Source organism: Grampus griseus (genome assembly GCF_964374135.1).
Source record: "Grampus griseus genome assembly, chromosome: 2".
In the NCBI taxonomy this organism is placed as follows: domain Eukaryota; kingdom Metazoa; phylum Chordata; class Mammalia; order Artiodactyla; family Delphinidae; genus Grampus; species Grampus griseus.
Window position 1 is genome coordinate 25481642 of NC_139018.1, and position 249107 is coordinate 25730748.

The window sequence follows — 249107 nt, forward strand, 5'->3', positions numbered from 1 at the left end:
TTTTCCATGAATTCAGTATTCCTGACTCACGGGTAGTCAGTGCTTAGGAATCCTCCAGGACTCACACTCAGAGAAGTGGATGAGAGCTGCCAGTTCATAACCAGGAGGAGAGGTGCTGAAGCCACCATCAGGAGACCCTGAGACTTGGGCACACACACCCTCCTGCGTAGACTCCTTCTTCTTCCCGGACAGGGAGCCGAGTTGATTGGTGTCTGTTGTTGCAGGAGATGCTGGTTTGGAGATGGACATGCTAGAGGACCTTGAGACACTGCAGTTTGAGTATGGGATTCAAGAGGAAGACCACAGCTGGCTGTATTTGCTGGGCCGTTCTCATGGGCTGATGACCAAGGCCTGTGCCCATGCAACCTTCTTCTGCAAGCTACTCCATAATTTGAGGTAAGCTGGGTCTCCAAGGTCAGGCAGATGGAGAAGAATTTCACTGCAGAGACTCCAGATGACTTAAACTTTTTATATTGGAGAGTAACTTTGGCAGGGGGAGTGTCCTCCTACCTTTTACAACCCACACTCGAGTACTGCTGGTCTGAAAGCACCAGGGAAATGCATACCAGGGTCCCTTGGCTGTGTTTATGTAATAAAGCATGGATTAGTGGTGATTTCCTTTCAGTGAGTAGACATTAAATAATCCATTCATTCGTTCGTTCATCCATCCTATCATTCACTCCCTCATCAGGATGACCAGCTTGTCTGCCACAGCTACTAATCACTAGCCATTCCATGGCTACTGGCTGAAAATGGGGTCATTTTTTTCTTTTGGGGCTGAGCTAACAGTGGAATGCTTCCTCACAAGAAAGCTTCCTGGAAATTTGGGGGTCCTTATGGCTGGATGACTTGCCTGAAACCAGGAATACTGATTTCCAAAGAAGCTCTCAGTCCCGTCCTGGCTTCTGATGCTTAAGTAGGAGGTGTGTGAGAGCCAAGTACCTAGGACTAGGCTCCTGGATTCTGTAACTCTAGGTCACTCCTAGAGCATTTGTCCCCACCCCCCAACCCCTCAGTCTGCTTCTCAGTTTACTTTTCTCTGAAATTAGATTAATTCCTAATTAATCTAATGGTGGGACCAGATCTGAATTAAACATGTTATAGATACAGCACATACCCGAGGAGGCAGACTACTCAAGAAGTTTGCTGACTGGCTGACTGATAAGGATGCGTAGTAAACCTATTGGCTGTCTCCAAGGTGAGTGATGAGAAACCAACATGGGAAACTTCCAGGAGGCATCTTCTGTTTGGAAGGATCAGGCACAGAGAGAAAATGCTCTCCTTTTAACCAAAAGAGAAGCCTTAACTAGAATGGGGCTTGTGATGCTTACATGGAAACTCCAGAGCTTTAAGACTCCAATTTTCACAGAAATACAGAACAAATACAAGATTGCCATATAACAACATAAAAATGCCTTATGTATTCAGAGGTCAGACTTTGTTCATCTTGGGTCAAGTGAACCTCCAGAAAGAGTGGCCTCAGATCCTTGATCCTCAGTTTCTTAGGTCTGTTTTCCCTTATAAACCATTTACTGTTATAAATCATTACGTTTGGAAAAAAGCTAAGTTACATGGTTTCCTGGGTTTGTGCAGAACTGAAATAACAAACTAGAAAGAGGAGGTGTATAGTAGGAGAGGGGTGCACTCATCCTGATGGAGATGGAAATTGACAGCTGTCTGCACGGGAAACAATGAAGGAACTGGCTCCCCATGTTCCAGGATAAGGTGTAATTGTAATTAGGCTGTTCACAGTGATGGTCCTGAGTCAAAGAAATGGTTAAGTAGTCAGACCTTGTGTTTAAGAAGGCAGGGAAATGCACGATACATATAACCCAAAAAATGTTCACTTAAGAATGTTTTAAACAAGTTCTGATCCTTTGAAAGGGGTATGCTTTACTTCCTGGAAAATTCACTCAGGAGGAACATTTCATTCCATCAGTGAAGCTGGATCAGTGGGACATAATTGGAATTCTACTCTCTGAAGTACTTATGGTGTCACAGCAGGCTGCATGTGAGGAAGTTAAACCAGAGAACGTCAGAGGTTGACGGTCAAGAAGGACTAAGGGTCTGCGTTTACTTGGGTGTGTGTCTGTGTTCATTCTCCAGAGAATCATTCTCCAGAAAATCATTACAGGAGAAGCAAACTTCTAGATGTCGCTTGGCTGGATTGCGTGAAGACACTCCTGATGACGATGCGTTAAAGGTGGGCATCATTGGAGGCGGCCACCTTGGGAAGCAGCTGGCTCACACACTGCTTCAGCTTGTCCCCATCCCAGCTGACAGCCTGAGGATCTCCACTCGGAGGCCAGAGGCCCTAGGTGAGGAGCTCTGCGCAATAGAAGGGAGGCTTGGGTGTGCTCTTTAGGTGGTGACGAGGCCATTTTGAAAGGGTCCCTCAAAAGAGGAATCCTCGCATACAGCATGCTGAGTTCTCAGCTTGCTAGCCCCCAGAAAAGCCAGGAAGATGGTTTTTTAACTTGTTCCTTAAAGCAACTTTCTTCTCCACCTAAATATTTATATCCATATCTCCTCCCTGTGCCCTTGGTGGCGAGATATCTTTCTGGGTCTTTGATATAGAGAAGGTTTCCAAACAGAATTCAAATTTTCTAACTGGACCAGTTAGAGTCTGAGTGGTGTTTACCAGTTCCAAATATTTGGCCTTATTCTTTTAAAATAACATTTACTGAAATTTTTTTTTTAAGTTTTATAATGATTCCATTTATTAACTTATGGTGATAGAAATCAGAACAGTGGTTGCTTCTGGGGAGACTGAGAAGAGGCCCAAGGGAACTTACTGGGGAGTTGGAAATATTCTGTATCTTGAGAGAGGTGTGAGTTACATAGGTGTATGCATTTGTCAAAGTTGATCAAACTATTTACTTCAGATCTGTGTGTTGCATTGTATGTAAATTATACTTCAAAATATTTTTAATGTAAAGTAATATATGAATGTTATAGAAAATTTAGAAAACTATAGGGAAGTAAATAATAACTACCTATAATTCTAGCAGGGTTATCATTTCTTTCCCATTTTTTCCTCTCATTATATCAGTAATTAACACTCTACAAAGCTTTTTGTATCCTGCTTTTTTCACTTAATGTATCATGAGCCTATTCTCATATTATTTGACAGTCTTCAAACTCATGATTTTAAGGTTGTATAGTATTCCTAAGTATGACTGTATGATAATTTATGTAACTGTGCCTTATTTAGTAGGACTTCCTTTTACATAATTTAAAAAACAAAATTACTAGGTCAAAGTACAGGTACAGCTTTATTCAGATATACTTTGTATATAATAAACTGCACATTTAAAAAAAAATTTCTTGGCCAGGCTACAAGGCATGTGGGATCTTAGTTCCCCAACCAGGGATCGAACCCGTGCCCCTTGCATTGAAGTGTGGAGTCTTAACCACTGGACCACTGGGGAAGTTCTAAACTGCACATTTTAAAAGTGGTAAAGAATCCACGTTCCAAAGCAGGGGACGCGGGTTCAATCCTTGGTCAGGGAACTAAGATCCCACGTGCTGCAGGGCAACTAAGCCCGTGTGCCACAACTGCTGAGCTCACGCGCCTCAATGAGAGAGCCCGCAAGCCGCAAATACAGAGCCCACGTGCTCTGGAGTCCGCGTGCCACAACTAGAGAGAGAAAATCCATAGCCACAACGAGAGAGAAGCCTGAGCACCGCAATGAAGAGCCAATGCACGGCAATGAAAAAAAGATCCTGCATGCCTCAACCAAGATCCCACATGCTGCAACTAAGACCCAACGCAGCCAAAAAAAAGAAAATAAATAAATAAATATTTTTTAAAAAGTGTACAGGGACTTCCATGGTGGTCCAGTGGGTAAGACTTAGCTCCCAATGCAGGGGTCCCAGGTTCAATCCTTGGTCTGGGAACTAGATCCCACATGCATGCCGCAATTACGAAGTCCGCATGCTGCAACTAAGAAGCCTGCATGCCGCAACTGAAAGATCCTGCGTGCCGCAACTAAGGACCCAGTGCAGCCTAAGTAAATAAATATTTTTAAAATAAATTTTAAAAATAAAGTGTACAGTTTGATGTTTTGTGACACGTGTATGCTCCTGTGAAACCATCAACGTAATCAAGGTAATGAATCTCTCTACCTCCCTGCAGAACCCACTCAGGAAACCACTGATCTGATTTTTTTTTAATTAATTGTTTATTTATTTTATTTTTAGCTGCGTTGGGTCTTTGTTGCTGCACGCGGGCTTTCCCTAGTTGCAGAGAGCGGGGGCTACTCTTCGTTGTGGTGCGCGGGCTTCTCATTGCATTGGCTTCTCTTGTTGCGGAGCACAGGCTCTAGGCACGCAGGCTTCAGTAGTTACGGCTTGCAGGCTCTAGAGCACAGGCTCAGTAGTTGTGGCGCATGGGCTTAGTTGCTCCATGGCATGTGGGATCTTCCCAGACCAGGGCTCAAACCCGTGTCCCCTAGCATTGGCAGGCGGACTCCCAACCACTGCGCCACCAGGGAAATCCCCACTGATCTGATTTCTGTCACTACTGATTAGTTTGCATTTTGTAGAGTTTTGTATAAATGGAGTCATACAGTTTGTACTTCTTCTTTGGTCTGAATTCTTTTTGTAATTAATTTTTTTATTGAAGTATAGTTGATTTACAATGTTGTGTTAGTTTCAGATGTACAGCAAAGTGATTCAGTTATGTATATTCAGTTATATGTATATATATATAGAAAATATATTACACAGAATATATTCTATATTCATATATTTCTTTTCCCATATAGGTTATTACAAAATATTGAGTATAGTTCCCTGTGCTATACAGTAGGTCCTTATTGTTTATTCTATATATAGTAGTGTGTATATATTACTCCCAAATTCCTAATTTATCCCTCCCCGCAATGGTCTGAATTCTTTCACTCTGCATAATTATTTTGAGATATATCCGTGTGTTGCATGTATTGATATTCTTTTTATTTCTGAGTAGTGTTTTATTGCATGGATACTCCATAGTTCATTTATTCCTCTGTTGATGGACATTCAGGTTGTTTCCAATTTGGGGCTATTACAAATAAAGCTATTATGAACATTTGTGTACAAATATTGGTGTGGATAAATGCTTTTATTTTTCTTGAGTAAACACTTGGGAATGGGGTGGCTGGGTCATATGATAGGTATATTTAATTTTTAAAGAAACTTCTAATATATTTTTTCAAACTGACCTACAAAGGATGTTGTTCAGGTATAAACTTTCATCAACAGTGTGTAAGAATACCCATTTTACTACACGCTTGTCAATTCTGGGAATCTTTTTTTTAATCACCATTTTAATATGCCTTTACAATTTTTCTTATTTTAATATGTCTTTCACTGATCACTAGAAGAATTAAAATTTTTTATAGGCTTATTGCTATTTCATCATTTTTGAGTTCTTTTTTGTTCAATTTTTCTGTTGGATGCCTGTATGATTTTTCTTATTGATTTGTAAATGTTCCTTCTGTATTAAGGAAACTAAAAAAATCTTAACCCCTCAAGGCAGATTTCTTAAATCTCATCAATAGGACCAGTATATATGACATTTCAATAAAATGCATATATTCTTCTGGGAAGCGATATGTTTATTAATAATAAAATTACAGTCATAGAATATCACTGTATGTTGTATTAAGGAAGCAAGAATTCAAAATGCTCAGCATCAGCTTCTGTGCACTTTTGAGAACCACATATGGAAGCAAAGTGGATATGCATGTTTTCTAAAGTTCTTCTTTGTCCTGTGTATCTTCCTACCTGGAAGTACCTGAGTACCCAGATAACCTCAGCATCAACTTTATCACATACTTGTGGTGGTTAAGAGAAGAACTGACCTCTGCAATGTCTAACATCCTGTTCTCTGATAACACTTAAAACATACTACCGTATGTGAGTTCACATTTTTACTTTTGAGGATCCAGATCACAATAAGTACAATTAAATGATTAACTACCAAGAAGTGTTTTTAGCAACTACATGAGTTATACATTTCTTTCTACATTTATAAACATCTTATTGACATTAAATTGTGTACACTGAAACTGTAAGCATATTTTGGCAAATTCCTCCCAACCTCTGCCCTATACTCTTCCACTCTCTCAGTCTTTCCCATCATTTCAAGCCAGTTAAGCTGTTTAACTTCAGCCCAGTCACAGAATTCTTGAAGCCTCAGTTTCTGCATCTATAATATAGGAATAACACTAGCCTCTGTCTCATAAGGTCCTTATGAGATTCCCTTAGATAACGTATGTACTTTGTACATTATCTGGTACACGATGAATTCTGTTAATTGGAGAAGGCTTCATTCAGACCTTTTTTCTTCCTAAAAAAAGAAACTCTGAAAAATTCTAGCATTTGGTCTAAAACATAAGGTAGGGATGAATTATCTTACAATCTCGAGCACTGCTGCAGTGGCACCTCCTGCCATAGTCATGGGGTCAGGGCTTTGCTGCGTGGCTTTTAGCAGGCATGAGGGAATCTCTTCTGATTAATGTGGTGGCAAGACTTGAGATAAAATAATTGTCATCCTCTCCCCACAGCTGATGTTGAGTTCGAAGTTCTTTGTACTGTGATCTTTCTGACTTCCTTTATTCCCTCCCAGATGAATTCAAGAAACTGGGGATCCAGTGCTTTTACTGTAACTCTTCTCTGGTGGAGTGGGCCAACGTGATATTCCTCTGCTGCCTGCCATCTCAGCTGTCTAATATCTGTGCAGAAATTCAAACCAGCCTTGGAAAAGCCTGCATTGTGTACAGCTTTGTGGCTGCCGTCCCACTACCCAGGTATCTTGTTAGGGTGAGCACAGGATTGGCAGGACTGCTCTGTCTGCTCATCTCCACCCTGGCCCCTACCTCTTGGAGTTGGTCATTCCCAGTCATAAGGTGGAAGCAGCTTCATTGGCAGAAGGACCAGCCAGCCTTTGAAACTGTGTCTTCCCCGCTTTTCCAGCACTTGTGGGTGGGACCTTTTCTTTGATGTGCAAATGTTTAGAACTGCAGTAGAGCATTACTTCCAACTACTTGAAGCTGATGAGTGTTCCCCTTGTACGCCACTCAACAGCATGAAAATTGATGTGGAGCATGTGTCAGATATTATTTTTGTACCTCGAGTGTCTAGCTCAGTGCCTGGCTTGGGGTGACATTGAGTAAGTTTTGAGTGGATGGGTGAACAATCCATCTAAGATGTAGTGCCCCAGTGCCGACCCACACCTGCGTTTGCCTGTGAGCAGTGCTGTGCAGGGGACTACATTGTTGGGGCTGGATGTAAACTCAGTGGGTCACGTGGTGCTTTATTCTAGTCTGGGCCCTGCACTTCCTGCGTTGGTGGCTTTACTTTCAGGTTGAAACTCCTACTGAAGCACACCAATGTCTTGCGGCCTCAGTATCAGTGTGTTGAAGATCTTGCCAGCATCTGGGGGGCCAATAAGGAAATCACAGCTGCTCTCCAAGACCCTGTGATTCTTCAGGCTACCTGTCCCTACAGTCCTGCTGGTAATGGCTCACGATATTTTTGGTACTTTTAAAAATTACCTTCCTCTTGGCCTACTGCTATCTTATTAAATCCCTGTGTGTGTGTGTGTCTGTGTGTGTGTGTGTGTGTGCGCGCGCGCGTGTGTGTGCGTGTGCGTGCATGCATGTGTGCTGAGGGTGTGTGTGTGTGTATAAGTACAAGCTAGATACATTCTCAGCTATTTAGGTTTTACATGGGAACAGCTTTGGTGGCAAAAAGTAGCCTTTTTAGGGAAAGCTAAGAAGTGTGATTAATCGGACCCTTTAAGGATGAATTGGAAACAACCAGAGGAGAGAGCCTATTTAAACCAGAGGATGCAGTGTCTGGGACTAAATGGCTTTTCCTTACTGTAACCTTGCAGTTTGCCTTATTGGCAAGGACCATTCTAGAGATTTCTAGAGATGCATTTGTCATCAGCAACGCCTACATTAACATATCTGTCTTCCTCTGGTAGGGTCAACATGCAATGTGTTATAAAGGGCACAAACAGGGTTCTTGGCCTAGAAAGGAAGAGCGCTTATCTTGAGGTTCATGTAACCAAACTGTCTTGGACAGAAGGTGGCTGTTCACCGTCTGGGGTTTGTCCTAGGTTCCCTGCAAACCTTTTTGGTGGTGCTAACGGGTATTTCCTTTTTCATTGATGTTTAGGGGGAATAATCCTCAATATCAAATGGTTGGAGGGAGTGTTCTATGCAGCCATAAATGTCTGCACAGAAAAGGACATGCCCCACTCACAAGTGCTGCAGCTTCTGAATGAACTGTTCCTCGCCAAGCACTTTGAAGCCTGTGAGAAAGATAGAGCGTCTTTCCAAAAATTTCAAGCACAAGATTTTGTCAGCAAAGCCTATGCCAAGAACCTGTCTCGGAAAAGGTAAAGTATTAGATGAGTGGCCATTCTAACTTCTCCCACACTGTTTTCTTAGAAGATGCTTTTATCTTTTTCCTTTCATGTTATCTTTAGAAATGTATAAAACGAATACATTCTTATAAAAAAAATCCAACTAGTGGAAAAGTGAGAGCCCTCCTTTGCCCCCCAAATCCCTTTTCATAGACTTTACCTCTGATGGTTTTTGTATTTTTGTCTTTCTACCTATGCATTTACAAACATATATTTATATTGTCATTATAATGTATATGCATATCTGTATCTATATATACATTTTAGAAACATGGGGATTATACTTACTACATCATAGGTACCATTCTATGTTAGTACAGTCATATCTATTTCATTTATGAGTGCTGTGCAGGCATCCATTGGATACATTTCTTTAGCTACATTTATTCATCCTATTTCCTCTTGATGGCAATGTAGTTCCTTTGCCCCACATTTTGCACAAAGGGCTGCTTTGAACATTTCATCCTTAAACTTTGCACACTTGTACCAGTAAAATTTCTGGGTCAGAGGTTATATATAGTTTATGTTTGATAGGTATTCCTAAATTGCTTATCAAAAAAGTGATACTTATATTTCTACCAATAGTGTATGAGAGTGCCATTTCACTATAGCTTGATAACTATTAGATCATTCTTTTTAATCTTTAATAATCTAATAGAGACAAATGGTTGCCCTTGTTACCAGTGACTTCCATGTCACTAAATTTATCCTTTTCTTCCTTGGCTATTGAACATGCCTTCCTTCTTGAAACAATCTTTTCTCTTAGCTTTCATGATACCCTCACATTCTCTTCATTTTCCTCCTGCTCCTCCGATTCCTCCTTTGCCAGCTCCTCTTATGCCCTATCCTTAAATCTGGGAGTTTTCAGGGCTCTGTCCTAGGCATTCCTTTCTTTTCATTCTACACTTTGTTCCTGGGTGATCTTTTCCACTTCGGGGACTTAGGTTGCCATTACATGCTCCTTTGTGGAGTTGTTCAGGCCAGAACCTGGAAGTAATCCTTGATCTTACCCCCCTCTTATCTTTTGTGTTCTAATTAATCACCAATGACCTGTGGTACACTTTCAGTTTGGGAATTTTCCTTCCCCCTTATCCTGGGATTCTCTTTGCCTCTCTCTTATGCTGGATCTCTTTTTCCTGGACCCCTCTTCCTCTGGATTCATTTCCTTCTTCATTATGGTGGAATCTGTCCTTCTCCAGTAGCTTCCTTAGAAAAGCCTGCATAGGAAGTAATTTTTAGGGACTGTGTCTGAAAATGTTTTTATTCTAACCTAATATTTTATTGAGAACATAGCCAGGTAGAGAATCTAGGTTAGAGCAGAAGCAAGAACTACAGTCCTTCAGCCTGTGGAAAGAAAACCACATTCACAGAAAGATAGACAAAATGAAAAGGCAGAGGACTTTGTACCAGATGAAGGAACAAGATAAAACCCCAGAAAAACAACTAAATGAAGTGGAGATAGGCAACCTTCCAGAAAAAGTATTCAGAATAATGATAGTGAAGATGATCCAGGACCTCGGAAAAAGAATGGAGTCAAAGATCGAGAAGATGCAAGAAATGTTTAACAAAGACCTAGAATAATTAAAGAACAAACAAACAGAGATGAACAATACAATAACTGAAAGGAAAACTACACTAGAAGTAATCAATAGCAGAATAACTGAGGTAGAAGAACGGATAAGTGACCTGGAAGACAGAATGGTGGAATTCACTGCCACGGAACAGAATAAAGAAAAAAGAATGAAAAGAAATGAAGACAGCCTAATAGACCTCTGGGACAACATTAAACGCAACAACATTTGCATTATAGGGGTCCCAGAAGGAGAAGAGAGAGAGAAGGGACCCGAGAAAATCTTTGAAGAGATTATAGTTGAAAACTTCCCTAACATGAGAAAGGAAATAGCCACCCAAGTCCAGAAAGTGCAGAGAGTCCCAGGCAGGATAAACCCAAGGAGAAACATGCTGAGACACATAATAATCAAATTGACAAAAATTAAACACAAAGAAAAAATTTTGAAAGCAACAAGGGAAAAATGACAAATAACATACAAGGGAACTCCTCCCATAAGTTTAACAGCTGATTTCTCAGTAGGAATCTACAAGCCAGAGGGAGTGGCACGATATATTTAAAGTGATGAAAGGGAAGAACCTACAACCAAGATTACTGTACCCAGCAAGGATCTCATTCAGATTCGAAGGAGAAATCAAAAGCTTTACAGACAAGCAAAAGCTAAGAGAATTCAGCACTACCAAACCAGCTCTACAACAAATGCTAAAGGAACTTCTCTAAGTGGGAAACACAAAGAAAAGGAACTACAAAAACAAACCCATAACAATTAAGAAAATGGTAATAGGAACATACATATCAATAATTACCTTAAACGTGAATGGATTAAATGCTCCAACCAAAAGACACAGGCTCACTGAATGGATACAAAAACAAGACCCATATGTATTCTGTCTACAAGAGACCCACTTCAGACCTACGGACACATACAGACTGAAAGTGAGGGGATGGAAAAAAATATTCCATGCAAATGGAAATCAAAATAAAGCTGGGGGCTTCCCTGGTGGCGCAGTGGTTGAGAGTCCACCTGCCGATGCAGGGGACACGGGTTCATGCCCCAGTCTGGGAAGATCCCACATGCCGCGGAGCAGCTGGGCCCGTGAGCCATGGCCGCTGAGCCTCCACGTCCGGAGCCTGTGCTCCGCAATGGGAGAGGCCACAACAGGGAGAGGCCCGCGTACCGCAAAAAAAAACAAAAAAAAGTAAGCTGGAGTAGCAATACTCATATCAGATAAAATAGACTTTAAAATAAAGAATGTTACAAGAGACAAGGAAGGACACTGCATAATGATCAAGGGATCAATCTGAGAAGAAGATATAACAATTATAAATATATATGCACCCAACATAGGAGCACCTCAATACATAAGGCAAATGCTAACAGCTATAAAAGAGGAAATCAACAGTAACACAATAATAGTGGGGGACTTTAACACCTCACTTACACCAATGGACAGATCATCCAAACAGAAACTTAATAAGGAAGCACAAGCTTTAAGTGACACAATAGACCAGATAGATTTAATTGATATTTATAGGACATTCCATCCAAAAACAACAGATTACACTTTCTTCTCAAGTGCACATGGAACATTCTTCAGGATTGATCACATCTTGGGTCACAAATCAAGCCTCAGTAAATTTAAGAAAACTGAAATCACATCAAGCATCTTTTCCCACCACAATGCTATGAGATTAGAAATCCATTACAGGGAAAAAAACGTAAAAAACACAAACACATGGAGGCTAAACAATACGTTACTAAATAACCAAGAGATCACTGAAGGAATCAAAGAGGAAATCAGAAAATACCTAGAGACACATTACAATGAAAACACGACGATCCAAAACCTATGAGATGCAGCAAAAGCAGTTCTAAGAGGGAAGCTTATAGCAATACAAGCCTACATCAAGAAACAAGAAAAATCTCAAATAAACAATCTAACCTTACACCTAAAGGAACTAGAGAAAGAAGAAAAAACCCAAAGTTAGTAGAAGGAAAGAAATCATAAAGATCAGAGCAGAAATAAATGAAATAGAAACAAAGAAAACAATAGCAAATATCAATAAAACAAAAAGCTGGTCTTTGAGAAGATAAAATTGATAAACCTTTAGCCAGACTCATCAAAAAAAGAGGGAGAGGACTCATAACAGTAAAATTAGAAATGAAAAAGAAGAAGTTACGACGGACACCACAGAAATACAAAGCAACAAGGATGTCCACTCTTGCCACTATTATTCAACATAGTTTTGGAAGTCCTAGCCATGGCAATCAGAAGCAAAAGAAATAAAAGGAATATAAATTGGAAAAGAAGTAAAACTGTCACTGTTTGCAGATGACATGATACTATACATAGAGAATCCTAAAGATGCCACCAGAAAACTACTAGAGCTAATCAATGAATTTGGTAAAGTTGCAGAATACAAAATAAATGCACAGAAATCTCTTGCATTCCTATACACAAACAACGAAAGATCAGAAAGAGTAATTAAGGAAACAATCCCATTCACCATTGCAACAAAAAGAATTAAAAAAAAAAGAATCTAGGGTAGAAACAATTTTCCCTCAGAATTTTTTATTTTATTTTATTTTATTTTTAGCTGTGTTGGGTCTTCATTGCTGCATGTGGACTTTCTCTAGTTGCAGCGAGCTGGAGCTACTCTTTGTTGCGGTGTGCCGGCTTCTCATTGCGGTGGCTTATCTTGTTGTGGAGCACAGGCTCTAGGCACGGGCTTCAGTAGTTGTGGCACACAGGCTCAGTAATTGTGGCTCACGGACTCTAGAGTGCAGGCTCAGTAGTTGCGGTGCACGGGCTTAGTTGCTCTGCAGCATATGGGATCTTCCCGGACCAGGGCTCGAACCGTGTCCCCTGCATTGGCAGGCGGACTCTTAACCACTGCACCACCAGGGAAGCCCATCCCTCAGAATTTTGAAGGCATTGCTCCATCATCTTTCAGCTTTTAAATTGCTGTTGAGAGGTACAGTGCCCTTCTAATTCTTCAATTCATGCTTGGTCTGAAATCTGTTCCTTTTCTCTCTGGAAGCTTATAGTATCTGTTGACTTCAGCATCCTGAAATTTTATTATGCGTCATGATGTGGGTCTATTTTAATGCACTGTGTTGGGCAGTTGGTGGGCCTCTCCCTTTTTCCCCTTAACTTAAAAAACAAAAGATTGTAAAATATGTACACAGAAAAGTATCTATTCCATAAATTCATAAATATACAGTTTAATGACTTATTGTAAAGCAAATATCCATGTAATTGCCACCCATAAAAGAAACAGAACATTCAATGGTCCTTCTCAATCTGCATGTCAAGTTCTCTAATTTTCTCCTATTATGTCTTTGATAATTTCCTCCCCTTCCCTCTGTTTTCTCTGTTCTCTCTTCTGAATATTTTATTAGCCAAATATTGGACCTCCTGGGCTGATCCTCTGATTTTCTTTAGCTCTCCTATTTTCATTATCTTTGTGTTTTTGTTCTGCTTTCTGAGAGATTTTCTCAACTATCCTGTTTTTACTATTATATTTAGAACGTTTTTTCATTTTGCTATATTTTGACTTTCAAAGATTTTTTTAGTCTCCAAATATTCCTTTTTTATGTAGCATCCTGTTGTCATTTCCCTATGCAATACCATCTTTTATCCCTTTGAGAATGTAAATGATAGAGTTTTTTCTTCTCTGAGGAGTCTTTCCTTCAGGATATTTTTGACCATTTATTTTGGTCTCTATCATTCATTTTAGAGCTTTCTTCAAGTATATGGAGAACCTTGATTGTCTGCTCATATTTTTTAAAAATAAATTTATTTATTTATTTTGGTTGCGTTGGGCCTTCTTTGCTGCGCATGGGCTTTCTCTAGTTGTGGCGAGCGGGGGCTACTCCCTGTTGCAGTGCAGGGCTTCTCATTGCGATGGCTTCTCTTGTTGTGGAGCACAGGCTCTAGGCACGTGGGTTTAGTAGTTGTGGCTCACGGGCTTTAGAGCACAGGCTCAGTAGTTGTGGTGCATGGGCTTAGTTGCTCTGTGGCATGTGGGATCTCCCCAGATAAGGGCTCGAACCCATGTCCCCTGCACTGGCAAGCAGATTCTTAACCACTGTGCCACCAGGGAAGTCCTGTCTGCTCATATTTAAGATCGTGGTTACTAAAAAGATGCTTGGAAACTCTGTGTTTGCTACTGTGGTCTTTACTACAGAGTGGTTTGATCAGCTTTTTCCTTGGGAAACCCTGAATATTGGTATCTTCAAGTCTTTGGGACCCAACTTGGGGAAAGAAAGCTGCACATGTGTAGGGAGAGGGGTGGTCTTATCATTCAGAATATATTTTTTCACTTTATTTCTCCCCTTTTCAGCATATCCTTGCCACTCAAACTGCCTGATAACCATGCCATCATCTGGGAGTTTGTTTAGAAATGCAGATTATGGGTCCCCACCCCAGATGTATGGAATCAGAATCTGCCTTTTTACAAGCTCCCAAGTGATATGTCCATTAAAGTTGGAAAAGTGCTGCTATATGGTCTTTTACATCAGATGACCTATTAGAATGGGAGGCATGGCATATTAATATTTCTACTATGATTGTAGTTTCTCAAATTCTGTTTATATTTATAATCTTCGTTTTATAAAGTTTGAAGCCATATCATCTGATGAACAGAAGTTTGTACTTTTTACATCTTCTTGGTAGATTATACTTTTTAATTGTATCCCCCCTTTTAAAAAAACTTTTTAGATAATTTTGATTCACATGCAGTTATTAAGAAATAATACAAAGAAATCCCATGTACCCATTTATCCAGTTTCCCCCAATGGAACAAACCATAGTACAATAGCTATACACAGATATTGTAAAACTATAGTACAATACCACGACCAGGATATTGACACTGATACAGTCAAGATACAGAACAATTCTATAACTAGGCATCCTTCATCTTGATCCTTCCTCCCCAACTTGGCAACCATTGAGCTGTTCTCCATTTCTATGATTTTGTCACTTCAAGAATATTATATAAAAGGAATCATATATTATGCAACCTTTGGGGATTGGCCTTTTTCATTTAGCATAATTCTCTGGAGATTCATCCAAGTTGCTGTGTGTATCAATAATTTATTCCTTTTTTATTGCTGAGTAGTTTTCATGGCAGTTATGTTTTCATGGCATGTATGTACCATAGTTTGTTTAATCATTCACCTGTTGAAGGACATCTAGGATGTTTCCAGTGTTTGGCTATTGTGAATAAAGATGCTTTGAACATTCATGTACAGGTTTTTGTGTAAACATAAGTTTTAATTTCTCTGGGACAAATGCTCAAGGGTGCAATGACTGGCTGCATGTTTATTTTTTTAAGACACTGCCAAACAGTTTTTCAAAGTTGTTATATCCTTTTACATCATTAGCAATGTATGATTCAGTTTCTCTGCATCCTCACCAGCATTTGATGTTGTCACTAATTTTTGTTTTACCATTACATCTATAGATCAATTTGTGGAGAGTTGACATCTTTATAATGTTAAATTTTCCCATCCATTTACACAGTATATCTCTCCATTTATATCTTCCTTATTTCATCAGTATTTCGTAGTTTTCAATATACAAGTCCTGTACATGTTTTGTTAGATTTACATCTAAGTATTCTATTTTTTGTGTGTGAAAGGAACTGCATTTTTAGGGTTTTTTTGCCCAAGAGTTCATTGCTAATATATATAAATAAAATTTATTTTATGTTTATTTTATATCCTATGACCTTGCTGAATTCGTTTATTAGTTCTAGGAGATTTTTTCTTTTTTTTAGATTCCTTTGGATTATCTACATGGACCATCATGTCATCTATATATAGCAACAGTTTCAGTTCTCCCTTTCCAATCTGTGTGCCTTTCATTTCCTTTTCTTGTATTATTGCACTGGCTACAACTTCTAGTGGTATGTTGAATAAGTGTGGTGAGAGCAGATATCCTTGCTTTACTCTTGATTTTTTTAATACTATAAAACCCTATGTCTTAATGCTTGTTAAGTTGAATTCCACTACAGACTAATACTTAACATTGCCCCATTTTTATTTGCATGTTAACTCCTACCTCTTTCCCTATACAGTTGAAGAGGGTATCTTTTTTTTTTTGAAGAGGATATTGTAAAAGAAATGAGGTCTCTTCCATTCCTAATGTCCATGATCCTCTTATGTATTTTCTTTCTAAATTCAAGGAAAATATACTGAAAAGGATGTTGATTTTATTGTCATAATCATTCTCTAATTATGAATTCCTCCCTAAATGCACTTAGAGAATTGTAAGTGTGAAAACTCATAAGTACAATGAAATCCACATGTTGAATAGACCCAGATGAATTTTTAATTTAACTAAGAATTTTAATTAGTTTGATATAGAAAATGAAGAACCTTATTTCCAAGTGGAGGAGAACTTTCTTTAAAGGAAATGTTTAACAGCAAAATCAGATGTATTAAACAGACATAAAAAAGTAACACTATTTTTTTCCTTACCCCAGGCCTTTCCCCTGGTTTGATCTGACTGCTGTGCAACTCAAGGAAACTCCCTTTAGCCAGTATCTCTCACACAGCACTACTTTTCAGGACAACCTTACCCACCTATACTGTGATTCATTTGGTATCACCCTAACCAAAGAACAAGAGCCAGAGGTTTCCACAGGTTTTTCATCCTAATAAGAGAAGAGACCTCAGGAATCAGGATGTTTTTCTCCCTCTACAGTGGTAATGCCCTGATTATCATAATTGACAGTGGAAGTCATGTGCCTGTATGGTGTTTGCCATATGTTAGGCAGTAAGGAATTAGAAAATTGTACTGATGGCTCTTTAAAATCTAGAATAAAACAAAAGGTTCTTTACATCAGTATATTTGGGTGTGTCTGGCTTTTGGAAGCAACTGAATGAAACCACATAACCTGACACACTTAAGTAAGCTGCTTCCCCAGCAGTTAATTATCAATTCAGTTAATTCAAATTATCTCTTGTCTAAAAGCTAAATTCAAGAAGTTATACTGTCATTATTAAATGGTTACATACTTCTTCTGTAGCATTCTTTTCCTACAATACGTAGCTACAGTATGTAGTTACATTCTTTCCCTTTAGCAGCATGTAGCTGACAAATGATACACCTTGACTGTCCCACACTTTGAGTAGAAAAATAAAATGTGTGGTAAACAATCTTAATTGAATTATGACTCATTTTAGGCTTATTTCAGCTAAACATGACTGTTCTGGTACTATCTTACTTAAAGCTGTTCCCCTTTAAACTATTTTAAACCATAAAACCATTTTAAAAAATAGCTGGCATTACAACTACTGGAGCCTGCGTGCCCTGGGCCCACATGCCGCAACTACTGAAGCCCGTGTGCCCTAGAGCCCGCGTGCCATAACTACTGAGCCCGTGTGCTGCAACTACTGAAGCCTGCATGCCTAGAGCCCATGCTCTGCAAGAAGAGAAGCCACCGCAATGAGAAGCCCACGCACCGCAAGGAAGAGTAGCCTCCGCTCAGTGCAACTAGAAAAAGCCTGTGCGCAGCAACGAAGACCCAACACAGCCCCACCCCCCAACAAAAAAAAGCCAGCATTTATATTAAATGGCTAAAAATAATTCTGCAAAATACAGATTTTATACCTACAGTTCAAATTTATTTCCTTTACGTTTTGCAATTACTTTATGTCAATTATAATAGAGTAGAAAACAAAGCAGTAACCATAAAGTTGAGAAAGCATGGCGCTGACTATGCTCTGTCACTGAACAGAACTATTGTTTGCCAAATGCTAAAGTGCTTTGGAACAAAACCATTCACTCTACATGTAAACCACCATGGTCTTAGGTAAATCATTTACATTTTTCTTTTTTGCATGCTTGTGAGCGAAGCAGACTCAATGGTATGGTGTTAAATGGTATAAGATAAAATTTTGCTAGTCCACTTGGGAAAAAATTAGGTTCATCATCAAACATTAACACGTGACATGAATGCTAATTTGAGGCACTGTTCTTTCTCTCAGTAGGAAAAGAAATGGATTCCTTTGACTATTCATTCAGATGTAAGGAACTGGATAGGGTACATCATTGCCCTTCTGGATTATGGTAGCCCTACAGTGGTTCTTAGGATTAAGAAGGGTGGCTGGGAAGAGAAAGAGAAGTTAGTCTATAAAACTAGAGTGGAATTGGAGTCATTCAAGCAACAAGAAGTATTTTTAATTTCTTTTGAACAGTCCAGTCACAGGCAGACTCTGGTCTGAATTTCATTTTATAAAAGTCTGGAGTTACCACATAAAACGCCTTGTAAACAAACCCCAGACCCTAGTCCATGGTCAATGATATACTTCTATAAGCCATGTTGTTTTAACAGGTAAATACAAATCTAAAAAAATATTTTTAAAATTTTGTTCTCTGATGCCAAAAAGGAATGAGAACGTCCCCCCTCCTTTTTCATAACACATTTCCTTTTTTTTTAACATCTTTATTGGAGTATAATTGCTTTACAATGGTGTGTTAGTTTCTGCTTTATAACAAAGTGAATCAGTTATACATATACATATGTTCCCATATCTCTTCCCTCTTGCGTCTCCCTCCCTCCCATCCTCCCTATCCCACCCCTCTAGGTGGTCACAAACCACCTAGCTGATCTCCCTGTGCTATGTGGCTGCTTCCCACTAGCTATCTATTTTACGTTTGGTAGTGTATATATGTCCATGCCACTCTCTCACTTTGTCACAGCTTACCCTTCCCCTTCCCCGTATCCTCAAGTCCATACTCTAGTAGGTCTGTGTCTTTATTCCCATCTTACCCCTAGGTTCTTCATGACCTTTTTTTTTTTTTCCTTAGATTCCATATATATGTGTTAGCATACAGTATTTGTTTTTCTCTTTCTGACTTCACTCTGTATGACAGACTCTAGGTCCATCCACCTCACTACAAATAACTCAATTTCGTTTCTTTTTATGGCTGAGTAATATTCCATTGTATATATGTGCCACATCTTCTTTATCCATTCATCTGTTGATGGACACTTAGGTTGCTTCCATGTCCTGGCTATTGTAAATAGAGCTGCAATGAACATTTTGGTACATGACTCTTTTTGAATTATGGTTTTCTCAGGGTATATGCCCAGTAGTGGGATTGCTGGGTCATATGGTAGTTCTATTTGTAGTTTTTTAAGGAACCTCCATCCTGTTCTCCATAGTGGCTGTATCAATTTACATTCCCACCAACAGCATAACACATTTCCTTTTAAAAACTTGTAATATAAATCCTTTTTCTCTGTTTTTGAGATGTATGCTCCTCTTCTAAAAAGGTGAATAAACTTTCTGCCAGTTTTCCATCCCGGGACCGTCTTTTGGGGGAGGGGCCCTTGGAGCCGCCTCTTTGAAATGCGGGCGTTTAGAAGGATGGCGCTTTGTCTCCCTGACGCTGGGGGTTTAGCCTAAGTGCTTGGCTCCAGGGAGTAACTTTCTGTTTGTCACTAAGATATGAGAACTTTTATTTTTCCTTTGGATACAGACAGTCAACATGTAAATAATGGATTATATCTGCCTGGCTATATAGAAGGGTGAGATTTCCTTGTCTTGGCAATCTCTTTAGTGGCCTGCCTGTAATGTGCATCACAGTCTGATTTTATGCTGATTCAATAATACAACTGTTTCCTTGTCTGCACTTATGAAGAGGATTATCTGGGTTGGCAGGTGATTTTACTTTTAGTCTGTTTCTCCATCGTGCTCCTACTACCAGATGAAGTACTAGAATTTATCAGGAATTCTTATAATTACCCAGAAAGAGAAATATTGCTATCTTTGTTTTAACAAGGGACTAAATTGACACACAAATAAAGGGAAGGTGCTGTGAGTCAGTGGCAGAACTAGGAATGGAGCCAGCAGTTCTAACTCTGATCCTGAATGAAGAGAAAAAGAAAATGCAGAAATACCACACTTCTTCCCCCACATAATACAATTTGATTTTCAAGCTAAGTGAAACGGCTTGCCCTATGGTTCAATGGAACATAATGCTGCATCCTCTTCAGGGGTGGTTATTTCTGGAGCATAATCCTGTAATCCCACTGCTTGCACAAATTCAGACAAGGTCAAGGAATCAGATTTAACTCCACTATGACATTTTTGCTCTAAAAATAAGCCAATATTGTCCCTGTAGGGAAGGCTGATGGAGCGTGTGAATAATGGCTCTTCAATTCCCAGTAGCTCCCGGGTATGCTGAGAAATTACCTGTAATGCAAGGATAATTTTTTAATGGGATTAACCTGAAAATACAACTAAATCAAGTAAGTTTTACTTAGTTTCCTAGACCTCTTGAATGCTAACCCCTTAAGCTAATTCTATGGGGAAATAATAACGAGATAACACATTGAAAGGCTTCCTACCCTGGCATTATCAAAACACAGTTCTTAAGAGAAACATCACATGATTTATCTTTTTAAAAGTGCCACTTAAAGATGTTTCTAGATCCTTGCATCAGATCGCCGCGGATGGGTTCATTTCTTTTTCTTGGCTGAGCAATTTGACCAATGATATGAGCAGATAATATGTTCAGATTAGGAGCCATGACTTTCTCTAGGAAGGTTAATAAATAACTTTATAAGGGACTCAGTTAACTAAGAAAAAAATTATTACTCAGTTATTCAATTTTTTGCCTGGAAAGAAATCTCAAACACTAAAAAGCAGACATTAAAGTTCCAGTTATTTTATTAGTGCCTATACTTGCATATTCTTTTAAAATATCTTTTGCCACAATTTCAGTGTCTCTAAAACATACTTTGTATTCATTGAGTACCATGCCACTTGGTATCCTAAACTGTCATTGCATTTTCAAAGTCTAGTTTTAATTGCAGGTCTGTTATAACACTGCTATTTGAATTCATATTCTGCCTCTGGGTGAGAATGTAGTCCGTGAAATTGCTGCTAGAACACAGTCATAGGAGTATGTGGAATGGATTTTTGTTTGTTTAAAACTACTGGCCATAGTTACAAGGCTGGAAAATTCACACCACAGACAATTCTTAACCTGATGCAAAACTGCTCATTAGGAGTACATTTTAGATAGGTAAAATACCATTATTAAAGCAGATGTACAATGTCCTTAAGATCTGCTTGTTGATTCATATAACAGTGTGGATTAATCTTAAATGCATTTTGCTAAGGGAAAGAAGCAAGACTCAAGGCCTACATATTATTTGATTTCATTTGTGTGACATTCTGGAAAAACTATAGGGACAAAAAACAGACTAATGGTTGCCAGGGATTAGGTGGAGGGATAGGCTGACTACTGTGGGGACACGGGAAGTTTTAGTGTGATAGAATCGTTCTATACAGTTTTGTGGTGGTGGATACATGACCCTGTGCATTTGTCAAAACCCACAGAACTGTATACTAAAAAGAGTGACTTTACTGCAGGTAAAAATTTTAAAAGCCAGGATGTTGTGGGAACCCATGATGGAATATAAACTCTGCGCAGATGAATCTTAACTTTATTACAAATTAAGACATAATCTCACTGAAGGGGGCTGGGAAGAAAGGAGCTGACCTAAATAACTTTCACTTTGAAAAACAGTGCTTTGTCTAGTTAGTGTAAGGCTAATGACAAAAAGAACCGTACACAAATACTGTACTCTTTTGGTAAATTTGTTTCTTATAGGGATACATATTTATAAATAAGCAGAGCCAGGTTTCTCACTGTCAGAGAAAGAAGTTATAAAGAAGCAAAGTGGGGTAGGGAGTAGGAAGGATGAAAGCTAGTATGAACCCTGTGGTGATGGACTAGAGTCAGGGATATCAGTACGAACACATGCTTACAGAAATAAGATAAATATTTGTGTATACATGGGTTAGTATTATACATATATTTCCTACATCCTTCTGCTGAGAGTGCCTAGAAGCAGTAACACCTCAGTAGCAACAAGCACAACTAGTGACCACATCTTAATTTCTAAATACCATTCTCTAATAAAAGCAACCAGGGCTCCTTGGAAACATGCCTGCTTCTAGGACTGTAGCAAGGAAAATAGAAAATGAGTCTGAAGTAAAGTGTAGTGCCAGAAAATGCTAAAAAACAATAAAATGAAATAACGGGAACATGTCAAAAGGACACAGGAGACAAACTGAAAGAGTTCCCAAATAGGGAAGAAGGGACAATTAAACAGAAGAGTTCCTTAAGCAGAGTTCCAATTAAACATGGAAGGAATGAGGAAACCAAATCATCATTAGAACAACATAGTAATAACTGATGCAGGCAAGATACACTGATGAATACTAAAATTAGTGGGCAAAACTTTAAGAAACAGGTAATTTGCATAGCCTCAAACCACCTCCCCCAGTATATCTATTACTGTGGTATTTACTGTATGTCCATAAACTCTTTGATACTCTTCCCTCCAGGAGGTGGAGCTTAATTCCCCTCTCTTTGAGTATGGGCTGGACTCAGCAACCCACTTCTAATGAATAGAATATAAAAAGGGAAACACAGTAACTTTGTAGTGAAGAAACCTGCAGGCACCACCTTGACCAAATGATCAAAGTTAACATCTCCAGTAATAAATCACATTGATGCCATGTACTCCCTGATATGATTAGATGAGAAGGGCTCATCATCTCTGTGATACTCTCCCCACAAAGCATAATCTCATGGGAAACATAAAACAAACTCAGACTGAGGGAAATCTACACAATACCTGATCACTACTCTTCAAAGTAAGGTCATGAAAGATAAAGATCAAGAAATTGCCATATATTGGAGGAGACCAAGGAAACATAACAGCTAAATACAAGATAGTATCCCCAACTGGATCCTGGAACAAAAAAAGGACATCGGTGGAAAAATTGCAGAAATCTGAATAAAGTCTGTAGTTTGTTTAATAGTACCGTGCTGGTGTTAATTTCTTAGTTTTGATAAATATATAAATGGTTTGATAAATGGTTACATAAGATGTTAACATTAGGGTAAGCTGGGTTAAGAGTATATGGGGGACTTCCCTGGTGGTCCAGTGGTTAAGAATTGGTCTTGCAATGCAGGGGACGCGGGTTCAATCCCTGGTCAGTGAAAGATCCCACATGCCGCGGGGCAACTAAGCCCATGCGCCACAACTAGAGAGCCCAAGTGCTGCAACTACAGAGCCTGCGTGCCACAATGAAAGATCCCACGTGCTGCAACTGAGAATGACGCAGCCAAAAAATAAATAAATATATATTTTTAAGAGAGTATATGGGAACTCTCTGTACTATCTTTGCAACTGTTCTGTAAAACTAAAATCATTTGAAAATTTTAAAAAATATATATTTTTGTTCAGTGACAATTGCTGACATGTTGTTATGAATTTGTGCTATTTAAATAGCTTGCAATAAGGCAGGTGTAATAAAATTCCTGAGATATTATTAAGCTTATAAGGCTCTACTTTGTAACATAAAATCATGCATATGAAAGGAATAAGCAATTCATCTATATTCTTCTCCAAATATTTATCACAGAGTTCTTTTGTTCACTTGATGGAGTGAATAGTTTAAAATATTTTGTGAATTATTTTCTAAGACAAAGCTGAAGCAAGTGCTATCTTGTCTAGCTTGTCCCTAGAATAAATAAGATTGACTTTCTCTCCCCTTTTTACCAAGCTAGTGCATCACTATAAATGGGAAAGACAGGATAGTGGTTTCCAGTGCTCCCTTGGCCAGGTGAGAAGAATCAGTGTTTCTCTTTCACAGAACTAGAACAAAAAATCTTAAACTTTGTATGGAGACACAAAAGACCCCGAATAGGCAAAGCAATCTTGAGAAAGAAAAACAGAGCTGGAGGAATCAGGCTCCCTGACTTCAGACTATACTACAAAACTACAGTCATCAAAACAGTATGGTACTGGCACAAAAACAGAAATACAGATCAATGGAACAGGATAGAAAGCCCAGGAATAAACCCATGCACCTATGGTCAACTAAGCTATGACAGAGGAGGTGAGAATATAAAATGGAGAAAAGACAGTCTCTTCAACAAATGGTGCTGGAAAACTGGACAGCTACACGTAAAAAAATGAAATCAGAACATTCTTTAACACCATACACAAAAATAAAGTCAAAATGGGTTAAAGACCTAAATGTAAGACTGGTTATTATAAAACAGAGGAAAACATAGGCAGAACACGCTTTGACATAAATTGCAACAATATCTTTTTCGATCCATATCCCAGAGTAATAGAAAACAAATGGGACCTAATTTAACTCAAAAGAAACCATAAACAAAACGAAAAGATAACCCACAGAATGAGAGAAAATAGTTGCAAATGATGCGACTGACAAAGGATTAGTCTCCAAAATTTACAAACAGCTCATGTAGCTCAATATCAAAAAAACAAACAACCCAATCAAAAAATGGGCAGAAGACCTAAAGAGACATTTCTCCAAAGAAGATATACAGATTGCCAACAAACACATGAAAGGATGCTCAACATCACTAATCATTAGAGAGATGCAAATCAAAACTGCAATGAGGTATCACCCCACACCCGCCAGAATGGCCATCTTCAAAAAATCTGCAAACAATAAATGCTGGCGAGGGTGTGGAGAAAAGGGAACCCTCCTACACTGTTGGTGGGAATGTAAATTGATACAGCCACTATGGACAACAGTGTGGTGGTTCCTTAAAAAACTAAAAGTAGAGCTATTATATGATTCAGCAATCCCACTCTTGGGCATATATCCAGAGAAAAACATGGTTCAAAAGGATACATGCACCCCAGTGTTCATTGCAGCACTGTTTACAATAGCCAAGACATGGAGACAACCTAAATTTCCATCAACAGATGAACAGATAAAGATGTGGTATATATAATAGAATATTACTCAGCCATTAAAAAGAATGAAATAATGCCATTTGCAGCAACATGGATGGAACTGGAGATTATCATACTAAGTGAAGTAAGTCAAACAAAGACAAATATCATATGATATCGCTTATATGTGGAATCTAAAAAAAACGATACAATGAACTTACTTACAAAACAGAAACAGACTCACAGACTTAGAGGACGAACTTATGGTTACCAGCGGGGAGGGGAGGGGTAGATTGGGAGTTTGGGATTGACATGTACACACTGCTATATTTAAAATGTCTTTCCATGAAAAAAGAAAAGAAAAAAATTAGTGTTTCTTTCTTCCTGCACCCCTCACCAGTCTCACCTATACATTCTCTGTCATCTTAGTATTTTGTAGGAAGAACAAAGGGAAAGGTGAGTCAGTTCTGTAGGTGTTAGAGACATAAAATGTATGACAGCTTTGGAAGAGAGGTTACTGTGGGCTGAGAAGATCAGGAAAGACTTCATGGGGAGATGAGAATTGAGTTGGGTCCTGAGGGATGGTTAAGATTCATATTAGTCTTGCGGGGGAGGCGGGGAACTGAGCAAAGATGTAGAGGGAAGAATGCACAAGACGGGTTTGTGAGGGTGTGAGCTGGACCTGTGAGGCTGAAGCAGAAGATTCACATAGAAGAGTACCAGGCGAGAGAACAGTGGTGGGAGAACACTTGTGGAGGGGCCTGAATCCTAAGCTGAGGAGTTGAGACTACCTTGTAAGTAGAGGGGATCCAAAGAAGCTTTGAGTAGTATGCTGTATAAATAGTTGGAAGGTGAAAGTCTAAAAGCAGGGTCCTTGAATCCAAAGGGCCTATAGACAGAGGCTAAAAGCAGGCTACTGGTACATTCTAGTAAAGGTCTGATAAAGGTCTGAACAAGTGGGAATGGAGAAAACCAGATGCTATAGGAGGAACTGATGGTTCTTGGGATCTTTGTGGGGATCAAAGGAAAGAGAGGAAGCAACCACTCTGAGCCTGGGAAACTAGGAGTATGATAACACCTTTGGGAGAAATTGGAGGCCACGTTGGAATAAAAGGAGGATGGTTTGAGATGGTAGCACTGTTTCAGTGCTCTAGTGGGAAATTATACACAACTCACCTTCATGTCCTCGAAATCTGTTATACCCATCTGAGGGAGGTTTGAGCAGTTTACGTGGATGAGTTTTCGGCCACTGATGAAGTTTGTGGTAAAACACTCCTGTCAGTACAATGAGAACATTACTCAAAAGATGTATGGCAAATACAGGAAGAAAAAAAGCAAGAAAGAGAAAAGGAGGTGGGAAGGAAGGAAAGAGGGAGGGAGGGGAGGAGGAATAAATAAATCATATTTGTCTCTAGCTCCGTACTGAGAAAAAATTGTAATTTAATAATCCCACATATTTTCCATCTAAACTCTTGATTAAATTTCACACTGCTGCTTAATTTTTTTTTTTGGCACGATACAACCAGTGCTTCTTTCTTGCCTCAACTACATTTTTAACTACAGTGGTACCAAAGATTTCAGATCTTGTTTTGTTTGTGGAACACAGTTGGCAGTGAAATAATAGGATTCACCCTATTTAAAAAAGAAAACTATCCTTGGTTAATTGGCTATATAAATTAGTACTGTTAGGTGATCATGATACGTATAACACATTTGGGGCAGACACTAAGATTAATAGCACAAGTTCAAGTTAAGGGAGTTGCTACTAAAACAACCTAACAAAGTACCAAAAAGTCTACCTTGGATGAAATCTTTTTGGAAATACAGATTTCTATGAAAAGAAACCTACATAAATTTCTTAGTCTTTATTCAAGGATTGCAGAGAAGTATAATCACTGTGATGAATAGGAAAAACAAACGTGACCTTTCCTTCCTCTCCCAATATACAAATATGTATCAGTGGAAAGGCCAAAATTAAAATCCAAGTTACTACCATAGTCCATGCCTCTTCTACACTCCTTCTAGTGAAGATGCAAAAGCTCAGGTAAGGATAGAGGAATAAGAGGTAGAGGAATGAGAGTATACGATTTCAAAAAATGTTATTTTTGTATACCTTGTATTGAGGGAAGCCTAGCTGGCAAATCCACTCTGCAACTTTCTCTGGGCTCCATTCAAGATACTCAAATTGTAGGTCAGTACTTTTTTTTGGCTGCGTTTCTTTATCCTTAGGTACCAGTGTCACTGACTCTGGGGACAGATCTTTCTTTTCATTAGAGGACTCTTTTAAATCCCTCTGAGACTCAGAGTAATATGAGTAGAATTCATAATTGGTATCAGAAAACTGAAACAGATTTTGGAGTTCTTTAGAAAACTCATAATCTATATTCACTGAGTCTACTTCACTTATTGGAAGAGACTCTAACACAGAGTCTTTTGAAACGTCTTTAGTTTCTTTTACTAACAACTTTCTTGTTTGATAGTCAGAGTACTCTGGCTCATCTCTGTCTACAGAACACTTAAGTCTGATTGGTTCTGGCCTATCTTCCTTGGCAAATTCTACACATGTCTCTATTCTAAGTAGTGGTTTGGCTTTATATGGTAACTCTGAATCTATCTTCTTAGTTGGCTCTGTTTGTGTCTTCTCTTGCACCTCTGGTATGATCTTCTGTGGTGGCACCTGACCTGTTTCTTCAGTTGACTTTCTCGGTTCTTTCTTTGGAAACTCTGGTTTAGTCTGTTCTGGTGGCTCTGGAACTTGCTCCTCAGTTGACTCTCCTAGTGTCTCCTCTGATCTGGACTTCTGTGATGGTGCTAGACCTGTCTCCTCAGTTGATTTTTTCTGCTTCTCTTTTTGATCTGGAGATTTGGTGTCCTCTGGTGGCTCTAGAACTTTCTCTGCAGTTGACTTTCTTTGTGTCTCCTCAGTAGACATACTTGGTTTCTCTTCTGGAAACTCTGGTATGGCCTGCTCATGTGGCTCTGTCCTCTTCTCCTCAGGTGACTTACTTTGTGTCTCCTCTGGAATCTCTGGTGTGGTCATCTTTGGTGGCTGAAGATCTGCCTCTTCAATTGATCTTCTTAGTTTCTCACTTGGAAATTCCGGTTTGGTCTGCTCTGTAGGTTCCAGACCCGTCTTTCCATGTTGCTCTCTAAGTGACTCCTCCCAAACCTCTAGTTTGGTCCCCTCTACTAACTCTAATCTTGTCTCACTGATTGTGGCCCCTGGAACCTCAGACTCGGCTTCCTTTCGTAGCTCTAGATCTGTTTCCTTAGCTGCCTCTATGAGCATATCCTCTGTGACATCTGGTTTGGCTTCCTCCTCTGGCTCCCCATGCTTTTCGTCCACAAGGACCTCCAAATCCTTGAAAAGCTCTACTTCTATCTGTCTGGATGTCTCCGACTTTACCTCTTTGGGAATCCCTAGCTCAATCTCGCTAGAAATGTCTGTCTTGGACTTTTGGGGAGCTTCTTCCTCGGACGTCCAGGTGGGTTTCAGACGTCGGTGTATATTCTTAGCACTCGCCGGTGTCTCCTCTTTGAAGCCCTCTTCTTGCGTCTCTGGTTGTGGCTCTTGGTCAGTCCCTACAGGCAGCTCTGGCCCTGCCTCTTCCATGCTGCCTGGTTCGACATCTTCAGTCACCTTAAGAGACTGAAGTTTTGGTCTCTCAGGCTGCAGGTCTTCATCTTCACCGGGGCCGGAATCGTAACCTTCTGGGACTTCAGCCGTGACGCAGACTAGCCGACGCGCCCAGGCCTCCTAGCAACCCCAATTTCCGATAGCGTGTCTATGGATACCACGACTTCCGGCCGGGTCTCACCGAATCTTGCCCAGGTTTCGTTTCTTCTTTCAAGCACTGACTTTAAAAACCTGCGATCATAAGCACGCAGTAACCCTCCCCGAGCCTGCGTCGCAGGCCTCCGCTAGCCAGAGCTCTCGCGACCGCTCGGGGCCGACGCGCTGCCCCTTCCGGCCCGCGGGCTCCGCTCGGCTCTTCCCGGCGCGCTGGGCCTTCGGCTCTTTCCGGAGCCACTTGCGGCAGGCTGCGGAGGCGCTGCGGACGCGGGCTGCAGATGTCGGACCGGCGGGCGGCTGAGGGGCCGGGCGTCTGGAGCCCCGCAGCCCGCCGAGGGCCGGCGCACGGCGTCGGGGACGGCCCGGGAGTGGAGGGGAGCCAGGCGGCCGCCTCAGGTACGCAAGGCCGGGCGCCGGCGGGTGGGTGCCGCCGGCCTCGGGACCCCGCACCTCGGTGCGAGGCTCGGCCGCGCTCTGCCCCGCGCTGCCCGGAGGAGCGGACCGGCCTGGGCAGCCCCTTCGCGCGCGGAGACCCTGCCTTCGCTCCTGCCCGGGCCCGGCTCCCCCGGGCCGCGACTCCCGCACCCGCCGCCGCCATCCTTCGGGCCTGGTCTTCGCTCGAGATTATTTTCTACTCCTGTTTCGAAATGCCTTGGTTCCTGCCCCGCTTCCTTTCGCAGAACAGCCCGGATGGTAGTGACAGGGCATCTCTGACCCTGGCGCCTCTTCACCTTCAGCACGCCTGCCCATCACTCCTTGCCTGCCGACCCCGACCCCACCGGCCTTGCTGCCCCTGCTTCTGGCTCCCCACCCCGATCCTCACCTCTGTCCCAGGTCCCAGCCTTTCCACGCGCCTCTCTGCCCCCATCCGAATAGGCAGCCTCGCCTTCCTCTGTCCAGAATCCCGTTTGCTGTAGCCTGCCTGCATATAGGGCCCCGCGCCTCACCTCGCATCCATCCTCTCCGCCTTTTAGAGTGGGCGAGATGAAAAGCGCAGTTGGAAATAGGTGGGCTCTGGGGTCTTTTGAATGAACATAGCGGCCAGAGCCAAGGCAGGAAATCGGGGCTGAAATAGGAACTTTGGCGACCCTCCCTTATTCTCCGGGACCCTCCTCTTGTTCCGGAGACTGTCTTACTTCCACCCACGCTAGTTCCTCCGTGTGGATTACCTCATTGTCAGTGTCCGAAGGCGAAAGTGTCCAGCGATTACACTTACCTTCCGAGCCTCCTTATCATCACCACACGGGATGCAACTAAAAAGATGCTCATTTGAAATACGGAAGGGTAGGTAGGGGGAGAGTACTGGGCTCACTAAGTAGCAAGTAAAAATTAAATTTCCAGTTCTGAAATTAAAATAGACACCATGAAGTATAGCGGTAGAGGTGGTACCATGATGCCTGGGTTGGAGTGTGAATCTTGAATTTACTTGGGCAAATCACTCATCTGTGTTTGTTTCCTCATCTGTAAAATGTGGGCACTATAGGATTGCATGGACCACTATGTATGAGGCACTTGGTGCCTAAGCCACGGTACACAGTAAACCGGTGTTATCCGTTATGAGAATAAGGTCTGTTTTTGCTCACCGAAACTCCACGTGCTGTCAGAGGAGGTGTTCCTGGATGTGTATCTCCGGGTATGGTGACTTTCCCCGTCTTTTACTTCTATCCTAAATATCTCCCATTTCCTAATGCTGCTTGGGTCAAACACACACACCCACAAGCTTTGAATCACCCAGCTTTTTCATGTGACTTTATATTCTCTTACTTTAAAATATCTAACAATTGTCTTTTTTCCTTCTTATGAACTCTTATGCTTTGTAGTAAATTCAGAATTGCTGGCATGTATTTAACATTATAGCAATAGAAATTTTAAGCATACTTTCTGAACGATTAAGCAAATGAACACTTAGGAAGTCTCATAAACATCTGTCCCTTGCATGTGTTAATATTTATAAATTAAGGATTTTTTTTTTTTTACTTCTTCTTTAGATCCTTGTGGCAAATATACCCAAGCATTTTAAACAGAAAGGTCTTAAGAATAGTCCAGGAATGTATTGGAGGATAGTGGGTTTGTCTCTGAGTGTGTCTCTCCCCCCACCCCCAAACCTTGTAATTGGTTCCTGCATTCACATTTTCCTCCCAGGATGTTGATGGAAATACTTATGATTACTTTCTTCTTCTTGCCCTCAGAAAACAGGGTGAGTGTTGATTTCTTTTATGTCATGTAGGGGTTTGTTATTGTAGCTCAGAGCAAGCTCTTCCCCTTGAGGTAAGATTTGTTGCTAATAAAATAATAGTAATGATAGCTTACATTAATTGAATGCTTACTCTGTGCCAGAATGTGGAAAAAGATTTCCTTGTATTATCTGACTTAATCCTGTCAACAGTCATTTCCTCCCCATTTTACGGAAGAACAAACTACAGCTGAGAGAAGTTAACTTATTTGCTCAAGTTAGGTGTGGAGTTTTTACTGTCTGTCTGAAATTGTCACCTTGTTATGATGAAGTTCAGAATAGTTTATTTTTATTTTTATTGGCCATTAATCAAGTATTGGCATTCTAGGGCAGGTTACGGTCTTTGCTGTCTAGGGGTTTTTAGTTTGGTAAGATGAGAGTACCCAGGAAGAAAAATCGACCATTCAAAACTTTATATAATTGGGTGTCTTTTATTGCAATTCTTGCCACACTGTGAGGCATGTGGGATCTTAGTTTCCTGACCAGGGATTGAACCCTTGCCCCCTGCAGTGGAAGCACAGAGTCCTAACCACTGGACCACCAGGGAAGTCCCTATTACAATTCTTTATGTACGTACCCCCAAGAAACCAGCTTAAGGGTAAGGACAGAATCTATCTTGTCTGTTTCTCTCCTAGAGTCCTTGATGTGTCCTAGAGGTTCTGTAAATATTTGCTGGATTGTGAGACAAAGTCTCAACAGGTTTGAAGGAGCATCAAATGAATATGAGGAATTAGGGTTGAGATATCAAGAATGCTCTTTAGGTGAAAGCAGTTGTTCTCAACCAGCAGCGATTTTGCCTCTCCCAGGGGACATTTTGATTGTCACAACTTGGGTTGGGGAGGAGGGGAAGCTCTGTTACTGACATCTTGTGGGTAGAGGCCAGCGAACCTGCTAAACAGCCTCCAATGCACAGAACTGCCCCCACAATGAAGAGTTATCTGGCCCAGATGTCAGTAGTGCAGCTGTTGAGAAACCATGAGTTAGAGTTCAGCTGGGTTTCCAAAGTGGTGTGCAAAGCATGCATTTGGCTTAACTCAGAGCTGTATAGGCTTGGGAGTAAACTCAAAACACTGCTTGGAACTAGCAGTTTGTTTGATTGGCTCTTTCTGCCACCTTCCTCTGGAAAATGATCCAATGAGTAAGCAATAGAGGCCTAAGAATGAAATCAAAAGAGGTTTCGGGGGACTTCCCTGGTGGTCCGGTGGTTGAAGACTCCGTGCTTCTACTGCCAGGGGAGCAGGTTCGATCCCTGGTTGGGGAAATAAGATCGCACATGCCACGCAGCCAAAAACAACAATAACAACAAAAGAGGTCTGTGTCATTCTCTCAGCAATAAGAAATGAGATTGGAGTTGTTATTGAATTAAGGGTTTTGATTTTTTTCAATGTGTCTTGTTCTTCAAAGCAGGAATTTATAATTATCCAGAATAACCATGACTTGTTTTTTAAAGGTATTCTAGGCAAAGAATACCTTTGGAGGGTCTTCGTGTTTGTCAGCTGCGGTTTTGGTAATAAAGTAAGAAAAATGTTGATGTTCTTCTGAACTAAGCTCTCCATTGGTCATGGTGTTCTTGTTGTTTTATGAACTGTAATTGTTTTTAATAGTCTTTTATTTGGGGGCACCTGGGTCCTTCAGTTCCCAAGAGGAGAGAGAGATCACTCTTTATATAGTGAAACTCTCTGAGGCATATGTTACATCACTTAAGAACAGGGCTTTTCTTTCTTTCATCGTTTTTTTGTTTGTTTGTTTTTTAAGTTTAGGGAGCTTTGGGGAAAATAAAGGGCAAAATCTGTTATGACCTTGAAGTGAGCAGAACTTGGTCTGGTATATATGACCCTGAGAGCTATCGATGCATGTAGACGTCAAGGACTGCAAACAGGTCAGGTGAACTTGTTCATTATTCTTATGTAGGACTTAGAGCAGTGCAATAAGTCTTTCTGCAGTGATGGAAATGTTGCTTATCTGTGGCTATTTCGATTTCAATTAAAATTTAAAAATTGGTGGTTACTATATTAGGTGGAGCAAAAGAGTGGAAGTCTATGCCAAAGAGCCCCAGTGGTTTTTGGGTTTCTGTTTTTTTTTTTTAATTAATTAATTAATTAATTTATTGGCTGCGTTGGGTCTTTGTTGCTGCACGCGGGCTTTCTCTAGTTGTGGCGGGCGAGCGCGGGCTACTCTTTGTTGCGGTGTGTGGGCTTCTCATTGCGGTGGCTTCTCTTGTTGCAGGGCACGGGCTCTAGGCACGCGGGCTCAGTAGTTGTGGCTCACGGGCTCTAGAGTGCAGGCCCAGCAGCTGTGAAGCTCGGGCCTAGTTGCTCTGCTGCATGTGGGATCCTCCCGAACCAGGGCCCAAACCTGCATCCCCTGTGTTGGCAGGAGGACTCTCAACCACTGCGCCACCAGGGAAGCCCTGTTTTCTCTCTGTTTAAAACAGGACTGCATCTTCCACACTTTAAACTTCTGGAAATAAACATATATTTCTTTCTCCTTTTCTTACTTCCTGCCTCTCTGAATCCAATTACAAGTTGTTTTACCAGTAGTTCTTACATAGTTTAGCGAATATATTTAACCTTAAAAATCAAAAGCAATATCTCTTTTCACTTTTTTTTCCCTGCATACATTAAGTTGTTAAGATGCTATGAGAAGTGGCTCTTCACAAATGAAAGATGCTCAACCTAACTCACAATAAGGGAAGTGAAAATCGTAACTATGCTGGGTAGTTCAATATCTCACTATATGTTGGCAACGGTGTGCAGAAACACAAACTTTCATGTATTGCTGAGGGGTGTGGAAATTGATACAAATGCTATGGAGGGCAATTTGTCAATATCTTTCAAAATTACAATATATGTCCTCATTGATCCATTTTTTTCCAGGAGTTTATCCTATAGATCACACACCTATTTAATGACACAGACACAAGGTTATTATAGCATTGCTTGTAATGGTAAATGATTAGAAAGGGGCTTCCCTGGTGGTGCAGTGGTTCAGAGTCCGCCTGGCGATGCAGGGGACACGGGTTTGTGCCCCGGTCCGGGAGGATCCCACATGCCGCGGAGCGGCTGGGCCCGTGAGCCATGGCCGCTGAGCCTGCGCGTCCAGAGCCTGTTGCTCCGCAACGGGAGAGGCCACAACAGTGAGAGGCCCGTGTACCGCAAAAAAAAAAAAAAAAAAAAGATTAGAAAGGACATAAATGTCAATAGGGAAGTGGTTAAATAAATTATGGAATATCCAGCCATTGAAATATTAATCAGCTGTGGAAAAGAATGAGGAAGTTTTTTTATATATAGTTATGGAAAGGTCTCTGAGATGTTAAGTAGAAAAAACAACGTGTATGCTAGCATGTCTAGTATGTCCATTATTTGTGTGAAAAAGTATATATATATTCTCTTTATATACACATACACACTTTTTTAATGCAAAATATCTCTGGAAGACTATCCAAAACCTAGTAACATTGTAGGTAGGGACTGAGATGGGAGGAAGTTTTCACTGTATACTTTTATGCTTTTTGAATTTTGAATAATGTGCATATATTACCTATTGAGAAAAAAATACACACAAGCATGTCATGAGATTCTTCACTGTGTTTATATTGTAAGTTGGAGCCATTCTATGTATCTCTTTTTGCCTTTCTGCTCATCAGGAACTGACCTCTTCTGGGGTTTTTTTATCTCGGATAAAGTTTCTATGAAATACAGTTTGTAAATCTCCTTAGGGATGATTTTCATACAATTCTGTTGTTGTTGTTGTTGTTTTTGCGGTACGCGGGCCTCTACTGTTGTGGCCTCTCCCGTTGCGGAGCAACAGGCTCTGGACGCGCAGGCTCAGCGGCCATGGCTCACGGGCCCAGCTGCTCCGCGGCATGTGGGATCTTCCCGGACCGGGGCACGAACCCGTGTCCCCTGCATCGGCAGGCGGACTCTCAACCACTGCGCCACCAGGGAAGCCCTCTTTTTTTAATTGAAGTATAGTTGATGTATAATGTATAAATTACAGGTGTACAATATAGTGATTCACAATTTTAAAATGTTATACTGTTTATAGTTATTATAAAATATTTGCTATGTTCCCCGTGTTGTACAGTATATCCTTACAGCTTATTTTATTATGTTACTCTTTAAATCCACTACTGACTTCCTTTATTCTTGTGCTAATTTTCATTTCTGTCTAAAAATTCAACCTTATCGAAGTCTTCACTGTGATCCACTACTTACAGAGGCTGATGCTGTTCGCCAGTGACAGAAAGAAGGCAGACTTGTAAAAATTCTATTTTGTTTCCATTTTATTCACTAAGGTATCTTAAAACTGAAAAGGGTAGAGGCAATGCAGGTTTCTGTTTTGTGTAATGTTAGACTAGGTAATTGGGATTATTTCTCCCACTGGGGACAATTAGGAAATAATTGTCAAAATATAAACATCTGCTTGAAGATCCTGGAAAGCTAGTCAGCTAGTCAGATAATGAATAATTATTAGGCTATGATCCATGTGAGGGCAGAAGTATAAAGATAGAGGTCCAGGGCTTCCCTGGTGGCGCAGTGGTTGAGAGTCCGCCTGCCGATGCAGGGGACACGGGTTCGTGCCCCGGTCCGGGAAGATTCCACATGCGGTGGAGCGGCTGGGCCCGTGAGCCATGGCCGCTGAGCCTGCGCATACAGAGCCTGTGCTCTGTAACGGGAGAGGCCACAACAGTGAGAGGCCCGCGTACTGCAAAAAAAAAAAAAAAAAGATAGAGGTCCAAGGATGAGAGTCCAATTTGGGGTTCCTTTCTCCTCTGAGAGGATATGCTGAACTCCTAAGTGGGGAGGCTTAATGGCAAGACTGTGGAAGTGCTTCTCTGAACTAAAGCAACAGGGGTTAATCAAGTAGGGGGAACCCTGGTTAACCCCCTTTTCTCTGGGTTAGGACCATGAAAGGCCATGTTCTAGAAGTAAGGGTAAGTTAGAAGCAGGCCATTGCAAAGACTACAGCTCAGCTTCAGAAACATCTGAGTTCATGAAATTGGATTAAGTTAACCCCAGGGTGCTAGTGCCCCCAGGTATGTGGAAGAAGCAAAGGCAAATCTTTTCTGAAGGGTCACTGTAGTCTTCAAATTATTTTGACAAACAGTTTTACTGGAACAATTTCTGGCATGTATCAAAAATGACCAAATGCATGAAAAGACACAATATGAACAAAAATCAAAAGAAATGACAGTAAAAATGGATCCATAGGAGCATCAGATTTTGGAGTTACCAGATACAGACTTAAAAATAATTATATTGTAAGTCAACTATACTTCAATTAAAAATTATATTTATTATGTTCAGGAGGTAAAAGAGAAAGTTGAGAAATTTGGCAGAGAATTGAAATTTATAAAAATAGAACCAAATAGCAATTCTGTAACTGAAAAATACAGATGAAAATGAAGAATTCTGTTGATAGGTTTAACAACAAGTTATTAGACCTGAAGAGAGAACAGTGGACTGGAAGAAAGGTCAAAAGAAAATATGTAAAAATACAACAATGGAAAATTCAGGAAAGAGATGAGACTTAGAGGATATGGTAAAAAGGTCTAACATTTGTATAATTGGAGTCCTAGAAGGTAAGGAGAGCAAGAATGGACAGAAGCAATGTTTGATGAGATAATAGCTATGAATTTTCCAAAACTAATGGAATCTACAGATTCACAAAGCCCTGTACACCCCAGGTAGGGGTATATAAGCCACAGTAGGTACACATTAAATTAAAACTCTATAAAACCAAAGCAAAGACAAAATATTAAAAGTAGCCAGAAAAAAATTACAGTTTGCCTTCAAAGGAATAGTAATTAGACTGAAAGCTGACTTATGCACAGAGCAGTGAAAGCTAGATTATCTTTAGAATACTGAAAGAAAATAACTACCAATATAGAATTTTTTTCAGTGAAAATAGTCTTCAAGAATGAAGGTGAAATAAAGATATTTTCAGGCAATCAAAAACAGGATTTATCACCTACAGGTAACTGAATTCTTTAGGCAGAATCAAAATGATCCCAGATGAAAAGAAAATTGCAGTTTAATCTCCCTCATTAACATAGATGCAAAAAGTCATTAGCAAAAGATTAACAGACTGAATCCAGCAATATATATGACCAAGTTGGGTTTTTCTAGGAATGAAAAGTTGCTTTAACATTTTTTTAAAAAAAGTCAGCTGTATAATCACCATTTTAATACAGTAGAGGATAAAAATTATCAGTCTAGTAGAAGCAGAAAAAAGTGGTAAAATTCAGCCTCTACTTATGATTCAAAACTTAGCAAACGAGGAATAAAAGGAAACTTTCTTAATTGGATAAAGCATATCTACAAAGTCCCTACAAGCAGCATCAAATTTAATGGGGAAATTTGAAAGTTTTCCTTTTGAGATTAGGAATAGGACAAGGCTGTCCACTCTCACCACTTGCTTTTCATCATTTTACTGGATATTCTAGCTAGAAGAGTCAGGCAAGAAAAATAAAATATATGAGGATTATAAAGGAATCCTATTCAGTCTGTTACTTGCAGATGATGATTGTGTACATGGAAATCCAAAAGAATCTATAGATAATTTATTGAAATTAATAAATTTGTCCAGATTGTTGGATATAGGTCAATATGCAAAATTCCATTGCATTCATGTATACTAGCAAAGAAGTTAAATATATATGTGTATATATATATATATATGTAATTTACTATAGAATAAAGAAACTTCAAATACCTAGAAACAAATCTCACAAAATATATGCAAAAACTTTATGCAGAAGATTATAATACATTATTATTGAGAGAAATTAAAGAATAAGTAAATGGAAGGGTCTACCATATTCTTAGTTTGGAAGACTCAGTATTGTAAAGATGTCAGTTCTCCCCAACTTGATTTATAGATAAAATACAATCCCAATAAATTTCCTAGAAGGTTTTGGTGGGCCTTTTGGGTGGAGTTTGACAAGCTGGTTCTAAAATATATAGAGAAATGAAAGGCCAATACCAAAGACACTCAAGTAAGAACAACAAGATGGGAAGATTTGGTCTATCAGGTATCGAGACTTTTTAAAAAAAGTTTTATTGAATTATAGTTGATTTACAATCAAGACTTATTTTAAGGCTTTTACAGAATAGCCCAGTTAAGCCCTAGGAATAGAAATAAGAGCCTAGAAACAAAATCTTTCATTTGCAACAAAGATTGTACTTTAGAGTAGTGGGGCAAGAATGGTAACTATTGCTGGTAAAATTGAATATCCTAAGAGAAAGAAGGAAAAGAAAAAAAACCTTGATCCTTATCTCACACACCATAAACACAAAAAATCAACTCTAGTTGGACTGTAGATCAAAATGTGAAAAAAAATACAATAAGCTCCTAGACAATAATAATAAAGAAGAATATTTTCTTGATCTCAGTGTAGGGAAAGACATCTTAAACAGGACACACAAAGACTAATAAAGGAAAAGATTGATAAATTTTGACTACATTAAAATTAAGAACTTTGGTTCATCAAAGGACAGACACCATTAGAAGAGTGAAAAGGTAAATCACAGAGTGGAAGCAGGTATTTATAACATACAATTGACAAAAATTTGTATCCAGAACTCCTATAAATAATAAAATGACAATCCAGGGCTCAGCTTTTGGCTCAGAGGAGGCCAAGGCGCAGCTTCCTTTGGTTGTCCCTAATCCGGGTTCACCTGACACCAGCTGCCTGGACCCCACCACGCCTTGTTTCTTTTTGCTTGAATGCATTATTTTCTGTCTCTGACAGTTGTCTCCTCTGCTTAGTCATCTGCTTTTGCATGGCATGCAAAGGCTTCTTCCAAAAGGTAGCCTCAGTCCCTGACCCGACTGAGGCTCTTCACAGTTTGTTTTGGGCTCTGGTACCAACCCCAGACTCGGGGGAAGAGAATTGGAAACTGTGGGGCAGATGTTCACCCAAAACCAATAGCCAACATAGTGTTCCCTGGTCACAGAACTGCCCCTTCAAGGCTGTGGACAGGCAAAGTTCTTAAGAGAGGATTGTAGACATCTCTAATATAACATAATTGTCTATAACAGGGAAAGATTTGAAACAGAGTCTAGCTCTAACAATAGGGGCTTGGGGATTGGTTAAAGAAATTATGGTACAGCCTATGGGGTAATATGCTGCCATTTTAAATTATTTTTTTAGTCCCTTTTTTTTTTTTTTTTTTTTTTCAGTACGCGGTTCTCTCACTGCTGGGGCCTCTCCCGTTGCGGAGCACAGGCTCCGGACGCGCAGGCTTAGCGGCCATGGCTCACGGGCCCAGCCGCTCCGCGGCATGTGGGATCCTCCTGGACCGGGGCACGAACCCGTGTCCCCTGCATCGGCAGGCGGACTCTCAACCACTGCGCCACCAGGGAAGCCCTAGTCCCATTTTTATTGACCCTGAAAAATTTTCATGAATAATGTTCAATAATATTAGGTACATGTCCTTTTGGAAATATAGGTATATAAATAGAATTTTTATATAAATATTTATATAATACATATATAAAAATTATATATACATTTATATTTGTACTGAGCCTTAGAATGAGTAGAAACTATGAAACATTAATGGAATAATTAATGAAAAGCTGTATTCATACCTGAGCTAGTAGGTATTATAGTCCAACTGATCAACTCATTGTACAGTATTGTCCAGTAGAAACTGTGGTCTCCATGCCCCACCCAAAGTTGATTGCTGGGGATAGGGGGGGAAAATATATAAATATATAGATGTCTATACGTATACATTTATCTGTATGTGTAATACATATAAATATGCACATATATGTGTATGTATGTGTATAAATATATTTCTGAGAGGATATGCACCAAAATGTTAACAGTGGTTATTTTGGGCTAGTGGGATTGTGTTTGGTTGTTTTGTTTATTTCTTGTCTGTATTTCCTGATTTTTCTACACTGAATAATGGATTATTTGTATATTAAAGTCTGGAAGGGTAAATAAGGAATGTTTTCTTATCTGTATTTAATTTGCTCTACAATGCGCAAAGCATGTACTTGTGTCATTTCAAAAACCTAATTTAAAATCAGTAATACGGATACATGAAGTCCTGCGTTTAAGTTAAGAAGTCAGTTATGTTCCAAAAATCTGTTTCAAAAATAGAGCATAGGAGAGACTGAGCTTGGAATAAGTTTATTTTTATAAGCCCTTGGAGATCTTGATTGACTTATTTAGGCCAATGGGGTAAGTTTGCAGTTAAAAAAATCTAGTGCCCAGTTAATGTCTTACGTCAAGAAATACTGTGTCCTTATTAAGAGATGATTGTCTCCATGTACTCTGCATGGTTTAGGACTCATCTGAAAAAGTTGTCCATTTTAGCTCTTTTCTTGAAATGGAACAAAGAGATGATGGAGAGAACTGGAGATGGTCGGCCTGGGAAGGAACTTGCAGGAAATGTGATAGCAGGCTGTAAATATTTGAAAGGATATTGTGGGGAGTATTGATCGAAGAGCAGAATTTATTAGGAAGCGAATTTTACTTAGGTCAACATAGGGAAGAACTTTTTATTCTCATTATCTCTTGGTGAAAAGGGCCTCTTCACAGACTAGGGGACCCTGGGGAACGTCTGACTTTTGTCTTAGACTCAGTTCCTTTGTTGAGAGGTGTAAAGAAAACCTCAGTCCTCCTGTGTTTCTCCTTTACTCTGTCACACAGCCACATTCTCAACACTTCTGACACCAGATGTGTGGAGTTTTTTCCCCACACCAAGCAACTCTGCAACACCAGCTGGGTGTCCTACAATTTAACTCAATTCTAAACACCATCTACCTGGAGATAGTGTCAGATCCCACTGGTTAAGGGCTCAATCCTACAAGATTGCTCCCATCCCACTTCAGATGCCAATTGCCAGTAGTAGTTGCCCAGGTTACCCACAACTTCTGTCAGACTTGACTACAAATTGGTAGTTCCCATGACTTCCTCCCCCTTGGGTTTGATTAAATGCCAGAACAGCTCAGAGGACTCAAGGAAACACTTACGTTTACCAGTTTATTAAAAGATATGGTAGGGTTACAGATGAACAGTCAGATACAGAGGGCGAGGTCTGGGAGGGTCCCAAGTGAAGGAGCTTCTGTCCCCACAGAGTTGGGGTGGGTCACCCTCCTGCTATAGAGATGTGTTCACTGAGCTGGCCGCTCTCCAAATCCAGTACTTTTGGGATTTTTATGAAGGCTTCATCATGTAGGTGTGATCAATCATTAACTCCATTTCCAGCCCTTCTCCCCTCTCTGGAGAAAGGATGGTGGGGTTGAAAATCCCAAGCTTCTAATCATGGCTTTGTCTCTTTCTTTACCAGCCCCCATGTAGGGGCCCAAGAGGTACCTCATTAGAACAAGAGACATTGTTATCACCCAGGAAATTCCATGGAATTAAGGAACTCTGTGGCAGGAACCAAATCAAAGACCAAATATTAGAACAAAAGGTACTCATAGTGCTCTAATCACTTAGGGAATTATAAAGGTTTTAGTTCTGTGCCAGGAACTGGGGGCAGAAACTAATATATGTATTTTCTATTATCTCACAAGAGGAAAATCAGGTAGCATAAGCTGTAAGGTCTTTCTACCTATGAGAATGTGAGTTGACAAAAAGAAAATAGATCCTATTCACATACAAAAAAAAATGAGACTAAAGTTGAATCACAAATATTTACCTTTTATACTTTTATGTTGCTACCAAATTCTGAAATTTTCAGTGTTTGAGGTTTACATCAGTAAGTTATATTTTATATTGAGAAGTGAACTTTGGGCTTCAGTTTTTTTGCTGTCTTAACTAGAGGAGGTTCACCAGGGGTTATCTAAACACACTAAACCATATGCTTTTCTGAGTGCTCACAGGAAAGGCTACATGAATACACCATGAAACTTAGTAACACCTAATGGTTAAGAGCATAATTGCCTGGATGTGCATCCTATCTCTATGCCTTAGTTTCCTTACCTGCAAAATGGCAATGATAATACCAGTCACAGGCTTGTTGTGAGCCTGGGAAACTGGTCTTCATTGTACATTTCACCTGTATATTCCTTGACGATGCTGAGCAGTTATTCAGTAAGTCATTGGTGAATGAGTGAGTGAGTAAATGAATGAAATTACAAAAATCCTTTACCTGACCCTGGATACAGTGATGTGAGCTGATCGAATGTAGAGGTGGCACTCTCTACTTTGGCACTGAATTCCAGTTCATTTCATTCTACATTCCATTCTGTCCTTTACGTTCTGCCTAGTTTAACCATTTGCTTTCTGTGAAATGTGATCCTTGAATTAGGATGAATTCTGTGGGGACTTGTTTTGGAAAATAACTTTTTTTTTATGAGTAGGTTATAATGGTCTGAGAATACTTGGACGTGATGACTTGAATAATTTATGTACTGGGGCTCCCAGAGTATAAAGTTTGTGCCTAGATTATTTTTAGAAAGAGAAAGTTGGTTGAAACTGCCAGATTTTTTAAAAAGATACAAGATAATTATGATTGTGTTCCTTCTCCGGTATTGAATTTTTCTTCCCATGATTTTCTAGAGAATGAAGATCTAGAAGTCACCAAGGTCACCTCTCTAGCAGCTTCTGCCTCTGATCCGGAACCCCATTCCTCATCCTACAGGTAGGGACAGCAACTACTTGGGATATAATGCTTCTCGGAGTTTTATCTTCTGAGATAGTAATTGATGAAAGAAGTAAACGGTGACTTTAAGGGGGAAGACAAGATGAAGTGAAGAGTATGGAGTGTTTTGTCATTAATTAATCAATCCTTAAGTGTGTTTAGGGGGAATGCAGGTCTATTTCAGGTTATAAAATTTTCTTTAACTCTCAGAGAATAGAACTGTAACAAATAGTGTAGTGTCTTCATTTATCTCCTCTTGAAGACCAGGTTAAAATGTTAAAACATTAGAAATGGATCCCAGGGACTTCCCTGGTGGCACAGTGGTTAAGAATCTGCCTGCCAATGCAGGGGACATGGGTTCGATCCCTGGTCCGGGAAGATCGCACATGCCGTGGAGCAACTAAGCCCGTGTGCCACAGCTACTGAGCCCGCACACACACCACAACTGAAGGCCATACACTCTAGGGCCCGTGTGCTGCACCTACTGAGTCCGCATGCTGTAACTACTGAAACCCACGCGCCTAGAGCCTGTGCTCTGCAACAAGAGAAGCCACCGCGATGAGAAGCCCGCGCACCGCAACGAAGAGTGGCCCCTGCTTGCCGCGACTAGAGAAAGCCAGCGCACGGCAGCGAAGACCCGACGCAGCCCAGAAAAAAAAAAAAGAAAGAAAAAGAGTGTCCACAGATGGACTTTCAAGAGAACATGTGTTTGGTTTTTACCCATAAAATGCACACACACACAAACACAGTGTTGCAGCCACGATGATGATCTTCAGGTTGTCATTCTTAATTTCCCTCTCCACCCATCTCATCCTCCTGCCATCACTGATATCAGAGTATATAGCAGAAAGGGAATAGTAGTACTGTGCCCTAGAATAAGTGGAAGCCACAAAACATTAATGGAATAATTAATGAAAAACTTATTTTGGAGAATGCTGAGCTAGTGAATATTATAGTCCAACTGATCAGCTCATGGTGCAGTACCATCCAGTAGAACCTGTGGTCTCCATGCCCCACCCAAAGTTGATTGCTGGGGGTGGGGCTATGTTAAGATTTCTTTTTCTTTTGGCGATGCCACACGGCATGCAGTATCTTAATTCCCTGACTAGGGATCGAACCTGTGCCCTCTGCTGTGGAAGCGTGGAGTCTTAACCAGTGGACCACCAGGGAAGTCCCATGATATATTTAAAATGTTATTTCTTAAGTAGAAATTCTCTCTTCTTACCTTTGTATATGAAATAAAACTTTTTCCCCCAGAATTCAGACAATGGAAAATAATAATAATTAATATAATTTTAATACAGTCTGTGATAATAATATAATAGCCACCCTTTATTGAATGCCTCTTTGTAATAATGATAATAAAACAGTTACTTTTTATCAAATATTTCTGTTCGTTCAATACTGTACTAGGTGTTAAAATGTATTATATCAGTTAATCCTCGTAACAAACCGAATGAAGTATTTTTTTTAAGATGAGGAAAATGAAACAGTGAATTTAATAATTTTCCCAAGTTCACACAGCTTTAGTTTTGTTTACTCTACAGATTATTTCTCATAAGTAGCAACAGAAGGGTTTTGAGTTCTGTGCTTAGAGCTACTAGGTTATTACATATAAGGATACTTTTAGAAGACATAGCCTCCTCCAGGCATTGATTATTTGAGATAATTCATGTTCTCATCAAATCCTGTGAGAAGAGTGTCCTTCTGTCCTTCCGTTTTCCTACCACCACGCTTTTTCTGCACATGTTGATTCTTGTTTGTTTGTTTTGTGGCCATGGCCCGTGGCATGCGGGATCTTAGTTCCCTGACCAGGGATCGAACCCCTGCCCCCTGCAGTGGAAGCGCAGAGTCTTAACCACTGGACCACCAGGGAAGTCCCTGCACATGCTGATTTGAAGGATCCTTGGGAGATGGCTTTTGGTACAGAGCTGATGTTTTCATACTAAGAGTAAATAAATTTTTTGAGTGAAGAATATAGACTATTCTTAGAAAAAAGGAGATAAAAATTTCAAGTTTTGTTTCTAAAATCTGATGCGTGAAGAAAAATAATCCAGCATGCATGACGCCTGAAGTCTGGTGTTTGTGTTTTGTATATTTTAGAAATGGAAATGGCATGACTCTTGATCTTTTCTAGCGAGGCTGGCTGGCCAATCTCTCCCTCCCTTTGGGATGGCCTCCCTGCTCTGGGTTAGCATAAACCAGAAGGCTTACAGTGAGAGTTTTTCCTTTACATGGTTTATCATCTGCATCAAGTGATTTGCAATTTATCTTTCCCAAAGTACCTTTCACTAATTCTTCAGAGCATAAAATGCTAATGTGAATATTAAATTTATGCGTGTCCTGTTTAAAATATTTTTTAAATAAGCAGAACCATATTTGTGCAAAGTAGCATGCACAAAGGCAAAGAAGAAACTACATTTTAGCTGCCATATACAGTAAGGTCAGGCTGCTGGTCAGATTAACTATTGTGTTCTCACATTCCGAATAGTCCTCTTTTGTTCCCAAACAAAAGTTAACTTATTCATTTATTCATTCAACAGATATTTATTGAGAGCCTGCTATTACCTGGCAGTGTTCTAGGCACTGAAGACACCACAAATGAACAGACAGTCCACATCCCGGGCCTCATGTAGCTTATATTCTAGTGGGGGAGGTAGATGGAAAAAAAGTATACATCGTATTTCATAGAATCTAAGTTGTCATCAACTATAAGATGTACTGTTATTTTATATACCACCAAGAAAGGAAAGAATGCCCAAGATAGGCTAATAAGAGACCTCCCGCAAAAGCCTGCACCTTCAGTGAAAAGAGAAACGAGGAAAGAGATTGCTCCACACAGAAAAGGAGAGCAGGGCAACTTGAATGTCTCAACCTTGGCGCTGTGTAAGGGGGGAAAAATACCTCCCCTGAGAATATGAGCCACAAGTCTGTTGTGTAAATTCACTCTGCCAGTGTGGTCCAAACAAAACTCTTAAACAGAACATAATTCAAGTCACCTCAGTTGGTAGCATTCCCAAGCCCTGGCAGAAGCAAATGCAAATCCCCTGAGGAGGGATTCCGTGTCACTCCAGGCCCACGGCAGTTTTTAGGACCTCCTGTATTTCAGTTGTATTAAAATCTGAAAACAAATATGCTTCTCGCAGTCAACAAAATATGGTGCATAATATGTCAGGCAGTCATCAGTGCAGTGAAGAAAAATGAACAGGGTACGGGTGTAAAGAGTGATGAGCCAGGGAGGGGAAGCCTCTCCCAAAGTGATGGCTGAGCAGAAACCTGAAGGATGGAAGGAAGCCCTGAGTAACTGGGGGAAGAGTATTCTAGGCTGAGGCCATAGCAGGCCCCCAGACCCTCAGTGGGGGAGTGCTTGAGGTGCTCGAGGACTCTCAGAGATTCAACAGGCCATTGTGACTGGCGTGGACTGGGCAAGGCAAGAGGAGGTCATTCTAGGAGATGAGGTCAGAGTGCAAAGGGCCTCAGGGTTCCATGCGACAAGCTTGGCCATGGAAGCTGTTAGTCTAGAGGGAGTGAGACCCAGTCCCTGCCATCAAGCTCACCTCCTAATAGAGGAGGAGACATAATAAGTAGTGCCAAGGAACCAAAATGGGCTCTAATTTCTGGATTTAAGAGAATAAAATAGGCTCACAGCCTAGACCAATTTACAGTTCACACAGAATAATCAACCACAGCTCTGATGTTCATAGTAACTACCTCTTGTTTGTTCTGAGGTCAATTGGAGTGACTTAGATATTCCAAAAGATGGCTCTGTTTTATCTGAAGAAGAGGTAATTTATAAACTAGGAGTGATCTTTCTTGTTTATGTTAAAAAAGAAAGAAAGAAAGAAACTAATGAACTCCAAAATAAGCCCTCTGTTTCCCCGTGCAGTTCGTAGTGCTGTTTCCCAGTTGTTTGCTCAGCCTGTCTGAGGAAATGGACGATACCCTAAAGCAGCAGTTCTCAAAACTTTACACTCTTAAATTTATTGAGGACCTTAAAGAATTTTTGTTTATGTGAATTATATCTTACAATGTTTACTAGTAATTAAAACTAGAAAATTAAAAAATAGTTATTCATTTAAAATAATAAGGAACTCATTACATGTTAATATAAATAACATGTCTTTAATGAAAAACAATTGTTTTCCAAAGAAAAAATAATTTAGTGAGAAGAGGGATGTTGTAAATCTCTTTAATGTGTGTCTTAACAAAAGACAGTTGGATTCTCAGATCTGCTTCTGCATTCGTTCTGTTGTGATATCATATGTCATGTAGTCTCTGGAAAACTCCACTGTAAACTCTTGAGAAGATGAAAATGAAAAAAGGCAAATAATATTTTAGAATTATTATGAAAAGGTTTTGACTTCACAGACTCCCCTGAAAGAGTCTTAAGGACGCCAGGGGTCCCTGGACCATACTTTGATAACTGCTTGTCTAAAGACTCCACGCCACCTTTTGTTGGCAACAGACTTCCAAGAAGCCTGGGGTATTGTGCTACAGCCCCGGCTCTTAACTCACTTTCTGGTCTCTCCAAAGCCAGAAGAAATGGAAGAGAGCATAAATTATTCCCTTGCTTCTTTAAAATCAGCTATTGGAATAGTGGTTTTCTTTTTTTTAATTTTATTTTTGGCTGCGTTGGGTCTTTGTTGCTGCATGCGGGCTTTCTCTAGCTGCGGCGAACGGGTAGGTGCGCGGGCTTTAGTAGTTGGTGGCACGTGGGATCAATAGTTGTGGCGCATGGGCTTAGTTGCTCCATGGCATGTGGGATCTTCCCGGACCAGGGCTTGAACCCGTGTCCCCTGCATTGGCAGGTGGATTCTTAACCACTGCGCCACCAGGGAAGTCCCAATAGTTGTGTTTTAAGTTATTGGGATAGTAGATTAACATGCTTAAAAAAGTGAACTGGGTGTGCTATGGATATCAGTGATAGGGTGTGAATGGAAACGCTGAATGCTCCTGGGATAAGGCGGAGAGGGTTGCCTTGCTAATCAGTCTGTACTTCCTTTGTTTTGTGATCAGCTTCTGGCTTAGGCGAGGCCTCCTCCCTTTGCTTCTAACAGCAGCTTTATGTGTGGAACAGACCTGGGATTCTAACTCTTCTTTTGTTGAAATTCTGTGCAGAGCAAATGGCATCAGTCCCAGACTGAGGAATAAAAACCAGACCTGCGGTCTATCTCAGATGACTGAGCTGTGTGTTTACCGTGGTTCTCGGAGCCTGGGATGTGGTGTTGTCAGTCCTGAGCCCTCACATGCTGTCACTGCTTCATTGTAGGCCATTTCAGCCCTGGGCAGTGGTCAGCTGAAATGACGGTGGGCCCAAATGCCAGAGGAAACAGGGGTTGGGGGTACCCTTTGAAGGTTGTTTTTCTTTCTGAGTTTCTCCAGGACCATTGTGCCTTTGAAAAGAGTCCTTGAGGGGAATTCCCTGGCGGTCCAGTGGTTAGGACTCCACGCTGTCACTGCCCAGGGCCCGGGTTCAGTCCCTGGTTGGGGAACTAAGATCCCACAAGGGAACTAAGATCTCACAAGCCGCATGGTGTGGCCAGGGGAAAAAAAAAAGAGTCCTTGAACTGACATGCTCTCTTTCTCTGGGAGGCCACAGATGGTATCTCCGGTGAGGGAGGATGCCACAGAAGATCAGCAGAAGGCAGCCAGTGCCATGGAGGCACAGGCCTCGGTGGAACAGGAATTGCTGTCTGCAGACCAGGCCCAGGTCCTCAGCAAGGTAGGGCGCACATTCTTACTCTCTCTCTGAAAAGCACTAGTTTGTGACAACAGAATTCAGATGCATTTGGGTGGGTTGGAATTAGAAAGCACTGTCATCTCAGGTTTAATTATTTGGGGAATGATCATGTGTATCCTCCCCAGGGCCCATCACTGTACTAGGACCCAGTAAGCATCTATTCAAATAATGAAGTGTTATAATGAATGTTCCCATGTTGTCTAAAATCCACTTGATGTGAGGAAACTTCAACCATTGGATTATGTGTTAGTCTCAGTTTTCTTGTGGTAGATCTACTCGGTATTTATGGTAAAGATTCCATAGAAATGGTACGAGTAGTAGTGGTCTCTCTGCCATGGAGGGATGGGTTGTTCATACCATTATTAACATATATATTAGAATAACAAATGGTGTCAGTAAAGACAATGCCGAACATTATAGTTACATTTGTATGATGCTTTAGAGTTTACAAAGCATTTTTATCCATAATACGTCATGTACTCCTGAGAACAACCCTGTGAGATAGGTACCATTATGTCCCCAATTTAAAGATGAGGAAACTGAGGCTCAGAGCTGTTAGTGACTTTACCAAGTCTATGCAACTAATAAGTTGCAAACTAAATCTTTTGTTTAACCTTCTGTAAGAGGAAGGACTCATTCGAGCAAGTTAGTCAAAGTCTGATTTACCTCATTTAACATTGGAAATAAGAGCTGAAGAACTTAACTCTTCAGAAACAGATATTATGAGAAAATAGTCTGGGAGGATTACAGCATTCATTTATTCATTCATTCATTTATTGCAAATATAAGTCTGATTCCTTAACTGGACTGCTGTCTCACTGATGTGCTCTTCCGTGTTGGCAGTAGGCATACATTTCTTCTTGAGTTGCTTGTCAACTGCTTGGAGAAGGGGCAGGAAATTAAGTCATAATAGCATGAAATAGGGGAATGGTAATCTGAGTGGTTTGAAGTGAAACCCACTAGGGAGAGACTTCAGGCTCCTGCCATGGGTCAGTGAGGGCTTTGTGAGTATCGAGTGATATTTGCACTTACATGCAAGTTAGATGTCAGGCAGCAAATATACTGTTTAAATGCAAATCCTGGGGCTGGTCTAAGGTGAGATTGTGATTATTTATACAACATTGTTAGTGAATGAGACAACCTATAGGGTGAGACATCCAAGGTGTGCCATGGGTGAGAGAGAGAGACAGAGACAGCCAGAGAGTAGGAGCCAGATTCTCTCTCTGCAGTACTTTGGTGAACTGATTGACAGTGACCTGGAAGTAACCTGTGGATGGAAATTGTAGCAGGAGGATGTGTGGCCGAGTGAAGGTTGAGCTAAAGCCCAGATGCAAGAGCTGTCCTGAGAGGAGCCGAAGGGAGAGACTGTGCAGGCATGGCCCAGAAACGCTGCGCCCAGAAATGCTGTCGATGGAAAAGTCAGTAGCAAATTTTGAGGGTGATCTTGGGCAAGGATTTTATGAAGGGTCTGAAGTGGGAAAGTTGCAAAAAGCAGGAGAGAACAAGAAAGAAGCTTTAAACTAGGGAACATGTTGATGGCATTAAAAAAAGTGGGTAGAATTTATTAGCAACCTGTGGCTGGAGGAGAGAGCAGGAATGTTGACTAGCACTCAGACTGTGAGTTGGGAGAGTGGAGGTAATAGGGCAGGGGAGGCAGCCTTCAGGTGGAAAGAGGCTAATTGGAATCTGCCTTTATATATGTCCTGTAACCAGAGTTCTCTTGTGCAGATGGCCAAGTACCATGGTCTGCCAAGGTCTGGGGACATCGTTATGATCCAGTCTGAGCACACAGGAGCTGTAGATATTCTTTCAGCTGATTTGGAATCTGCAGACCTTCTGGGGGACCACAGGAGAGGTGAGACCTTTGGGGGTGTGGAAGGTGTTTTTTTTTTTTTTTTTGGTTCCCAGTGGGTACTTAAAGAAAGGCAGGCAGACAGATGGAAGGAAAGAAAGAAAGGAAGGAGAAAGCATAGGATTACATAGGTGATTATATTACAAAAGAGGAAAAACAGCTAGTATCTGAATATTACATTCTGGATAGAGTACCAGGTATATATATGGTACGTAAAGAGACCTATTTCTTAAGCTGAGTAGCTGACACACCTCAGGGCAGTGCTCTCTCCTTCCTTGTGAAAAGAAGTCAGGGAAGCCAGTAGGAAGAATGTCTTCGACTATGGCAACCTCCCTAAGCAAAATGCCGGGTGTGGCAGCATTTCCTCCGGGTCTCTTTCTCGGTGGTGAGCTGCCTGTCCTTTCAGTTTCCCCGCCTCTGATAGCACCTCCGTGCATCTGGACCTTTGCCAAGATGAAGGAATTCAAAAGCAAGCTGGGCAAAGAGAAGAACAGCCGTCTGGTGGTGAAGCGGGGTGAGGTGGTGACCATCCGGGTACCTACCCACCCAGAGGGGAAGCGTGTCTGCTGGGAGTTTGCGACCGATGACTACGACATTGGCTTTGGAGTTTACTTTGACTGGACCCCTGTAACCAGCACTGACATAACGGTGCAGGTCAGTGATTCCAGTGAGGATGAGGATGAAGATGAGGAGGAAGAGGAGGAGATTGAAGGTAAATTTAATTTTAACATAATCTGCAGTTTCCTTTTCTGTCTCAACCTAATTTGCAGCGATCACTTCCTGTGTTGTACCAGTCGTCCTCTTCCTGAGAATGCAGGTGAAGAATCCCTTTCAGCATGGCAAGCTAAGTTGAGTGATGCAGGTCAAAGTCAGACCCTCAAAGAACATTCTGGTGGGGTGGCTTTGATGCCTTAGTGGAAAGCTTCTTTTCTTTTTAATCAGTACCTAGCCATGTCCCCCAAGATCTCCTTGGGGACAGGGATAGGTTGGGGGCAGGAAAAGGGGTGGATCCGTGCTGGTGTATGTATGGGCAGTGTTTTTCAGATCACATGTATAAATCTGAGATTATTTTATGTTTCTCTCTTACTTGTGGGATATTTACATTTATTCTTGGTCTGGAACCAAACTGAGTGATTACAATTTGCTAAATGTACCCATTCTCTCCGCCCTCCAAACTGTCACAGCTGGTTGACAAGAGCAGTTTTAAAAATAGTCTCTGTGCTCTGTTCCAGCTGTTACTTGCGGCGCCTGCTCACATGGCCCTGAAGCCGCTTTTTTCTGTTTGTTTGTTTTGTAGTATAAGAGTAGGTTCTAAGCATTAGCCTTGTTCCTTTATTTTCCCGTATAATCTTACGGGAAAGATTAAGTCATTAAGTCATTCCCTTAACTTGCTTCTTCATGGAAAAGCAAGTCTGCAGGGAAATCTGCATGTGTTCAGGAAGGAGGAGAACCTCAGATCTTATTTGCTACCCTTCCGGGGGACCAGTAGGAGTTCGGGGTCACTCCATATAGCACTTTCAGCATTTCAGCACTTTTCCACATTTCCTACCTCCTTTAGCTAGTTCTTTTACCTGTTGGATGAAAAGATGTCAGAATTTTCCCTTCTAAGTATCTTTTTCTCCCCCTTGGAAATTTCCAGATACTCTTGGAGCTAGGAAGGCTCTATAAGGCTAAATCACTGTTTCTCAGTGCAGATACTATTGGCATTTGAGGTGAGACACTGCTTTGTTGAGAAGGTACTATCCCTATATTTAGCACTCCTGGACCCTTGAGCACTAAATGCCCGTATCACCCACTGGTCACTCTGATGGCCCGAAGGCCACCAGACATTTCCAGATGCCCATAGGAGGGCAACAGTATCTCCCCTGGGTGAAAGCCACTGGGTTACCTGGTCCATCTTTTCACCCTCAGGTAGGCGTATTTGGTCTCTGAACTCATATCCAGGCACTCTGCCTTTTGCTCATGCAGACCCTGTCCCAGCTGGAGACGTGGAGCGAGGCTCCAGGAGCTCCCTGCGGGGCCGCTATGGGGAGGTCATGCCCGTGTACCGGCGGGACAGCCACCGAGACGTGCAGGCCGGCAGCCACGACTACCCTGGCGAGGGCATCTACCTGCTCAAGTTCGACAACTCCTACTCGCTGCTGCGCAACAAGACTCTCTACTTCCACATCTACTACACCAGCTGAAGGCCCGCTGGGACAGGGGGCAGGCGGTGTTTGCTGGCTGGAGCAGGCTGCCAGCTGGGGCCTCTTGTTTTGGATAGGCAAGAGCTCCCGACCCTCACGCCCTGGCTGGCGTGCCTGACTGTTGACCCCATGTAGCTTTTCCCCTGCCCAGGCTTCTGCAGATGGTGGTATAGTGCCCCTGTTCCGTGGTCCCTGACTCACGCTCTTCTGGCTTTAGACTCCAGCGAAATCTCTCTGTGGAGGAAACCATCAGGCAAAAGCCTGAAAGGAAGTTGGGTGTTGCGTTTTAAATATAGTTTTGTTTTGGTACAAGGTGTATTATTTCAGTTGCTGTTCTCTTCTCTTCCAGAGCTTTTATTGCAGATGTGTTTAGTGGCACCCACTCTCTTCACTTTTTGAAAGGGCTGGAAGAGAGCAAAGCACATTGTCCATGAAGGAGCCCAGTTTCCTGGATGGAGAAAGCTCTGTCCAGCCTCTCACCACTGCCATATTCCCACCTGCTGTTTCTTTGTGGTCTCTAGCACAGGCTGGGAGCCCTCACTGCCTCTGGAGGGGTGTTATTAGTCCTAGTGGTTTCACTCCACCTCTTTCTCTCCTCTTTTCCCTTTTCTACGTCTGTGTCTTTGCCATTACAGCAAGAACTTCCATGCAATCCAAAATGATGATCACTGTAGTCTAAGGTCTTCTGGGAAGAAAAACTGCCTCCAGTTTTTCACTTCCTATTTCAAGATGCACTGGTGGTCGAAGGGGAAAGGGTAGAAATTAGGTACTGGATTGATGTCAGAACCCACATTTTTGAAAGTCAAGTATTACTAAATTATTTTTTTTTGTATAATCGAAGAAGGAGGGGTACAGTCTGAGAGAGGATGTTAAAAAAACAAATAAAACAACACTCCAGATTTCCCACGACTGTTTTTTTTTTTTTTTTTTTTTGTCTTTAGGAGTGTTATTTAGAAATTTTGCTTTGGAACCAGTCATATTTCCAGAGTTTCTGGATTTAGGTTTCTTGCGTTGAGGGCTCAAAACTTTTGGTGTTCAAAGTCTCTCAGGAAAGGTGATAATGAAACTTCACTGTTGCTGCTGGTGTATTTGTTCTTTAGTCCCTGGCGACTGCATTTTCCACCCTGTGGGCCCTGAGGCCCAGGGTGCTGCAGCCACTGTCACCAGAGCAGGGGGGTGCCCAGGGCCCCAGCGGAGGAGGGGGCAGAGAAGGGACCACTGCGATTATCTGTACCTCCTTCTTTCTTATCCCTTGTGTCAAGCCTGTTACTGCCTTAGGATTTTGAGGAATAATTAGATTTATTTATTACTTTATTTATTTTTAAAGCACATTTCATTTTGCCTTTGAGACAGTTTCCGTCTGTTTCTCAGAAGGCTTCCATCTGCTCTGAGCCATTGAGGGCACCTCTTCTGTGGAGTTAAAGCTGGCGATTTCAGGAGAAGTGGGGAAGGGATAATGTTCCACTCCTGCAGGTCAGTCCTGTAATGCTTTGGGAGGAGCCTGCCCCTTCTCAGATGGATGGATTACGCCAGCTTACCCCAGCGCTCCCTGTTAGGAATTCTAGATTGTGAGGGAATCTGCCCATTTGCCCCAGATTGTGCAGAGGACTTGACTAGCCAACCAGAGGCAGCCTGTGATTCTAGGACTTCAAAGTCCTTTGCCTGCTCTGAGGAGTCAGCTTCTTCACGATGTTTCCTTTAGCTCATTCATTCCTTGTGTGGGTGCCTCACACCAAGTTTTCCCTCTGCACAGAAGCAGAAACTCAAAGAACAGGGCTTCTCACAATAGGTCTGTAGTGGCACCTACGTTATGAACAAAGGGTGATACAGCCGCACCTTCTGTTCCTCTGGGGGCAAAGCCCCAAGTAGGAGAGGATGCTGTGGACCACCATAGCATCCGCCTCCTCTGAGCAGCCTCATACCTCCATTATTTTATATTTGAGTGCATTTTATAGAGGATTATACTGGCCCAAATTTATATACCTTGTAAGAAGTTAGAAATTATTTTAGTGACTGCCTATTTGGGCAGTGAAAGCAAACTTGCTCTGCGTCATCCCATCTGGTAACTGTATGACTGCTCTTTTCATCACTGAAGTTGAATCACGCCTTAGCTAATTGAGTAGAATCTTTATAAAATAATTTTCTACTGAGCTGTTCTCCAGTCAGCTAAAGCCTGGCTTATTTTTCCTGCTTATTATTGACTTCTGACATTCTCTTAAAATGGAGCTGTCAGGCCATTGGAAGCTCCCTGGGATAACATTTATTGTTGTTTATTTTTGCCATCAGAGCCTGTACTTACTTTCTTTGGAATCCTAGTTCTGTTGCATCAAGGAAGGCTGAGGGACTTGTTCCCATCGCCTCTGTGTGCCTCTCATTGTCTGGTCCCTTTTGAAGTCCTGGACATTGTTACATTTCATTCTGTACTGGTGTGTCATTAACAAGTCAGTGCTTCTTTGATCCATTCACAAAAAATAGGTAAATTAATTCACCATCCAATTAATTCACTATCCTATATTAAGTATCTGAAATTAGTGAACTTTAGGGACAAAATATTACTTAACAAACACAGGTAATTACTGAGAATTTCATAGTCCACCAGACCCTAAGAGGTAGTCACTTCCTTAGTCTCTCCCTATCTGAGTTTACAGAACCAAACAATCAAATGAAAATCATTGCTTTCACCTTCACCGTCTTCTTTAGAGGATAAATAAGTATTAACATACAATGGAAAGAAGGTACTTCACAGTAGGAGAGAGCCTGGAAGTCTCTCCACAGAGTGGCTGAGTTCTTAAGTTTCTTCAGTTTGTTTAGTTTTGCTACTTTGTTGAGAGACGGGGCTTTTAGAAAGTTTAGAGTATTAATTTTTCCCAACATTTTACTTTAAAAAATTTTCAGCAAACAAAATTTAAAAGAGGGCTTCCCTGGTGGCGCAGTGGTTAAGAATCCGCCTGCCGGGCTTCCCTGGTGGTGCAGTGGTTGAGAGTCCGCCTGCCGATGCAGGGGACACGGGTTCGTGCCCCGGTCCAAGAAGATCCCACATGCCGCGGAGCAGCTGGGCCCGTGAGCCATGGCCGCTGAGCCTGCGCGTCCGGAGCCTGTGCTCCGCAACGGGAGAGGCCACAACAGTGAGAGGCCCGCGTACTGCAAAAAAAAAACAAAAAAAGAATCCGCCTGCCAATGCAGGAGACACAGGTTCGAACCCTGGTCCGGGAAGATCCCACATGCCGTGGAGCAACTAAGCCCGTGCGCCACAACTGCTGAGCCTGCGCTCTAGAGCCTGCGAGCCACAACTACTGAAGCCTGCGTGCCTAGAGACCATGCTCCGCAACAAGAGAAGCCACCGCAATGAGAAGCCCACGCACCGCAACAAAGAGTAGCCCCCACTCTCTGCAACTAGAGAAAGCCCGTGCACAACAATGAAGACACAACACAGCCAAAAATAAATAAGATAAATTTTTTTTAAAAAAAGCATGTTTAAAAAAAATTTTAAAAGAAGTCTATAGTAAGCACCCTTATGTATATCCAGCACATAGATGTTAAAATTATAAACTGCTAATTTTTAAACAAAGATGATTCTGCCATTCTGTTCCTTTTGACAGGTATTCAATAGAGTATGTTCCCTGCACAGACATAAGCTCTCCTATGTCAGAGAGCTCCTGGTTTATTAGCAAAATTATTTCATTCAATGCCAGTTACCTGGGGAGGTGGTCCTCATAAAAATGTTTCTTGGTCTCCATCTTTCAAAATTCATGCTGTATTTCCTCTCTCCCTCAGGCTATAATTTCTAATGTTTTCTTCTCTACCTGGCATGTCAGAGTGAAGGTAATTGTGAAACTGCTCTGGAAGGACTTTATTCTAGTCTCTGTTGCTTTCCAACACATCCTCAGGACTCTGAAATTAAAACTCAATCCTCAGATAATATGTAGGTTTAAAAGGGAAGTAGGTAGCAACTTGAAATTAGGCCATTCTTAGTTATTTTTTTCTTAATTGATTCATGCACTTTAAAAATATTTTTATCTGTTATTTAGGAAAGAAAACCTTAGACTTTTAAAAAGTATATATTATCCCTTATAATATGTATATGGAAGAGTTAAACCTGAAAGCTCACTGTCTTATCTTGATCACTGGGTTTAGATATTGTTGTAAAACATCATTTAGAGAAAATACATGTTTGCATGTTTTTGATGAGCCCTATCCAGTCCCTCTTTGAAAGAATTAGGTGAAGCCCAAACGCTAAAGTCTGTATTTTTGTATTTATTTTAAGACTGCTTTTCTGCAAAAGGTTGCCTTTTAACCCCAAAGTATAAGGTTCTAAGGTACAGAGCTGAGTGACCCTAATATTTACACAAAAGGCTATTGTTTTAGAGGAAGGGGCAAGAGTGAAACAGTTCATGCAGCTTGTGAACTGACTTTTTATATTGATAGTAAGGAATGAAAACAATGAGAGGAAGAGAGAAAAGCTATCAAATGTATCCCAGAATTCTGCGCATATCCTGATTTTGTGTAGTTCTTTAGTTTGCATTTCATCCGTTGGAATTGTTCTTTAAGCCAGAAGCCTCACTGGTTCTCACTGTGCTTGTTGGAGAAATCCCAAACCTACCTGTCTTTTCCAACAGGATCGACTTTAGAAATATTTTTCAGTAGGTCTCCTCTGCTAAGTGTAATCCTGACCTGAAGATTGATTTCATCTCTATATTCTCTGAGACTTGTGAGTCCAGTGCCATGAAAAAAGATGGTGAGTTTAGAAAGTGGCTAGGAGGAGTTCCAGCTGTGTCACTGGAGCCTCAGTTGGTTTTGACTATGGCTAAAAAGGGATGACACAGGTTAATTTTGACCAACATCCCAGAAGAGCCTCAAGCCACAAGAGTGTGTTTGTGAACAAGCTCTGCCCTCTGTAGGCTGACTTCCTGTGAGGTGTAGGAATCGCCATCTTCTTTAATCTGTGTGGGACAGTCATACACACAGCAGGCAATGGGACCAACCAAACAGACACAGTTTGTCCTTCCTTTTAGAGCTTCCATTTAGAATTTCTCCCGGGTCTAAAAGGTCCAAATCAACCACTTTAACTAATCTCTCCACCTGGCCAAAAGTGTAGACCTTTTAGAAACCTGAATTTGCTAGAAAAGGAAAGAGCACCATCCATGTAGAATCTCAGTGGTTGAAAAGGGAAAGTGAGTTTCTGTCTGAAGGAAGGTGATTTCATTTTTTGTTGTTGTGAGGGGTAGCTTGTTAAGGGATTTATGCTCCTTAGAGAGCAAGTCATTGTATTCATCGTATTTGATTGTGCCCACGGAGCCATGATGCCTGATTCTTCAGGGAGTCAATAGGGAACAGGTGTCTAAAGCCAGTCACAAGTTGGGTGCTCTCCAGCAATCCAGTAGATGATGAATATTCCTATGGCCAAAGTCCCAATTTTCATGCACATGGGATCCTGTCCCTAGGCCTTCATTTCCACACAGCTGAGAGGTGAAGAGAGGGACGAGGCCCCCCTCCACTTCTCTCATTTATAGTATTGTTTAGCACTGGCAGCATGGTATCTAAGGCCTCAGTTTACCGGTTAATCAGAATTAAATAATAACATGAGTAGATAAAGGCGATCAACCTAGGTTGGAAGTAGGGCTGAGGAGGGATTATGACTTATAGTCCCACATTGGGGTAGCTGGGTAACTCGTGTATGACTGTGTGGTTGGAACGCTTATTAACTTTACCAGGTGAGTGCAGAGGATGTGATAATGCTATGCTGATGAGGACGACAAATTAATTGAGTTGGCTAAGAAACAGAGCAAGGCCTCCATCTACGGGAAGTAGATTCTGTCACCGGCTGTGAGTGGAATCTCAGAGTGAGCGTGAGCTCTGCAGGTTCTCAGAGTCTGGCTTCAGAGCCCACTGAAGGAACCAGTCTTCTGTGGGCAGTGACTCTGGCTTTCTGCAAAGGAGAACCTTCTGGGAGTTGGTTCCTGGTGGTCTCTTTTCTGGGAATGGGTGGAGACACCCCGGCAAGAGCTGCTTTGGCTCTCTTGGTACCTGGTTATGGTCAGTGTTGCCCCTTTGCTCTGTCCAACCAGTCCAGCACCTGTGGGCATTCCTTTGACATCTACCCAGTTATTTAGGTAGTGAGGTTAGGGTAGGATTTGGGACCCAAAGGGTGAGAGAACCTTTGCTAAGTATTGCGTGGCCAGATTTCAGAAATCACCGCTCCCTCTGGGGTGTTGCATGTCCCTGCTGGAACCAAGAAGGCCAAACAAAACTCCTCCTATTTAAAAGTCTTATCACCAACCTGGGAAAACCCAATTAATTGCCTAAAGCCTTGATAGTGGGGTTCATTTACAGTCAGTCCCTCAAAAACTAAGTCCAAAGGCACAAGACTCTGGCTTTGAAATTATTTGTAGTCCCAGTCACTGGTTTGAACTCATGATCTGATGTCTTTAGTCCCCCAGGCATGTGGACCAGAGTTCATTTCATGGCTGTTCTTCACTCTTAAGAGATAAGGAAAAGGTGCCCCAGAAGTCTAGAGATACAGACTTTTTCAAAATTAAATTCCACAGTTTTCTGTCATTTTAAGCAGATAGTTTTGACTTATCTAGGGATAAAATAATATATGTGAAATGATTTCCAGGGGACAAAATGTATTTTCTAAATGTTCTGATATAGGGTCATGAACAATTGTTAAGTTTTGGTTTGAAATATTATAGTATATGGGATTACAGAAGAGCCCTTAACTCACCGTCATGTAAAGGAGCTCTCTTCCTGAACTCTTTCTCTCACTCAGGTTTGAAATGCCTCATCTGTAATGTTACCTGTAAGTGACTGTTATTGTTGGTTTTCAGGTTCAGGCAAGAATCATCTGGAAAACATTATCCTAATTCCTTCTCTCATGTCCTAAGCAGTACATTTTACTAAGAAATTCTGTATTAAAAACACTAGCAGCCCTTTCTGAGATTATTGTCCCATAAATGGATTTGTTTTTATTTAATCAAGTTGAATTATTTCCATTTAGCCATGTTCAAGAGCAAGTAGAGTCTGGAGAAAGCGATCCAGTAACCCATGAATCTGGTGCACCCATTTCCCTTAATAATGGGAAGTGTTTGAAATCCCCAGAAGAAAGCTGCTTTGTAATTAAAGTGATGGATTATAAGGAAGCCAGACTTTGGGCAAGGATTTTCCTAAACTACTTTATGCCATTTAGCTTATGTTTCTGAAAGGCCTGCTTTGGTGCCATGCACTGAGATCTATCAGTTGATTGAAAGATGATCACGCTTTCTTGGTAAATATTTAAGCAACTGGCAACCACAATGGCATTCTTTCCTTATCGTTCTGTATCGTGCACTGATGCTGACGTTACAAAAAGGGGTCTGGAAGGGAAACAGTGTCACAGTCTTTTCTTTAAAATCAAAGTATCCCAAGCGATCGTTTATTGAGGTCAACTTGTTTTACATGTACCCTATCATGAGGAATGCTGTCAGCATCTCCTATGATTTCTAAGAGCTCTTACCGAAATTGTTATTTGTTATGTCCTGCTGAGTGGTTTTTCCTTTAAAACACCATATTTTTACCACCCTGTGGCACTGAATGTGTTGCTGAGATACATAGATGATACTGAGCTATGGTTCCTGAAATAGCTCAGTTCTTGTGTTTTATATTATGTAACAGTTTCGTGATGCTTTTGTGCATTCTTTGTCTTCTCTTCCGAATTTTGAAATCTGTCATAAATAAACTTTTTCACTATTCACCTGAAACATTTGAGTTATATCTTTTTTTTTTTTTTTTTTTTTTTTTTTTGCGGTACGCGGGACTCTCACTGTTGTGGCCTCTCCCGTTGCGGAGCAACAGGCTCTGGACGCGCAGGCTCAGCGGCCATGGCTCACGGATGCAGCCGCTCCGCGGCATGTGGGATCTTCCCGGACTGGGGCACGAACCCGTGTCTCCTGCATCGGCAGGCGGACTCTCAACCACTGCGCCACCAGGGAAGCCCTTGAGTTATATCTTAATGAACGTGACTTAGAGTTAAAATTTTTTTATTCATCTCTCGTCTGCATCTTAAGAAAAGTATTCTTTAAATCTATACCAGTTATTTTATAATCTATTATTAGAAAAATTAAGAAAAATGGAGAATGAGATTAATGATAGATCTTTCATCTGCATTTAAATTTATGGCTGAGTATGAACTGGGATCTGGGTTTGGCCCAAGGGCAGAAAAACTGGGTTTAGAGTAATGATTACTTAATAGAATATTACTGAGTTTTGTTAGTATTTGGTCCCCAGTGATGTTCATTTTCCAGTTTACTGACTTACTCTTTCAAATTTGGAATTAGTAGTTTGGACACCACGGTAATCATTTAACATAGTCTAGGTGATATTAATCCAGCCTACTTTCATTTACAGAAATGACACCATAAGATATCTTTGACATCCCTCAAAATGTTGCCTCTGCACATCGTTGGTGCCTATTACAGAACAGGAAGGACTCACATCTGAGCAGAGAGGGGTGCCATTTAAATATTTTCTTCGGCGATATCTGTGGTCTAAGATGAGCCTGTTAGATCTTTCCCTGCTTTCCTTTGCCACATATTTTAGAGGCTGATGTATAAAGGAGGAAGAGATCTGAACTAATTGTGAGTTAAATGAGTATACTCTTCCCACCAAACTACACCACAAGCAACAATGAAAAGCCCAGGCAGACTACACATAGCTGGGGACCTTTAATGCCTTGTGTTTGGGTGAGCCAAAGGTAGTGTGTCACTGCTGGCACAGAACATACTGGAGACTATTGCTAACTTTTCAAGGCACTCATATCTGCCGTGTCACTGACCCTGACATAGTTCAGGATCATATAAATTTGTGCAGGCCACACATTGCAGCCTTGACATCCAGCCTGATGTTCCTTAGCCCATGAGGTTCTGGCTACACTCAGCAGCCATCTTAGTTCAGGTATTCGCCCAGATGGGATGACACCTGCTTACGACCTTGGAATCAAGAGCTAAAAAGGTTATCTTTAAAAGTTAGGAGGAGCCAGTAGAGTGAGTACTTATCTTATGAATATGTGTCCAGGTACTGTCCACCACCTGCTTGTCCAGTAAGTTTACTACTTTCCTTAATGGTTATATAAAATTGCTTTGGAATAAAATCGTATGTATTTAACTTTGTTCTCAAATATTTCCTGGCAGCACCCCCTTCCTGCTTTCATCCTTCTAAACTATTTGCCAGGACTTACTACTTCCGTAGAGTTGGAAGATCCTCCACATCTAATTACCAGCATCAGGCCACTCCAACGTCTGTTCTTCATCCGCTGTGGCCACGCCCACTGCGGGAAGATGGCAGATCAGATCTCCCTGCGGTCCCTGGCGTCCCAAGATCAGGTGTCTGTGGATCGTTCTTCACAGATCTAACAACTGATGTGGAAATGAAGAAGGACCTGACTTTCACCATTCAGTCAGCCTTTGGGGAGAAACCCCTCCTGGAAAACATCCTCTGAATAGGTGATGGTTTTTGGTTTGAGAGATACATCTGACCCCCCAAAATAAGAATTTATTTGCAGACTTGAGGGAATTGCAGGGGGGTAGTTTTTAAAAACCCTTTATAGAAGCTTAATTATTGCTAAGCCTTGGAGCCATTGTCTGACCTCTAGAGAAAAGTCTATGCACTTGGGGAAATATTTGCTCCTTCATGATCTTCCAGGGCCCTGAAAGAGGAGAGAGACATTCAGGGAGGGAGGGGGTAGCCAGCCACGGTTGTACGGGAAGGATATCTCTCAGTTTCACATGCATTCATGGAGCAGGGCTAGTCATCTTGCTTGGTACTGGGGCAAGAGAGGTCAGGAGTGTAGCCCTAGAGGAGCTTGAGGGAGCTCTGCTCTCACGCAGGGAAGAAGGCTTAGTAACGCTGCATTCTCTTACTCCTCAAAGCACAGCTAAGTTCCTCTGGGAATAGAGAAGAGGCTTCTCTTCTCTCCCGTGTATCCAGTCCCAGGTCCTGGGAGGATGGTTCCCTAAGGGCAGGGGCTACAGTCGGCCAAATCCACGTTACTGAGCAGCAGGGCAGCTACGCATGTTGATGACCTGGACCCCACGGAGGCCCCGGGCCTGGAACATGTGATAGCCTCTCTGACATAAAACTGCAGGCCCAGAAATCCACAGAGGCTCTTCTTTCTCATGCTGTGGTCATTCAGTGAGGCCTCAACTCTACTCATCCCACTGCCCCCCCGCCCCCCCCAGTCCTTCCCATCCCTCAGGGGGTCCTGAGCCGGTGGCTCCCCTGGGCCTGCCTTCTCTTGGCAGCCCTTCTGAATCCATCCCCCCAGGTCCCCTCACCTCTACAGCCCCAGCCCCCAAAGGCCACAGGAGACTCCAGAAAGTTCCGGCAGGCCCTTGGGAGCTGAGTTGGTCCTGCGTTAGTCTTCTCCTTGGCTCCAGGTGAAGAAGTCAGCAAGGCTGGCTCCCAGCCCTGGCCTGGAGACCGGCTTGTGTTGCTACACACTGTGTGGAGAGCTCTATGGCTTAGGTTCTAGCTTTTTTTTTTTTTTTTTTTTTGATCGAACCGCATGGCGGGGTCCTAGTTTCCCAACCAGGCATCACCCGGGCCCCCTGCAGTGGAAGCATGGTGTCCTAACTGCTGGACCGCCAGGGAATTCCCATGGTTCTAGCTTTAAAATACAAAAATCTCCTTCACAAAGGAGAAGGACTCCTTTGTGAAGTCCTTGAGACATCATTGAACAAGGAGAAGGGCTATAGTTCTCCTACAGCTGAGAACCACCAAGGTTAGTCAGCCGTGTCTCTGGGTGGCTCAGGTCATGGATGTGGGGACACTTGAAGAACCCAGCACTTCCCAGGTGAGGCAGCTCAGAGGAGCCTGGAGTGAGTTTCTTTGGCTTAGACACATCTGTTTTTGTGAGGAAGGACAGGTTTGTCTGGGTTTGGAGAAAACCAGATGATAAAGGAGGGCCTCAGAAAAGTCATGGACTCCCAAGGATCTCACTGAGCCCAGAGGAAAACCCACAGCATTTGATCCCTCCCCTCCCCTACCCATGGCTGGTTTTCACCTCACACTCGGACACGTATCACAAAACTCCTGTTGAACTAGAGGACCAGAACTATGAGAAAAATATTAAAATGAGTTTTGTGCATTAAATGAGGATGGTTTTTATAAGTGCTTGATAACAGACGCTGTATCGCCTCTTTACTTGATTTAGATTTCCTTAAAATCTAAATTTTAAGGTGGCCAACTCAGCTTTGGCCACCAGTTTTAGGATGGCTGATGGAGCCTCAGGTTAACCAAATTAATATCAGACAGACAAGCAGATAGGCAACAGGCCCATGATGTTGAGGGGTGGAGATAGAGACGGCCAGTTAAATTTCCAGGAATAAGTGGAGGGACATAAGCTCAGTAAGAGCAGGGGCCATGTCTGCCATATCCCCAGTCACACAGCCACACCCGCCAGCTCCCAGCGCGGGGAGTCCCCTGGCAGGGCTCGCTGCATGCTGAGTGGGGGGAAGTGGAACGTGCATTAGCAGCTGGAGCAGGACAGCCACCAGATGGTTTCCTTCTAGGAAGAACCCCAGTCCGCCCGCTCATTATGGGGAACTATACCTAGTTCCCCATAGAACCATTCAGGGCTGGGGAGTGGTCTCAGGTTGTCTCTGCGCCTGTACCTTGTCCTAGATGTGGATTCTATCTACTGCCTGTACTTCCCAGAAGTCTCTGTGCTCCTCTGTTGCCTGGAAACGAGACTGGGAGGAGGGAGGAGTAGGGGAACCTGGTAACCTCAGCACTACTGGAAGTTGTTTTGGATTATTTGGGCTCCCAAAGGCACCTGTTAGTGACAGGTAGAGCCAGCTGCCTCCTTAATCTGGGCGAGTGGTGGCAGCGCCCCGTTTGGCCAAGGCTAGCCCTGCAGCTTGCCCGCTGCTCCTGGCTGGGCCCATGTCTCTCCAGGGCCAGGGAGCACACTGCCGTGGGAGCTGTAGGAGCACAGCCTGAAGTATGGGCTTCCCTCCTTTCCCCTGAGTTCATTTTCTCTTTAAAATCCACAGGAGCTTGAATCACCTTCAATTTCAAAAGTCCAAGTCAGGTGACGGTTACTGATCCCTGAGCTGAGGAGATTAGTCTCTTATCTCAAGTCAAGGTTTCTTGGTGAGAGCCCAGGTGAGCCTTATGCAGCCAGGCAGGTCTGGAGTAATCTGAGGAAAAGGTCCAGATGGCAGCAGGGCAGGCACAGCATCCCTCACCATTGCTGTGTCTCCTCTACCTTCCTGGGCTTCTCTCTGGGCTCTGCCAGGACAAACTCACCTTGGGAACAAGAGTGGCCCACCTTGGTCATTCTAGAGCCTGGAGCCCAGGCCATTCAAGAGAGAAGGAGAGGCCACTAAGGAGCCCGGGATGAGAGGGGAGAACTAGGTGCCCTGGCATTGGAGCTAAAGAAAAGGGACTCATGGCCGAGAAAGGTGGCTTCCACTTGGACCAGACACATCTATCTTAATTCTTTGTTTAAACCTCAGCTACACAGGGAAATGAAATCTCACATATGGAACATAAATGTCATCTTGTTTCACTCCCAGAAGTGACCCGCATCTCCCTACAGTATCTCTGCCCGAGGTGATCCTGGTTCTGGCTGAGCACTGCCAGGCATGGGGACCTGCTCCCTCCAGGGCAGCCCAAGGTAAGCCGTTACCCGGCTGGCCTCCTGCTAGCTTGGTCAGTAGCTGTTCATACTGCCCACGGAGGAGCCTGCCTCCAGCTCCCAGCACCGCTCACACGTGGATGTATCCTAAGCACCTAATCCTGAGGCTGCTCCAGAGAACGCTGCCCCTGAAGATGAGGGACTGGGCTGAGCGGGCCAGCGTCTCCTCAGCACTGCCATGGAAGTGAGCAACGGCACTACTCCCAGGCCTGGGCACTCAGCTGGTCGCAGGAGGCTTTCTTTCCTGCTTCTTATACCTGTTCTCTTCTGGATCTTGTCTGATTTTCTCAGGCAGGCTTTTGGGCTTATTTCTCTTCCTTGCCCTTAGGTCCCAGGGGCCAGGCCAACCACAGAGTGGGCAAGTGGCTGGCTGGCTTTCTCTCCTGGTCCAGACACAGAGGGATTCCAGCTAGGAAGAGTGTTCACCTTCTGCAACCCAGCTCAGCTTTAAGTGAACAACCCGGGGGCCTGGGCTTTAGTTTAATTACCAGATTTCAGTGTGGGCATTCTTTGGAGTCAGGTACAGTCGAGGGGACGGGAAGAGGCGCTCAGACTTCCTCATGGCTCTCTGGTAAACTCGGCATACGTTTCAGTCTACGTTCACTTCATCTTCATGACTGCCCGCGACACAGTCATGAAGACTTCCTGCCTACCCGCCTCCCGGCATTCTCCCACCCCATTCTGCCCGCATGTGACAGATGAAGGGGCTGAGGCAGAAGGAGTTTCAGTGGGAAGGCAAATCCAGGGCCTAGAGTTCAAGTTCAAGGGCTAGGAGTTCAGGTCTTCCACCTCTCCAGTTAAGGCTCGCTGGCTTCCAGGCCTCTTCAGCCCATGCAGCTTCTGCTCCCGCACCCGCTCCCGGCCCCTGCACCAGTGGGGCGCGGTTTGAGAGCTAGGCCCTCAGCTCAGGGGGTGTATCTGGCTGCCGGCAGGGGTGAGACACTTGGAAGGCCTCCAAGGCCAGCAGTGACTTGTTGATACGGCTGATGGTAGGGTAGGGAGTGAGATCCACCTTGAACCTGTGGCAGAGAAACATCCCCCTGAGCCAAGGTCTGCAGGGGCCCAGGGAGACTGCCCTGCAGGCGATGGGGGAAGCACAGAGGCGGGGCTGGATGAGGTCCCTGGGGCTGGCCAGGGAAGGCCTAGGAAGGCAGCCCTGCCAGGTTGGGGGTCCTTGTTCACAGGTAGCTCTCTGGGGAGGGACGGTCTTGTGCAGTATCGTCTGGCATCTCAGTTTCCTACCGCTCCTGTTCCAGGCCATGGCTATCTATACAACCTACTATGTGTAAGGCCAGTGCTGGGCATTTATATACAGATCATCTCCCCACCCATGTCATAAGCTTCTCAGGCGCAGGGAATGTGTCACACATTTCCATACCCCTAACAGTGCCCAGCACGATGCCTTCCACAGAGAGGTTCTCATCCGTGCCCTCCTGAAGGGCTGATGGAGCAAAGCAGAGGCAGAGCTCACGCCGGGCACAGAAACACCACGTCTGGGGAGAGCAGGCTCTTGGAGTGGACTCTTGCAGGGGCGTCCACCAGGTGACACCCCTCCTCTTAGGAGTGGGGGCTATGCGGTATCACCTGGGCTGCAGTGGGCATGGGAAGGGTGTTACACCGGCTTCTGCCTGTCTCTTACGGCCACAGTGGCTGCTGGGGGCAGTGGGGGAGAGACTGCGTGAGATGCTACCTCAGTCGATGAAGTCAGGGCCTGACTGTAGGAGGCAGCTGGGCATTTTGAGGGGAGGAGCCAGGAGGAAGAGGGAGGGTGGCAGGGCTGTCTCTTACCTGTCAGCATTTGCCACCTGAGGCGCTAAGCACAGATCAGCCATGGACACCTGCAAAGAGGGTCGGGCGGGCTTGCATCAGGGTGCGCACCCCAGACTCCCACCGGTGACAGCACTGGGGTGCTGGCCCCTGGCATTCCCCTCTGCTTCTGGCTCTTCTACCCACCCCCACTGCCCCACCCCCTCCTCATCTCCCCGGGCTGGCTGGGTCTGTCCCTGCAGCTGAAGCGCTTCTCCCAGGCTACAGTGCAGTTGCGCTGACAACCAACTGTGGGTAGCCAGAGAAGGCTCGATTGCCTTAGTGGATGTTACTGTGCTTGTTCAAAATTGCCACCACAGGCACTTAGTGGGGGCTCCCAGCAGGGAGGGAAAGCCTCTGGGTGCAGGTGGGGGACTCTGGAACCAGAATTACCATAGAGCCAGGGCCTTAGCCTGTAGGAGTCAAGGGCACCTGAATCCTAGAATCCTAGCATTGGAAGGGAATGGAGACATCACCTAGTCTGATCCCTCATCTGATGGCTGGACCACCTCCTCATCTCAGAGATGAGGTCTTCAACTTGAATACCTCCAGCAATGAGAAACTCACTTCCTCTTGAGGCAGCTGACCAGGAAGGGGCTGAGAAGCTCCCCGTGAGCTAACTTCTGCTTAACGCAGAGAGGACGACCTTGGGTTGCTGACTCCCCACCCTTGCTACAGCTGCCTCCTCAGGAAGCTCTCTGAGCTGTGCCTGCCCTGGGCTGGAGGGAGGTAGCTGAGTCTAAGTGGAAGACAGTGGCAGCCTGAGGTAGGCCTGAGGGAGGAGGCCACCCCCATGGGCCTGGGGAGAGCTTACCTCATCTCCCACACAGTACTTCCCCGCTGTGCTCTGCAGGATCTGCTCCAGAGCTGGAGGGAAGCAACATGAATAGTCTAAGGGGAGAGCAGCCTTTCTGGGCCTTGGTGCATAGCTATGACATGGCAGCTATCTGAGTGGCAGGCTGGAGCGTGTGCTAGAGGGAACACGGCAGTCAGATCTGGAGAGAGGTGATGGGCACATGGGGATAAGATGATGCCTCCCTGCGCTCTACAAGTTCAGCTACCATTCCCTCCTCTGAGGGGACAAGGCCTGCCACTGGCCAAGGCAGCAGTTCTCACACCGATGTGCTGACACTTTGCTGGCCCTGGCTTCCTGCCTGGAGTGGGCAGTGGAGCAGAAGTTGGGCCATCCATCTCCAAAAGGCCTCAGGCATGAGGTTCCCAGAAGTGCCAGGGGTTGAGGCCAGGTTGGATTCTGCCCAGCCCACTGCCTCCTCGGCCCTGCCCCCCCACCCTCATCCATGCCACTGCCAAGGCCAAAGAGCCCGGGACGCTGCCAGATGCCAGGGCCCCCGGTGTGAGGGCCATTTCTCTAAGAGGTCACCAGGGGGCAGCTCACAGGGGCAAGGACTCACCGTTAAAGCCAGAACTGATGGCCTGCTGGGCCCAGGTCAGCTGGTTCTCCGGTCCCACTTGCTTCAGGACAGACAGGTTCTGTGTAGCCCAAGAAAACTCTGGGATGAGCTTTGGGAGCCAGGCTGAGCCGCGCACTCAGCCAAGTCCCCTCAGGTGAGCTTGGTTCCCGTGTGTCCCTGGCTGTACACCTGTCCTACTCTGGACCCTGTGAGCTCCCACCCTGTGGGCCCTGAGGTGGAAGGGAGGTGACGATCCCAGAGGCCACTTTCTCTGGCTGCCCTCGTGGCCCCTATCCCTCTGGCAGAGATGTGTAAGGGTGGAGGCACAACCCAAGGCCTCTCTCCATTGCATCCAATGCTTCTCCCTGACATGATCCCTTGTGAGGAGAGGGAGTGTGACACAGGGTTGGGGAGGGCAGCATGGGGGAGGCACATAGGATTGGCTTTCAGGAGATTTGGATGTCTCTCTGCTTCAACTTCTTCTGTTAAAAAAAAAAAAGTGACATGGGGCGGGGGGCCACAGATACACAGTCAGGGGGTCTGTCACACTTAGAGTGACTCTGCAGTCACTCCACCTTTCTGGGGCTATTTCCTTACTTGCAAAGTCAGGGATTAGCACAGATGAATTTTTTTTTTAAACAGATGAATTGTTTTAATACTTTTTTGTTTCACCAGTAAAAACTTACCAAAAAAATCTTAGGAGAATCCCAATCTATGACACAGAACAGGTGAAAGGAAGGCTGCTCTGGTTAAAGGCGGGAGGCTGGGACATGTGCTGTTCAGCCTCTCCCTGCCACCTGGCCCTTTCCCCACCTCGGCAACTCCGGACATGTCCTTGGAAACCTGGGGCTTCCCAGAAGGCGGCTGGCGTCCCAGGGAGTGGATGCTTTCTGGCCTCCCTCCTCCCTCTGCCACAGGGGCCAGGGCCAAGCCCCTGAGAATCCCCTCTGTCCTCCTGCCACCCCGCAAGGCACCTCACGGTGGGCTGGCCAGGGTGCGCGTGCATGCGGAGGGGAGAGTGCATGCATGTGGGGATGCGAGGGTGAGAGGCATGTGAGGGAGAAAGCGCACGGGAGCCGCACCTGCAGGGGCTGGATGCCGCTGGCCAGGAGGTGGGAAATCATGCGCACGTGGGCCCTCTTCTTTGGGTCCTGAGGCAGGAGTCGCGGCGTGGGCCGGGTCTCCTCCAGGTACTCAATGATGGCCAGCTGTCCGGAGGCGAGCCGTGAGGCAGGGACCATGGGGGGACTGTAAACTCCTCTTCCTCCCCCACTTCCAACACCACCATCGTCACCACCCCCCTTCTTACCCTCCTTACCATCCTCCCCTTGAGCCCTGTGAAGCCAAGAGGATGAGATCATTTTGGACCCTTGTCCTACAGAATTTAGTCCCCCATATGCTTGAGTCTCCCTTCACTTCCCAAAGCAAGCAAGCAACCTTCCTCCCTCCCCCACTCATCCCTGCTGAGAGCTGGGTGCCCTGGGCAGACACAGGCAAGGAAGAGCTACGAGGTCCTCTTGCTCAGGGCACCACGCTCATGAGGGGCCTCCCAAAGCCGCCACTCACTGACTGGCCAATGGTGATTCCATCAATCTTCAGGGCTGGCACCTGCTTCATGGGATTCAGGGCCTGGAATTCTTCAGAGAACTGTGGAGACAAGGCCCTGGTGGACTGGGCAGCCTGGCCTGAGCTGGCTAAAGCAGAGTCTGGCAAGCAGGAAGCCCCTCGCCTACTGCCCACCTGTACCTCCCTCCCCTGGGAAAGGCCCTGGCTCCCAGGCCCAGGGTGACACCTGGGGGATCTGTGAAGTATCCTGAACCCCAGTGGCTGCTGAGATACAGGTTTCATCCTAGTGGCCTGGCTCTGTGCTTGTCCCTGCACTTTATATGTGGTCACCAAGGCACATCCAGAGGGCCTGGCATGGGGCGAGGACCCGCTCACCACCCACACTTCTGGAGCCAGACATGGAGAGGCCAGGCTGTGGTGTGGAGCCTGGAACCTGGGCCCTTCCCATGGCTCCTCTTGCTGCACAGCTGGCCGCCCTGTCCCACAGGGCAGGGCCAGCAGCCTCCTCTGGCCATGGGGACCACAGGGCGCATGCTCATCTCTTGCCTGCAGAAGTCTGCACCCCCTGCCGGGCCCCTCTCCAAGGCCTCTGACTCCTACATTGTGGCCTGGGGGCAGCCTCCTTACCTGCTGCCCCCCATCCTTTGTGAGGTTGATGGTTATCGTCTCATAGTCCATGTTTTTCAAGGCCAGAGCTAGGAGAGACAGCAGACAAGTCAGTGACAGCCTCTGACCACACTTCCCAGGGTGACGAGCGGGAAGGAGGCTTCTTTCTCCACACTGCTGGGTAGCCCTGTCGCCTTCTTCCCAACTTCCTGGATCACCACCCGCTCCCCTACCCCAGGGCCATGATGCTCTGCCTCTCTTGCCCCTGGACTCTCTGTATCCCCAGCGGACCTCTCATGCCTCTAGGTGGTGCTATGAGGGTGTGTGCCCTGGCCCGCTGAGGGCTCCTGGAGGACAGCAGGGAAATGTCCCCTTCATCTCTGCCCCTGGCAGGGCCTTACCCAGTGGCAAGCAGGGCTTATTTGTTGGAGACATGCAATCACTCCTCCATAAAGGTCATCTGCGGGCCAAGGGAAGGTGCTCAGTGACTACGCAGGGCCCACACAGGCAGAGGACACTCTTGTTCTGTTTAGAGGAGAACCCCTTTCTAATCCATTCTCTCTGTTCTCAGGGCTGTTGACTACAGATCCCAAGGCATCAGGGCTCTCTGGTGACCTCAGCACATCTGCTGACTCCCAGTGGCTGGATTTCCTCTCCATCTCCTTTGATCTTTTCCTCCCAGCACGGTGAGGGCAAAACACTCGGTCGACCCTAGTGGAGGAGACTGTGTGTGTAAGTGTGCACACTTGTGCCTTAAAATATGGCGATGGCCGGTATCAGGCAAATGAGCGAGGGGAGGAGCGCAAGACGTGTCACAGCCTGCAGACAGCCCAGGAGACGCGGGGCTCCTTCTCAGCGCCGGTCAGCTCCACCCTGGAGAGTGGAAGTGGTCGGGGCCAGGCAGGAGGCCAATGCGTGGTGGCCCTGCAGAGACAGTGCCCGCGCTGCTGGTCTGGCCCCGTCAGGGCAGAGGCTCTGGGCCCAGGGAGGCCGTCTTCTTGGAGAAATGTGTCCTCGGGCACCCCAGTGCTCTTGCCTACTGATTCTAGCAAATACCAAGTGACTGTGGGAGGGGGAGGGTCATGAGGATGGCTTCCGAGTCAGGAACAGGCTCCTGGCAGCAGGCTACCTGGGTTTAAATGTCATCACATTCACTTGCTAGCTGTGTGGCCCTGGACAAGTAACGTCAGCCTCTGTGCCTGTTTCCCCATCTGACAGGCAGCATAGCGTAGTAAAGAGCATGGACTAGCTGGAGCTAGGCTAGCTGGTTCAGATTCCAGGCCTGCCTCTTACTAGCTACATGATCTTGGGCAAGTTACTTAACGTCCCCGTGCCCCAGTTTTCCCACCTGTACAATGGTGATGATAATAATACCTCCCTCCCAGGGTCGTTGAGGTTTAAATGGAGTCATGTACACAAAAACACTCAGCACCGTTCTCTTTCTGTACGAGCTGCTACGACTATGACCTTGGCCGAGGGCTAGACTTAAGCTGAGGGACAGAAGGGTCGAACCAGGACTAAACCAGAGGGCCCAGTTTCTCCTTCCCGAAGCCTCTGGGGTCCACACTGGCCAGCTCTGTTTAATTTGCCAGATCAAATAAGATAAGAACTGAGGAAGGCCAGCTGTTCCCTGCCAGTTACCAAGGATCTCTGGATTCTGTGAGCCTGCCTGAAGCATGGTTGCTAAGGGGCTTTGGAGAGCAGAGTGGGAGAGGTGGCAGGCCCAAGAGGAAAAACACCCCTCCCCACTTCCTCTAGTTGGACTTCCGAGGTGGAGGTGCCATTCGAGGCTGAGGGCTCCAGGAGACTGGGGATGCTGTGGCTGGTGCCCTGTCTGACAGAGGCTTTTCACCCAGGCCTCCCTCCACCCCATACCACCCCACTCCAGCTCTCGGTGGAGGTACAGCTCTTACCGATTCGAACTCTCCATGAGCAGGAGCTTCGGAAGTAGGAATAGAGGATGGGCTGAGGAGAGAAGACGAGGACGCATGTTAACCCATGCATGGTGGGTTCTCAGCCCCAGGAGCCCACTGGAGGGGAGGCAACAGCTCCCAGCCAGGGGTCTCCAAGCCAGCACTGTTTCTTCCCAGCCTGCTAGGCCTCCTCCCTCAGGCCTGCGTCTGGAAAAGTCAGGCCAGACTCAGAGCTCTCTGGGTTAGAGGCCTGGGGAGTCATGTGGGGTCCCTCAGCTCCAAACTGTGCTGTCATGCATTCCTGATGTCCAGGGGGCCCCCAAAGGGGCAGCCAGACTGCAGGTGCCCTCCTTACCTTCCTAGACTCAGCCATGATGATGTGGTGACCCTTGGCCTCTCAGGGAATGTCCCCTCCCACAGAACTGCGGGGCAGGGGGAGGAACCCTAAAGGGGTGGATCCCATGAGCCAATGGGGAAGCTGGTCTAAACAGGCATCAGGAGAACTTTGACTCTGGTCAGAAAGGGCATCTCTTTCTAATCTGGGGAAAGCTTTTTATGCTCCTGGTGGAGCCAGGTCTGGTGTCCTGGGCAGACAGCTAGGCCTGGTTTTGAAGCAGTAGTTCATGTGGTGCAGTGGGCTAGGAGCTGGCATACTGGGAGTCTGGTCCCAGTGCAGGACCTAGCCCCGCATGACTGGGGACAAATCCCTACCTTCTCTAGTCTTCAGCTCCCTCATCTGTAAAATGAAGGGTTGCCCTAAAATGATAGCTTATTTCCTTCCAACAGTGGCAGAAAGACCAGGAAATCTAGTTTTCTGCACTTTGGTGCCCATCTCTTTCAACATTCCACCCACCAGTCCTCCAGACTCTCAGCTGATCTCATAAAAATAGCATCCGGAAAACTCAGGCCAGACTCAGAGGGGGGAACTTTCCTGGCGGTCCAGAGGTTAAGACTTTGCCTTCCAATGCAGGGGGTGTGGGTTTGATCCCCTGGTCAGGAAGCTAAGATCCCACATGCCTTGCAGCCAAAAAACCAAAAAACATTAAAGAAAAACCCAGAAGCAATATTGTAATAAATTCAATAAAGACTTTAAAAATGGTACACGTCAAAAAAAATCTATAAAAAAAAATAGCTGGGGAATATGCCCACTGACTCCAAAGCTGAGGTCATAAGCTGGCAGCCCACAGTGTTCTGTTTGGTCTATACTGTATTTAAAAATGTTTCAATTCATTGCTAACATTAAAAGTCACATTGTTTCATATACAAATCCTGTTGTCCGTTTTTTATTAAAAAAAAAATCTGGAGATAATGAACTCAGTTTCCTGAGGAGCAAAATTGATCAGAGCCAATTAATGGCCCCTTTTAGAGAGGGCATGCCCTCTCAGATCTGCTATGGCCCCCACCTGGTCCACTTCTCTCATTTTTGTTACTCTGAGGCCCCTGAAGGCAGCAGGGTGTGTGACCTCTCCTCTAAAGTTTAGGGGACTCAAAGTTAATTTCTCTGGTGCTTCTTGGTCACCAGCATTTCAAAGCAGAACCCAGAACAGAGTTACCAGTAATTAGCACTCATGAATCTTCTGGCAGACACATATGTAGCCTTTTGGATGAGGGAGAACTCAATAGAATTTCTTAGATCACCCTTGTCTACCATCCCTCTGACTACAGACATTTCACCCAAGTTCGCTCTCCCTTCTGTATGCCCCAGCTCACCAAGCTGCTACCTGACCTTGCTTTCATCATCCCTGAACTACCAACTCCATCTTCTACTCCATCTTCTACGTGGGCAAGGGCACAAGTGGGAACCCAGTCCCTCCCAAGTTAGTTCCTGACCCTGGGAGTTCCAGTCTATTCTGAAGGCAACTTTTGTGGGGAAAGTGAAGATAGTTCTGGCACAAAGGTCAAGTGATAGGCAGCAGGCATTCTTGGAGGGAGAAGAGTTCGTAGGCTACAACTGGATGTACCCTGTTCCAGGGTGCATCCCTTTCCTTATTTGGTTAGGCTGGAGGGGCCCCTGGGGCCAAGAGGCAGCTACACTGAAACAGAATGGAACCACTAGAGAGCTGCAGACATCAGCTTAGAATCCTTAAAGAAATGCCTTACCTAATTACTAAATGTTACACATTTGACCTAGACTAAGGGTGACCACAGAATCACTGTAAATGCCCTGCCCTCAGGTTTCTTACTTATGGGCCATCAGGAGATGTAATGGAGGGCGGTCTCTGATCTTTCTCTTACCAATGATAACTTCATAAACCATCCCATGTTCCTTTTTGCATTTGTAGGGCTAAATTTTAAGCCCAAGTAAAATATCCGTTTCATCACCACTCCTGGAGGAATTGTTTTTAATTCAAATATGGATTCTCACCACTCTAGCAGATTTTATTTTAAAACCACCTCTTACACATGATTTTCGAGAAAGACTCCTAAACTCCTATTTGGGAGTGGGAGGGCTATACACTGTTAAAGTGATACTATAGGGCTTCCCTGGTGGCGCAGTGGTTGAGAGTCCGCCTGCCGATGCAGGGGACACGGGTTCGTGCCCCGGTCCGGGAAGATCCCACATGCCGCGGAGCGGCTGGGCCCGTGAGCCATGGCCGCTGAGCCTGCGCGCCCGGAGCCTGTGCTCCGCAACGGGAGAGGCCACAACAGTGAGAGGCCCGCGTACAGCAAAAAAAAAAAAAAAAAAAAAGTGATGTTATATCCCACCTGATGGGCCTGCCACCTTCCTTTGAGCTACAATAGCTGTTCCAAATCTTTAATAGAGATTGATAACAGTGGTTCTGGGGTTAGTCTTGGGAAATACAAATTAAAACTGGTAATAAGGTCCCCAAGTGATTATGATGACTGTAAGTGCCACAGTTTCCCCTCGCCCCTGGCGCTCTCTCAAAATGCAAAAAACCCTGAAAGGCCATTTAACTGTTAAGACCTGCCGGGCCGACCGGCAGGGCTGTGCGGATCAGGGAGACGAGGGACGACGCTTGGAAGCCCTAGCAGGTCGAGTGGGGTTAGGGGTGGGTGGACAGACAGATGAAGAGCAAGGGTACAGCCACCAAACCAAGCCGGGTACTCTCCACGAGGACCTTGCACGTCGCGCCCAATCCTCTCGGGATCACAGGCCACAGCGAGTAGCGCGCAGGTGCAGAGCGGTGCCAGCGCGGCGCATTGCATGCTGGGAGTCGCCGTAGGAGCTGTGGGCGGGGCCGAGCGGCTCACCTTTGACCCCGCCCCCCAAGATTTCTCCCTGTTTCTAAGTAGAGCCTCTCTCCCCGGATGCATGACACAGACCTTCCCCACTTGCATCTCGCACTCTGGGCGACCCCTCTTCCAGGCCAGGAAACTTCGCGCCTGCGACTCTCCGAGTCGTCGATGATTCAGGCCCAGTGAGACCCCGACACGTCAGAACTTACGTTTTCGTCTCGGTAAAGCTAGGGCTTGGACTAGAATGAGCTTTAAGGTCTCTTCTAGCTTGCCCCGCCCTGCCGCCACGCCCCCAGTCCTGGCGCTGCTGGGAATTGCAGTTCTTTGAGCCCGCTTTCTCCCCGGCCCGCCCGGACGTCATGCTCTGCGCCACTAGCCGTCTCCTAGCGGCCCGGGCGGCGACCGCGCTCCCCTTCCAGCCCAGAGTCCGGGGTAGGGAACTACATTTCCCAGGGCCCCCGGCTGCCGGCGCAGGGAACTACATTTCCCAGGGCACCCCGAGCCGCCACTTGGTGACTTATTGGCGGGGCGGCTCGCAAGACCCAGCGTGCTTGCGGGCCGGAGGACCATCCTGAGGAGGGGAAGGATGCCGCCGGCCGTAGGCGGAGACCTGGCAGGGTCTGAGCTGCGTCCCCGGAGGGGCCGCTGTGGGTCCCAGGCTGCTAGGGCCGTGGGCCCGGACGTGGCCACCGAAGCTACAACGCGGAGCCCCAAACGGCCTGCTCCGAGCTCGCGGCGCTTCGAGGCGCCCGGCCGGTGGGCTCTGCTGGCCCTGGTGACGCTGATGTCCTTTGCCACCCGCTTCCACCGTCTGGACCAGCCGCCGCACATCTGGTGAGTGATGGGAGGGACTGGGCAGGCACCATGGCAACTGGGAGGGAGGGGCGCGCCTTCTCATTGGTCTGGAGGCACGGAGAGGGCGGGATTCACAGGCGGAGGGGCGGGGCCGCGCTGGAGGGGAAACAGGTTTCTGGTGGTTGCCTCTGCCCAGGTGCAGTCTCCGTGAGAGAAATCTTTTTGCTTCGGTGTGTGTGAGAGTGGGATTCCTTAGGATCTGAGGAAGCAGTCTTCATGTCTTGCAGGTTATGCTGCAGCGTCTCACCTGGCTCTCAAATGGTAGCTTTTAAAGGTGCTTTGAACTGACCCAGGAGAATTGGAAATTCTTAGTACAGAATTTCCTAAGGCCTGAGTTCCTAATCTGCAGGATTTAGACCTCCACGGAGGGGAACATTCCTATCTGAGTACCACATTCTCGGGAGCCAGAACAACCTGTTTGCCCACGGATGATAACAAGGGTCCCAGGAAGCAGGTCTGGGGTCATCCTGTGAGGATGTATTTTCTTAAAGGCTTTATTTTGTAGGACTAAGGTGCAGGAGTCAGATTTCGTTAAAAAAGCTTAAAAGGTTTCCAGCTCGGAGGAAAATTTTTATACAGTTTGAAAATGGTTAATTTGTTTGGCCAAGACGTGATACCATGTTTTCTCAGTATCACTGAGGAGAAAGTGTAGAGGTTGTTAGAAATGGAACTCCTTGACTAAAAAGCAAGCAGGCTAACAAGCTATCAGGGTTACCCTACTTGGAAGTTAATGAATTAGCTTGTTACTATTTCATGAGTGCTGGCGGAAGATGTGAGACTCCTGGGTCAGAGTCAAAAAACTTATTACTCGTAGCAAAGGAAGCAGGATGAACATCGGCATATTGGATTCAGTTTCTCATGGCTCCGAAGTCCCACGGGGTGACGCTATGGGCTCAGATGGATGACTGCACACACTGTGCGTTGCCTTGCAGCTAAGGAGCAACAAGCTTGGGGAATTTACAAAAAGCAAGCGTACTTTTTGCCCTGGAGAGAGATGTTGCCTCATCTCTCAAGGCTGCTTGGTGCAAACACAACTTTGGGAAATGGCCCAGGTAAAGTGCAGTCAAGGCCCTGCATTCTCCACATACCCAGCAAGATGTGTGGAAGTACAAGAGACCCATGGAGGAATGTCTTTCCCAACAGTCTCACTCCTTGATATTACACTCTCTTGGCTTCTAGCAAATTTTCACATGAATGTGCAACTCCATTGGCTACTCTGATTAACCTGGCCGAGGCAGGGACCCAGTCTATTTAGTTTGTCTCATACAACATTTATTTAAGGCTGCTTTCACCAGGTGTCAAAACAGCAGGGTGGGGCTTCCCTGGTGGCGCAGTGGTTGAGAGTCCGCCTGCCGATGCAGGGGACACGGGTTCGTGCCCGGGTCCGGGAGGATCCCACATGCCGCGGAGCGGCTGGGCCCGTGCGCCATGGCCACTGAGCCTGCGCGTCCGGAGCCTGTGCTCCGCAATGGGAGAGGCCACAACAGTGAGAGGCCCGCGTACCACAAAAAAAAAAAAAAACAAAACAGCAGGATGAGGCCAACCTGTGGTGTTAACCTGTGCCCTCCGGGATGCTGGAGTGGGGTGGGGAGGGACCAGGAAGTCTTATTTCAGATAGCTGAGATGTAGTCTAAGGCCAGTCTGTTATCCATTATAGTCTGTACACAGATGTTTAGACTGACCTCTGATTTTTGATGTCACTGCCAATAATTACAATGAGTTCTCCCATTTAAAAAGCAACTCCCATGCCCAGTGGAAAGGCATTCCACAGCACATTCTTCCCTGCATTCTAATATACTACCTGAAGGGGTGCAGATCACTCCAGTTCAGGATTTTTTGTTAAATATTATTTGGATTTCCATCAGATTTGATTTAGATCATCATTACAGTGATTTGGTTAAGCCCCATGGGCAGCGAGAGTCACTGCGTAGCTGCAGCCTCAATCACTATACAAGGCATAACCTAAGGTCCCTAGGGTGTCAGGAGAAGCTTATGAATTTATATCAGTCATACTAACAGAAGGTTGTGCCAGTCTGTGTTTTTGCGCACATGCGAGGGAGGTCCATGTTTGGGAGTTAATGTTGATGTCGTCAGGGACATGAGGATAGTTCAAGACCGGCCATGTCCACATGAGTTTTTCTGATTTCATGGTGGAATAACAGAGTCAGCAATAGGTCAGATTGCTAGCTACAGCTGCCACTGACTTAGTTGAACTGTGTTAGTATTTTGCCAGGCTGGGTGCTGGGCCTAGGAGGCAAAGAGAGCATTAATTGTTTCCCTTCTCTTTACATTTCCAGGGGCCTAAGATGTTCCTTCCCCAGGTGGAAAGGTTGTTTGTTTCCTCCCACTGCCATAGAATCAGTGTGTCCCACTCTAGTACCTGTAATTTCACCTTTACTCCAACTATTGCATACTAATATCCAGACCTTTCTGTCATGGGCACTGTCAGAAACTTGACAGAGACTTATGTCTCCCATCTTGGCCCATGTGAGCCACTGTAGCGGGACCTCACAAGCAGTGTGCTCAACCAGGTGATCTTTATGCTCTAAAACCACGTCACTCCAACAAGAAAACCCAAGTGACTGAACTGGAATTAAGTTTGAATCCCATAAACCCCCAACTGCACCCCCAGGCTGATCCAGAATTGCTGTTAGGGGAGACCAGTCGAGCCCAGGAATAGTCAAGGAAGAATCTCAAATTTTCAAAATGGGTTTTTATAACCTTCCACCCCTTTTGTTCTGATCATTACCCAGTTGGTGGCTGAGAGGAGATGAACACCTAGTTAGGTGACCAAACTACTTGCCTAAGGTGTGTGAACAAGGAGGAAGGTGAGGGAAGTTGACTCAGAAATCTTTTTGAGAAGACTGTTCAGTGCTTGACAATATCAGATACCCGTGGATGGCCTGGAGTGTGGAATGTCATCAGATTTTTGGCTATTCAGCCATTGCAAAAAAAAAAAAAAAGGGTGTACCATTGTCAGACTGTAGATGGTTTGGAAAGCTGAAAACACAACACAGTTTCGTTTCAAGGGCCGCAGTGATATATCTAGAGTCAGATGATTGGACTGGAACAGCATCATCAGCACTAACCCGAAACGGTGTCAACAGCAGTGGGGCACCAGTGATAGCCTGGAATGCGGAATAAAGGCCTAGTACAATCAGTTTCCTTGGAGTCGTCAGTACCCCATGCAATGTGGCTTCCTTCACTGCAAGACAAACGTGCCAACTTTTGGCAGGAGTCACAAGTTACCACAATGTAGCAATGGCTTCTGCTTTGGAGACGTTTAGTCCTTTACTTTGTGCCCAGTCCATGGTGGTAGATGTGTTTCCATGCCTGGTGTATTGACGTATGCAGGTGGCAATGGCAGCAGTCTGGATGGTGTAGGTTTGATCAGCAGCTTGATTCTAATCCGTCTTATCAGAATACTGGCCCTTACTGGGGGCATCTACATGAGTGATCCAGATTGGCCCATTGGCAGGCAACCATGATTTTTTTCCACAGTTCTTGGCTCCGAAGAGGGGTGTTTTACATTTCTTAGTATATAGCCTTACACCAGATGGTTAGGCCAATGGCAAAAGCCTAAGGGAAAATAAAAATATAACTTGTCTGTTTCTTAGGAGTATTGTCTAAGGCAAGGGTGATGACTTTCAATTCAGTGCATTGTGCCAATCAACCCTTATTGCAGTCGGTCTTCCAGAAACGTCAGTGGGGCTGGATGATAGCTACTGCCCTGTGGACACCATCTGCTTTTAATTTAGCCTAACCATCAGTGAACCAGGCACAAACATTAGGAGGAACCTCTGGGAATCAAGACCCCACTGAGTCAGCGGCTTTGCTTCAGGCGGTGGAGTGGAAGATAGTTTCTTCCAAAGGGGCAGCTGCCACCTCTTCTTGAAAAACCAAGATGCCTCTAGGGCCAACACTTGAATATACCACTTCCATTTCACCAGCGAGCCTTGTTGAGCCCTTCCGTCGTTAGCCATAGATTTCAAGTTGACCCACCCCAAAGTGACAGTATCAGGCCAAAGAGTCCTAAGGTCTTCATGGTTCAGGCCCTCAAGTTCAACAAGAGCTTAGTAGTAGGTTGACAGTTGCCCCTTTAAAAGGGTGTGTACTTGGTACCTATGTCCAGCAGATGGCGCTGTCATGGAGCCCTCCAAGCCCCCCTCCCCAACCCCCCACCCTGAAATTCCATCTTTAAAGCTGTAATGTCCCTTTCTCGTCTTGTGATTTATATTATTTCTGTAGGACCACTTGGGAGGGGACAGGATCACCTCTCACTAAATTAGCAGTCTCTCAATGGGATAATCTTGGACACATATGGGATAAATACGACTATGCCTTCAGCAGTGGGAGACACAACCGTAGTTGCAAGGGCCCTACCCAAAGCCACTTTCCCTTCCCTTCCCCACTGGGAACTTGGCTCAGACCCTATCAGTTGAATTTAGGTGCTTTTTCCCCTTTCAACTAACAAGTCTAATAGGCCTGCATCAGGAGCTAGAGGTTATGCCATTCCCAGGTGGGAGGTGTGGCGAGTGCGGCGAGTGCTGGATGCAGGGCGCAGGAGGAGGCCTTTTTGCTCCTTCAGCCCCTCGGCAGGCTTGGCACCACTTCTTCCCAGCCTGCTTTCCTGTGTCTGGTGAGCACCTGGGCTTAGGGGCTTTTTCTTTCAGTCCCTGTACCCACTGCCATGGTCCTCCCTGCAGTCCTTGGCACCTTTGGTAATCCCTGCGCCTAGCAAATCCTCTTACTCCAAGGGATTGAGTAGGGTGCTCGTGTATGCAGTAGGACTTTGAGCTTGAGTCCCTCTCCTCCCCAGAGTTCCCCACCACACTAGGATGGGTGTGTATGGCCTTCAGTCCCCTTTAGGGACAGGGAGGCCTTAGCCCCACCTGTAATCATCTTACTCTTTAAAGAAGCTGAGATTGTGCCAGAGGGGGAGGGATCACGGGACACGGAGGGACGGAGTGGCTCTGAGCCTCTAAGCAAGGCACACCTTTGGCTTGAGCACACAGCTCACCCGAGAACCTTTCAATGTTTTCATTTTACCCAGAGTTCTGCGTTGAATAGCAAGGTCCTCACCACTGGCACCGTTAAGCTTGGGACCTCCTAGGTTCATCAGCCCGTCCATCTTGCCTTTTGGCTGGGACTGCTTAGCCTATTGCCCCAGGGTTGCGATTATATCCTTTCCTCCTTTTGCCCAGAAGGCCGTGGGCAGTAACCAAGGCAGCATGCAGACTGTTTGTTTCAATCCTGCCTCTCTCCCCTCAACCTCATTCATAGGCAGGACAGTGGGGGAGTCTTACTACCTGCCTTCCCCACCACTTGGGCAAGAGCATTCACCACCAGATTGCAGGGCGTCTTCTCTTATCCCCTCACCCAGTCCATGATGGCCCTTGTCCTTTCTCTTAAGGAAAGCTATGACTCAGCATCCTGTGCTTGTCACCGAAACTATCAGGGTTTGGGGTTTTATTTTTATGCTACTTGCCAACTAATGAGTTAACCTGTCAGTGTTTTATGGATGCTGGCAGGAGACAAAGTCCTGGGTCAGAGACAAAGGCCTTTATTTCTCACAGCACAGCAAGCAGGATGAGCATCAGTATGTTGGCATCAGTTCCCCTTGCCCCCAGTGTCCCATGTGATACCCTGGGTCTGGATGAATGCCTGCACATGCAGGGGGTTGAATCACAGCTGAGGAGTATTGATCTTGGGGAATCCGCTGTTTTATAATAAGCAGTAAACAAGACTGCTCTCTGTCCCAGAGGGAGACGTGGTGTCTTCCTCAAGGTTGCTGCAAGCATAACCCTGAGAAGTGGCCTGAGTAAAGAGCAGCCAGGACCTTGCATTCTTGGCGTAGCCTGCAAGGTCTGCAGAGCAAGAGAGAGCCAGAGAAGACCGTCCATCCCACCGCAAACATGCAGTAAAAGCCAAGAGGAAGCGTGACTATTGCTACCAGTTTTACTTGAAGTAAAAATCTTACACCCCTTTATCAATATGTTTCCAAACAGACTTCAAAACTAACCACAAATGTTGGGACAGTTTAAATAGTGCCCAGCATGTGTGGGACTTTATAGTCTGTAAAGTTCTTTCCCATGTGTTACCTCATACCTGCCTCCCTGCGAGGTGGACTGGCAGATGCTACTGTTGTCTTCATCACGTAGATGAGAAAAGAGATCCGGAGAGGGTGAGTGATTTTGCCAGGTCATGCTCCCACAGTGGGTGGTGGAGCTGGGACCGGATCTCTCTTTTTTCTGCAAATGTATTTTGTCACACTGCTTGGAAGGTATTTTTCTGTTTGACATCGCCATGTCACTGTCCTCATTTCATGTCAAGCCATGTGCTTAGCAGACGCAGAAGTAGATTTACCCTTCTGCCTGTTTATTAGACCCAGTGTGTAAAACACACAAACAAAAAAAAGACCCTGCATTTTTGGTAAGAGCATGTTTTGCCCCTTATTCTGTAGGACAGTGATAACTACTTATAGAAGCTGACCTGGGGATGGATAGTCACTAGAAAGCAACTGTTCTTCTTAGCTGCAGGGAGAGATTGAAAAACAGAAATGGCCAGGTTCTGCTGGGTTACTGGCCTGCCGCTGTGAAGCCCCCGTGTAGGGTGTGAAAGGTTTACTGTGGTTGCGTAGAAGAGCAAGATTTTTGCATTGTGTCTAAAAGCTAGTGTATTAGAATCACTTGCAAAATAATTTTTAAATAATTTGTAAATAATGAGGATAGATTTTTAGACTGGTTGTTAACTTAGTAAGAAAGCCCTCAGTTTTTATATACTTGTTAGTTCATTATAATAAGGTCAGTGAGTTCATAGTTAGCAGGTTAATTATCACAAGGTTGGGAGCAAAATCAGACCCCAGGCACAACCATGGTCTATAGGCTCTTACTGATCAGTAGCCCACAGTGTAGTTTGTAACAGCAAGAGTAATGTAGTTTCTAGTAGCAAAAATAGTCTTAGGGTTAGAAGTTAGCAGACTTGGGGCTTCCCTGGTGGCGCAGTGGTTAAAAATCCACCTTCCAAGGCAGGGGACACAGGTTCAAGCCCTGGTCCAGGAAGATCCCACATGCCGTGGAGCAACTAAGCCCGTGTGCCACAACGACTGAGCCTGCGCTCTAGAGCCTGTGAGCCACAACTACTGAGCCCATGTACCACAACTACAGAAGCCCACGCACCTAGAGCCCATGCTCCACAACAAGAGAAGCCACTGCAATGAGAAGCCCTTGCACCACAACGAAGAGTAGCGCCCGCAACTAGAGAAAGCCCGTGCGCAGCCACAAAGACCCAGTGCAGCCACAAATAAATAATAAATAAATAAATAAACTTATTTTTTAAAAAAGTAGCAGACTTGGAAGAAAACTCTCATTGCAAAACTTTTTATAGTATAGGAAACTCTTCGCCTTTTTAAAATAAATAGAAACTCAAGATACAGAATAAGTATAGATTTAACTTAAATTTATGAAACTGGTTGGTAAGTATTTGCTAGCCTTTCTCAGCTGTCTAAATGAAGATTAAGGAACAGCCTGATGTCTTGCTTCCTCAAATCACTTGTGTCAAAAGCTTTTTTTTTTTAAATCCAGATTTTCTCATTAACTGCTTGAAACTTATAACCTTTGGTTTTAACTGTAATTTTAACCATGCTTTATTAAGGCTGTTTGGGTTGTATGATAATTTTAAGAATTTCATTTCTCTTTCTGTTTTCTTTTTAGTTGGGATGAAACTCACTTTGGAAAAATGGGAAGTTACTATATCAACCGCACCTTTTTCTTTGATGTGCACCCGCCTCTGGGAAAGGTGAGCAGTGTGGTGAAGGACGGTGCTCTCCTAAGAGTTGGAGCCAAGTCTTAGATTTGGATTTAATTCTTGGGCTTGTAGAAAGAATTCCCTGACATTCCAGAACAGCTGCTTTCATGGGAAACCTTTGCTGTTTTTAGGAGTCCTCTGGGCTCAGAAATGGAGAGAGATTCCACCAACTGATGGATGGATAAACAAAATGTGGTATTATCTATACAATGGAATATTATTGAGCCATAAAAAGGAGTGAAATATTGACACATGCTGCGACATGGATGAGTCTCATAAACATTATATTAAGTGGAAGAAGTCAGACATAAAGGGCCACATATTATATGTTTCCAGAATTGGCAAATCCACAGAGACAGAAACTAGATTAGCAGTTGCCAGGGTCTGGGGGGAGGGAGGATTGGGGAGTGACTGTAAATGGGTGTGGAATTTCTTTTTGGGGTGATGAAATAGTCTGGAATTAGGTAGTGGTGATGGTCGCACAACCTTGTGAATAAACTAAAAGCCACTGAATTGTACACCTTAAAATGGTGAATTTTATGGTATATGAATTTTACCTTAATTGAAAAAAAAAAAGAGATGGAGAGAAGGAATCTGTTACATAAAAAGCAGAAATAGCTTAGGGGAGCTGACTGTCCACGAGGGCCTGAAACTCCTTCCCACTCCCCGTTCCCAGCGTGCACGTTGTTTGACTTGTTCCTTTCACATGATGTACAATTAGAAATTCCACCAATCAGAATTCATTTTACTCTCTTAAAAACAAATACCCCTGAGAAGGCTAATGGATTAGCCTTGGCATTTCGCTCAGTCCTTTCTTCCTAACTGGAGGCTGAGCTCTCTGGTACTAAGGGGACAGGAATTTGCCTGGTATGAAGATGGGGAGTGTTCTTGGAGCGTGGAGTACTTGGGGATGAAGGCAGGGGGTGAGGGGTGGCAGGGGTGGTGACTGTGACAGGTGGGCTTAGGGGGAAAGCACCAGAGCATGGGGTAGGGACCAGGGGCAAGGCCCTGCAGGTGGGAGCGGTGGAGAGGAAGGTGGGATAGGTGGCCCTTCCTTCCTTCCTTCCTTCCTTCCTTCCTTCCTTCCTTCCTTCCTCCCTCCCTCCTTCCCGCCCTCCCTCCCTCTCCGGGTCTCAGTTGTGGCACATGTGATCTGTAGTTGCGGCATGTGGGCTCTTAGTTGCGGCATGCAGGATCTAGTTCCATGACCAGGGATCGAATCCGGGCCCCCTGCATTGAGAGTGTTGAGTCTTAACTGCTGGACCACCAGGGGAGTCCCTAGGTGGCCTATTTCAAAATTAGCTCCGAGCCCAGAGAAGGAGCAAAAAATGTAATGCCTCTTTCTGTCTCCTTTAAAAGATAACAACAATAAGATTGGAGCAATTGAACAGTCTCTTTTAGTCACTTTAGATGCATTAACTTATATAATGCTCAGGACAACCTTATGAAGTAGGTACTGTTGTATCCTCATGTTACGGAAGGGGAAACTGGGACTCAGAGACGATAAGTAGTTTGCCATAGGGATTAAAGCTAGTAAGTGGCAGATGGTAAGGTTCAGACTGGCTTAGAGTCTGCTCTGTTAACCATTATACCACTGCCTGATGAACTTGCCTTGCCCCAGTATTCGGGCAAGTACATCTGTTACCGCTGTAGAATTAAGCCACAGAACGTGCTGAATATTTGCACTGGGCTAGCCTGGGACCCAGCCCGCCAGTAGAGGAGGAAACCTAGCCCAGTCTTTCATCTGGGGACTGCCTGTCTGTTTTTGGAGTCTGCTAGTGCTCAGCACAGTGAAGGCGTGTGGAAAACACTTGCTGATTTGTTTTTGCTGAAGCCTTCCCTTCCTCACATGTGGCCCCTGTGTGGAGGGAGGAATGTGAGGCTCCTTTCTAAGGCTGCCCCCAGAGAGTGTGATCCATTTGCCCCTCTCATTTATCTCCTGATGGTCCTGTGCTCTACCTGGATAAAAGAGTGATAAACAAAGTAGCTTTCATAGGTTCTGAGGCCAAGTCAGTCCAAGAATCCAAAAGCCCCATGAAGTGGTGAGTAGAACGTTTTCTCCTACAGTACTGACCCCAATACCTGCCTCTTCACACTGGTCCCAGCCCTGGGCGCCAGGGGCTCCAAGGAAATAGGTACTTTTAAAAGAAATAAAAATACCTGCACATAGCACAAAGTTTGATCAGTATAGAAGGAAATAAAAGGTCAAAAGTTACCTTCCCTCACAGTTTTATTCCTCAGAGGCAGCCAGAGTCACCTTTATTAACAGTTTCTTATATATCCTCTCAGAAACTTTATACAAATATAAGTGTGTATGCATTTCTACACACATACATATTAGCACACGGGAACAGCACATTATATATGCAAATGGGATCAGGCTAAAATTGTTGAGCAACTTGTATTTTAAACATAATATATCTTAACTTCTTTCCAATCAATACATAAAATGTACCCCATTCTTTTTCATGGCTGTAGATTATTCCGTTATACAGTTGCGCCATAAATTATTTTGCCTCTCTTCAACTGGTGGGCATTTATGTTATTTCCAGTTTTTAGCCATTACAAAAGGTAGTGCAGTGAACATCCTTGTACATTTATCTTTTCATAGTTTTGCAGGTGTAGCCAAAAGAGCCTCAGTGGCTGAACTAAAGAGTCAAATAATATGCATATTTAGATTTGTGTTGGACATTGTTAAGTTTTCCTGCAAAAATGCTGAGATACTACATACTCCCACCAACAGCGTATGAGGGTGCTTGCTCTCCTCACATCGTTGCCAGCACTGGTATGATCATACTTCCAAAATTTTGCGAATTTGAGAGTAAAAACTGGTATATCACTGTTTTCATTTGCGTGTCTTTCTGAATTACGTTGAACATTTTTCCATATGTTTTTTAGCCATCTGTGTTTTGTTTTCTATGAAAACATTTTTCTAGTAAGTTGCCCTTATTCTTATTGATTTGAATGAGTTCTTTAGTTAGGAAATTAGCTCAGGGCTACTTTTAACCTTATGGAAACTGAGAGGGAGCTGAATTTTGAGTGCTTGTTAAACGCTTGTCAGAGTGCTAAGTGTTTTGCCTACAACATTACCTCTAAGCCTCACAACCATCTGCAAGGAAGGTTTTATCACCTGTAGGTAAGAGATTATTATGATCAGAGAGCTGGTATGGGGGGCTCTGATCCAAACCGTCTGTGCATTTCTTCGCTCTACCAGACCAGCCAGGAAGTCTGGGGATTTATGCCAGCACCAGGCGGGTCTGTCCTCTGAGATCCCGGGGGGAAGGGACATTCATTTGATTGTCATTTGTCAGTTTAAGTTCACCTGGGTATTCGGATGGCTCTGTCTTCTCAATACCTTATATTACTTTACATTAAATTAATTAATATTAAATTAACTTCTGGACCCTGAGATTCCTTTTTTTTTTTTTTTTAAATAAGGCTTCATAATAATTTACTGCTGAACTTTGGCTTCTGTACCTTGACACAGAACTACAGAGAGTGACTGTGTTTAGAACTACTTAGAGGAAAAAGTGAGCTGGTTAGTGGTCCAAATCCAAGCCCGCACAAGCAGCGTCGCTGGGAAGGGCTTTCCCTCCACACAGCCAGTGTATTCTGCCCCTCCACACGGCCGAACCCGAGCACAGGGGTCAGGCCGAGGCAGCCTGGGGCTGTTACAGATGCTTCATATCTGCTGACAGTTTTTATGTTTTAGCTGCTTCTGATTACGTGTGTGGAAAAGAAAATTTTACACTGTTGACGGTCAAGGAAAGACAGAAATGAAGAGGCTGACCCTCTCGAACGTTTTGAAGGACTTACAGCTCACAGTCTAAGTTTACAGTTGATTTGTTCTGTTTTGGGATGTGCCGGGTGGCCTCCCTTTGGAATACTGGCGGTAGGAGAAACCAGTCCCAGGCCTTTTGGCATTGTTTCCACTGGGACTTCTCTCTTCCCCTCTGGGGAAATGCATCTGTGTTTGCATTCTGCTTTCCCATTTTCTTCCCTTCTCTCTATTCCTGGTGTGTAGCAACTTGGCCACTTTCCTCCCTTCTCATTCTGACTTGGAACCTCATTTTCTTTTCAGTGGCCCAGTCTCCCAGGAATCAGCCCCTGCCCATGGCCTCCCCCATGAGCTGTCGTGTTTTACTTCATAACAAATGAAAGAAGGCTGAATGAGAGAGCCCCTCACTGGCCCTGCCCTTCGAATTGTGGGATTTTTTTCTTCCTAAATACTCAGTCTGCACTGTTCCCAAGAACTTGGCCTTAACACAAGAGAGGATTTGTTTCAGGCAATGAGCTCTGTAGACAAAAGATTCTTTGCTCTGCAACAGCTGCCGGAGAAAATGTCACAGTGGGAGCTCCTTCTATGGACAGTTGTCAAGGGAAGCCAAGGTCTGGGCGCAGCTGGAGGGAAGTTCAGGGGGCGGAGGCATCTTCTCTCTGAGGCCTCTCCTTCTCTCCTCAGATGCTGATAGGCCTTGCTGGCCACCTGACTGGATATGACGGCACCTTTTTGTTCCAGAAGCCTGGGGACGAATATGAGCATCACAGCTACCTGGGAATGAGAGGAGTAAGGCTTCCTGACTTGCTATTGCCCGACTCAACCCTGGGGCCACACTCAGTCAGAAATGTGACAGCTGGAAGCCCTGGAGTGGTGGCAGGTGTAGATAAGGGGACTTTGGTGGGGGAGCATGATTGGACCTGTACCCTGTAGTAGAGATTCAGAGCTGGGGTGGGCAGGAAGGGAGAGGGAGGCCACAGATGATACAGCGATGACACAAACAGGAGCAAGCGCACCCCGTCACCTGTTCTCCTGCCAACGTGAGGCATCAGATTTCAGATCAGAGGGCAGCCCGGGACTCAGGCAGCCAGGAATCTCCTGCAATCCCAACATTGGCCTCAGCACATTGGTAGGCTACGCGTCCTTCCCCTGCAGCCACAACTGCTAGGGTGTTGCCTACCTCTGAGGGCCTTTATTAACATTTCAGCATCCCCACACCCATGTCACCAGGTTCTTCTTTCTTTCCCCACGAAGGTGTCGGGCACACAAGGGGTTTTCCAGTCTTTTAAGGGAAGTGTGTGTTTGCCTGGTCCCTCTGTGCTCTGAGTCCCAACACCAGCCTTGATGGGGCACGGCAGGGCCTGAATACCCAGCTGTCTGGGGACCTTGTATCTGGAGCTAGTAAGACCTGTGGAGACTGTCCTCCAGTGTGGAGCTCTCAGAGCAGGTAGCATTTACACGCCCCTTTCCTCAAGGAAACTGCTTTATCAGAGCAGTTTAGATAAATGCCATGGGATTACTTGGGCTAATCACTGGCTTGTTTGTGTGGTCATACCATTCCATATTAAACAAGAAGTGTCCACTACCCTCAAGTTCATATTCTTAAGTGATTCTGTGTCTTCCTAATGATGTCTGAATACCACATAGCATGCATAATTGGATATAGGCCTGACTCACTGTGAACTTGCTATGGAAATGAGAAGGCCAAATATATCAGCCCTGTTCCCTTTCACACTAGAGCACATTGCTTTCTGCTAACAAAAAGTGACAACCCAAATGTGAGAATTTCCATTCCCCTGGGTTTGTCTGATTACTTTTGATGGACAGGGTAGGGGGATGGAGAGAACACTGGTGGTTAAAAACAAAACAAAACTGAAAAACAACCCTCCAGATGCTGAAGTGTCAAGCAGTCTTTTTTCTAAAATCAAAATACAACCTATAGATTAAAGAGTGATTCCTGGTGTGATTGAATAAAAGGACCAAGGGAGAAATAACAGAAATAACATTAGAGTTCTCTAAAATATTAAAACACCTTCAGAGAGGTATTTCTCAACTTGCACCCTGTTTCATAACAGAAGCTAGTGTTTATCAAGAACTTTCTGTGTGATAATAAACTTTAGCTCATTTAATCTAAAAAGTAAACCCTATGAGGTAGGAACTCTTAAGTTTCACATTACACAGAAGGAGAGGCTGAGATACAGAGACGTGACTTTGTCAAGGTCACAGCTAGCAGTGATGGGACGGTCCATTCCCGGAGTCTCCCACTTGAAATCGTGGGCCGTCTTGCCCACACCTCCCTGGCTGAACTTTGCTGATTTCTTGTCAGTGCACAAGTTGGTGCTTAGTGGGAACGTAAATGTTGCTTGATTTGATGCTTCACTGTTACACCACCCCTTTCATATTTAAACATATTGCAGGTGATTTTAGGTCACCAAGTCATGCCATCATCAGGGCCCTCCATCTTAAAAGATTAGTTTGTACCAAGCCAAGTAGGTCCCTGATGCTTTGCTTAGTTAGTTACTTGACTGCTTCTCCCGTCCTTCCATAGTTCTGTGCGTTCCTCGGCGCTTTGCTGATCCCCTTTGCCTACCTCACTGTACTGGAGCTGTCCCAGTCCCTCCCGGCAGCGCTGCTCACGGCTGCCCTCCTCACCTTTGGTAAGTTGTCCTAGACCACGTGTCTTGGGATATTGACTGCCACGCTATGAATGTAGCTGGAAATCAATATACTTAAAGATTCTGTCTACGGGCCCAGTTCTTAAGTAACTTGAGGATTGGGTAAATGTACTACAAGTCTCCTTTTATTCACCAGTAATACTTACATATATAAATACTTATATGTAGCAAGCCTTTATATTTTATTGGAGTGGTGAGTTGGTATAATCTATATATCCCAAGGAATAGATTATCTGCAAGTTATCCACATTTGAGTTTGGAATGGATAACAAGTTTATGTGTGCTTGTGTGTGCGTGTGCGTGTGTGTGTGTTTGAAGGAGGCTTACAGTTCTAATTCTGCTTCTCTTAGGTTACTGTCAAGATTAGTTTGCATTCCTTAAACTAATTTCAACTGAATGCAAAGGTAGATGCCACAGAAGTAGCTGGGTGGCAGAGGATAAAATGGGAACTTTATTTCTGTGGATAATTCTCACATGGCTAATTGAGAGTTGATCCAGAGAAACTGATCCTGTTTTTAGCCTTGCTCATATGAAAGTGAATTCCTGACCTCATAGAGCTTAACATTTGAAGAAGTCCAGACCAGTTTAGGTGGTTAATTTAGGGGCGATTCTGGCTTTGTTCTTTTTTCTTTGTCTTCGTTGGGTCTTCGTTGCTGCGCGCGGGCTTTCTCTAGTTGCAGTGAGCAGGGACTACTCTTCGTTGTGGTGTGCGCGCTTCTCATTGCGGTGGCTTCTGTTGTTGCGGAGTATGGGCTCTAGGCGCTCAGGCTTCAGTAGTTGCGGCACACAGGCCTTAGAGTATGTGGGCTTCAGTAGTTGCGGTGTGTGGGCTCAGTAGTTATGGCTCGCAGGCTCTAGGGTGCGCGGGCTTCAGTAGTTGTGGTGCACAGGCTTAGCTGCTCTGCGGCATGTGGGGTCTTCCCGGACCGGGGATCAAACCTGTGTCCCCTGCATTGTCAGGTGGATTCTTAACCACTGCACCACGAGGGAAGTCCCTCTGGCTTTGCTCTGACAGATAATGTTGCAAGACTACAGGGTCTCTTTCTAGAGGACTGGTGGCTTTTCCCTTGCGTCTTTAACTTCCCTCTTCAGTTATTCGTTTATTCATTTTTCATTCCACAACTATTTTCAAGCATCTACTCTGTGCTAAGCCACTTTCTTGGCCTCAGAGGATACGCTGATGAGACACTGCTATCATGGATCTTGCTCATTAGTGGGGCAGATGATAAATAAGCAAGTAAATTAAGTCTGTAATGTAACACCTTAAGCAATAAGTACAATGTAGAAAATAGGTAGGGTAAGGGATAGAGTAATGGGGAGTGATTCTGTTTTAGGCAGGGTGGTCTGTGAAGAGCCCCCTGAGGAGGTGGCCTTGAGCAGAGACCTGAGTGAAGCCAAAGATTAAGCCATGCAGAGATCTGAGGGAAGAGTGTTTGGGCAGAGGAAATAGCATGTGCAGTGGTCCTGGTGCAAGGCGGCACTTGGTGGATTCAGGGAACAGCAAGAAGACCAGTGAGGCCAGAGTAGAGTGAGTGAGGCAGAGGGTGTTGGGAGAGGAGGCTGGATAGGTGGGGAGACCATGAAGGCTTTGGTGGCCGTCTTGAGGCTGTCTGAAGGAGCTTGTTAGTCTGAATGAGATGGGAAGACATTGGAGGACTTAGGCCAGGCCATGATGTAATGAAATTTTGTTTAAAAGAAAAATCACTTCAGCACCTGCATGGAGAATCAACTCCCAACGGAGACTTCATATGAAATGGTAAGATTCTTTCCCGGGTGTATGTAGTTTGTGGCTGCATAAGCATGGTAGCAGAACTCCCTTTTTGATGGTGGAAATTAGCAGGAGCCCTCATCTCAGGATCTCTGTATCTGAATGCATGACATGATCCCTTTGTGGGGCAAGGGCCTGGAAGCAGTGTGAGATATTCTTTCATATCATTGGGCTTTGGTGTACCCCAAAGCTGTGGCCTTCTACCTTCCAGATGACTCAGTTGCCCGTCTAATCTTGACTGTACAAATGCAACTAAGCACAAGGGGGACTGTTTCTTACCACTGGGGTGTTTGGTTCTCAGGGGGGCCCATCTCTGATTCCACTTTTTGACCACTGAGCTCATGTTTTTCAGACACAGGATGCCTCACTCTGTCCCAGTACATCCTCCTTGACCCCATCTTGATGTTCTTCATCATGGCTGCCATGCTGAGCATGGTCAAGTACAACTCCTATGCCAACAGGTCAGAAACACCATCTTTGGGAGGGGGTGTCAGAAGCTGTGGCAGCTCTGGAATTTATATAATGGCCAGGGACAGGGTGGGTGTGATGCCTAGGGTGGGGGACACCAGAATAGATATTGCCTGGGAACTGTTTGTCTCCCTGCCCTCAGTGGTTGCAGCCAGTCCTGACTTGGTGATAGGAATAACGTATATAAAGTTTGGCTTGAAGGGTCTACATCAGTCAAGAGGATCCCTGCAGGCCCCAGTCAATTCTAAAGCTGTTCTGGAGGGCCTGGCCTTCTTCCAGAATAGTCCCTTCCAGATCATGCTTCTGCCTCTGAGAGAGTAGAGTAGGTCATTCATTTTATTCAGACCCAAAGAGCTGGCTCTGCTAAGGCTTTTTCAGAAGTCACCTTGGTTTCGCCACAACCAAGCAGTGACCACCAGCTCTCTCCGGATTTGGGTTATCTTCTACTTGCACCACATCCCCTTCCACCTGCCATTTCTTTTTTTTTTTGTTTTTTTGTTTTTTTTTTTTGCGGTACGCGAGCCTCTCACTGTTGTGGCCTCTCCCGCTACGGAGCACAGGCTCCGGACGCGCAAGCTCAGCGGCCATGGCTCACGGGCCTAGCTGCTCCGCGGCATGTGGGATCTTCCCGGACCGGGGCACGAACCCACGTCCCCTGCATCGGCAGGCGGACTCCCGACCACTGCGCCACCAGGGAAGCCCCACCTGCCATTTCTTGAATACATGCTATGTGCCAGGTACTGTGCCAGGAGCTAGAGGTACAGGAACACATAGGTCTTGGCTGTTCAGGAGCATTTGCTGTGGCAGGGGGTCAGCCAGGGGATGAGGAGACTGCAGCTCAGAGCACCAGGTGATCTAAGTGCAGCAAGCCTGGGAACCGACTGCTGGGCTTAGCACTGTGCTCCCCCGCTGGCTGGCTGTATTACCTAACCTCTCTGGACCTCGAGTCCTCGAGTCCTCGTGTAGAAGAAGAGGCTGATGACAGGATCTGCTTCCAGGGGGTTGTAGGGAAGGCTAAAGAGTTAATACGTGTGAAGTGCTTGCAACAGTGCCTGACACATAGTAGGCACTCAGTAACTGCTGGCCTTTACAGGGTCCAGAGGTGGCACAAAAGACAGGGCTGACTGAATCCATCAGGCTTCTCTGGATTTTCCTTTTCCTTCCACTTGATTGGCCACCACTGAAGAATAAGCCCCTTGCTTACTTGAAGCCCTGTAGCGAGGAAAGCGATGGTGCGTCTCCCCAGAAGAATCACCTACTGACTCTCACACTGTGCTTCCTGCAGTTTCAGGGGTTTCACAGACCACCTCCTCCTCGGAGCCATGCATGGTCCCTGAGGTTGGGAGCCCTCAAGAGAGAGGCCACAGTGCAGCCTCCCAGAGTCAGAGGACCTCTGCCTTCCCCATTGCTGCTCTTGCTTTTGAGTTTGGTTCCAGCTGCCAAACTGAACTCTGTGCCTTGTTGATTTTCAGGCCCTTCTCTGCCCCCTGGTGGCTCTGGCTCAGCCTGACTGGCGTTAATCTAGCTGGTGCTCTGGGGGTCAAGTTTGTTGGCCTCTTTATCATCCTGCAAGTGGGGTGGAACACCGTTTCAGACCTTTGGCACCTGTTTGGAGACCTCAGTCTTTCAATGGTGAGAGCCCAAGTGCTTGTAGAAATGTCTTTGCTCCCGGGCTCCTCGCTTAGCAGAGCCAGTGGTCTTTCTCTGCTTCTGCTGCAGGTGGCAGAACAGCTGTGTTCTGGGCCCGAGGTGGGCTGCATCTGGCTGCCCTCTGTAGGGAGCAGGGCAGCAGGGAGTGGGCCATGGCTGACAGGCTAGAGAGGTATAAAGAGAGAGGATGGACTGATATCCTTGGGATTCTCTTTTGGCATTTGTTCCTGCATTGGTTTTTAAATGCTTTGCAAACAACCCAGCCAGGGGATTCTGTCCATCTGGGCTCATGCCAAATGTGTGACAGACACTGACTGCCTGGGACTTGAGGTAAAATTGGTAGACTGACTTCCTGAACTTAAAATTTTCTTTTCCTGACCCAGAGTCTCTGCATCTGGAGGCTGGTAAGGGCCTTATGGTTTATTACAATATTATTTATTAAGAGCTGACTCTGTGTCAGGCAGTATGCAAAATGCTTTACTTTCATCATCTCATTTCCTCCTCATAACAAACCCGTGAGGCAGGTAGTTATTACCCTCTTGCCAAATGAGGAAATTGAGACCTAGAGAGGTAATAATGTTCCCAAAGTCATACAAGTAGTAAGAGGTAGATCTAGGATTCAAACAGGCGAGGCTGACTCCAGGCCTGAACTATTGATACTTTGCTGTAATGCACCTCTGAACCAAAGTCCCAACAAGTTCATTTATTCATTCAGAACATATAGACAGACCATCCACTAAGTGTGAGACACAGAATATGCAGATGATTAAAACAAGATTCCTGCCCTCTAGAGACAATGGAGAGAGAGAAATAAGAAAGAAAGAAAGAAAAGAAAAAATAAGTCATGGTCCAGCCAACAAAGGCTGTGAAAGCACAGAGGAAAGCATAAACCCAGTCTCGGGCAATCCAGGAAGGCTTCTAGGAGGAAGCTGAGGCCTAAAGTTAAGATAAGGAGCAGTTATCAATGTGATGGGTGGGGCTGGTACAGTGCAAGAAGCATGGGGAAAGTGCAGGGCGTCAGTGTGACTAGGATGGAGAGGGAGTGATGAGTGACGATGCTGAAGATGCAGGCCACACCTTGGCAGTAATGCGGGGACAGCCCGGGGTCCTCGGTGAGGGTCTGGACAGGCAGCGGAGGGCTGGCCCAGGTTCAGCCCCCTGCAGTGCTTGGTTGGTGGGGGGTGTTATGGGAAGGCTTAGGGTTTCCCCATGTCTTTCTTTCTTGATAGCCATTAGTTTTTCAATTGTTTCTGATTATGACTTACACATAAAAACTTACAGATAACACACATGTCAGGCATAAGGCAAATAATGCCTCATATGCCCAGCACCCTGCACTGGCTTGGTTTGCAGGTGACTGTGGGAAAACATCTGACCGCTCGCATCCTGTGCCTCATAGTGCTGCCGCTGGCTCTCTACACGGCCACGTACGCTGTTCACTTCATGGTGCTGAATAAAAGGTACAGCCAGAGCCTTTCCAGTGTCTCACTTCTGGTCTTCCTCTTGCCTCTAAGCCTATGGAGGGGCCGTGTGATTTCCTGGGTCTGGTTGGGATGCTCGGAGGGGACCCAGGGTTTTTTTTTCTGTTGGTTTCCTCTTATGTTCTCTCTTTTGGGTACCCTGGCCTGAAGGAAGAAGAGAATGTTCTAATAGCCAAACTGCCCCTTATCCCTAAACACAGTTCCTTGTGCTTAACAGGGATGGGCCACCATAAGCATGTGCAGTTGGAGTGAGAATAATAATAACAATAACACCAGCAGCAGCTCCCATTTAACAGGTAGTGACTATGTGTCAGGAACTGTGTTCAGCATTTTATATACGTTATCTCATTTAGTCATAATAATTCTTTTTTAAAAAAAATTTTTGGCCGTGCCACAAGGCATGTGGGATCTCAGTTCCGCGACCAGGGATCTAACCCGTGTCCCTTGCGTTGTAAGCACAGAGTCTTAACCACTGGACCACCAGGGAAGTCCCATAATAATTCTTTTGATTTTTTTTTAAATCCCTGATTTATAAATGAAGAATTGAGGCTAAACAAGGCCAGGTATCTTCCAAAGTTCACCTAGCTAGTAAGTGGCCGAGTTATAATTTGGACCCCAGTTTCTCTGACTCTATCCCCCATGTCTGTCCACAATACCACACTGCCACTCCCTTGTACTTCTTTTAAACCAGCTGTGCAGAGCTCTTCCTAGGGCTCCTGGGAAATCACAGTTTCACTCCATTAATTTGGCTGTCTTCTCTCTGCCTTTCCCCACAGTGGTCCTGGCGATGGCTTCTTCAGTTCTGCCTTCCAGGCCCGGCTTTCAGGAAACAACCTTCACAATGCTTCCATCCCTGAACGTGAGTGTCTCTTGTCCTTTACAAAGGTAGGACAGAAGGGATTCCTGGGAGTTGTATTGGAAAAGATGATATGACAGCCTGAGTTATTTTAGATGGGCACAGTGGGAGAAAGATCCAGTTAAATCTGGTCCGAGCACTCAAGAGAGTGAATAGGAGCACAGGAAGTGCAGAGGAAGACGTCCTGAGCAACGAGCTCTTTGACCCTAAAGAATAGCTTGTCCGTCGTGGCTGTGGGAAGACCAACAGAGAGAATCTGGTGAAGGAACAAGGCCCTTCAGGGCTAGAGGTCAGTTCCCACCAGAGTATCCTGCTACTCGCATCCATTCACTGTTCACACCGGGTAACTGAGCAAGTGTTAGCCACGTCGGAGGCTGTAAGCGGATGCCCTCCAGAGTAGAGTCTGGAGTAGAGTCTGCAGTAGAGGACCTCTACATGATGTGACCGTATGTGTTAAGTATAGAAAGAGGGAACGCAGAGCTGTGGGGATCAAAGGTGTAAGAGATCACTTCTGTTAGGGGGTTGGGGGGTGATCAGAGTGAGTGAGTTGCCTTGGAGTCAGGCCCTGGAAAAATGGGTAGGTTTCAGCAGAGGGAGATGGGGGAGAGGGTGTATCAGGCAGAAGGGAGAGCATGATCAAAGCCAAGAGCAGGGCAGAATTTAAGGCATAGGTTATATGCAGAAAAATACTGGAAGATAAGGTTGACAAGATAGGTTGGGCCCAAGTCATTATTTCCTGGAGGCAAGGACAATGTCTTTTAGTCTCTCCAGGGCCTAGAACACAGTGGGCCCACCCAGAGTGTGGAAAGAATGAAAAATAGGAAAGCAGGCAAAAATTGGTTCGGAAAGGCAGACACTGGATTCCACACTGGAGAAGTCAGCCTTGAGTTGCTTGAGGAAATCCATGCAGTGGGGCCAGTGGGCTTGGGGCTGAGGCTTTCAAAGGAGGACTAGCCAAGTAAGGGATGGTCGATGCTGTGCAGTGGCTGTGGTCTGTGAGGAAGCTGTAGAAAGAGGAAGACGACAGGGTGCAGTCAGGCCACTGGGCATGCAGGAGGAAGGGGCTGCTCAGGAGCAGTCCGTGAGGGAGTGTGGGGTTGAGATGGGGGACAGAGCATAATCGAGAAGCAGCTGCGGTCAGCAGCGTGCGGGGCTGCGTGTGTTGACCAGCACGAGGACTTAGAAGGATGGAGTGGTGGCGTTAGCAGATTTCTACTCGTTATTTAAAAGGCCTAGCTCAGCTATATTCTCTTCCATCAAGCCATCCTCTTTTTACTCTTTGGGCAAGAATTTGTTCTACCCTGCTCTGGGCTCCCACCATGTCACACCTTGTCGCACCTTTGCTGGAGCGTTTGCTGATCATCCTGTGCTGCTCAGTGTGTGACGCCATCATCCCCAAGACTGGGCTCCACTAGGTCTGCAGCCAGGTCTCCTCCACCTTTGGATCCACCGTGTAATCGATACGGTCTAGCGACCAAATGAATGAACAAAGGGAGACAGGAGCGGCCAGCACTGGTGCAGTGAGACCTGTTTCGGTGGAGTGGGGAATGGCGGGCAGCCAGATTGCAGGGCGTGGAGAAGAGGGACAGTAAGAAGGCAAAGAGGCTCCTCCGTAAGCCGGGGCCTGTGTGGGGAGGGGATGGATGCTCTTGGGTAAGCTGTTTACTCTGGGTTTTTGTTTTTGTTTTTTTAAATTCAGAGTAAAAACCCAAAACACCATTGAACGGTTACTACATGTGGTACTAGATTCAAAAGGCACAAAAGGATATATAGTGAAAAGTCTCTCTTAACAGTCTATAGTAACACTGTATCTTGGAGAACATTCCAGATGAAGATATAAGATGCTTCTTCCTTCTTTATTCCATGGAATGTATATGATAGACCTTGAATGAAGGACAAGTTGTTCCTAGTCTTTTGCTTTGATAATAGCATTGTTAATACCCAGCTTCTTCTGAAGTCCTTAAGAAGGAGGGGAGGGGACAGGCGAGACTATTTGGTGAGATCCTCTTGAGTTGACTCCACTGGGGTGAGAAGGCAGCCGCGCATCTTGCTTTCGGCAGTCCGGGACCCAGTGCAGTCTGTTAGGGGCTGAGGAGGCCTGTGGCTTCAGCGGCCCCTGCAGTCAGGGGCAGATCTAGCGCTGCGCCAGCTCACACCGTCGCCGTCTGCCCGCAGACCTGGCCTATGGCTCTGTGATCACCGTGAAGAGCGCGCGGATGGCCGTCGGCTACCTCCACTCGCACGGGCACCTCTACCCCGAGGGCATCGGCGCCCGCCAGCAGCAGGTCAGTGAGCCCTTTGTGCGCTTGAGTTGCGGCAGCACTAAGCTGTTTGCCATGACTGAACCCTCCGTTCTCTTTCTGGCTTCCCCTCCTTTACCCGCACTGTTTCCCCGGCTTGAAACATCCTTTTCCTCTGCCTAACTCCAGCTTCCCTAGGCTTCAGCTGGGGAGTTCCCCTCTGACCACCATGACCTCCCTCTGCCTGCTCCTGGGTTAGGTGCGTCTGGTGTGGGCGGCTTTCCCGGCACCTTTACAAGCTTGTGTGGTAACCCTCTTCGCATTGAATTGTGAGTGCTTCCTTCCTCCTGTCTCTTTGCTGTTTGATTGCTGGCTCCTGCGAGGCTCAGTGCCCAGCACGAAGTGGATGATGGGTAGAGCGTAATGGTTATAAACACAGGCCTGGGAACCAGACTAGTTTATCTGGGTTCGAATCCTGGTTCCACTAGAGTGTGACTTTGAACAAATTCCTTAACCTCTCTGTGCTTCAGTGGCCTCATCTTTAAATTGGGGAAAATAAATAGTACTTCTCTCCATCATAAGGTTGTTGTGAGGATTAAGTGAGATAATCCGTATGACGTGCATGCTGGAGGATTAGCCGTGAGTATGATCTGAACGAGTGAGCGACACTGTCCGCGTCCACGTTGAGGAGTGGTGGATGTGGCTGTGGTGGATGATGCCTGAGAGGGAGAAGGATGGGGTCGGAGAGGTCCGTGGGGCCAGATTATGGAGAGGCCTTATGTGTTACAGTAGATTTAATTTTGTTCTGTAGACGCTGGGGAGGCGTTGAAACTTATTAAGGGATAAGATGTGCTTAGATTTCTAGTTTAGAAGGACAGCTCTAGCAGGAGTGTGGTGGATTGGAAGGAGGAGGAGACTAGAGGCAATAATCATGACAAAGGATGGTGAACGGAGGCAGAGGCCACAGGGAGAGAGGTGGGAAGTGATTTAGGAAACTCTTCACAGGTTGAATGTCAGGGCCTGGTAACTGATAGATGTCAGGGATGAGCCATGTCCAGGTCTGTAGTCTGGAGGTCAAGGTGTTTGTGTGATAATGCTGTTTCACCATAATCAGAAATGAAGGAGGAAGCATGGCTTTGGAGATGAGTTTCCTTTGTGTATTTTAGCTCTGGGACTTGTCTCAGGAAAGAGACATGAGTGTGTAGCATACAGGTGTCAGTGACACAGTGGGGGATGTGTGACATTGCCCTGAAGCAGTGTGCAGAGGGAGGAGGGCCAGCAGAGGAGCCCTGGAGAGCAAGAGCACGTAAGGCAGCATTAAAGGCGCTCAGAGTGGTGCTGGTAGAAGTGGCTGAGAAGGAAGGGGTGGACGGGAAGGTTGGAGGAGAACGGGAGGAGAGTGCCGAGCAGAGGGTCTCCAGTGGGAGGAGACGCCAGCAGTTCAGGTGCTGCAGAGACCTCGGAGAAGGTGAGGACAGAGGAAGAGGCCTTCGAAGGGCAACATGGGAGGCCTGGCAACTCTGACAAGTGTGGCTTCCATGGCGTGGGCAGGGCGGAGGCCTCGGATGCAGTGACCCGAGGAGAGGAGAGTGCGGAGGTCGGGGCTTCAGGGCTGGCTGCTGCTCTGAGAAGCTTGAAGTGAAGTTTCTCTTCCTGCAAAATGACCAAAACCTTTACTTTGTGAAAAACTTTGGCTTCTCAAAATATTTTATTGTTATTATTTCCTTATTTACTAGAAGGTTGACCCAGAGTATTGGGTTTTGGTATCAGTTTCCCGTTCTTGACTTTCCGCTTCTCTCTAGCACAGTGGTTCTCAACCCTGGCTGTGCTTTAGAGTCCATTGGAGAGCTTTTAAAAAATTCTGATGCCTGAGGTCCACCCCAGAGATTCTGACTTAATTGACCTAGGATGGGGCCCATGCATTGTGCATTTTTGTTTTGGTTTTAAGCTCTCCAGAAGAGTCTAATGTACTGCTAGCCCTTCCATAGTGATACCTTGCTGCTGGTGTCATGTAGGAGATAAAGTTACAGATGTGGTGACGAGGAACATCTATACTGTGCAAAGGGAGAGAAGAGCCATGTTCTGAAAGGCCCTATTAAGCTGGTCTTAGTGTTACACACTTGAAGCCCATGGGTAGAGGCATGAAGTTGTGACAGTCATCTAGAGAGAGCACATTAGGCCAAGGGACAGAGAGCCTGGCTTTGTCACTGACTGAGTCACTGAGCCTTTCGCAGCCTGTGTCTTCATCTGTAAATGAGAGGACCGCACTAAATAACCTCTAGTAGCCCTCCTCTGCCCTGTAGTTTAATGTCTTGTTAACAGCTCTAGGTCTCGATTTTTAAATGTTTTTAAAGCATAACGTTTATAAAGTAAGATTGGAAAGTGTAGAAAAGTATAAAAAAAAAACCCAAAGTTACACATAATCCAAGGATCATTGTTTATCCACGTAGTTTGATGTACAACATTCTGCTGTAATAGCATACCTGTGTCCCTAGGAGACCTCATATTATAAAAAACTCCGTTGTAAAAATAAATGTTTCAAGGGGAAAAAGAGGCCATGGACTATATTCACAATAAGTGATTTTTCTAATAGGAATTTTAATAATAATGGTTTTTGGAAACAAAAAACAAAATGACAGTGCAGGGTGCACACACAAGCACCACAAAAGCTTAACATCCTTGAGCAAAATCAACCTGGGTGAGCTTGATGTGTGCAGCTTTTGATGGGGAGCGTGGACTTAATTTCTCTGTGGCTGCCACAACTTTTAACGTGTATGTTCTTAATACCATTATTCCTAATTGTTTCTGAGAAAGCAAAAACCACTGAAACAAAGCAGCCATGATACACGCATAATTATTTTCCTACACGCTAATTCCAAATCTCTTTGCAAGTGAATAAGTCATGTTTTGTCCAATTGGAGTTATTAAAACTCACGTTGTAAGAGAGATGCCTTTGTTTCCGTTGCTTCTGGGTATTTATGTGCTTGTATACATAATTAGCATAATTGTATGTATGCAGTCTCTATCCTGGGAGCTTTGGAGCTAGCTCCCTCCATTTGAATCCTGTCTCTCCAGCTGACAAGCTGTGAGACCTTTACTTAACCTCAGAGAATTACTTACCCTCAGTTTGCTTGTAAGTAAGGTGGAGGTAACCATAGTCCCTACAACCTAGCGATAAGACCTGTCCAGTGCTTAGAGCAGTGCCTAGTGATAAATGGTAACCATTTTCAACAGCAGCATGTTATACACCTTCTCCTGTGCTGGGTAAAAATGCCCTGAAACATTTTCTGCGGCTGCATAATATTCTGTCCTGTGGACATAACCAGCACGTAACTCTTCCTTTAGTATTGGACATTTATATTGTTCCCAGGATTTTTGCTGGTAGTTTAATTGCAGCATTACATGCGTGTACACACATGCACACACATACAATTTTTTAAAAATCAGTGTATACAAAATGGCTATGTCTAAAACTTCAGGCTTCTAGGATAAGTTTTTTTTTTTTTTTTTTTTTTACGGTACGCGGGCCTCTCACCGCTGCGGCCTCTCCCGTTGCGGAGCACAGGCTCCGGATGCGCAGGCTCAGCGGCCATGGCTCACGGGCCCAGCCGCTCCGCGACATGTGGGATCCTCCCGGACCGGGTCACGAACCCGTGTCCCCTGCATCAGCAGGCGGACTCCCAACCACTGCGCCACCAGGGAAGTCCCTAGGATAAGATATTAATAGAGTTTTTTTCATTTCATTTGGCCATATTCTAGAAAAATACCATGAATTTTTCATTTAGAAAGTTTGAGACATGGTCTTGATGACTTTTTAAAAATGAACTAAATCCTCGTTGTGTGCTGGAGACTGTGTTACACAAGGTGTTATTGTTCCTCCCTCTAGGAGGTGGGAAGTTGAAAGATAGGATGCAGAGGGGTGCACAGAGACAAATCAAAAAGGCTTTTGTGGGAAAAGACCTCTAAATATAGAAGGAAGGAGAGAAAGTAGCATTTACCAAATGCTACTTCGGAGCCCTGTCGGGAAACACAGCCCCTCGGGTTGGTGGCTGGGGATTCTGAAAAAGGCTTAAGCAACATTGGCTTGCTATTGATTGTCCTGTGGCCGGCTGTGCTGATAGTGACTGTCTTCTCCCTCCCACCTCCTCCTCCCTCCCCCACCCTACCCAGGTCACCACCTATTTGCACAAGGACTACAACAACCTGTGGATTATCAAGAAACATAATACAAATTCAGGTAATGCGGTAGGGAACTGGCGCTTCTTGTATTATTACTTACTCTGAGCCCTCCTTAACATTTCTCATGCCTCCAAAAGAATGGTGCTGGGATGGGCTTTCCTGAGCATTCTTTGCCATCTTTACAGATCTCAGTTATCCTTTCAACAGTTATTTATTGAGCCCCTGATACGTTACAAGGACTGTTATAGGCATAGGGATAAGCAGTGAGCAAGACAGATAAGATCTCACTCTTAGAGCTGTCTTTTCTTTTTTAATTTTTAAATTTAATTTTATTAATTTTTTTATACAGCAGGTTCTTATTAGTCACCCATTTTATAGGCAACAGTGTATACATGTCAATCCCAATCTCCCAATTCATCACACCACCCCCACCCCCACCCCCCGCCGCTTTCCCCCCTTGGTGTCCATACGTTTGTTCTCTACGTCTGTGTCTCAATTTCTGCCCTGCAAACCAGTTCATCTGTACCATTTTTCTAGGTTCCACATATATGGGTTAATATACGATATTCGTTTTTCTCTTTCTCACTTACTTCACTTTCTGTGACAGTCTCTAGATCCATCCATGTCTCTACAAATGACCCAATTTCGTTCCTTTTTATGGCTGAGTAATATTCCATTGTATATATGTACCATATCTTCTTTATCCGTTTGTCTGTCGATGGGCATTTAGGTTGCTTCCATGACCTGGCTATTGTAAACAGTGCTGCAGTGAACAGTGGGGTGCATGTGTCTTTTTGAATTATGGTTTTCTCTGGGTATTTGCTCAGTAGTGGGATTGCTGGGTCATCTGGTAATTCTGTTTTTCATTTTTTAAGGAACCTCCATACTGTTCTCCATAGTGGCTGTATCAATTTACATTCCCACCAATAGTGCAAGGGGGTTCCCTTTTCTCCACACCCTCTCCAGCATTTGTTGTTTGTAGATTTTCTGATGATGCCCTTTCTGACCGGTGTGAGGTGATACCTCATTGTAGTTTTGATTTGCATTTCTCTAATAATTAGTGATGTTGAGCGGCTTTTCATGTGCTTCTTGGCCATCTGTATGTCTTCTTTGGAGAAATGTCTATTTAGGTCTTCTGCCCATTTTTGGATTGGGTTGTTTGTTTTTTTAATATTGAGCTGCATAAGCTGTTTATATATTTTGGAGATTAATCCTTTGTCCATTGGTTCGTTTGCAAATATTTTCTCCCATTCTGACTGAGGGTTGTCTTTTCGTCTTGTTTGTAGTTTCCCTTGCTTTGCAAAAGCTTTTAAGTTTCATTAGGTCCCATTTGTTTATTTTTGTTTTTATTTCCATTACTCTAGGAGGTGGATCAAAAAAGATCTTGCTGTGATTTATGTCAAAGAGTGTTCTTCCTCTGTTTTCCTCTAAGAGTTTTACAGTGTCCAATCTTACATTTAGGTCTCTAATCCATTTTGAGTTTATTTTGTGTATGGTGTTAGGGAGTGTTCTAATTTCATTCTTTTACATGTAGCTGTCCAGTTTTCCCAGCACCACTTATTGAAGAGACTGTCTTTCCTCTGTTGTACATCCTTGCCTCCTTTGTCATAGATTAGATGACCGTAGGTGCATGGGTTTATCTCTGGGCTTTCTATCCTGTTCCATTGATCTATATTTCTGGTTTTGTGCCAGTACCATATTATCTTGATTACTGTAGCTTTGTAGTATAGTCTGAAGTCAGGGAGTCTGATTCCTCCAGCTCCATTTTTTTCCCTCAAGACTGCTTTGGCTATTCGGGGTCTTTAGTGTCTCCATACAGATTTTAAGATTTTTGTTCTAGTTCTGTAAAAAATGCCATTGGTAATTTGATAGGGATTCCATTCAATCTGTAGATTGCTTTGGGTAGTATAGTCATATTCACAATATTGATTCTTCCAATCCGAGAACATGGTATATATCTCCGCATCTGTTTGTATCATCTTTAATTTCTTTCATCAGTGTCTTATAGTTTGCTGCATACAGGTCTTTTGTCTCCCTAGGTAGGTTTATTCCTAGGTATTTTATTCTTTTTGTTGCAGTGGTAAATGGGAGTGTTTCCTTAATTTCTCTTTCAGATTTTTCATCATTAGTGTATAGAAATGCAAGAGATTTCTGTGCATTAATTTTGTATCCTGCAACTTTACCAAATTCATTGATTAGCTGTAGTAGTTTTCTGGTGGCATCTTTAGGATTCTCTATGTATAGTACCATGTCATCTGCAAACAGTGACAGTTTTACTTCTTCTTTTCCAATTTGTATTCCTTTTATTTCTTTTTCTTCTCTGATTGCTGTGGCTAGGACTTCCAAGACCATGTTGAATAACAGTGGTGAGAGTGGACACCCTTCTCTTGTTCCTGATCTTAGAGGAAATGCTTTCAGCTTTTCACCATTGAGAATGATGTTTGCTGTGGGTTTGTCGTATGTGGCCTTTATTATGTTGAAGTAGGTTCCCTCTATGCCCACTTTCTGGAGAGTTTTTATCATAAATGGGTGTTGAATTTTGTCAAAAGCTTTTTCTGCATCTATTGAGATGATCATATGGTTTTTCTCCTTCAGTTTGTTAATATGGTGTATCACATTGATTGATTTGAGTATATTGAAGAATCCTTGCATCCCTGGGATAAATCCCGCTTGATCATGGTGTATGATCCTTTCAAAATATTGTTGGATTCCGTTTGCTAGTATTTTGTTGAGGATTTTTGCATCTATATTCATGAGTGATATTGGTCTGTAATTTTCTTTTTTTGTAGTATCTTTTTCTGGTTTTGGTATCAGGGTGATGGTGGCCTCATAGAATGGGTTTGGGAGTGTTCCTTCCTCTGCAATTTTTTGGAAGAGTTTGAGAAGGATAGGTATTAGCTCGTCTCTAAATGTTTAATAGAATTTGCCTGTGAAGGCATCTGGTCCTGGACTCTTGTTTGTTGCAAGATTTTTTTTTTTTTTTTGCGGTACGCGGGCCTCTCACTGTGTGGCCTCTCCCGTTGCGGAGCACAGGCTCCGGACGTGCAGGCTCAGCGGCCATGGCTCACGGGCCCAGCCGCTCCGCAGCATGTGGGATCTTCCTGGACCGGGGCATGAACCTGTGTCCCCTGCATCAGCAGGCGGACTCTCAACCACTGCGCCACCAGGGAAGCCCTGTTGCAAGATTTTTAATCGCAGTTTCAATTTCACTACTTGTGATTGGTCTGTTCATATTTTCTATTTCTTCCCTGTTCAGTCTTGGAAGGTTATTTGTCCATTTCTTCCAGGTTGTCCATTTTATTGGCATAGAGTTGCTTGTTGTAGTCTCTTAGGATGCTTTGTATTTCTGTGGTGTCTGTTGTAACTTCTCCTTTTTCATTTCTAATTTTATTGATTTGAGTCCTCTCCCTCTTTTTCTTGATGGGTCTGGCTAATGGTTTATCAATTTTGTTTATCTTCTCAAAGAACCAGCTTTTTGTTTTATTGATCTTTGCTATTGTTTTCTTTGTTTCTATTTCATTTATTTCTGCTCTGATCTTTATGATTTCTTTCCTTCTACTAACTTTGGGTTCTGTTTTCTTCTTGTTTCTTTAGGTGTAAGGTTAGATTGTTTATTTGAGATGTTTCCTGTTTCTTGAGGTAGGCTTGTATAGCTATAAACTTCCCCCTTAGAACTGCTTTTGCTGCATCCCATAGGTTTTGGATCGTAGTCTTTTCGTTGTCATTTGTCTCTAGGTATTTTTTGATTTCCTCTTTGATTTCTTCAGTGATCTCTTGGTTATTTAGTAACATACTGTTTAGCCTCCATGTGTTTGTGTTTTTTATGTTTTTTTCCCTGTAATGGATTTCTAATCTCATAGCATTTGGTCAGAAAAGATGCTTGATATGATTTCAATTTTCTTAAATTTACTAAGGCTTGATTTGTGACCCAAGATGTGATCTATCCTGGAGAATGTTCTGTGTGCACTTGAGAAGAAAGTGTAATCTGTTGTTTTTGGATGGAATGTCCTATAAATATCAATTAAATCTATCTGGTCTGTTGTGTCATTTAAAGCTTGTGTTTCCTTATTAATTTTCTGTTTGGATGATCTGTCCATTGGTGTAAGTGAGGTATTAAAGTCCCCCACCATTATTGTGTTACTGTCGATTTCCTCTTTTATAGCTGTTAGCAGTTGCCTTATGTATTGAGGTGCTCCTATGTCGGGTGCATATATATTCATAATTGTTATATCTTCTTCTTGGATTGATCCCTTGATCATTATGTAGTGTCCTTCCTTGTCTCTTATAACATCTTTATTTTCTAGTCTATTTTATCTGATATGAGTAATGCTACTCCAGCTTGCTTTTGATTTCGAAGTGCATGGAATATCTTTTTCCATGCCCTCACTTTCAGTCTGTATGTGTCTCTAGGTCTGAAGTGGGCCTCTTGTAGACAGCATATAGATGGGACTCAGACAGCTGAGGCTCAGACTTAATCCAGAAGAGGTTACCTGGACACGTGCCTGGGGCACACTGTGGCTGCTTTCATTTCTGATTCAGAGCACACCAAGCCTTGCAGACCCCAGCATGTGGTACAGCTCAGGTTGTCTGGATGTGATAGAGGGCTGCTGCCCACTGGTCATCCCAGGCCTGGGCCAGTCTGTTGGAGATCTGCGGGCCTGCCAGCCCTGTGGCTGGGCTCGTCTAGGCTGGTGCCCAGGACCTCCCTCAATGCCTGCGCATCTGCCTCTGACAGGCCAGGGTGAAGCTGCTCTGAAGCACACCTATGGGGCTCCCAGGGCTTTGTGACAAGGGCTATGTCTGGATCTTCTGGTTTTTCGGTCAGACAGCTGGCTACCTGCAGACTGTGCCCTTTGCTGCGGCCGAGAAGAGAACAGAACAGAGGGCATCTCCCGCTCACCTTCTGATTGTCTTATGCCATAGGTGTTCTCTCCTCAGCAAACACCACCTGGCTCAGCCTGTCTCGAGTCAGCTGCTCCTGACCTTTGTGGGGAAGTGGGCAGCTGCTCATCTAAATTTACCTTCTCTGTTCCTTTCGCCACCTCCCCTTATTGCCATGGTTTTTAGCCTTGAAACGTGGCCCGTATGACCACTGTCTTTGCATCCTAGTCCTCAGTAATATAAATTATGACACCATTGGGCAGGATCTATTTCTGTCCCTTATAGTACTGTTATAGATTGTGTTTTGATTCAACAGGCCAAACATAAGCGGTCTGTTGCAATGAGGGGTTCTGAGGGAAGACCAGCTTTCCTTCTAAAGTCATGTGGGCACGGACCAAGTCTTTGAACGTCCCTGTTCTGTTATTCCACTGTGGCTTCCAGGTTAAGGTGGCTGCATATCACTCCAGTGACTAAGGATTCGTGTGAAGGCAGATCACTACAGGCATTCTGGGAAGGGGGAGCTGTCTAGACAAAGGTCTTTGTGTTCTTCATGGCCATAAGTGCCCCTCCCCCACAGATCCATATTAAGTAAAACTTCCCTCCCCTTTGACTTATTTGATTTGTCATCTTGCTGATTCTTCTTCTTTTTTAAAATAAATTTATTAATTTATTTTTGGCTGTGTTGGGTCTTCATTGCTGTGCACAGGCTTTCTCTGGTTGCGGTGAGCAGGGGCTACTCTTGGTTGCAGTGCACGGGCTTCTCATTGCAGTGGCTTCTTTTGTTGTGGAGCATGAGCTCTAGGGAGCGTGGGCTTCAGTAGTTGTGGCACGCAGGCTCCGTAGTTGTGGCTTGCAGGCTCAGTGGTTGTGGCTCATGGGCTCTAGAGCACAGGCTCAGTAGTTGTGGTACACAGGCTTAGTTGCTCTGTGGCATGTGGGATCTTCCTGGACCAGGGATCGAACCTGTGTCCCCTGCATTGGCAGGCGGATTCTTAACCACTGTGCCACCAGGGAAGTCCTGATTATTCTTCTTAAGAGACCTTAGAAGGCAGCGCAGGAATGGGCATTTCTACAGTTGAGTTCTCTAATTCTCTTGAGAGCCAGTGATTTGTCCTGGCAGATTTGTCTTTCCTGACCTTGAGTGTTAGTGTCTACTGCCTGGGACAGAAATTTGCAAGGACCTTCTGTGTTGCTGTGATTATTGCCAACTCCTTTTCCACTGTCATCACTTTTCTAGATCCTCAATGGTCTTGACTTCTTGACGATACAGAAGTAGTTCTTTTCTTTCATCATTTTCTTTGCCTCACATTTATCAAGTCTATAGCCAGAGACAAGATAATCACTGGCCAAATATGCAGGGTTTAACATTTGATTTTGAAGAGAGCTGGGCAAATGGTCTTTTGCATGGAATTCATATTTGGAAGACTATATTTTTACTTCTAAAAGGAAAATCTTATTATTTAGCTTCCCAGCTTAAAAATCCTCTAGTGGGGGCTTCAGTGCTTGTCAGATAAAGGCCACATTTCCTAGCATGGCATACACAGTCTGGCCCCGTTTGTCCATACCCTCACCTATTCCCACTCTCCTTCCTGCCCACCCTCCCTAACCATGTGAATTCATTTGCCACTGATTCAGATGAGTTTTGCTCTTTCATACCTCTCTGGCTTTTCCCCACTTGCTCACCTGACAAGTTCTCCCTCTCCTTTGAGAGTCTTTTCAGTCATTATCTCTGGGAGACCCTTCCCTCATCCTCTGAGACAGTTCACTTTGGTCCCACAGCACTCTGTCAGTACCTCATGCGCATACCACGTTGTACTATAACTCTTTACCGGTAGGTCCTTAATTAATGCTAGCTTAATGAGTGAACGGTTTCAGACATCAATGCTTGTTTCTCCTTGACAGATCCCCTAGACCCTTCACTCCCTGTGGAGTTTGTAAGACATGGAGATGTCATTCGACTAGAACACAAAGAGTAAGTAAATTTGCTGTTTGGGATAAATGAGTGGCATGAGCATCAAAGGTACAGAGCTCTTTTCAGCTGGAAATAAACAGAAGTCAAATGTGGATGAGGCTCTAGGAAATGGAACAAGGCTGCTGTGCTAGAATGGGAGAATGATTACTTTGCCTGTTTTGGCTTTGGGAAGCTTTGGATTTTGAAGGTGCCTTTCAACTGCCCTTTTCCTAGGGGGAAGAAAGAAAAAAATTGAGTTGCCCAAAGCTTTTTCTTAAGCGGCTGCCTTGAGAAAGGTATAGGAGTCTGTTTCTGAATATGGCAAACTAGTTCATTTAACCAGTGTTCTCACTGAGAATGACTAAAAATGCTGGAAAATGTAGAAACATCTTAAAAGCATAAAGAACTGACAAGATAGTAAGGAGTTACTAGGTCAAAATCTCAGTGAAAGGGGGAATCCAGAGAAAAAGTGGGACACTGTGGCCACTTCTGCCTTGAACCCACAATCTTGAGTTTTGATTTTTGGGTTTTGACTGCCTCTAGAGAGAAGAAGTTTTAAAGTCAAAGCTCTAGGCTCACCCGAAGTGGTAAATTATTGGATCTTCCCCAAAGTTTGTAACCCCCAAAGGCTTAGGGTTAGGATAAATCCGCCCTATCTACCTACATCCAGAGTGTGTTTGGGAGAGCAGGGCGGGGGGTGAGGTTGGTAGGGACACTAAATCTGGTTCCTAAGAAGCTGTAATTACCAGTTGATCTTCACATGGATTTGCAACCCAAATTCATTTCACCTGGATGGTCTCAAAATCTTCAGGCCATGAATTTAAATGAACATGGTCCTAAGACTGTGGTAATGTTCCCTAGGTGCCTGGCTAAAAGCAAATGTTAATTCTCTTTTGGGAAATACATGGTTATCTATTCCTATAAATAGTTTTTCAGTGACAGTGAATAGTACACAGTAAAAAATAACTAAGCACACAAGGAAATAGGGCACCATGTGCAAGAATGAACAGGAAAAATAGGCAACAGAAGCAGCCCTGCAAAAATTTCATATGAATTGTCAGATACAGAATTTTTTTTTAATCAGGGATTTTTTTAATATACATATAGAAAAGCTATGAGCAGTGTTTTTTCCCTAGTCAGTAAGATTATGGATACTTAAAATTTTAATTTAATTTTTTTAAATAAATTAAAATTTATTAACTAAATTTTATTTTTGCAAATTTCCAATATTTTTATAATGAACATTGATTACTTATTATGGATAAAAGTAAGGATTATTACAAAAAGCACAAAGTAAACAAAATCTAAATGAAACCCTCCACTTCCCCCACAGATCCCTACTTTGTAAAACTGGTGATAGGAGTAGAAAGCATAGATGGTAGGGAGGAAGTTTACCTATCTCAGGCATACATAGATTACAAATTTTAATTTTCTTCTCCCTAAACCTGCCTCTTAAGTCAGGCTAGCTTGCCTCAAAGCCACCAATGTGTTCAGTCATCCCCCTGCCCCCCACCTGAAGTTGTGGGGTGAACAGGAAGTGAAGCCCCTTTCTTGGCGTATGGTCCAGTACTCCTCGCGATACGTTGGATTTAATGGTTTGGATTCTAATTTTTCTTATCCAAACAGATGACTCTGAGTAGCCTTGGTAAAAGAAGAAACATTGCACATCTCTTTTCTTCAGGATAGTGGCACTTCTCTCTTTTAATTTCTAGGACTTCTCGGAACTTGCACAGTCACTATCACGAGGCCCCCCTGACCCGGAAGCACTATCAGGTCACAGGCTATGGCATAGTAAGTGAGCCACTCGAGTGTCAGCAGGATGTCAAAAACTGTGGGGCCTGGCTCAGGGCCATGTGGCGGAACACATCCTCCCCAGAATTCTGGAATGTTCCTAACGATTGGCTGCACAGGGACTCTTAACATTTAGGAACTTTCTGGCTAGGCTTTTTGCTGTGGGAAAGGCAGCCTATGAAGTCTATTTGTTTCCATCTCTTGCCTCCCATAATTACCATGCCATTTTTATGTTCTGACACTTAATAAATGTCAAATATGAATACTGTAAGGGTCCCTTTTAAAATCATGTTATACTTAGAAGCCACAGGGCCACAATATGACCCCAGATGAATATACAAGTTTATCCTTTGCCAGATTCCAAATTCTCATTGGCTTTATTTTTTTATTTTTATTTTTTTTGCGGTACGCGGGCCTCTCACTGCCGCGGCCTCTCCCGTTGCGGAGCACAGGCTCCGGACGTGCAGGCTCAGCGGCCGTGGCTCACAGGCCCAGCTGCTCCGCGGCATGTGGGATCCTCCCGGACCGGGGCATGAACCCATGTCCCCTGCATCGGCAGGCGGACTCTCAACCACTGTGCCACCAGGGAAGCCCTCATTGGCTTTATTTTTAAGGATTACTTCCCTGTTCCACAGAGGGATATTGTCCCCATTGCTTTGGATTTTTACTGCCTTGGGGTGATGCAGTTAATAGAGGAAGCTCTATGAGTATTTATGGCTTGGGGAGTAATTTGAAAACAGAAACAACTAGTGGGAAAGTAGATTTATGACTATCTGTTACGTTCCCTTCCAAGGGCTTTGGTGCTTCAGTAAAGATTCTGGGTTCCTTAAGGTGGGATTCCCAACCCTCTTTCTATTTGCTCATCCCACATTATACTAGAGCCAAGACTCTGAACTTCATCTTTTTCTGGTGAGCATTTCCTGAGGAGAATTAGACACAACTGTTTTAATTTCCACAGTACGATATCTGGGCCAGACCTTTCTTCGATGAGTGAGTGTCCCCATGGCCACCAGTAATGGACGCAAATAGCCCAAATTTATTTCTGTTGGCACACGGTGATGTCTTGAGTTTAGTTTAAGGGCAAAAACATTTATTTAGAACTTAAACTCTAGTTCTATAAAGTGAAGAATTAGACTTAAGGTTTGAGGAATTATACTACTTTTCTTGGTTGTAATCGCGAGTGCTGGGACAATGGCAGTCACTTGGTATATTTCTATGGCCCTCTCGTTCCCTTTCCCACCTCAGTCATTTAGGCCAGTTTGGTCTTTGGCCAAACTGTAACATGATGGCATCTGAAAGGGTGACCATCTCCCTTTTCTGATACGTCTTCTCTAAAGTCATCTTACTTTCTTTGTATTTTTTTCTTGATTTATGTGGCAGAATGGGACAGGAGACTCAAATGACTTCTGGAGGATTGAGGTTGTAAACAGAAAATTTGGAAACCGAATCAAAGTGCTGAGAAGTCGAATTCGCCTCATCCATCTGGTGACAGGTTGTGTCCTGGGCTCCTCGGGAAAGGTCCTGCCCAAGTGGTGAGTCTCTGGGGTTTTGATGTCCCATTAGTGGCTCATGTTTTTCCTTTCACACTACGAGGATACCCAAAACTTCCATTTCGCAGGGGTCGATGTTCACCTCAGGTTTGCTTTTTCTTTGTGGTGAATGGAGGGAGGAAAGGCATCAGGAGTTTTATGGAGCCCAGAGCTCCAGAGTTCCTCTGGTGTTTCGTGTGTTGTAATAGTTGAGCATTTGTACATCTGGCTTGTGATAACTCTCTGGATCTATGTCTCTTTCTAAACTGGGAATATTGTGTGCTCGACTCCTCCTAGGACAGTTGTGGAATATAAAAGTGTGAGGCTGAAAACAGCATGGCCACTGGGTTGGAAAGAGAGGGGCACCGTAGATTGAAGAGCAGTTGGCAGTGTTACTCTCCGGTGGGTTTCAGGTCTTCTGAGAGACATCTGTGACTACTTTTCACAGGGGCTGGGAGCAGTTGGAAGTCACCTGCACTCCATACCTAAAGGAAACCCTCAACTCCATCTGGAATGTGGAAGACCATATCAATCCCAAATGTGAGTGAGGCCATGTCCTAGGCTGGCTCTGAAGGGAACATTTCTAAGTAACTCTCATCTTAGGAAAAGAAACCTTTACAGACTCTGCTGCCACTTTATCTTATTGTTGCCATTTTCTTCCTTTTTTAAACCTAATCTCTTCATATGAATTGTCTAGATAGGGAGCTCCTTTTTTCTCCCCACCCACTCAAACTTCCCATCCTCTTTAAACTCCTCTCCCTAAAGTGACCTATGACCTCACTCGGGGCCAGAGCTGGTTGTCTCTGGTCACTTTCCTTGCCTCCCACTGGATATGACTCTCTTGCCGCCTATAATGCAGGTCCATCTGCTTGCCTCCTGGGCTATTCTATCCCCTCTGTGGTTACCTCCCCACCCTCAAGGCTTAGAGCAGGCCGGTTCTTTCCCTTTCTGCCCCTGTGTAGGCTCCTCCCCTCCCCACATCCAGCCCAGGCTTATACAGAAAGCAATGGCTGCAGCCCTTGATCTGAGCCCCATATTTATACTACCAGGCTCCAACTGACATTTCCACTCCCGCGTCATCTTCAACTCAACGAGTGTCTGGATTCATCATCTGTCCTCTTAAGCTACCCCCTTCGCACTTCTGCTTGATTTCTCCTCTTCATGCTTCCCATTTCATTCTTTTTACCACCTAATTTAACCAACCAGCTAATTAACTAAGTAATTAAACAGCTCTTTGTTTAGATGCTGGGAGCCATGTGGGGTCCTGGGGACGCCTTGGTGAATGAGACAGGCTCGGTCCCTGTCCTCACAGCCCTGCCTCGTGGGGGAGCAGCATTTGAGGGAGCGGCGTCATGAAGGCTGATGGTGCCGAGGGCTGTGGGAGCTCCGGGGCCAGGGCTTTTCGTCTGTTGCCATTGCCTCCCTCAGAATATCTGCTGAGTGCTTAATACGTGCTCAGTGAATGATCAAGAATCCTTCTGTCTCCTCAACACTCTCACCTGCTGGCTAGCTTGTCAGGAAGGCTACACTCAGACCCTGACAGCAGTGTGGATACCATGGACAGACAGCCATGAGGAGCGGGTGTGTGAGAAAGGTTTACGCCTCTGTCATTTCTTTTTCTAGTGCCAAACATCAGCCTGGACGTGCTGCAGCCCAGTTTTCCTGAGATAATGCTGGAGGCCCACATGGTGATGATCCGGGTACTGTGGCCCCTTCCCATTTGGTGGCTTCTCTAAGAGCTCTTGGGCATCCACAAATTTGGATCATGGATCAGTATCCTTGGTATAGACCCACTGCCCCCTTGTGGAGGACTTAGTGTCTTCACCTGTACTGGCTTACTTGGTCTTCAAAGGCATTGAATGGTGGTGGCGATGATGGTGACGGTAATGATGATGAACACTTATGTAGCTCTTATGTGCCAGGCACGACTCTAAGCACTGCACATATATTAACTTAATACTTATTACAGTCCTCCAGAGATTATCGTTCCCAGTTTACAGATGAGGGAATTGAGGCACAGAGGTTAAGGAACTTGCCCAGGGTCACACAGCTAAATGTAAGAGGTGGATCCAGGCCTTCAGAGTCAGTGCTAGTTACCACTACACTCCTCTGCCTCTAAGTGAGTCTCACATCTGTTGAAGTGGCAGAGCTCCTGAAAATCATAGTGCCCTTGGTTGAAAATCATGAGACACTGATAGGTGATTCCATCATATGAAATTAGGATTAGTTAGGATGAACAGCTAATTTGAGTGTGTTGTTTATATGCAGCATAAAATCCCAACCAAGAGCCCACTCAGGTTCCCAGACAGAAACAAACTGTTTAGGGGGCATGGTTGATTCATTTTAAGGTTTTAAAGACTCGTCGTTTGTACTGTCTATCGTTAGTAGCTGACAGCCGACATCAAAGGTTTAAGAACAATTGAGAGAAGAAATCTTTAAATTGAGAAAGTTCTACCTAGTAGCTTAAAGTTTCCTCTGTGAATTGGAAAAACCCTGATGCGGTTTTGATGTTGAGGGGGAAACCTCTTTACTTTGGCTTCTGGAAAACCGGTGTTCTGCAGGAACGATGTTTAAGAATCACGGTATCTCAAGCCAGGTTCGTGTATCTGTGCAGGATTGCAGAGAGGTGCAGCAGTTGTTATTTTTCCCCTGGTGAGCCATTGTCAATTGTTCTTTCCTGGAAGTGATTATGTAAGCAGTACTCAGTAAATATAGTTGACTTATTTCAACAGATTAAATTTAAAAATTCAAATTTTGTCATTTCTGCACATTGGGAGGTGATGAGTTGACAATAAGCAATCTCTGGGTACCTTCTTCTCTGACTCTCTGTTTGTAGCTGTCACTCTGGCCTGATGACATAGTTCTTTTGAATATGTGCCTGTCGGTCAAAATATCATTTTAGATCCGGGTAGAATTTTAAGACTAAGTCTAAATAAATAGTCTCGTTTTTTCTTTCATTATCTGAGAGGTAGAGTCAAAGAAGAAAAGGGACCTAAGGAACCTTTCTTATTCAACTGATGTAGAGTCAGGATGGGGAGAGAGATCAAAATTGTCTGGACTATAGAAACTGCAGGGGACAGGGCTTCTGCTATCTGAGCAGAGGGCCTAAGGCCTGGGCGGAGAAGGCTGCCCAGCCTGCTGAGGTTAGCTGGAATAAGCCCACTAGGCGTTAAGCACAGAGAACAGTGTACAGATACACATGCCTATAATGGTTACAGATTTTCCTTCCTTCCGTTTCTTGGTTTACTAAAAGAGCTGGATTTCTTAAGAGTTTAATGTGTAGGATGCCCTTGGCTTGGTATAGCTCCGGCTGGAGTGCCTGGGTTTGGGACTGGACTGGACTGGTTGAAGGAATTGATTGCCCTCAGCAGCTGCTCTGGGGTCCAGAATGATTCATTCTTCATTCCAAGGCCCTTCAGATGGCCATGATGGTTCAGGGGCTGTGCAGCTGACCCCTTTGGGCGTGACACCCCACTGGCTCTTTTAACCCTGGAGGATCAATCCAGCCACCGTAGGGAGGCCTGCAAATGATTCCCAAGACCTCAAGGAGTTGGGTTAGTAAGGCACTGGGTGGTGGTTCACTGAACCAGACCTGGATCTTTCTTGGGCTAGGCCAGTGGTTCTCAACAGAGGGCGATTTTTGCCTCTGAGGGGATATTTAACAATGACTGGAGACATTTTTGGCTGGCGTCATGGAGGGCTAGGAATGCTTCTGGCATCTAGTGAGTAGAGGCCAGGGATGCTAAACACCCTACATGGCACAGGCCAGCCCACACCAGAGACTTCTCCAGCCCCAAATGTCAATAGTGCCGAGGTGGAGAAACCCCAGCCTGACTCCTAGCACCTCACTCCCCTTCTCGGGAATGACTTCTCAGTCTGTCCTGATGATGAGGCTGACGCCATCCTGCTGGGTAGGATCCAGCATCCTGCTCCTTTTCCTTCTTGTTTCAGCAAAGGCCTGCTTTTGCCATTTAGAGACAGGTTGTTGGGTATTCTTGGCTGTTGGACTAAATGGGCTGTGTCTGGGTCCTTCAGGCTAAAGTGTGCATTCTCAACCAGAGCGATATCGCTCCCAGGGGGCAAAATGTATTCTTGGAGGGTGGGAAAAAGAAAAAAAAGCCCTTAACTTTTTAATGTATAAAGCACAGGTGTTCCTGCATTATGTAAACAGATATACAGAATAGCTATGGTATTAAAGTGTCATGAGGGGACTTATTGTGGTGATTGTTTTGCAATATATACAAATATTAAATCATTATGTTGTATATCTGAAACTAATATGTTATATATCAATTATACCTCAATAAAAATTTCTTTAAAATGTCATGGTGGGGGAGTGTTTAGGGAATAGATGTCTTAAAAAGGTTGAGGGGGGGCAGGCAATAATGGGAAAAAACACTGAGAAACATTAGGCTAAAATAACTTTTTCAAAGTCCAGGAACTTAGAGTTTCTGGGTTTGTGTTTGAAATTGGCCTTCCAAGGGAACAAGTGAGTCAGCCCTGATTTTCTATGCCCCACCCCATCCTCTTGACACCTTATCCTTGGCCTGGAGACGGATATGTATTTTGTGCCTCTGGGAAACAAGTCTCTCATTCCTCTTTCTCTCGAGCAGAGAGGGTCTGAATGGACTGTCTTTGCTGGGACATGGAGGCTTGCTTGTTGGGAAAAGTAAGTCAGTTTTTGTAAGCAGGTGGGCAGTGACTGAGAATGAGCACCTGATTCTTCCCTGCAAGGGAAGGGGAGGGGAGAGGAGAGAGGGTTTCTCTTGACACCTGGCCACACATCAGATCCCCATCCCTCACGTTCCTGTCGGCCTTCTAGAGCTCTGCTTTGACTAGCTTTTCTTTGCCACTTTCCTGCAGGGGAACAATGGCCTCAAACCCAAAGACAACGAGTTCACGTCCAAACCCTGGCACTGGCCTATCAACTATCAGGTAGGGCCCGAGGCAAGAAAGAGGACGTTGAGATTTGGTGGATGTGGGGTGCGCTGGGGGCGCAGGGCGCGGCCTCGCCTGGCTCGGGGTGGCCAGAGGCGGGCTCTGTCTTCTGCCCCGATTCGGATCAGCCTTCTCAGGGAGCTCCCGTAGAAGGCGCCCACTCCGAGCCTCCCGTCAGGGCTCCCTGTCTACGAAGGGTGACCCGTCTTCCTCCTCCTGGAACTCGTGCGGCTGGGAGGAGCTGAGCTCTGGGCCAGCAGTGTGTCCTCTGCTCCACAGGGCCTGCGCTTCTCAGGGATCAATGACACCGACTTCCGAGTGTATCTGCTCGGCAACCCGGTGAGTGCCCGCGCACCGCGCTTTGGGCCCTGAGCTGTGCCCGTGGAGAGCTGCTGCCTTCTCTCACCCTCCTGTTCTCGTTTCCCTGCAGGTGGTTTGGTGGCTGAATCTGCTGAGCATCGCCCTCTACCTGCTCTCAGGGAGCATCTTTGCTGTGGCTCTGCAGAGAGGGGCACGTCTGCCCGCCGAGGTTGAAGGTCAGGTCCCTGGGCTCTCCCGCCCTCCCACCTAGCAGTCAGGAGGGCGCCTGCACTCGGGGAGGGCCCGCCTGCTGATGGCCCTTCCTTTGCCTTTCCCTCCCCTTCTTCCCTCCTCTTTTGCTTTTTGGAACTCAGTCACCAAAAGCCCAGTGCTGTGTTAAACACTACATCCTCCCAACAACCCTATAAAGTAGAGTTTATTACTCCTGCTTTATGGATTAGGAAATCAAGGCACAAAGAGGTTAGGAAACTTGTCCCAGTAAGGGATAGAACTGAGGTTCACACCCAAGCGGACTGAGTTCACAGCCTTCACTTTTGACCTCTATGCTCTATGCAGAGCTTCCCACCTTTTCTCTTCTGCTCCTTCCTCGTCCCATGGCCCTGTCCTCTAGTCACGTAGAGAGCAGCCCCCAGGCCATGGGCCACAGTATCTGAGACATTCACACAGGCTCTCTCTGCCTCTGCAGCTCCGCGTCTGAACAGACATAGTCCCCGACCGCCCCCTCTCCCACCTCCGTCCTTACCTCTGCCCGCACCTCCGCCCCGTCTGCTGCTGCAAAGACCTGCATGACAGCAGAGATATGGGAGCTGGAGCTGGAGGCCAGGCTGCCTGCTGCTGGGGTTTGGCGCCCCTGCCGTGGGTGCCGAGGCCTCCCTGGGCCGGGTAGCAAGCAGTTGCTCCTCTCCTGCCAGCTGCTGTAGGATTGTTCAGCTTGGGCAGAGGAGAGAAGGAAGGCTTATGCAAGACACACAGCAAGGAAGGGGCAGAGCTGGGCTAGACCAGGCTCTCTGCCCCCTCCCTGTCGGCTGACTGGGCTGTGCTGCTTGGGGCCCAGGGCTGTCCCAGGTCCTGCTGCAAGGAGGCGGGCAGCTCCTGCTGGGCTGGATGATGCATTACTTCCCGTTCTTCCTGATGGGCCGGATCCTCTACTTCCACCACTACTTCCCCGCCATGCTCTTCTCCAGCATGCTGACAGGTCAGCGCTGCCCTCCTGGGCCTGGGGAATGAGGGCGGGGCCGGGGAGGAGGCCACCATGGAGCGCCTGCGCTGGGGGGAGCCCTCTGCTTCCCTGACCTGGGGGGCTCCGTCTGCTGCCTCCCCAGAAGGCATCCTCTGCCAGACCGGTGCGAGGTTTCTCTTCCTTCCATAGGCCTTCTGTGGGACACACTCCTGCGGCTCTGTGCCTGGAGCCTGGCCTCCTTTTCTCTGGCTGGGCACGTACACACGCTGGGAATCCTGAGCCTGCTCCTGGGAATTGCCTACAGGTGAGCACCCCCTGCACCTTGCATTGCTGCCCCCCAGCACTGAGGCCTCGGTCCCAGGTGCGTTTTAGGACCCCCTGGCATGCTTTTGAAGCACACTGGTGTCCGGCTCCATCTCCAGAGGTTCTGATTCAGCTGAGCTCAATTTGGATCCTGTGGTCCAGCCACAGTTTTTAAAGCTCCCCACGTGACCCGAATGTGCAGCCAGATGGGCGAAGCACGGGCTACCTCTCTGCATTCTTTCCTCTTGCCAGTGGCTCCCAGCTTATGGACCACTCCGGCTCACGTGGGAGGGCGCCCCTCTTTAGTCACGTGGCTCCCAGCCAGAACAGCTCTCAGTGGGGTGAGGGAGCGGGTGGTGGAGGGGCGCCCGGGCTGTGGTGCGGCTCAGAATGACTAGGAGGGGGTGTCGTTTGGTAAGCCGCCCTCTTCCCCACCTCGCAGGCCTCACAGATCCGCGCTGAGAATCACTGGCCTTTAGGGGCGGCGGGGCAACATAAAAGCCTGAGCAGGGAATCGGGGGCCTGAGGCCCGGGAGCATTTCCACATTTTAACAAAAGGTCTGGGCCAAACAGTCCATGACCAGACCCTGGACTTCTCTGTCTCCTGGGCCTCTTGGGAAGAGCCCTTTCCCTCACTGGCATTAAGCCAGCCTCTTCCAAGTTCACAGCCTCTGGTATGGCCAGGTGGCAAACTTACGCAGACATGGTGACCAAAAGGGGTGGGTCTTGTAGGTAGAGAGGGTCCGATGAGCCCTGGCAGGAGGAGCTGAATCTCATGGGTCTGCAGGGCACCTCGCCTCCACTGAGGCGGCAGGGCGCCCACTGCGTCCCCCTGGGTTCTCTCCCTCAGCTTCTACCTCTTCCATCCTCTGGCGTATGGGATGGTTGGTCCGCTAGCCCAGGACCCCCGAAGTCCGATGGCAGGACTAAGGTGGCTGGAATCATGGGACTTTTGAGGCCACTGCAAGGACTCCAGCCTGGGTCCAGGAACTTCCTGGGGACAGCCAGCTGTGGAGCCAGTCCCTGGACCCTCCCAGCTGTGGAGGAAGCTGCCTGAGGAGCCCGCGGAATTCTGCCACCTGCCAGGACCACGCCCTGGCAGCATACCCGGAGTGTAAGCCACTAGAGAGGGCCATGGCTCTGCTCTAACCACAGCCATTCCTCTGCTGGGGCTGGCTCAGCAACAGGCGACACATCTCTCAGGCCCGTTTCCCCAAGTCTGCAGCATGAGGAGGGATGAGTGTGCAAGAGGGTGGGTGTGAGCGTGTGGGGGAGTGTGCGTGTGAGGGTGCGTGTGTCCGTATACCTGCGGAAGCTAGACCGTGACTGTGGACAGCTGAGTGTCATAAACTCTAAGAAGTCGTCCAGGGCTACAGTAGTATTCTCTGGGGTTTTTTTCACACTGGATTTGGTTTGTAAGATTCATCAAAAATTCTCAGACCTCCAAGAAGACTGAAAGCACTGACCCCACCTTGGGATGTCACCAAGGGCAGAGCAGATGGTATCGTCACGGCTGTGCTGCCCTCCTTCCCACAAATAAACAAATACAGCTGAGGCCCCTGAGCTGGAGGGCCCGCCTCCCAGCTGCTTCCCCACGTGGCTGCTGCCGGAAAGTCTCCTCCGTGGCCGCAGGCGGCTGGACTTCTGCCTGCGATGTGCGCAGAGGACTGGGCCCCAGAGCGAGGCAGCTGAGGACTCACCAGCCCTGTTGGCCCTCCTCAGCCCTCGGTTCCTCGCTGTCTGAGAACGTCACGTCACGAGGTTGGTGGGAGGGGTGGCACCCTGTCCTTGGCTACTGTGTGTTCTCAGGCCCTGTGAGCCAGAGGTGATTTCTGGCTGCCCATCCCTTATCCTCTGCGTCCAGCCTGACTGTGAGGGTGGGCCCGATGCATTCTCCTGATTGCAGGGATAGCCTTTGGGGCCCCTCTCTTAGCAGCTGAGGTGGATGTGTGGCAGCGCAGGGATGTGTATGGTGCTGGGCTGGGGTCCCAGCAGGGCGTCGGGGTGTGGGCTGCCTTGGCCTTTCCGGGCTGGTGTTCCTGTCACTCACTAAGCTTTCCCCAGTTTTACTTCTCTAGTCCTCCCCTGCTGACAGCCCCCCTCCCTTTCACTTCATTTCATTTCCCTTACTCTGTGTCACTGTCTCACCAATCTCTTTTTCCCCAAAGACCCAGAGCACCTAGAAATGCCTTGGAGCTTCTCCTCTCTACCACTCTGAAGCCCAAGCAGGAAGCTCAGAGCTGTTCCTTTTACTTCTTCCCCATATGAAAGAGATAAAGAAAACCCTTGGGTTAGCACTGAACAAACCCAAGGCCAGTCCTTCAGCCGTCCTCCGTCCTCCCAGTGCATGACAAAATATTATTTTGTCTCAGAGAACTGTCATGCTTCAAGGTTTAATGATGCATCTCTGCCACCCTCCATCTTCCCTCCTCTGTAGCCCCCACCAGCTCTGACAGGGTCAGAGCTCTTTAGAGCATCTTTGCTAGGCGGTTGCCACGGAGACTGGAAATTGGTCCCAAGGACAGGCTGCACTACGTACTGGGTGGTGGGGAGGGAAGCTTCTGGCCATGCTCGGACGTTCAGACCAACCATCATTAAAGTTAATAGAGGAAATGCAGCAATGTCAAAAGCAAGGCAGTTTCGTTAATTAGATCTGGGGCCTGATGACCTCCCTTTCCCAGGGCTGCAGCCCTTTTGACTTCCCCCAGCAGGAAGCGCTGCCGGGTGCTGAGTCTGGGCTGCTTGCTTAATTGAATTTCTAGAAGGGAAGGAGAACTGGGATGGAGAACCTCCCGCTCTCCCCTCCTCCTCCGCTTCTCCCTTTCTCTCCCCCAGGCCAATTTCATTTCTTCTGAGCTGGGTGGGGGCAGCCATCTTGGTGGGCTCTCCTGGAGGTGGAATCCAGGAACCTGTGCTTGGCTCTTAGCAAAGAACAACAGCCCCACGATGACAACCGGAAGGTGGCTGATGTTCCCTTGTGCCTTATTTCCTAATAGGAACTTGTTGGAAGGGAGGTGCTCTGAAGGCAGCCACTCTGAGTGAGGGTGAGGAAGGAGAAAGCTCAGCCGGCTTCCTGCCCATCCCTCCCTCCTAATTTGGCCACACTGGGGACAAAAGTTTCCTTTGTCTCTTACACTGCTTTCCAAAGATGCAGAAGAACTGTCCGCCCACTCCCTCCTCTTCTTCCTTGCCCAGACTGGCAGACACTTCTCTGGGGACAAGACCGCATGGGTTGATGCAGCTTCAGGTACTCAGGTTCTGTTGTTGGCGGATGCTGAGGAGAGGGGCTGTCGTGGTGGTGCTCTGAATATGGGCTCCAGCCCCCAGGAGCAGGCAGAATGTGACACGCCCCACAGACTTGCTGGCGGAGGAAGGAGACGTTTGTTAGCTCAACCTCCAGCCGGCTTCTTGAACCACATTTTATATTAAAAAAAACTTTCCACAGATAATCAGAGGCCGTTTACTTTTGTAATAAATAGCGCTTATTTTGAACGCCATGTTGTTCTTGTTGTACTTAATTGAACCTGACTTGCCCTCTGGCTCCCAGAAAGAAGAGAAGAATGTTTTGAGTGCAGGAACCATTCCATTGTGTCTGGAGTCTAAGGCCGTTCCAATTCCAGCAGAGGCCCGGACTAGGCGGGCGAGCCTGATCGCGCCAGGGAGCATGTAGGCCCTCTCGTGGCTAAGGTTACTTGAGTAATGTCGGTTGTTACTGTGATTTATTTAAACTTATTCTAAAATAAGTAGGAAGCTGGACCTTTTTCTCTTTTAACCTCCTCACACAAGTATAGAAAGGAATGAGAGAGAGTAACGGTTGTCCACTTCTGAGACAGCTGAGTGGCCCAGCATGGTAGCAGCAATGTCCATTCTGCTTACAAAGAGGCCCCCATCTTTTTTGTTTTGTTTTGTTTTGGTTTGGTTTTTTTGTTTGTTTGGTTGGTTTTTGGCCGCACCATGCGGCCTGCGGGATCTTAGTTCCCTGACCAGGGATCAAACCCGTGCCCCCTGCATTGGAAGCACGGAGTCCTAGCCACTGGACCGCCAGGGAAGTCCTAGAGGCCCCCGTCTTGACAGGGGTCACCTGTTATCAGGAGTCATGTTAAGGGTCCAAAGGAGGTAAGAGCTGACATGTTTTAGACAGAAGCTGAGGGAGGAGAGGAGTCCATTGCACTGTGAAACTGGGGATCTTCTGGGCTGTCTGACCAACCTCCTTCTTAGGACCGAGAGTAGCTGGAGGTGGAGAGGGGATCGTGCAGATCCTCAGGAGATGGAACTGCCGCAGACAGGAAGGTTAGAGAAGGACCAAATGCTTCTTGACGCACAGCTTAGTTTACCAGCTCATGATGCGTCTGTGACACCGAATCCTCATAAAGGCCCAGTGAAGTCCGTGCTGTTTTTGTCCCCATTCCACCCAGGAGAGATTCAGTTAATTGCCTGGTTAGTAAATAGCAGAGCCAGGACTAGGTGCCGAGTTGGGCTTTTTCTCCTTCTCCAGCCTGGTCCTGGGACTAGGAGCGCCTGCCCAGGACAACCTGGATCCCCTGCGGAAAAGGCTTAGATCAGCACGTTCCTTTGTACCTTCTGCCTAAAGCATTGATAGCTCATCCAGGGCCCAGTGTTTCCTGGTGCACCCAGACCCTGATTTGTAGTATATGCCAATTTTCATGGTGTATATACTCCACCATGGCCTCTTTCAGGCTACCAGCCTGATGTTCCTGAATGAGAAGCCGGAAAGGTGAGCACAGTTGGCTGTCACAAGCCATCTGAGAGCCAGCTCTGACACACCTTTGACCCAGACCCAGTGATCCGGGCTTGGTCTGAACTTTGGGCACAGCTCTTGGGCACAGTCCGTTAGAGTGAGGAAGGCAGTGGAGCACGGAGGCCCACTGGAGGGGCCAGGGTCAGTCCAGAGGTCAAATCCTGGCCCTACCACTGATTAGCTACGTGACCTCGGGCCAGTTACTTAGCTTCATTGCCTCCATCTCCTCAACAGTAAAACAGGCTATAATAAATAGGGTCTACTTCGCAGAGTTATTATGAGAATGAAAAAAGTTATTATGAGAATGATGCAAAGTCCCTTGCACAGTGTCTGGACATGGATGCCCAATAAAGGCTAACCCTTTACTGTTGGTGATAAGTCGGCCTCAGTGACAGCACTGGCTCTAGAACAGCACTTGAACCCTCTCCTCGATTAGAACCTCCTGCCCAAGTTGTGGCCAGATGCCAGGGAGGGGAGCTCCGGTGACTTTCCCCCAGCCCCTCAAATGTGGAGTCAGACCCTCTGTCTCCTGGCTGGAAAACACCACGCTGACTGCTTAGACCCAGCCAGGTTCTTGGGCCTTTTCACTAAGGGGAGTGGAGACTGGAGTGCACTCAGCTCTCTCCTCCTACCTCCTGGCTCTAGAAAGGCAGAGTGAGTGCTGGCTTCACCACTTACTAGCTAAGGCCATCAACTCATTAACCTATCAGACTCCAGACCCTGCCCAAAGGAGAAAACAGGCAGGGAGGGTCCTGAGTGTAGACTGTTGGCAGGAAGTGCAAACTGGGTGGCGTGGGAAGCCTTAGACAAGCCAGGTGGCCTGGAGCACTGGGCATCTGGGCACTGAAAGGTAAAGGTCGCCAGAGATATACGTGGTTTTCTCCTGTGACCTGCTGACCTGGCTGCAGGGCCATGGGACACCAACCTGGGAGTCCAATCCCTGAGCACCCCGGCCTTCTCCCTTCAGCCCCCAGGCCCTTTGTGTTCTCACTTGGGGATCTCCTGGACTCCTTAGGACACAAGCCAGGCTGCCTTACAGCTCTGCTCCCCTGCTCCAGCCCAGAGCCCCCTGAGATGCGGGGAGGGATGGGGAAGAGAGGAATAGGGTCATATTCCTATATTATTAGCTAAATTCCTAATAGCTCTAAACTCTCGAGTCCCCGGAAGAGGGAGGGCAGCGGGATGGTCACCGGGCTCGGCTGGGAGCAAGAAAGAGGAGTTCTGCTGAGGCCCTCAGTCCTGACGGGGGACCAGCAGGAGAAGTTCTAGAAGGCAAAGATTCAACACTTCAGGCCTAGCACAGGGTTGGGCACGGAGCCTCAGCCTGTTCGTGACCCAAGGCCCCAGCACACTCACCTTGTACCCAGGGACCGGAGGCGGGCTGAGAGGCTCCTGGAGACCTCTCTCCCAACCCCTCCATACAGCTTAGGAAACGGAAAAAGAGAGGTGGGCAGACTGAGAGGAGACAGGCTCAGAGACTTGACATAATGAAAGGTAAATGAGGGTCTTGCTCTTCAAAACCTGGGCCACTGGAACTGGGCTGGGGCCTGAGGAACTTTCATGCTTGAAAGAGAAAGGTTTAGGACTTCCCCGGTGGCGCAGTGGTTAAGACTCTGCCTGCCAGTGCAGGGGACACGCGTTCGAGCCCTGGTCCGAGAAGATCCCACATGCCGTGGAGCAACTAAGCCCGTGCGCCACAACTACTGAAGCCTGCACGCGTAGATCCCATGCTCTGCAACAAGAGAAGCCACTGTTGTGAGAAGCCCATGCACTGCAACGAAGAGTAGGCCCTGCTTGCCGCAACTACAGAAAGCCCGTGTGCAGCAACGAAAACCCAATGCAGCCAAAATAAATAAATAAATTTATATTTAAAAAAAAAGAAAGAGGTTTAGGTCTAATTGACTTCACACCCTGAATGGCAAACATGAGATCCTGTATCCTGAACTTCAAATTAAAGAAATAAATAGTACTTCTATCTAAACATTTACAAAAGTCTATTAAAAATCGCTGAATAGTAGAATGTTCTAGCGTAACTCCCTTAATGTCCAAGTAGTGGAATGCTCACAGCTGCTGCATCCACGACCCCACCCTGGCCAAGCAGAGCTGGGTTTAGAACCTGAGCTGACAAATTTCTAAAGATGGCAGCTGACAGATTTCTCAAGAAAACCCAGGCCTGGCTGGAAATGGCTGTGGTCTTGGCCCTGTCCCTAAAGCTGAGAGTCCTGGTGGTCCCCAAATGTCACAGGGTGCCTCAGTCATACCCAGAACTGGGGCAGACCTCCTCCCCCCGTTCCCTGGCTTCTGCCTTGTCACACAGGTAGGCGCCCTGGCATTCTCTGGCCCACCTTGGGGCATAAGGAAGGGGACCCTGTAGCAAGGGATCAGATGCCTCCAGGCAGTGTTTGAGTGGGGCTCTTGGAGAGGTGGCTCTCGCAGAGCTTACCTAAGACGATCAAATTGAACTCTTTGCCCTAACTAGGGAGTGTCACCAGATGAGAAACTGAGGTCCCAAGAGGCTCGACGATTTCTGCAAAGCTCTGAAGCCCGGTCGTTTCCCAGGCCACCGGGTCATCCCCGGGCCGGAGGCAGTTGCCCAGAGATGCACGTCCGTAAGGACGAGAGGAGGGCGGGGGCGCGGTTGCTTTAAAGCGCCCCAGCCCGGGCGGCGGGGGGCGGGGAGCTCTCGGAGCCGTGGGGTGCAGGGCGCAGCGGCCGGAGCGGGGTCCCCGGAAGCGCCAGCGGGGCAGGCCCGGCGGGGGCTCCTCCACCTGGGCGGGGAAGGAGCGGTTGCAGGACCCCGCCCGGCCGAGGCGCGGGGGCCGTAGGAGGTGCCGACTGGCCGCGTCGCCGCGGAGATGGCGCGGCACGTGCGGTGACGGTGCCCGCGCCCCGAGGGTCCCAGCCTAGCGCCCCGCGTCCCCGGGCGAGCATGGAGCGCCCGGAACCCGAGCTGATCCGGCAGAGCTGGCGGGAGGTGAGCCGCAGCCCGCTGGAGCACGGCACCGTCCTGTTCGCCAGGTGAGGGCGGCCCGAGCGCCCCCGGGGTGCGGGTACTGGGGTGCCTCGCCAGGAATGGGTTCGAGGCGGCTGAGCTGGCGCCGGAGGAGGGAAACTAGCCCGCTGCTGGGGCGCTGGGGCGCCTCCAGATGTGCGCCAGAGGAGCGGCGCAGGGCGACGGGTGGCGCGGCCCCTGCTGCTCTTCCCGCGGCGGTGGCCCGTCTTGCGAGCCAGCACGCCCCGCTCTCTATGGGGCTCTCTGGGTGCCGGACAGGGTCCGCTCCGGCGGACCTCCTTATACTCGGGCCAGCGGCCTCCGGTCCCCACGCTGCACCCCCTCCCTGGCTGTGTGCCTCCTGAGTGGTCTTTTCTTGGGTGGTGACTGCAGGGGTGCCCACTGCTGCCCATACGGGTAGACTGGGGTGTCCCGAGGGCTTGTGTGGGGAGGGTGTACTGGGCGCCTGGCCTGCAGAGCACAGGGTCTGGGCCCCAGAAGTGTGAGCTTCCAGCAACAGGAGAATAAACCTTTCTGAGGAAAGGACTGGGCTAGGACCAGAGGACTGCCAGGGAAGGGATGACAGGTGCCCAATTCTCACCACTAGAGAGAGGGGTAAGGGAGTGTGCAGACCCCAAAGGGGAAGGGGAGGCCAGTCTTCAACCGCAGCTTGAGGGTGTCTAGGTAACCCCTCTGCCATCACCAAAGAGGCAATGCTACCTCACCATGGTTTTTCAGGAGCCTTGGCTCCCTAAGCCAGCCCAGAACTTCTGAAGAGGCTTTCGCAAAACCTCCCCCAAACAAAAAGGGAATAAATTTGCAGTTACACAAAACCCCAGTGGCTTTCCCAGATGTGGCTGAGAGCTTCTGCTTGTGCCTCCCAGCTTTCCCCAAACCCACTGTTTTCTCAGGCACCCTCTGTGGCTCTGCTACTCCTAAGCTGTGTGACCTTAGGCAAGTTACTTAACCTCTCTGGGCTTCTGTTTCCTCCTCTATAAACTTGGGATAACAGTTACACCCACTGCTTAGGATTGTGAGGAATACATGAGTTAACCACGTGTAAAGTACTCAATTCTCAGTAAGTGTAAGGGGTTCTATATACTATAATTATCATTGCTGGCCCAAGCCCTCTTGGGCATGATGACATTGGGAGGTTCTGACCCAAGAATGGGAGGGAGGGAGAGGGATAGAGGCAGAGAGGGGGGTGGGTGGGGAGAGAGGGGGAGATAGGGAGAGAGAGAGGTTTTCTTTTCTCCAGGCTTCCTGTTTGAGAACCCCTTCCTGTCCCAGTCCACACCCCTCAATGGTTTATGCAGGGGCTACCCTATGCCAGGTCGTATGAGAGGCCTGGGGACACATTGTTTTTTCCAGGATGCCACTTCCAGGTTGTGGAAGAGGTAAGAGAGGGGCACCGGCAAAGCTGGCCAAGGGGTGCGTGCTAGGTTGGAGGGTGTGCTATAGTTCACAGCCAAGGCTCTGCCCACCCTCTCCTGCTGCTGGGCAGCCAGGGCCCATGGAGCCTGCAGGGGCAACACCCCAGGGCTGACACCGGGCCTCCACCCACAGGTTGTTTGACCTGGAGCCGGACCTGCTGCCCCTCTTCCAGTACAACTGCCGCCAGTTCTCCAGCCCGGAGGACTGCCTCTCTTCCCCTGAGTTCCTGGACCACATCAGGAAGGTGAGGGGTGGGCGGAGCACCTTCCTGGGAGAGAACGAGGAAGTCGGGAGAGTTACTTCGTTTCCTGCCCCAGCCCTGGTCTTAGCCCCTCCTTCTGCTCCCTCCTGTCAGAGGCATCTGCCCCTTTCCCTTTGCGCTGAGCTGGGCAGAGTTTGGGGCACCCGAGTCAGCCTCCTCCCCCACCCTGTTCTCAGCCAGCTGCTCCCAGCTCTGCCATTTGCCCTTGGCCTTGTCCCCTGGCTCCTGTAGGTGGTGTTGGCGCTGATCCATCAGGGGCCATCTGCCTGGGAAAACCAAGCTGGGGTTTTCTTAGAGGCTGGCGACTCTCACAGGGCCTCCGTGTCCCCTCGTCCCAGGAGGACAACACTGTCCAGCAGGTGTGTTTAGGGCTTTGAGCCCCTCAGAAGAGAGCAGCTTCCTCCATGGTGTAACATTAGTAGTTTGGCCACCATATGTTGAGCGCCTACTGTATGCAGACGCAGGCTGCCTTTCGTCTCTGATACTGGAAAACTGAGGGTCCTCTCTTCCTTCTGGTTGGGACCCCCAGGTTCTGGATTATGGTCGTGAGTGGGGATGGGGAGTTGCTCTGGTCTCTCTTTCACCACGACCTTGGCCTTGGCAGGTGATGCTCGTGATCGATGCTGCGGTGACCAATGTGGAGAACCTGTCCTCGCTGGAGGAGTACCTTGCCAGCCTGGGCAGGAAGCACCGGGCAGTGGGTGTGAAGCTCAGCTCCTTCTCGGTGGGTAAAGGGGCTCTTTCTCTCTCCAAAGCTCCTGGCCTGAGGCCACCACTCTCTCCCAGGCCTCTCCTGTCCACCTGTTCATCCTTCCCATGCCTATACCCTCAGATGACCGGGGCTGGGGCATGCATTGTTAGGTACTTGCTGTGTGACCCTGGCACTGCCTTGACCTCTCTGAGCCTCCAATTTTTCTTCTCTGGTATGGTTTCCCTCAGAACCATAGGAAGTGAAGGAGCCTGTGGGATTAGCTGGTCTGCTCAGTTTTATATTGCTGTGTATGAAACCATCCCAGAACAGCCTGGCTTAAAACAATGATTTCTGATTTCTCTGGGCTCAGTTGAGCGGTTCTTCTGTTCCACGTGCTGTGGCTGGAGCCACGCGTGCACTGCATTCAGCTGGGAGCTCAGTTGGGGCTGGAATGTCCAAGATGGCCTGTCATCCTTTGGGACCTCTCTCCGTGTGGCCTCTTATTGCTCAATAGTCTAGCTGAGATTCTTTACAGAGTGGCACCTGAGTTTCGAGAGGGAGTGTTTCAAGAGGACAAGCCAGCCTCTGCATGCTAATGTCCCATTTGCCAAAGCCAGTCACACGGATGAGCCCAGTGTCAAGGGTGTGAATCCTTGAGGTGTGGCTCACTGGGGACCCTGACCTGACAGCCTACCACACAGTCACCTTGCCAGACGTACGCACCTTGAGGAAGGCACTGAGTTTGTCTTGTCATTTTCTCCATCCCCAGCACTAGCACGGTATCTGGTATTTAGTGCATATTCAGTAAATATTTGTGGAATAAATAAACTGTATTTTATAATTACTAATAAAACATGAGAACCGTTATTATTGCTGAAGACTTACTGTGTGTAGATGCTGTGCTAAGAGCTTTTCATAGATGATCTCATTTAATCATCCCAACAATCTGATGAGTTGGAAGTTTTACATTCCCTGTTTTACTGATGAAGCATCTGAGGCTCAGAGAGGTTACCTAACTTGCTCAAGGTCACACAGCTCATAAGTAGTAGAGTCAGAAAGTGAACTCAGGTTCATCTCAGGTTGCAGAGCCTGGACTCCTAACATCATGACTGCTGTCTTGCAGAGGAGGAAACAGGCCTGGAGGCAATGACTTTGCTTGGTCTGAGCTGGAGGTCCCAGGCAATGCCTCGGCTCCACTCATGGGGTGGTTGTGAGGCTGGGAGTGGAGTGAAATGCTTTGTTCACTTTAAAGCCTCACCTTTAAGGTGTACACAAGGATTGGGGCAGAATCCTGCTCAGGAAGCATGGACCCCCGTGCAGGAGAGAAGAAAAGCCCAGGAGTCCTTACCAGCCCCAAGCCTCAGTTTTCTCACCTGTGGAATGAGGGCACGCCTTCCTGCCTTTGGGAATGACAGGTGCCCCTTGCCTCTGCAGACGGTGGGTGAGTCCCTGCTCTACATGCTGGAGAAGTGCCTGGGCCCTGCCTTCACACCAGCCATGCGGGCTGCCTGGAGCCAGCTCTACGGAGCCGTGGTACAGGCCATGAGTCGTGGCTGGGATGGCGATTAAGAGGCAGCCCTGCCCAGCGGCCTCCACCTGGTGGCCCCTGACGGTCTGTGTCTACCTGTTGGTCTGTGTCCATTGTAGCCCAGGCTCCCTTAGGCCTCCCTGCATCATGGTCCTTGTCCCCTGGGCCATGCCAGCGAGGTGATGGAGCAGGGCTGCGTCTCAGTCTCCCTCACCCCCAACTGCAGACAGGGTGGCTTTTCCTTAGAAAGGGGCCTTCGGATTTCCTTGAATTTCCAGTAGCTTCCTCCCTGCCGGCCTTCTTTCCTCTGCAGCCTCCTCTCTTCTTCCAGGAGGAGGAGCAGCGTTTTGGTAGCAGAGGTGGCACGGACCCAGAGGGTATGGGGTTTGAGGGAATGGGCTTTTCTGTCACCCTCCCTTCCCAGGCGAGCCTGGGCCAAGCGGGGCAGTGGCGCGGCTGAGCTTCGGGCAGCTTCCCAGCTTACCTGCCTTCAGTGCTTTTCTCTCCCAGGGGTGTTTGCTTTTCACAAGGAAAGAGGTGGGATAGCTTCAGCCTTCATGGTGGAATCACGGGCAGCAGGAGCAGGGGGCCAGGAGAGCTGCTGAGGAAGGGAGACCTGGCTCCGTGATGGGGCTTATCTGCCCACTCACGTGCCACCCGACAGAGTAGTTTTTCTTTTGTAGTGTCTGGTGGGAGCGCCCCTATTATTGCTCTGTAAGAACCAGCCAGCCAGCCAGGGTGGGGTGAGGCTGCGGAAGGGCAAGGAAGGAGGAGGGCTTCATTCCCAAGAGACCTGACTCCCAGCGGCTCTTGGTCACCCCGGACCCCGTCAGACGCTGAGTCTCATTTCCCTCACCAGCCTTTCTGCCTCTGCCCATACCGATGGCAGGTCCACAGACCCCCGTATTTAATACCTGCTGTGTGCCTGTAGTTAGCTGGATGGATAGAAGACAAAGCTGCAGGAGAGGCCCCCTGCCCTCGCCCCGAGCTGTCTCCACTTTTATCTTCTGCTGTGTGCTGTGGTTGTATAAACTTATGAGAAATAAACCTATTTTGTGTGCCCCTCTGACCCGCTGGGACTGGTGTTTTCTTTGGTGTTGGCTTGTGGCCAGATGAAGATGCAGGGCGGTGGATGTAGGACAGGGTGGGAGGATGGGTTCAGCAGGGCCAAGGCCAGAGTGGGTGGAAAAGTAGGAAAAGGTGTGGGGAAGCCAGTGGCCGAGATGGAGCCAGGGGTCTGTGGTGGAAACTGACTGGCAGGGTACACAACTGGACTACATTTCCCAGCGTCCCTTGCATTTAGGTGGGACATGTGACTGAGTTCTGGCCAATGGAATGTGTGGACATGTATACCACTTCCAGACCTGGTCCCCACGAACTCCTGCATGCCCCTCTGTGCTCTGTCATCCTTCCACCAGCTTGATGCAGACCTCACAGTGACCTCGAGGGCCACGCATTGAACGTGGCAGAGTCACAGGTGGAAGGAGCTGGGTCCCTGAATCACTGCTTGGAGGAGAGCACCCACTAATCAGAAGTGCCTTGCAGGGTCCAAGTACTTCTCCAGCATGTAGAGCAGGGGCTCACCGATTTTGAATTTTACAGGAAAGAGACATAAACTTCTACTGTGTTTGTGCCATTGTGCATTTGGGGGTTGGTTTGTTACAACATATACCCACACTAGTCCAGAGTCTGAAGCAGTTCACTGCTCAGGGGTCTGGGAGCCCACCTGCTGGTGGACAAGGTGAGGCCCGGGATCGAATGGATTAGGTGCCAGGACAGCAGCACCAAATCTTACAGTGTTTCCGAGGAAAGTTTCTAGATCCTCTTGGCAGGGGTAGGTGCCAATCCCAGGGAGGTCTTTTTAAGGAGACTAAACGTGATAACCCGGGGTGCACATTGGAGTTGAAGAGCAGGTGTGAGTGTGAGTGTGTGGGGGGGGGTGTGGTTATGAGGAGCATGCAGACAACGGTAGAGACATAGCCAGGGGCACGGGGAGCGAGTGACTTTAAGAGCGGGCTTCCTCCGAGCAGGCTTGGGCTTAACCCGCCACGTGCTCCTGGCCTCCTAGGGGTGGGGTCCTGGAGCTGGGCTGTGAATGGCTGGAGGGACTGCACCCAGGCCAGCTACCCACACCCCGAGGTCCGGTTTTCTCAGCCCACACCAATGCCACTGGCACCAGCAGAGCCTCCCTAGCTCCAGCTGGGGCCTCATTTTTGTTGAGCTCAGGGGGCCAGGCCTGCCAGGCTGTGGGACTGCAGATGTTGGGTCTGGAGCGTGTTAGGAGTGCTTTTCCCACTGGGGCATCAAAAGTATCTTTTTCTTGTGCCCACACAGGCTCCAGTGAGGAGGCCTCCTCTGCTGTGTGACCAAACAGCAGCTCAGGATCTGGTGGCCAAGCCTGGCCTAAGGCTCCTGAATGTTTGACAGCCACCCAGGAGACTGGGGTGACCTGCCTCTGGAGAGGCCAAACAGCCTCCTCTGATGTGTCTTAAGCCATCCTAAGCATGGGTGCTTTCACCTCTCTTGAAGGCCTCTCTTCCACTTGTGTGTGTGTGTGTGTGTGTGTGTGTGTGTGTGTGTGTGTGTGAGAGAGAGAGAGAGAGAGAGAGAGTGTGTGTGTGTGTGTGTGTGTGTGTGTGTGTGTGTGTGTGTGTGCGGGGCGGGTAGTTCCTTCCTCCTCCATTCCAGGTCTCAACCCTAGAATCCTCTCTCTCTTCTCCTCATTCCATCAGCCCATACCTCGCGTCCTACACAAAGAACCTCCCCTCCCTCACCGCCCCCTTCCCTCTCCAGCTACCACCCTATTTCTTTACTTCCTTTGATAGCAGAACTCTTCAGAAGAGTTGTCTTTCCTCGCCGTTCTCACGTCCTCACTCCTGTACGAGGATGGTAACCCATTTCAACCAGGCTTTCATCCACCCACCAATCTTACCGTCAAGGTCACCAACAATCTCTATCCTGCCAAACTCAGGGGCCGTGTCTCAGTGTTCATCTTCCTCTTCTGCTCAGCAGCACCTGGAAGTGTTGATCACCCCTTCTTCTATCTTTAAACATGGAGACATGTTAACATACACAAAAATCAGAGCCTAACAGATCTCCATGTACCCTTCACCCAGAATCAGCAGTGAAGCAACTCAAGACCTCCCCCTGCCCTTTTCTTTTGCTGGACAGTTTCAAAGCTAATCCCAGACATCATGTTCTTTCGCTCGTAAAGTCTTCCATATGAATTTCTAGCTGATTTTTTTTTTTAACCTTTTAACTCATGCTGTCAACATACCTACCAAGATGAACAGTTATCTCCTCAACATCACCTAAGAACACCCAGTTCATATTCAAATTTCCCTGGTATCTAAAAGATGTCTTTCTGCAGCTGGTTTGTTCAATTCAAGATGCAGTCAGGGGCCACACACTGTATCTGGTTGTGCCTCCTAAACCTCCCGTTCTCTACCAGCCTCTCGCCTCCTCCCCCAGGCTATTGATCTGTGGGTGAAACCTGCTTATTTGTTCAGTGGCAGGTCCAGCATTTGACTTGGATGGTGCTTCTTGGTGGCGTCTTTGAGCTCATTCCTCTCTGCCCCGTATTTGTTGTCAAGTGTGATTAGAGCTGGGGTCCCCCTTCCCCTCTGAGTCCCTTTCTTCCCTTGGCTTCCGGGACACCAGGCTTTCCTGGTTTCCCTCCTTCCCCTCTGCCACTCCTTTTCAGTCTCCCTTGCAGATCCTCCTTCCCATCTCTCTCCGACCTACGCTTGCGCCTGTAGAGGTCGCAGCCAGTCCCATGCGTTCAACACCATCCGGACGCTGATGACTCTGGAGTTTACTCCTCCAGCCCAGCTCGCCCTTACTCCAGACTCTGTATCCAGCCACCTGCCCAACGTCCACACAAGGCACCATCTCAGACGTAACACAACCAAAACGGAACGCTTGGTCTTTTTCCCAGACCTGCTCCTTCCCAGTGTTCTCTGCTTTGGTAAACCAGCTTACCCAGTTGTTTAGGCTGAAGAACTGGGAGTCATCCTTACCTCCTTGCTTTCTCTCAGACCCCCCCATCGAATCTATCCAGGGATCCCCAGGCCCTTTTCCGAATTTCACTACCTGTCTCCTCTTTCGCTGCCCTGTCCTTGGGTGAGGTACTGTACTGTCGCCCCCTGGAGGCCTCGAGTCCCCAGCGGGGCTTTCTGCTTCTGTCTTGTCCCCACCCAGTGGCTAGTAAGGAGATCATGTCTCTCCCCTGCTCAGAACCCTCCAGTAGCTTAGCCCATAGAGCCCCATGGTCCCCTCAGACCTCGCCTCCTTCCTCTCTTCCCCTCGCTCACTCTGCTCTGGCCACTCTGGCCTCCTCGCTGGTCCTCGGGCCCGCGTTTAGTCCCCACTCGCTTCATGCAGCCTCCGCTGGCTCACGTGTCTCATGTCACGTTCCCACAGAGCTCGTCCCCCAACCTCCCCATCTCTAGAAAGCCCCCCCATCCTGCTTTATTTTTTCTTCAAAGCACCTGTCCTGACCTCCCACTATGTAAATTTGTTTACTGTACTTATAATCTATTGCATTCCACATGGGAAGGCTGTCAAGAAAGCCACTTTGGGCTCTATGTTTGGATAGAAGAGGAGAGGCTTCAAACCATTGCTGCAGGTGATCAGACAGGCAGAAATGACCCCTGAAGCTGGTGTGTGTGTCTCTCTGGCCCAACAGTAGTACTTACTGCAAAGTAAGATGATTACAACAGAAGTTGTGCCCACGCTAGGCATTAACTGCTTGTAAGCCCAAAGGAAAATGCTTGTTTGGGCCTAATCTTTACCTACCGGGCACCTGCCTTCTGAGCTCTCTGGAGGCAGAGTGAAGGGAGGAGAGGTTTCCCAGCCTATGGATTTGTAACTACGCACAAGCCACAGGGCCACCCCCTCCCCGAGGTGAGAGGCAGTGTGAGGTGCTGAGAGCAGCTTGCCTGGTTCCAGGGCCGTGAGGCTGGGATGGTTCCTTCCGGCTCCACGAGAGCCTTGCTCACTCAACCCTCCTACACACCAGAGTCACCGGGGGGATTTCGTAAAATAGAAATGTCCGGGCCCCTCCCCAGTAATTCTGGCTCGTTCGTGGAGGGGGCCTGGATGTTTAAAATCTCCCAGGATACTCCAATTTGCAGCTGGGCTAGAGACCCAGCACTTGAAGCTTCAGAGATGCTGGGCTGCTGGTTGTCAAGGTGGGACCTCAGATGTTCAAAAAACAGCCTCTGTTGAAAACACCTGTGAACTGTCTTCCCATAAGCCAGGCTCCGCCACGCTTCCCCGGGCCCTTCACAGAGCGAGCTCAGAAACCCAGAGTCCGCCAGCATGGAGCTTCCCGAGTGACGGCTTTGGGAGGGTGGCGGGGAGCTGCCCCAAGCTTGGCCTCCAGGCACAGCCTCCTGGAGCCCAGGGCCCTTCTGCCTCCTCCCCAGTCCCACAGAGCCCAACCTGGCACTCAGTCTGGTGCACCAATGCCCTCTTGGGCAGAGCCCCATGGAGCTGGCATCCTGGACCTCCCTGGCACCAGGCCTCCCTCTTGGCCATCTGCCCACTCCCCGCCTCCTTAACCCCCTGATCCCCATTCCCAGGCAGCAGGACCTAGCCCCTCCCACCCGGCCAGGGTGGTCTTCCTACTCCTTTCTCCACTGAAGCATCTCTTGTGGATTTCATCTGACTCGACTTGGAAGATAATTGCTTTGAGGGGAGAGGGGTCAAGGGGATGGGCCCTGGCCCCCTGCCCGGGTTCACACCATGGGGAGCTTTGAGCCCTTGCCCATGGGTGGACTATGGAAGCTTGAGGAGAAGGTCCAGCGAGGGGGGCTCAGGAGCATCGCTTGGGCACTGTGCCCCGAGAGTGGCCTCTGTCCTCATGGGGAGCGGCGGGGGAGGAAGCCCCCCTCCACACCCTGTTCCCTCTGTCCCTGCGGCTGAATCTGCTCTATTCAGTAATGAGACAGAGTGGTCAGCCTCCCGTCCTCCTGCTTTCAGGATGAGGTGACCAGCCTAGGGTCAGCGAGCTAGCTAGAGGAAGGGCCAGTACACACGTCCCCCAGGGCAGGGAATTTACCCACCTTGCCACAGGTGTGACAGCAGACATAACTACCCTTCGCTAGAGGGTTTTCTTCTCCTGTGCAGGCCTGCTGTGACAGCCCCACATACCCGCCTAATGCCCAGCCTCTCCCTGACCTCCCCCTGCCCTCGTGCTGCTGGTGGAGGCTGATGCTGCCTCCTGCTGGGGGCTCCCACCTGAAGTCTTCGTCTTGTCCAGTCCGGCAGCTCATCTGGCCGGGGGCCCACTCTCAGGGCCCAGCACTCACCCCAGGGCTTCTGCTGCCCAGGAAAGGCTGCCCTGGTGGCTTCCTGAGTAGCTCATGGACCGGAAAGTTCTCCTCTACTGCTCAGGGGACTCTCAGAGCATCCGCAGTGGAAAGAGGCAGATTCACTTCCTGTTTCTCCAGCAGATGAGGTAGCATTTGCCAGGCCTTCCCCTGTGAGGACAGGGGCCAGGGAAGGCCTCAGGGGTCAAGGGTCCCAGAGTGGCAGCTCTGGCCCCAGGGGCCAAAGCCACAAAGCAAGATGTGGTGCTCCAGCCTGGCCACCTCAGGGAGCTCTGGCTCCTTCTGGATGGAGGGAAAGCCCCGCTGGGCTGGTTCAGATGCAGAGGCACAGGCCAGCAGAGGTTGGGAGGACTTGTTTATTCAAGGCACGGTCATAGCGTTAGTAACAAGAAGGTTCGGCGTTCTGACACATTGCTTTAGTGGTGATGGCCAAGGCAAGTCCACACTCCCCACCGGGGTCCCCAGAGGATGCAATGCTGCTGATAGGCACTTTGCTTCCAGAAGTGTCTGAGGAAGAGGCAGGCAAGCATGGAGCTGCCCTAGGCCCCGGGAGGGGCATTTCTCAAAGGCTCTAGGCAATATCTGGTCCCCCGAGGCAGCTCCCTCCAGAGAGGATCAGGTCTGAGAGGCGGGGCTTGGGGGAACAGATGGGGCAGGGGCGGCTGGGAAGTGGGCAGTGGGGTGGGGTGGATGGTGGTAGGCGGAGGCCAGTGGGTGAGAAGCGTGTGGGCCGAGAGAGCAGGTTGGAGGGGAGATGCTTGAGGAGGGCCTGGACGTGGCGTGTAAGGAGCCAAAGTACGCCCACACCCGCAGCAGTGACCACGGGGGGTCGAGCGGCTGTGGCCAGGGTCTCCGGGAAGAGTAGAGACGCCAGTAGACGCAGCAACTTTCCCAACATCCTCACCGTCTTCTCTCAGAACCAGACTGCACTTGACCCAGATTCAGAGGGGGAAGCCCCAGCCATGCTGCCGTAGCATCTGCTGGGACCTTTCCATATGTAGCTTCCACAGGCTGCCAGCAGGGCAGTGGGAGGCGAGACAAGCAGCAGGAACAGTCCCGCAGGGGCTGCGGAGGCCGGGGCGGATGCCAGCAAGTAGTGCCAAGTGAAGGCGAGCCCTCAGGCCAGCTTCGGGCAGGACGGCCCTCGCCACACACCTGGGCGCGGGGCAGGGCCTGGGGCTGCCACCTCCCCATGGTGGGCAGGGCTCCGTGCTGGACTGTCCTGGAAAGGACCACTTCCCCAGTTGGCTGGTGAAATGCTTGGGGGAGATAGCCCTGCGGGGCCTGGGTTTACGAGGGACCAGCTGGGTATTTCCTCCTTATTCCTACCTGGACGAGGAGAGACAGCCTCCTCCCAGATGAGCCAGGCTCTCTGGAAAGATCCCTCACGCCAAGGTCTGGGCTGAGCTCTCGGGGGAGGGCAGTATTTGCCCCTCAAGTGCTACTTCTCCTCTGGGGTCAAGCTTGAAGCTTCTGGAGCCAGGATGTGGGCACGGGTGGAGCAGAAGTGAGGCTCAGGTGATCTGAGCTCAGGAGCACGTGTGTGCCCGGCAGCCGGTGGGAAACACCCAGGTGAGGTGAACCTGGACGCCCACCTTCAGTAGGTTGGCTGCAGGGGCCCAGACCTTTGGAGGAGGGCGCTCAGGAGAGCTCTAGAGCGTGCAGATCCCATTTGACTTGGTTCATTCTGGTGCACCCAGGCCCTGGCCAGCCCTTCTTCGTGTCCCCCCAGCTGGCTGCCTGGTGGTCCTGATGGGGGCCTGTCCCCAGAGGCCTGCACACACCCGGCCTGCAGCAGTGGTGGCATCAGCGTTGTTCCCACTCAGGATTCGGCTCCTCCAGGCCTCAGGTGGGGGCCGCCCCGGGAGGGCAGCCTTACTCTGCCTGTCCATGGAGGACGCAGCTCCCGCCTGCGCCCCTCAGTCCCCCGCAGGGCATCCGCAGTGTCTGAGCCAGGACCACACTGGAGGCCACTGGACTGCTCTTCAGTGCAGAGCGCAGGGCGGCCCCGAGAGGAGAGGAAGGGTCCTGCTCGGAGGCCGGGGAGAGGCCAGTGCCTTCAGTTTGCAGCAAGGGCTTCTCACCCTCAGCTACCCCCCACCTTGGTCACCCGGGGGGCCTAGGCACTCAGATGGGTATGCGGCCGGAGCAGCTCTCAGTGGCCACATCCTAGACCTTGGGGGTCCTCTCATTAGGCCCCGGGGCTTGGGGAGGTATATCGGGTTTCTCATCACTCAGCGTTTTGGGAGAAGACCTCCTTCCATGGATTCTGCCTCTGCCCCGCCCACCTTACAGTAACCAGCAGCCTTCATCAAAATGCACACAGGTCCCGTTTAATGAGCCCTGCGTGACCACATCCCAGCTACTCCTGCAGGAATAGAAAGAAGGCTCTCTACCCTGCTGCTCCTGGGGACATCTGATGAGGGGCAGAGGAATAGGAAGGGGCTCAGTCGCCTCCTTTAAGTCTATGGTCTCAGCTGCCCCTTCCTGCGGGCCGGTGCAGAGACTTTCTCTTTACAGATCCCCGTGCAGGGAAACCCGGAGGAGGTGGCCGTCTGTGTCTTGCTGGCGAGGCCAGCACACATACCTTTGCTTCCTCAGACTGCAGGAGAGGGGTGGGCCGGGAGTGAGGGTTAGGGTAGGACAGCAGCAGAAGCTCCTTGGGCAGGGCAGCTGGTGGAAGGGTGGCGACGACCCCAGAGAGTCTTCAGTGGGCTTCCTCCTGCCTCTTCCCTGATGTGAACCTTCTCCACCATGACCCCAGGAAGTCCCCCAGCCTTCAGTCTCTGTGCTCAGGGCTCCAGCCCCTGCTCCCAAGACATGGTGCTCGCCGGTATCCTCCATACCATCCTGGGGTCCCTCGACACTACCTGTCATCTCCCGTTCTAGCTGGTCAGCAGGTCAGGGCCTCCACGTGGCCGACAGATAGCCGGGGCTCCGTTGGGGCCTTCCCAAAGTCTGCAGGAGGTAGTGGGGCGGCGGTCCAGGCCACCCTCTTTGCCTCCCCCTGCTGGGCTCTCCCCTGGCCGCCACTCCCGGCTGGCGTCGCCAGGTGGAGGCCTTGGGTCCTGGTCAGTGGTACTGGCTCTGGCCCTCCAGTTCCAGCCCTTCCTGGAACTGGGCCGAGTCCAGCTCCCTTGCAAAGCCCCTCACACCACTCTCCTCTTCTCCCTCTTCCGGCTGTCCGTTCATGGTGCCGTAGGTGTGCCGGGCTGGGGAGGAGGCTGGGGTCAGGTTCATCTCCGGCTCTTGCAGCACGGTGGCCACATACAGCTGCTCGGGACAGAGAGGGGAGATGGGGTGAGGTCACATCTGGGGCAAGGCCCTGGGCACACGCTTCCCCCTCACGCTTTACACGCAGAGCCTCTGCCCCTCTAAGCCGTGGCTCCTTCCTTCTTCCCCCGCAGCCCAAGTCCTGGCCATCCCGCCTGCCCAGCTGCTCTCGATCATTTATCGAGCATCTGTGTGCTCCCTGGGCTGGTTAGTGTGAGTCTCCTAGTCTACTCTTCAGCACACGTGCCATTCATTCTTGGTTCCAGGTCAGGCTGAACCCAGGGGGTGATGACATGAGTCTCCCTTACACTGGGGTCTGGAGGGACACCCCATTCCTGAGCTAGCGCATTTTCTAACACAGCTTCCGAGGTGCAGCCAGCTCCCTCGGGCTGTGTCATTGGTTGGCTAGGATTTGAAACTGAGGCTGCTAGCTGAGGTCTTGGTCATGTGACCTGTGAAATCCAGGCATGGGCCCAGGAATGCCTGCGATGGCAGCAGACTAGAAAAATACAAGAAGTACTAGGGTCAGAGCTGTTTGTCACCCTTTGAAGGGACTTTTAAACCAACTCCTTATTTTGAAAATAGGTAATTATTGGGTAGAATTAAACCTCTCCTGTGGGAATTTATTTCAGTGAAACTAAACAGCCCTAGTTGATGAGAGAACACTCTTTCTACAGAAGAACTGAGGTATTTTCATAAGGCCAAAATAAACCCCATAGATGACTTTTGGGTTCTGAGGGAAAAATGGTAACTGAACGATGGAAGAAGCCAGCAGTCATCCCTGAATCAGGGAGTCACTTCAGCGTCATTAATGGCAATAAATGGGATATTATATATTGCCTGGTGTGACTCACAGCACTGCCTGTAATGTGTTCTATCTAGCCCCTAGTGTCGAACTTGAATCTATCAAGCCTGTGGATCTAACTTCTAGTTTTCAGGAAATACAGGAGATAGTGTAACCTCCTGTAAGACACCATGAAGAAACAGCCAGAAAAAGCCAGAAGTTGGGACATTCTGCAGGACTCCTGGCTTGGTCTCTCCAACAAGTCATAAAGCAGAGACGGTGCTAAAATAAAAGGGACATGCACAGGTGCCAGGTTAATCTCGCACAGAGCCTGGATTGGATCTTGGTCTGGACAAGCTGTAAAAGATATTTCTGGAACACGTAGGGCAAGTTGAATATGGACTGGGTATTTGAAGAGGTAAACATGCATATAGGCAGAAAGACAGAGATTGTTAACTTAAAATGCAGGTTATAAAATAGTGTACAGTATTATGTCATTAAAAAATATCTATATATCTGAAAAAATATACATTATCAGTGGTCATCTCTAGGTGGTAGAAACATGGACTTTTAATTTTCTTATTTTTGCTTCTCTGTTTTTTCCCCATAATTATCTACAACGCTTAGACCCCTCTGTTATAATAATGAAAGATTTAAAAAAATCAATTCCAGGAATTTTTTTTTTTAAAGCTCGAAGTCTAGAGTCTGACAGACCTGGTTCAAACCTTGTTCTGCCACTTCCTTGCATAGTAGTACTCTAGGGTCTAAATTAATTCACCTTTGTGAGTCTCAGTTTCCCCATCTGTAAAATGAGGATAAAAACCCCCTACTGTGCAGGTTTATCATAAAGATCAAGAGCGAGAATGGTGACGCGTCTAGTTTGTAAGGTTTCAATAACCGATTGATTACAATATTCCAGAGGGGTCATCTTGGAAGGGCCCCAGGGGAGATGCTATGTGAAGAGAGACTTTCCTGCTTCGAAACCTTTGTTGTCTCTCTGGTACTGGAGCTCCTTCTTGCCTGCCACCTCCCAGAGCTCATCGGGCCCTATCTGTAGGGTTCGTTTCAGAGTGAGGCAGACCTGTAGTTCTAGGCACCTGGTGTGGGCACATCCGCCCACTGTTGCGTCTGTGAGCTTTCACCCAACGCTGCCATGACTAAAGGGCCTCCCCTCGCACCGGTCCCTGCCGCCCACTCTGCATTTGCTCCAGGCCCCAAACTGTCTTAGGTTCCCCGGTGCTCCAGATTCTCTCTTCGGGGTCTTTGCACAGGCTGATCCTCTTCCTTGAATGCTCTTCCCCCACACACTCTTCCACCTGGTAACGCCTACTCTCCCATTCCTGGGGTCGGATTAGATGTTCCCTCCTCCGGGAAGCCTTCCCTGAGTGCCCAGGCTGGCTGGTACCCTTCTTCAGTGCTCCCCAAGGCACCCTGGCATCGGGGCACGGGCTGACCCGGTACCCTGCTCAGTGCATGCATCAGTGGCCCTGCAGCCACACTTGTGGCCGGGCTGCGGGCGAGCGCTCACGCCCCTCCAGGCTGAGCCACAGTGTGGGAGCCAACGCCCAGCCTGCTGGACCCCCCGCACTCTGAGTCCGGCCTCGTCTCTTCACAAGCTGACGGACTCACTCATCCGGAACGGCCCCTGCCTTACCATGCGGTGCAGACTTCCAATAGCTCGCTGCGGCTCTATCTGCGCCACTCTGCCTGGCCCCTGTGCCCTTGGAGGCAGCCTTCGGTCCTGAGGCTGAGCCCCAGCAGGGCCCTGCGTCTACACGACTGAGCTCCCTGTGGCTGGGTTCGCCCTGACTGTTCTTGTCCTCTCTGAGCTCCTTCTAGAGAATGTCCTGGAGTAAATCCCAGATCTTCTATCTTTCTGAAGGCTCTTCAGCCAGGGCCACGGGCTGCTGCATCAGAGGAGGGGGTCCAGGGACGCCCGGCTCCTCCCCAGTACCCAGGGTGGCCACTAACTGCTGGTATCCCCGCAATGCTGCTGGAGTAGCCCACCCCTGCAAGCACCCGCCTCCCGACACGTCCCAGGTCGAAGGCACTGACTCACAAGGGAAGTTGGCGTGGAGGAGGTGCTGCTGGGCTCCAGGTCAAACACGGTCTCCATCTCCTCCTCGGGCTGCAGCGGCGGAAGAGACAAGGAGGGTCACGGGGTGCCCCCACCCTCCCCACGTCCAGAGAAGCCTGGACCTTAAACTCAGGCTTAAGGGGCCTGCTGCTCCCCTTAAACTCAACTCATCTTCTATTTTTCCAGACCCGCAGTCCAGCTGGCAGGGCTGAAGCCCAGGGGGACAGAGAGTAGACTGGGAAGCTGGGGAGACCCTTCTGAAATATTCCATTCGCAAGGACCACAGTGGGAGAGAGTAAGCAGAGTGGAGGCTGCGGTTCAAAGATGAGACAGCTCTGACTCTAGGAGAAGCCTTGACTTCCATAATACCTTATCTCCTGCCAGAATTTCCCCTCTATCTCTGTAATGAAATGAGGGGTTAGGTCCCCCGTCACCTTCTGTCTCTAGAATGGACCCTTGAGTAACCAGATCCCAGATCCCGTTGTATTGGGAAGACAGAGCCAGAGGCGTCGTTCGCTCTGGTCCTTCACTAGCGTGGACTCGGGCCAGGGGATGGAGGAGGGTCCAGGTAGAAAGGGCAGCAGGCACCTGTGCCCAGGGCCACAGATACGGAACCACTGGAAGCAAGAAGATCCTCTTCTCAGAGGCTCCCTGCTCTGACTCAGCAGGATGCTAGTACTTTAAATCAACTTTCTTTCTGATTTAAATTCATTTGAAAAGGAAACAATTCACTCTTATGAACAGAAATCCTGTGTCAGTTGCTGTAAACAAGGTTAAGTAGAAAAATAAATGTGTGACCATGAAAAATATAAAATGTTTTAGTCCACTGGAAATCATTCCCGTACACCTCTACGGTCACTCCACTTTAGGAAGTGCTGATCTAGAGCACATAGTCCTGTTGGCATGGATTAGATCCCTTCTCTAATAATTGGCTCGGCCCCACTGGCAAAGAGCCGAAAGAGTCATGGGGCCCAGGGAGCCAGGCCTCCCTTCCAGACAAGTTCAATATCCTGAGATTCTTAAAAGTGAGATGACTGACCCCTTTCCCCAGGTTATCCTCCTTTACCACTCCCTCTTTTACTCCTTCACTCCATCCTCTCTCTCAAGCCTCCATGCCTTGGAATGGCCCTCGCGGCTCAGTGGCTGATTAGGCTCACATCGTAGGAGGGATGGGCCAGCAGCCTGTGGTTCGGAGGAGATGAAAGAGGGGAGAAGAGGAGAGGACAGCTGTCTTCTGGATTTCCCCGCCCCGGGAGGTGTGATTCCGGGGCCAGTGCAAGGATACATGCAGCACGTACACCCGGCACTGAGTCTGCACATCCCGTCATCAGAGAGGAAGGCAAGAGCCTCTCGTCATCGTGGTGCTTCGGGTGGGCGTCCAGGAGCTGTGTGCCCTGGGACCGGGAGAACCTGCGGAGGAAAGCCAGGCTGGCGACTCACCTCATAGTCAGACGCTTTCCGAAGTTTCCCCAGAAAAGTGCCAACGCAGGCCAGTATCATGGAAACGATAAGGGTGGAGAGGGAAAAGAAGGTGATGGCGTGTAGCGGCCCTGCAAGGAGAAGGAAAGGCATGGGCGTGGCGCTTGAGGCCCAGAGCTGTGGGCAGGGGTGCCGGCTGAGATGCCGCCCGGGCTGACAGATGCCTGGGGCCCAGCTCAGCACCCCTGTAGGAGTTTGGAGCCTGGGGCAGAGATGTCCCTGCCCAGTTCTCCCCTTAACAACTTGATCAATGAGCCCGACACAGGGACATCAACCCTCTGTGCTATTTGGCCAGTTTAGGATTTGGCATCCAGTGGATTCCATGAAATAAATTAATTGACTTAAATATCCACTTAGGTGCCCATTAAACGTCCTCCTTGATGTCAGTTACCTTCCACCTCACGGTCCCTGGGAAGTATCTCTGAGTCACTCATTTATGCCACTGCCCCAAAATACAGTCAGTCTCAGACCCACACCTTTTCTTGTAAGCCCTTTTTAAAAAAATTTTTTTTAAATTTTATACTGGAGTATAGTTGATTAACAATGCTGTGTTAGTTTCAGGTGTACAGCAAAGTGACTCAGATATACATATACATGTAACTATTCTTGTTTCAAGTTCTTTTCCCATTTAGGTTATTACAGAGTGTTGAGCAGAGTTCCCTGTGCTATACAGTAGGTCCTTGTTGGTTATCTGTTTTAAATATAGCAGTGTGTACATGTCAATTCCAAGCTCCCAGTCTATCCCTCCCCGACCGCCCTGGTAACTATAAGTACATTCTGTAAGTCTGTGAGTCTGTTTCTGTTTTGTAGATAAGTTCATTTGTTACCATTTTTTTTTTTTTGAGATTCCACATATAAGCGATATCATATGATACTTGTCTTTCTCTGTCTGGCCCTTGTAAGCCCTTTTGGAGCGAGTGTGCTCGGTTACACGTGCTAATGGCATGGAAAAGCAATTCAGAATTTTTGTTTGGGGATGTTTGGTAACTTTTTTATGGTAGCAGTTTTCTAACTACATGAATATTGAAAATCAGTCTTTACAGTCAGAAGTTATTGCGTAATGATGTTTATTGTTGTGTTTTTATAAAAGCAAAAAATGATAAACAACCTCAATATCCCAACCATGGAGAACTGACTAAAAGTGACAGAATTTCACGCAGACGTTAAAAGGCATGTACTCAACAGTATTTTGATAATGCAAGAAATTGCTAAGAACATAATGTTCAGTGAAGAAACTCAGGATACAAGTCTGAATAGTATAAAGTGGACATCACAGTTTTGTAAAGTAAGAGTAAACCAATAAACTCCCTCCACTTTGCCCTGTCCCCCAAAACGTATGCACAGAGTGAGGTGTGGGAGCGATAGACATGAGGCTGTAGGGGAGCTGGTAGGTCATTCAAATTTTGATCTTTCAATTTTCTCTATTTTTGATAATAAACATGCAGTTCTTTAGACTTAGAAAAAAAGCATTATTAAAAAAATGAAGTCTCCTGGGGCAGGAAAGGCTTCGGGGGCGACAACAAATGGACAATGCATATAAATAACTGTGAGCTGAACGTTGCCTGACACCCCTGTGACAGGCAGTGAAAAAACATGGACTTTCCCTTCTCCACACCACTGAGAAGGTTAAGGTCAAGTGTCTTGAGGGAAGGCAAGTGTGGGGGGTGGGGGGGAAGAAGGAGGACGGGGAGGTCAGCATGAGCCTTTTCTGAGACTGGGAAGGGGCTGGCAGAGACTGCTGCCTGGGGCATGGGTGGCTCTGAGGGGAAAGAGCCGGGGGGTTCCAGTATGTGGCCTGTGGGGCCTCTCTCTGTGAGGGTGTCTCTGAGCTCAGCTGGGCGGGGTCAGCAGCTTTGTGTAGCCAAGCTGGCTGCTGGGGCAGGCTCTGAATCCTCCTCTAGGTTTTTGACAACACATAAGGCCAGGCATCTTCTAGGATCCCAGAGGGAATGTCTTGCGAATGGAGCCTGTTAGCTAATATTTTATTTCCTGCCAGTCTTGAGTTAGAATGAAGGAATAGGATTTTTTAAAAATTTTTTGTTTGTTTTGCTTTGGTTTTGCCCTGAAAGTTGTAAACCAAAATGTATATGATTTGGACCACGCTGGTCCTCCGCTTAGCTTCCAAGGTCTGCCGGGACTCTAACACGAGCCCTCAAGGCCTAGAGAAGGCACTGGGCTTTGCCCTGTTCCACAAGTAACACCTTGCGCTTCCCAGCCTTTTTCTGCTCCTCCAGAGTTGTTGAGGGGTGACGGAGCCATGGGGAACGGGCAGAGGCGGGATGCTGGGGCGGGCTGGGTACCTACCTAACCGCAGGACGGAGAAGAAGAGCATCCAGAGCAGACCCAGGAGCGGTGCGAAGACGGCCTGGTGGACGGCAGCCATGTGGATCTGCTCGTTGAGTTTGGTGGGTGCATAGGAGTAGTACATGTTATAGCGGTCCGTGACATGCTTCATGCACAGGTAGAGTAGCCCTGGGGGCCGGGAGATGGACGCACGCTCAGCGGCCGTCCCAAGGCTCCCCACCCAGGCCTGAGATGCTAGATTCAGGTCTGTCAGAGTGGCAAGGGCCAAGAACAGGCTGTGGGAGCTCCACGGTGCTGACCTCTGGGACCAGCAGCTTCCCTTGAGCCCCTAGAACCTATTCTGTCAACAAACATCCTATGTAAACAGCCACCCAACCCCTGACTGGCTTGGCTCTGACCTGGCCCCTCCCACCCTTCTGACAGGCTGTCCCTCCTGATCTAGGAGGGAGCTGGATGCTGTGGGGCTCCCAGTCCGAGGGTGTGCAGTCCCCAGGGAGCTTCAGGGATGACTCACCGAAAGGAACAATGATGGGGCAGGTGATGCTGTACGCCATCACCACGCTGAAGACGTTCAACGTCCACGCGTACTCGCGCCCATACTGGAAGTCCATGGCCTGGTTCTGGGGCAGAAGGCAGGGGTCCTCCTCAGGTGGCCTGGTCCACTTGGCTTGCTGCTTCTGTGCTCCTTGTCTGGGATGGCAACCTCCCTTCCAACCCTGGTGTCCGAGAAGCACCTCGCCCCACCTCACCATGCCTCCCACCTCCGGTCCCTCCGTGCTTCTAACAGGTCCCCTTCCTGACACCCGCCCAAGGGAAACTCTGAGGGCTGTGCTCAGGGAAGGGCCTGGCCCTCACCATTCTGATGTGGACTCTCTCCGGCTCCGACCTGGAGAAGAAGAGGCGGGTGGTGTACAGAAAGAGTGACCCCAGGCGCAACAGCTCCATGCCTGTGCCAATCAAAGCTGACGTGATCACGTAGTTGACAAAGAAGGCGCCATTGTCTGGCAGGAACACACACCTGGGTGGAAGACAGCCACAGAAGCCGGGGAAGAGGGAAAGGGCAGAGGTATTGGGAGGAAGGAGGAGAGAGAGGAAACGAATTGAGGAAGTGGGGATGGGGTGGAGGTAGAGATGGGGAGAATAGCTTTCCAATACAGTCATCCCTCGGTATCTGTGAGGGATTGGTTCTAGGAGCCCCTGTGGATACCAAATCCAGGGATGCTCAAGTCCCTTACATGAACTGGCACAATATTTGCATATAACCTAGGCACATCCTCCTGTATGCAGCCTCCTGTATACTCTAAACCATCTCTAGATCGTCTATAATGCCTAACACAATGTAAACAGCTGTAGATACAACGTACATGCTGTGCAAGTAGCTGCCTGCACACAGCAAATTCAAGTTTTGCTTTTGGGAACTTTCTGGAATTCTTTTCCTGAATATTTTTGATCTGCAGTAGGTCAAATCCGAAGATGTGGATATGGAGGGCTGACTGTCTACGTGTGTTCTCAGACCAGTTTAAGTTAACAAGGGCCCTTCTGAGCAGGGCTGGGGGTGGTCTATGGCATTTGTGGATGGGTTAGGAGATACATGCACTGGCTTGCTCTAAAGAAGGGCTGTTTGACGAATGGATAAAGAAGATGTGGTACATATATACAAAGGAACATTACTCAGCCATGAAAAGGAACGAAATTGGGTCATTTGTAGTGACGTGGATGGACCTAGAGACTGTCATACAGAGTGAAGTAAGTCAGAGAGAGAAAAAAATCGTATATTAACACATATATGTGGAATCTAGAAAAATGGTACAGGTGAACCGGTTTGCAAGGCAGAAATAGAGACACAGATGTAGAGAACATACGTATAGACACCAAGGCGGGGGAAGCGGGGGGTGAGTGGTGGTGGTGGGATGAATTGGGAGATTGGGATTGACATGTATATACTAATATGTATAAAATAGATAACTAATAAGAACCTGCTGTATAAAAAATAAATTAAAATAAAATTCAAAACAAATAATAAAGAAGGACTGTTTGACTTGGATCCACAGACCCTGGAGAGTCCATAAGTAGAATTTTGCGGGTCTGTGACCTTGAATAGGGAAAAGATTACATCTTTACTTTCTCCGATTTAGCATCTCCTTCCATTAAGAGCATGGGCAACAAATCACAGCGATGTCAGCCATAGCCATGAGTCTGTCACCAGTTGAAATGAGGTATTTTCATATCGTGTTGTACTTATTGCTGAGCCCTTACGATACCATTTGTGCTCATCATCATTTCAAAATGATGCTAGTTATTAGTCAGGCCACTAAATTAGACATGCTAAATTCACATGATTGAGACTTTTCTGTCTGCACATGCGTGTTTCACATAGCTAGCTGGCCGACTTCAACTAGTAGTCATTCAGCCACCTGAATGGATGGGCACACTGCCTGTTCTCACGCTGGTGACCCAGGCATCTCTGTTGCTTTCCAGTGTCTCCATCTACACAATTCTGTCACCTTCCTTGAAAAGAGAAATCTGTAAGCCCCTGGACATATTTCATAACTCCTTCAAACACTATTCTTTCTTGAGGGCATCAGAGTTGAGTCATGAACTCACAATTCTTTTCTTTCTCATATACAAACTGTATTGAAGATAATGACCTAGCCAAAGATGAACTCACTCATCTTGGGAAAAAATCAACTTATTACAGTTATAGTTTAATTGTAGAAAGCTTGGAGAATTCTGGTCCTTGCCCTATAAAGCAAGCTATGAAAGCTTGAATGTCATTTGCAATAATATACCTTTGAAAATTGGGACTTTCAACATTTGGAACCCTAAAACCAAAACAAAACAAAAAAGAAAGTGGCTGGATACCTAACACGACATGCATGTTGCCTTGTCAAAAAACCACTCCCCTGCCCAACTTAATATTCTTCTTCTAGGTAAGTAACATCACCTTTCACACCGATGCCTTTAAAACAATAAAGTGTAACTTTTGCTTGCCTACCTTTAGAATGCAGCAGCCTATTATTAAACGTGTTAATAGAGATTGCATTACAAATTTGAATTTTAAAGTATTTTGATAACTATGTTTCAGCATAATTGGTTTTTGTTATAACCCAGGTATTTTGTACGTTTAAAGAAATCTACTCAGAGTACAAGTAAAACTGGCAAAATCTGAACAAGCTCTGTGGATTCTTTCAACGTCAGTTTCCTGGTTGTGATATTGTACTATAGTTATGCAAGATGTTACCATTGGGGGAAACTGGATAAAGGGTACATAGGGGGCTTCCCTGGTGGCGCAGTGGTTGAGAGTCCGCCTGCCGATGCAGGGGACACGGGTTCGTGCCCCGGTCCAGGAAGATCCCACGTGCCGCGGAGAGGCTGGGCCCGTGAGCCATGGCCGCTGAGCCTGCGCGTCTGGAGCCTGTGCTCCACAATGGGAGAGGCCGTGGCAGTGAGAGGCCCGCGTACCGCAAAAAAAAAAAAAAAAAAAAGGTACATAGGACATTTTTTGGGGCAATTTCCCTCAAATCTACAATTAGTTCATTCAGAGAAGGAGTCCCTGGGCTTTACCCCCAAAGGGGTCCATGGCACAGGAAATGTTAAGAGGCTGCCTAATGAGAGTGTTAACATGCATTCACCTCTACCTGTATGAGCAAATAAAGGATACACATATCCACCTGGTGTGAAGCCCCAATGCACACTGGGAGTACACCTGAAACATGCACTCTAGTACTCACTGGAACCTGATGGATGCCTGTTCCAGATAGTAGATGTCAAAGAGCCAGCGGAAAAAGACATCCAAACTAGAATAAAGAATCAAGCACAAGAAAAAGAACAAGAATAAAGCAGACCCTTCAGTTAATGAATCTATGACCTAAGGTCTGGGGTTCAGTTCCTCTTGGGCTGGCCTCCTTCCTTTCAACCTCCCTTGCCCAATCCCCAAAGACTCTTGCATCTTAATATTCTAGCTGGCCAATCCACACTGCCTCTCTTCTTAATGCTGGGCGCTAACCCTTTGGCCTTTCAGCTCAAGGCCTCCCCTCTAGCAAACCTTTGCCAGCCATTGCTCCCATAGTGTTCTCTCCCTCTTCTGAATTTCTACTGCACATTCTTCCCACCTTGGGCTGTCAGTTAGCTGATAGGTACAGCTTGTTTCCCCAGCTGGAGGATAAGCTCTTTGAGGTCAGAGTTCATGGCTGACAGCCTAGAGTTCACATGATACCTGACTCATGCTAAGCTCAGGACAGGCACTGGACTGTCATTTGAGGAATGGATTTGCAGCAACCAGAGGTGGGCCTACAGTGTCTGAAAGAGGAGGTTCCAACTCTAGGGTGAGCCTGGCTGACAGAGGAGAGAGAATTGGAGGTGAGGTACCTGGTCAGTCCCATAGAGGGCAGAATGACCACCATAAACACCAGAAAGATGTAGCACTTGTGCACTATGATCAGATTCTGAGCTGATCTAGAAGGAAACAAAGAGAGACATGATAAGAACCAAACGCCTTACTACAGAATGAAGAGAGAGAGAGACGGCTACCTGGCCTAGAAAATGGTTTCACAGTGCATACCAGTGCCATCTCCACGGAGCACTGTGGGCTGTGCTGTGGCTGGGAGCAGCAGGAAAGAATAGCATGATCAACTAGTGATGTCTGCCTTGGGCATAAGAAAAGGAAGGGAAGGCACACACATACCATATACTTGACATCTCTGTTCAAGGGACATTACTAATGATACTCAGAATTCTTGCAGAGTTTCAATAAGCAACATGAACCCTGTTCTTGGCCAGAGGAAAGACCAGTAAGGATTTCTGTTAAGATAAACCTCCTGGCTTACTGCCTGATAGAATGATAGAAACTTTTGGTGCAGGAAATAACTTTTGAGACCCACGCAGCCTTCAGGCCAAAGCAGGTCCACCTGCCCCAGCATACGGTAAATCCTTTCTAACTAATTAGCTCCTACCATAGAACTATTAGTGCTAATAAATAGGAAATAGCTCTTAATTGTTTAAGATGTGGGCACTGTGTAGGCTACGTGGGTCTGCAGTCAGATTGAGTGCAGGGGCTCCTCTGCTCTGGCCATAGCAGCTCTTCTGACATTTTCCAAACAAGTCCTGCTCTCTCACTCTCATCCTCTGCCCTCTGCCTGGAATTCCTGGCGCTGTCTATCTCTGCCCGCAGCTCCAGACCCTCAGCGCGTGGCTGGAGGCTGAGGGAGCAGCCCGAGGAGGGCTGGGTTTTGACCCCACATGCCTGGTATGGTGGCCCTATCTCAGCATCCCTGAGCCCAGAGGCCCAGAGGCAAACCCGTCCCCTCTTTCCAAAGGAAAAAATATCGTTAGTGTTTTGGGATGGTTTCAGGCATCAAAGCCACCCCATATCTATTCCATTCCTGAGGCCAGAAAGGAAGCCAGAGTCCTAAGCTGGTGGGGTTTGGGGGGGCAGAGGGAGAAGCAGGTGCCGAGAGCAGGGCTAGGAGGGGGGGCCCCCAGCTCACCTGGTCCAGTGGGCTTCAAGGAAGGCGGACAGGTAGACGATCAGAGGCAATATCACCGTAAAGGCCCAGAGCAACAGGGAGGGGAAGAACTGGGTCACGATGGGGCTCTGTAGGGGTGGAGCAGAGAAGGGCAGAGAGACGTCAATGCGAGAAGCTCCATTCTCCTTGCAGGCTTCCCTCGCCTTCGCCCACGTCCCTGGCCTCTTCTCCAGCTCAGCCCCAGAGCAGGCCTGGTGTCCCCGAGGCTGCACAGTGCGCCTGGCCTTTCTGACCCGCCTTCCTGGTCAGGGGTCTGCCCAGCCGGGGCGGCCGGTGGCTGACACCCCAAGGTCAAGTGACATCCCCAGGGAGTGCAGGCCTTCGACGCTGAGGTCACGGGAGGGGTGCCCTAGGCTGCCCCTAGTGACTTGGCCCTAAGGCCACAGCCAGCTGCTGTCACTCATGTCTCAGACCTCAGGGAGGAGACACTACTTTTTTTTTTTTTTACAGTACGCGGGCCTCTCACTGTTGTGGCCTCTCCCGCTGTGGAGCACAGGCTCCGGACGCGCAGGCTCAGCAGCCATGGCTCACGGGCCCAGCCGCTCCGCGGCATGTGGGATCCTCCCGGACCGGGGCATGAACCCGGGTCCCCTGCATCGGCAGGCGGACTCCCAACCACTGCGCCACCAGGGAAGCCCCCGGAGACGCTGCTTTTGTTGTGATGTTGTGTGAGACGTGGCAAAGAGGGGGAGGGTATGGAGCAAGACTTCCCAGGGAGAGCTGTGGTGCCCTTGCCTGGGGCCTCTTGAGAAGCTGACAAAGGAGGCAAAGGTAGGCATCGGCAGCAGACGTGCTTGGCTGCGCGCACGCGTGGGTGCATGTGTTTTGCTGGAACAGGCACAGGGATAACAGGAAAGGAGGGGCCTTCTGGGATCACTACGACAGCCTTGAGGCTATGGAACTTGGAAACGAGCCAGTCCAGCTCCTCGGAACACCTCTGTCCATATGAAGCAGCCCTTCCCTCCAGGGATGACTCCTGTGAGCCATCGCACACGCCCAGCCAGCTGTGGGTGTGTCTGGAAGTGCGGGAAGTGGAGACAGAGCTGGAGGGCCTTCTCCTCTAGAAGGGCTGCCTTGGAACTAACCTCTGCCTGCCCCGCTCTCAACCCTGTCTTCAGAGCAGGGAGCCCAGCTCTAGGGAACGTGGGGAGAACAGAGCTGTCACGCTCGCCACACCTTCTGCTGCCCCTTTTGTACCTCTAGCTGGGCCCAATGTAAAGCAGCCCTCCAAGCCCACCCCCCAAACTCATCCCAGAACTTGCCTGGGGCTCCCCCACTCTTCAGCCCCGGTCCCTAAGATGGGCAACGACCCACATTCATGCCCTTTAGAGCACAGGAAGCGCTGTGCCACCATTTACACCGCTGCCACGGCCACAATTGTGCGGGCATCGGAGTCACGTCCCAGTGGGCCTCCCACCCCCTCCTCGCCTGAGTTCTTCCTTCATCTCCCTGGGGCCCCCGCGCCTGGCCTGGGCAGAGGAGGCACCTTCAGCTTCTCCATGGGGCGGGTGACGTTGTACATGTCGATGGTGTTGATGATGATGGCAGGCGTGGTGAGGAAGAAGAAGAGGAGGAAGAGGAAGGTGTTGATTGCGATGAAGCGGGCCCACCAATGGAAGCGGCGGACAGACAGGTGTTTCCTGGGCAGGATGGAGGAGGGAGACGCACTTAGGACCCCGGGTCTCAGCCCTCAGACACAGCCCGTGCTGCTTCCTGCGTGCCAGCTGTGGACCAGGCTGCCCTGGTCTAATTCAAGCCCGTGGGCCCACCCACACCTGCATGAGACAGCCCTGGGCCTTCCCCTCAGTCACACCACTTGTAAAGCGAGCCAAAAAAACGATCCGAATTCTTTCTGCAGGAAAAAACTCTTTCCCCAAAGGCTGGGTGCCTTCCATGCTTGTGGTGGGGTGGGCTTGGGCGTGGGAGGAGGCTGTGATGCCCACGAGAGAAACAGCCCAGCGGGGGCCGTGTGTGGGCAGTGAAGCAGGAGGACAGGCCCTGACTCCCTTCCCCGTCCTACGGCCTTCTTCAGTCCCAGAGGAGCTCAAAGGAGAGGGGAGGGACGGAGAGGGCTTACCAAATAATGTCTTTGGGATGTGGGGCAAGGACAACCCTCCAGCGGTCGGATTTGACGACGGTGGTCACTGAGGACTGCTGGGCCGACACACCGCACTGGATGAACTTGTAATCCTCCAGGATGCTGCGGAGATGCGGGAGCAGACAGAGGTCCGGGGGTGAGGACGATGGCCCGCGGCAGGGGAGGGCTCATGCCAGGGGCCCGGGGCCGCTGTGGCCATCCCACAGGTAGAGACTCATCCACTTCCTGGGAAGTCTCGGAGACTTGGATATGTCTCTCTCGACCTTGTAAGTGGGCAGTCCCCAAGGCCTAGTCACTGAACGAAAGGGGCGTTAGAGGGAGGGACTGTCCAGGAAAAAAGGGGGCCACACGGTTCTCAGTTCACGTCTTTTCCCCTTAACAGTAGTGACAGCACAAAGACGCGCTCTTTCTGTGAGGCTGACAGGAGAGGTATTCATTTCAGCCCCATCTTAGTCTCCGTAGCTACCGACTATTGAGTTCTACACAGTGCATGACGCTGTGCTAATTGGTGATTAACATCGTCTTAATTGCACAGATGACTGAAGACACAACCAAAGAGGGGCGGGTGCTGGCACCGGAGCCTCATCTTTGGTTTTCTAATTCACACATCTGCTGTAATTAAACCTTAGATCCTCTCTGCAGAGAGTGTTCTCAGAAAGTTATTGTCTTATGTAGATGTATTGTTTTCTATAACACATACACTAACTAGAACACATATCCCTTCTTAACCCTCTGGGAGGAGGACAGGGAAGATATACGTAATCAAATCTGATAGGTAAGAAATTAGAGGGTGTAAGTGACTTGCAAAATTGTACACAATTTTTTGCGACTAAACTCTAGCTTCTGCCACTGTTCCTTGGTAGGGTTGGGGGGGTGAGGACAAATGTGGTGAGTGATCAGGCTCCCTCGGGGAGAGGAGGGCCCCATAATCCTCAAAAGACTGATTCTGAGGCTCCCATCTATTTGACCCAGTCCTAAGATTCCTTCCAGAACATTCCAGAGTGGCCCTCATCCACTCCCTATCAAGGTGGGGCTGCCAGAGGCTGGCGTGGAGGAGAGAGGAGGCAGTAGGGCTATGAATCAGGGGAGGTTTGCAGCAGGAGAGGAGCAATGGCAAGCAGGGCTCCTCTACCCTGACTCTGTCACTCGTGGTGAGGGGAGGGGTGATGTGCAATGAGGGAGAACTGGGTGCCATTCTTGTCAAGGCCTGGAAGAGGAACCAAGAGGTCAACAGCTACTCTGACCACTTTTGTGCTGAAGCAAGAACATATGGGAGTGAAGAGCCCAGGGCCTGGGCATCTCTGGAGACAAGCTGAGCCTGGCAGCTGGGGGAAGACGGATGTGGCCATGCTCTAGAAAGCAAGATGGTGGCTCCATGCCCATGAGGAGCATGGAGGGGTCGAGGGGAGGGCAGAATATGGCAAACCGGAGGGAGGCTCTCTCTCCTCCTCCCCTTGGCTGGAATGGGGGTGAAAGAGGATGGTTTCAGAGAAGCAGAGGCCCACTGTCAGGGCTGGGCTGGGCACAGCAAGCAGCTGGCCCTGGCACTCACTGCTTTGTCATCCTGGAGTCCTGGAAGGTGACAAAGATCAGGTCCAGACGCTTCAGCCGCACGCGGTTGAGCTCAGCGTTGAACTCATCAGTCAGCTGCTCCTCCAGCTCACTATAATACTGCTCTGCGTCTACCTGGGGTGAGATGTGGCCCTCAGAGCTGGAGCAGCCAGAGCTCCAGGCCTCACGCCTGGATGGGAGGCCTCTCTCCACTCAGGCGGCAGGCCCGAGGGCTTGGTTCCATCCCCGGCTCCCTTGGAAGCCCGGCAAAAAGCTCCAGACCCCAGGTGGGCTCCAAGATCCCAGCTCTAGAAGAGGAAGAGGCTATGACTCTGAGATTAGCTCCCTGCTCTTAGATCTAGCGAAAGCGAGGCATCGCTGGGGGTAAGGGGGTGCCTTTGGACTCCGAGTAGCCTCCAGAGGAGTGACAGAATGTGTCTGTAGCATTTTCAGGAAAGGGGATGATTCTTTTTCTGGACTCGCTGGAGTTCAGTCCTGCCAAGACCTCCTTCTAGCCACGGTGGTTGGGCGATAAGACTGAATCCACTGCTTTCAAATATTCCTGTCCTAGCTCTCTGAAAGCCTGAGGCCTGGGAGCCTATAGCAGCCTGCTGTGACCTCACTGGTCCTCCCATCCAAGCCCAGGAGGGGCCAAGAACAAGCGTCCCTGGATCGCTCCGGAGGGGGCCCCAAGGAAGACTCCTCTCAACAGCGAGATAGGACGGGTGGAAAGGAAAGCAGGAGCCAGATGCCGCAGCACAGAGCAGACCTGAATGAGGCCTGTGGCCCCAGGGTGCGGGCAAGGGGCGCTGCCCAGAGCCCTGGACAAAGCCTGGAGACCCGGTGCCCTAGCCCCTCCGCTGTGTCCCCCGATGCCCTTGCCAGTTACCTCTTTAAAGCAAACCCAGCACTTGCAGAAGCACAGCCGGGAGCAGGGATGGACCTTGATCATCACCTTCCCCTTCTTCTTGGCCTTGGCAGTGTAATAGAGCCGGCCCCGCATTGCATGGCGCCTGTCAGCCAATGGGCAATGGGAGAAGGATCTTGTGGTCAGGGTGCCAGCAGAGCCACAACCTCTCCTTCTCTCCCCACCCCAGATTCAGACAGGTCCCGCTACAGCCTCACCTCTGATCGTCCAAGTCAATCAGGGTCCTGACGTCGTAGCAGAAGTGGACTCTGGTCACTACGCACCCTGGATAGGCCTCACTGAAGCCACAAACATGGAGGTTGAGCCATTCCGTAGGGCTGGGGACCTCCCCCTTCCCCACCCCCCACCCCCTACCCAGAGCTACAGCCTACAGGGCTAGGGGGCTCAGCTATACCCATGGTTCCTGCTGCTTGGATGGTAGAATCCACCCCTTGCTCCTAAGGCTGGATGTCAGGGTTGATCCCTGTTAATCTGAGAGTTGCCACATCTTCCCCAGGTGACACAGAACAGGGCCAGGGAGCAGAGCTGGAAATTGCTGCTCATGGAGAGATAACTGGCTCCTGTGGCTAGGAGCTCGGGTCACAAAAGTTGCCTCAAGATGACCCGCTCTAGATAACTGCCATCTGGCAGCTCCCTGGGCTCCACAGTTGGCGGTACAAGGGTAAGGCATCCCCCATCACACCCATGCCATGCAGAAATTCCCTGACTTCAGAAACCCTGCTCTGGCCCCAACCAGGGCCTCCCCCATTCTGCAAGGTTGATCCTGAGCTGAATCTGGGGTGAGCCACAGCCCCACTCCACCATCCTGTGCATCACGACCCACATGAGGACCCAGGCAGGGTTACCAGGAGGATGCAATCCACACCTCAGCCCACCCGACCCACTTACTGAAAATGCTTAATGATGATCTCTGGGTCTTGGATGTCCGTGGGGACATAGGTGATCATTAGTGTCCTTGTGACCTAGGTGGGGAAGGTCAATGGAGAAAGAAGCCTGTGCTCACACAGGACTCCTGGAGTCTGGGTCTTCAGGTGGCCCAGAACCTGGAGTAGGTTTTCTACTCACACCAGGCCGCCTCCTTGCTGGGTGAGCCAGGTGTCAGCTGCCCCAGCCCGTGTCCCTGGGGTCAGCAGGCCGTGGGAAGCTGCAGCCCGGGAAGCTACACCTCTGTTAACCTCTGTGCCCCCCGTGGACCCCTTGCCATAGACGGCTGTGATGGAGGGCGAGCCAGAGGCTGCAGACAGGGCCTGGGAAGGACCACAGCCCACGCCCTGCAAGGGCTGCTCACACCCTCTTGTTGATTACAGTCTCCCCGCACCTCCGCTGCTCCAAGTGACGTCCCACCTCGCTGGGTCGTCCCTCTCATCAGACTGTGCAGGGGAGTTAGGAGGCGAGCTAGACTCTGGGGAGGGAATGTGGAAGCCCCTCAAAGTCCACATTTTATTCTGTGAGTGGGAAATGTCTTCCTGAGCCATCGCCTCAAGGTGACAGTCTGGTAAACTGTGCTGCAAGAGAGGGGAGTCTGGGCAGAAGCTTCTGGTGGCAAGAAGGAAAGCTGAAGTGGCCGAGTCCAGACTGGTCAGGGGTGCCCAAGCCTCAGGCTGAAACATTCGGGATTACCTTTCAGGGGTATGTGCGTTTGCATTCTGGGATGGGGTAAAGTGAATCCGTCCTTTAGGATGGACAGCTTGAAGGAGCTGATCTCGCTTTTACCTGCCACCTTCCACCGCAGAAGACCCTACCCACCTAGTGGTCCTTCCTGGGATCACCTCCCAAATAAGTGAACACTACGCAAATCCCTGTCTCAGGGTCTGCTTGGGAGGTAGGATGGGGGACACACAAACCAAGACAGTGGGGACAACACTGGGGCAGGACATGGGGTCTCTGACCTCAGGGAGATGGTGGAAGGGCAAGAAGCTTGGGCACAGCAGGTCAAAATATCTACCCAGAGGGTCAGCAGGGGGCCTTGGCCACTGAAGACGGAGGCCCCTCGCAGGTTCAGGGCTTAGTTAAGCCTTTAGTTTTCTGATGGTGGGGAGCTCCAGGGGTCCTTGGAGAGGGTCCAGGGCAGCAGGGGTGCAGGGGGACGAGGCACCTGGGAGCAGCTATTTACCAATTGGTTTGGAAGTGTATTAGTGGTTTAACAGCCCAGACAGATGTGCCAGGTGACGATTCCCAGGGATAAGCAGAGGAGGCTTGCCCTACTCAGGTGAGACTGCCCACCCCCAGGTGTGCAGAACACACCAAGCTGGGATGCCTCTGAAGTATGGGAGTGGGATGGTGTCCAGCTGGGGAGAGCCTCTAGCCGAGAGGGTGTTGCTCTAGTAGCTCTTTTCACTTACTCACCTTGTAGCTCTTCTTGGGCACAAACCCTAAACAGTGATGAGTCATGAAGAGGAAGCTGGTGACAAAGTATAAGAAAGCGAAGAAGCTGTGCAGCCACAGGAACTTACTCCTGCCAAGAACAAGACACAGGAGGCGTGAGACCCCCGCTTCCACCCCACACGGTCTCCCCAGCGCCACCCTCTGGTGCCTCCACTCAGGCACCTTGGAAGGGAATGGAGAAGGGGACGTCCACTCCGACTAATAGAGGCTCACGTTCATTGAGTGTTTACTCTACGTCAGGCCCAGGGTGGGACTAGATGCTTTGTGGACATTTTCTCACTAGACTCTTGCACCTCGTGAAGGTGGTACTGTGAATGCCTTCAGTTTACCCGTAGGGAAACAAGGGCTAGAGTGACCGCTCGAGGTCACTCCTAGCTGTGGCAGTGCCGGGAGGTGAGCTGCAGAAGCACTTACACTCTTCACGCCGTGTCGTGCTGCCGGCGGCTGTGGCTCAGGCCGCCCCCGCCGACCGTGAGGACAGCAGGAGGGGCCACCCGGCCTCTGTGGTAAGGGACTCCGGGGTCACACGCAGGCCTGCAGATTGGGCCCGCCTCCCTGGGGTAGGAAGAGGGCTGGCCCTTGGGCTCTGTGCTCACGTGATGCTGTCCCAAGGCACCCAGCCAGGAGGACTGCTTGGAAATAGGGCCCGCCTTATGTGGTGCAGTTGGAGGAGAGAAAGGCTGCCTTGCTTCAGAATATCTCCTCACCACTGTCCCCGCGCTGGCATTTCACCTAACCTCCCCCATCTAGTTACATGTTTCTCTCCTCAGTGTTCTCGGAGGGGGCAAGGTGACATGGTCCCTAAGGGACATTCCAGCTCTCTGCCAGTATGGACTTACAAACGTTGAAGGCTCTTTGCTGTCCTATTAAAATTCACTTCTAGTTGGGAAGTTGTAGGTGCCACACTTACAACAGTGGCTGGCCTGGGAGAGGCTGGTAAGCTCTGCTCTGGTGTTGCCAGTACCCGGGAAAGAGTTGGTTGAAGGTGGAGGCGAGAGGGTGCCCAACCATTCTGCTGAGTTTGGACTTTGATGGATTTGGAATTTGATGGAGTTTGCAGGGGTGCAGGGGCAGGGGACCAGGGGTGGGGCAAGGGGAGGTGGGGCAGGAGTGTGCAAACCCCACTCACACCTGCTTCAGGTACTGGAAGTAGTGCTTCAGCTCTGTCAGGAAGTCGGCCAAGCCTGGCCATGAGACCTAGGGGGGGACTGATGTCTCAGCCTGGACCGGCAGGGCCGCATCTGGCTCAGTACAGATTGATCTGGTCACCAACTGGGTTGGCTGACGTTAAAATCCACAGGTTCCCGGATCATGAGGGCTGGAGGGGGCTTAGAGGTCATGTCCAACAGCTCTTCCCCCCACCATGGACTAGGGATGAAGCTCAGAGCGGGAGGGTGCACTGCCCCAGACCCAGGGCCGGCTAATGGCAAAGCCGGGGCATGAACCCAGCTCCTGTGGTTCCTCTGTCTCGCTGCTGTGGGAGTCAGGTCTGAGCTTCACTCGGTTATATGAGGGTTGACCTGAACTATTTTGTGGGCAGGGAAGCAATACCTTAAACCTCTGCTTACTGCAGTAATCCTGTTGGGAGCTGGACATACTAAGCAAATAGGACCATCTTTGCAAATCTTCAGGAGTGACCGGTTTAGGTAGTTCCACTCATTACAGAGATGGGGACACTGAGACACCAAGAATACTTCCCTATCAAGAGGATGCAACTTCCGGCATCCCACCTGGAACCTGGGCTCCCCAGGAAACCAGGCCTTTCTTATCAGCAGGGTGGGGCTCATGCTTCGGACCCACACATTGGACCATCTCTCCACGCTAACACCCAGCCCCCAAGCCAGTAGAATGGGAGGTAAGAGGATCAGGTACCTACTCTGTGGAGACATTGACAATGGTGGTCCGACCAAAGTGACTATTCCAGTCTGAAAGAGAAGAAAGTTGCTGACCTCAAGCCTGGCACCTTGACTGGTTGGGTGCCAGACTTCAGGGTTCCTGAGCGAACGCCCGGGGTCTAGAGATGCTTGTCTACGTCCTGGTCTTCCTTCTAGTTCCCCAGAGCTTGTCCCCAGCTTCCAAACAGCCCCATCAGAGGCCTCCTCTCCTCCCTGGGACTGCTGACTGGGGCTCCTCGGCTGTGAAGCAAGACCGAGCATTGGTGCGGCAACCCCAGGGCGTGACTGACTCAGGGTAGATACCGGTGAACGCTGGTGGGAGGGACCCGGCAGCCCCACCATGAGCGGAATGATGAAATTAGCAACACTGTTACCGCTGGCAACAATCACAAAACCCAGAACTTCTGAAAATGCATTGCTGCCTCATTCAAACAGAGCAAATCCTTCTGGCTGAGTGTATCAGTGCGCTGGTTTAGACATCTCCAAGTTTTATGAAATCATACTATCATTGCCGTACTATCATACTATCATTGCCAACATACTAGCTCTTAGGATGAGAATCTGGGAAGGCAGGGCTCAGTAGTTATTTACTCTGGTGGTGGTATTTGGTAGCATGAGAAATGGGGGCTACCTTGAATAACTGAGGTCTACCACTGGCCGAGGAGAAATAGGTGGAAACTTGAGCAATCAGCGTACACCTGGCTGCCACCTGGGCACTTAAGGTGCTATCCTGTACCACCTAGTTGTATGGGCCTCATACAGCTCTATGTTTGCATTTCCTAGTGAAACTCTGGCTGTTATTCAAAGTGCCCACTATCAGGCACTGTGCCAACCACTTGACACGCATTGTCTCTCTATCCCTATGACAGTTGAGGAAACTGAGGCCTGAGGACACTGTATAAGATGAAATAATTTTCTGGGAAGCAGATGTGGGTAAAAGTTGGGGAACCATGATTTTTCTGTCTTTGAAGCCCAAGCCCTCACCCACCACATTATTGTGTGAAAATTTACCCTGTTATAAGGAGTGTGGATAGAATCCCTATGAGAAATTCTGCGTGCTGTGTCCATCAGAGTGGGTACAGAGAGAGATCAGGTCCAGAGATCTTTGTAGTGGGTCACATGTCATAACAAGCCCTCCAGGAACATCTGGACAGATGCAGTGTGGGGTCATAAATAAACATTCAGTTTTAGACTGAATTACTACTATCTGCCTTCTGTGTGCCAGGCCCTGGGCCAAATTTATACCAAAAGAGGTATCATCTCCGGTTTCCATGTGAGAGAACTGAAGCGTGGGTTGCCTAAGGTCACATAACTAATTTTGAGAAGTGCAATTAAAATTTAGATTCCTAGACGCTCAAGACCCAAGTTCTGTCCTGCCTACCGGGCTGCCTCTTAGGTCTAGTGGGCCGGGCCCGGGACCTGCTGAGCTCTGCCTACCCAGAACATTTCCAGTGTAGTTGATGGGCAAAATGATGCCCAAGGAGGGGATGCAGAGGATAAGCACAAGGATGATGAGATGATACTGGAACATGATGTAGATACGGGCATCGTCTCCACACTTGCTAATCAGATCTTCGTTCCTGGAAGAGACACAGAGACAAGGACATTGCTCAGGAGCCAGTGTGGCTACAACGGAAGTCGGAGGTAGAGGAAAGGGAGAGAAGATGACCACCCTACCCCCGAGTTTTTAATCTTTAGAGATATCACCCTTCTCAAAACTTGTTATGCCTGAATTGTATTTCACTGAATTTCACAGGCGTATCAAAGATAGAGGCTACAGATACACTCCTGGGAATCCAGAAGCCCTCTTAAATCAGGCATTTATTTCCTCTTTTATTGCTTCTTCAAACATGTTGAGTGCTTGCTATAGCGCAGGCACTGAATAAACCATTAGTGATAACAGGATTCATCCTATTTTTCAAAAAGTTGTTCCTTAAATTAAAAAGGGGTACTCAAAGCCACAATGAGGTATCACTCCACACTGCCAGACTGGTCAAAGTTGGAAAGTCGGTGAGGTAAGTGTTGGTGAGAAAGTGCTGGTGAGGGTGTGGGATGCCGGGAGCTCTCTCACACTCACGGGTACTTACTCTGGCACACAGCTTTGGATAAGAGTGGACATTATCTACAGAAGTTGACTATAAGTATACCCTATGACCTAGCAATTCCACTCCTAGGTTTATACCCAACAGAAATACATGCACATGGGCACCAAGAGACATGTATAAGAATGTCACAGACACGTTATTTTGTAACAGCCCCAAACTGGAAACAACCTAATTGTCTATCAAAGGTAGAATGGACACAAGAATTGAAATATATATGTAGTGAAATATATATATAGTGAGCTATATACATCACATTATATGTATGTAATGAAATACCATACAGAGATAAAAATGAATGACCATAGCTGAACCCCACAAATGCAACGTTGAGTAAAAGATGTCAGGCACAAACAATACATACCATATCATTTCATATACAAAGTTCAAAAATAGGCAATACTGAACTACAGAGTTAGAAGTCAGGATACTGGTTACCTTTGGAGAGGCTGGAGGTGATAGGAGATTGGGAGGGAGAAGGAGGAGGGCTTCTGGGGTCTTGGCAATGTTCTAATTCTTTATCGGGATGGTGCTTGTATAGGCTTTGCTTGTGATGATTGAGCTGGACACATTTTTTGTGCACTTTTCTGTATGTGTGTTATACTTCAATTAAAAAACTTTTAAGCAATACATGCTTATTATAGAAACTTTGGAAAATAACAAAAGAAGAAAATCATTCACCTACAATCTCATCAAACCTAAGATAATGGCTATTAATCATTCTGGCCAATTTCCTTTAGCTTCGTATTGTATTGCTGGTTTAACTTTGACTGTAGTATAAACAGCATTTGATGTACTGCTCTTTTGCTCAGCATTTAATCTTAAGTCTTTTCTGACCGTTTTACATTTTGTCTAAATATTTTTATGGCTGCCCAATACTAATGGTGACCATAGCCTCTGTTTGTGGATTATTGATTCCCACCCAGCCCCAAGCTGCACGCCCCCGCCTTTGGTGGACGTGCCACAGTTTACTCACCCTTGCCCTCTGATCAGACTGGAAGGTTGCAACTTCTAGCACTCAGTCCAGGATTCAGATTTATTTTTCAACAATATTACAAAGAGCATATCTTTAAGGCTTTCAGTATCACCATTTAGGTAATTATTTAGAGCTCTCAACCTTTTTTTAACTTCAAGCAGTTAAAATACTTCCTGCCTTGGACTTGAGAATTAAATCCCAAGAATGGGGTGGATGAGAACTGGTGAGAAGGGAGAATGGGGGAATGTCCCCCTGCAGGCTTGGGGTGCCAAGATCTGCTCACCTGATAGAAACAGCGTGCCAGAGGCAGGGTGAGAGCCTCCAACCAGGTGGAGGGAGCAGAGGGCTGGGCGGGACGAAGAACACAAGAATCTCCTTTCTGGGCTGACAATTCCCGCCTCCCCACTGGGCCCATTGCTCCGTCTGCACCGGAAGCGGAAGCGCGGGTTATACTCAGCAGCCTATCTTACAGTTCTGAGGGAAGCCTGAATTTTTGAGTCTGCCTAGACAGATTCCTCTACTCAATTCTGTTCTCTTCCCGCCACTCTTTAAAGTGCCGGCCCCATGACATTCCAGGCATCACTCTTTCTCCTACTCACAATTAATTCTCATCTCTGCCCTAATCACTTCCTCTCCTCTACCTCTTGCTGGAGACTTGCTCTACCTGTCTCATCTTTAAATTAACATCCATCTGTCTCTACAGATGCCCACACTTCTTCCCTTTCAACTACAGCCAGGTTCAAGGGCTCATTTGCTACTCTTAAAAAACAAAACCCCAAGAAACTCCTTAAGCATCCACTCCTTCACCAGTTTCCCTTCAAGTTCCATCCAATATCCTTCCTTCCCTGCTCCCACCCACCTCTTGAAAAAGGTGGCTTCCATTCTCTGCCCCTACTTCTTGGACATCTCCTCGTCCTGGAACTGCGCTCCCAGTGGAGATTCGCATCCCCAAAGCCGACATCCTCTGCTGAGTGCTCATGCTACTCAACCTCGTAGGGCTGGAGGCTGCTGACCACACCCCGTCTGGACCTCGCGCCTGCCTGGCTTCAGTGAGCCCGTGCCCTAGAGGTTGCCACCTTTTCCTCTTGTCCCAACCAGTCTCTTTCTTGGGCCCTTTCCCTTGGGTGTCCCATCTGCTCCCATGACTTCAACTACGACCTCTGTGCACCCATATCCCAAGTCTAAATCTCTAGGTCCGACCTTTCTCCTAAGCTTTAATCCTGTTTCTCAACAGCCTGCCGGTCAACTCACATGCTCACCCCGGCCCTATGTCATTAATTTCCCAACTCATCATATCTCCTCATCTCCCAGCTGGTGGTATTATTACCCTCCGCAGAAGCCAGACCTCGATTTCTCCCTTTTTCCTAACCAGGTGGAAGCCAGGTGGAAACAACCCATTGACTGTTGTTGCCCCATCATCTCCCTCCCCACGTCTCCTCCGCACTGTTTCCCTGGTCACCAGCACCTCTCACCTGGACGCTGGAAAAACCTTCTTAGCTGCTCACGTTGCCTTTGGACTCTTCCTACTGCCATTCACCCCTCATGCCCCTGCCTACAAACAGACATCACCTGAGTGCCCCGCTCAAAAGTAGTCGCTGGCTCCCTGCTGCCTCTAAACCAAAGGCCAAGATTCTCGGTATGGTAGTCAAGATCCCAGCTGATCCTTCCGGCCCAATCTTTCATGCCCTCTCTTGCTACGTACTCTTGTTTCTAGCCACACCAGAAGATTTACCATTTCTGGACACTCCCTGTCCATCTCTGCCCCAAACCTTTGCTCATGCAGTCCTTAATTTCTGATGGGCCCTCCACATCACAACGGTCAAAATTCTTCCCATTCCCCAAGGCCTCGCTCAAAACTATGCTTCTTCAGAACCCCCAAATTGGAATTAATTTCTCGCTCTCCCAAATGCCCTTTGCCCAGCAGTTATGCTCTCCCCATTATCAATCATGTGTAGTGGGTCTTGTCAACCCATGTTTTTCTAACTAGACTGAGTGGGCTTTGTGCGCTGGGACTTTGGCTTCTGCAGGAAAGGGCGGTCATGAAGAGCGGCATGAGAGACTGGAGGTATAGGTTTCTCTTAATAAAGATGTATTTATGCAAGCTGGTGCATGTTTTAAAAATTAACAAAGCAAAACCAGAGAAGGTGCCAAGAAATAAAAGTCTCCCCTCCACTCCCCCAACATGTGGCTAAGATTCCCACCCACGCACAAACTAGCTGTATCACTTCCTCGGGACTCTGGTGAACGATGAACGAAGACGAGAGGCCAAGGCCATGGGGAGTCCTCCACCAGTGGAGCTGGGGCTCAAACCCCAGAGGCTGCTGGTCCCAAGCCCAGCTCTGGATTCCCAAGGCCCAGTCATGGTATCTTGTGCCCCCAAAGGGTCCCAGGCCCTTCCACAGGTCTGGGGAAAGAGAGGTGCCCTGGTGTAGCTCATGCGGGTGGATGGGATCTTGCGGCAATGTCTGAATGCTCCCAGCAAGGCCCTTGAATGGTGTGGGCATGGAGGTACATGAAGGAAGAAGCCCTAAGGGCCTTGGCAAAGAAGCAGACGTGCAGGTCCAGGCAGGCCCCTGGTGCAGGTGGCCTCTGGGGAGCACTGAGGCTGCACCCTAAAGCAGGCATCACCAGGCAAGGACGGACCCTGGAGGAGGGGTTCAAAGGACAGGCAGGGCAGGCCAGATGGGGGATATTTAGGGAGAGCCCAGGAACACACAGCGCTCTGAGGTGGCGACAGCTGTGTGCACACATGTAAGTGTGTATGCACATGTGTGTGCACGTGTGTGTGCATGTGTGTGGAGGCATTGAGCTCTGACAGGTGTCTGCTCTGCGGAGGCGTCTGGCTGGTATGAGGCCATCGGGAGATGACAGGTGACTCGGGGTCCCTCTCCTTGCCAAGCGGGGTCTCACACTAAAGAGATCCAGAAGGTGTGGTGGGCCAGGGGCTGTCCCTCCGTAATGGGCATGGAGGCTGGGAGAGGAAACCTGCCCTTCCGCCTGGTGGTTTTTGTTTTTTCCATCTAGGCAAATATAAGGAATGATGTTCACAGAAGTAAAGCAAAGAGTACCTGGGAAGGATTTCTTTTTCCTCGTGTGGGCTTCATAAAAGCATTTTTACAAGCATGTGAGAGGGGTCTTTCCTGAGAACTGTGGCAGAGGGAAAATGGGCTGTGGGCAGCGTCCAGTTCCCATTTCACCAATGGAGCACAAGAAAGCGTCCTGTGCCAGGGCCGGGCTGCGGTGGGCAGGGGGAGTGGGGAGTGGACGTTGGGACACAGAACTTAGGCCCAAGGCCTGGTCCTGCAGGGCAGGAGACCCTGTCCCCACCCTCCCCCAGACAAGGCTCAGGAAGCTCAGGCACTTACTTCATGGTGATGGTGTTGAAAAACCAGGAATAGAAGCCCTGGGGAAAAAGGAGAGAAAGTGTGAGAAAACCCAGCGCTGGGGCGTCCGAGGCAGTGAGGCAGTGTCCGGGGCTTCCTCCCCCGGCAAGGTCTGGACTGGAATCGGTGCTGAGGGAGATGTCTTTTCAGAAGTCGGGCATCCTGTTACAGCAAGTGGTGGCTTAGAGGGTGGGCCTCAGACTGGAGGGAGAGAAGGGACTTTGGGGTGGATGTCAATTGCTTTCTGTCTGTCCCTCGTTGCTTCCTTCTGGGAAATGCCCCTCCCCTATGCATGTGGCCCGTCAAGAAGGTGTCTGCTACCAGTGGTCAGTTGACCAACGGGAACATGACCCAAGAGGGGCCAAGCAAAATGCTCTTAAGGGGACTGATATGGGTGTTGGGAGAAGGGTCTTCCTCTGAGTTCTTGCATCTCGGTCAACACCAGGCATGCTGGAGGGGCTCTGTGAGTCTTTGATGCCACATGAAGGAGCTTGTCTGAGATAAAAAGCCTGCTCAGAGGAGAGAGGACCACAGAGGGGATCCTGGTGGCAATGCTGGACTTCCTGGATCTAGCTGTACCCGAAGCAGCTGCTTCCCTTAGATTTCCCCGCACTCAGGCCACACATCACCCTTTTGTTATAATGCTAACTTGAGCTGGGTTTCTTCTTCTGCATCTGGGGGTCCTGTCGATTATACATTTCTCTCAGGGTCTTGCTGTCTGGAGTTTCCGGGTGGTGGGAAAAGGTGGCCTCAGCCGGGGGCTGGGAGGGGCTAGAGAGGCAGTCAGCTCGGGGACTGTATGCATAGGGTAGGCAGAGGGCCACAGCTCTAAAAGCTGCCAGATGTTGTAGCTGCTTCAGTTACCCTGGTCATGCTTCCTTCTGGGATCCCAGGGGTTTGGCAAAACCTTGGAAAAGGCTGCAGCTCTTGATTGGGTCACGAGCCCATCAGCCACCCAGGCAGGCCCACTTGGTTGATAGTCCCCCAGAACCACATGGATGGGGGAAGGCATATTTCCCAAAAGGAAGAAATGAGGGGCAGGCAAACATGAAACAGAAGGAGGTTCCCACCTTCTAGGCCTCCTCCCTGTGCTGGGTGGGTTGACAGTGGGAATGCCCATCAGGAGTGTCCACTTGTGGGGGGACCATTTCCCCAGCTATATCCTAGGGAACTAAAGTAGGGATAAAAGCCCGGGGATGAGGCAGAGCGATGACGGGAAATGGCATGATGGTGGCAGTGGTGACTGGGAAAGTCCCAGGGAGGGGGTGAATTGCTAGACAAGACTTGGGCTGAGAGTCTGGCCACCCCTTCCCTACATGGGGAGTCTTTCCTCACCTCCCCGCTCTGGGCCAACGTGCAATTCATTAAGGGAGCAAGCAGGTTTGCTGACGGGCCCTAGTGGATATGCAGAGTGGAGGAGTATCGGTGGGAGGACAGAGGTAGTGAGTAGAAGTGTGGCCTATGTACCCATGAAAGGCACGTGGACACAGATGTGTGAGTGACCAGGTATGGACCCATATTCTCTCTTTCTCTCTCCCTCTCTCTCACACACACGTGCACACACACACACACACGTGCGCACGCACACACACACACACACACTCCCCTGCATATATATTGTACCTCTGAAAGGCATAAACCATTCAGAAAACTTAGCAGCTGAACAGTGGGCCTGAGAAGCAGACACATCTCTCCTTTTCTCCCCACCCCGTGGAAATGGCCACAGGCTCCCAGGAGCCAGCTCAGCTGACAAGCCTGAGTGACAGCGGTCAGTTCACTGCACCCACCTCAGTGGCTCCATCCTCCCCACTCCCGCCACATCCGCCCTGACTTGCTGAGGGCGCTATGAGGAGACCTGTTCACTTCACCCACTCCACTCAGCCTGGCTGAGGCCTCGCCATCTGCCAGGGGCTACCTCAGCGCACTCTTCCTCCTTGTCTAATTTCTACCCTTTTCTGTTTGACTACCCCACTGCTGCCATCATGATTTATCTTCTAGATATTTTTAAAATAAAATGTCATTGTACAGAAAAAAAAAACCCACACAAAGCTGAAGTGATGTTTCTAAAGATAAATCTGAGAATTGCCTTGCAAGGTAGGTGTTACTGTCCTTATTCGACAGAGGAAACCTCCAGGACGTGAACCTGTCTGAGGCTCCCATTCTTGTCAGGGGCAGGTCTTGGCAAGTAAAGGGACCAGGTCTCTTGGAGGGATGAAAATGGATGAAAATTTGCTTCCAACAAACACATATCAGATACTAATTACACGACAGGCTGGACCAGGTGCTGGGACAGTGGGGAGTAAGACCGGTATAGCTCTCAGTGGGGGAAGTGGGCACACTAGATTAACTGTGTAGATGAGGAGTCATCACAGACTGGGTTAAGACTGCTGAAGAAAAGGAATGCAGGGACTTCACTGGTGGTCCAGTGGTTGACAATCGGTCTTGCAATGCAGGGGATGCCGGTTTGATTCCTGGTCAGGGAACTAAGATCCTACATGCCACGGGGCAACTAAGCCTGCAGGCCACAACTAGAGAGAAGCCCATTCGCTGCCACGAAAGATCCTGCGTGCCGCAACTAAGACCCGACGCAGCCAATAAATAAATAAATATTTTTAAAAAATAAAATATACGTTATTTAAAAAACTTAAAAAGAGGGCTTCCCTGGTGGCGCAGTGGTTGAGAGTCCGCCTGCCGAGGCAGGGGACACGGGTTCGTGCCCCGGTCTGGGAAGATCCCACATGTCTCGCAGCGGCTGGGCCCGTGAGCCATGGCCACTAAGCCTGCGCGTCCGGAGCCTGTGCTCCGCAACGGGAGTGGCCACAACAGTGAGAGGCCCGCGTACCGCAAAAAAAAAAAAAAAAAAAAAAAAAAAGGGAGGGAAGATGATCCGCAGACTCAGGTGTTTCTGAGAGATGAGAACTGAGGAGAGCCCATTGGATTTCATCGCATGGGACGGTTGGTGGCCCTGGGGCTGTCTGGGTGGGAGCCACGTGTGAGGGGTTGAGGAGTGAGAGGGAGGTGAGAATGTGGAGACAGCAAGCCAGACCTCTCTTCTGGAGTTCAGCTCGGACCAGTCCCGAGCGCCATCTAGAGCGCTTTAGCTCCACTCCATCGCTCTGGAGGGCCTTCCTTGCTCCCTTTCTCCTTCGTGCACTTACTGCCACCACCGTCTCGGCACCCTAGGAGGCAGGTACGGTCAGTGTCTCCATATTTCCGATGGGGAGACAGGCTTGGCAAGGTGGAGGCATTTGTCCAAGGTCACGTTGCTAGGAGTGGTTGGGTGGCTGATTGCAAAGCCCCAGCTGATGAACCCGCTCCTTCCTGCAGATGCCCGGACCCCTGCCCCCGCCCTCACCAGGCCCAGGCCCACCCCAGCACCCACCTTGTCCCTGTGTTCCATCTCCAGGGAAATATCCGAGGGAGACGTCTTCTCGCTCTGCTCCCCATAGATCAGCGAGGTCAGGCTGCCAGCCAGGAAGGGTAGTGGGGAGGTGGAAAAGGAGAAAGTTCTTAGGTGCCAGCCTTGCTCCCTGGGCTGAGGGCTGTGGTCCCCTCCTACCCAGTAGCAGACACGCCTCAACGTGTTTGCTGAGCACACAGCTCTGGGCACAGACAGGTGGCCAACGCATCTTGGGAACCATGAGATCCAGAAAGGCTGAGATCGGAGAAAAAAGTGGCCTCGTGCCCAGAGGTGGCTGCTCTCCAAGTCACCCTAATGCAGGGAGGGCTAGAACACGGGCAGGGGTGGTAATAAGATGCCACCTGCTGACGAGACACCTGTGCAGTATGGGCACTGGTCACAGCAGCACATCCCCCGATGAAGCTAGCAGCTCACTCCTGACGCCCAGCCTCTCCTCACCTGTCGTTGTGTATCAGCAGAGCCAGGCGTCCGTAGTCCCATGCGGCTTTCCGGAGGAAGGAGTAAACCAAGACGATGACCTATAGGTCAGGAAAAGCAACATGGCGCAAGAGAGCTCATGGATGCCTTCCCCTCGACTGACCCCTGAATTCCCATGGGGAAGACTGTCCCTGAGGTCCCCAGGGGCTCCCCGCTAGGTGGCCAGCTCTGTCAGGGTGGGGGTCATGCCTTCTGCAACTCTAGATTCCCAGTGCCCGGCAGCATCCCAGCACAGAGTGGATGCTCAGAGTGGTTGAATAGAGGCGCTGGTGGCATGTTCAGAACAGTGGACAGAGCACTCGTTGAATAAATCAGGGGACAGATGGGAGGCTCAAGGGCACTGGCCAGGGGGACCTTTGGACAAGGGTGCAAGGAAGAGAATCAGGGATTCCACTGCTCCTGCAGTCTCCTCTTCTCCAAGGCCCACCCACCCTGGGCCTCCCTGGGCAGAACTGACATTCAGATAGTTCCCACCACTGTGGCTGGCATCCACGGACAGCTGGGGTCCCTTGTATCATTTGTGAAAGCTGGACCATCCACCCTGGGTGAGACCTCTCTGTCTGCCCACTGCACTGTCCAGAACTCACCACCCACAAGATAACGTTGAGGAACAGCACAGTGGGGATACCCCCAAAGGGCTGCCCCTGCAGGACAGTGCTCCGAGAGTGGAAGCAGTCGTCAGCCGAGAAGTTCCGGGACTTTTCCACCATATTCAGGTTGCCCGGCGAGACAGTCATCCTGGGAGGCTCCCTGGTGAACAGAGGGGTTTCCAGGTCAAACATGAGGCCCCCCTCCCCCCCCCCATTATGCAACACGCAGAAGCCTGCCGGGGAGCTGGGAGGGGTGCGCTGAGCTTATAAATGGTCAAGGCAGGAGGCTCAGCCCTGAGATGGCATGCAGCCCTGTCCTTTAAGACAGGGGTCCCCAACCCCCTGGTGGGACATCACACAGCAGGAGGTGAACAGCGGGCCAGCGATTACAGCCGCTCCCTTCGCTTGCATTACCGCCTGAGCTCCGCCTCCTGTCAGATCGGGGGCAGCATTAGATTCTCACAGGAGCGGGAGCCCTACTGTGAACTGCACATGCGAGGGATCTAGGTTGCGCGTTCCTTATGTGAATCTAACGCCCGATGATCTGAGGTGGAGCTGAGGCGGTGATGCTAGCGCTGGGGGGCGGCTGCAAACACAAATTATCATTAGCAGAGAGGCCTGACTGCACAGAGACCATAATAAATCAGTTGCTGGCAGACTCATATCAAAACCCTATCAGTGAGTGGAGAGTGACAATTAAGCTGCGTCTTACAGAGCAGACTAGACATAAGCAACACACTTCGGGTGTCACTGTCTCCCATCGCCCCCAGATGGGACCAGCTAGTTGCAGGAAAACAAGCTCAGGGCTCCCACTGATTCTGCATTATCCCGAGTTGTATAATTATTTCATTATATATTACAATGTAATAATAACAGAAATAAAGTGCACAATAAATGTAATGTGCTTGAATCATCCCAAAACCATGCCCTACCCCCGCCCCCAGTCCATGAAAAAATTGTCTTCCATGAAGCCGGTCCCGTGTGACAAATAGGCTGGGAACTGCTGCTGTAAGACACCACTTCCTCAAACCCAGGGCCAAGATGACAGAATAGCCCAGATTCCCCGGGAGAGTGTTTATTTTGTACCACTTGCTCCTTTTGCTAAAAGAGTTGTAAAATGCACAAAGCAGTCGTTCCAATGGGCCTTCCTACTTCTACCTTTGTGAAGCTTTTCTTGTACATAAATGAACCAGCCTCACAAAGGTCTCAGAGAGGAAAGGTTCAGTTTAGAGGATGGAACCACTGTATCACGGGGTGCCGCGCAGGTAGGGCCACTGACGATCATCTTTAACGTCTTACGATTCTCTCATCTAGTTTCCAAGAAAGGCAATAGCTCCCAAGACTAAGTAAGGAAAGGATACAGAGTGCCTGACACACAGCAATGACTCCCTGTTTCACCTAGAACTTGAACCGGGGAGATCAACACCTGTTCATGGTCGTGAGCCAATACAGTGAGTCAGAGACTCAGATGCTGAGCTCGTGGTCACGGGCATCCGTATTCTTCAGACCTGGGTAAGAGCAGAAAGTACGAGCAAAAGCTGGATGTGACCAGCAGCTGCTTGGACTTACCTGCAAGGTTGCTCTGATTTTAAAAGATCATTTGTTTGGGCTCCAGACTGCATCACACTCTAGAAATTCTTCACTCCCATTCAAGAAAAGTAGGCTTGTTCATTCGACAAATATTTGGTGAACGACTGCTTTGTGCTAGACTAATGCTGGTGGTATATCAGTGAACGAGACAAAAAAATCCCTCCCTCGTGGGATTCTAGTGGGGAGAAGCAGTGCAGGGGTCAGGGTGAGATTAGGATTGTAAAGAGGGTGATTGCGGAAGGCTTCGCTGAGAGGATGACATCTGAGCGAAGACTTGAAGAGAGGGGAGCAGACCATGCAGCCGTGGGGGAAAGACACTGCAGGCAGAGCAAAAGCCTGGGGCGGTAGTAGTGGTGGTGCAAGCTTGCCTGGAGCAGAGGAAAAGCTAATGGGCCGGCGTGGCTGGACAGGGGAGAGTGAAGGGCATGGGGGGTACCTGAGCAAAGGAGTGACATGAAGTGACTCATGTTTTAAAGGGGTCACTTTGACCCTGGCACTGAGAATAAATGGGGGTGAGGGCAAGCAGAGAGGTCATTTGGGAGGACTCTGTGGCAACCCAGGCAAGAGATAGCGGTAGCCTCGGGCTTCCCTGGTGGCGCAGTGGTTGAGAGTCCGCCTGCCGATGCAGGGGACACGGGTTCGTGCTCTGGTCCGGGAGGATCCCACGTGCCGCGGAGCGGCTGGGCCCGTGAGCCATGGCAACTGAGCCTGCGCGTCCGGAGCCTGTGCTCCGCAACGGGAGAGACCACAGCAGTGAGATGCCCGCGTACCGCAAAAAAAAAAAAAAAAAGAGAGAGATAGTGGTAGCCTGGACTGCGATGAGAGCCGTGAGGTGGTCAGATTTTGGAAATATTTTGAAGGTGGAGCCAACCAGACTTGCTGATAGATTGAAAGGGGAGCGTGAAAGAGAGGAATCCAGGATGACTAAGGCTTGTGGACTGAGCAACTGGAGGTGCTGCCATTGGATGAAAAAGACAGGAAGTGCTGGATGGGAAGTGCAGGACGGCGGGGGGACCGGGAGCTGGGTTGTGGACATGCCAGGCAGGTGGCTGGATATGCGTCTGCGGTTCAGAGGAGAGACTGGACACACAACATGGGAGTCGCCAGCATGGAGACAGATGACGGTTCGAGGCGTAGGACTGGATCACTGGAGTGGAGGGTGAGGGTCAAGTTCTGAGCCTTGGAATGCTGCTCTAATATATGCAAGTTGGTCAAATGAGGAGGAAGCAGAAAAAGAGACTGAGACGAGCAGGCAGTGAGGATGGAGGAACAGCAGGAAACAGTGCTGTCCTGGAAGCCAGGTAAAGAAAATGCTTCCCGGAGAAGGGAGGGGCCAGTTGTGCTGATGTGGTCAAGTAAGAGTAGAACTGAGGAGGAGCCACAGTTGAAGCAAGGTGGAGGTTATCGGTGGCCAGACTAGAAGAGCTGCAAGAGAGAATGATAGGAGAGGATTTGGAGCCAGGGGCGTCAGCAACTCTTTCGAAGAGCATGGAGAGGTGGAAGTGGTTAGGAAGGGAGAAATAGCTGCGCATGGTATGCTGATGGGAACGATCCAATAGAAAATAAAAATCTGGTGATGTAAGAGATGCAGAATCACTAGAGCAAAGCGAGGATGTAGGAGGGGCTGGGAACTAGTGCCCAAGGAGAGAAGCTGGCCTCTGCTGAGAGCTGAGGGCGGATAGCTGACCCGCGGTAGCAGGAGTACTGGTGGAGATTGTGGACGTGCTTTCCTTACAGTTTCTATTTTCTCAGTAAAAGAGGGAACAAGGTCTCAGGTGAGTGTGTGATGCTGGTGGTAGGCAGACATGGGCTGTTTGAGAACAGGAAGAAAGGTAGAAGCAGAAATCCAGAGGAGTGAATGGGTTAGGGGAATGTAGCAGGACTGACGGGCAGCTCTAGGGGCCCACTGAGGTTCACGGTCTTGAATTTCCAACAAGAGCAGCCAGACTTACTGTGCATTTCCCTCAACTGTATCCATCTGTGTGCTTACAGGTGTGAAAGAGTCACACAGATAGTTTTAACCAGGGTGGAGGTTTTCCCAAGCAAGTATGAGAATGAAACAAGAGGATTGAAGGTGAAAGGGAGTAATTTTAATGACTGGCCGTGGAATTTAAGGCACGTAAGGAGAGAAATGAAACGTGAGAAGGGCGAGGAACAGTGAAAGCTGTTGGAGCTCCAGTGGGTAGAATTTTTGAGTCCTAGAGGGTGTGAGTTGACAGACAGAAACTGGCTGTTGGAAAATGATCTGGGTGATGTTGAGATTAAGAAGGGATTGCAGTTATTGGTAGTGATAAGGTCTAGGGCATTTCCATGGAGTGAGAGGCTGAGTGTCAAAGAACCATGGGGCTAGACTGTTAGACAGATCATCTCTGTGGATATGTGGATACTGAAATCAGCAAGAATGAAGACAGGAGCAGTAGTGTCATGACATTGAGGCAGGAACTGAACTCTTCCAGGAAGGAGGGGTGTGACCCGGGTTGCGGGGAGCAGATGCCTATGACACAGAGGGGGAGCAGGACGTCTAGGCTGACACCCGTGGGTACAAGACGGGAGCTTTTGCAGGGAGGAGGGAAGAATAGTCTGAAAGTTACAAAGAAGAGCAAGAAAGACATCTCTCCCATCCCCAGGTCCATGATATTGGGAGAGAAACAGAAACCACTTGCGGAGAGGGTGGTAAGGCTCCTCGGGAGTCTTGGGTTTCAGTTCCCAGTGAAAAGGTGATGCTCTGAGGATCTGGGGGGTGTTTCTGGGCACCGCGGGCTCTGGCACTGAATCCAAGTTCCAACTCCTACTTGCCAAGCGACCTGGAGCAAGCTCTTTATCCATGCCTCATTTACTCATCTGTAAAATGGGGATGGTGCTATCAGTTAGTACCCACTTCACAGTGCTGTTAAGAGGGACATGTGGACTAAGGTTTATCAGTCATGGAGAAAAATGCCTGGAATACAGGAAGTATCCCATAGATATCTGTAAAATGAAAAGTGGACACAGAGTTCCAGGGGACACATTGGAATGGTTCTAGGTACTAGGGATGGTTGGGTGCTGGGGATGGAAAAGGGAATAAAGGACTGGAGTACAGGAGACAAGAGGTGGCCCGGGAGTCTGGATTCCCTGTGCTAACTCACAAAAATAGGGGAAAAGGGCGTAATGAGATTAGTCCTGGAAAAAGGAAGGAGGACAACACCCGCCTCTGGATCAGCATCTGACGGGAGCAGGGAGCCTCTGGCCTATCTCCTTAAGTTTCCCTACTTTCTGCTCCCCTCTTTCTGCCTAGGTTGCCCACAGTTTAATTATCCCAGGTCACTGGTTTCCACGCATATACACTGACATGTTTAGCCAAATGTAAAAGTGTAATAGTTTACGTTGAACACAGTACATTTTAACAGTAAGCCATCTGCCAGAGAGTCAGAGTAGCAGCGATGGCATTCCTGGGGTCTCTTGGCAGACGGAACAGGCATCTCAGCCATCCCAGGCTCTGGGTCAGCTGTGGCTGGAAGCTACAGTTCTGCCGGTGGCCACTCAGGGGAGCCCTTGTTGAGGAAGCAGGTGGAAAAAGGAGGGAGGTGCATCTGGTTAAGTCTGCAGGCCTTGGGAGAGACTTTTCCTACCTGAGTCAGTTCTCCAGCGAGAGTCCCAGTCAGGCCTGGAGGCCCCACTCAGCTACGGGGCTCAGCTACGGGGCTGCTGGAAAAGAGCAAATGCAGTGGAGAGTCCACGAGACTTAGGAACCCAGACTGTGTCTGCTGGAGGCATCATCCCTCAGGGCCCCTTTCGTCATCTTTGAGCTTGGAATGCTCTTCCTTGATCATGTGTGTGTTTTGCCAATAGGTTTTTGCAGTCTTTTGCTTATCTTTTCATTTTCTTCGTGGTGTCTTTTGAAGCCAAACTTATAACCGAAGTTATAAATTTTGACAAAGTCCAATTTATCAAATTTTCTTTTATGGACCATGTTTTTGGTATTGTATCTAAGAAGTCTCTGCCTAACCCAAAGTCTTAAAGATTTTCTTCAATGTTTCTAAAAACCTTATAGTTTTTAGCTCTTACAGTAACGTTGATGATCCATTTTGAGTTAATTTTTGCATATGGTATGAGGTAAGGGTCTAAGTTCATCTTTGGGCATGTGGCTATCCAGTTGCCCAGCACCATAAAATGAGGGGAACAGGGGCTTCCCTGGTGGCGCAGTGGTTGGGAGTCCGCCTGCCGATGCAGGGGATACGGGTTCATGACCCGGTCCGGGAAGATCCCACATGCCGCGGAGCGGCTGGGCCTGTGAGCCATGGCCGCTGAGCCTGCGCGTCCGGAGACTGTGCTCCGCGACAGGAGAGGCCACAACAGTGAGAGACCCGCGTACCGCAAAAAAAAAAAAAAAAAATGAGAGGAACAATTCATAAGGCCCTCTCTTCAAGGCTGTCTGGGGACTGGAACCAAGGATGTGAAAGAGCTTTGGTGAGCTGCTGCACAGCCACAAGGACTTGGGACTGTTGCTATTATTTGGTTAACACTATGCATGATGAGGGCAGGGGAGGGGTCCTGGGCTGTGAAGAGCTCTGGCTTCCATCCGACTCTAAGGAGGTTTGAGTTCTGTATGCTGTTCTTTTCACTCATCAACTCCCACTCCCTCATTCTCTCTTATTCCAAAAGAACCACCCCGTCCTTCCTGACCTTTCACAAAGAAGAGCTGCACACTTACTATGGGCCAGGCCTCATGTCAGGATCTAGGGGCCTGGAAGACATGGTTCCCACCTGCACGAGGCTCCCAGACTCACTGGGGAGAGACACAAGCACACAAGGCACATGCCTCTGCACTCCAGCACACGCCCATAGCCCAGGGGCCATGGGGAGGGCCCACCCTCAAGCAGTCACAGAAACCCTCTGTGGGCATGTGACCTCCAAGCTGAGACGTGAGGTGTCAGAATCAGCACAGTGCAGTGGGGAAGCATGGGCAGAGGGAACCGTATTGGCAAAGACCCAGAAGGGAGACAGAGCATGGAGGTTTGGGAACGTGAAAATGAATACTCGTAGCTCTAGTATAGGATGGATTGCTGGTCTGTTCTTTCATTTGTTCATTCATTCATTCAATAAGAATCCATTGAGTGTCTACTCTTGCCAGGCCCTGTGGAGACCCTGGAGGTACAAACATGCCGTCCTCTTTAGGGAGTTCACAGCCTTTGGGATCTGGGGAGGGGAATGCTGTTGAGAGGCCTGGCCCAGGCTGCCAGTCTGCCCAGGAGGACTCCAGCTACAAGGTCCCAGCCTCTAAGCTTGGAGTCGGGTGGAATCCAGCCAGCAAGGTTGTGTCAGGTGCAGGCTTTCAGCTCACCTGGCTGCCCAGCCTGAAGGGATGGTGAGGAAGGAAAGGAGAGAAGAGAGCCTCACCCCCACCTCACCACCCTCCTCAGGTTTCTCAGCAGCAAACGAAGCAGTAATGAGGAAGGCTGCTGCGTTGCCATGGAAACACAGAGCAGCACCCAGCCTTTTCTCCTCACCCCTAAACCATGCCTGGACCTTCCTTCTCTCTTCTTTCCGGAAGGAGAGCTTTCTGGAGGTGGAACTAGCTCTTGTGTGTGAAGAAGATGACAGAAAGCTTTCTGGAGACCAGAGTATCGGCCCTGGAAATGATAAAACTTGAAATTTGGAGGGTACTAAAGGAACACAGAGCAGGGACACCAACCTGCCTGGTGCAGGGGGCATAAAGGAACTCCTCTCTTTGGGCATGAATTTCACAGCAGAGCACAGGGAGGCTGTTCAGAGCATCAGGGAAAAGTAGGCTCTCTGGACCCAGAGTGTCTGAGCTTAAGTCCCAGATCTACCCTTGCTAGCTGTGTGAGCATGGACAGTGACTTCACCTCTCTGAGCCTCAGTTTCCAAATCTGGAAAGTGGGGATAACAACAGTACTGCCTCTCAGGGTTATTGTGAAGATGAAGTAAGATAATTCACATAAAGCCCTTTACATGGTGCTTGGAAATACATGTGTTCAAAATTAGCCAGCACTGTCATCCTTGTCATTAGCTTCTTCGTGAGATGGTAGTAAGGGGCCCAGATGGGACCATTCCTAGCATCCTTCCCCCTACTCTGCTCTGGAACAGGCAAAAGCATGGGAAGGACCTTACAATATCCCCAAACTGCAGCCTGGGGCTGGTGCTGCTTCTGCTCTTCCTGTACATGGAAAGCAAATGTCAGCCTTGCTTTTTGGGCCAAGGAGGGGGGATGGTGTTAAGGGTGATTGGTGAGTCAAGATTCTCAGGTCCCTTCAGTTGCACATCTTACCTGATAAGGAAGTGCGAGGCCTTCCTCCCCTCCCGTTTCTGCCCCATCCGTCTCCTGCAGCACAAGCTGGAGGCTCAGCAGTCCCAGGCCTGGCCAAAGTCTTCCTCAGAAACTGGGCAAAGGCTTCAGAAAGAACTGGCTTTGCCCTTATTACTCCTCTGGTCCATCGTTCACTTCCAGGCTTCCAGACCTGGCCTGGTTTCAGCTACTGCCATCCTAACTAGACAGGCCAGCACTTTGCTCCCCACTTCTCCTCCCCACTTGGCCATCTCAAGGCCAAGTCCAAATCCCAGAGTTTAGGTGGTCCAGGAAGCCCTAGAAGCGGCCAATCTTATTAACCCCTAATGCTTTATTGAGCATTTATTATAGGAAAATCTTTCCTATTGAAGTACTAGCTCATTTAATCCTCAGAAGTACCCTAGGGTACTAGAATCTCCCCTAGATGAAAAAGAAAATTAAGGCTCACGGAGGTTAAATAACTTGCCCAAAGTCACAGTGCTGGTAAGTGGCAGAGCTGGGCCTTGAACTGGGCAGTTCATAACCCTCTGCTCTGACACCTCCTAGACCCTCTGGGCCTCTGCTGGGCTGGCAGTGCTGGGCAGGAGTCAGAGGGAGGGGATGACCTCGCTCAAGCCCTAGTCCAGGGATAGAACCTTTCCCAGCCTCTCAGGGTGGAGCAGTGGAAGGTACTGTGGCCTGAGGGATCCCAGGAGAGCTGGGCTCTAGGCCACCTGTGTGACCTTGGGCAGCTGCCTTCCCTCCTCTGGGCTGGGGTTTTCGTAGGAGGCTTCCAAGGTCCAGGCTGGAGCCAGGATTCCGGGTGTCCCAGAGACACAGCCTACAGCCACACGGCCTGCATTCCCGGCACTGGCCAGAGCTGACTCTGCTCCACCATCCCCATGAGCTCTCAGGAACTGGTCCATAGGGCCCGCATTTTGATTTGGAGAAGCAAATCACTGTAGTCACAAGCCACGTCCTAGGAGAAGAAGCTGTGGGGGGGAAGTCACCACGATCCCCCCCCAGGTCTACCCCCGCCACAGAGTACACAAAGCTATAGCACCTGCCCTGCACCCCCTGCCATCTGGCCTTCTCAGTCTCTTCAATAATTCATCACCTCTTGTTAACAACAAGAAAGATTATTCCCCATGGTTCTGGACCTTAAAAAAATAGCGTTCCTGGCCATGGGCACCCCTCCCATCTCCCTTTCCTCTCTGGGTCTTTCCTTAAATCCCCTTTGCATGCCCTCTGCTCTCAGATCTGCTCCCACCCCCAAGCTTTCCAGGACAAAAGCTCAGGGGCTCAGGTTCACTCTCACCACTAGGGGGCAGTGGCTTTGAGCACAGGGAGGAGGGGAAGCGGGTGTAACCGCCATGAGGTTCTGGTTAATGTCTTTCCCCACCTGCCACGCAAGCTGGCCATGACTCTTCCCCAAGTGTCAGTAAGCCCTTCCTTGCTCTAAACTGCTCTTGGGTCTCCTCATATCTTCACAGGATGGTTTGTCCAACTTTACACATGAAGAGACTGGGTCACCAGCAGGTGAAGACATCTACCTAAGGCTGGGAAAAGTGGTAGATTTGGGATCAGAACTTGGGTTTTCTGGTTCCCCATTCAGCACTCTTGGGCTTGGACCGGTGATCCTCAGCCTGGGGTTGGGGACACTGGAATTACCTGGAAGGTGTTTAGTAGATCCAGATACTCACGCCCCACTCCAGACTTTAGGAATGAGAATCTCCAGTCAATTCTTATATACAGCCAAGAAAGAGAAACACCAGCTTAAGATTTCTAGGGTTATTTGCATCTAGATAAGGAGTTCTTGAAGATCCCAAAGGTTTTCTGACACCCCCTAAATAAGCAGGGAGGATGAGGAGATTTGGGAATAAAGGATGGAAGCTCAGTGGCCCCTTAAATCGTGCCACCGTGGGGCAGCTCATGAGACCGGTCCTTATATTCCTCTCTCCGGAGAGCTCCCCTCCCCTTCATTTTGAGTCTGCGGAAAGTTGGCTGGAAATCTAGAGGCCCACACCACTTCTTCACTTGAATCCCCAAACTCTTGCATTTCTCCCTATGTCAGAGATCGATGGCCTGGCCACTTCTTCACGGCGCACCATGCCTGCCGTCTGTCCTGCCCCCATATCTATCAGGGCTGCTCTTCCTGCCCTGACTGAGCTTGAGCCACTTCTTCCTGGCCTTGGCTGGAGTCTTGGTCGCAGCAGCCTTACAGCCCCTGGGTCCAGCTCAAAGCCTTCCTCCAGTGAGCAGCCCGGTCTGTACCTTGTCCCCACCCTCTTTTCACAGCCGGCCTTTGCTACCACCACCTGGCACAATTCTCCTGGTTTTCCGTGCACAAGAATGGCCAGTTCCCTGACAAATCTGTGGGCTTTTTTTTTTGCGGTACGCGGGCCTCTCACTGTTGTGGCCTCTCCCGTTGCGGAGCACAGGCTCCGGACGCACAGGCTCAGCGGCCGTGGCTCATGGGCCCAGCCGCTCCGCGGCATGTGGGATCTTCCCGGACCGGGGCACGAACCCGTGTCCCCTGCATCGGCAGGCGGACTCTCAACCACTGCGCCACCAGGGAAGCCCTCTGTGGGCTTCTTGATGGCAGGGCCTATGTCATTGCGGTTCGCCCACCATGACCAACATTTATAGGGCTCAAGGAAATAGATGGGCCTTTATCCAGGGCCACATTTGGGGCAGGAAATAAAATGTGGGTGATTTGCATATGCTTGCATAGTGTGCAGAGAGTACCTGAGTCATTCATTTTCACCTCTCCACAGCACACAGTTGGTTAACAAGTCTTGCGCCTCATGTCACAGCATAGAGGAAAGGGAACGTATGATTTGGGGTCAGGAGATCGGGTGTGGATCTGGCTCTATTATTTGCTAACTCTTACTTAACACCTTGCTGCTCAGTTTTCTCTTTTATAAAATGGACATAATTATGTCCATCCTGCCTATACCAGGGTGCTATGAAGATTGCTTAAAGGAGATAATAAGTGGAGACATTTTTATAAACTATAAGTATCCCAAATATGGGTGGCTGCCTCTGCTATCCTCTTCCTAGGATCGAGGATAGCCCCTAAATGATCCCCTCCATCACCCTTGTGGCCAGCCCCAGCACGGGGTGAGCGGGTTGGTGTTCCATTTTGCGATCACGCCAGCTAAAATCAGAAGGGCACTCAGCACCACGGACAGCGCCACATAGAGCAACTCATTTCCGCTGCTGCTTCTCTGTGCCAGGGCTCTGTGGGCAGTGCTTGCTGATACCCCTGGCCCAATAACGAGAAGGCCAGGTAACAGCTACTGAATGAGCTCTACGTGCCAGGCACTGTGCCAAGTCTCCTGATGCATCATCTGGGTTAACAAACCTATCAGATTGCCCGTTGGCTACGGTCGATGGCCTTCGGCATCCATCCCCACCTCTTTCTAGTGCACCTTCCTCTACTGCAGAAGCTGGAAAGCCGAAAACTACATTTACAACACCCCTTTGCAGCTGGGGTTCTGAATACAGATCAGGTTCAGTCTATGAGATGCACTGGAGCTAGGTTTATAAGGCAGAAGTGGGGCGGAGGCCATCTTCTTGCTGTTCTTGCTGTGCTCAGCTGACAAGCAATGTTGAGGAGGGGAAGGAGCTGTCTGCAGGAGATCAATGCCCAGTCTTTGGCTCCCGGGGAAGGGAGGGCAAGAAGAAACTGCGGTGCAGGCTGCAGAGGCTCCCTGGTCCTAGCTTGCAGGTGAGAGGATGTGAATTCCTGGCTCCAGTAGTCCCATCCTGGCTGTGGCTGAGGAGCAGTTTGGCTAGTGGGTCAGTTCTGTTCTGTTTTAAAGACTCAGGTTCTAACTCTTCTGGTGATTTTATGAGCATGTAATTCTCTGGTTTAAATTCTATTTGCTTAAAGTTCTTAAAGTGGTTTTTGCTTCCTGTACTAACAACAGGTAGGTACTACTATTATCCCATCTTGGGCACAGAGAATCTCATGCACAGAGAGGTTAAGTGACCAGCCTAGTTCAGGCAGCCAGTGAGCAGTGGGACCTGAGCCCAGGACATCCACCTACCCAGCCCCCTCCTAATCATTTTGCTGTGCGCCACCCCCAAGGCAGAGAACACCAGCAAACATCCCAGCAAACAGGAATAAAGCCCCCAGGCTAAATACAGAAGCTAAATGGAGAAAAGAAAAAGATGACAAAGAATTCTGGAAACGAACTCCAGGCCTGAGTGGACACAGCTCACGACAAATCCTCAGAAGAAGAAGGGGAAGGAGATGACACAGATGCTTGTGAAGGGCCAGGCATGGCACTGGTGCCTTCGTATGTTTATCTCACTGACCATCACTCACACCTCACGAGCAAGCTAAGAGGTAGCAGCCTAAAATGTAGGTACCATCAGTATCCCCATTTTAAAGGTAGAGAAACTGAGGCTCAGAGAGCTCAAGTAATGGGCCTAAAGCTACACAGCTGGAGAGAGACAGAGGCAGGATTGCAATGTAAGGGCCTGGTTCTACTACATCATGTGATCTCTGAAGGCACAACTGGGGAGAGAGCTGCTTTGCCCATTCCAGGAGGGCCGTATTCCTGGGGTACAGGAAGACAGGCGCCCCCCACACATCTGTACTACATCCAAGGGACTCTCCACTAACAGGGAGGAAAGGCTGCGGTGGGCAGAGGGAGCTGCAGCACAGCCAGGGGAGATGGTAGCCATTTGGCCGCAGGCTGGAGGCTGAGTGCGCCGGCTTCCCCCTCACCCGTCTTACCTCTGGGACCTCCATAGGAGGCCCTCTTCTTGCTGGGAAGGTTCCTTCCCTTGCCCACCAGACCCTGCACCCCAACCCAGGGCTCATGCCTTTTTGCCTATGGCCCCCAAGTCGGTGAGCAGCCATGATCATGTCCAAATGGGGCTGGGGGCAGGGGCGAGGCAGTGATGGGGATGTGTTCGACACCAGCCCCTGGGAGCTGGGCAGTGACAGGGGGACACTGGGAGATGGAGGGGCAACTGCCTACTTGTGCCAAAAAGACGAAGTAGGAAGTAAAAACAGGATATAATGACGTTAAACTAGATGATTTCAATTCCAAACGAAAGGCGGGGGATGGGGGGAGAACAAAAAACCAAAATAATGCCTGTAGAAAAAAAGACCAGTTATCCCTGGGTGGTGAGACTATGTTCTTTCACCGGTCTTTAAAAATTTTTTCTGAATTTGAAAAACTATTGAACATGAATTATTATTTATAATTAGAAAAAATCGTATTTTAAAAGGCAGGCTTGATATTTCTAAGCCTACCTACAATCAGCTTCCCTTCAGCCTTCGGCATCAAACCCTTCTTCTTCCCCCCTCAAGTGCCCACATTTTGACCAGCTACCACTCAAGCTTGTCAGGGGGGTCAAGGGGGTAGTGCGGGGGGCAGGGGCCTGGCCCTCGGGGTGATAAGTGGTCCAGGGGTTCCTGTGCAGGCTGCCTGCTCAGAAAGAAGACTCAAGGCCTGAATCTGAGGCCGCCTTCTCCTCCCTCCAACCGCAGGGCCTGGCTTGGCCAGGTGCAGGAAGGTCAAGGCTTGACCTTGCACCACGTGGGCCAAGGGAGCCGCCAGGCCCCTGGGGGTCAGCCTGGAAGCCGAGGCAGCTCAGTAGCTCCTCTGGCAGCTGCGGTGCTGACCGCAGTGTGAAGACCCAGGTGCAGTGATCAGGGAGGGGGCTCCGTGGCTCCCCAGCCCAGTTCTCACCTGGGCAGGCGGGGGCCAGCCTGCCCTGCCCCCTGCTCAGCCCCTCCCTTCTTCCCCAGCCCACCCCAATCAATCAGTGGAAGATGGGGACCACTTGGCGGATGGTCTGAACCTAGATTCCCGTGGGGAAGGGAACAAAAGAGACGCAGGAGCCTCCTGGGCTGGGCCTGACCTCTGGGCTGTCTCTGAGGTGCCCGACAGGCTCTGGTGCACACTCCTTTCCAGGTTATGAAGTGTGTTTACAGCCGTCATCCCACCTGACCCCCAACAGCCCTGTGGGGGCAGGAGTGATGACTGTCCCCATCTTACCAGTGAGGATGCTGAGGCCCCGAGAGGGTGAGGAGCCTGCCCAGGGTCACACAGCCAGCAGTGGTAAAGCAGATGCAGGTGGGGGTCTGAAGCCAGCGCCTGCGCTTTTCCGTAGTTCACTGCTCCTTCTGACATCTGAGCTCTTGACTCCTGGCCTGCTCCAGGGGGAGGACCCCTTGGCCCCAGGGACTCCTCCAGTCTTAACTCCCCCATCTCCCTCTAAGAAGCCTCAGTTCCAGCAGATGGGTAGACCCCTGTCCCTCAAAGGCCTTGGCTTTCTCTGCCCACTCCATTCTTCCGCTTTGTGGAAAGGCCTCGTGAGCCTCCCCACGACAGGACGCTCCACTGTCAAGCCAGCTCAGCTCCGCTTCCTCCAGGCACCCTGGGTCTCAGCAATTTCATCCTCCCCTCAACTCTTAGAGCCCTCACTTATCCTTTCTTGAGTTCTCTAAGGGTAGTAGGTGCTAAAGAGAATGAGATGTGTCTCTCGCTTCGCCAACCTCATTCTAGAAGGGACGTGGCAAAGGCCTTGCTTGGCTAAGAGGCAATTATAATATATAGTGTGTAAAAAGGGCTGCCACAGGGGCAGGACTCGCCGTGAGGGGAGCTGAGCCCAATCTGGAGTGTCTAGGGACCCTTCCAGGATCAGGGGAGCCTAAGTTGTCCTGCAGGTCATGATGGACTCTGTTGGAAGGGCTCTCTGTAGCTCTCCTTAACTTGGCCAACAAGGTCTGCCTATGGCTCTAGCTTCGTCTCACCCAACTCTCCCCTCATTTCCATCCCCTGGCCCCTCTGTCTGTCCCTCAATGCCTGTAGCATGCCACCTTCCCTCTTGCCACAGGGCCTTTGCATATGCTTGTCCTCCTACCTGGAATGTTCCCCTTCCCATGAGTTAACTCGTTCTCCCACTAGTTGATCTCAGCTCAATTTCTGCTTCCTTAGGGAAGACCTCCAGACCAGGTCAAGCCCACACATTCCATCCTGGGAGACAGACATAGGGGGCATTTAGATGTGGGTCCCTAGGGAGAGCTAGACTCCTTGGGTCCAAATCCTGCCTCTGCTGTTTACTAGCTTCATGTCTTTAGGTGAGTGTCTTAACCTCCCGGCCTCAGTTTCCTTATTTGTAAAATGAGAATGTTAATAGCATCTACCTTACTGGGTGGATGTGAGGAGTACATGAACCAATTCACGTGAAACACTCAGAACAGTGCCTAGCACATAGCCATGGCTCAACACAGTGAAGTGTTATTTCCTTGTGAGTACCTAGTACCTCTGATTTTATTTATGGGATGACACAGCAAACGGCTGACTCCCCCAGTGGATGGAAAGCTCCTTGACGACACAGCCCAGGGCTGGATTTGCTCATTATTTTCTCTGCTGTGCTGGGTAGAGCACAGTGCTTTACAAATATTTGTTGAAGAAAGGGACGATTGGCAGTGGGGCTAGGGCGGGTCTCATTTGGCCCCAGGATCTCAAACTCAAGAGTGTTTTGGCTGGAGAGGCTCTTACAAATCCTCTAACCTAAGCCCCTCCTTCCCCAGATGAGCGAAGGTTGCTGCTGGCTAACATTTCCCTGGCTTCCAGTCTCACAGGTCTCCTGCCCAACTCCCTCTCCCCCTGCGTTCTGCTCACTCAGTGGATTGAGGGCATGGTGAAATCTTGGACTGAGGCATCCATTTCTGTCGATTTAGGGGAAAAGAAGTCACACGTCATCTCATATCTGAGGGTTGTGGAAAAAAATACATGCCCACCACAGCCTTGTGAAGCTGCAGGCTTCCATTCAACCTGAGTTATTGCCGTAATTCCCGTCTCCGTGGTAACAAGGCCAGACTAAGCCTTCAGCTAGCGGAGACTGGGCAAAAGGCTTGTCTGCAGCAAGACCCCATCCCCCAGCCTAAGATGCCAGCAGTGTTGTTCTCTCTTCAGCCTCTTCCCTGATGGATTCCTCTGCAGGAGTCCTGAGTGGACTGAGAGAGGAGGGCAGGGGAGATGCAGCCACAGCAGAGGCCCCAGTCCATCCCAGAGTCAGCCCCAGTTAGAGCTGGGATGAAGGCGCCTGCAGCAGAAGCAAATAGACTGGATGCTACTGGGTGCTGTCCTACCCCAGCTGTGTCTGCTGCCACATGGGCTCTGGTGGACGGTGCCACATGCTGGAGGAGACAGAGAGACCCAAGGCTCTGCAGCCGGGAGGCTGAGCCCTAGTCCATGCAGACCAACCAGCTGTTGATGATTCGCTGGTGTGCAGACAGAGCCAGCCTTAACTGAACACCTGCTCTGTGCCCGGCACCGGACTAGGAAGTGGGGAGGAAAGATACATAGCAGACGGACCTGCCCTCAGTGAGCTCACAGTCAGGCCAGAGCACACAATCAGAGCAAAGAGGAACAGGTGCTCTGTTCAGTGAAGAAAGCAAGATGCAGATGCCATCTCCCATGCACCTGCCTGCGTCTGGACTTTCTCCAGAAGGAGACTCAAGGAACTCTTGACAGTGGTTGGCTCCTGGGAGAGGAATACCACCTGGGGGGTGGAGGCCGAGGCAGGGAGAGGAAGGCTTTCTTTTCATGATATTTTCATTTTAATTTTTGGATTTTGTACTAAGTTCACATCTAACCAAATTAAACCAAAAAAAGCAAAACAAAGATGAAAAGCACCACGTGACAGGTACTACAATAGGGTGTGAACTTTGTGCTGGGCTCGGGGAGGAGGAACCGGCAGCTCTGACATCAAGGGACTCAGAGTTCTCATCTGCAAGGGGTGTGTGTGTGTATCTGTGTGGGTCTGTCTCTGTACCTGTGTGTTTGGGATGTGTGGACCTACTGGGTTGAATAGTGTCCCTCCAAAGTTCATGTCCACCTGGAACCACAGAATATGACCTTATTTATGTAACTGTATATGGTGATGGATGTTAACCGGATGCTAACTGGACTTACTGTGGTGATCATTTTGCAATATAAGCAAATATCCAATCATTATGTAGTATATCTGAAACTCATATAATGTTATCAATTATACCTCAACAACTGGGGCTTCCCTGGTGGCTCAGTGGTTAAGAATCCGCCTGCCAATGCAGGGGACACGGGTTCGAGCCCTGGTCCGAGAAGATCCCACATGCCGCGGAGCCACTAAGCCCGTGCACCACAACTACTGAGCCCGCGCTCTAGAGCCCGCAAGCCACAACTACTGAAGCCTGCGGTGAGACAACTACTGAAGCCCGCGCACCTAGAGCCTGTGCTCTGCAACAAGAGAAGCCACCATAACAATAAGCCTGCGCACTGCAATGAAGAGTAGCCCCCGCTCGCCACAACTAGAGAAAGCCCCGCGCACAGCAACGAAGACCCGACACAGCCAAAAATAAACAAATAAAATAAATAAATGTATTAAAAAAATTATACCTCAACTAAAGAGAAAGAATACACCCTTATTTAAAAACAGGATCTCTGCAGAGATAGTTAGTTAAAATGAAGCCATACTAGATTAGGGTGGGCCCTAAATTCAGTGACTGGTGTCCTTACAATAAGGCTACATGGAGACACACAGAGAAGAAAACCATGTGAAGACAGAGGAACAGACAAGCAAAGGAACACCCAGGGTTGTCAGCAACCACCAGAAGCTGGAAGAGGCAAGGAAGGATTCTTCCCCAGAGCCTGCAGAGGGAGCGCGGCCCTTCCAACAGCCCGATTTTGGACTTAGAGCCTCCAGAACTACGAGAGAACAGATGTCTGTTAAGTCACCCTGTTTATGGTAATTTGTCACAGCTGCCCTAGGAAATGAATACAATAGGTCTATGCATTTGTGTTTGTGTATTCTGAGGTGTGTGTATCAATGGGTTTTGAACGTGTGTGTATCTGTGTATGTTTGGGCGGGTATTTGGATGTGCTTGGGAAAGTGTTTATGACTGTAATTTGAATTTGGGGTGCTTGTGTGCGTTTTGGGGTGCATGCGTGTTTACGTGTTCATATATGTGTAGTTATGTGTGTGCGTTTACATATGTGTGTATGTGTGTTTTGGTGTGTTTGCGGGCATATGTGTATACAGCCAATGATCTATCTCTAGGGTCTCGCTCAGCCCTACCATTCCAGAAGCCTGCCCTGGGGCCCCTGCTGTAGAGGCTGGCCTCCAGAGGATGCAGGCCAGTGGTCGTGGGGAGGCACTAGCTTCAGGCTAGGTTGGAGCAGCAGAGCCACCTGGGAAAGGGGAGGTCCGTGGGGAGAGTGTCCTCCATTGCGCCTGTCCTGTCGGCCTAAGGGTTTCAAGGTCAGGATGTAGGTCTAGCAGGAGCCATACTCTGGGGGCCTAGCCTGACAGCCTTCTTGGAAGCCTTCAGCAGAACAGAGGCCCCTGAGAGAGAGATCCCCTCCCATGAACCTGAGTTACTTTGAAGCATTAGAGCAGTGGTTCTCAAACTTTGGTACGTCAGCATCACCTGGAGGGCTTGTTACACTACAGATGGTTGGGCCCCACCCCAGAGTGTCTGATGCACTAGGTCTGGGGTGGAACCTGAGAATTTGCGTCTCGAATAAATTCTTGGGTGATGCCGACACTGCTGGACCTGGGACCTTGTTTTGAGAATCACTGTGTTAGACCATACAACAGGGGATGGGGTTCCTCTTCCCCCTTGTGTAGGCCTTGCAGCAGGCTTCCAGCTCTTTTAGGACAGGCCCTGGCCAAGTCAGGGCTGGCAGGCTTAATCCTCTTCTCACAGTCTGTCTCTCACAGTTACCCACCTGTCACTCAGGAAATCATTTATTCAGCAAAATAATGGGCTCTGTTCCCTGCACTCAAGGCACTTACAGTCTAGGCACAAGATTCTGGTGGGTACACAGACCCCCAAAGAAACCACGACACGTCTGCATAAGTGGACTCAGGAGGCCTGCTGAAGGGATGCTGGGAGCGTTGAGGAGGAGCCCGTGACTGAGCCTGGGGCAATCTGGAAAGGCTGCCTGGGGCAGGTTCCAGCCAAGGCAGTTCTTAAGGGAAGAACAGCAGTAGCTACACTAATTGAAACCTTACTGCCAGGTACTGTGCTAAGACTTTGCAAGCATGAGCTCTTTCAATCCTCACAACAATCCCAAAACGGGAACTGTTGTCACTGAAGGGAGATGTGAGCCCAGTCTGCAGCCTCATTCCCAGCCTCGAGGATCTATGGGGATCCTGACCTGAAAGAGGAGCTGTGGTGTGGAGGCCGGGGCAGGACATTCCAGGAGGAGACCATGTGTGCATCCCTGCAGAGAGGGTGGTGGGCTCAGATTGTGTCCAGGCTTTCCTGCTGGAAAGGCACCACCCCTCCGTCAGGGCAGCAGACTAGGGAGGGACAGCCCACTGGCTGCCTTGCTGCCTTGGGCAGGAGCTGGACAGAGGCAGAGGGAGGGTGCTCTCTCTCTGAGTGCAGCTGCTCCAGTGAACGGTGGGAGCCTGATGGCAGAGGCTGCAGGTCTGCCTCACATGGCTTCACTTGGCCGGGGCCAAAGTGCGGACACAGGGGCCTGAGACTCCCAGTGCTGCAGGGGTGCGGCCCGCTATGTACAGACTTGTTTGTGATGAAGTTTAGCCCTGAAGACAGGCTGAGGGGTGACTGGCTGGCACAACCTCCATGACTTCGCGTGGCCCCCAGGCAGTCTCTGTGTGGCTCTAGGGGTCCCTGACCTCCTCAAGTAGAACACAAGCCCCCAGGCCAGGGGCCAGCCTCCTTACAACCTTGCTCCTGCCCCTTGGGTGAGGGGTAAGGAAAGCCACTCTGAGCCATGCTAAATGAGTACTCAAATAGTGACCTGAATCCAGAGGACGGAGCCAGAGGAAATGAGCTCCAGCCGCAGCAAAAGGTATTCTAGTTAGAAACCAAGAAGCACTGGCCTAGGATGCTCACGAGAGAAGAGAGACCTTCTTCTGGGGAAGAAGAGGGGCCTAACCTTGTGTCTTTGACAGTTCGCCTGTCTGGGAAAAATAGGGTGGGGCGTTATCTCTCCCCTTCCTTCACTAGTTTCTCCATCAAATCTTACCTACATTTTAGTTCCGTCTCTCCTTTCCTGCTCACCTCCCATTTCTGCCTTCTTTGTCTGAGTAGGCAAAGGCTCTCTCAGCTTGTCTCAGTGTTGCTGCGGGCCTTTGAGCCTGGGCACACTCAACTCAGCCAATGTTCACTCAGCCCTGTATCTGCTGGGCTCTGCCTGTCAGGTGGGAGATCAGACAGTTAAACCAGTGCCCACACCCAAGGCAGCATAAGGGCCACGCAACGAGAAAGGTACAAGCCAAGGTGATGGGGCTAAAAGACCACAGCCTCAGGGGCCAGGGAAGGCTTCAGAGAAAGGCACGTGGGATTTCTAGGCTGGCAGAAACCAGTGGGGGCAGGGGCAGTTCAAGCAGAGGGGACAAGTGAGTGGAGAAGGGAAGCATAGCATGGAATAGTCCAGAAATAGCAGGTAGACTGGTTTGGCTGCAGAAGTGGGGTGGGAAGAATCTTGTAAGATAATAGGCAGGTTGGGGACCATGAGGTCCTGAATTTCAGGCTGAATGATTTGCACTTGATTGTGCAGGCAGTAGGGAGCTATTGAAGGTTTCGGAGGAAGAGCATGACATTATCTGGGCTGAGACTGGAAGGGATTCTAGATTTTGCTCCTCTGTTAGGAGCTCCCGAAAGGCACCTGGCCCTGATTCTGAGTCCACAGACTTCTCAGGGGTTCCCAAGGGGATCAGACAACTGGTGTCTCAAATGTCACCTTTTTGGTGAGGCCTATCCTGATGACCTCATTTAATAACTCAATTTCCCAGCACTCCCCAGCCCCTTTTCCTTCTTTGTTTTCCCATCACATTCATTGCCTTCTAACATACTTCATCCATGGTTTATGCTGTTTATTGTCTGCCCCACCCTCATTAGAATGAAGGCCTCTTGAGGGCAGGGTCCCTGTCTGTTTTACTTGCTGCTGAACGTTCCAGTGCCTAGCATAGTGCCTGGAATCCCAAAAAATCCATTCATGTGTGGAATGAATCAAGAGAAAAATACCACCCAGCATGAACCAGCACAGTCTGGTTTGTTTCCTCCCTGTCACTTCGCTCCTGGCTTCCTAAGCTTGGCAGTGCCTGAGTGGAAAAATCTCTGAGAAAATCAGACAGAATTCTGCTTCTTCCCTGCTGCGCCTCTCACCCTTGCCAGGAGTCTGAGAAGATTTGGACTGTTCCTTCTTCCTTATGCTGCCCAAAATGCCACCACTTCCCTTCATCTTGGAGTGGGGGCCAGTCGAGGAAAATTTCAGTTAAGGGAAGCAAGAAGCTTGCAGGACTAAGGCAACCCCACTCGGTAGCCTGGAAGAACAACTCTGATGGACTCATCAGAATAATTGCACATTAACGAGCTTCCACCACTGCATGCACTATACAGGGGCTCTAGGCATTTTGTTCCATTCTGACCTCCCATCAGCCCTATGGAGTGGGAATTATCCTCCCATGTTACAGATGGAAAAATAGAGGCTCAGAGAAGCTAATGGATAAGGCCAAGTTCTTTCCACCAGATGAGGAGCCCCATTTTGAACATGGATCTATCCTCCTCCAACCCAGTGCTTGCTCCTCCATGGCACATGGCCTCTCTTCTGCCGGACAAGCAGCTGAGATGCGCGGAGCAGAGCGGAGCTTGCTGAGTTCTCTGTCCAAGGTGCCACATCATGGGTGGTCTCTGTTGGCCTCGGGCTTCCCACCTGAGCTATGGAAGCTGAAGTTTTGGCCACGTCCCAATGATGAACGAGGACAATGACGTCACATCTGCCACCTGGCCTGAGCTCATCAGGGTGTGAACACTGCCCGTTCTGGCCCGTGGCCAGGCGTCCTCTCCTCACTCCGGTGTGCACCATGAGAGCTGGAGTCCAAAAGAGGGCTCCCTGGCTTTGCGGCCCCAGCAGATGCAGGGAAACCAAACCTACCCCTGTGTACAGATCTAGCTCCCCACCAGTGGGGAGGCCAAAGAGCTTGGATCAAAACCCCAGCTGTGGGTTCCCAGCCGAGGAACACAGTTAACCTACCTGGAGGGTAGAAACTCTCTCTCTCGGTAAACATTCAGCAGTCACTAAATAGGCAATGGGGAGCCACGGATGATTTTAGAGCAGGGGAGTGAGATGACTGCGCGGTGGTTTAGGGAGGGGAATCAGGCAGCAAAGCATGGTTGGGGGAGAACAGGCTTTCGTAATGATCCGAGCTAACGTGTTAAGCACTCACTTACTGAGTGCTAGAGTTGTTTCGAGTGCTTTACCGATACCAACTTTTCTCTTCATAGTAACCCTAGGGGGTAGTACGTTGTTATTCCCATTTTACAGATGAGAAGACTGATGTGCAGCGAAATTACAAGGCTAGTAGGTGGTGGAGCTGGGAGCTGAACTCACCTGGCTCCCAAGCCTGCCTTCTTTACCATTGTTTGATGCTGCCTCTCACAGGGATCTGGCTTGGGGGGAACAGGGGTCCAGCATGCCCTGGGCAGTGGGCAGGGCCAAAGGAAGAGAAGTGAAACGCTGCCTGCGGTTTAGACTGCTTGCCTTGGAGGGCTCTCACAAGGCCAGACCAGGAGAGTACAAGGGAGATGTGAACATCAAGCACTTTGATCTGAACTGAAAAGAACTATAGCTCAGATCACTTTTATTGATAATAGCAACAATCACAAGGTTCTTGGCCAAGAGCCCATACAGGATAACTTCTTTCATGGAAAAGAAATTTTAGAGACTCTCAGACAAAGAAATCTTATCACAGTTATAGCCTCCCTTGACTATCCAATCCTTCCTTGGTTTTATGTATTCACTTATTTACTTAAATAGGAGAGAAAGCCTCACTTTGATGTTAACCTGGCTTTAACATCTTCTAGCTTTGGAGGTCTGATCACCACCAGCGTCCCTTGCGCAAAGGAGGATGAGTTTCTGGGAGTCACCAGGTAGATGGAAGGAGAGGGAGGGAGCAGGGGCTCAGGGTGGCTGAGGCCGTGTGGGGAGGAGGCAGCTGCACCCAGGAAGGGCCCTGAGACCCAGGGCTTCCTGTGCTGTTTTAACAAGATTACGCTTGATTCCTCTGAGATGTTCGCCTACACCATTTTAAATGACACTATTCGTATAAGTAATGCTTGAGAAGTTAAAAGAAATTGAGGTTGGAACATATCACTGAGTCCTTCCAGCTCCAACAGTCTATGAAGATACCATCTGTCTTAACCTTTTCCCAAGGAAAAATTGTCAAGAGGCAGGGAACTCTCAGAAGAGCCTTGTCAGGCTGGGACTAGGCCCGTTCCCAAACTGGAGTCAGCTGGGCAGGAGCCACTCGGGACTCAGCTAGCAGCTCGGGCTGGGGGCATCCTAACCAGAGCCAGAGAGTCTTTGGCCCCTTTCCCAGGTCTCAGGAGCCAGGGTCACCTGGGACAGTGTCCTTCCTGGCCTCTCCTGTTAGGCTATGGATTTAGGAGGGCTGGGGAGGGCCTTTGCTCAAGCGTTGACTAGACAGCCACGGGCCATGGGCTTGAGGAAGGAGCTGGTGGTAGGGGCTTTGCCCTGCTGGGCAGGATGATGGCAACAGCACCTACCTGGAGCAGCAGGTGAGGTCGGGGACTCAGGAGATGGGCTGTCACTGGCCCTCCCTCCTCTTAATCAGTCCTCAGGTGCTTCCAAGCGTCCCAGCTGAGTCCCTGCTTAATTCCTGACCACAAAGATGGGTCCTCCAAGGCTCTGTGGCACAGGGACAAAGAAGCGCTCTCAGGGCAGGCGGGCATGGATTCCAGTCCTCCCTGAGCCTCCCTGTGGCTCCTCCCCCAGCCCAAGCAGGCCAGGCCCCTCCCAGGTCCAACATGCTTGTCAGCATGTTCCCACAAGGCCTGACTCAGTGGAGCTCTGATGGGGTGAGGGACACCCAGGATGCAGCCATGACCCCCAGTCTGCCCCCCACCTCCACATCCAGCTGCCTAGCCCTGGGGTGGCTGAGCCAGGAAGCCATCCTTCATCGCAGATGGGCAAGGGCCCAAAGGGAGGGGGACCATGGACAGAACACTGCACTGGAGTCCCGGCACCTAGGTCTGCTCTGCTACTTCCCCCTGGTGAGCTAGAACACTCCCACTTTCCCTCGGTGGGGTGGAGGCTTCAGCTAGATACACAGACACTGCCTGCAGGGCTGAGCTGGGGAGATCAGAGGGACCCATAACCATCAGGTGACTTCAAGTACGACCAGGATCATCTTGGGGTGGAGGTCTTGCTAAACTGCAGGTTTAAGGGCCCTATCCTAGCCCATCTCCAGGAAGGTGCCTGGTAACATGCATTTTAACAGGTTTCCCACGTGAGTGCAAATGAACTAGGACTCGCTGCACTATGTGCTGGGAAAGGGTCTACAAGTCCAAGGATGAAACTTTGATCACACGCATGAGGGGGTCATCAGTCCCTCCCCTAAAAGCAGCATCATAGGAGCCCAGTCTCTGCAGCAGACTCGTCAGGGGCCCTGGGCAGCCCCTGAAAACCTCTCTGGGTCTCATTTTCCTCGTGGACAAAATGCAGATTGGAGATGACCTCTTGGGCCCTTCCAGGTGTAAAATTATGAATGTAAGGAGAGGTGAACCCACTGAGAAGTAAATTTATAAAGGAAGTTCAGGGAGCATTTTAAGTAGTATTCTCCCTGTATAAATAGTTTTTCTTAAATTCACTTTTTGAATTCTGAAAATAACATACTTACGGTGGGACAAATCAAACCATTCAAAATAATGCAGAATGAAAAGTCTCCCTGCTATTCCAGACCTCTGTTCCACTTCCAAACATAAACATTGTTAACTTTCCTGTTTGTTTTCTTCAAGGATTTTTCCATAAATATTGACAAATATATATCTATGTCTGCATCTTTATTTTAAACCCAACCAGGACCATATTCCCGGTACTCTATCTTTGTCTCTTAGTTAGTATACACCACACATCTCTGCATACCAAGAGGCAGATCCTTCATTCCTGTAGCAGTTCATAATGTTCCACTGAAGGACGCACTATGATTTACACGAATCTGTCCTTGTTGGTGGACGTTTAGATTGTTTCTACATTTTTGCTGCACAAACAAAGCTGCAGTAAACAGCTTTGGTTATACACCTTTGTGCATAAGTGTGAGGTTAGCTGTAGGATAAATCCCTAGGCGTAAGGAGTCAAAAGTTAGGTGGATCTAAAATTCTGATATTGCCAAATTGTCCTCCAAAGACGATGAACCAGTTTGCGCTGCCCAGCCACGCGTGAAGAGTGCCTGTTACCCCACCACCACCCTTGACAACACTGTGAATTATCGAAGTTTTAAACTTTGCCAATATGCAAGTTGAAAACGGCAACTTGTTTCAATGTTTAATTCTTTAAATATCAGAAAGGGCAGGCATTATTTTCATGTTTATTGATTGACTGACCTTTGCATTTATTTTTCTGTGAACTATGTTCTTTCTAATTTATCTTACTGATTTTTAAGAGGTTTTTCTAAATTAAGGCAATTAACTTTTACGTGTGTTACAAATTGTCATTTGTCTCTTTTTTTAACTTTATTTATGGCATCTTTTGTTTACAGAAATTTCAGATTTTTCTGTAGTCAAAAGTATTTCCTGGGGCTTCCCTGGTGGCACAGTGGTTAAGAATCCGCCTGCCAGTGCAAGGGACACAGGTTCGACCCCTGGTCCAAGAAGATCCCACATGCCACAGAGCAACTAAGACTGTGCGCCACAACTACTGAGCCCACGTGCCACAACTACTGAAGCCCACATGCCTAGAGCCCATGTTCTGCAACAAGAGAAGCAACTGCAGTGAGGAGCCCGTGTACCACAATGAAGAGTGGCCCCCGCTCGCCACAACTAGAGAAAGCCTGTGCGCAGCAATGAAGACCCAACACAACCAAAAATAAATAAATAAAACAAAATAAATTTATAATAAAAAAAAGTATTTCCTACTAGAGGATCCTAAAAATATTTGCCCATGTTTTCCACTAGTATTAGGATTTTTTTTCTTTTTAATTTTCTTTCTAGAATTTATTTTGGTGTTTCAAGTGTGGTAGGCCAGCTTTCTTTCTTTCTCCAAAGGGCTAATTGTCTCAAAGTCATGTTCGGATAATTCATTTTCTGCCCGTCACCCCTCTACATTCAAAATCTCAGTTTAACTACGTATTAGGATAGATAACAAAGAGTCAAGTGCTGAGTCAAATGCCAACTTCATTGGATCCAGGAGAAGTTACCTAACCTTCCTGTGCCTCAGTCTCCTTGTCTAAAAATGGGGTTAACCGAATTATGTAGGGGAAAATATAGGGGAACAAAGTATTGTGGGGATTTTCAGGCAGTTCACTAAGAAAAATATTATATTATTTCTATGGATTTTAGGATATGTGTGGTACTTGTCAGCTTTCTGACACATTATTTGATATAATTTCATTTCTCATTCTAAATAAATAAATATTTCTAACTTTGGGAAGAAATGAGGACAACAATAGCACCATCTGCTTAGGGTTATTATGAGACTTCAATGACTTATTTCAGAAAAAGGATGTAGAAAGATGAAACTGTGAGACTCACCTTCGCTGTAAAGACACACACAGGCTATAAGTGAAAGGACGGAAGAAGATATTCCATGCAAATGGTAAACAAAAAAGACCGGGGTGGCCACACTTATATCAGATAAAACAGACTTTAGGTCAAAAGCTGCCACAAGTGACAAAGAAGGATATTATATAATGATAAAAAGTCAATTCCCCAGGAAGAAATAACAATTATAAATATATATGCACCTAACAGCAGAGCACCCAAATATATGAAGAAAGCATTGACAGAATGGAAGGGAGGACTAGAAACACAATAATAGTGGGAGATTTCAATAAACCTCTTTCAATAATGGGTAGAACAACCAGACAGAAGATGAATAAGGAAACAGAGGACTTGGATATATTCAACACTATAGACCAACTGGACCCAATGGACATATATAGAACACTCCACCCAACAGCAGCAGAATACACCTTCTTCTCAAGGGCACGCAGAACATTCTCCACGATAGATCACATGTTAGGCTACAGGTGAGGGCCACAGAACAGTGCCTGGCACATGGGAATTACTATATGTTGGTGATTACTATTATCATCACCACATAGTAAACGTGCTTGGGTCTTTGTCTAGATATACTTTTTGTTTCATTGATCTGTGAGGCAGTTCCATCACTCGACAAGTATCTATAATTATGTGTGAAGCCCTGTTCTAAGTAAGTGTTGGGAACCAGGAGTGAGCAGCAGTAATAAAAGCTGTTCCTGCCCCCTTGGGCTAGACTCACTTCTAGTTATTTTTAGCACTTTTACTGATATAAAAAATATTTTTTTCATTTTATATATATATATATATATATATATATATATATTTTTTTTTTTTTTTTTTTTGGTACGCAGGCCTCTCACTGTTGTCCTCTCCCGTTGCGGAGCACAGGCTCCGGACGCGCAGGCTCAGCGGCCATGGCTCACGGGCCCAGCCGCTCCGCGGCATGTGGGATCTTCCCGGACCAGCGCGCAAACCCGTGTCCCCCGCATCGGCAGGCGGACTCCCAACCACTGCGCCACCAGGGAAGCCCCATTATATTTTAAAAGAGGCTAAAGTTTATATACAGGAAAACGATACATTTTTGTTCTTAATACTTATTAGCAGTCATCTTAGTATATTCCATTATTATTTCTAATAGTTTTTCAGTGGACTATCTTCTTTTTTCTCCAGATGGCCAATCTCATCATCTACAATTTAAATTGATAAACTGGCCTCCTTTTATAACTCACATTTTCAAACTTTGTATTGGCTTGTACTTCTAGGGAAGTGTTAAAGAATGAAGGTAATGGTGGTCACTTGTTCCTTGTAGGTATGTCTTTGTACACCCATATACACATACATACACAAACACATAAAATGTTAAGCTATATCCATCTATTCCTATTAAGTAAGAGTTAAAATCAGGGACATATGTTGAACTTTATCAAATGCCTTTTAAGTATTTTTAGCATTTTTGGAGCTGCTTATATGATTTTTCATCTCTTTTGAACTGTTAGTTTGTTCAATGATATTAATAGTTCTCCTAACATTGAATCTATATCTCTGGAATATAACCCCACTTGCTTGTGGTATATTCATTTTTTAAACATAAGGTTGTGTGAGTCTGTTTCTAGTAATTTATGAATTTTGCACCAATATTCATAAATGAGATTTTCTGTAGTACTTTCTCTCTTTTTTGTGTGTGTGCTGTTTCTGTCAGGGTTGTGCTGGCTTCATAGACTACTCTGGAATCTTTCCTTCTCTGTGATCTGGCACAGTTGGTGCAGTTTAAATAACATTGGAATCATCTCTTCCTTGAAGCTTTGATAGAAATTAAGAGCTATCTAAACCTGGGGTTTTTGGAGTGGAGTTTTATGAAAACTCAGTTTCTTCCATGATTATTGGTCTGTTGGGGTTTTCTAGTTCTTCTGGGGTCAAACTGATGATTTGTATTTTCTCAGAAAACTCTCAGTTTCAGATGGTTTTCAACTTGCATGTGGTCGAGCACAGGATCCTTAAAGAATTCTCTGTATCACTGGCTACTTCTCCAATTTAATGTTCAATGTTATGTTTGGCTCATTCCTCCCCCAACTCACATTAGATTATCTGGACTTAAAAAAATCATAAAGTGACACATGATTTTTTTTTTCCAGGAGCCTATTTACTATGTGCACAGCCCACAAATAGAGGAGCTAGAATGAGGGGTGAGGATGAGAAAAGTAGCAGGGGAGGGGCAGCTTGATAAACATTTGAAAAGTGCAAAGAGCCTGCCCACCTACTCCCTGGCCTTGAACACCCTACATCTCCTTTCCCCAACTCCCCCCACCCAGTTAAACCCACCAACTCCCACCCTTCCTTCAACACCCAGCTGTCACCTCCTCTTAGAACCTTTCCTGATTTCCCTGGGAAACGTCAGCACCTTTCCTCTGACATCCCAGATTACTCAATTTTTTTTTTAATTTTGAAAAATTTTAGACACAAAAAAGTTAAAAGTATAAAACCAACAAAATTAACAAATGTTAACATTCTGTGGACCTAATCAAACTTACAAGCTTTTGCACAGCAAAGGAAACCATAAAAAAAACAAAAAGACAACCTATGGAATGGGAGAAAATATCTGTAAATGATGTGACAGACAAGGGCTTAATCTCCAAAATATACAAACAGCTCATACAACTCAACAACAAAAAAACAAACAACCCAATTGAAAAATGGGCAGAAGACCTTGATAGACATTACTCCAAAGAAGACCTACAGATGGCCAGTAAGCACATGAAAAAGATGCTCAACATCACTAATCATTAGAGAAATGCAAATCAAAACTGCAATGAGGTACCACCTCACACCAGTCAGAATGGCCATCATTAAAAAGTCTACAAATAACAAATACTCGGGGCTTCCCTGGTGGCACAGTGGTTGAGAGTCCGCCTGCCAATGCAGGGGACACGGGTTCGTGCCCCAGTCCGGGAAGATCCCACATGCTGTGGAGCAGCTAGGCCTGTGAGCCATGGCCGCTGAGCCTGCGCGTCCGGAGCCTGTGCTCCACAACGGGAGAGGCCACAACAGTGAGAGGCCCGCGTACCGCAAAAAAACCAAAACAAAACACTGGAGAGGGTGTGGAGAAAAGGGAACCCTCCTTCACTGCTGGTGGGAATGTAAGTTGGTGCAGCCACTATGGAAAACAGTATGGAGGTTCCTCAGAAAACTAAAAATAGAATTGCCATATGATCCAGCAATCCCACTCCTGGGCATGTACCCGGACAAAACTATAATTCGAAAAGACACATGCACCCCTATGTTCATAGCAGCACTATTCACAATAGCCAAGTCATGTAAACAACCAAAATGTCTATCGACAGATGAATGGATAAAGAAGATGCGGCACATATACACGATGGAATAGTACTCAGCCATAAAAAAGAACAAAATAATGCCATTTGCAGCAACATGGAAGCAACTAGAGATTATCATACTAAGTGAAGTAAGTCAGAAGGAGAAAGACAAATACCATATGATATCACTTATACGTGGAATCTAAAATGTGGCACAAATGAACCAATCTACAAAACAGAAACAGACTCACAGACATAGAGAACAGGTTGGTGGTTGCCAAGGGGGAGGGGTGGGGGAGGGGAGGACTGGGAGTGTGGGATTAGCAGATGCCAGCTGGTATATACAGGATGGATAAACAGCAAGGTCCTACTGTATAGCTCAGGGAACTGTATTCAATATCTTGTGACAAACTGTAATGGAAAAGAATATTAAAAAAATCATGTCTATGTGTGTATAGCTGAGTCACTGCTGTACAGTAGAGATCGGCACAACACTGTAAATCAACTCTACTTCAACAAAAAAAAGTTTAAAAAAACCCAAATGTTAACATTCTGTCATTTTTGCTTCCGATCTTTCTTGTTAAAAGAAGTGTTACAAATTAGAAGTCCTTTCTTTTCCCCTTTCAGTCTCAGTGCCCTCTCTCTGCTTCTCCAAAGACCAGCACAAGCATGAACTTGGTAGGTATTACAGCACTGCAACATGTTATGTGTCCATAAATCATAGACATTGTTTTGTGATTTTTATTAAAATTAAATTTTCACTAATGGTACTATTCTGCAATTTCCTTTTTCTGCAATATTGTTTTTGAGATTGGTGCATGATAATAAAGGATATGTGTGTGTGTGTATATATATCAACTTTTTTGAGGTATAATTTATAAAACATAAAATTCTCCAATTATTTATATTTTAACTGCTGTTGTAACATCACATTTTTACTTGTCCACTCCATTATTGTAGATATTGAGGTCGACACCTCTTTTTTTCTATTTCGAACACTGCTGCCCTAGATAGCCATGGAACCGTCTCCTTATGCACATGTGTGAGTTTCTCTGGATAATTACACAGCCAGATGTGAAACTGTTGGTCATAAAGTATGTACATTTTCACCTTTCATTGCCATTGCCCAAATGTCCCCCGGTGTTTGTACTGCCATTATTGGAGCATCTCTGAAGCTGTCGTCATTATCTGGTGACGTGCCTACCTGCCCCTTCCCCATGAATTACTGGAGGGCATGTATGTGACTGGCACTCAATGAACACGATAAATGAAAGGATGAGCTCACCGTCTAGCAGAAGAGACAGACTCAAATGGGACAAGCGCATTAAAGGCTACGAGACCTCCTGTGGCTGGGATCCAGGGAAGGCTTCATGGAGGAGAAGGCATTCAAATTGGGGTCTGAAGACCAGGGAGACCCTGAACAGATGAGGATGGGGATAAGGGCAAGGACTGGGATGGTGGGGGGAGTGGGTGGGACAATCCAGGGTACATTTGCTTTGCCAGAGTAATGGTTCTTAGCCGAGCTGGGGGTGGGGTGTGTGTGTTTTGTAAAAACTTCAAGGTGATCTGATACCTCCCCTGTCCCCATGCAGGAAGAGCCTCTGAGCTGGAGCAGGGTGCGAGGGAAGGGTGAAGGAAGCAGGAGGACAGACTGGAAAAGGTATTTGGGGCTTAATCCAAGATGACCGTTCAGTGGCGGGCTCTGGGGAGCCAGTAAGAAGGGACCAGGTCAGAGCTGGGCTCCAAGATGATTCATCCGACAGGCAGGCAGGTAGCTGCTCTCGGCCCCTGGAATAAGGCCTATGTCAGAGAGCCCGCTCCTCCCAACCTCTTTTCCTCCTCTGTCTCTGGGAAAAAATCAGGGCTGTGGGGCCTGGGTTTCCTCCCCAGACCCACAGGAGGGAGGGAGCTCTACCTGCTCTGGGAGCCCAGGCCAGGGGCTTGCACATCGCTTCCTGTCCCCTCCACGCCCCCTGCTCCGCGCAGGTGCCTGGACCAGGGCTCCGAGGAGTCCGTCTGTGAAGTGAGGAGCATCTCTTCCCTCTGCCTGGGCTCAGGCATCCTGAATACGCCTTCAGTGTGTCCCAGGGCATGGGTGGGGTGGGGTGGGAATCCTATCCTTCCATTTTCCCTCTTGCCCTTCAGCAGAACCCAGCTCTGGGCACCCTGCCCAGAGTGGAGGGGAAGGGGAAAACGCATGACCTTCACTTCATCTTAAGCAACTTCAGCAAAACCAGCAGCAGCGGCAAGGGCAGGCGAGCTGAGGATGTGTCAGCTGCACTCCAGGGAGGAGGAACCCTCCCCTGGAGACGGACCAGCCTTGGGCCAGTTTAGGCTCCACCGCTGTTGTGCGTGGGTGTGGCTGTGGCTATTACGACCTCTCTGAGCCCCAGCTTTCTCTTCTCGAGTGGGCTACTCACACCTGCTCTGTCCCTCTCCTGGGCGTGCAGAGGACTAAAAAGTAATGACAAGGAATGTGAGGCTGCTGAGTGGCACCAGGATCTCAGGCCAGGGACACTGTTCAGGCTCTTGCTCTTCCGGTGCCTGAGGAAGTCTTCCCAAAGTCTGGCCTAATTCGCAGGCCTGGGTACACTAGGTCCTGGCCCAGGAGGGATCCCTGACCTGGTACCAACCTGTTTGCTGTACTGAAGGATGCCCCGCTCTGGCTCTGAGATGTCCCGCTCTACCAGGTCCTCAGGGATCTGAAGCTCTTTTTAAGGGAACAGCTCAGCTCCAACAGTGCCTATAGGGCCACCAACACCGTTGGTCAGCTACTGCCACCAAAGCATGGCCAGCCAACCCAGAGACCCCAGGACAGCTGGCCACTCGGCAGGTAAAAGGGTGAGCAACTGGGAAGAAGGAGGCTCCCAGTCACCAATCACATGCCAGACACCTTTCTGCTTCCTCCCACTCATCCTCCGCATGGCCCATTGCAGTGGGGGTTATTCTGCCATGTTGTGAATGGAAGACTCACAGAGGTGAAGCGAGCAGTTAATGAAGCAGGTGGAAACTCAGCTCCCAAGTGCCCCCAGGCAGTGTGTCTGGTGTGCCGGCCTCCCCGCTCCCAAGCTCTCCATCAAGCATGGCTGGCCTCCACATCAAAAACCTAACAGACAGCCGTATCCTTGGCCAACTGGCCAGAGGTCCACCTTGCTCATCGGTGTCTCCACAGATCTCAGGACGCCTTGCTCTTCTGCCAGGACCCCGTGGCCTGGGGCCAGTGTCCCGCTGGCTGGGCACAATTCTGAGAAGACTCAGCCAGAGGGAAGAGAAGGCTCCTGTCTCCGGGGTCACCTTCCTTGGCGAGGCCACTCAGCCATGGGGAGGGCAGGCTTGGTTTCTGGCTGGAAGCTGGCCTGACCTCTGTGCCTCTGATCCTCTGAGGCTGCCAGAGGCCCCGACCTGGCATCACCAAGGGTCTGCAGGTGGCACAGGGCTGTGCCGTACCTCAGCCACCCCAGCTCAGCTCTTCAGAGCCTGCCTTCCGGGTGCTCGTGCGAAACAGCAGAGTGGAAAGTGAGAAAAGCAGAAGGAGGGGGCCCAGGACACTTGGATCCCGGTTTTCTAATTGGGCCCAGGCTTCAGGTTCTTTCTGGAGCATTACTAATCACGAGGAGACCGGAGGTGACAGTGGGACACCCCCTCCCCCTGCCTCTGCGGGTTCCAGTACCAGCCCCAGGCACGCTGGGTAGGACCGTGGCAGCTTGGGTACCTACCCTGCCCTAGAAACACAGGACAGAAAGTTCTGGCCACTGGTGCTCTTCAAAAGAGCCACCCTTGGTTGGCCTAGAGCAATCCAGACAGATCTAGAACAAGGACACAGCATACCTCATGAGCTGCCCGTGTCATGTTCTCATCTCAACTCCCCCATTACCCTGTTTTGCACAAGTTGCACCAGGCACCTCGTGGACAAGAACGAGGGGCCCGCTGTACACCACCCATGCTGACCTGTGAGTGAGCTGCAAAAACCACTGCTCTCCCGGAGAGGGAAGAGGAGGGAATGCCGGGCCCCACGTCAGGCAAAACAGTGCACTAAAAGCTGCTGGTCTCACCTGAAGCTGAGTGCTTCCCCTAAGCGCTTCCATTACAGCCTTCCCAGGGTGAGCCTGCCCATGGCCCGAATGCTCTGCAGCCTCCCTGCACCCTGGACACTCTGTGCAAAGAGCTCCCAGCACTTTACGCCCGTTATCTCTACAGTTCTTTCACCAGCTCCTTCCCAGGAAGAACCAGAGTGGAGAGTCCACGGGATTCGAGAGTCAGTGGGGAGGATCCAGGCCTGCAGGCTGGTCTGCTGTGCTTACAGTGTGGAAATCATGTTAAATGTCACAGGTGGTTGAGGAGGGGGAAGGGAAGTCCTCAAGGGCCAAAACACAACATGAACTGGGCTGGGGAAGGATGGCCTGCCTGCCAAACCTAGAAGGGTGCTCTAGACTGGCCATGGCGGGGAGAGGGCAGCCTCCGCAGAGGGATTGGCCACATTTCCCCCATCGAGGCCGGAAACAGATGGCTTCAATCTAGACCAGAGTCTCCAGGAATAACATTTCCCATCTGCAATAAACACTTGACGTGTGCCCAAAGCCCTCCCACCCATCAGGGGAACGTGTTTTCATGTTTTCAGGTAGGGAAACTTGGAGGGCAGAGTGCCAGCTACTAGGGGCTCTGGTCCAGAAGCAGGTACTATGTTCCATAAGTGGTTGTCCTCCCACTACCTGAGGGCCTCTCCAAGGCCTGCCTCTGCCTCTGCTTCTGCCAACCAGGAGGGATCACCACCAGCTTCCCTGGGTCATGGGGCAGTGGCCTTCCTCCTGGAGAAGGGCTAGAAGGGACCCTTGGGGGGCAGAGGAGCCAGACACACAGTAGGTACTCCTCTCTCTGGCATTGTACTGTCACTCCACAGGCAGCTAGCTGTGATCTGAGAACCCCATCCCCTCCCACAGGCCACCCCAGTGATTACTCGTGGTCATCATGTAGCCCAGGGCATGCGATGGAATCACCAGGGGCCAGCTTTCAGGGGCTCTGTGCTTGGAGGGTATGTCTGAAAAGCATCAACTCATGCACCAGGCACATGGTAACTGTTTTGCTCAGAATCACGGACTTCCCATCCTGTGATGCTGTCAGAGGGATAACTGAAGTCCCTCTGCCCGTGGGCCCCCTCAGTGGCTGTGATCACAGCTGCTGGCACTAGGGCAGGAGAAATAGCTGCTCTTGGCTCTGAGAGGCCCACAGAATTTGTGTGTCCACTCTGGGTGCACGATGGGAACGTAACCAAGAGACTTTGGCTCCCCTCTTCAAGTTGCTTCTTTCCTAAGAAATCTGAAAACACATCTCAATGGAGAAGATGCTGGAGCTGTCCCCTACCACTGACACCCCCCTCCCATCAGGAGGCACTCACAGCCTCACCTCACCGGGGCAGGGGCTGAAGGTGGAGAGGAGGAGAGAGGAAGGGGCCTCATCTAGTCTGCCCTGCGATGGGCCGGGGGAGGCAGCAGACCTGGGTGCAGGTAAGAGCCCTGGAGCAACTCGCTACACCCTCGGTGACTCAGCTTCCTCACCTGTACAGTGACACTGCCTGGCTCCAGCTCTGAAATAAAATACAGCTCTCTGCCCGCCTCAGTTTCCCCCCAGAGAAAGGCATCTGCACCAGGGAGAAGGAGGGTGAATTCACAAGGTGAATTCAGGAAAAGTTCACCTCCAAGGGCAACAGATCCTATGCAGTCCATTTCTCCCGGGGACAGGAGCTGGGGAGGGAGCAAGGTTGAGATCCACGGGGTGGTGGTGGGGTTGACGCTGAGAGAAGGTGGACTCAGTTCCCCCAGCTCTTCTCCAGGGAGAGGAGGGCTGTTAACGGAGAAAGTCCATCTGCCTGTCCCCCGTCCCTCCCACAGCAGCCTGGGAACTTCCAATTGGCTTTCATCAAGGCTGGTACACGAGACTGAAGCCCAGAACTGGGCTGCCCCTTCCGGCCTTCCTCCCCTGGAAGCCAACTCTCATTCTCTCCCTGAGCCCACAAGCAGAACAGGGGCCCGTAGCTCCTCTACTTAGATGACTGTTTTTCATGAGTAGTTTTTCCCTGTCCTCATACAATTCTGATCCCTGCAGTGTTCACAGCCATGACACTCTGGAGCCTCCACAGAAGTTATATCTCCCTCCATTCACAGGAATGAGGAAAGGGGGCACTGGGGGCGGGGGGTGTCCACCCCAGATTGGAACGGAGGCCTTCAGAGTAAGCTCAGCTCCTGGCCCTCCAGAGAGCGTCAGGGCAAGGCAGTGCCTGGGAGGCCAGCTCTGCAGGACCTGCTGAGTGACCTTGGTGAAGCCACAGCACCCCTGGGCCTCAGTTTCCCCAGGTCCATCATACAGATCCAAAGTTTCTCTCTCAAGGCCAAGGTGAGGATGAACGCAAGAACCTTTCTGTGAAAGCATATGAGAAAAGGTGCCGTATTTTGCCCCTGAGAGCCCAGAAGTCCCGCCCACTCAGCACAGAATGAGACCGACCCACCCCCACCCCACCCCCGCCAACTGCAGCGCAGCCGTGACGCTGCCAGAAGTCCTAACCGCGTTGTAGACTGCGGGGGAGAGCGCGCCCCTCCCATGCCAGCCCAGTGAGTGGGAGGCACAGCCCCAGGGAATCCCTGCATGGGGGTGGTCCAGAGAGGTAACCAACAGGCAGACAGAGCGGGACCCCAGCCAAGCCTCCTGCCCACCCACCCCACCCCCCCGACCCAATGAATACTGTCGACCAAGCCACGGCCCTTCCTGGTAGGCGGCTCCTTCCACCCTGCCCTGGGTCCACGCTGGGGGAGAGCCGGCGAGGCCACGGAGTGTGGCGCAGTCTCCCCCGCCCCCATCCCTCCCAGTCCGAGGTCCCGGAAAGCGTAGAGCAAGCAGTCCTGCCCCACCCCCTCCCCTGTCCAGGACCCGGATTGTGCGCCCCTTCTTCCAGCCGGGAAGACCAGTTCCAGCTGATACCACCCGCTTGCTCACCACGTCTGCGCCCTCGGCGCCTCGGCGCCACGGCCCCAGCGCCAGGAAAGGTACGCAGGCCGCCGGGATGCGGTGACGGGCAACACGCTCCCTACCTGGGAGGAGACTGCCAGCCGGTCGTCCTCCTCGCGGGCCTAGTGAAGCCAGCCCCACCTGGCAAGGGACTGTCAGCAAATTCCCCGCTGCATCACCATGGGAGCGGCATCCCGGCCCCTCCCAGGCAGAAGCCAACCTTGGCCCCGCCCCAATGCTGCTTGACCCGCGAGGGAACCCAGGCTGGATTTTCATATGCAAAGGCCCAGGCTCCGCCTTAGAGACTTTGTAGCTACCAGGAACCATCAGCAAATTACCATCGCAAATATACAAGGCTGGCAGTCCCTTGCTGTAGACACTCCAGCACCCTCCGAAGCTCTGGGCCCTGGCAGGCGTCCTGCTGCTCTCTGCCCACCCTACAGCCTTCACCCCCACTTCAAGCTCTCCTTTGAGGCTAGGGCCCCTTTCAACCCACCCAACCCCGCCAGCCAAAGCGAGAAAAGACAACCGCACAAAGGTAACAGCGCTTAGCCCCGCCCAGGGACCAGCTCCTGGCACCGGCCCAGTGATTGGTTCCTTCTTCCCCAGCAAAGGGAACATCTACAAATTGACCACAGCCCTGTCCAGGAGGCCCAAGAGGGTGGGCTGGGTCATTTCCAGTTTGCCATGGGCCACAGTCCTGTAGGTCTCCAGTTTCTTCAAAGTCCTGGCTACTCTGCTGGAGACACTAGTTTTGACTCTGGGGGCGGGTGCCAGTGTTCGAACCCCCAAAGATCAGTATACAAACTAAGGGACAGTAGTAAACAGCCACTCTCCTCTCTCCCAGGAAGGGGCCTAAGCATGTTTATTTAACAGACTTTACGAGAGAGACAGGTTGCTGACCAACCTTTGAAAGTGACTCTCTTTTAACAGTTATATAATGGTAAGATATTGACAGAGCTGTTAGCAATGTGCTAAGAAGGCCACAGAGTAATCAGTGTGAGTCTAAGGTCGTGAGACACTGACAGGAGGGTCAAAGGGTAGCTAGGCTTTCAGGGGTTGGCTCCCCGTAAGCAGCAGCACCGCGCTCCCTCCAGGCTGGCGCACCCTGGTCATCTCTCTCCCTCCCCTGCACCTGCCCCCGCCCCCTCACCCCCTGGTTCTTCTGACCCAGCAGTGCCATGAAAACCCAAAGTGAGCCACTAGGCATTCTGCTGAGATCCGTCCATTTCTTCGCTCCCTCACCCATTCGTTTATTCATTCGTTCAAGGACTAGGAAGGCTTTTGGTTGTCTATCATGCAATGGCAACAGCGTATCAAGGGTCTGGGTTCTAGCCTGGGCTCAGCTGCTAGTGCGCTTTGCAATCTTGGATAACTTGCTTGATCTGTCTTTCTTTCTTTTTCCCTCTCATCTGTAATACTGAGAGGGCTGGGCTCGTTGGGGTTTAAGGCCCCTCTGGCCCTAACATTTCTATTCCTCTCTTCTAGGATAGAGTCTGGTGGGAACAAATATAAACCAGGTAAGTACAAAAGTAATGTTTAAGAACTCTAGCTGCCCAGATTCCAGTCCCAGCTGGGCCATCTAAATATGGGACTTAACCTCTCTGAGCTTCATTCTTTGCATATGCAAAATGGTGGGAATAATAATAACAACCTTAAAGGGTAGTTGTGAGGATTAAATGAGATATTGTATACAAAGTAGATGCTCAATAAATATTGTTGTTTTTGCTGTCGTTGTTATGGTACTGGTGGGAGAGAGTAAAACCTGGACAAAAGCAGCTTGTCCTCCTCTCTGCTTCCTCACTACAGAACTAGTGTCTGACTCCAGGGTGGGAGGATTAAGCGTCTTATGTATGAGGGTAATAGCCGTTCCTTTAGAAAGACCCTGTGTTAAGTGGAAAGAACATGGTCTTTGGATCCAGTTGAAACTTGGTTCAAGTCTGGGCTCTGGGCTTCCCTGGTGGCAGAGTGGTTGAGAGTCCGCCTGCCAATGCAGGGGACACGGGTTCGTGCCCCGGTCCGGGAAGATCCCACATGCTGTGGAGCGGCTGGGCCCATGAGCCGTGGCCGCTGAGCCTGCGCGTTCGGAGCGTGTGCTCCGCAACGGGAGAGGCCACAACAGTGAGAGGCCCGCATACCGCAAAAAAAAAAAAAAAAAAAATCGGGGCTCTGCCTCTTACTAGCTGGGTGACTTTGCACTAGTTACTTAGCCACTCTGAAATTAATTTTCACATCTATAAAACGGAGATGGAAATAAAAGGAGTCCAACAGTAGTACCTACCTCATAGAGTCAGTGTGAATATAAAATGCATGTAAGTTACTTGGGTCAGTTTTTCGCAAACAGAGACTGATCAATATTGATCTCTCCCTTCCAGGAAGGACCTTAGATAGAATGGAGGGGAGACCCTAGCGCTGAAATTTCTAGGCATCCTTGACTGAGTGTCCTGTGAGAAGACTGGGTAGTGGGTATTCTAGCTCAGACCCAGAGCTGGCATCAGCAGCTCTCCAGCCCCCTTTGGCCAGGTGCCATCCACACAGAACCTATGAACCAGCCTCCCTGGATGAGCCCGATCCCTGAACATGCCCTCTGCTGGGAGCTGAGGCCAGAATGGGAGGCTGAAAGCAGGTCCTGAAAGGCCTCACACGCGGGGCTCAGGAGTTTAGACTTTGCTCAGCAGGCAAAGGGAGCCGTGGAAAGTTTTTGAACAGCAGCCACAGGGTAAAGTTTTTGAGCCAACACCCAACCCACTCCAGTTCCTGGAGGCGAGACCTGATAGGCATCAAGGATGTACAATAAAGGGAGATACAGAAAAGGCGGGGGGGGGGGAATCCATGGGAATACCAGGTGGGCTGCATGGGGGGACAATCAGAGAGATGACCCTAACCAACTGAACATCAATGACCTAGACGAGTGTCAGGCTGGTAGAAGGTGCTTTGTCGAGACGTGAAGGTGTGTGGGAATGAATAGCTGAGGCTTTTGCGAATAGCTGTGGCCTTGAGAGGCTTTCAAAGAAAAGGTGCTTCTGGCCTGTGGGTGCTGAGAACATCTTTCATGTTCTCACTCATGTGATTAAGGTGGGAGATCTCTGAAAGATGACGAGTGTTGTCTTCGTGACTGCTTTCTTAACCTCCAGTGTCTTGTCCGGGATCGTAATCCAGGACAACAACAAAGACACAAAAGTCCTCTGAGCAATCCAAACGGAAGGAACTGCTGTCAAAATCAGACGCTTTTTCTGTAGGAGAGCACCTTGTGTCTTCAATGACAGCCCACCTGCGTTTATTCTACGCACGGTTTAAACAGATCCAGTGTGGCAGAGACCACTAAGTATCCGCTTATGTCCTTTTTTCCCCTCTTTTAGCAGTAGAGCTTCCAAGGTTGAAACTTGGCTACATGGCTACCCTACTAGAGACTACATATCCCAGCCTCCCTTGCAGGCAAGTGCAGCAATAAGACTAAGTTATAACCAATGGGATGGGAGTGGAAGTGATCTGTTTCATTTCTGGGCCACATTCTTAAAAGGAAGCTGCCTGCTCTCCAGTTCCTCTTTCCCCTTGTGCAGACTGGACCATGGACAGGGGGGTGGAGGCGGGGACAACTTTGATGATGCTGACAAGGACCTGACTTTGGCCAATCTACAAGACCTGAGTCTCATGATGACCTGGAGAAGAAGAGCCCTGAACTATTGACACCTTGGTCTGTGACAGCAGCTGAACCCGTAGCCTGATAAATCTAGTTTCCTGATTTTCAAGCCCACAGTAGACGGAAAAGAGCATATTGGAAGGAGAAAGAACTTACAAAAAGCAAGCACAGTGAAATTAGCAAAAGCCTAGAGCAAGAGGATATAGAACAACTTATATAAACAAGAGGATATAAAACAAACTCAGAGTTTGGGGTCATTTAGTTCAGGGCCAAGAAGCCTTGGGGGCACCATTGTATTACAAGGTAATGTTGGAAATGCTCAGAATAACAATCTTGAATCATTAAGAGAAGATTAATTCTGATGGAATATTTTATTTTAAAAGGAAAGCAATTATATGATATGTCTAGTGTGTCTGAAAATGGTTAACGTAAAACTTGTATGCTTAAGGGTAGAAACCTTCAGCATCCATTCAAAATAATACCTTTCCTGATGGGTCAGAAAGTAGAGATTTTGACTCATTGATATATACCTTCTCCCACTAGATTATACATCCTTTTAAGATCAGATTGTATCTCCTTTTTCTTTTTATTCCTAGTGTCTAGCACAGTGCTAACTCAAATATTTTTTAATAACTAAGGGGGTGAAATCTGTGTTACCTTAGATACCAGAGCTTAGTAGGGTCCCACCAGCTGATGTGGAATATTGAGCAGTGAAATTGCCTGAGGTCCCAAAACACCCTGGTGGAGAGCTGCAGGGCCACAGCCCTCACAGCCAAGAGTGTTACGAGCCCGTGGTGACCCTACCCCTGTTGTCTAGAAATCATTTCATCAGAAACACTCCCCTGAGCTCACAAGACCAACATGCACAGGATTTTCATTGCAGAACTGGTTGTAATTCCAAAAACAAACACAACTGTACACAGGCTACACAACGGTGCATGGCCTTTCTTCACTGTCCAGGGGAGATGTTCAGGAAAATTCAAAATAAGAGGGAAAAAAGCGGGAGGTCCAGGAAAGGGTCAGCTAGGTGTGCCCACTGCTTGTTTCACATCATTTCGATGGCTTCGAGGCAAGAGAGATACACTAGTGTCCCCATCATCCTAAAGCCCAGTGCTAGTCACCTAGCTAAGTAGGGGGTAAGAAAGGGGGAGGCAGGTCTGGAGGTCCTGAGAGTCCGCAGATTTTGCTATAAGATCTAGAAATAAACTTATGCCACTGACAGGGACAGTATTTTTCAAGGCAGAACCACATCACTATTCACACTTTGTGACAATCCAGATACTCTAGGGTATCCCCTATCCCCAGGAGCCCAATCAAAACTCTCCAAGAAGGTGGGTCTATTTTGGGAGCTCAGGCTTCTGTCACACACTCTACTCTGCCTTTCCAAACAGAAGGAAATTTGATTACCTGTTCAGAAAGTAGGCAAGCAATGTACTGGGATTGAATACTATTTTTTCAGTGTCCTCTATCTAATCAAACATGGGGTTGTGGGTTTTGAGAGACACACAGCACTGACCCCTCACTGGAAGCTGGCACTCCCCAGTCTGGTGGGGCCAGAGTGGAGAAGTCAGGGCTCTCTAACCACATGGTCCTCAGGGCAGAGAACCTAAGCCTCCCCTCCGCTGGGACAGCCCTGGCCTCCCTGCCCTCCCTCACCCGTGGCCTCAGACTGGGTCCCCACTCACCAAGGCCCCACCAGGTAGATGCTCTTAGCTAGCCGCAGCTTCTTTTACTTCTGTCCCGGAAGAGGGGAAATTCAGGGAGGTCACTGTCATCTACCTCCAAGTCACTACGAATTATCAATATTGGAAACTTCTCGTGGGGCCGGGTCAGAGGTGGATGCAGATGACACCACAAGGGAAGCGCCACTGTGTGCTGGAACTCTGGAGACACACTGGAGAGGGAGGGTTTCCCCATCCAGAATTGAGCTAAACTGAACATTTCCAGGGCAGATCTGGAGGTTTGAAGCCTGCACAACCTCACCTCAGTTCTGTCTTGAGCCTGGCTGATGCCCTGCAGGATTAGGTTGTTAAAGAATACTTGGGGGGCTTCCCTGGTGGCACAGTGGTTGAGAGTCCACCTGCCGATGCAGGGGACACGGGTTCGTGCCGCGGTCCGGGAAGATCCCACATGCCGCGGAGCAGCTGGGCCCGTGAGCCATGGCCACTGAGCCTGCGCGTCTGGAGCCTGTGCTCCTGGAGCCTGTGCTCCGCAACGGGAGAGGCCACAACAGTGAGAGGCCCGTGTACCGAGAAAAAAAAAAAAGAATACTTGGAAACTAAATTAGCAGTGGTGAGTTTGCCGTAGTATATACTGAAGTAGAAATATAATGTAGACATGAAACATATAATGTTAGAAACCAATGTTACCTCAATAAAAAATAAATACTTGGGTCCTCATGTTGATATTTATTGAGGCTATAGACCACCCCTCACCCCTCAAGCAGATCCTCATAGGGCAGAAATATGGTTTCCCTATTGGATTTCTCCTGGGCTACAAAGTGAGGATCCCGTCTCCATGGCCAGCCTCTTGAAAGCAGCTCTGCTGTACTGTGGGAGCTGGCATTTGTTTCCAGTAATGAACACATTCTTTATTTTATACCTTTATTAACTTGCGAAATATAATACACAGACAGGGAATTCCCTGGTGGTCCAGTGGTTAGGACTCCATGCCCTCACTAATGAGGGCCCGCATTCAATCCCCAGTCAGGGAACTAAGAATCCCGCAAGCCACACAGCGCAGCCAAAAAAAAAAAAAAAATGGACCTAAGAGAGGTGTATATAAAACAGAAATGAGAGCTATAATGAATAATCCTAAAGCAAACACTACGTAACCACTGCCTAGGTCAAGAAATAGAACATTATACCAGACATTTTCCTGTGTTGCTACCCAGTCGCACCCCTCTCTTCTCCACCTGCCCCCCCACCCACAGATAGCCCTCTCTTGACCCTAATGGTAACCTTTACTTCCTTTTCTTTATACTTTACCACCTGATTATTCATCCTTAATCAATAGAGTTCGGTTGGGTCTCTTTTTTTAAGTGGATATTAATGGAATCCGAGTCTGTATATACTTCACGTAGGGCTTCTTTTACTCAACGTTATATGTTAAAGATTCATTCAATGGGGGCTTCCCTGGTGGCGCAGTGGTTGAGAGTCCGCCTGCCGATGAAGGGGACGCGGGTTCGTGCCCCGGTCTAGGAGGATCCCGCGTGCCGCGGAGTGGCTGGGACCGTGAGCCATGGCTGCTGAGCCTGCGCGTCCGGAGCCTGTGCTCCGCAACGGGAGAGGCCACAGCAGTGAGAGGCCCGCGTACCGCAAAAAAAAAAAAAAGATTCATTCAAGTTGTGGCATGCAGTTGTAGTTTATTCATTGTTATTGCTGTATGGCACTCCATTGCTTGACTCTGCCGTAATTAATTTATCCTGGTTGGTGGACATTGGGGTTACGAACAACTTTTTGTGCATCAGCGTGTTTTCTAAAACAATGCCACTATGCCTGCTGCACGTGTGCTCGAGTTTCTGTAGACCACGAGTAAAGTTGTGGGGACGACCATCCACATTGGGGGTGTGTATCGTCAGCTCTACTAATTAACGCTAAAATGCTTCCCAAGGTAGAGTTGTATCAATTTGTACCTCCACCAGCAGTGGGTGAGAATTCCCGATGCTCCACATCCTTTTCAATATTTGACATTGATGGTCTTTGTTACCATCCTGGTGGGGTTTTAGTAGTGTCTCCTTGTGGTTTTAATATGCATTTCATGAATTATGAATGAGGTGACGTACATGATCAAGTATTTGTTGGCCATTTGGAATTTTTTTTGGAGGTACCTGTTCAAGCCTTTCACCCAGTTTTTAAAAATTGGGTTGTCTTTCTGATTGATTTGAAAGACATTAAAAATATCCTTACAATTATCTGCTCCCGCTTGGGGGTTTGCCTTTTCAGTCTGTGGTGTTCTCAGATTAACAAGAGTTTCAAATTTTAATTTAGCAAAATTTATCTATTTCTTTATATCATATTTAAGAAATATTTCCTGGCCCTGAGGACTTAAAGACATTCATCTGTACTACCTTCTAAAAGTTTGAAGTTTTTTGCAATTTACATTTAACTCTAAAATCTATACGGAGGTACATCAGTGACAATGGCAGGGGAGGTAACTCCAAAAGTCTGTCCGTCCTCAAAAATAATGAATAAACTGGCAAAAAAAAACTATCAGAGTCAACTTGTTTGGAACTCTGGAAACTAACGGAAGGCTTGCAGCACTCGGGGAATGCTTAATCAAGGGAAAAAGCAGCTGAATCCCAGTAAGAAAGGTTTACGGTATTTTTTAAATACACTTTATGTTTTAGAGCAGTTTTAGGTTCAAGAATTTAGCAAAATTAGGCAGAGATTTCCCCATGGTCCCACATATGCTCAGCCTCCCTGCTATCAAAATGAACCGCCACTGACATATCAGAATCACACAAAATCCATAGTTTATGTTAGGGTTCCCTCCTGGTGTTGTACATCCCAAGGGTTTTGACAAATGTATACGGACATATATCCACAATTTTAATATCATCAGAGTAGTTTTACTGGCCTAAAAATCCTCTCTGTTCTTCCTATTCATCTCTCTCTCCCCTCCACCACTGATTCTTTTACTGTGTCCATAATTTTGCCTTTTCCAGAATGTCGTATAGTTGGAATAATACAGTAGGTAGCCTTTTCAGATGTTTCTTTCACTTAGTAGTATGCATTTAAGTTTCCCACATGTCTTTTCATGGCAGGATAGCTCATTTCTTTTTGTGCTGAATAATATTCCATTGTCTGGATGTACCTTAACTCATTTATCCATTCACCTATGGAAGGACATCTTGGCTACTTCCAAGTTTTGGCAATTACGAATAAAGCTTCTCTGACCATCCATGTGCAAGTTTTTGTGTGGACATAAGTTTTCAGCTCATTTGGATGAATATTAAGGAGCCCAATTTCTGGACTATATGGTAACAATATGTGCTGTACCATTTTGCATTCCCACCAGCAATGAAGGAGAGCTCCTGTTGCTCCACATCCTTGCCAGCGTTTGATTTTGTCAGTGTCTGGATTTCTAATAGGTGTGTTGTGGTACCTCATTGCCGTCATAATTTGCAATTCCCTAGTAGCCTACAATGTGGAGCATTTTTTCATATGCTTATTGCCAACTATATATCTTCGTTGATGAGGTGTCTGTTCAGGCCTTTTGCCCATTTTTTAATGAGGTTACTCATTTTCTTCTTTTTGAGTTTTAAAAATTCTTTATATATATATATATATATATTTGGCTGCGTTGGGTCTTCGTTGCTGCGTGCAGGCTTTCTCTGGTTGCGGCAAGTGGGTCTACTCTTCATTGCGGTGCGCGGGCTTCTCATTGCTGTGGTTTCTCTTGTTGCAGAGCACGGGCTCTAGGCCCGCAGGCTCAGTAGTTGTGGCGCGTGGGCTTAGTTGATCTGAGGCATGTGGGATCATCCTGGACCAGGGCTTGAACCCGTGTCCCCTGCATTGGCAGGCGGATTCTTAACCACTGCACCACCAGGGAAGCCCCAGAATTCTTTATATATTTTGAATAACATCTTTTATCAGATACGTCATTTGCAAATATTTTTTCCCAGTTTGTGGCTCATCTTCTTTTTCGCTTGACCATGTCTTTCACAGAGCAGAGGGGGGTTTTCTGTGGGTTTTTTTTAGATTTTGATATTTTAATTTCTTTTGAATACAAGTCACTTTTTGTAAGCTAGGAAACAGAATCAAACTAAGGCAGTCTTGTCCTCTAGAGATCCAGGCCAGTTCTTACAATCTTCAGCAGGATGACATCATAATATGAGGTGCTAACAACAGGGTTAAAAACTATAAATAATAACCACTTATTTACATTTTTTCCTTAGGAAACAGCCAAAAGTCCAGTCCTTAAAGGCATGATATACAGAACATCTAGATCTACAAAGGACAGAATTATCCAAATTATACGCTGGCCAACCTGTCGGTGAACCAGATCAGAGCTGGCCCAGGACCGGTGAACAGAGAATGTGTTTACGGTTTGAAAATTTGCTCTGAGGTTTAAAAAATTTCTAGTTGCTGTTAATAAGAAAGCAAGTAAAAAATATTAGAGATGCACCACACTGGTTATTTGATTTTGCCAAGATTTTCCACTAGAACACAAGGTTAGAGTATGGGGATAAGACACTTAGATATTTTCAAAATAAATTACTTAGTAATAAGAAATCTGACTTAACTGCATTCTTCCATTTGCCACAAGAACATATTGACAATGAGGACTATTTAAAAGAATGCTCAACTCTAAAAAGGGTGGTGGCAGCAACACATTCCACTACAGAATAACCTCCCACTTTCCCGTACAATTAACATGGCTACTTTTCACGATACATATTCACGTGGAAAAACTTGTCAGGAGCTCTTGCCAGGGCCAGGAGATGAAAAATAGAGACTGTCCTGATGACATGGATAGCTGTAAGCTCAGTTAACGTCTTTAGGATGGACCCATAAAATCTGGCCACTGTTTTGTTGAATATCTGCAAATCGCAGAACTCCTTAGCCCTTAGCCATAGTATCTGCTCAATGTCTTAAAGCTGGGCTCAGTCCCATCTGGGACTCTTTTCTTCAGGGCTGAGGTGCGTGCTAGTCATCAAAGTCTGGCATGTCATCGTAGGAGTGTCCCCAGTAGCCTTTGGGTGCATAGCAGGCGATGCGCAGGTGGTAAAATCCCGGCAGGGACACCAGGATGCCAATGATCAGGACAGGAACAGCCCGGTCTACCCCCTCATAGGAACTCTGGGAGAAGTTTGTTGAAGCTCAAAGGAAGAAACATGTCTTGTTATCTGAGAACAAAATCCCTTTGCTGATATAGTCTGCCAGCAGGAGGGAGCCTATGATAATGAGAAAGGCACCAATCAAAAACAACACTGTAGGGCTTCCCTGGTGGCGCAGTGGTTGAGAATCTGCCTGCCAATGCAGCGGACACGGGTTCGAGCCCTGGTTTGGGAAGATCCCACATCCCGCGGAGCAACTGGGCCCGTGCGCCATAACTACTGAGCCTGTGTGTCTGGAGCCTGTGCTCCGCAACAAGAGGCCGCGACAGTGAGAGGCCCGCGCACCGCGATGAAGAGTGGCCCCCGCTCACCGCAGCTAGAGAAAGCCCTCGCACAGAAACCAAGACCCAACACAGCCAAAAATAAATTAATTAATTAATTATTAAAAAAACAAAAACAAAACAGCAACGTAGCAAGTACAATGGCCTTATATGGAATCTTAGGAGGGCCTTTCTTAAACTTTAATAAATTGGATCTCATGACATCAGGAAAGAAGGAAGATTCCCACAAATCTGTCGGCTTTAGCAGTTAGTTCCTCCCTGAAGGTCAATGTAGCCATCGTCTGTACTGGAGAACCTTGAGTATTTCACTTTACTACTGGGGATTTCGGTAGCCAGGTTGGTACGAGATTGCATCATAACACACTGACACAGCTACAGTCGGAGCCCCGCCAGGCCATCTGCGCGCCACAGCTAGCTCACGGTTTGCAGCGGGCGAGCCGAGGCCTCATGGCACGCCTCCCACAACTGCCTCCCCGCCCCCGACCCCAGAGATTTTTAATTAATTAAAACAATTAGATTAACAAGTCTCCCTTCCATGAATCATGGCCTTTGGTGTTATATCCAAAAAGTCATCATGTCAAAGGTAATCTAGCTTTTTTCCTATGTTATCTTCTAGGAGTTTTATAGTTTTGAATTTTACAGTTAGCTCTAAGATGCATTTTGAGTTAATTTTTTGTGAAGGGTATAAGGTTCATTTTTTGGCATGTGGATGTCCAGTTGTTCCAGCGCCATTTGTTGAAAAGACTCTCTGTGTTCTAATGTATTACCTTTGCTTCTTCATTAAAGATCAGCTGATTATATTAATGTGGATCTATTTCTGGGCTTTTAATTCTGTTCTGTTGATCTATTTGTTCTTTCATCAATAAAACTGTTGATCTATTTGTCTGTTCTTTCATCAATAAAACTTTCATCAATAAAAAACTGTCTTGATCATATTATAGTAAATCTTTACGTCAGTAGTTTCAGTTCTTTAACTTTGTTCTTTTCTTTTAATATTGTGCTGGCTGTTTTCAGTCTTTTGTTTCTCCATATAAAGTTTCTAATCATTCTTTCAATGTCCACAAAATAAACTTGCTGGGATTTTGATTGGGATTGAGTTAAATCTATACATCAAGTTGGGAAGAACTGACATCTTGACAATATTGAGTCCCCTTATCCATGAACAAGTGGAATATCTCTCAATTTATTTAGTTATTCTTTTAATTTTTTCATCAGAGTTTTGTAGTTTTCCTTATGTAGATCTTGTACATGCTTTACAGTGTTTTAACTTATCCTGGTGCCAACAGCCTGCATTCCTAGTACCAGCGCTGGGAGGTTAGCAGTACTGATCCCATTCTTTAAAAAAATGCTATAGTTGTTTACTTCGACCTGCTTGGTAGCTTCCAGGAGGACTGGTTCAAAAGCCTTGCCTTTATCTCACCTAACTCAGAATTCTCCCATTGCTGAGGTGGCTACTTGGAGGCATTTGTGGAAAACATTTTAAGGCCAATGAATCAATCGCCGCTGCCTGGGGTATTGGATAACAGTTGGGGGTATTAGACAACAGTTGCGGGTAATGGATAACAGTTGGGGCAAAAAATAGGCTAACCAAAAACTTGGGAAGAAAAGCTGGGAAATGAGATCCTTTGGGGAATAAGGATCTAAAATTTTTTTTCCTTTTATATTGGAGTATAGTTGATTAACAATTGTTGTGTTAGTTTCAGGTGTACAGCAAAGTGATTCAGTTATACATATACATGTATCTATTCTTTTTCAAATTCTTTTCCCATTTAAGTTATTACAGAGTATTGAGCAGAATTCCCTGTGCTATACAGTAGGTCCTTGGTTATCTATTTTAAATACAGCAGTGTGTACATGTCAATCCCAAACTCCCAATCTATCCCTCCCTCCTCACCCTTGCCCCCCCCCCGGTAACCATAAGTTCATTCTCTAAGTCTGTGAGTCTGTTTTTATTTTATAAATAAGTTCATTTGTATCATTTTTTTCAGATTCCACATATAAGCGATATCATATTTTTGTCTTTCTCTGTCTGACTTACTTCACTTCGTATGATAATCTCCAGGTCCATCCACATTGTGCAAATGGCATTATTTCATTTCATTCTTTTTAATGGCTGAGTAGTATTCCATTGTGTATATGGACCACATCTTCTTATGCATTCATCTGCCGATGGATATTTAGGCTGCCTCCACGTCTTAGCTATTGTAAACAGCGCTGCAATGAATATTGAGGTGCATGTGTGCTTTCGAACCATGTTTTTCTCTGGATATATGCCCAGGAGTGGGATTGCTGGATCGTATGGTAGCTCTGTTTTTACTTTCTTAAGAAACCTCCATACTGTTCTCCATAGTGGCTACACCAATTTATATTCCTACAAACACTGTAGGAGGATTCCCTTTTCTCCAGGTAGATTCCCAGGTATGTGAAAAGCTCTGACATATACCTGGGAATCTAGAGGGTGAACACACCCCCAGGGCTGGGCTCATGCTCTGGAAAGACTTGAGAAGTTCCTAAGCTTTCACCTCTGGCTCGCCTTCAGTCTCTGTGCATGTGGAAAGTGAAGGTTAAGGCAGAGTTGTGAACTACTGTCTGAGTTTTGAAAGCATGCCCACACAAACACAGAGCCCAGCTGCAGAGACTGGGGGGTATTTTTGCTGCTGTTATTCCAGATATTTAAAGAAGTCTCTGTCCAATCACTAGCCGACCACAAAGCTAATGGAATAGGGATTTCAGTGGACACACACAACAAAGCATATAGATTTTACAAAATTAGTTCAGAAAAGACATTAAACAAATAACTACTGCAACAAGCAGCAACAACAGTCCCTGGGAAGGAGAAAAATCTGATTCCCAGAGTTGCCACATTATAATATTCAAATTTTCCAATTGTCAACACAGATTATAAAGCATGAAAAGAAACAAGAAAGTATGGCCCATATACAAGAAAAGAGGCAATTAATAGAAATTGTTCTTGAGGAAGCCCAGACGTTGGACTTAATTGAAAAGACTTTAAGCCAACCATTTTAAATATGCTCAAAGAGCTAAAGGAAACCAAGTGCAAAGAACTAAAGGAAACCATGAGAATGGATGCCTCACCAAATAAAGAATAAAGAATAAGGTGAAGGTAACTGCACAGATACATATAAAAGTCAGTATTAATGCATTTTGGGTTTGTACTTCCTCTTTTTCGTCTATGATTTAAAAGATAACTGCATAAAACCAAAATTATAAATCTATGTTGATAGGCACACAATGTATGAAGATGTAATTTGTGACAATACAACATAAAGGGTGGGTGTAGAGCTATACAGGAACAAAGTTTTTGCATACTTTTGAAGCTAAGTTGATATTAATCTTCACTAGATTGTTATAAATTAAGCTGTTAATTGTAATCCTCAGAGCAACCGTTAAGAAAATAACTCAAAAATATATAGCAAATAAAGGGACTTCCCTGGTGGTGCAGTGGTTAAGAATCTGCCTGCCAGTGCAGGGGACATGGTTTCAAGCCCTGTTCCAGGAAGATCCCTCATGCCATGGAGCAACTAAGCCCGTGCGCCACAACTTCTGAGCCTGTGCTGTAGAGCCCACAAGCCACAGCTACTGAAGCCCATGCGCCTAGAGCCCATGCTCCGCAACAAGGGAAGCCACTGCAAGGAGAAGTCCACACACTGCAACGAAGAGTAGCCCCTGCTTACTGCAACTAGAGAAAGCTCACGCGCAGCAACAAAGACCCAGTGCAGCCAATAAATAAATAAATGTATAAATATATATAGCAAAAAGAAATAACAGGGAAATTGAAAAGATATACTAGAAAATAAATGTATATATTTAACACAAGAGAACAGTGCTGGATAAAATAAAGAACAAAAATGGTATAAGACATAAGAAAACAGATAGCAAAATGGCAGAAGTAAGTCCTTCCTTAACGGTAATTACTTTAAATGTAAGTGGATTAAACTCTAATTAAAAGGCAGAGACTAGCAGAGTAAATTTTTTAAAAATACATGATCCAAGTATAAGCTGTCTACAAGAGACTTACTTTAGATCCAAAGACACAAATAGGTTCAAAGTGAAAGATGGAAAAAGATAGTCTATGCAAACAATAATCAAAGGGAGCTAGAGTGGCTATATTATGTCAAAATAAACTTTAAGACAAAATTGTTACAAGAGACAAAGAAATGACATTATATAATGATGAAAGGGTCATTCCATCAAAAAGATACGACAATTATATACGTATATGTACCTAGCAACAGAGGCACCAAAATATATGAAGCAAAAACTGACAAGATTAAAGGGGAAGGGACTTCCCTGGTGGTCCAGTGGTAAAGAATCTGCCTTCCAATGCAGGGGACATGGGTTTGATCCCTGGTCGGGAACTAAGATCCCACATGCCACAGGGCAACTAAGCCAGCACACCTCAACGAAAGAGCCTGCGTGCCACAAACTGTGGAGCCCATGCACCACAGCTAGAGAGAGAAAACCCACACGCCATTACTAGAGAGAAGCCCGCACGCCACAACGAAAATCCCGCATTCCTCACCAAAGATCTCATGTGCTGCAACTGAGACCCGAAACAGCCAAAAATAATAATAATAATAAATAAAATAAGTAAATGTTTAAAGGGGGAAATAGTTTGACAATAAGAGTTGGATACTTTAATACTCGACTTTTAATAATGGATAGAACAACTATATAGAAATCAGCAAAGATATAGAAGACTTGAACAACATAAAATAACTAGCCCTAGCAGACTCTGTAGAACACTCCACCCAACAATAACAGTATACACATTCTTCTCAATGTGTATTGAGAACACAATGTGTATTGAACATTCTCCAGTATAAACCACAAGTTAGGCCATGAAACAAATCTTAATACATTAAGTATATAAAGTATACAAAATATCTTCTCTGACCACAGTGGAATAAAATTAGAAACCCATAATAGAAAAAAATCTGGGAAACTCACAAAAATGTAGAAGTTAAATAACACATGCTTAAACAATAGGTCAAAGAAGAAATCTCACAAGAAATTAGAAAAGACTTTGAGATGAATGAAAATGAAGATATAATATACCACAACTTATGAGATATAGTGAAAGCAATGCTCAGAGGGAATTTTATACCTATAAATTCCTACATTAAAAAAGAACATTAACTTTATATCTATAAATTCCTACATTCCTAATCAATAACCCATACTTCCAACTTAAGAAACCACAAAAAGAACAAACTAAACTCAAAGCAAGTAGAAAGAAGGAAACTATAAAGATTGGAGTGGAGATAAATGAAGTAGAGAATAGAAAAACAATAGAGAGAATCAACAAGATGAAAAGTTGGTGCTTTCTTAGGAAATCTACAAAATTGACAAACCTTTAGCTAGGAGAGAATGGAGAGTGACTGCTTAATGGGAAAAAGTCATCTTGTAATTAAAATGTTCTATAATTAGATAGTGGTGATGGTTGCACAACTCTGTGAATATACTAAAAACCACTGAATTTTACTCTTTAAAATGGTGAATTTTATGTTAATTTTATCTTAATAAAAAAAAGTCCACCTGTAGTTGATTTTTGTATGTATGGAAAATACGAGTCCAATCTCATTTTTTACCTGTGGATACTCATTATTCCATTGTCATTTATTGAGGAAAAAACCCTGACCTTTCCAGACTGCTCTGCAGTACCAGGTCTGTCGTTTGTCAAGGATCCAAACAAGTGGGGCCTGTTTCTGGGCTCTCTGTTCTGTTCTGTTGGCCTATCTGTCTATCCCTGCAACCACCATTACTAAAACTTTATTGTAAAACTTAAAATATGATAGAGCAATTTCTCCTACCTTATCCTTTTACTTCAAGAGTATCATTGACCTTTCTCAGCTCTTTACATTTAGATTCAGCTTCTTAAGTTCTAAAACAAACCTGGTGGTACCCTGACTCAGTTTTGATCAAACCTATAAATAAGTTTGGGTGGATTGACATTTTAGAATTATTGAATCTCCCAATCCAAGAATATGGTATATCATACCAAGAACATGGTATAGTTTTATCATTTTTCCTATAGAGGTCTTGCACATCTTTTTTAAAAATGATTTATTTCCAAATTCTGATATTTTTCCACTATTTAAGTAATACATTAAAATTTTCTCATTTTCAAAGTATGTGTTTTTGCTATATAGGAATATAATTGACTTTTATATACTAACTTTTGTATTCAGCAACTTTGTTAAACTCTATTAATCCTAATAATTCCGAGATTATTTTAGATTTTCTAAATCTCTATATATAAGCATATCATTTGTACAGTTTTGTTTCTTCCTTTCCTATCTGTAATGAACTGAATTGTGTCCCCCCAAATTCATATGTTGAAGCTCCAACCCCCAGTGTGACTGTATTTGAAGAAAAGGACTTTAAGGAGATAATCAAGGTTAACTGAGGTCATAAGCGTGCAACCCTAATCCAATAGGATTGGCGTCCTTTTAAGAAGAGGAAGAGACCAGGAGTTCTCTCTCTCCATGCACACACAGAGAAGAGGCCAGATGAAGACACAGCAAGAAGGTAGCCAACTGCAAGGAAGGAGAGACACTTCATGAGAAAGTAACTCTGCACCTTGATCTTGAACTTCTAGCCTCCAGAACTGTAAGAAAATAAATTTCTGTTGTTTGAACCACCCAGTCTGTGGTATTCCGTTATGGCAGCCCTAGCAGACTAATATAATACCCTTATACCTTTTTCTTTCTTTCTTCTTTTTCCTGCCTTCCTCCCTCCCTCCCTCCTTCCCTTCCTTCTCTCTCTCTCTCTCTCTCTCTCCTTTCTGAGCTGGCTAGGATGTAAAATATAAAATATAATAGTATATTTGTCTGTTTCCAACCACAAGGGAAAACTTTTATTGTTTCACCATTAGGCATGATGTTTGGTAAAATTTTAATAGATACCTTTTATCAGATTAAAGAAGTATACCTCTATTCTTAGCTTTTATATCATGAATAAATGTTAAATTTTATCAATCACTTCTTCTGCATCCAATAAAATGATAACTTTTTTCTCTTTGAAATGTTAGCATGGCAACTTACAGTGACTGCTGTCACTTCTTATAGATTTTGGGGTTTTTTTGTTTTTTTTTTTTTTGCGGTACGCGGGCCTCTCACTGTTGGGGCCTCTCCCGTTGTGGAGCACAGGCTCCGGACACGCAGGCTCAGCGGCCCTGGCTCACGGGCCCAGCCACTCCGCTGCATGTGGGATTTTCCCGTACTGGGGCACGAACCCGTGTCCCCTGCATCGGCAGGCGGACTCTCAACCACTGTGCCACCAGGGAAGCCCTAGATTTTGTTTTAATTCTTTTTTTCCCATGCACATATTTTAAGCACTTATTTCTTTTAAAACAGTAAGCATATATTTCATATTCTGTGATCAAGAATTCCAGTGCTTCGAGTCTATGAGTCTGTTTCTGTTGCTTGTTGTTTTTGCTGTTCCTTGCTCATAGTGTCTTATTTCCTTGTGTGCTTGGTTATCTTTTGCTTAATTGTGTGCTATACGAATGGACATTGCATCTGAAGAGTATTTGCTGAAATACTTTGAGGCCTAGGATCATAGCACTGTCCCCAGGGAGGATTTTCATCTGCTTTTGCTGACCATACTGGAACTACCTTAAGTCAAGTTAAAGTATTGAGGTTTTCTTGATCAAAGGTGTGACAAGAACCTTGACTAAAAACTTACACAAGAACTGAGTTGTTTCTAATTCACTGTTACACTGGAGGGCTTGTCCTTTGGGTGCCAGCTGAAAGTAGGGAAGTTCTTAAACTCATCATTTTGGGTAGCCCAGCAGCCAGAAACACAGCCCAAGTTTGCATCTTTCTCTTCTAGTTTGGCAATGTCTGTAGAACTAAAGCAGCTTCTTCACCCTCTTATCAGCTCTTTGATGACTTTCATTTAGAATGTTTAGTTCATTTACTTTTAAGAAAACACCTTTATTGAGATATAATTCACATGCCCTGCAAATCACTCATTTAAAATGTACGATTCAGTGGGTTTTAGCATATTCACAGAGGTGTGCAATAATCACCACAATCTAATTTCAGAACATTTTTGTAACCCCGAAAAGATACCTCATACCAATTAGCTGTCACTTCCATCTCCCTCCCCCATCCCTCCCCCAGCCCTAGGAAACCACTCATCTACTTTCTGTTTTCATAAATGTGCTTATTCTGGACATTTCATAAAAATGGAATCATCCAATATGTGGTCTCTTAAGACTGGCTTCTTTCACTTAGCATAATATTTTCACAGTTCATCCATGTAGTCCACTTACTTTTAACGTAAGTATCTCTATGGTTGAGTTTAAATCTACCATCTTGCTATTTTTTCCCATTTTCCCCATATGTTCTTTGTTCTTTTTTGCCTTCCCTGCCTGCTGGGGATTGAGTATTTTTTAGGAGTTCGTTTTATCTCTTGGCTTATTAGTTATTCCTTTCTCTTTTTTTAGTGTTTGCTCTAAAGTTTACAACGTGCATCTTTAATTTCTACCTTTACATAATATTATCCCACTTCACATAGTACACAAGAAACTTAAAACACTGTAGTTCCTTTTCTTCCTCTCTTGTCCTTTGTGCTTGTTTGTCATACATTCTACTTCTATATTTATTATAAGCTCCACAGTAAATTGTCATTATTTTTGTTTAAACTTTTACTTATCTTTAACATAAATTTTAAAATGAAGAGAAAACATCGTTTACATTTACCATTTCCCATATTCATTTCTTTCTATTTATTTCCTTGCAGGGATTTGAGTTTCCACCTGGTATCATTTCCCTCAAGCCTCCAACAGGTCTGCAGGTGATGGTTTCCCTCAGCTTTATCACTGGAAACAGAATTCTAGGTTGACAGTTTTCTCATTTTTCTTGTAGGATGTTAAAGATTTAGTCCCATAGTCTCCTGACTTGTATTATTTCTAATGAGAAGTCAGAGATTATTCATGTATCTTTCTTCCTTTATATAATGTTTCTTTTTTCCTCTGGCTCCTTGAAAAGAGTTTTGTTATCATTGATTTTCAGTAATTATTTTTATCAGCAATTTAAATATGATGTGCCTTGGTATAATTTCTTGTGCTTGGCCTTGATTCCGTTTTTGGATCTGTGGGTTTATATTTTTCATCAAATATGAAAATTTTACAGCCATTATCTTTTCAAGGATATGTCTCCCTCAAGTATATGGAATAATTACATATATTATTCCAGTTGATATTGTCACAGGCTACTGAGACTCTCTTCTTTTTACAACCTTTTATTTCCCTCTCTGCTTCTCCTGTAGCCTCTTTGGAAGTCATCCAGATCCTGCTGGAGAACCTAAAAGTCCTTCACTGGAACACAAATTTCTATAAACAACCTATCCTTTCTGTCAGATTTATTCATGTATCTGAAAAATAAAAAAGAGTACAAGGACATAATCAACCTCAGGGTTCAGCATAGTGGTTACCTCTTATGAAAACGTAGGAAAATTTAACTGTGTTGGCAATGTTTTATTTCTTAAGCTGGTAGCAAGAACATGGGTTTTGTTGTGTTATTCTTTACATCCTTTTGTTGTAAATATTGCATAATTTTTAAAGAGACACAGGGACATGAATCTTAACATGTTAGAGTCTCTGAAAGTGTAATGAAAGTGTTGAAATGAGACATTTGGGGCACAGAAAGCTTTTGGGGCCTAGATTTGGACTACCTGATACTGTTTTTCTGGCCCTTCAAAGATACTTCCTTGGTTTTCGTCCTCTTCTCTCTGTTTCCTGAAGAAAGGGTCCCTATGATAGAGCAGGGATAGAGGCAGTGGATACCCATGGGTCATTCTTTGAGTCTGATATCACTAGGCTGGCACTATCTGCTTTCCAGCATACTTTAATCCTGACTTTATTACCAGCATATTATCAGTATGCAGAAAAATGTGGCTACAAGTAAGTATTTTTCAACTGCAGCAAGATGACTCTTCCCCCAGCGCTCATTTCCCCTGTGGCTGAGCAATGCTTAATACTCTCAGGTGTGTTCACTGCATCCTTTCACATGCTTCTATTCCCAGCAGAAATCCTCCCTCCCTCCTATGTCTCAGTCTAATGAGCTGGAGAACCAGCTACTTCCCTGCCCCAGCAATCCCCTCTGTAGCCTGGCCCCTCACCAAGACGCATAATAGCTAATAGCTAACATTTGTTACTTTTGCCATATTAACTCATCTAATCCTCATGACAACCGTACATGGTAGATATTATTATTATAGTTCTCATTTGATCTTCAAAATATCTCAGGTAAGGGAGACATCACTGTTATCATCTGTAACAATTTACAGATGAGGAATATGAGGTTCAATTACTTGACCAAGGTCACACAAGCAGGAAGTGGCTCAGCTCACACTGGAACCCAGTTTTTCTTTCTCTAGTTTTTGTATTTCTTGTGAATGATCAGGACTGTCTGGTCAACCCATAGAATAATGAGAAACAATCAATCACTGTTGATTTAAGCCCTGGGTTTGGGGTGGTTTGTAACCCAGCAATACATAACTGAAACAGATGTTGAAGGTTAGATTATAGATGGGTATTTGCTCCATGAAAATATATTTTCAATGTATTGTTAAGTGAAAAAAGAAGGCTATAAAACAATATATTCAACATGATTTCACTGTTGTAAGAAACACAAAAAAGCACATAATCTGAACGTATTCAACCTGCAATTTGGTTAGTGCGTTTGATGTCAAAGGATAGCGTTAAAGGATGCTTCTATGCCTAATAGGATGCTGGTTAGTTCATATCCTGTTGCCTGGGAGTGATGACTGGAACCCAAAGGGGAAGATAGTAGGGTGGGATGTGGAAATCACTGTGGGGTGGTACTTCCCGAACCAGCCCTGCTACTCTACAAGCTGATGAGGGTGGTCAGAGCAGTCAGTCCCAGGGGAGACCAGCTACATAATTTTCCAGGGTCAGTGAAAAGTGAAAATGAATGGCTCCTTGTTCAAATATCACAAAAAATTTCAAGACAGCAGAGCATCAGACCAAGTGAGGGGCACTTCTGGGCGTGCAGCACGGTATGACTGCACAGATCAAGTGTTCCCAGGCTAGGGCAGGGGTGCTCTGGTTTTCCCTCCACTTTCTGGCTGTGGAGAAAGGGCTGCTAGAGATTATTCCCAGAGGGAGGAGTGCCTGTGAGAGGAGAGCTGGGCACCCCCTTTCTTAGTTGAGTGCCTGCTGACTGGCCAACCTGTCCCACCCATGGTGAGGGGGGATGGAAAGGAGGATGGACAGAGACAGCAGGGCAGAGCTGGGGCAGTGAAGGTGGTCTGCATGCCCCCATTTGGCTAGGCAAGAATGCAGGCGTTTCCTGTGGGTCAGTACCTCCTAAGGAGGTAACTGAGGAGGAATTCCAATGACGGGCATCCAGGGGTGAGTGTTGACAGGGTGTGTTGAAAAAAGTCTAGCCAGATGACCCTTCTCCCCAGAGAATGCGACTCCTCACCCCACTTGGAAGATTTCACCCCGAGGAGGCCCTGGTCATCAGGCAGTGTTGGCCGAGAGAACAAGACCTGTGGCCTCCCCCTTCCAGCTCTTATCCCCCAACCCCCATCACACCCCAACCTCAAACCCAGGGGGTAAAAGCATTCTGATGGGGGAGAGAGGGAAGAGAAGCCCCCTCCCCACTCCTAGCTTTGCTTGGCATTGGGGGAGGAGGGGGTAGGATTGGCCCGTATTTGCATATGATGTTTAACTTTTAAATTGGACTAAACTAACCTGAATTTTTAATCATTGAAAAAACAACTAGGAGGTTTGATCAGAAAACTAGAAATCTGCCAGGAATATTGTTCAAGGCCAGAAGAAGAGATGTGACAGAGCGTGGTTGAAGGCTGTGACGAGAGACAAAGCAAAAATGTGTCCTGTTTGATCCTGTCAGATTCAGACTTTTCCATAAACCAGGTCCACATGAATAGGAATACGTCTGGACGGGTACAGAGTTGGGTATTAGATAATAGTCGGGCTTGGGGATTTTGTACGCAGACAAAAAGCGATTTTCAATGAAGGAAGCATTCTGTCTCCACCTGGCCTGCCTCTGAGTCTCCGGCCCATCCAGACCCTATGATTCACAGGCAGCCGGGCCTCGCGGGGGCCCAGCACTCAGCCGGCTCTGGGTTAGAGGGGGATGAATTCCATCCTCAGCCCGCCCACCCCGCAGGGTATATACAGCCCCTCTGGGCACAGGGACCCAGCCTCCCTCATCTGTCGTCCCCAGTGCCAGGAAAAGTCTGGTACATCAGAACACCACCTCAGAGTCAGGAAAGCGTCTATCGCCTGAGAGGGGCCAGGTGGGCACGATTCACAGGGGATGGGGCCAGGGGGATGGGTGCACGATGAGGAGGGGATAGAACTGGGCAAATAAGGTGAGCAGCTTGTCCCTGGAACTGTCTATCACCACCCTGGGGGCAGGGTCGGGGTTGGATGGATCGCAGGGCTGGTGGAAATGGGGTGAGGATAGAGAGAGGGGGCAGAAATGGCAGCTGAGGGATGGGGGCAGTGGGAGCTGCCTTTCTTTTGTTTCCGTGGCTTTTACATCTTGTGCGGAACAAAGCCTCTCTCTGCTGGGAGGGGCTCCTTTTCCTTAAGCTGGGAGGGGTGTGTGTGTGTGTGTGTGTGTGTGTGTGTGTGTGTGTGTGTGTGTGTGTGTGTGTGTGTGTGTGTGTGTGTGTGTGTGTGTGTGTGTGTGTGTGTGTGTGTGTGTGTGTGTGTGTGTGTGTGTGTGCGCTCTCGCTCTCTCTTTCTCCTCTCTCTCCCTCTCCCTCACACAGGCCTGCCCCCTCTTTCACAGCCCCAGGGGGAATGACTCAGCAGGATAACCCAGGCTCCAGTGCAGCTGCTGGGTCCCCACCCACCGGCTCCCTGCTGGGCTTCTCCTCCCCAGGGCTCTCATACCGCCGGCCAGAGGCTTGGATCTCTGACCTGATCACCAGGGCGGGGAGCTTCCCAGGCCGAGGCCCCTGTGATGTCACTTGATGGCCTGGAGGATGGGAGCTGGGCAGCCCCTGCCCATCAGCAGGGCGCCTCACTCACCCCATTCCTGCACTGTCCCCTCAGGGGCTAACATTTCTGGTTCCTGTGCTGGGCACTGTGCTGGGCGCTCAGCATGCATGGTTTCATCTCATCCTTACCTAGCGAGGTTGGAGCTCTGATCGTTGTCATCTACAGTGTCCGAAAGTGAGGTGCAAGAGGCCGAACACCTGGGCCGAGGCACTCCTTCACACCCGGCTCTGACAGGTCCTCACGCCCTCACCTGAGGGATGACAGAACAGGGTACCGGAAAGGGATTGGGTCCTTCCTGACACTGTAGAGTGTCTATATGAGCTGTGGATGGCCTGCCTCTAGACTTAATTTACATGAGAGGGCAATACAAGTCTATGTCATTTAAGCCAATCCTACTTTGAGTTTCTTGTCCCTTCACAGCCAAACCAAATTCTCAGTGAAACCCATAGTGAGTTTGTTCTCTGCGTCCCTCACCTAGGCTTTCGCTAGTATGAGACGGGCAGGGAAGACCCCAGCTAAGCCTCTCTTGGTCTGGACCTTGGAGGATATTTAATGATGGGGGCCAAAGACAGTGTCCAGTCATTAAGTGGCCAAGGAGCCAGAAAGGGAGGGACTGGGCAAGGCCTCTTTCTCCTCAGGGTCCCAGCAGACAGACACCTTGATTTTTAGCCCAGTGAGACCCAGGCCAGACTTCTGACCTCCAGAACTAGATGGTGAGTGGACACTTATATATGTTGGAACAGAAGAACAGTGTGTAATCCTCTCTTCATGGAAGCATCCAGCTATCATGGAAACAGAACATGTGGAAATACAGTTCTAAAATCCACCTGACAGCCAGCAGAAGAGGAATAGAGACACAGCTTCCAAAAAGAATAATTTCCATTTCCAGTATTCACAATTTTGAGCTGAATTCTCCTCTGCCACATTTAAACAAGACAGTTCTTCATTTAATGAACTTCAATAGAGGAGCAATAGTAAACCTAAAAGAAAGAGTACATTTGAAAAATATTCTGGCCTCTCATTATTTCCTATAAAAAGATAATCCCTTCCCTTTAAAACACCTTATGTAACAACACTCCAAAGTGTTTTAAAAATGAGAATGAGGTCTGAAGACTCAGAACCAAGATGGTGACTGAGTTAACTTTATGCCCCCATGGGACTATGAGAAACTAAAAGGTAGAGACCAGCGCAGCACCCAGCGCACAGAAGATGCTGGCTGAGTATTTGTTTACTGGCAGACTGACTATTCTGTACTGTACTAAGGAGTCTGGAGCAGAGATTGAAGGGGACCAAAGCACCCCTGGGGATGAAATAGTGGTGGAGACCAGGAAAGAGATAACATAGGAGAAGAGACGATGACTCTGGGGGGTGGGGCGGTGAGAAAATAGGAGTGGTGTGGTAGGTAGCACACCCCTGCTCAAACAGCGCAATCCTCCTGGGGTCAGCTGGAAAGTCCTGCACGTTATTAAGGCAGGATATTCCTAGGAATACAGCTAGCAATGGCTCGACCATGTTGAGGGTAGCATTTGTTCCTCACAACCTCAAGGGCAGGGATTATTACTGCATTCTTTCTGGAAGAGAAAGCTAGGTCGTAGAACTGCAGAGTCACTTGCCCAAGACCACTCACTAGGAAATGCAGCAGCTGGAACTTGAACCTGGGGCTTCTGATCACAAACATTACCTTCCTTGGAACAAAGGATGCAATTGGGGATTTCTGGCTTTAATGACCCTGGGTGTGGTTTGTAAAGCCCTGAAGTGAAGAGGAGGTGGGACAAGGCTGGGGACGTTAGGTAACCTCTCAGCAGATTGGAGGGCTGGTAGACAGGTGCTCCCAGCACTAGAGAACACAAACAGTGCATTTGCACAAACAGGAAAAAAATGCCCCTAACTCGAGATGCTTTACCGCCATCTACTGGAAAATTGTCATAATAACCATGCAAATCTAGGATGACTCAAGTGTGAAAATGATGCCCCCTGGAATTGTAAAGTGCAGAACCTGAACAACTGTACTGGGTGGCCCTAGATACATCTCCCCTCGCCTGACAGATTGAAAAGACAGGTTCCCTGAAACCATGTTAACTAAAGCCCTGCCCTCCTCTTTCTTGCCTGGGATTCCCTGGCTCAAACAGAGGTTCTGTTGTAGTCTGTCTCCGATAGTTTTGCTACTCAGGCCCCTGTAGACTCTATTCATCCTTCCTTCTACTTTGTGCACATGTCCTGAGCATCTGCTCTGGGCCAAGTTCCATGCTACGCTCTGTGGTTACAACATGGGCAGAACCTATTCTCTACACTTCAGGAGCTCACAGTTCAATGGAGAACAGGACATTAAAACTCGGTGTGATATGGTGCAGACTTGGGGGCTAGGGAAGGTTTCCTGGAGACAAGGGCAGCTATGTCAAGCCTGAAGGCTAGTTCAATAAGGCAGGCAGAGGGGCAGGAAGTGTGTTTCAGTTGGGGGCCATAGCACATGCAAAGGCCGGAAGGCTCTGAGTAAGCATGCAGCCTACAAGGCTTTGGGGTTGGATCCTGGAGGGCCTCAGGTGGGTCCTTGGAACTCCAGGGGTCCCAGGTCACTTCCCAGGGCAGGCTCCCTGCACAGGTGGGCACTGGAGACAGTGAGTCAGAGGGCTGGCTTCTGGCTGAGGTGGCAATGGGGCTGGGGCTTCAGCTCCCTCAATCCTCACAACCACTGGTAAAGAACTATTCGTGCGCCCACATTCTATGGCTTAAATTGAGACTCAGAGAGGTTAAGTAACTTGCTCAAGGTCACACAGCTGGAGAGTAACTAACACAGGTTGGATTCAGATCTGTGACTCCAAGCTCTGGCAGTGGCACCCATGGGTCTTATATGTGTCTCTGCTGAAGGACACCAGGGAGGAGAGGAGACCACTCCCATCCTCATCTCCTTGAAGCTTTCAGGTCTCCCTTCCTGAGGCCCAGACCTAGAAAAAGAAAGGAAGGGGGTAGGTCCTCATATGAGAGGACAACGCCTCACCGCTACCACTCATTCAGCCCAGGCAATTCTGCTCCTGCCTGGAAAGTCAGGGCTCAGCACCCTCCCCAGGCGGACTCCCCTCGTGTGTCCCCCTCAGCTCAGGGACAATGCGCTCTTCCTCTGCAAGGCCTCAGAACAGCAGCCTTCCTGCTCTTATGGGGCTTCTGAAGACTGCTTGTTTCTCCCTCAAGCCTTCAGGCTCTTACAAGGGTAATATTTATAGAAATGTACTAGGGTGCATTTTCCCATCTGGATCAGAGAAAGTGTAAGCGTCTATCCTGGACTATTTGTGTCCTTCGCCACTTACTAGCTGTGAGTTCTTGAACATTTTCCTAAGCCTCTGGCTCCTCTCCAGTAAGATGTGAATATCTCACCTGGCAGTTTGAGATCTGAATGAGATAGTGTATATAAAGTCCCAGGCATGTGGTCGTTACTTACACTTCTCCCCAACTAGTCAACTGTCAACTAGCTATGTGGGGGACTCAGTGGCCAACAGTCTTGACCTTCTCCTGGTGCTGTTAGAGTCTGAGTTACCACACACACACACACACACACGCACACACACGCACACCAGGCAGAGGGGCAGCTTGCTCAGGGATAACAGAGGCTCTGGCCCAGCCTCCTTCAGAAACAACCAAGAAGCGATGGACATGCAAAGCTCGTAAAGTGCCCAGCACAGAGCCCAGCCCAGAGCACGGTTGGGTTCGGTCGGCGCTGCCCTTCACCTTTCTTCTACCTTCAAGCCCTGGCTGGAATGGATGCAGGTAGGAGGCCTCAGGGAGCCTGTTAGCTTCCAGGGACTGAATAGTTGGCGTAATGGGGTTTGGAGTTTACAGTTTCATTTACTTGCAGGAAATAACTTTCGCTCTGCTGCTTGGCCAGCCTCTGGAGGCTTCCATTAGGGCTGGGAGCAGGGCCACCCAACCTTTGAGCTTCAGTTTCCTCATGTATAAAATGAGGCAAGGAATCTTTACTAAGACCAGCACTGTGAGGATTAAAAGGCAAGAAGTCCCTAAAGGGTCTATCACAATGCCAGAAACAAGATAAACCCAAAAGGAAGTATAGCTATGGTCACAGTGGTGGGATCCAGGAGGGTTTGGAGCTACCTGAAGGATGCTACTCTCAACCATCCAACTGCTAACCACCATGGGAGGTTGAGAATACAGGTGCCATAGCTGTCGAGGCGCCAGGAGCCAATCTCGCCCTGCTCCACTCCTCTTATGGGAGAGAAGCTGGTACAAACTTTCTGCGGTGGGTAGCTGGCAATAGGGATCCTTTCCACTCAGCCACTCCACTTCTAGGAATTCAGCCAAGGAAATAATCATAGAGCCCCACAGAGTTGTTTGTGCTAGGACATTCACTGCAATGTTACTAATAATAGTGAGAAATTGGGAATAATCTAAAGTCAGAGATGCACTCAACACACACTTTGGTTGAATGCCAAATGGCCAAGATCAGTACTATTCAGCTGAAGTCCAGGTCAATGTCTAATATGACCTTTATGGAACAAACATCTTTGATAAAGAGTACATCTAAAATTTTATCAGAGATTGCTTGTGATGATAATTTCATTATTAATGAATGTCATTGTCAATGCTTAACCATTTAACATTTTAGAGTGAGAGCAATACTCACTTCCCCAGGGCTGGCAGTAGTGAGCTTTGCTCCTGTATTGGATACTACGCACGTTTGTGTTAATAAATTGATGCTTACTTTCAACTGAGGATGGTGGAGAAGTGTGATCCTCACTTGTTCTAATAATTTCTACTTTTCTTTAAATTCTTTATATTTCTTCCTATGTTGGGTCAAATATGATTTGCCATGGATAGTATTACACATTATTTTAGAGGTTTGCCTCCTCATGAAATTGGGATGTTGGTTGACATTCTGTTTTTATTTTATCTTTACAAGGTGTAAATAATGACAAATAGGGCTTTCTATTAAAGCTTCATGACCTAGATAGAATAAGGTGACTAAAAGTTGACTACATTTTAAAAGATTGGGACTTCCCTGGTGGTGCAGTGGTTAAGAATCCACCTGCCAGTGCCGGGGACACGGGTTCGATCCCTGGTCCGGCTACGGAGCAACTAAGCCCATGCGCCACAACTACTGAGCCTGCGCTCTAGAGCCCGCGAGCCACAACTACTGAGCCCACACACCACAACTACTGGAGCCCACGTGCTCCGCAGCAAGAGAAGCCACCGCAATGAGAAGCCTACGCACCGCACCGGAGTAGCCCCCGCTCACTGCAACTAGAGAGAGCCCGCGCACAGCAACGAAGACCCAGTGCAGCCAAAAATAAATAAATAAATTTAAAAAAATAAAAAAAGATTATTTTGTTTAGTGTTGCAAATGCTAGTGTCACAAACAATTCTACAAAGATTAGAACTACGATACAATCTAATCTCTATTATTCTGCTTCATAATATTTTAATGTTTTATTGTTGTCGCCTCCAAAAGCATCTTCTAAAAGTATTTGGCTGACATGCTTTCTCAATATTTGTATTAGCTATCCATGTTTCCTTCTATATTTAAACATTTGAAAGGCTTAATAATGATTTCTGTACCCAAAAAAAGGGACAGTGTTTATAATTATCATGAGTGATACAGCATTTTACTTTTGCAATAATAAATATACATTTATTCTTTAACTGGTAGAATTTCAACAAATAGAGCACAAAAGAAGATACTCATTACAAGTTACTTCTAGAAGGTGATCTACATTAGAAAGTGATTATTAGCGGTAGAGCCAAATGACATGCCATGTGTGTATAACGGAGACGATTTTGCTTCTTGGATGCGAAGGTTATGTAACACAGTCATAGCTCATGGATCATACACAAGTCCAGGGAACCCAGAAATGATGCTGAAGTCTGAACTTAGCTCTTCAGCCTTTCAAAGACCAAGGCTGAAGATGAAGCTAAAGAGCATATTCTGACCAGATACCAAGGTCAAAGGCAAATTGCCTCCCTGCTAAACTGTGTCCCTTCTGTAAGAGAGACATACAAATGGTCCATTGAAAATGATGTGGGAAATGTATTTATCAACATGGAAGGACTTTTTTATTATTGCTGAATTTTAAACACTAGTTATAAAAGAGGATGAAGTGTGAGCCCAAATTTGTAATTAAGGAGGAAAAGTCTGAATAGATAGAGGATTGAAGGACACATATGAAATGTTAATGATGATTATCTCTGGGTTTAGTATTAAAGGATTTCTGCTTCGTTTTAATAAAAATTTTTGTGTTTTCTTATAAAACATGTTACTCATATGATTTTTAAAAATAGAAAATATTTGGGCTTCCCTGGTGGCGCAGTGGTTGAGAGTCCGCCTGCCGATGCAGGGGACATGGGTTCGTGCCCCAGTCCGGGAAGACCCCACATGCCGTGGAGCAGCTGGGCCCGTGAGCCATGGCCGCTGAGCCTGCGCTTCCGGAGCCTGTGCTCCGCAATGGGAGAGGCCACGACAGTGAGAGGTCCGCGTACCGCCAAAAAAAAAAAAAAAAAAAAAAAAAAAAAATTCTAAATTCACCTTTTCTGTCTCTTCTTTTCTGTTTCATCCAGGGCCAGATTTCAAGCTTGCTGAGCTGGCCAGATGGTCTGGGACACTGACCACAGCTGCCTGTAGTCCTTACTGTCCATGTTCATTTGAGGTCAAGGCTTTGGCAGGCTGCAGCTGCCTCTCCTGGGCCTGTTTCTGTGAGGAGAGATGCCAAGAGCAAGGCAAAGGGCAGTGGGGGTGGGGGGAAGGGCAGGGGGTAGTAGCTCCATTTGACCAGTGAGGAACTGGGATCTCAGAGAGGCCGGAAGTGCCAGGAAAATCTTGTGTCTGTCCTGAGATCTGGGGGATAAATAACTTGAATATGCCTAAGCTTTTCCATAGTAGAAGAAAGCACTCCCCCAAATTAATTTTACTTTTCCTTTTTATCAATACAACTCACAAATTTTAGCTGATTACCTAGCTATCCGTAGCTAGGTGTGGCCATGTGACTAAGTTCTAGGTGATGAGAAGTAAGTGGCTGTGTTGTGTGCAACTTCCAGGAAACATCCTTAAAGAGAGGGGCATGTCCTTTCTCCGTGTCCCCTTCTTGCTGGTTGGAATATAGATATGATGGCTGGGGCAGGAGCAACCATTCTGGACCATCAGGCAACATGCTTGGGATGATGGAGCAACAAAGTAGAAAGAGTCTGGGCAGATAAACATTGAGCCTCCGTAGCAGCCCTGGACTGGCTCCTTTAAACTTCACTGATGTGACAGTGAAGTAAACTTCCATCTTAGTTTAAACCAGTGTTCTCTTGGGGTTTCTGTCATACGTCACAGAACCTAACCTTAATTAATTACCATAGCTACCTCTTACTTAATATTTCTGCCCCAGCCACTATTCTAAGTGCTTTACAAGTGTTACCTTGTTTAATCCATATAAAAATTCTATGAGGTGGGAACTATTATTAACCTTGTTTCGCAAATCAGGAACCTGAGACACAGAGAGGTTGATTAACTTGCTCAAGGTCACACAGGTGACTGATGGAACTGAAGTCTGAGCCTAGATCATCTGGCGCCGGAGGCTGTCCTCTGACTGCTCTTCCGGACCCTCTCCTTTGGCTCCTGGTCCCAGCTGACACTTCCATCCCCTACTGCAGACCTCTTTATGCTATTTCTAGTCCCCATTCCACCCCATTCCCTGTCTCCAGCAAAAAGCCCATTCTCTTTACACCTTGTTTCACTGAGAAAGGATTCTGGCTGGCTAACTCAGGCTAAAGCATAAGAGACCAGCCTAAGCATGGTATGTTCCCGCTCCATAAGAAAAGCAGGCTCTTTATTTCTATGTCAGTGTGAGGGTTTAAGTGTGAGAAACACAGAAGGAACAACACTGGGTGAGGCTTGGGCACTGGAATCAAGTAAAGTGAATTTTATACCTGCTGCCAGCAAGCTTTGCAATCTTGGCACATCTCAAAACCACTCTGAGCCCCCATTTTCCCCCTCTACAAAATAGGTAGAATCAGACTTTCATTAGGCATGGGTGCTGTAAGGATTAAATGAAATAACCAGTGTGAAGGCTCCTGGCCCCCACCGGCCAGGCACAATAAGTATCAGTAAATATGAATCTTTATGCGGTGGGATTCTGTTTATCCGTTGCTCCTTCTAGCCTATTTTTAAAGGTCAGACACTGAGATACAGTAACGTCCACCTTCTTGAAGGGTACAGATCTATAAGTTTTGACAAACATATAGTCATATAACTACCACCACAATCAAGGTATAGATTTCCACACCCAAATTGTTCCCTCCTTCGTCCCCAAGACTGTTTCTTACTCATTCTAACATTTATTGAGCACCCACTGTGTGCCAGGCTCTGTGCTGGGTCCAAGCTACAGAAACAAAGCTGACAGGTAAGTCCCTGTCCTTGGAAGTTTATAGTTTATCAGATGGAACGGGACAACAAACTAGAAAATAAACATACAAACAAACAGGATCATCATAGAAGCAGTAGATGCTATGCAGCAAGCAGGATTATTTGGTAGTTAGTAGCTGGGGGATTATTTCAGTCGAAAAGGCAGGTGCTATCCTTGTCATTTAAAATTCACAACCAAAGCTGCAGGTTAGTTAAAAGCCCCATTTAATGGGCAAGGTATTTGAGGCTCAAAGGAAGGAACTTCCTCAAGGTCACACAGCAAGTGAATGGGAAAACAAGGCTTCAGGCTCTAGCCAGCAGACACCAAAAACTCACACCAAAAGCTCGTGCTTTTTCCATCACATCACACCAGGCCCTGGGCCATCTCTGCTGGAGCAGCGGGGGTTCCGGGGTGTGAGGTCTGGGCAGCCTGCTGCTCTGCGGCCATAAGGGCATAGCCAAGAGCCCTATGACAGCCAAGCGCACTGCAGTGACCTCACTCTCCTGGTCTCCCCTCCCTCCTCCTCTAATTGAGATGTCAACCTTCTGCCTCATACCCTCCCATCTTGGACACCTGGCATTGCAGGGGTCTCCACGGAGACCGCCGACCTCCTCCTGTGCCTCCCGAGCTTCTCCATCCTGAAGACATACACTGAGGTTGTGTCAGACAGGTGAATGTCCACTCTCTCATCACCGCTTTCCTTTCCTCCCTCCTTTTCCTTCTTCTCCCCTCTGCCTTCTACCTCCTTCTTCTTTTCCCTCCCTCTTTCTCTCTCCCTCTGCCTCCTGCATGCTTGGAGACGAAAGGGCCAATTAATCTTGCTGCCACTACCTCTGTCCGCTAAACTGTGTACCGGTCCACAGGCATAGGCATTCCTACCACGACTGCCTGAGCAGTCCCTGAAAACCATGGCTAATTGGTAAAAGATCGCATTCGTTTTTCCATAGCCTGAACACTTCAAAGGAGGCTCTGCCAAAGCCGAGGCAAGGTTGCCACCCTGATGCATCAATCACTAGGGAGACCGCTGAGGGTACCTGTCACTCAGAGGGTGACATTCACACCTGCTGTTTCTACCTTGGCATGTGGTTCTTGCATGATGAACATCACTGGCCCCAATCACATTCACACTCTCCAGCACCACAAACAGCAGAGCGTTAGAGAACATTTGATTAATGTGCTGCAGGCTTACTTTGTTTATGCAATTTTACCCAAATATCTTATGTAAAGAGATATTATGCAGATCTCTTATTCTGAGGGAGTATGTTTTGTACCTGCATCCTTCATTCATCTTCCAGAAAAGTTAACTAGCAATGAGATTTTTCCATGTTAAGCCACATTTTAAATCGAACATAGGCAAGGCTTGCAAATTAATGTGCAGGAAATCTCTGAACCTCAGTTTCCTCATAAGAAAAATGGGTTTAATACTTTTTCCCCAGCTAGCTTACAGGGCTGTGGAGAGGCTTGTGGAATAAAATTTTAATTCTGTAGATGTACTTTGTAAACTGCAAAGCAGTATATTACATCAAAGTAATGTTACTGTTAAAGTGAAGATGCAGTTGGCCAAGTAAATTATCACCTCCAAATAGAAATTCTGTGATAATCCAATTTTCATGTATTCGGCTGGCTAAGACGAAGATTACACTTGTATGTTTTTTGAATCCAGGCAGGCAGGGATGGCGTCTCACTAAACTTTCTGAGACTTGGGGAGCATTTTGTGGTTGCCTCTGGCTATGACTTGGTATTGACAGTGAAGAGCATCCTGTCTGAGGATGTCTATTAAAATCTTAATTTCAGGGCACTAGGCAAAACCTTCAATCAGGGCAATATCTTTAAGTGAACATCTCCTGCCATCGCCTAGCTGCCTGCACCTGCCCTTCAGGGAGAATGGGAGTCATTAAAGGAAACTGAACATTGGAAAAAACAAAAAGGTAACCTTGAGACCCCAGTCTATCTTCATCCTGATCAATCTGAAATAAGAGCATGAGAATGAAGGAAACCCACCCCCACTGCCTCCTTAGGTGTGGCCCTTGCTTCTTGGAATGTTCTCTGTCCCAGATACTTGGGGAGTTGTAGGGCCAGACAGACATGTGTAGGGTTCCCCACCCAAGGGAGAAGCTGCTTACTGCACAGAGTTCTTCTCTTTGTACACAATATTTTGAAGCAAAGTGGAATGATCGCCACTGGGAAGGGAATTCATTTTATTCAGATAACCTCAGGAAATAGCAAGATTTGTGGTACATATTTCTGGGAAAGCGCTCACAAGCAATCAGATGCCTGTCTGTGTTCCTGACCCCTTGGGATCGCCTGCAGGTACAGTCATAGCTTGACTATGAGAACATATGATAAGGGCGAGGGAGAGTGTGGCTTATAAATCATTTTCTGGCACTGTTTGTGGAGGATGAGACTGGAGTTGGGGTGGGTGGTGGCGGGATGCAAGATCAATGGGAAATGTGTCCTCAGCAGACATTTCAAAGACCTTGGAATGTAGCTTTTCCTCTCAGATAAAGACCAGTATCAATTCATCATCGATACACTTTTACTCAGTGTCCCATCATCATGTTAGGCAATATGGAGGAGACCCCCAAATATTTCCAACATAGACCGGGAGCTCTCATTTTAGTTAGAAAGATAAGGCGTTCTTGCCGATAAAGATAAGAGCCCAGAAGAGAGACAGGAGGAGGAAGAAGCTAACACTGTCCAGTCTCCTGCTGGGACTGAGGCACTTATGTCATCTCATTTGATCATCAGCAACACCACAAGGTAACATCTTCATCCCGTTTTGCGGATGAGAATACTGAGATCAGAGAGGTTTGATGACTTGCTCCAGGTGCCACAGCTGGTTAGTGGCAATAAAGTGTCCATTCTTAGTCTGCTTAATTCTGGTGGGGCCAGAATTGAAGGGAAGTTTTCGAACTGCCTTCTATATTGATTTTGTCAGAGATAATCACCAACTTTAGAAAAACAAAAACAAAATAACATTTGGCTGTGTTTCCTCTTACTCCGTTCACTTAGGAGCGGGGTGCCGAGGAGCTACTAGCTCTAGATCTGAAGCTTTAATGGCCTTTTCTGTTGATAAACCATATTTCTAAATAAATCATTGTTTTTGTCCGTTTGTGTTTCCAAGGCCAGATCTCTGCCTCTTTCCTGGCTGAATACTCCCTTCCCCCACCAACATCTTCCCACGTTTCTTTTAAAGCTTCTCCTTTCTCTCTCTCTCCTTCCCTACCCTCACACACACACAGACATTCAGACGCACACCTTCCCACCACACACCCATATGCAAAATAAAATTAGAAATACCCCCCAACTCTCAACGTATTTAGGGAATGGAGATCTTCAATCAATAGAGCCAAATGCTCCATTCCCTCCCTGTCTCCTCCAGACAGCTATGATTTTGACACCAAGAAGCTCTAAAGGAAAAAAAAGCCACCTGTGCTTTCCTCTATCTGCCCTGTGGCCGCTGGATCTCACAGGGCTGCCAGATTCTCAGAGCCAACACCTGGCAAGCTGTTCTTTTGTTTGTATGTAAAATCCTTTCAGAACATGAAAATGTTTCCTGGTCCCCTCTTTTTTTGTTTTTTGGTTTTTTTTTTCTGGTACGCGGGCCTCTCACTGTTGTGGCCTCTCCCTTTGCGGAGCACAGGCTCCAGACGCGCAGGCTCAGCGGCCATGGCTCACGGGCCCAGCCGCTTCGTGGCATGTGGAATCTTCCCGGACCGGGGCACGAACCCGCATTCCCTGCATCGGCAGGTGGACTCTCAACCACTGCACCAACAGGGAAGCCCCCCTCTTTTATTTTGATGCACACTGTCGAAATCCAGAGAAAACAGTATGTGATGTTTCAAAAATACAGGCTGAGCTGATAAGCATATTGTCCTCGTTTTAAGGGATTGTTCTTGTTTTAATCAACCCGTTGAGGAAGCAATAAATAATCATTTATTTATGACGTTTGCCTTTACCCAGAGGAGTGGAACAGGGCAGGTAGGTGAGCTCCGACAGCCCAAGAAACCGACGTAGTGGCGGTGTCAATATTCCTGCAGTGGTTCAAAGCTGTCTCTGCTCCCTCCAACCTCCATTTGACACACACTGGCCAACTGTCCCCACCCTCTTGGTACCCACCTCAGACTAGTGGGATCAGAAAAAGAAAGGAAATAGGAACAGGGAGATGAGGGCGGGACTCCAGGCAGAAGCTCTGTGTCTGGATGAACCACTCAGTTGTCCTCCCTTCTCCCAAATCAGAGCTCTCCCTGGGTCTCAGGGTGATGCTGCGTTGTGTAGAGGCTGAGAGCAGGTCCATTAGTTCAAATCCAGGCTCTGTCACTTACCCGCTCTGTGTCCTTGGGCATGTGACTTAGCTTCTCTGTGCACCAATCTCCTCATCCATACAAGGGGATCATGGAGCTTCTGCTGAGAGGATCAACAAAGCTGCCTTATGCTAAAGGCTTATTAGCACAGTGCCTGGTTCCTAGTAAGGACCCAATAGATAGAGTCAATGGTTATAAAATAATGCTCAAATAGTGCTCACCATAGGTAGGCCCTGTTTAAGGGCTTTACATAAATTGTTGTCATATAACCCTCACATCTCTGTTTTACAGATGGGGAAACTGGAATCTGAAGATCACACAGTAGTGAATGATGGATATTCAGACCCGGGCAGACAGGCTCCAGAGTCGGGGCTCTCAGCACTTCTGTGCACAATGACTTTGATCTTTATGGGTGTTGCCCCTGGCAAGCTGAACTCCTAAACCCCCAGGTTTTCCTCGGTCCGAGAATGGAGAGCAGCGGAGGGCTGTTAGCTACAGTGGGGAGGGAAGGAGCAGATGATGGTTAGAGCATCACATCAGGGTGGAATCCAGAGCTCCCAGCTGGAACCAGTGGCTGAAGTCAGGCGGGGAGCCCCAGCCCGCTCCAGAGGAGTGAGGGGAGGAAGGGGGGCAAGTCCCCGAGGCTGAGAGGGGTGGCCAGAGCACCGCCCCTAGGAGGGGAGGGAGGGGTGGCGGGCTGGGGGCGGGGGTGCCCAGCTGCCATCCCCGCCGTCTCCTGGCCCCCACTCGCCGGCGCCCCAGTGGGAGGACGGCAGCTGCCCGCTCCCTCCTCCCCACACCCCCGCTACCTGCCCAGTCCCCGAAGCGAAGCGTGAGGAGGCTGCGAGCCAGCGGGGCCGAGCCCACAACTTTGCAGCCTCGGGGAGGGCGAGAGCCGGCGTGCAGGGCTCCTCTTGTCCGCGACCAGAGCTTGGTGAGTTCATTTCCCCACTGCTCTGCGGCGGTGCGGCGGCGGCGGCCGCGCGGGGGGCGGCTTCCCGGGCGTCCGGGAGGCGGTGGCCGGCGGCCGCCCGCGCTGCCTGCCTCGCTAGGGCTCCGGCTGTGCCGCCCGCCGCCGCGGGCGCGGCCGGCGCCAGTGCTAAACGGCCACCGGGCCGCCCCGGCGGTCTCCGATGTCCCTTCTCCCGCACAGGGCCGGGGCTGCGGTGCGGCCGCCCTCCGTGCGCCCCTCACTCCCCCAGCCCGTCCTTCGCCTTCCAGGCGCCGCCGCGCATCTGGAGGCTGCTCCCGCGGCCCCCCTGGCGACCAGCGTGGGGAAGACACTCGCTTCGCCGGATCCCGGGCCAGGGCTCTCTAGGGTGGTCAGCGCCGCCGCAGCCCCCGGGAGCCCCCAGCGACCACCCCCTGGCGTGCCCTGCGCTGAGCCCCTGCGGCGGAGAGAGACCCGCGGTCCCCACGGCTGGCGCGAGTCTCCTGGGGCACTGGCACCTGCAAAGGGGACTCCAAGGTGATCAGTCACCCAGTGGGGACGGGACAGCCTGGACGGAGGCCTAGTGGCATTCGCCGTCCTGGGTGCAGCAGCCTTCCCAGAACTTTTCTCGCGCCTCGGGCTCGCCTGCTCCTTAGCCCCTGGAAAAGTTCTCGCGGGCGCCCGGAATCCTATTTTTCAGTGGCTTCCGAAGCCGGGCAGGAACCGGGGCTGTGGGGCGGGGTGGAATAAATTTGTGGTAGGGCTGCGCTCAGCGGCGGGGGTCGATCCCCTGGAAACCTGGCCAAGCATCCACGCCTGCGCCCAGGGAGAGCTTGTTGGCATCGAAGGGGTTTCAGCGCCATCGGGGTTGTTTGGGTTTCTCGCTCCAGGAGGGCGGGAGGAAAGCGCGGATGGGGGGGGGGCGATTTTAATTTCGTCGCCTCAAATGAAAACGCTCTTTGCCAAGAAATAGCTAGGGCAGCCAGCTTCGGAGAGATGGGCTGACCGGAAACGGCTGACACAGGTATTCCTGCTGCGCCCCCCATCCCACCCATCGCCTAAGTGCTTGTGGAAATGTATCGATTGTTGTCATTGATTTTTTCTAAAAAGCCAGGTGGCAGCGGCTGCGTGTGTGTACACACAGATACACACAAACACAGATACCGAGGCACACACAGATTACACATACAAAATCACACACAAGGAGCACCCCCCGCACACACACACACGCACACACACACACACAGGCAAGCACACATACCCCCAAAGCTCTTTGCGTTATGCGTAAGGTCCCTGAGTATTGCCCAATATGGGGGGGTGGCAAGGAGAAAGGGGAGGTGAAACAGTACTTCCAGTAGGTCATTTCTATCTGCCCCCACCCCAGATCTTCTGCTTTCTCCTCCTAGGGGGTCTGAAGGAGGAATCCCAAACCTGGGCACGTCTCCACTGCCATAAAAAAGCAGAGCTCTAGGGGCTTCCCTGGTGGCGCAGTGGTTGAGAGTCCGCCTGCCAATGCAGGGGACGCCGGTTCGTGCCCCGGTGCGGGAGGATCCCACATACCGCGGAGCGGCTGGGCCCGAGGCCGCGGCAGTGAGAGGCACGCGTACCGCAAAAAAAAAGAAAAAGAAAAACAAAGCAGAGCCCTAGGCAGCCCCCCCGCCGCCCGCCGCTCCTCCACCCCCAGCCACCTCCTACGGACTGAGAACAAGTCCCCACCTCGCCCTCCTTGTACCTGAC

The 249107-nt window shown here is 47.8% G+C and overlaps 8 protein-coding genes across 11 annotated transcripts; 4 read left to right on the plus strand and 4 right to left on the minus strand.

Moving 5' to 3' along the window:
- Positions 1-226: 226 nt before the first annotated feature.
- On the plus strand, positions 227-16662 carry NOXRED1 (NADP dependent oxidoreductase domain containing 1; the record flags this gene model as incomplete). The annotated part of the gene is made up of 6 exons (XM_082649354.1): positions 227-396; positions 2122-2318; positions 6617-6797; positions 7354-7505; positions 8173-8395; positions 16488-16662. Exons 1-6 carry the CDS (start codon positions 242-244, stop codon positions 16660-16662), a joined length of 1083 nt encoding a protein of 360 aa, XP_082505480.1. The 5' UTR covers positions 227-241.
- Positions 16663-19971: 3309 nt separating this feature from the next.
- SAMD15 (sterile alpha motif domain containing 15) lies at positions 19972-28630 on the minus strand (the record flags this gene model as incomplete). The annotated part of the gene is made up of 4 exons (XM_082649355.1): positions 19972-20208; positions 25929-26027; positions 26866-28509; positions 28625-28630. 4 exons carry the CDS (start codon positions 28628-28630, stop codon positions 19972-19974), a joined length of 1986 nt encoding a protein of 661 aa, XP_082505481.1.
- Positions 28631-28705: 75 nt separating this feature from the next.
- Positions 28706-53378, plus strand: TMED8 (transmembrane p24 trafficking protein family member 8). Of its 2 annotated transcripts, XM_082648030.1 has the most exons (6): positions 28706-28941; positions 42309-42390; positions 47983-48112; positions 49859-49985; positions 50389-50694; positions 51951-53378. In XM_082648030.1, exons 1-6 carry the CDS (start codon positions 28824-28826, stop codon positions 52166-52168), a joined length of 981 nt encoding a protein of 326 aa, XP_082504156.1. In that variant the 5' UTR covers positions 28706-28823; the 3' UTR covers positions 52169-53378. The 2 variants fall into 2 exon arrangements, with proteins under 2 accessions (XP_082504156.1, XP_082504157.1); XM_082648031.1 differs by lacking the exon at positions 28706-28941 and having other exon boundaries at positions 42348-42390; positions 47990-48112.
- An 11714-nt stretch (positions 53379-65092) lies between these two features.
- GSTZ1 (glutathione S-transferase zeta 1) lies at positions 65093-75593 on the minus strand. 3 transcript variants are annotated; one of them, XM_082648351.1, is made up of 9 exons: positions 72145-72196; positions 70633-70691; positions 70253-70320; positions 69626-69706; positions 69142-69267; positions 68060-68138; positions 67462-67514; positions 66630-66679; positions 65093-65860 (listed from the first exon to the last, which is right to left on the minus strand). In XM_082648351.1, the coding sequence occupies exons 2-9, from the start codon at positions 70664-70666 to the stop codon at positions 65734-65736; spliced, it is 618 nt and encodes a 205-aa protein (XP_082504477.1). In that variant the 5' UTR covers positions 70667-70691; positions 72145-72196; the 3' UTR covers positions 65093-65733. The 3 variants fall into 3 exon arrangements, with proteins under 3 accessions (XP_082504477.1, XP_082504476.1, XP_082504475.1); XM_082648350.1 differs by lacking the exon at positions 70633-70691 and adding an exon at positions 75430-75593 and having other exon boundaries at positions 65095-65860; XM_082648349.1 differs by lacking the exon at positions 70633-70691 and adding an exon at positions 72500-72571 and having other exon boundaries at positions 65095-65860.
- A 320-nt stretch (positions 75594-75913) lies between these two features.
- POMT2 (protein O-mannosyltransferase 2) lies at positions 75914-121307 on the plus strand. The gene is made up of 21 exons (XM_082648348.1): positions 75914-76176; positions 83910-83994; positions 88466-88570; positions 90330-90438; positions 92577-92685; positions 94165-94324; positions 95696-95802; positions 96600-96682; positions 98855-98964; positions 103090-103156; positions 109882-109951; positions 111643-111721; positions 113102-113253; positions 113699-113790; positions 114874-114950; positions 118114-118185; positions 118468-118527; positions 118619-118724; positions 119564-119704; positions 119879-119993; positions 120843-121307. The coding sequence occupies exons 1-21, from the start codon at positions 75929-75931 to the stop codon at positions 120946-120948; spliced, it is 2253 nt and encodes a 750-aa protein (XP_082504474.1). The 5' UTR covers positions 75914-75928; the 3' UTR covers positions 120949-121307.
- Positions 121308-127680: 6373 nt separating this feature from the next.
- On the plus strand, positions 127681-131699 carry NGB (neuroglobin; the record flags this gene model as incomplete). Its single annotated transcript, XM_082648051.1, has 4 exons — positions 127681-127769; positions 129310-129421; positions 130044-130163; positions 131565-131699. 4 exons carry the CDS (start codon positions 127681-127683, stop codon positions 131697-131699), a joined length of 456 nt encoding a protein of 151 aa, XP_082504177.1.
- Positions 131700-141065: 9366 nt separating this feature from the next.
- On the minus strand, positions 141066-173388 carry TMEM63C (transmembrane protein 63C; the record flags this gene model as incomplete). The annotated part of the gene is made up of 22 exons (XM_082648317.1): positions 141066-141266; positions 144110-144178; positions 145568-145677; positions 147911-148078; positions 148425-148530; positions 148766-148928; positions 151642-151707; positions 152279-152365; positions 153397-153503; positions 154922-155075; positions 155513-155635; positions 157086-157219; positions 157974-158097; positions 158210-158290; positions 158901-158974; positions 160359-160467; positions 162274-162322; positions 163730-163872; positions 168736-168773; positions 172136-172217; positions 172613-172692; positions 173239-173388. 22 exons carry the CDS (start codon positions 173386-173388, stop codon positions 141066-141068), a joined length of 2418 nt encoding a protein of 805 aa, XP_082504443.1.
- Positions 173389-220243: 46855 nt separating this feature from the next.
- LOC309819208 (transmembrane protein 230-like) lies at positions 220244-221072 on the minus strand (the record flags this gene model as incomplete). The annotated part of the gene is made up of 4 exons (XM_082649356.1): positions 220244-220394; positions 220452-220540; positions 220855-220893; positions 220974-221072. The coding sequence occupies 4 exons, from the start codon at positions 221070-221072 to the stop codon at positions 220244-220246; spliced, it is 378 nt and encodes a 125-aa protein (XP_082505482.1).
- Between the last annotated feature and the right edge of the window lie 28035 nt (positions 221073-249107).

Bases quoted from the DNA above. Each gene is read 5' to 3' on its own strand.
- POMT2 (XM_082648348.1), top strand. From the start codon at position 75,929: ATGCCGCCGGCCGTAGGCGGAGACCTGGCAGGGTCTGAGCTGCGTCCC. The intron at 83,995-88,465 runs GTGAGCAGTGTG...TTCTCTCCTCAG, and splicing joins TGCACCCGCCTCTGGGAAAG to ATGCTGATAGGCCTTGCTGG. The intron at 95,803-96,599 runs GTACAGCCAGAG...CTTTCCCCACAG, and splicing joins TTCATGGTGCTGAATAAAAG to TGGTCCTGGCGATGGCTTCT.
- GSTZ1 (XM_082648349.1), bottom strand. The intron at 69,268-69,625 runs GTGAGTGGCGGC...GCCTCCGGACAG, and splicing joins GAATCACCATTGGCCAGTCA to CTGGCCATCATTGAGTACCT. The intron at 65,861-66,629 runs GTAAGAGACAGC...TCTCTGCCACAG, and splicing joins CAGGTGGCAAATGCTGACAG to GTTCAAGGTGGATCTCACTC.
- TMED8 (XM_082648030.1), top strand. From the start codon at position 28,824: ATGTCGGACCGGCGGGCGGCTGAGGGGCCGGGCGTCTGGAGCCCCGCA. The intron at 28,942-42,308 runs GTACGCAAGGCC...ATGATTTTCTAG, and splicing joins GAGCCAGGCGGCCGCCTCAG to AGAATGAAGATCTAGAAGTC. The intron at 50,695-51,950 runs GTAAATTTAATT...TTGCTCATGCAG, and splicing joins GGAAGAGGAGGAGATTGAAG to ACCCTGTCCCAGCTGGAGAC.